Source organism: Podarcis bocagei, assembly GCF_964188305.1.
Source record: "Podarcis bocagei genome assembly, chromosome: 11".
In the NCBI taxonomy this organism is placed as follows: Eukaryota; Metazoa; Chordata; class Lepidosauria; order Squamata; family Lacertidae; genus Podarcis; species Podarcis bocagei.
The window spans coordinates 35946263-36200664 of NC_138136.1; the positions used below are offsets into that span (position 1 = coordinate 35946263).

At 41.7% G+C, this 254402-nt stretch overlaps 4 protein-coding genes and 3 long non-coding RNA genes across 16 annotated transcripts; 4 read left to right on the top strand and 3 right to left on the bottom strand.

The window, feature by feature from the left end:
- Nucleotides 1-16707: 16707 nt before the first annotated feature.
- Nucleotides 16708-75067, bottom strand: CERT1 (ceramide transporter 1). Of its 3 annotated transcripts, none has more exons than XM_081212920.1 (18): nt 74833-75067; nt 66245-66379; nt 55411-55527; nt 47365-47472; nt 46972-47110; nt 45595-45678; nt 41760-41917; nt 40835-40927; nt 37366-37452; nt 36751-36843; nt 36151-36228; nt 26450-26545; nt 25692-25824; nt 25518-25588; nt 23415-23543; nt 23035-23164; nt 20512-20648; nt 16708-19747 (listed from the first exon to the last, which is right to left on the bottom strand). In XM_081212920.1, the coding sequence occupies exons 1-17, from the start codon at nt 74926-74928 to the stop codon at nt 20521-20523; spliced, it is 1875 nt and encodes a 624-aa protein (XP_081069046.1). In that variant the 5' UTR covers nt 74929-75067; the 3' UTR covers nt 16708-19747; nt 20512-20520. The 3 variants fall into 3 exon arrangements, with proteins under 3 accessions (XP_081069046.1, XP_081069047.1, XP_081069048.1); XM_081212921.1 differs by having other exon boundaries at nt 16708-19819; XM_081212922.1 differs by lacking the exon at nt 36151-36228.
- LOC308597432 lies at nt 45685-54316 on the top strand. The gene is made up of 3 exons (XR_014012978.1): nt 45685-46783; nt 52553-52609; nt 54141-54316. It is a non-coding gene; the product is annotated as an uncharacterized lncRNA (long non-coding RNA).
- Nucleotides 75068-75477: 410 nt separating the features above from the next.
- POLK (DNA polymerase kappa) lies at nt 75478-107859 on the top strand. Of its 3 annotated transcripts, none has more exons than XM_081212780.1 (15): nt 75478-75619; nt 85506-85675; nt 86436-86555; nt 88423-88575; nt 89963-90082; nt 91432-91585; nt 93417-93539; nt 94641-94765; nt 100256-100422; nt 101378-101410; nt 102565-102658; nt 103475-103646; nt 104873-105745; nt 106205-106256; nt 106581-107859. In XM_081212780.1, the coding sequence occupies exons 2-15, from the start codon at nt 85541-85543 to the stop codon at nt 106663-106665; spliced, it is 2406 nt and encodes an 801-aa protein (XP_081068906.1). In that variant the 5' UTR covers nt 75478-75619; nt 85506-85540; the 3' UTR covers nt 106666-107859. The 3 variants fall into 3 exon arrangements, with proteins under 3 accessions (XP_081068906.1, XP_081068904.1, XP_081068905.1); XM_081212778.1 differs by having other exon boundaries at nt 75479-75619; nt 89963-90094; XM_081212779.1 differs by lacking the exon at nt 75478-75619 and adding an exon at nt 79314-79336 and having other exon boundaries at nt 89963-90094.
- Nucleotides 107860-110267: 2408 nt separating this feature from the next.
- ANKDD1B (ankyrin repeat and death domain containing 1B) lies at nt 110268-144323 on the top strand. The gene is made up of 15 exons (XM_081212952.1): nt 110268-110571; nt 116469-116572; nt 118912-119010; nt 120094-120192; nt 120288-120392; nt 121618-121716; nt 123601-123699; nt 124125-124223; nt 125530-125628; nt 129311-129409; nt 131015-131113; nt 134919-135014; nt 138964-139162; nt 141215-141346; nt 143170-144323. The coding sequence occupies exons 1-15, from the start codon at nt 110388-110390 to the stop codon at nt 143226-143228; spliced, it is 1671 nt and encodes a 556-aa protein (XP_081069078.1). The 5' UTR covers nt 110268-110387; the 3' UTR covers nt 143229-144323.
- Nucleotides 136249-173103, bottom strand: POC5 (POC5 centriolar protein). 6 transcript variants are annotated; one of them, XM_081212917.1, is made up of 14 exons: nt 172650-172971; nt 170536-170636; nt 168011-168113; nt 163247-163357; nt 162230-162426; nt 160299-160475; nt 156713-156829; nt 156096-156275; nt 153963-154125; nt 149705-149913; nt 149324-149437; nt 148483-148659; nt 145344-145478; nt 136249-136569 (listed from the first exon to the last, which is right to left on the bottom strand). In XM_081212917.1, the coding sequence occupies exons 2-14, from the start codon at nt 170617-170619 to the stop codon at nt 136555-136557; spliced, it is 1782 nt and encodes a 593-aa protein (XP_081069043.1). In that variant the 5' UTR covers nt 170620-170636; nt 172650-172971; the 3' UTR covers nt 136249-136554. The 6 variants fall into 6 exon arrangements, with proteins under 6 accessions (XP_081069043.1, XP_081069041.1, XP_081069042.1 ...); XM_081212915.1 differs by lacking the exons at nt 136249-136569; nt 172650-172971 and adding exons at nt 142989-143353; nt 172986-173103; XM_081212916.1 differs by lacking the exons at nt 136249-136569; nt 172650-172971 and adding exons at nt 142989-143353; nt 173011-173030.
- Nucleotides 165425-167243, top strand: LOC308597440. The gene is made up of 2 exons (XR_014012985.1): nt 165425-165825; nt 166778-167243. It is a non-coding gene; the product is annotated as an uncharacterized lncRNA (long non-coding RNA).
- Nucleotides 173104-232935: 59832 nt separating the features above from the next.
- LOC308597550 lies at nt 232936-235178 on the bottom strand. Its single transcript, XR_014013051.1, has 2 exons — nt 234900-235178; nt 232936-233203 (listed from the first exon to the last, which is right to left on the bottom strand). It is a non-coding gene; the product is annotated as an uncharacterized lncRNA (long non-coding RNA).
- Nucleotides 235179-254402: the final 19224 nt, after the last annotated feature.

Consider the following 254402-nt stretch of genomic DNA (forward strand, 5'->3'; position numbering starts at 1 on the left):
ACAGACAGTATTAAGCAATTACTTGGGTGGGACAATGTGCATATAGTGCACTTATGTGTGCACGTACACACACACACTGTTTTCAGATGTTCCAATAGCCATGGCAGCTGAATCTCCTGGCCTGGAACTTATGTGGAAGCAGCAAGCATTGGAACCCCCATAGCCCACAGTTTTCTCTTTGAGCTCATAACAGCTTGCAGCTTCTGTCTAGTGCCAGAGGGCACCAGGCATTGGGGGAGCAGTGGTGTTAGAAGCCCTTCCCCCTGCCTCACTGCCAGGTGCTGAGAAACCGCTTCAGGCAAGGTATTTAAATCTCTTGCTGCATTGCATGTAGTGCAATGTAAAGAACCTCAAGTGCCACCTGCAATTTTCAGAGGTCCTGACCTGAACACGGCGGCAGAAGCTACACACCTGGCCAACCCCTAGATATGCCTATGTTCCACTAGAAGCAGGTGGGGCTGGAATAGGCTTACATGGGACTGCTGACGCACACAGTGACCTGGAACCCAAGCAAATGTGGAGTCGCTTGTACTTAGCTGACTAGTATGCTAAGCTTGAATTCCTGGAGAGGGAGGTTCTTGTCTCTGTTGCGGGAGATGTAAAAGAAGAGGAGGCCAGCTTCACATTGCAAATACAAGTCTGAACACACAAGCCACTAGAGGCATTTATGTTGAAAATTCAGAAAGGGAGATCAGTTGCCAATAAGTGTGTTATCTCACAGTTCTTTGGAGTTTCTCTTTTTTTAATATATTTATTAAAAGTTTTTAAGATATAACAAGAAAAAGGAAAAATAAACATACAAAATAAAAAACAGTTAAAAACACACATTGATTTTCAATAACATATCTTCCATACACTTATTTCCTCGGACCTCCTCATACCTCCCTTCTTTGTATTCCAGTTCAATTTGTTAGTTCAGCAAATCCTTACCATTAAACTTTTACCCATTTGTAAAAAAAATTCATATCTCTTAAAGCATTACAGCTGGAAACCGCTTAGTTTCTATCCAACATCCTTCTAACATTCATTAATTTTACAATGTTTCTGTAAGTAGTCTTTGAATTTCTTCCAGTCTTCTTTCACCGACTCTTCTCCCTGGTCTCGGATTCTGCCAGTCATTTCTGCCAATTCCATGTAGTCAATCACCTTCATCTGCCATTCTTCCACAGTGGGTAGATCTTGTGTCTTCCAATACTTTGCAATAAGTATTCTTGCTGCTCTTGTTGCATACATAAAAAAAGTTCTGTCCTTCTTTGGCACCAATTGGCCGACAATGCCCAGGAGAAAGGCCTCTGGTTTCTTCAGGAAGGTATATTTAAATACCTTTTTCAGTTCATTATATATCATTTCCCAGAAAGCCTTAATCTTTGGGCACGTCCACCAAAGGTGAAAGAATGTACCTTCCGTTTCTTTACATTTCCAACATTTGTTATCGGGCAAATGATAGATTTTTGCGAGCTTGACGGGGGTCATGTACCACCTGTATATCATTTTCATAATATTCTCTTAAGGCATTACATTCCGTAAACTTCATACCTGTGGTCCATAACCGTTCCCAGTCAGCAAACTTAATATTATGTCCAACATCCTGTGCCCATTTAATCATAACAGATTTCACCGTTTCATCCTGAGTATTCCATTTCAACAGCAAATTATACATTCTTGACAAATTCTTAGTTTTGGGTTCTAACAGTTCTGTTTCTAATTTTGACTTTTCCACCTGGAAGCCAATTTTCTTATCCAAATTATATGTCTCCATTATCTGATAATAATGAAGCCAGTCTCTCACTTTGTTTTTTAATTTCTCAAAACTCTGCAATTTCAATCTATCTCCGTCTTGTTCAGTTCTTTGGAGTTTCTCAGCTCTCTGGCAGCCCACAGCCATCTATATCCCAAGACCATTCAGGGCACAGCCAGTGGGAAGAAGTATAGAGGCTTCCTCCATCACTTCAGAAGGGAAGACTATCAGGAGTCCAGCAGGAATCTACAAATGAGTGACTTTCTCATTTACACTAAACCAGCTTTTCTCAACCTTTTAAAAACCATGCCACCTTTAGCTAACCTTACGCCCAGCACTTCAAGAATGGCATCTCTAAATATTTACATTTTCAAAAGGATTTAAGTTCTGTGACTTGATTATGAATACACTAATCATGTTTGGCTGAATAATAATCAAGTACTAAAAAAAATAATCATTTTTAAAAAAATGCAAATGACATTTAAAATTTCAAAAAATTGGCTGATGTTAGGGACTGAGCAGAGAAGTGGTGGAGACCACCTCCCCATCCTGACTTCCAGGGAGGAAGAAGAGGAAGACAATAGAGATTTACAACAGTGGTTTGCGGGAGGTCACAGCTCAGAGGCAGATGAGGGGAAATGGGAAATAACAAGAGAGAAGGAGCAGACAGAGCCTGAGCAGCAGCTGGCTGACATGTCACTAGGAAGCATCCCAGACCCACCATCTCCCAGAACCCGGCAAGGCTTAAAAGTAGTAGAGCAAAGAGATTGAGGGCACTTAGCAGCACCCAATATTATAATCTTGACGAATGAGGCAGTAGAAGAGAAGGCGGGGTGAGGATTCACTCAGGACAACGCTATTGTCCAAGAGGCTGGGTTCTATAGCTTCTCTCTGTAAAGTTTGAAATAAAAAAGGACTGTAAGGAACTGTTCCTTGTCTTTATAATTTCCTGGGCAACCAGCCGAGAGCCCCTGACAGATTGTTCCCGTCAGGGGGACCAGTTGTGCTCTGGGCCCTTGTCCTTCATGGCTGATGAAAACTAGCAGAGGGAACAGCTGGCTGGGCCAGGGAAGTGATTAATGCCGCCTCAGGAGAGCGGGAGGTCCCTGCCTGCTTGGAGGAGGACGCAGTAAAACCACTCCTCAAGAAACTCTCCCTGGATTCAGGAAACCTTAAGAAACTACTGGTCAGTTGCCAAGTTCCCCTTCTTGGGCAAGGTTCTTGAGTGGGTGGTTGTGGATCAGATTCAGGTACTCTTGAAGGAAACTGGTTTTTAAGATCCATTTCAGTTGGGGTTTATGCCTGGTTTAGGCACAGAAACTGCTTTGGTCTCCCTGTATGATGACATCTGTGAGGAGAAAGGGGAAATGTGTCCTATTAAATCTTCTTGATCTCTGAACACAGTTTCTGTATCATCAACCATGGTAGGCTTCTACAGTGGCTGTCCAAGTTAATGATGAGGTGGCACCACTATTTGGAAGTGGTTTCATGCTTGGGGAGTGTTATTCGGCCCCATGGAGCCTTCAATTTGAGGTTCCTCATGGTTCAATTTTATCAGCTGGGGCAGACTTCAGTGGCTTACTGGAGCAAGACATTTTGAGCGTACTGCTCCAATCGACTGCATTAGTTGCCAATTTCTGGGCCCAATTCAAAGTGTTAGTTTTGAACTATAAATCTTTAAATGGCTCTTCTTGGTGTGGCTCCTCCCTCAGAGGTTGGCAACATGGGAATGGGCCTTTTCAGCCATGGCTAGGGGCGTACCTGTGAATGGCACTGTGGGTTAAAACACACAGCCTAGGGCTTGTTGATCAGAAAGTTGGCGGTTCGAATTCCTGTGACAGGGTGAGCTCCCGTTGCTCGGTCCCTGCTCCTGCCAACCTAGCAGTTCGAAAGCACGTCAAAGTGCAAGTAGATAAATAGGTACCGCTCCGGCGGGAAGGTGAACGGCGTTTCCGTGCGCTGCTCTGGTTCGCCAGAAGCGGCTTAGTCATGCTGGCCACATGACCCGGAACACTGGGCCCCATAACCTGACACGCAGCGTAAACTAATAATGCAGAGTTTTTAATTGAAAGAATAAGAACTTTACTGAATTAAAATAAACTTCTTCATAAACAATATGGTTCCAAACAGTTTGACTGAGATTACATACTGACTGAGCTGAGGCAGACTGACTCTTGACTGAAAACTTGCAGAGAGCACAGAGAGAAATTGGCTGCTAAGTCACATGTCAGAGTTGACTCAACAGTTAGGAGTTAGGCCTGAATAACTTTAGTAGGCCCAAATGATTGTGCAGTCCCAGCACTTCCCAGCCTGCTTTGCTGCTTCTGCTCTCACGTGTCTTTGTCACATGACAGGAGGAAGCAGAAAGGAAAGCTAGTGGAGGAAGCAAGCAGGCAAACAATGGATGGACATGGGAGGAGGAGAGGCGGAGCAGAGCAGACACGACCCCAATCCCAATGGCCCTGCAGAGTGATGAAAAGCAAACTTTTTGAGTTTCTGGTCCATGGTCTCTCCTGGCTTCAGAGGCGCCAATATAGCTCCTTGCCAAACACCACGGGCAGTGGGTCCCCATTTGTGGAGTGCTCTCCCCAGGGAGGCTCGCCTGGCACCTTCATTACATATCTTTAGGCGCCAGGCGAAAACGTTTTTGTATAGCCAGGCCTTTGGCTGCTTAACATTCTATGGCCTTTTAAATGTGTTTGTGGGAGGAGGGTTATTGGTTTGTTTTTGTTTTACAATGTATTCTGTGTTCTCAAGTTGTATTTTTATGTTGTGAACCTCTCTGTGATCTTCTGAGGGCGGTATACAACAGTATTTCTCCAATGAAAATAGGGACATCCTATTCCATCATCATCACCATCATCATCACTACCATCATCATCATCATCATTTATTTATATGCCACCCGTTAAACATTAAAAAACCATCCCTATACAGGGCTGCCTTCAGGTGTCTTCTAAAGGTTATATGGTTACTTATTTCCTTGGCTCAGGGGTTGCACAACTCCATTTCCTCCAACATTTCTCAGATGAAAATAGGGACATCCTAAGGAAAAGCAGGACATTCTGGGATCAAATCAGAAACCGGGACGGCTTCTGCAAATCCAGGACTGTCCCTGGAAAATAGGGACACTTGGAGGGTCTGTTGTTGTTGTTGTTGTTGTTGTTGTTGTTGTTGTTGTTGTTGTTGTTGTTGTTGTTGTTGTCATCATCATCATCATCATTAAAAAGGCATGGGGCAAACAAGCTATATATATAACTATATGGCTATAACTAGACTGTGGGAAATCATAACATTTAAATAATAATAATAATAATAATAATAATAATAATAATAATAATAATAATAATAAAATAATAATAATAATTTTTATTTTATTTATATCCTGCCCTCCCCAGCCGAAGCCAGGCTCAGGGGGGCATGTAATGCTTTGTTTACAAAGTTAGATATCATCACAAGATGGAACATACTATTATGAATTGCATAATAGTTGGGTTTGGTTATACTGCTTAATTGACCACAGATGAGTGTGCTGCCCTGTAAAAATACTAGTGTAAAACCGAATGAGTCTTCCTGTGGAGGCAGGGAGATGGTCCATAAAATCACATTACGTTCTGTTTATAAAATCTTTTTTCCAGCTGACGAGTAACTTCAGTGGTAGCATCAGTGATAGCAGAGTAGACTCATTAAAACTGATCATTCTCTGAGATGACCCATTAGCATTGGATTTACTGATGAATTTACCTTTCTTTGAACAGATAGATAGATAACCTCCCAGCCCTGACTCTCACATTTCCTTGACAATATTGCTCATATTTTACAAGGATACAATCTAGTCATCCTTATTTGAGGAAAAAATAATGGGTTTTCTACCTAGGTGGCCATGTAATATCCAGCGTCAGAAAAACGATCTCAATAATCTAGTGCTTTAGTCTAGGCAGGCGTTCTGATGAAACTCAGGTAACCTGTTTTGTATTTCATAAACTTAAACCACTTTATCTGAAGCTTTATCTCTTTTACGTAGAAAGAACAGGCAGCATGTTGGTTTTACCAGTGTGTATATCACATAGGCATGTATAGATTCTGTGTCCTTCCCAAATTACAAAGCCAGTGTGGTGTGGTGTAATGTAATGGCTATAGAATCAGACTAAGCTTTGGGAGACCAAGGTTCAAATCTCCATTTGGCCTTGAAGCTTGCTGGGTGACCTTAATCCAGTTAAGGACTATCAGCCTAATCTGCCTCGCAATGTTGTTGGGATTAGATGAGGAAACCAGGCACTCCACCTTGAACTCATTGGAGAGATAATGCAATGAATAATAAAAAAGTGAATAAGAGTGCCTCAGGAAAGGTTTTAATGTGGCTGGGTTGTCTGACCTGCAAACAAGGTGGGTTAAACCACAGAGCCTAGGACTTGCCGATCGGAAGGTCAGCGGTTCAAATCCCCGCGACAGGGTGAGCTCCCATTGCTCAGTCCCTGCTCCTGCCAACCTAGCAGTTCGAAAGCACAAAGTGCAAGTAGATAAATAGGTACTGCTCCGGCGGGAAGGTAAACGGCGTTTCCGTGCGCTGCTCTGGTTTGCCAGAAGCGGCTTAGTCATGCTGGCCACATAAAGCTGTACGCTGGCTCCCTTGGCCAATAAAGCGAGATGAACGCCGCAAGCCCAGAGTTGGTCACGACTGGACCTAATGGTCAGGAGTACCTTTACCTTACAGATTACCTAAAGTCCTCACTGTGGACTTGGGCCCCTCAAAATGTGAGTGTGCGTGTGTGTTTAGAGTGAAATGAAGGTGACCAAGGAAACCCTTTGAACTTTCAATTTAGCTCAGTGTTTCTCAAGTAGTGGGCCTTGAGCCTTGCTGCCATAGCCTGTCCAGTGCCTTTTCCCTTGCTGAAGCTGCCAAAGCCTTTTGAGTGGACAAGGCCAGGAGCAGCAGTTCCTTGTCTGCTGAGTAAGACGGGTTGGGGAGACAGATAAATTTGGGTTTGGGGTGAAAGGGAGGAAGGCTGAAAATTGGTAGAAGGACCAAAAGAGGTGTTTAAGAAAATGGGAAGGTGAGATAAAAGGTGAATATATATTATATTGCTGTTTTTATTTATTAATTGATTAATAAACTGGAACAGAAAGGCAGGGGATGAGATAGGAAGAAGCAAACACAAAAGGACCAAAGGAGGAACAAAAGAAAACAGTCATCTGAGAGCTGAGGGATGGAGAGAATAAGATGCAAACTGAGCGCAAAAAGAGAATGCCAGAGGAAATTACAAGAGGTGCATAAAAACAATATGTGAGGCATGTAGGGATAGAATGGAAAAAATAAAATAAAATGCCTAAGGGTAAGAAATGTGAGGAAACCCCGTCTAGCTTTAAATCACATTGAATTCAGAATGCTCCAGTCACAGTAGTTTTGGAGAGGGATGGTGAAGTAAACTTTTAAAAATATTTCCTACTGTGTGCAACCAAACAATCTGCAAGCTTTTAAGTTCCCCAGAACTCTTCATCAGGCTAGATTGTTAAAAAGAAAAACACAAAACAGGGAAAGGGAGAAGACTATTCAGACCAGTCGTGTATTTTTAAGATAGAGTGTGAGACATTTCAGTGAGTCCCTTTAAGGTGCTTCGCAGTTTTCAGGCTGCACCCAGGCCTCTTGGGAAGGCCTGAGACGCATAATGGCTGATCCACCATCTTTGCAAATACAACAACCAGTTTTTACTCAGTTCTACCTCCAATCTTAGGTGATATGCACAGGTTCCTTTGTTAGGTGGAGAACAGGAATAAAAGAAACTAGGTAGTCCATATATAAACATTTGTTGTTGTTGTTTAGTCGTTTAGTTGTGTCCGACTCTTCGTGACCCCATAGACCAGAGCACGCCAGGTAGAGATTAACTTAACTGACTACACTAGCCTGTTTCTGTGTCTCCTCTGAATTGCCTTCTCCTACCCACTGGCGTAGGGATATAGGGGGGTGGAGGGGCACCCCGCTCCGGGTGTTATGCCTAAGGAGAGTGACAAGATTGCCCCCTGGGCGGATTGCTGACGCGCCAATCGTTGCGGCAGATCTTCTGAGGGAGCAATCTTCTCACCCCCCCCCAGTGGATTTCCGACATGTCGATCTGTTTGGGGGGGCCCGCACGAGGTTCACGGGCGGCAGCCCCGTGGGAGGGTCTCCCCGCCCCCACCGCACCGGGTACCAGAGGAACTAGCTGCGCCCCTGTCCTACCTACCCCAAGTGCTGCTGAGACAGAACTGTTATCATAATGGCACATGGGGTAGAGAACAAAGACTCACCCCTTGAGGTCTTGAATGCCAAAGTTAACAGCTAAAATAACATAACTTAATGATTATTGCTTTAGGGAATAATGGAAGCCTTTTTCAGACTATTTAAAGAAATATTATAGTATAATGAATTCACGAGTAGGATTTGAACTATGAGCAACAGAAGTAATTAGAGATTATTGTATTATGATATAAAAGAGGGAAGGCAGGGTGCAGCAAAGGGATGGAATAAAAAACACCATGGGAAATGGAATGGGAAGTTGGCAAAACGAAAGGGGGGGAAATGTATTGGAATGCCTATGTGAACTTTTTGGAAATCTAATAAAATATATCTTTTTAAAAAAGAGCAAAGGACTGAGCAGTAACTAAAGGCTGGTTCTGCTGCAGAAGAAAGTGCCTCCCTATTATGGTTGGTTGCGTAATACAAAACACAGGGCAACTCCCAACATGAGTCTGTAATATAAATATAGGACAACTTGTACTATATAGAAATAAGGTTGAGGAGTTGACACAATGTGGAAACTTAGGCTCAAGGGCAGCTCACTTAATCTCTGATAAATTGTTGTGCGTGTCCCTTCCTACTCAAAGTATTCCATTTCCATGAAGGATTAGCACTCCCTCTCGCCTAAGGCAATTGTAGCAGCTCTGCTCCCTTCAAAGCAAGATGAATCATGATGTTTGTAAAGATTATGTCTAATTTTGACAATTCTTTGATCATCTTACCACTTTTCACCCTTTCAAATAAGAGGAATTCAAGCATCAGGATTCTTGTTTCCCAAAAGTAACAACTTTTCTTGGCACTTTGAGAGGTGCAGACCTCATCTTGACTAGAACAGGAGCAGATTAATGCTCAGGCTTTCCAAAATAAGGTGTGCCTGTCCTTGAGTAGCATTTAGCAATTCCCCACACTCGCTTGTCGTGTCATCAGCTGTTTTCCTAGAAATTCCCTTACTTGTGGAAGTATGTGAAATGGATATCCATAGAATAAGAGCCCTGTCTTTCCTGTCAACAGTAACCCTGACATGACTGTCCTTTCTAAGCAAGACCATCCTCCTTATTCTCCTTGCGTCCGTTTAGTAAGGTTTTTAGAGGCCCCCCCACATAATATTCAATGGAATGCTCACACCGAGAATAGAGTGTTTGTCTTTAAAAGTGAGAGGAACAACATAAATAAAACAAAACAAAAATTCACATAAAAAAAAGTTCTAGGACTTCCAAGAGGGTTACATAATAATAATTTTAAAAAGGAAAAAGTCCAATATGGTTGTGTGATATGCATAACCAATTGTGTTATATAATAAGGTTAATGAGTTTGACGTAATTTGGAAATAGGCTCAAGGGCAGCTCATTTATTCTCTGCATGTCCCTTCCTACCCAAAAATTCCATTTTCATGAAGGATTAGCAGCCTCTCTCATCTAAGGCAATTGTTCTGGTGTTTGTAAAGGTTATTTCTAATTTTGAGAATTATTTGATCTTACCCTTTCAGGTAAGAGAAATTCATAAAATCAGGATTAGTGTTCTCTACCCATAGTCACCCTGACATGACCATCCTTTACCAGCAGAACCATCCTGGTTATTCTCCTTGCATCTGTTGTTCTTTGGAAGGCTCGTGTTTAGAATGTCATCAGTGGAATGCTCCTTCTGACTGGGAGTTTTCCAGTGAGTGGCGTTGCAGCTTGCCTTCCCTCTGGGGTGGAGGATATAAACATCAAAACACTGCAGAACGCTCCTTCTCTCACCGAACTTAGCGAGGGGGCACGTTCTGTTGCACCACTTTGACACTTGTCTTCCCCTCTGCTGAGGCGGACGAGGCGAGCACTAAAGCATTGTGGAACGCTGCCCTTTTAGCTGAGTTCATGCAATGAAAGTGGGGTGTGGGAGGCAGTGGGCAAGTGCCCATTCCCATTTAGCCTCAGGTGGCAAAATGGGATGGGCCACCCTTGACTGGGAGCATATACATCATTTATTTTAAAACTCAATACAGTAGTACCTTGGGTTAAGAACTTAATTCGTTCCGGAGGTCCGTTCTTAACCTGAAACTGTTCTTAACCTGAAGCACCACTTTAGCTAATGGGGCCTCCCGCTGCTGCCACGCTGCTGCCGTGCGATTTCTGTTCTCATCCTGAAGCAAAGTTCTTAACCTGAGGTACTATTTCTAGGTTAGCAGAGTGTGTAACCTGAAGCGTCTGTAACCCAAGGTACCACTGTAGTTGCCTTAGATGGCTGAAGGATGTTTCCTCCATTCACCCTACATTACAAGTAGCTTGTGGTCTGGTTCCTAGGGCCTTTGACATGGTGCTGATAGTTTCATATGGTAGCAGATCAGTACATAAGAAGACCACAGTCACCTGTGACAAGAACATAAGGGCATACGGAGAGCCTGCAGGGTCAGGCCAAAGGCCCATCTAGTCTAGCATCCTGTTCTCACAGTGGCCGGCCAGATGTCTGTGGAAAATCCGCAAGCAGAATTTGAGCACAATAGCAGCCTCCCTTCCTGTGGTTTCCAGCAACTGGTATTCAGAAGCGTTGATTGAGGGTGAGAGAACGGATGTAGTCAGTATTCATGAGGCCTGTTGGGCAAGTTGGGTTGAGTGAATCTGACTCACTTTTACTCACCCAGGTACCTGGCACAGCATTAACTTCCCTTTGGAGGGGTGGGAAGTCACTGTAGTCCATAAAATTCCAACTTGCCCACCAGGAATTCTCTCTATTCTTGGGTGAGCCATAAGCACTTATACCTTGTGTTGTGCCAGTGGGCAGACTGAGGGTGCTGTTGGTGTACTGCCCATCTTTGCGGGATGGGGGTGGCGCTGTGGTCTAAACCACTGAGCCTCCTGGGCTTGCTGATCAGAAGGTTGCCAGTTTGAATCTGTGTGACGGGGTGAGCTCCCATTGCTCCGTCTCAGCTTCTGCCAACCTAGCAGTTCAAAAGTATGCCAGTGCAAGTAGATAAATAGGTACCACTGTGACGGGATGGTAAATGGCATTTCCAGGGTTTCTGTCACGGTGTTCCGTTGCGCCAGAAGCGGTTTAGTCATGCTGGCCACATGACCCGGAAAGCTGTCTGTGGACAAACGCCGGCTCCCGAAGCCTGAAGCGAGATGAGCGCCGCAACCCCATAGTCGTCTTTGACTGGACTTAACAGTCATGGGGTCCTTTACCTTCTTTTTTTTTTACCTTACTGCCCAACAGCATACATGACTGAGCTGGCAAAGGTGGTATTGTTTGGGTGTGATGTTGAAGAACCTCAGGACACTGGTTCTTGGGAGATTTCACTATCCATGCTGAGGCTACCTTGACTAGGCCAGCTCAGAACTTCATGGTCTCCATGGCAACCATGGAGCTGCCTTAAGTTGTCTGCAGGCTAGCGGACAGGTCAGACCTAGGGGAAGGCCGCAGCTCAGTGAGAGAGCATCTGCCTTCTGATACAGAAGGTCTCGAGTCCAAGTCCTAGCATCTCCAGGTGGGGATAGGAATGTACCCTGCCTAAAACCCTGGAAAGCTGCTGCCAGAAGTGCAGGCAATTCTGAGCTCAATGGGCCAACTCACTATAAGGCAGCTTCCTAGGTCCACTTTCTTAAGCTCCCTGAAGGAAGTGTGGGGTAAAATGTACAAAAGTGTTGCTAGAGTTGTTACAGCAACAAAAGTAGCAGACCCTGCTTGGGATGGTCAAGGGTTAGCAGGCCCTTGATCCCTAGTAAGGGACCGATTGCTCCCTAGGCAGTCTGTTGGGGCCAGGGGTTATCCTTTGATTTTGCCCTAGGTGTTGGAGACAGTTTTGGGGGGTCATGAAAGGGCAGCAAATTATGAGTTACTGAATTTGGTCTTGCATTTTTACTGCCAGGGGAGAGGTGAGGAATTTTCTGCCACGGGTGCTAAAATAACTTGAAGAGTCTTGAATACTTGTCTAAGCTGAATTAATGGTGGGCTGTGTGTGTGTGTGTGTGTGTGTGTGTGTGTGTGTACATGTCATTTGCTGCACTACCTCAGGCAGAAAATTCACCCGCCAGTTGTCTAAATAATCCTCACATTGGTCCATGCAGAGAAGGATGGAATATTTGCATTGGCTCAAATCTGCAGCAGGATGGGATTTTTTGGGGGGAGGAGAGGTGAACATCCATACCAACGAAGAAACATTATTGCATATATATTTTTTCTAATGCTCCAGCTGGATCCACTGCAAAAGAAACTCTCACCTTAATATTATGTGAACAAGACCAGTTGCTTTAAAAGCAACAAAACACAAAGCAAAGAAAGCTCAGCAAAATGTACCCTGTATCTTATCGTGCAGTGAAATTTTCAGACCAACCCAAGCCCCTGTCTCTGCAGTAACCATGGCATAGTCTCACCAGTGCCAGGAGAGCCAATCAGCTGCCTTTTCATCACATCACACCAGCTCAGGCACAAACTGCTCCGCTTCACTGGACGCTCAGGCAGCTACTGATTTCTAGGGCCAATGCTCATTGAGTTCCCTGCTACAGACCATGAACGGCAGATGAGAGAGACAGCTGAAGAATCGCCGACTCCTTGGTTGGCTTTGATAAGAAAGTGTAGAAGCACCTTAAGTCACAGTAGCAGTGCAATCCTATGCATGCCTACCCAGGTAAGGGTGTAAAAGGACTGCAACCAGAGAGTACATTTTAGACTTGCCTGCCCCCTTGTGCACACTTCTGGAGCTTTAAATACTTAGGAATGTAGTGGGGCTTCTTATGGCTAGTTATTATTACTTCTTAAATTTGTATACTTCGTAACAGAAAAACGTAAAATGAGAATCCAAAGTAGGTAATAAAACAAAAGCAAACCAATCGTTTGCTTTTGCCAGATGTAAAAGTGCAGTTGAAAGGCAAACTTGCTGAACAGGAAAAGGCAGCAGTCCTGAGCGTATTGTTATAGACGTTTATGGTATTATAGTTCTCTTCCTAAGACAGAGATGGGGGTTCACAATTGTTTCGGTTGGTTAAAATTAAGTCTTAGGCTCTCACTAGAAACAAAGGATTTAAATGTAACTAGTTTGGAAATCTGGGCCTAATAACTATTAATATGCACAATACATGAAAATCATGTTGCCATAAATAGTCTAGCTTTTTTGTATTATTCTACCTTGGGGAAGGGCTGTAGCTCAGAGACAGAGCATTAGGTTTGCACACAGAAAGTCCCAGGTTCAGTCCCCAATATCTCCAGCTGGGCTGGGGGAGAATCCTGTTTGAAACCCTGGAGAGCCGCTCTGGGTCAGAGCAGATAATACTGAGCTGACTTTGCAGCACGAGGCAATTTTCCTCCATTCCTAGGTACCAGTTTCTCCTGTTTCGCTTTTTTTTATGGAGAAGGTCTCAAACTGTACTTACAGTGGTACCTCGGGTTAAGTACTTAATTCGTTCCGGAGGTCCGTTCTTAACCTGAAACTGTTCTTAACCTGAAGCACCACTTTAGCTAATGGGGCCTCCCACTGTTGCCACACTGCCAGAGCCCGATTTCTGTTCTTATCCTGAAGCGAAGTTCTTAACCTGAAGCACTATTTCTGGGTTAGCGGAGTCTGTAACCTGAAGTGTATGTAACCCGAGGTACCACTGTATTTAAAAATATTTTTGCAGCATACTGGAGAGAGTGCAAGGTAATTGGCACATTTCAGCTAAAATTCAGCTTAAATTATTGCACAAGGAACTTATCACTTTTCTTTCTGTAGCAGCGCAGTTGCTCACACCAAAAAATAAATAAAAATGGAAAAGACTTGATCATCTACATATGACACAATGGAAACAGAAGTATGCATAATTGCTTTATCTGAGAAACTAAGAGAATACATACCTTGAATTGATGCAACTGATATGGACGATTTTGCTAAAACATGGCACCCTTTTATAAAGTATTCAGATGATCACCCTGATGTCTGGCACCCACACATACAGATTTATGGAAAATCTGCTACATTAGTTTTCTTTTCTGGGGGAGGCGTAGAAGGGGGGGGGGGGAACCAATTGTTTTGATAATGTGCTTATGCTTATATTCTGTTTCTTGAAAAAGTAATAAAAAATAATAATAAAATATTTTCAGGCAGTCCTTTACCACAAGTAATCCCAGGACAGGCTAAAAAACTCAATTTTAAAAAAACAGCACAATAATTTAAAAACGAGCCCTTTAGACATCCCCAGGCTTTCAGATGGAGTTCCTTGAAGACAAAGACAAATTTTTACTTGGACGGCAGTGCAATGCTAAGCACATTTACTCAGATGTAAATCCCTCTGTGTTCAGAGGGACTGAAAAGTTCAGTCCAAAAGCTCACAGGTTTTCAGTTCAAAAGGTCCTCTTTACATTTCAATCTTTGTGTCTGGTTTTTGTGCCACCTGCTGGTATTAAGTGGTATACACATTAATACATAATAATTAAAATAATGTGCTGGAGGCAGCTAGAGATTTGAAGATGACCTCTGGCAATTTCCTTCCCATGTCTGTGCGCCTTGGCATGTTTATTAGATGGTGGTGGCAAAGGCAAGCAGCAGCAGTGTGCTCTGGTGAGCATTGGGCAGCTAGGAGCCGCAATTTAAATTTCCCCACAATACAGTGGTACCTCGGGTTAAGAACTTTTTTTTATGGAGAAGGTCTCAAACTGTACTTACAGTGGTACCTCGGGTTAAGTACTTAATTCGTTCCGGAGGGCCATTCTTAACCTGAAACTGTTCTTAACCTGAAGCACCACTTTAGCTAATAGGGCCTCCTGCTGCTGCCATGCTGCCGGAGCACAAATTCTGTTCTCATCCTGAAGCAAAGTTCTTAACCCGAAGTAATAGTTCTGGGTTAGTGGAGTCTGTAACCTGAAGCGTATGTAACCCGACATACCACTGTATGCTGGAGTAACTCAGGCCCATTGGCCCATTGTGGGCAAACTGAAAGTAGTGGCTAGACCTAGAAATTACCAGTCCTGGATTCCGCCTCCTCCCAGACAGTTTTCTTTAGCTGATTTGCATCCCTTTGTAGATAAAGCAGACCTCATCAGAGTTATTCATTCTCTAGTTATATCTTGTATTTAGGGTTGCCAAGGTGTCCAGGGGGATTTTAGCTAAATCGGCAAAATGTCCAGAAAAGCCGGATGAATGGCATGGGGGGTGGTTTTTGTTTTTTTGTTTTTTAATTGTACAATGATCCCCCCAAAAACTATTTTGGAAATATGGCAACCTTAGCTAGATTACTGCAATGCACTCTAAGTGCAGCTACCATTGAAGATGGTTCAAAACTCCAGTTGGCGCAGAAAACAGCTGCCTAAGCTACTGGTGTGGGTCAAATATATCAGTAGTACTGGTTACCAATGCATTTCTGGGCCCAAAGGTTTGAGACCTGACTGCGTGAACCCATACAAAAATCCCACTTGGCTACAGAGACCCTGCTCGAAGGTCTATGATTAAGGCTGGTCATAATAAGTCACAAGACAGGGCCTTTTCAGCAGTGGCCCAGTCACTGTGCAACTTGCTCTTATATGGCATACATTTGGCTCCCTTTAGTCACTTTTAAATGGGCCTGAAAAAAATTCAGTTTTCAACTGCTGATGTTGGTTTAGAGTTGTATTTTTAAAAATGTATATTTTAAGGAAATGCTAACGTTTCATTCATCTCCTAGATGGTCCTCTGAATAAATCTCATCCAGTTTTATGTGGAAGTCTGTTTTGAAGAAGAACCTCAAAGAAATGAATAATGTTCTTTATTAAGGAAGAACCCTGTAGCTGAAAGTTTGAAGTCCCTATCATGTTAGATCAAAGCAGCACACACAAAGCTGTCTTGTACCAGATCAGACTATTTATTCATTTAGCTAGTAATCTAGTCTGAACCTGGGACCTTGTACATACAAGACATGTGCTCTATGACTGAGCTACAGACCTCTCCCCATCCCTCAACTCTATCCTTTTCAATAGGTTCTAAAAGCCACCCACTACCAGCAACCAGCTACCAACTACCTGTGTGAAGGCAGGAGGCATGGAACATGTCTCTATGGTAGAGGAAGTGGCTTTTGGTTGTGTCGTCTACTTCAGTGTTCCCCAACCTTGGGCCTCCAGCTGTTTTTGGACTACAATTCCCATCATCCTTGAGCACTGGTCTTGCTAGCGAGGGATGTTGGGAGTTGTAGTCCAAAAACAGCTGGAGGCCCAAGGTTGGGGAACACTGGCCTAGTTCACACCGAGGATTTGCAGAGCCATTCTAAAACTGGAAGTGGCAATAAACTGTCATCTCATTGGTGTGAATTGGCTTTGGCACTATTGGATCAATAGTACCAAAGTCATGAAATAAATGTTCTTAGCCTTATCTTCAGACTATATCTTAGATCAAGGGATACTTTTCAGTCTCTCTCTATAGAGAGGCAAAAAATGGTTTATTCCAACACATGCTCCCTCCCAACCATGTAGCTCTCATTGTACACATGCTCCATGTACCCAATATCTGGTTGGATTGTGTATGCACACGTTGATCACTCACACTAAAATCTCACCATATTCAGAGTTTGCCACTGCATGTGGAGTGTCAACTGAGCTCTATGGAAGTTGCTAACTTTATTTGTCAACCTAAACTCTGTACCACCTTCGTCAGTGCAGACAGACAAATAGTTACTGATGTATATCAAGCTATTTTTAGATCCATTCATTATATTTTTTAAAAAACAAAACCATTTCACTTGAGCACTTCCGAGTATTAAAAATAACTACAAAACAGAAATTTGTTTGTAATATCTTTTAATACTTTTCACTTTTAAATACTGGTTTTTAAATTTGTGATTGTAACATGGAAGAGCCAACTCAGTTTAGCTGTTTGTTTGTTTTTAAGGTTAACAGAATCATAAAGCTATCATAGAACAGTCACACTCTACACACTCAAGATACTCTTTAAAATGATTCATGTTTTGAGTATGTAGATGAACAGTGGCAACTCAAATAGAGCTTCATATAAAACAGTGGACAGAAAGATCAGTGAAAAGTTTGACTTGACAATTTGATTAAGGAGAACCGGTACAACTTTATTATGAGCCAGCTCAGCCCAATAAGATAAGAGTTAACTTCTTACAAGGTCAAATAAGGCACCCACCCCCCACCCCAAGAAATTTGTAAGATTTAGACGGACTGGAAAAGAAAATATTAAAAGGGTCTAAAAATCAGGGAAAAATGAGCAGCGCTTGTTTAATGACCTTCTTTTCCATCTTCTACCCCACCCATCTCAACAGCTAAATACATGGAGTGAGGTCCATCATTTAACAGAAATCAATTTATGTGGTGGCAAAGTCAGGCTTTCAATGCAACAAACAGGCACTGAGGAGGCAAAGCCACCTTTGGGGAAGGCTCCACATACATAGAGGGCAACTGTATTGTCAGGTTCGTGCAGAAGTCAAGGAAAAGGGACTGAAGCATGTGTTCACCAGCTATTGCCAATGACAAAGGAGGATATGGATAGGCAAAATGAGGGTTTTGATGGAATGACTCATTTGGAAGGGCCAGAGATGGGGAAGAAAAGAGTTATCTGCTGGGGGAAAGGTTCTTTGCATGGGCTGACTGAGCCTGTCAGTTTCTTAGGAGAAGCTTCCAAGTCATCATTGGGTTTTTTTTTTTTTTTAAGCTCTTGCCATATATCCCAGGAAGCCTCCAGTTATCAGTTGGGCAAGGCTAGCTCTAATAAAGTGACTCCGCTTGTCTAAAAGTAAAATGTATTCTTTACAAATAGTATATTTAGTGTAATTTTTATTTACAGAATTGCAAAATACATCACATTTAGTGCAAATGCAACTAATGATATTAAGATTTATATACTGCTTTGTAAACTTTCCATCTCTTTGTATAATAAAGCTATCCAATTAAATTAGAGTTACTTGCATGTCTTCCATGATCATTACCAGAAATGACAAATTGTTAAATCTGCATTTGGGGTCTAAGCATTGTTGAAGTTCCCATCAGTGGCTATGGTGAATGAACAATTTCATCCTTCAGTTGATTGTAAAAAGATTAAACGTATCTGAGGTATAAGAAACTGTATATAAAATGCTTACTGGTGATATAGTAAACAGATCAAATTTCTCAACTTACTTGCCTTACTGGCATTACCCCATAGGCACTTCTCTTCTACATTTTCAAATCATGATCAGAATTATTCTGTAATAAGGCATATTCCATGCACATTATTTAGAGAAAGGCAAATAAAGGAGACTAAAAAACATCAACCATAGTGTGTCTACCTTAGCATATCTACGACACACCAGCCATAACCAAGAAAAAAACTTGCTTCCAACCTCAACGATTTTCATCAGCTGTATCTTCATTAAAAAGTACTGTCTTTGTTTTCAGGCATCACTTACTCTATACGAAATAAGACTTTCTGCTTTCTTTTCAAAAATATATCCAAATCTCGACTCTCTCTCTTTATATATACACAAGTTGATCTAACAGCTAAGAAAACAAAACAAATCCTCCGAATAATCTCCATTTAAAAGCACAACCACCAAGTGAGACATTTCCTCAAAAGGACGACCAGTCTTTTGTCACAGTTCACTTTTCATGTTATTTGTTGGCATCACAGACAGGCATATCCTTGAAAGTTAAGTTCTCACAGCAACTAAGGGGAACTTTGCTTTTTTGCTTTTATGGATTTTTACATTTTACAATGCAGATGGGGGGGGGCAAATATTACATGTGTGAAAGGTTGTATGTATGAACTTCGTAACACAGCTTTATTGAACAGAAAACAAACAAACATGCAGGACCAGAAAACAGCATATTTGCTCTTTCTTTGTGACTGGGAATGTTGTATTATGTATTCCAATTTACTTTAATAAATATTACACAGTGTTAACTTCTTGCAGCTTCAGGAAATCAGATTGCAAGAAAGCAAGGCCATCACACACAACCTGGGCAAGACACTTCTCTAGCTTTTTCGGGTGCTCACACCTTCTTGTTCACGTCCTCTACCTATTTAGAAATTCTGGATCATGTTCAATAACTAAATTTCTGTAGCACATTTTACACAACTAAAAAATACAATAGAAATATAAAGATATCTGGGGGAGGGGAAAATAAAGCTTTTCACACTTACTCCATCAGAACCCTGAAGATCTTCATAGGAGCAAGACCATAGAAAAGGCAGTCATAAGGATCTCGACAACCCTCTCATATTAAGAGATGTCTTACATAACAATATGATTTATCATAGAAACCAGCAGCAATGAACTATGATTATACAAAGCAAACAAAAAATCCCCCCCCCCCGAAAGACACAGAGTTTACTGAAAACCTGAAGGAAAAAAAGTTACAACACACAGGTTTTTGTGTATATAAAGCACATACAGTATGTTATATGTGCATTTGTCCTTTGTGCTTTTTTTAGACATACACAAAATGGAAGCTGTGCAAGTGTCTTATGATGAAGATCCACAGTAAACAAAAGCTTTTCAAATTATTCAAAAGTTAAAGCAATAAACCAAGTTGGTGACCCAAAAGTTGTATTTTTCTTCTCTAAAGCAAGCAAATAAAGTAGAGCCACATACATGTATCAACACATGTATTTTGTGTTGTTTTTTTATAATTACACACCAATTCAGCAAGGTGAGCTAGCAAAAGACAGTGAAAGATCAGCGTCATGGCATTGCAGTATTTCTTCAGTTGAGTACAGAATCCAGGACTTGGGTCATAAGACTGTAGATCCTACGTTCCAGCTTGGAGCATTCATTTTGGTTCATTTCTCCATGTGGAATGTTCACACAGCCTTGTTCCAATCACTGGGGATGGAGGAGGGAGGGGAATGGATGAAAGCTTCAGTTCGGATTACCACCAACAAAGCTAAGACGGTGCTATGAAACATGAAAATGTGGAAAGCACAATAATGTCTTTATTATATATTCCCCATTCATGGTTTCATTTGACAGTTCAGAAGGAAGAGAGTCTGTTGAGTATTATATAACAATAAGTGACACCCACAGAAAAGACAGAAGGGGGGGCCTTAATTTGAGGGCTTAATAATGAAAGCACCACCTGCCATTTTATTTATTGTTCCTTCTGCATTTACTAGCAGACAGATTGCCAGCAAGGTTACGTTACCCATTCCTACTGTTTCCTAGCTACATGATTTCTTAACTGATTATTCTGGGCGGCTGAAGAAACCTACTGCACAGCCTTATAAGGGGCAAAAACAAATATGTGCACCTAATGTTTCTTTTATATGAAACACAAGGAATCAAACTATACCAAACTTCAGATATGCTTCAAGGCAGCAACACTGCAATTTCAGTTTTCACAGTATCTCAGTGACAAAAGCAATCCCCCCAAAGTATAATGTTGATTCTCAAATTTTACCCTGCAACAAATAAACATCTTCCTTGCCTCCCAACACAGGAAGATTTCAAACTTACTGCACCATTTTAAAATTAAGCTCCAAATAACATTGTATTCCCAGAATCTCAGTATCTCTTAATTATGCAATGGCTGTCTCTAATGGCAATAATGTTGCAGCAAATGTTAATTTTGACTTAACATATTTCATTACCTGTTAACACTAGAACAAAATAGGCTTTCCTGACGTTTTCTCTTGCACATACGATGTGAACCGCTTCAGGAATTTTGGGTACTCTCGCTTTGCTACTGCCCGTAACACAGAAGCTGGTGCCCAACCTCCAGGGTTCACTACAAATAAAGATGAGAGTGATGTATACACTTAAAATTGACATCGCATATATAAAAATGCAACTAGAACAATACACCAGTTTTTATGCAGAACAAATGATTTTATTAAGAAGGCCTGCTTTTCATCAGTTTGCCCCAGTCTTTGGGCATATCTGAATACTGCACGTGAACTTATAGGCACAGAGGTTGAGAGCAGCAATTAACAAAAACAACAACCCAACAAAGTTTTCTTCCGACCCCTGATGAAAGTGGCAGATGTCTTAGTCCCTGGTTGGGATTGCACAGAACTGCGTCCAAGTGTAGAGTTTATTAGCTATGTGAAGCCAAGATTTCCCTTGCATAGGGTTGGTCCACTCTGTCTTGTGTACTCTGTGTGTGTGTGTGGGGGGGGAATCTAAGGAAGCAACAATGTGGGGTTTCAGGGGTCCTTGAGCAAAAACTACCCTTGATGCCTGAGCAGCCTCACCTTCAGGTGGTGCAGGACCAGAAGAAAGTGCTTTTGTGGCCTTAGCCAAAAGGGCACGAAAATATTATAAAAAGAAAAGTCAGTCCTGAGATGTGGATCCTCCTCCAGCAATTACTCATCTTCCCACACTTCAGATTCAGTGGACACTTCAGACCTGATCAGAGAGCCCTTGAATGGCTAAAACGTGTGTGTGTGTGTGTGTGTGTGTGTGTGTGTGTGAAATAGCATGAAATTATGTGAGTGTGTGCTGCATACATTCATATGAGAGTATGTGTCCTGTATGTATGTGTGTCCTGTATGTATGTGTGGTTTGTGTAGGGAGCTGGACATATATTTGCAGCTAGATGAGGTGTGGAAGTGAGAGCTGGACCATAAAGAAGGCTGATCGCCAAAGAATTGATGCTTTTGAATTATGGTGCTGCGGAGACTCTTGAGAGTCCCATGGACTGCAAGAAGATCAAACCTCTCCATTCTGAAGGAAATCAGCCCTGAGTGCTCACTGGAAGGACAGATCCTGAAGCTGAGGCTCCAATACTTTGGCCACCTCATGAGAAGAGAAGACTCCCTGGAAAAGACCCTGATGTTGGGAAGGATGGAGGGCACAAGGAGAAGGGGACAGCAGAGGCCAAGATGGTTGGACAGTGTTTTCGAAGCTACCAGCATGAGTTTGACAAAACTGCGGGAGGCAGTGGAAGACAGGAGTGCCTGGCGTGCTCTGGTCCATGGGGTCACGAAGAGTCGGACACAACTAAATGACTAAACAACAACAACAACAGATGAAGTGTAACTGGTGCCCACAATTCATTACATGTGTTTGGAGGTCCAAAACGGTTCATGATCCCTGGCTGCAGCATAAGAAGCAATATCAATGTAAGAACAAAATATTGCATGGTGGAGCAAAGGCAACTATGTACAACAAATATAAGAGCAGCAAAAAAATTTTAAGAACCTACACAGAAATACATGTATCATTTCTTGTAAATTTAAAGTATAGCATTTATAGGGAAAAGAGATTAAATATATGTATGACATATGGTAGCGACTAGGCTATGAAACCTAAGAGCTACTTCATCCATTGCACCCAAGATATTAAGTGCAAAAAAAAAAAAAAAAGTGAAGTGTAAATGCATCGAACGGATACACACCTATCAGAGAGAAGGTTTGAATGTGGCTTCACTGTTCATTGTTTGAAACCTAGTCTTGTTGATATGTGAAGCGGACAGAAGGCATTTAGCCAAGTGTACTTACTGGTCCTCAATGGGTGGGTTGAAACCCACTAGTGGATGGTGGCCTGATCCAAGGTAGGTTGCAACAGGAGCACTACCACCATGCAAATATAAGGTAAAAGATTAATGGCCCCCAAATGCTTGGCAGGGGGTTGGACTCGATGGCCCTTGTGGTCTCTTCCAACTCTATGATTCTATGAAATGCATGTGAGTCCTATGTCTGAAAAGGTTGAAAATACCTGCTCTAGTGTCTTGCCTGCCTGCCTTATCTCAAAATAAGGAAGTGGACATTTAAAATTTCAGTACCACTTGGATTTAACTTCAGTTTCAACTAGGGTTGCCATACGTCTGGGAAAATCCAGATCTAGGGCAGCCCATGACGGCAGTGCCTTTTTTGTCGATTTCCCATAAAAATAGCTCAAAAATGGCATGGTTGGTTCAACAACTTTTGGCAAAACTAAGAAAAGCTCACACACACGCCCCCAAAGCGCTCAACCCTAGTTTCAACAGTCCTTAAAAAAACACCTTTGGCTAGATTGGCTCAAAGTTGCCTCATTTATATAAACGAAACAGAGTTCCTATTTTTAAGTTCCCAGTTTATTATATAGTGCCTACAAGTAGGTGCTTTATTAAGAAAAGGAGCGGGGCTTTTGCATAAACTCAGTTTGCAACAAAATGTGTAGACATGCCTTACCATTTGCTACATAGGTAATCTTGCATAGGATGTTGTCTCTGCTTATCTCCTTGTTCCCTTCTGGTGGGCTTACCAGCGTCTGACATATCATAGCAACATTTATTTTGGCACGAACACATCGATTGTTCAACTGTCAAGAAATACAAACATTTAAGAATGTTATATTGCTAAAATACAAATTAGGATGAAATATTACAACAAACACAGTCCCTCCATTTTCACTACAATTTATTCAGTCTGCCTTTTTAATTATCCTTTCTCTTAGCTCCCTTTTGCCCGTACACTGTTTTTTTTAAAAAAGCATTCTATGGTAATCTGGAGTGAAGTTTTATTACATGGTTAAAGCAAGAAACACCCTCAGAACTGGAATATACACTTACAGGAGCACTATCATGTTCCACAGAGAAGTTGCAGACAATCCATGTTTCACTGTCATTTTCATTGAAAGCTGGTATTTTTCTAATAGCAGACAAATACAGCACATCACGTTGAGAAGCAGGCCACACTCTCTAGAAGAAAAGAAAATTGTAAGCATATTTATAGTACTTCAGAGCACTTAAATCACTCCACACGCATTACCTTATTGCAATCTCACAACAACCCTATAACAATTCTCAGAGCGGTAAGCTGTGTTAGCCTGTTGCAGTAAACACAACTAACATTTATTTATTATGACATGAGCTTTGATAGGTCTGATTTACACATCATGTTAACGGAATCATGGGTTATGGCAAATGTTCAAGCTCCTTTGCTTCTTTCTCCCTGTTCTGTAATCTTACTGAGCTAAGCCATAGCTTGGCTTAACATGATGGGAACATTTTGAGCTTTGGGAGAGTGTTGGGGGCACCAGTCACAAAATAGCTACCATGGGAGTGTGTGGTGGTCAGCTATGTCCTGATCATCGAGATCACATAATACTGATCTCTCTCACACACACACATGCGCCGAGCGAGTGTTGAATTGAAGACTTGCCAAGCTTGTGCTCTATCACTGGACTATTGTCTCTCTCCCAAGTATGACACACCATTATTGAAGATCAGAAGGAAAACAGATTTAAATACCTAACAAACCAAAAGTTTTATGAGCAAGGTTATTATAATTATTATTATTTAATGTATCTTGCCTTTCTCCCAAGGCAGCTCGCAACATTAAAAAACATAATTATAAAATGTGAAATAATAAAAACAAGCTAGTTAAAAATTGTTAAGATACATCAAAACATATTTAGTTCCAGCATTCAAATACAGTTTGCCCTGACAGCAGTCCAGTGGTCAGCAGTGTTTGCACCTTAGTTTTCAAAGGCCTGTCTGAATACCAAGAGCTAACCATTCTTGGGAGGGAATTCTACAATATGGCAGCAGCTGCCGGAAAAATGGTTCTCTCTTGTGTCTAATGCTGATGGGACCGAGAGAAGTTGCTCAGCCAAGGATCTGAGCATCTGAGCAGGTTTGCATTGGGAGATATGAGCTTCCAGGTATCCTGGGCCCAAGCAATATAGAGCTGTATAGGGCATAACCATCACTTAGAATTGTGCCTGGAAATGAACCGGTAGCCTGTGAAGTTGCTTTATCAGATAAGTAATATGTTAACTGGCCCCAGTCAGCAATCTGGCCAGATTATTTAGGACTAGTTGAAGCTTCTAAACACTTTTCAAAGGCAGCCACATGTACAGTGTGTTACAGTGGTCCAACTGGGGTGTAACTGAGGCATGTGTGCATCAATGTGGCAAGATCTGACATTTCAATAAACGGGTACAGTTGGCACATGGACACTCTCATCCTGTCCAGTTCCCAGCATAGATCATCCACCAAGGTGACCAAAGCTGTCTCCTTTCTATAATGAGGCCTAAAGCCTGACAGGAATGGAGCTAGATAACTGGTTTCATCCTGGAGCTGAGAGGCTGCCACACGCCCTAACACCTTGCCAAGGAATGCAAGATTGGTGACTGGTTGACAATTATACTGTGGGATTCAGAGAGAGTTGTTGGTATTTTTTGAAAAAGAAGAGGTCTAACCAATGCTTCTTTCAGCCATGGTGGGACTCTGTCTTGATTTAAACAGGCATTCACCCCCCGCCCTTATTCACACCACCAGTCCCCCTCACAACTTCTTTTATAAGCCAGGACAGGCAAGGGTCAGAAACATGTGTGATAGGCCTCACATCTCCACAACTTCAGGTTCTGCAAGTTGAAAGGTATCCATTGTGACTGGACAAATGGGGCCAAAGAAAGGGAATAAAATATATATATATCCTTGCCAACAAAAAGCAACAGCAGACAAAGGATTTTTCACTGTCTGATCTGGCCTGCTATGAAGAGTTCAGCAATGCTTCAATAGGCACACCAGAAGGGACTGATTTTTTTTTAAACAGCTAGACTGCTTGTTTCTTTTCTTTAGAGTGTACATCATTCTTCATAGCATACACGGCACTGTGCAGTCCTATGAAAAAGCTACCGCGTATAAATGCAAAGCCTTAAGCCTTACCTTATGCGTCTGGTAGATTATGATTGCGTTATCTGCTAAAGTTTCTACTACATGGAAATTCTCAATGGTTGCTGGAAAGGAAGGAAAAATATAATCAAAACAAACAATTAAACAAACAGCTAAGATTTCTGTACACTATCCAGATCAACAAACGCAACTAGCAGGGTGACTTACTTTCCCAGTCGTTACGAACATCAACGTTCCAGAAGTAGTGGCAGACCTCATGCCCTGTGACGCCTTTGACTGCATGTGTAGCCTTCAAAGGATCGAGAACAATGCCGTTTTCTTCCACTTCCCTCCTGTACACCTTTGAATAAATGTAAAATGTTTGAAAACATTTGCTTGGTTTCATCCTGGAAACTAAAGGCAGTGATATGAATAATTTTATGTCCAGGAAGGGCCTGAATTATTTAAATATAAATATCCTGTAATGCTACCTCTAAATATTAATATTAAAAAAAGGAATCTGAAGCACAACACAGTGGAGCCTTCTAACCTGGCACCCTCCAGATGTTTTAGACTACATCAGTCCTAGCTAGCACAGCTATGGAGAGGCAGAACACCAAAAATAATCAGCAGGATGCCTGTGATCAAATCCGGTATTATTTGAAATATTCAGTTGAAAATAAGGACTTTGATTACGTGTATGGGGGGGGGGATCCAAATGAGGAATGAAATGGTGGTGAATAGACAACTTTCTCAAAAAGGAACAAAACTTGTAGCCTGTCATTTGCAGAAATATCCAGTTCACATGCCGTTTGCTGTTAAGGAACTGTACCAACTGTAGCCATCTTATAACGTTATCTTTACTTAATTTTTTTTTCCTATACTGCCCTTTGATACAAGAAAAATTTCAATCTATTGCATTAGTGCAATAAAACAAATGTTAGTTTACATTTCCAAAATATAAAGCGTTGCAATGTTCTACAAACCTTCATTTCACCTTCTTCAACCACCAGCTGCCAATTAGCATCTCCCCCCACATCCTGTAATGAATAGGTCATGTGGTTTTGCACCATTTCTTCCACCTTCAGAAAAAGAAGAAAAAGAAAAAGCACATTTATGAAAAAATATCAGCCACTGTGTGGATTTGTGGGGGGGACTCAATGAGGCATCAATAGCTGAACGTCTGAAAGAGATGGATCTGGACAAAGGAATTTCTGAAAGCAAGCAAGCATGAGCCACAAAGGATTCAGAAAAAGGTGGATCTCCTTCCAAAAATAAGATATTAAGATTTATTTATATCTCACTGTTTCACCTAATGATCTTAAAGTGGGTTACACTTGGGTAAGATACAATGCAGTAACAGAACAGAAGCAAGCAATACAAATGTAAATTAAAAAAAATCATTACCAGCTATCTCCCTTAATCTGAAATGTATAAAATCACCACTGTTAAGGAAAGGCACATTAACCACCTCACAGTGTCTATATTTGTCTAATCTCAAGGGGGAGGGCATTCCAGAACTGGGGCTTCACTACTAAGAAGGCCCTGCTACAGATACCAGCCAATCAGACCTCCACCAGTGATGGGGCTTCTAAAAAGGCTTCCCTGACAGATTTGAATAAACAGGCTGGCTAGTATTGGGATGGACACTCTTTCAGGTAGTTGGGGCCCAAGGCATCCAGGTTTTTATATGTCAAAGTCAACACCTTAAATTGGGTTCAGTGAGATAAAGGCATCAAATGCAGATGCGCCGCTGCATCTTGGACAGCCCCAGACAGAGCACAGTGCCCTGTTTCATACATAAAGCTAACTTGTTGTCCCCCAGATTTATGAAACTAGATTCTGTAAGCCAACAACAAACAATTGTTTCAGATTCTAGTCAGCTGCCAGTAAATAAGCTAAGCCACTGGGTCTGGATGATCAAACAAAGCATTATGTGCAAACCAAGCCAGTCAGTAGTAATGACTCCTAGCCAGGGAGGTTCTCAGCCAGCCCAGTTTGTGTGCGGTGCGTGCCCAACTTCCGGCACAAAAATGAAAACTCAATTTTGTTTTTTTTTAAAAAAATTTTTTATTGCGTTTCTTTCCATAGGTAAACAAATTTGTTTGGACAACAATATACAAGAAACATTTTCCATATATATAAAGAAAAGCATAGAAAAAAGAAAAGATCATTATAAAATTTTTTCAACATCTTTTTGGACCTCCTCGCATCCTCTCAGCATTGCGTTCATCATTCTAACCAATTCAGCAATTTATTATCTTATTTCCCAACTTATTATACCTTTGTATTTATTATGTTACCAATTTCAAAAATTTGTAATTTAATTTTAACACTGTTAATAAACATAATATTTTGTTTCTAGTTTGTCTCATTTTTTTCCATCAATACTTAATCATTTACTTAAAATAAATTGCAGAAGCATAATGTTTCTTAATCGTGCACAATCTTAACACTCAAACAACTTATAATGTTTTTGCAAATAGTCCTTAAATTTTTTCCAGTCCTCCTCCATTGTTTCCTCGCTCAGATCTCGAATTCTGCCGGTCATTTCTGCCAACTCCATGTAGTCCATCAGCTGCGTCTGCCAGTCCTCCAGTGTGGGTAAATCTGGTGTCTTCCAGAACTTTGCGATAAGAATCCTAGCTGCTGTGGTTGCATACATAAATAAGGTTCTGTCCTTCTTTGGCACCTTCCGGTCCACCATGCCCAGAAGAAAGGCCTCTGGTTTCTTAGAAAAGGTATATCTGAATACCTTTTTCAACTCATTATGTATCATTTCCCAAAAGGCCTTTACTTTCGGGCAGGTCCACCAGAGGTGAAAGAATGTCCCTTCTGCCTCCTTGCATTTCCAACACTTATTATCAGAAAGATGGTATATTTTAGCCAACTTGACTGGGGTTATGTACCACCGGTATACCATTTTCATAATATTCTCTTTCAAGGCACTACATGCCGTGAATTTCATACCGGTGTTCCATAACCTTTCCCAGTCCTCAGACATAATGTTGTGTCCTACATCCTGTGCCCATTTTATCATAGCAGATTTAACTGTCTCATCCTGTGTGTTCCATTTAAGCAGCAAATCATACATCCTCGAAAGTACCTTAATCTTTGGTTCTAGTAACTCCGTCTCCAGTTTCGATTTCTCCAACTGGAAACCCACTTTTTTGTCCATTTTGAATACCTCTTGAATTTGGGCATAATGTAACCAATCTCGCACCTTACCTTTTAATTTGTCCTGGCTTTGGAGCTTCCAATTGTCTCCAACTCTTTCAATCAGTTCCCAATATTTTGGCCAATAGGCCTCCATATTGGGCTTTTTTTTTGAAATCTTGGCTTCCACAGGTGATAGCCACCTCGGGGTCTTGTTTTCTAATAAATCCTTATACTTCATCCAGACGGCAAAAATTGATTTTCTGACAATATGGTTTTTGAACAATTTATGAACCTTCGCCTTGTCATACCACAAGTATGCATGCCAACCATACACATTATCAAACCCCTCCAGATCTAGGACATCGATGTTTTCCAACAGGAACCAATCCTTCAACCAGCAGAAGGCTGCAGCTTCATAATACAACCTTAAGTCCGGCAGGGCAAACCCCCCTCTTTCTTTTGAGTCGGTTAGTATTTTAAATTTTATTCGGGGCTTTTTGCCCTGCCAGACAAACTTAGAAATATCCTTCTGCCATTTTCCAAAACATTCCATTCTGTCCACGACCTGAAGGGTTTGAAATAAGAATAGCATTTTTGGCAAAACACACATCTTTATAGCTGCGATTCGGCCTGACAAGGTAAGTTTCAATCTTGACCAGATATCCAGGTCTTTTTTAATTTCCAACCAACATTTTTCATAGTTATCTTTAAAAAGGTTTAAATTTTTGATGGACAAGTATACCCCCAGGTATTTCACTTTTTTAACCACACTTAGCTCTGTCTCTTTCTGATACCCCTCTATCTCTGTAGGTGTCAAATTTTTGACCAAAACCTTAGTTTTTTGTTTGTTTAACTTGAATCCCGCCACCCGACCAAACTCCAAAATAAGTTCCAAAACTCTTTTTGTGCTAGATACTGGCTCCTGTACTGTCAAGACTAGGTCATCTGCAAAGGCTTTCAGTTTGTATTGTTTCGCTCCGACCTCTATACCTTGCACCAACTGGTCCTCCCTAATCATATTCAGCAATACCTCCAAAACAGAAATAAATAGCAGAGGGGATAAAGGGCACCCCTGTCGTGTCCCTTTTTCAATTAGAAGTTCATCCGACACCACATTGTTCACTATCAACTTGGCTTTTTGCTCTGAATAAATTGCTTCTAGTCCATTTTCAAACCCCCGTCCCACTCCCATCCCCTTCAAGTTTTTCTTCATAAACATCCAAGAAATGTTGTCAAATGCTTTCTCCGCATCAATAAAGATTAAAGCAGCCCTTGTGTTTCTAATTCGCAACAGCTCCAATATATCAATAATATTCCTGGTGTTATCAGACATGTGTCTACCAGGGAGAAAGCCTGCTTGGTCCTTGTGAATTACTTCGTTTAAAACGTTTTTAAGTCTACTTGCTAAAATGTCTGCAAATATTTTGTAATCCACATTCAGGAGTGAGATGGGACGGTAGTTCTTAAGCTGAGTCTTTTCCTTCTCTGACTTGGGAATCAATGTGATGAATGCTTCTTTCCACGTTTCCGGTGCCCTTCTCCCCTCCATAATCTGGTTGCAAACCTCCAGCAACGGTTGTATCAAACAATCCTTCAGAGTCTTATAATATCTGGAGGTGAGACCATCTGGGCCTGGAGATTTGCCAAGTTGCATATTTTGGATGGCACCTTCAATTTCCTGTTGAGTTATTTTACTGTTGAGAGTTGATCTTTTATCTTGACTTATTTTAGATAGTCCATTTGTCCTCAAGAATTGGTCTATTTCCGATTCTTTCTGAGGCCCCTGTGCATAAAGTTCCTTGAAGTATCTGTGGAAGCACTTTCTTATATCTTCTGGTTTCTGAACTATTTTTCCTTGAATCTCCAGGTTTGTAACTGTGTTTAACTTTTGTCTTTTTTTCAATTGCCAAGCTAACAACTTTCCACATTTATTTGCTGATTCAAACGATCTCTGCTTCATTTGTTTAATTTTCCACTCAATCTCTTGATTAATCAATTTCGAATATTGTGCTTGATGGAATTTAATCTCTCTTAGCACCTCTTTTGACTTCGGATTAGTTCTCAACTTTTTCTCTCCTTCGCTTATTTTCTCTAGAATTTTTTCCTTTTTTCCATTCCAAAATTTTTTCTTTATTGTATTCTGTTGTATCAGAAACCCTCTCATTACAGCTTTGCTTGCGTCCCAGATTATTCTTTTCTCCACCATAGTGTTCAAATTTATTTCAAAGTAGTCCTTTAGCGTTTTTTGGGCCTTCTTAACAATCTCTTGATCTCTTAGCAAGGTGTCATTCATTCTCCATCTGAAGGATCCAGTTGGGAAAAGTCTCAATTCCATTTTTAAGGCATTATGGTCAGAGCAGGTTTTTGGGCAGATTTCCACTTTTCTCGTTTTCGGGGCCAGTCCTCTAGATATCCAAATTTGGTCGATTCGTATCCATGACAAGTGGGCATCAGAAAAGAAGGTTCCTTCTTTACCCAAGGGGTTCCTTGTCCTCCAAATGTCAATCAAATCCAAATTGTCTGTCATTTCAAAAAAGGTTTTAGGGAGTCTGCCGTCTGTTGTTAAATTTTGATTTTGGGATTTGTCCATATTTGTAGACACCACCCCATTCATATCTCCCATCACGATAATATTAGAATAGTCCAAATAGTCCATCATTGTCTCATGCAGCTTCTTATAAAATTCTGATTTTCCATCATTTGGCGCATAAACTCCTAATATCAAAATCTTTTCCCCTTGTGTTTGGATTTCAATTGCGAGAATTCTTCCATGATCATCTTTAAATAAGAATTTTGGTGATAGGTTCTCCTTTGCATAAATTACAACACCTCTTTTTTTGACTTTGTCTGATGAGATAAATTCTTGGCCAAGTCTTTTATTAATTAGTACTTTCCTGTGGAGCCTAGTCACATGTGTTTCTTGAAGGCATATTACATCCAATTGTTCTTTTTTCAAAATATGGAATATCCTCCTTCTTTTTTCCGGAGAATTCCCGCCATTTATGTTCCAGCTAAGTAGCTGCAGAGACATCCTGTTCTATTTTAAACGTTCTTAAGATGGGGTGCCTTCCTTTTGCTCAGATCCCGAGGGTGCAGGCGTTGGCCCGCTTTCAGGCAATATTGGTGCTGGTACAGCTGGAAGCCAATCCACTCCTTTTTGGAGATCTTCTCCGTGGTCGTGAAGGAACTTTTGGTTATCTTCAGGTGTTCTAATTTTAACCTTCCTTTCTTTGTAGGTGAAGGATAGTCCTTGTGGAAACTCCCACCTATAGGGGATTGCGTTGTATCTCAGCAATTTTGCTAGTTCTGAATAGGTGGCTCTAAGATCCAACAGCTGTCTCGGAATATCTCTATAGATTTCCACCCTTTTGTCTTGTATTTCAATTGATTTTTTGAAATGAAGACCTAGGATCTTATCCCTCTCTTCCTTTGATCTTAAAATTATCAAACAGTCTCTGGATCTATCTTTCTTTACCACTCTTCCCAGTCTATATGCCGAAACAATCTTAAAATCTGTGTCTTCCTTTAAACCCCAGAACTTCGAAAATTCTTGTGTTAAGTATCCAATCAAATCTCCTTGCTCTAGTTCCGGGATGCCTCTCAATTTGATGTTATTCTCGCGATTTTTCAATTCCACCATTGACAGATAAACTTGTTGTTCACCCACCTGTTTGTGCAGGGGCTTAACTTCTCCTTTTATTTCTTCCACTTCTTTTTGTAGAGCTCCCACTTTCTGGATTGCTTCTCCGGCCAATTCCCGATTTTCCGCTGTTGCTCCTTGCAAATTCTCTATGGCTTGTGTGTGCTGGGAAACTTGATCAGTCAATTTTTGAATCGAGGAAGTTGCTTTATCTATCTTCAAAGACTGGTCGTCCACCTTCTGGTTTAAACTTGATAGTTGCTCCAATATTTGTTTAAGTAGTGTATCTGACCCACCTGCTGCCATATCTTCCTCAGTGGACTTCTCAGTTGTTTCCCCTTGTTCCCTTTGGGTCACCAGTACAGCTGGAACCGACGACCGGCGTCCTTGGGTCAGTGTTGTTTGTACAAATTGTGTTGGTTTTCTTTCCTTTTCTTTCTCCTTGGCCTCTTTAGATTCCTTAGCTTTAGATGCTCTTGTTCTCCCTGCACCACTCATTACACATCTGTCAGTGTTCAAGGTCAAATTGTCTATTGTTCCATGGGAAAGACAAGTTCAATTATAAACAACCGGTAAAGTGGAATTCAAAACAAAAGTCAGTTCCCAGGATTTTATAATCCGAAAGCCCTGTAGGGGGAGTGCCACCAAGTTTCAAAGACAAAGAAGGAAGTAGTCCGCCATTAAAGTTCCAAATTTTTTTTTTTTTTTGACTCAGTAAGTTCAATATCCAACAGTCCCTTCAAAGATTCAAAATTCCCCAGAGCACCTTTTAAAGTTCAACAAAATTTCACAGGGGGTGCTTGCAACAATATCACATCCAAACTTTCCTGCTCAAATGTATCAATTATACTCCAACAAAGTTTTTACAAAGTTTGCAACTGTTTCCGCAGTTTAGCACAGTCTCTCTCACCGGCAGCCCGACGATCTGGCTCTTTAAAGATCACCCCAAAGGGAGGGGGAGGTAGGAGGAGACCCCCCGTTACTCGTTCTTAAAATCAAAGTCCCTTTCCACCTTCAGTTCAGCAGAAAAAAGAGCAGATTTAATAGCACGAAAAAGTTAGAGCTTCCCAAAGTCCCGTTTCGAACGCTTCCGCTTTTTAAATGCTTTGCTTTGATCTTGTCAGCAATGTCGGAAGACGGACTTCCCTTTTTTCGTCTCCCGCTTTCAGCCAATTTTACGAAATTCTTTGCCAAATTTTAGTCCCCTTTACTCACGGGTATGTTACTTGCAGTTTGGTGTTGATTTTAGGAAGAAGGATCAGCGCTCATCTGTAACAGCCGCGCGGCTTCACTTCCGCGGAAAGAGCGATGAACTCACAGCACCGCTACCCCTCCTTCACTCCGGGTCTCCTTACGGGGTCCCTTCTGTGTTTTCGGAGCAGCTTCTGGTGCCCGCCGAGTCCCACGGCCACGGGCTCACTCTACCCGTGGTTTATCTTGATGGGTCGTCGCTATGCCGCAGCGAACGACCCTTTTCCGCGGAGCCCCTCTTCAGAGCTCGAAGAGGACCGCCATTACAGTTTCGCGCCGCCCCCGGAAGCTCTGAAAACTCAATTTTGAAGCCCCTATAAATTATGCAGGTTGAACAAATATGAATTATGCAAGTTGAATTCTTTTTTCATGCAGAATTTGTTCACAATGTTTACTTTTTTTTAATTTATTTTTTTTGCTGGGCAAGAAGTCGTGCAGAATACTGAATCCCTTTCTACAAATATCAACACTCTGGTTTGTGAGATCCTTTGCAGGCATCTTCCACATGATTTCAAATATATCCTTGTAGCTGTAAGGGCTAACCATTTTTTTAAACAATCAGCCAAGATTCCTGTGAATTATGTGCCTTTTCTGGGCTCATCCAGAATCACAAAAAAAGGACATAGCATTGTTCATAGTAGAATTCAAAACTCTGTAGCACCCTGGTCAGTAAACCATATATTCTACTAGTTAACCATCACATATATTTAGCCTGATTGGGGAATATGAAGTTTGCTTCGTCAGGCAGAAGTAAAATAAATAAATAATGGAAGGGGGCCACCCACTTCCTAGAGATCTTTTCACTCCTACCTTTGTCACCAGATAGAGAAGTATCACAACTGGTGACTGCATGATGACTGTAATAAATTTATGCTGGACTGTATATTACTTGTCTATATAGTGACAGCTATATAGTGACAACCAAACTTCCATGATACTCTTTCTGGAATGTCAATCTAGTCTTGAAAGCAGATACTAGTCTACTTCTAAATTTTATCCTTTGCTGCATAGCACCTAGAAATTTAGAGGTCACATTCACCAGTTATGTCAAGTGTGACAGCAATAATTCTAGAGACACAGTAAGTAAGAAACAAAGGTAGCTCTGCCTATTGAAACAGTCATCAAATTCCAACAATTTATTATTATGTGCAACAGACCAAGCAGAATGACTTTTACTTACCTCTGCACACTTCAAATGTCCCTCTCAAACTACTGCATGTTCGTGTGAAAATATCACTACATCACACCGCTTTGAGATATTTTCAATATATTAAGCAGTGTAAAATTTAAATAATCTAATCCAATCACTATGTAGCTTACACATTGCATTAACATCTAGAAAATGAAGATGACAAACAAGATAAAGCAGCCAACTCCCAAAATGACAAAGTCTGAAAACGAGGGTTCACAGAGCGAGGTATGTGCATTTTTTCAGTCCAATTTAACAGTATGTAAGCAATGTGATCCTCCATTCACACACATAACAGATATTCTGGATCAGTGTTTCTCAAACACTAGTTTGGGCCACTTTGTGGTGGGGTTCAGTATCTAGTGCCTCTGGCTGTATAAGCGGAAGTCCAATGGATAGCACCGTTTTAGTCAACACAGAACACCCAAAATACTTTCTATAGGCATTGGTCTAAGAAGGTACATCATCAACAGTTAACAGAGATTTGGTTTGGTTTCCCATATGGCTTGGTTTCTAATATGGAACATGTAGTGCATAATTCTCAATTGAATTCTAACTACAAACCAACAAGCTATCTAAAAAGAACAGTGAAAGATCTTCAGACTTTTACTAGAACCACTACATAGAATCTAATAAGCATTTTACAGTCGTATTCCTTTCTAAATGATGGGAGAAGTCTTCTGCAATTTGGAGCACCTAAAGAAAACTCATTTGCAAGGAAAAAAGCAAGGTTGGACAAGACAGAGGAAGTCAGTGTCTTTGAGCCTGCTACAAATATAGTTTGTGTTGATATCCCATTTTAAAATCAACTGACCACTAGTATATCTCCAACATGTGGTACTACTTAAGAGATTGAAAATATTTAGAATTGTGATGTTTCCAAACAAGGGAGAAGATACTAACTGCAGACCTCCCATGGTAAATTTCATTAGGACAGTTTAGGCTCAAGTTTAACTAAATTTACAAATTTAACAATTAGGATTTTCTGAGCACAGATGCTTGGAAAAAGTGGTGCTGCTTAACTTAGAAGTACTGAATTGTTGCAAATGGAGAATTTAAATACATTTGGGAACATCTTTGGTTTATATACAACAGCAGCTATTTTGAAACCAAATTCCTCTGCATCCTACACAGACCAGGTGTCCTGCTGCTTTTATGCTAAGTTATTCATATCCAGAAAGCAGGATATGAAAAAGCTAACGTGTAATTTATGTTCCATAAATTAATACTGCTTCGTTTTCCAGAAGAGGACCTTGGCATGGAGTGCTAAGTGTAGAAACAATGAAACGATAAAAAGTTTTGGAATATGCACTTCCTTTTTATGGGTTCATTTGCAACTTGTTTAAAACAAGTACAAATGGGCAATATAACAGGGGAAACAGAGGCAATAAAGAAGATGAAATACAGCATAAAGATATGTAAAGCCACTCTGTGTAATCATACAGTACCTGGGAGCTGAATCTGTGAACATCATCAGAGGCACTGACTAGATCAATGGAAGACATGGAGGAAGAGCGACTATAGGGCTAACAGGGACAGACAAAGAAAAAACCAAGTAATCAGAACAAAAGCACAACAGAGCATTCAGTACCAACTTCCAAGCACAGGATAATGAAGAAAAGGAAGAACAAAAGCATCGTAAGCAGGGAGTACAGCAGCAAATGCTGACTTCATGCACCTATTATGTATTATGCTCCCAACACTGCCCTGTACATAATTCTCTCTCCCTGATGCTAAATGATGATGGTTAGATTTGATGCACAACAAATTTTCACTGGCTCAAAATGCACCATCATAAACAACGTGCAAAATAAGGGCTTGTGGAAATCTGTAAAAAGAAACTTTCTCCCCAAGTTGTGAATTTTTAAAGCTTAATTTCCAAGAACAAAAGTTTAACACAAGTGTTATAAGGTCAAGCCAGCTTCCTTCCCCAAAGTTAAAAGCAATTTCAAGGACCTATTAGGAATACATCACAAGCAATTAATTCTAGTTACACTGGAATACAACAAAATGATTTCCCATCAAGGAGAGCCTAGGAAACATCTTACCTTTGGGACAAATCTGTGAGTCCCCACACCAGAAAATGCATCACCAGGTGGCAATGATGATGGCCAGTGTAATCTGACCTTTTCACTCTGGGACTAAAATAACAAGGTATAATTATTAGTTTGTAATTTTGGACGTATTGTGAACAATTACCACAGAAATGCTAAAAATAATTATCTATCTATGGCAGGCACGACATGGCACTCCAGCCCGTAAGTTAAGAATGCAAAGCCTTAAAGATAATGGCCGTGCTGCAAACAGACAGCAATTGTCTCTTGTCTGTAATATTAACAAAACAGAAAAGTTACAATGCAGGGAGCTTAGTAAACTGACCTAAGTTCACTCTGCTCATAATAAAAGTATTGCAGCATATTCACATGTATAGCACTCTGCCAAGCTACAGCAGAATACTACTATGAATATTTTGCTCTGAACACATATTTTTACAAAATAAAGTGAGGTTCTAAAATAAATTAACTGAAATGTTATATTGGCTGCATGAACCCACAGACAAGGTTATACTTCTGACAAGAGCTTAGTATGTGATCTTAAAGGGGCTTAATTAAACTCCACTGTGGCATACATGCTCTTTACTTAATTAGATAAACATCCATTACCTGTTCTTCGATTTTGTCTTGCCTATCAAGAGCAGCTTCTACAGCATCAAAGAATTCTTCTTCATTAATCAGACTGTTGGGACCTTCCTAAAACAAACACGAGTAAAGGTCGATAGCAGGTACAAAATGACATTTTTTAATAAACCAAATGCACTCCAAGTTCTTCATCAAGAGGAAAGTATTTCATTAAAAATGCTTATGTAAAAAGCTGTTTAGGCAATTCAAAATAAAAATAAAATAATTGCGTCAACTTTCTACAGATCTGTTTAAATATTAAGCATAAAAGGTAATGATATATAGCATAGACCTTTTACGTATTTATAATAAGGTGGTGAGAACATGGGATTCTATTACTGTCTTCCCATGTTAAGGTAGTAGTTCAAGCTGCTTGTTAAGCAAGAGAACTACCATACAGGGATCACAAGACTAGATCTAGGTGAGCACTGGCAATCACAATTTTAAGAGGACACAGACCTAAGAGTAAAGGACAAGGAACAGTAAACATCAAGGATACTGGAAGGGAGAAAATGCCACTAAGCAAGCAAATATCACATGCAAACTGGTGGTGATATGTTAGAAATTCTGGAGTCCAGAACGTTTGTTTCTCAGCTGGCATTATTTGATATCAATTCACACTGTGCATCTTGTATAGGCAAGTATCACAGAAATTAATGCTAAAATCTCCACTACTGAAATAAATGGTTCTTAAAGAGCTCAACCTTGACTGGATTGCACCAAGGGTGCTTTGAGGGGCCATATCTCATTTCTGAGCAATGTCCTCCTACTCCCACAAAGGTTTGGAGTGCCTGTATCTGCTGCAGTTTCTGCTACCATCTTTATTCACATAACTGCTGGGGAACAAAGTTCATAAGCAGCATGAAGCAGTTGGGCTAGTTTTGCATCTCTTACTCCCCATGCGTTTTTATACAATATATGTCTGGCACTACCCACACTCTGGAGTTTGACACACACATTCCCCAGTCCTCTTTCTCACACAGCAGCAGAAGGAACTGAAGGAGTTGCAGTACCAAGAGCAAATCTGAATAATGCTTAAGCACATACATGGAAAGTTGGGCTGTTCATAATAGTACATGTCCTAGGTAATGAGAACAGAATCCTGATTTAAGATGGACAATCCTAAGCTCTCTTACTTGAGCCTTCCTTGTAGAATTTTAAGCATAACCTTGCTAGCGTGTGAAATGAGTGCAATTGTGCGGTAGTTGGAGCATTCTTTGGCACTGCTCTTCTTTGGGATTGGGATGTAGACTGATCTTCTCCAATCCTCTGGCCACTGCTGAGTTTTCCAAACTTGCTGGCATATTGAGTGTAGCACCTTAACAGCATCATCTTTTAAAATTTTAAACAGTTCAGCTGGAATACCATCACCTCCACTGGCCTTGTTATTTGCAGTGCTTTCTAAGGCCCATTTGACTTCACTCTCCAGGATGTCTGGCTCAAGGTCACCAACCACACTACCTGGGGTGTACGAGACATCCATATCTTTCTGGTATAATTCCTCTGTGTATTCTTGCCACCTCTTCTTGATGTCTTCTGCTTCAGTTAGGTCTTTACCGCTTTACTAGGCTCAAGCAGTATGTGGACCGAGAACTCCCAGAAGTGCAAGCTGGATTTAGAAGAGGCAGAGGAACCAGAGACCAAATTGCAAACATGCGCTGGATTATGGAGAAAGCTAGAGAGTTCCAGAAAGACATCTACTTCTGCTTCATTGACTATGCAAAAGCCTTTGACTGTGTTGACCACAGCAAACTATGGCAAGTTCTTAAAGAAATGGGAGTGCCTGATCACCTCATCTGTCTCCTGAGAAATCTCTATGTGGGACAAGAAGCTACAGTTAGAACTGGATATGGAACAACTGATTGGTTCCAAATTGGGAAAGGAGTACGGCAAGGCTGTATACTGTCTCCCTGCTTATTTAACTTATATGCAGAATTCATCATGCGAAAGGCTGGGCTGGATGAATCCCAAGCCGGAATTAAGATTGCCGGAAGAAATATCAACAACCTCAGATATGCAGATGACACAACCTTGATGGCAGAAAGTGAAGAGGAATTAAAGAACCTTTTAATGAGGGTGAAAGAGGAGAGCGCAAAATATGGTCTGAAGCTCAACATCAAAAAAACGAAGATCATGGCCACTGGGCCCATCACCTCCTGGCAAATAGAAGGGGAAGAAATGGAGGCAGTAAGAGATTTTACCTTCTTGGGCTCCATGATCAGTGCAGATGGTGACAGCAGTCACGAAATTAAAAGACGCCTGCTCCTTGGGAGAAAGGCGATGGCAAACCTAGACAACATCTTAAAAAGCAGAGACATCACCTTGCCAACAAAGGTCCGTATAGTAAAAGCCATGGTTTTCCCAGTAGTGATGTATGGAAGTGAGAGCTGGACCATAAAGAAGGCTGATCGCCGAAGAATAGATGCTTTTGAATTATGGTGCTGGAGGAGACTCTTGAGAGTCCCATGGACTGCAAGAAGATCAAACCTCTCCATTCTGAAGGAAATCAGCCCTGAGCGCTCACTGGAAGGACAGATCGTGAAGCTGAGGCTCCAATACTTTGGCCACCTCATGAGAAGAGAAGACTCCCTGGAAAAGACCCTGATGTTGGGAAAGATGGAGGGCACAAGGAGAAGGGGACGACAGAGAATGAGATGGTTGGATGGTGTTCTTGAAGCTACCAGCATGAGTTTGATCAAACTGCGGGAGGCAGTGGAGGACAGAAGTGCCTGGCGTGCTCTGGTCCATGGGGTCACGAAGAGTCGGACACGACTAAACGACTAAACAACAACAAGCTCTCTTACTATTCTAGCTAAGGGTTTATATGCAAGATTTTAGTTGTAAAAACCTTCACACTATAACAAAGGTTCTTCAAACTCTCTGGAGTCGACTTCTTAGTCGTATTTGTTATCACCACATGACTGGGAAGTACTTGGTTCATCTGCATAGTATAAACGAATAATTACAATGCTTTCAACCGCTGCCACTTCTTTCAAACAAGCTTTATAGCATATACATGCTGACTGTAAAGTCTGATAAAATGGACAGGTGGGGTCTTTTGCATTCCACATTCTTTCAAACTGGGTCCATAATCTGGGAAAGCTACAAATGTTTCAGTCTCCTTATGTTTAATGAGACATAGCATGAGAAATAGAACAATGGATTGCATTGGGGATACGCCCTTATGATTATTCACCGATTAAAAAGTAAGGGAAAGGTTTTAGCAAGAAGTGTATTTAAGCTACTGTGCTTTCAGATCTACTAAGACACAACCCTTTCTTGATGCGCAGGAAGTCTGCACTGAAACCTTGCTTCCAGGTATTCATGGTCCAGGGTAAATATTGAAAAAAGATAAATATTTGAACTTCATTGCCTGGTACTCTTAAGATTTCCCTCAGGACTACCTTATGCTTATGACCGAGGGACAGAGCTACAGCGTAACACCAGTTCCTACCTCATAATCTGGCCCACCGAAATGAGACTTTTTTTTAAGTTCTGTCATAGCATTTTTGTAGGCTTCTTCTATTCTCCTCCTTTTTTCAATTTCCTGTAAGAATACACACAAAGGCAAAAGTTTATTTCTAATCTCATATTGGAACAAGAATTGAACACTGTGATAGCATCTTCACAAAATTGCTATATTGCATCACAAGCTGCAGAGGGATAACAAACTGTTGGGTTATTGCAAATGATAAGAGGAGGAGACAACAAAAAAAGTTCTCAAGATGAAAGCTATTGGAGCAACTGGAATTTTAGCCTTTAACTAAAATATAGCAATTGAAAACAAAACAGATTTTGAGAGGCTACATTCAGCTTGATCAACTTCCACCCGGAAACCTATGTCTCCACTGTGGAAGGATGTGTGGATCCAGAATTGGCCTCCACAGACACTTACAGACTCGTTAATAACTGTGTTTATGGAAGACAATCTTACTTGGCTACGAGTGATGGCCAAGAAGAAGATTCTCACCCCAGGACACAGAGTTAAAACATACTGCGGAGCTATGTAGCACTACTCACAAACAAGCAATATGGCTAACACAGGGCATGAGGAAAATTAGCACAAATATTAATATATATATATTTTAAAAAAAGCTTAATCCTGTTTAAAGCTTCTTAAACACCAAATTGTAAGAAGCACACTTCAAACATACAACACTAACAGATTGCAATCAGGTGTGCGGATGGAGAAGCAACAAGCAACATGTGATATTTGCTAAATAACATGGCTACAATAGATGCAAGTGCTGGCATTTTAAACCATTTTGTCGAAAACAACCTTAAGGTACATAACTGCATGTAAACACAAGTTACCACCCTTAATTTACCTGAAGCCAAAGCCACGCCATTTAACCCTGCAAAAGGCAGTGAAATCTTACCTTATCCAATCTTTTCTGCCAGCTTTCTTCACGTTTTACCATTAGCTCAATGCAATGGGAAAGCGTAGCAAGGATTCCAGCAGTCGTTGCCTTGAAAGTTATAGCTTCCCCTTTAAAGTCAATGCCATTTATTCCTTTGGGCGTTACATGTGGAAACACTAAAACAAACAGATTAGAGATTTATCAGTACAAACCGTGCTTTGCTCAAATGCATGTTACCTCATAAAGCATTTACTGCATGCTTGGCTTGTGCGCAGTTTAAACCATTAGAGTTCACCTATTTGGAAAGCATAGAGGAAACTCAACAGGAGAAATGTCCTTCCTCAGCTACATCTTTAGTGTACTGTATTCTCTCAGTTCTTCTGTGCCGTATAGCAGCATTGAAAGGGAAAAAAGCCATGTGGGTGGCAGAAGTGGTAATACTCTTGTAACAATACCACCAATTTGACAGCTCGCTTAAAACAGAACTACCTTAAAGCCTAGCAGATGTAGCATTTAAAAACCAATAATTAACGTGCGCTCGAATCTTGTCGTGAACTGTGAAAAATGCCCTCAGGAAAAGTGTTCAGGTTTCTAATGATGTCCTCTGAAGTGGAAGGACACTTTCTGAATATACCTCAACAAATGAATTCTCCTTAGTTACAGTGATTTCGAATACCGCATCAGCCATCTGTTGCTAAGCTTGTTTAAATAAAAAAAGTGATCTATTTAAAAGTATATGAGAGAGAATGCTATAAAAATACATCAACATATATTAACTGTGGCAAAACATATTGTTCAATCATGTGTTGACACACTAAGACTGGAGCTGGCTGCTTGCTAGGAGCCTACATTTAGGAATGGCATGGTCCAATATATGCCATACTCAGAGCATCTACCACATCCAAATCAGATGTACAATCTAAATCAGTAATCTAATTGGTAACTGAAACTAGCCCCTTTCAGGGCTGGAGTTCAGCATTTAAAAGAGTTGCGCCAAAGGCTTCACATACATTTGCAGGGATTACCAGAGCTACTTGGTTGTTGCCAGCATTATCAGAAACAGTGGGGAGGCGGGGAGGGGAGGCTGAAAGATAAGGTCATCTAGCAAGTTTATGGCTGAGACAAGGTCTGAAGCAGAGATTTTTCCAGCCCATGCTCTAAGAGCTATCATAGGGTGAACTGCTAATGGCAGCTTCTGAAATTTAGTGGATAGATCTTGGGTCAAAATAATCTGCTCCGATAAAAGCTGACGCATTAAGCCTTCTCCCTGCCCAGGGATCAAGGTAACATTCCAGACTTGCCATTACTTGACAAAGAGAAGTGGTGGCATTGACAATTTCAGCTCAGTCTGTTCCATTCAAGGAATGTACATGAAACAGCCAAAATGTCCGCTCCCCTACTGTCGCTTTTGGAGTCATCTTAAGTGATCAAAACCATTTTAAAAATGAAAAGAGATACAAAATAATATTTCAGAGGATGCTGCTTCAAGTCCTCTTGCAGCTTATATTTTTCCAGACACATTACTGAAAGTTTTTGCTTTATAAAAAGGTAAAGGTACCCCTGCCCGTACAGGCCAGTCGTGTCCGACTCTAGGGTTGTGCGCCCATCTCGCTTAAGAGGCTGGGGGCCAGCGCTGTCCGGAGACACTTCCGGGTCATGTGGCCAGCGTGACAAAGCTGCTCTGGCGAGCCCGCACCAGCGCAGCACACGGAAACGCCGTTTACCTTCCCGCTAGAAAGCGGTACCTATTTATCTACTTGCACTTTAGGGGTGCTTTCGAACTGCTAGGTGGGCAGGAGCTGGGACCGAACGACGGGAGCTCACCCCACTGCGGGGATTTGAACCGCCGCCGACCATGTGATCGGCAAGCCCTAGGCGCTGAGGATTTACCCACAGCGACAAGAGGCTTAAATCAATATTAACAACCAGAAAATAATAATAATAATAATAATAATAATAATAATAATAATAATAATAATAATAATAATAATAATAATAATAATAATAAATAAGCTACAGAAAGTGCCACACAGGAAGAATCAAGAAGACTATGCACAGAATAGTCGTGTCTTCATAATCACTCAATCTTCCAAAGCTAAAATGAAGGATAGCAGTTCACAAACCTCATCATTCCAACCCTCCCTCCCCCACTAGTCAAGTACACGTCTACAGTTCTGGATATATATTTTTTAATGGAAAAGAGATTAAAAATTAGTCATTACTCTGTTTTTTATTTATCTATTTAATTATTTGTACACAGAAGTAATATTAGTCTTTTCTGTGACCATATGCTGGTAAAATTTGTCCTGGCTCACAAGAACCCTTTGTGAAAAGGGTTCCCTGCCCTTTGGTATATCTCCTGTTTAGCTGTGATTCCTGTATTGCAGGGCGTTGGACTAGATGACCCTCTGGTCCCCTTCCAACTCTACAGTTCTGGGATTCTATGTGAAGTTGCCTCTGAAAAACCACTGAACAGGGAAGCCATGGCAAAGTGGCAGCTCCATGGTAACATTCTGCATCAAAGTCTTCATATGAAGATCCATGAAGAGCAGGCAGAGGCAAACTTGGCCCTCCAGATGTTTTGGGACTACAACTCCCATCATCCCTAGCTAACAGGACCAGTGGCCAGGGATGATGGGAGTTGTAGTCCCAAAACATCTGGAGGGCCGAGTTTGCCTATGCCTGATGAAGAGGGACTCCAGAGAAATTGCTCTCCGGGTATAAATTTAGAAAACCTGTTTTCAGCCTGGCTCCAGTGAAAACCTGCAGCCCAACACCTGGTTGGCCACCAATCCCATAATCACAGACTACTGGCATGCTGGCTTGGTCCAATGGGGGTTGAGAAGCCCATCAGCACCTGAAGGGCCACATTTCCCCCATCTGTACAATTCCGTGAGCAGCCTAACTCTTGCCCCTCTTTTAGAACAGAACACAGTAGCTCAGTTGGTTAGAGCATGGTGCTGATAATGCCAAGGTTGCAGGTTTGATTCCCGCATGGGACAGCTGCATGTTTCTGCACTGCAGGGGGGTTGGATCCTCAGGGTCCCTTCCAACCCTACAATTATAGGATTCTATACATGTTTGCATAAATTCTCAACACATCATCTTGCGGTGGAAATAGCAAGATAAAGGTTTCTACGTCTTTTCAGGCGAGGAAACACAACCAAGTACAAGATCAGTAGTCAGAAAGAAAGCAAACTAACCCCCCCCCCCGAACATGTGGCTGAGTAGTTTAAAATACCTGTCATATTTCATGACAAGATGTATGTGTAGTTTACAATGCTAATGAAAAGAAAAAAGGAGAGTTCAAAGTGACAGCTGAAGATGCCCACCTAAACATAATTGTGCACAATCAACTGGGATGAGGCAACTTTTATTTAAATCTGATCACATGGGAATTAGTCACTATCTATTTTCAAATTAAAGAGCTACAGCTAATGGGGAGATATTTCAAGTTAGAAATAAAACTTTGTGATTGTTAACTAGTTTTACAGAGAAGATCCTTTCCCCGCAGTTCTGCAGAAGGCTAACCTAGGAGATGCAACAATTCTCAGCAACTGAAGATTGTTGGTTAAACTACAAATCAGTACATATAATTTATTAGTGAAACACATAATTTATAACAGAGCACATTTATTGAAACCCTGAAGAATTTCTGAACTCTGTAGCTGCAATATATGCCAACTTACCTGGGTGTAAGTGCCAGTGAACTTACTAAGATTTACTTCTAAGAAGACATGCACATGCCATTGTAAGTTTCTGAAGAACAGTTATTTTGTGGCTAATTTGCTTCAGGATCACTGTTCTTATATCTTTAGAACATTTTGACAACCATACATTTAAGCGTACTCACATTTTTCCTTAGTTCCATTACTATTGTGCAAAAAATCCCCATCAGGGCGTGTTGTAGGGAAATCATCTTCATCATCTTCTACCACTACAACAAAGAGAAGCATTGATTACTACTGGGACTTGGAGGAAATTGAAAGAGCAGTAGAAAAATAATTTGCCAGTGCAGTCATATCTGGAGAGTCAACGAGACATACTCTACTGCTACTACTCTTACGTGTGTGTAATTTCAGTGTATAATTTCAGTGTACACTGCAACATGGTCATAAATGATTATTTTTTTGTCATGTACAAGCAACAGGAAGTTAAGGCTAGCAGGGATCCAAATGCTGGGGGTAGTGGTGGTTCAGCCACGCTGAGGGCTATTCTGACACATCTGTTCAGCAAAACAATTGAGGTGATATTTCATCATGTGCTCTGTGACATCACTCAAAGTAACTTTGTAGCTTTGGATTCTTGACGGAAACAAAAGAACTCTTGGCTACCCCCATTGCTACATTTCTATTAAGTTTTGCTGTGAAATATGAAGACACAGCGTGAACATTTGGCCAGGTACAGCAAAATGTGCATCAAAGCAAGTAGTGACATTTCCTTCCAACTTGAGACATTTTAGCACTAAAGCTGCATCTAATCCACACTTACCGGCAGCCCTGTTTAGGGAAGCTTTTAATGTTTAACAGACTATTGTATTTTAATATTTTGTTGGAAGCCGCCCAGAGTGGCTGGGGAAACCCACCCAGTTGGGTGTGGTATAAATAATAAATAAATTATTATTATTATTATTATTATTACTACTACTACTACTACTACTACTACTTTGGAGCAAGCCCGCTCAACAAAGGATCTCACTTCAGAGCAGCAATGCACAAGTTTCTGCTTTCGTGATTATGACTGTATTAGCATTTTACTGCAGGGTTACTTCTGAATGTAACCCTATTATGATGGAATGTGAATAGTCACAGGGAACTTGTATTACATCAGTGTAGGAAGGCCTTACATCCTGTACCAGTAACCCGAGTCCATTGTGTATGTGCACTCAGCATAAATGCCCATCTACAAATGACTCTGCGGTAACCCTATGCATCCCATGTATGACTGGTAAAGTGAAAGAGCAATTATTATAAACACACATATCAACAGCATTAGTGGGAAGAGGAAGAGAAGATGGGGATCTGAAGAGAGCAGAAGAAAGTGTATGGGAAGCAAGTATACAATTACCTCTAATGAAGGAGGTTGGGCACTGCTGTGCTAGACAGCTGAAAGACTTGTCAATTTTTTCAAACAAAAGTTAAAAATATGACAGTTTGTAACACTTGTTACTTTCCTATCAGACCCTAGAATATGATGCCTTTTGTTTAAATAACTAACTTAAGCTGAATACCTTTATCTCTCTGAAGTTCATCCTTGGAGACAGCGTCAGCACAGGCATCAAAGTATTTCTGTAGCGTATCAACCTGTCTACACAATATGTCTCTGAAGGTTTCCATTTCAGCAAGCTTCTCACGCAAACTGTGGCCCTTCTGAAAACCCAGAAGTTAAAACCGTTCAGCTGTTAATTTATTTTTTTTTACTATATTACTTTCTATATCAACTTTCATTTCAAAAGAAATACCAAGGCAGTTCACAAGGCAATAATGTAACAAAAAAATCAGTAAAAAGTTAAGTAGACAAAACAGCAAAAATACATCATTATGAGGTTATCACAGGAGATGCATACAACTTGGGGTATGGATGAGGAATCATTTGTAAGACCTTTACGTTCTTTGTCACTAACCTTGAATGAGGAGGTCGATGTTGCCGAATACCCACTCGCTCCAGACACAAGGGATACCATAGAGCCATGGCGCCGTAAGCTCGTCTCTGATCCATAGCCAGATTCAGTCTGAAGAAAGAGGAACACATACATTAATTATGAAATGTAAAGAGGCAAATCCCCATTAAAGAGATTTTTCAAAAATGATATTCTTTAAACAGGATAGTGCTTAGAGAAATGCAGCCAAGTTAATATATACTACTTCAACTTCAAGCATGCAAGACTCAATTTGGTGCAGTAGAAAAAGGAGAGCCGAAGAGGATGGATGAGTGGAGGCGATGCAGTATATGTATCAATATATGGCATGATGTGCCAAGACCTCATGTAAATTCAACACAAGAGTAAGCGTATTTCATTGGAGCAGCCTATTAATAAGTCTTCTGTTCCCTACCTGTATCTTGTGGTTCCCCAGGATTTTAACTAGTCACTGTCATTAAGAGTTTGCCAGAAGTCAAGAGTATGCATACATGTATTAACCCTCCCTGACCTTCCAAAACAGTAAAATACTCAATACACAAATAGTAAAATACATTTTAAAGAAAAAATAGTTCACAGATAAAAATGCCTACCACAGATGAAGTTTAGCAGGGAAGAACCTGCCAGAATGAAAATGTCTTTGTCAGCATGAGAGACAGCCAGAGAAGGGATTATTTGCTTTACAAAGACAGGGCAGAGTATCGCCACAGTATTGCTACAGTCACCGAGAAGGCCTTAACTCTTGTGGACATCAATCATGCTCCCACCCCTGACTTTGATTTGTGTCCAGAAGCAAATTAGAAGTTAATGCAGACACTGTAGGATAAGAGTAACATGATCCCATGGGTGTGTGCCCAATAACATCCTTGCTGCTGCATTATGAACCAAATGCAGCTTCCCAAAACTTTTCAGCGATAACCCAATGCAGAGAGCACTGCAGTAATTCATTCTTGATGTGCAACTGAGGTGTGTGTCACTGGAGTCAGGTTTTGCTAACTGTACTTAAGACTTACAATATGTGCACTCCTTGTACAATTTTATCTGCTACAACAACCAAGGACAAGAGAGTAACGTGCAGTGTCAACATCTGCATATTTTGAGACTATTAATGACAATTACAAAAACAATTATTTTTAGTTACCATGGTGGGGTAGGGGGAAGATAAAGCTAAATATGGGGGGAATTGCAGTGTGGCTTCAGAAAAGGAAGGAATATTAATAGTGCATAGAGATATATGTGTAGAAGTTAGTGGCACATGCAAAAAGCATAAGAAGAAAAACAAAGCAAGCATCATGCAAAGCCCCACCATTCTATGACTGCAGCATCTAAGGCGGAGCAGTTCAATGCCGAACTTTTTATGTCTTGCAGAGCAGATCATTAGTAATTCACTGTAGGAATAACTCTGTTATAATCAAGATGAAAAATGTTGATAAAAGCGTCTTCCACCCTAAGTATGAATAATCCACGTTGCTAAAACAGAGGCAGCCAAAGTCTACTCAACAGAAAAGCTGACAGTCACTACCTTGAAATTAAAGGAATTTCTCATTCTTATTGTAGCAATCAATGCACAATATTAAACCCTAATGCCAATTACCATGCTGAACATCCAGAAGCCATTTTGTCAAATCTCCATGCATGGGTGTAGCCTCAAAGCTATACTCAGAACTAACAAAGCACACTGCAACATCTTCACCAGCTTTTTGCATCTCTGAATAGACTCCATTATTCCTTACAGAAAGCTCTTTCATAGGTTGACAGTCGAGGAGGGGAAAGCCACATGATTCTAAAGCCTTGTGTAATATTCTGTTGGTGCAGGCAGTAGCAGCAAAGCACACCATCAGTGAAACAGGATCCAGCAACACAATAGCTTAAGTATTCAATCACATCAGACCTTCACTGCTGACTCAATCGTCCGATAGGGATTTCCTTAAGTGGGTCAGTAATGCTTCAGAGAGAAAAAGCACAGACTCATAGGAAGCATCACTGGTCCCACGCCCTGATTTCCCATATTTAGATAAATTTACTTTAACCCCTCATGAAGCTTAATGTATTCACCCACTGACTTTTTTTTTAGCCTGGCCTACATATTGCATAACAGCTACACACAAATAGCTATTCTTCTCCAATTAGAAGCCCACACCTAGGAACTGGGAAGTAGCAGGATAAAACACTACAGATGCTTGACACTAATTCTATGCAACACTCTTTACATGTGAAATACCATTTTGCTTGACCTGTACTTTATTAATCAAGTTATAAAAGGAGATAGAAAGTTAAGCAGCATCAAAGTGAAATAATATATTGAAGTAGGTAAGAGGAAGATATATGTGAATGAAAACAGAATAAAAACAGGAAGGCATAGGAAAATAAGACTGGTGAAAGCTGTTATGCAATGAATATTCTCACAGAATGCACACACATATCACCAAAGACACTGCTGAATGATTTAAAGGAGAGGTGCTTTAAAACACAAGTTCACCAATAGTATTTCATACACCTAGAATCTGATGGAACTCAGAACAAGAGGGTGAAGAGGAATTGGGCAGAAAGTCAGACAACATAAAGGGGTAGTTCATTAGGAGGAACTGTTCTGCCCCAAATGACAGACACAGGAATTGAACAGAGGACATCTTTTGGCACTGCTCAAGGGGGTGTCTTGGCTGAGAAGGGACTGATGGCACTGAAGAGCAGCCATACTCCTTAGAACAAATCCACAAACAGATCTCAATGGGATGTTGAGGAGACACATATGGGTGAGGAAGCTGGTAGTAAATGGAAACTGTTCAAAGAATTGTAAAGAAAAAGCTCATTTCATAACCACAAAAACTGGGCAATTGGTTTCTCAAAAGAGGCATGGAAAATACTTTGAAATAAACGTAATTTGTTGTTCACATATGAAGAAGAAGAAGAAGAAGAAGAAGAAGAAGAAGAAGAAGAAGAAGAAGAAGAAGAGTTTAGATTTGATATCCCGCCTTTCACTCCCCTTCAGGAGTCTCAAAGCGGCTAACATTCTCCTTTCCCTTCCTCCCCCACAACAAACACTCTGTGAGGTGAGTGGGGCTGAGAGACTTCACAGAAGTGTGACTGGCCCAAGGTCACCCAGCAGCTGCATGTGGAGGAGCGGAGACACGAACCCGGTTTCCCAGATTACGTGACTACCGCTCTTAACCACTACACCACACTGGCTATGACGATGTTCAGATAGAGTTTTGACATACGGCTGGTACAATCATCAAATACCAAGGCTGCAGGAATACTTTATGAGACCAGATTAGAAACAGTTTCTTAAGCAAACTGGATGGATAGATCAGGAAAATGTCTTTAGGTTTAATAGTAAGATACTGGCTTCAGGAAAGCAATTCACCTACATATGATCTAACTATGCATATCTACATGTGAGCACACACCCACGTCAATCACATGAGACTCATGAATTTCATGTGGCCGGGGCAACCCAGCCAGATGGGCAGAGTATAAATAATAAAATTACTGTTATTATTATCTTTCCTCATACTGAAACAGAAAATCATAACTATTCCATTTAGATGGAATACACCAGATTGCAAACTAAAATCTTGGGAAGAAAATAATGATGAAGAATGACATGTCATGAACAATAGTGGCCACTAGATGGAAGCAATAAAAAGAAGATGAAGACTTTGCTTAAGGTTACTATTGGTCAAAGTCCAACAGTAACCTTTATCATGCTTTTATTACATTCCGGTTACTCCACATTTAAAAATGTTTTCAAAACAGCCTGATTTTAAATGATTAAAGGTTCATACATGTCTGGTTTTAGCTGAAAAAGCCTGTACACTTCAGGTTTCTTAAATTAAAATCAAGGTTAGATTTTATTTTTATAGAGAGTTCAGACCTAGCTACTTCAGAGTAAAACTTGCATACAAGGCAGACCTCAGGGTTCTTGACACATTATAAAAGATAATGCTTAAACCCCTCCTGCCAATTCTATTGTTCTGAAACACTAGCTATTGAATTTATTGCATCTCTTTATGGAATATAATAAGGGCACCCTCATTATTTGTGTTGTGACAACTGTACCATACAGTTTTTCACCAGGCACAGAATTCTGCATCCTGAATCTCAGCTTGCTCTACACATAAACAAAGCTTGCATAAAAGTTTGCTTTTAAAAATTGCTATGGATCAAATCGCAGGGACGCGGGTGCCGCTGTGGGTAAAACCTCAGCGCCTAGGGCTTGCCGATCGCATGGTCGGCGGTTCAAATCCCCGCGGCGAGGCGAGCTCCCGTCGTTCGGTCCCAGCTCCTGCCCACCTAGCAGTTCGAAAGCACCCCTAAGTGCAAGTAGATAAATAGGTACCACTTTATAGCGGGAAGGTAAACGGCGTTTCCGTGTGCTGCGCTGGTGCCGGCTCGCCAGAGCAGCTTCGTCATGCTGGCCACGTGACCCGGAGTATCTCCGGCCAGCGCTGGCTCCCGGCCTCTTGAGCGAGATGGGCGCACAACCCTAGAGTCAGACACGACTGGCCTGTACAGGCAGGGGTACCTTTACCTATGGATCAAATAGTAAGAGGAGCTCTGCTGGATCAAACCAAAAGTCCATCAAGTCCAGCATCCCCTTTCGGACAGCAGCCAGCTGCCTATGGAAAGCCCCAAAGCAGTGGCTGATGGAAACTGTATTCCAACCTGGAAGGCACCAGTTGCCTACCCCAGATTTAGTCTTGAAAGTTGTACTGCCTATCAAAGTGTCAGATCCCAGAGTCAGAAGCAAATGGGCTTCTATGCCCTCCATAGGACTTTGACCCATATAAGCATAGGTAATAGGAATATAGACAGCTGCCTACACCAAGTGAGACTATTGGGCCAGATAGACTGGAAATGCTTCTCCAGCATTTCAGACAGGGAGCAAAACTGGCACCTTTTGCATATGCTCTCCTACTAAGCTCTGTACAGAAATAGTCATATGAAAACAAGTTTGCTTGCCTGCTTGTTTTTTAACAAGAGTTTCATATAGCTCTCTAGCCATACATTTTCAGATATCTTAAAAACATTAATACAATACTGTATAAAGAAATAGAACAGACTATCTTTAAGCAGACATAGAACAATCACCTTAAATCAATATATAAATGTGGAAGTAGAAAAGGTATATGTAACTTAAATATAATTATGTATAAATAGATTTGTTTTACAGCAGGAAGAAATTTCTACATTGATCAATTTTTCCAGGCTGCATCAGGATTTTATACAGGTACTAAATGGGAATCAATGTTTAATTCAATTTTTTCTCTGTCTTCTATCTCTCCAAAGTACGTATTCTTTCAGAATCTCTGCTATATTCCAAATTCTAGCTCGCTAGCCAAGCAGTGGTGGTGAAGCTCACCTCCATTTCTGAGTTGCTAGAATTCTAGATACACTTGGAAGATTCTGTATTAACTCTAATTGCCATCCACACAACCTAGTAGTATTGTCAAAAGGCTCTAAAGGTATAATCTGATTAATCATGAAGGATATTATATATTATATTTCTTTTTGCAGAACAATCTAATTTTGGGTAGTCACATCAGATAGGTTTGAAATTAGCCCTTTGTGTTTTCTATCTCCATTGTCTACACACAGTTTACTTGAAACCTTTTGGGGAATCTTAGTAGAAAAGCAGCCAATAAAATAAAATAAAGTGCTTGATTTACTAAGTGCTGCTTTGTGGATTGACTTTAAAAAAAAATGGTAAGAGAGAGCAAAGTACACAAAGTCCTGAATACAGTATTTCTAGAAAGTTATCTGCCTCAACTCCAAGGTCCAAGGAGAGGCAAAGATAGTATCTCACTGGACTGACTCCTTCAACATAGCTAAGACTTCAGTCCATGTCGCAGGGCTCAATTGCAAAAATACATTTATTTCAACATCAGTTAGGAATTTCTCTACTGCACCAGTAGAAAAAAGTAGTTCTTCAATCACATAATAAAGGGTTAATGTCGCTTGCCCACTAGTTACCAAACAGTTAGGGCAGAAGTCTTTGGGCTGTAACCTCATGGGATAGTTAAGCTAATACATTCAATTTTTGATTGAATGTATGTGGAGTTCAAAACACCCATTTGAGAGAACAGATACTCATTTGAAAGCCCATGGAATAGAGAAGCAGTTTAGAATGGAGACAAGGATGACTACCTTCTCTGTATTATGTTGCTTCCTTGTGTTATATCCCCACTCCAAAGCAACTTTATTTTTATTTTAAAAAGTGCAATGAGATTCTTGTATATGATATGTACTTTGCCCCCTCAGGAAAATGCAGGTGTGCTTGCTGGAGGTGCCCATCTCTGGTGTTTGGGCCCAGGATATCCTGTGCCTTTCCCTGTTATAAACATAACTGAAAACTTGTTTTAAGCTTTGCATATAGAATAGTTGGGCACACTGCAAAGTACAGTGCCAAAAAGACTACAACAACTCACCACCTTAATTTAACTGGAGCTATTTTAGTGCTGTGTGAGCTGTTTTGGTAGTGTTTTTTGGCTCTCTACATAAATTCATATATGCTTAATTCTTTGATATAACCACTTTTGAGTTTTCTCCTCTGCTGCATTTTCCTGGCCCTGCACCCTGATTTTGTTCAACATTTTATTTTATTAAATTTCATATAATTTATTTAAGATTCAACAATAACAAGAAAAACCACAGTAACTACATCAGTTCATTACAATTGCCCATCTTTAACAATAATTGACAAGATATAGAACATCACTTTAACTTACTCCAAGTTTCATATTTAACTTTTATCTCTTTAGCTCTTTCTTAGCAGATCAAAAGGAAAAGGACCAAAGAAAAAGGGTATGGAGGGGGGAAAAGAAATAGAAGAAAAGAAAAAGGAAAGGAAAGGGGTAAAAGAAAAAAAAGAAAAAAGAAAAAAGGGTTAAAGGAAGAGTTTAAAAAGAGAGAAACAAAATAAACACATTTGACTTCTGATTAGACTCATTGTATTATTGTTTCTATTATTTTTTCACACACAGTTCTGGATTATTGTATTACTTTATTTGTTTTCATCAGATACCAAAAACACTATGATTTTAAACATCCAACACCATTAATCATGTTGACTGAGGTTGATGGGAGTTGAAGTTCATCATCTGAAGGGCCACAGGCATATCCCTACCACACAGGCAGCCTGGTCACATGCATTTCCCCCCATTTCTCCAAGTTCAGTTGCTGAGGCTCTTTTAGATGTTGCTATGTGAGTTTTTGGCTTTGTTGACTTTATAGCCTTTTAAAAGAATGTATTTAGTGTTTCCATTCTATTGTATATTATTTAACACTGGCTTGAGTGCAAAATATGCATCCTATAAATGTTCTGAATAAAGAAAAGTACATTTGATTTTCCAGGAAAGATGTTTAATGGAAAGTTCGCTCCTTCTGTAACTTCCTAATACCCTTTGAAAATTCAACAGCTGGTTGCTTATATTGCCACACGAGCACCAGATCAGATATTCAGACCCAAATCAGAATATTAAATGTTTTAGCCGTGTGACTTTAATCTGATTAGGAACATTATCTTTATGCCTAACCACTATACAAGAACACAAAAAAACCAAATCATAGTTCAGTTTTAGTTTCAAAAACCTTTGAAAACTAACATCACATCCAGTCATTATCTTCAAGATCAATCCAACAGCATCTTTTACCATTGTATTTTTAACAACCACTACAAGTTCTTCCTACTTTAATCCTTGTAACAATCTATTTTTAAACTTTACCATTAGCATATGATAGCTTGCTCAAAATGGTTCAAACTCTTATTTGCTGAATATAATTGATGTTGCTTATTTTCTGTATTGCCACACATTGATTCCAAGTATCACCAAGCATTTCATTACTGCTACATTTCACTCACTATACCCATTCTTATATCACAGGTTACAAGACTTAAATACGATTTTCAGTTCTTGAGGACATCAGCATCTGTTTTGCCATAGAAATGTCACTGAAGTGTTTAAGCAAAGCCCCTGGAGGCTTATCCATAACCACACACCATTATTAACTGCTAAGGAACAGAAACCATACCTTGTGCTGTTCAATTGCATCTATCCATTGTTGTCTATGATCTGGATCCTGAGCCCGTAGATACCAAACGCTATCATTCACGCTAATATCAAATCTGCACTCATCAAAATCATGGGGCTGTGGAAGGAAAAATGGAAGGTCATTATAACAATAAGAATTATACATAAAGGAGATAACTTGTGGCACCCTGTCGTTTGCCATGTTTTGGGGGGACGGACCTCATTGTTTCCCAGCCAAGTTCATACCTGCTTAGTTTTGGCAATGCTGCCGCCCCAGATACTCCCAGACCATTCACTGGGCCCAAATCATGTCAGTTAAACCTGATTTCACCAGCTTCATTTTCTTTGACAGTCTTAGCAGTCCTTTAACAAGCTACCATATACCAAATTAGGCCATCAGTTTATCTACCCCTGTACTGATTACTGTGACATGCAGTGGCTCCCTACAATCTCAGATAAGGCCTTTTCCATAATTTGCTACTTTAACCTTTATAAACCGAACAAAACAAAACACCACACAGGTATTTTCATTTATTCATATTTATATCCAGCCTTTATCACAGATACCACAGCAGATGACAATTCACATTAAAAGACCCAATAAAAGTTAATCATTATGTTTCATATCAGTTGCTATATTCAGCCAAACTGAGATAATCATGATTATTAATGTTGCATTGTCAGGATCCAACCAAGAAAAATCAGAGTATAGTACCTTTATGAAATAGAAAGGTTAATGAAGCAAACTCTGAACATTAATGAAGATCTACAAAATAAGTTACCTGCATGAATAGAATTACTACTGAAAATGCAGTAAGATTTATTGACACATTTAATATCCTGTATTTTTGACCGAGACACCAATCTCCAAGGCAGCAACAATTCAATAAAAACCAGAATACAATTAAAAACCAGTGCATAGAAACATACAACACCAAACCAATGAAAGCAGCAGAAACCAATTACATTAGAGGTTTCCCTTTAAAATGGTATTTCTTGATTATGATGAAAGCAGATGGACTTCAGCATACAGCAGATTCATGCAGAACACTCCTTCAGCCCCAAAGCTTAAAATGATCCCTTCAGACCATCATGGGAAGGGAAGTATTAAATCAGTGGTATGCAACTTTTCATTAGAGCAGAACCTTGTGTTCTCCAGATGTTTTGAACTCCAATTCCCATCAGCCCCAGCCAGCTTAGCCAGTGCCAGGGGATGATTTGAGTTGCTATATGAAACATGTGGAGAGGACCAGGCTATGGGAAGGCTGCACTAGAGTGAGCAGGAACATAATAATTATGCCTGGCAGTGATGTTTGTTTTGATTATTATTTAATTTCTATACTGTTTAATATATTAACAATATCTCTTAACTGAAGCAACAACAGATATCTTAAACAAAAATAGTTACATATAAAAATGTTACATTAACACAAAGTTACTACTATATATAAACTATATATAAATCAGTATTAATTGATTTTTCCTTCTGAGCCTCCAGGTTCTCACTAAGGGTCCAGACCCTTGAGGGTAAGCAGCAGTAGCATGATTAATTATAGCTGTCGTATTATACAAATTGGCGTGCCACACAATACAAAAGATTGTAGTAAGTTTCATGTAAGAGCCAATGGTGCAACAGCCCCCTCCCACCTCCTTTTACATAACTGCATCACACGTCAGTTTGTGGACCAGGACAGAATGTCCTCCTCAATGGTAGTTTCTCTATAAGGTTATTTCCCGTATTTCACCTAACCCACTACTTCCTTAAGAGCTTTTACTTATATGTGCCCTGAAGTCCATGATTATTCAAGACTCACCAGTGAAGGTTTCTATTAAAAAACACAACAACTTGTGAGGAGGGGGGAACAACCCAGTAGCACTGTGGTAAGAGAGGTACAGAAGACACCAGATCTCAGAAGATTGCATAGTAGCAGCACAGATTGCTCCTGATTCATGAAAACCTCAGGAAGTGTTGTAAGCCAGGAAGGGTTTTTAGATGCAGAGTTTCATGCAAGCTTAAATGTGGCTGCTTGGAGGATGACACTCACATGCCATAGTTCATATTTCCATACAATTGGCCAATACTTATTTTGAAAGATGAAGCCTCAGCACTACAAAATCTCTTGTAAGTTTGTCAGAGATGAAATGCCATCTCAATTACTTGTGCAAACTGTCTACTTGCCTGAGCACCATAATATGGAAGCCAGAAGCCGAGCGATATTCCAATTCCCCTTCCATGAAAAGAAAATCTGAAAGCATTTTTGGCACCAGTTCACTTACAAATCATTATTGGAACTAAGTCTCATTCAAACCTCATGGAACTAGTAATGCAGTTGTTTCTTTGACAGGTTCGTAACAATGAGCACTGCTTATTTAGAATTTCAACATCACAATAGACATTTGCCACAGGTCAGGTAACAGAATGAGGAACAGCCTCAGAGTTGAAGATTCTGCCTTCCCGCAGCTGAAGGAGAATTGAAGTGAATCATTAATAGATTTATTTATGTAATTTTTACAATGGAACTTTCACAATGGAACAAGGTTGGTGATTGCTTCCAACTAGGGATGGTTAGGATTGTGCTGTATGACTATCTTTACCCAAATCTTTGGCTACAAAGACTTGTCTATCTGTAGACTGCTCTAGGCCTTCCAGGATGCCTCTCTAAAGAACGAGTTGCTAGTTTGCAAAAGCAGGATGTATCTTTGTAAATCTTAATCTAGACAAACAGAGGAGAGGGAGCATTTAGATCAACAAATAATTTGAAACTGCCTGTGAATGACTATCAAAGCCAAGCAGAAAACAAAATATCACTGCACCACATGGCATTCTTTTTTACAAGCTCAACATGCAATAAAGCCTACCATTACATGCTACTTGTAATTCACCATTTAGCACCAGCCCTATTTGAAGGGCCAGTGAACTTGCTAATTCATACAGCCTTTCTTCCTCCTTTTCCAGAAGTTAAAGTATGTTTATGACACCACTGTCAGTTACTGCAGAATCATGACTAAGGCAACAAGAAACATCCAGCTCAAGTCCCCAGTAGGGCTGGGCGATACCAGCTTTTCAACATCGCAGTGTATCACTAGCCAAACATTGCAGTTTGGCGATATATCACAATGTTGAAAAAACCAAAATGCATTGGTCTCTGCCCACAAGACACTGGGTGAAACTGCCCCAGCTCTGGTGGCTTCACTCAGGCACTTGTGGGCTGGGACAATGAAGCTTGTTTGCGCTGCTCAGCTCGGGATCAGGAACATTCCCCTTCCCCAGCTGAGACAGCCTCCGTGCTAACTATTTGTTGCGGGGAGCAGCAACCACGCTCCCCTCAGCTGAGCAGTTTCACTGAGCCCCCACCCTGCCACTGGCTGGCCTGGGGCTCTTCTAACTGCTCGACTGAGGTAAGGGCAGCTGCCCACTCCTCAGCTGAGCAGTTTAAAGATGCAGAGGGAGGAACAAGTTGTATTGGCGCCTTGCTGATACAGCTTGTTTCTACCTTTGCATTGTATGAGGGCAGAGTGGGATAGCGGTTTCACTCAGCGATATCTCGCTGGTGAAACCGTCGCTGCTCCTGAGTCCCTCTGCCAGCAGCGCCCACTGGAGGAAGGAACTCTAGCCAACGCTGCGAGCATAGGGACTCGGAAGCAGTGGCGGTTTCCCCAGCAATATACCACTGCGTGAAGCTGACATCATGGCCTGCTCCTCATACCGGTCCTGGGTGATATATTGATATACTGCCCAGGCCTATTGCCCAGTGGAGTATTATTGCTCAAACTTCCTAGTTTGAGAGGCAACTGTCTGTTAAATTCACCAGTTGAAGGCTCTGAGACCATGTCCTACCCAAGGGATATATAATTCCATCACTTTTTGTCTAGCAGTCCTGCCACTTCCGATACTGTATTCTTTGGAAGCTAGTAGCTTTGTATGGTGGATTACCAATGCTGTTGGGAAATGATTCTGCCAGGCAGATTAATCACTGATTTCCTGTTCAACCAGGAATAAACACAGCAGGCATACTGTCAGAATTTTACTTCATATTCAAACACAATTACTGCTGCTCTTCGGAGCTTATTTTACAGGCCCCTGCACATAGCTGAGTTGTTTAACTTTACTTTTCTGTCTGAAAAATGGTCCCCAAAGAATATTCTTTCTTCTTTCTATCTTTTAAAAAGGTCTGTTTCAGAGTCTGGAAAGCCTATAGGTGACAGAATATTTAAGAGTCTATAAAACACAGCTCCATCTACATTAAATATTACAAATAGAGGATACAAAGTTAGTCAGGTCTAGGAACACAAAAGATATTGCTAAAACTAATATTTTACAACTGGATTTTAGACTTTGGCTGCATTCACATGTCATGCACAGCCATTCTATAAAAGACAAAGGTGTGTGATTCAATTTGTTAAGAAGTTGCATGGAGTTGTATCCAATGTTAGTCATGCTCAGAGTAGACCAAATGAAATTAGTTCTTCTGAGCATCTGACCTAGCAGAGAGTGTAGAAAAATAGATGAATGCAGAACCTTTTCTTCCTTCCTCTTTCCCCCTCTCCTCAAGCTTCATCTGCTCCAGAGAAATTGGCCCTTTTGCACCTCTGCTCAGTGACCAGTTGGCCTCTGCTGTTTAGGAAGCACATATTTTCCTCATGTTAGTGTTCTTTTTCTTTCTTTCTTTCTCTTTCCCTTCCATAGAGCTCTGGCACTTGAGCAAACTCAAGAAGGCACTACAAGTCTTGGATTGAAATTAACGTGTTAATTTTGTTTCCTGAATTTCCATATCGAGAACTATTTTAGCTGGCAACACTGCTTGGTATTTAATGTGCTCCCTAGGTTGTTGTTTTTTTTGTCACTAGTAGAGATTTAGGGTTGTTTTCAATATTAGTTCCTTTGAATAGTTATTAAAGCTTACTACCAATATAACCAATTCATAAACACCCCACCTTTTGTAATTGGACCTAAACTAAAGTACCTAACGAACTGCACCTAATTTCCTCTTCTTTTAGCATTTAAATATTTAATGGATGCACAAAGCACACCACAGGTTATAAAAGTTCAATTTTTGCTAATACTCTTATTAGCTCGATTAATCAGGTCAAACACACTACAGGAACAAAGAAATTCAAAGGATAAAAATTAATTATGAACTAAGAACCTTATTAACATCACAATCACGGCTTTCACGAGGTACATACAGCTCATTCGGGTGACACGGGATGACATTTCATTGCTATTATTTTCAGTTCATTACAATGTCTATCACTGCAACTATTGGTCACATTTACATGCAATATTTCTTAAACACAGCGTAAAGTGACATACATTGAGGTTCTGAGGTGTCTCATCCAAGCACTGATAAGATGCAAACCTAGTTAGCTACAGAAAATACTGCTGAGTATTTTGCACTGATACCATAATTCTGGCCCACTTATAACCACATAGGTATATGCAATACTGAGATTAACTTTTAAAAGATGCATTCTTAGCAACATTGCTTTCTTTATCAGATATACAAACCAAGATCTCAATTCTGAGTGTCAGTCCTTACGTAGCAAAAGCACAAGAGGGAGATATCAGTAGGGGGACTCAAACAGCCCACTAAGAATGCTCAGTGTGCATTGAATCCTGGCTTGAACAACAGCATTCCACACCACAACATTTTGTTGTGTGTGACACTTGTAGCAAGTTTTAAATAGCTTTCCAGTCTACTTAATGATCAGATAATCTTGCACTAAAGTCCAGCACATTGGCCAAAATGTTGTCATTCTTCCAATAAAGTTTTCAGTTTGCTTATTGGAATCCCTTCTTCATTCAAAACACTGGTCAGAGATCCAGAGAGGTTTTTGTACAAATAACTTATTACAAACTGAGACAGTGTTTGTTGTTGCTGCTTCAGTCAATTTCCCTTTCCAACCGCAGCCCCTAGGTGCGATATTGCTCTGGAGGGTCCCCTAAGTTGTAAGGGCAGCTTTTGTGAGATGTATGAGCAGGAAGTGATTGGCTGTAATGTCCTGGTGCAGACAAAGAAGACAGTCTATATCTTCTTTGTACCATGTAATGGTCAAAAGACTGAACTTTGCATCAGAAGGTACCTGGTTCAAATCTTGTCTCTACCATGAACTTCTAGGTGACCTTACTAAAGCTCCGTACCCCAAACTCAGAAACTGTCGTCTGCAATATGACTTAAATATGACCTGGCTTACAGAAGGGGTAGGAAAACATGGACATGGCTCCATGGACCAGGTTCTTATTAGGTTTATACAAAATCTGACAGGTGGGTAGGGCTATCCACTTAGCAATCACCTGAGGTCACTATGGCAGCACTTCAAAGCTCTTTGCTAAAACAGAAGACAAAAGCTCAATTTAAGTAGGCAGTTAAAGGCAAACCCCTTCCTGATGGCAAGTGGTGTGTACTGAACACCTTGCTAAAACGAAGGGTTGCCCCCCTTTTAGTATAGGTTTCAATGCAAACCCCTGTCATCAAGAAGGGGGCTTGTATTGAATCCTGTCGAACTGAGCAGAATGTAAGTCTCCTCTCAACAGCTGATGAGCGGGAGATTAAATCCTGCTGCCATGACTACACATGCCAGTTCCCTGAGGAATTGAAACTCCCACCCTGGCTAATTGGAGTGCTGTCAGCTGATGGACAAGTGGGTGTGCTTAAAAAAAGAAACCAGCCTCAAGGACAAAACTAGAACCCACGGCAAACCAAGATTGGCCCATGGGCCAGAAGTTCCCTACCACAGCCTCACAGCACTGTTGTAAGGACTGCAGCTACATAACGTATGTGAGACATTTTGAGCACTTGAAGGCATTATCCAATTGTTAAGCATTATCATAGTTGTTTTGTGATTTTTCTTATTCCAATAAGCCTTAAATACTGAACCTTCTTGCACCTTCCCATTCTCATTCTGCACACGTGACTAAAAAACAGTTTTAACATTAAACAACAAATACTCAGCGAGGCAACATTTTGCAACCATGGATTTATTTTTCAATGCTTTCTATCAATATGTTATTTTGTGTTTTTTTAAAAAACTACTGGAGGGAAACATTTTTTGGCTGTATTGCAACGGCAAACAGACCAACAACTCCCCCCACCCTTCTATTTTACAACCCAGCAACCATGTTCACTCAACCCAAGCAAATTTTTGTAAAAACACCACAGTGCTTTTAGGGCCAAATGCAGCTGTAACATTGTGCGTGTATCAGGAGTTTCAAAGTCAGGTTTCCACAGTGTTGCTTGCCATGGAGAGTGAGCCTTGTACTCAATCTGGAAATGACAAAGAGGGTGGAAACCACCCTGACAATTGTGCAATGATCCCTGCCCCTCCCTGGCTCTAAAGTGGGGAGGAAGGATGGAGGTGATTTGTCTACTATAATCAGAATGCCTTGACCATGAAGGCCTAACCAACTGGAAAGATTTCCAGAGATGAAAGGGAAACAGAGCGGGGGAGTCTCCTTGGTGCCTCTCAGTTAAGGTGACTGGAGTATCATGACCAAGCAGCAGCCTGATTGGCAACTGCTGCACAAAATAAGGAATGGGAGATTGGATGCTTCTTGACTAAGGTGTCTGTAAATGCAACAGCCAGACAGGGAGGAATGTTATTTGTGGGGGGTGGGGAGGCACTAGATTCATGCTCCAAGGTGTGGATCACCTGACCCTTCTCCCCTTTTAAATAAACTCCCCCCCCCCAATCTTAATTTACAGGGCAACTGAAGGCACTCCAAACTATAGCAATCTATGGTATATCCCAATATCCTACCAATACTTAAGAGAAGCTTTTCAGGGGCTGCATTGAGTAGGAGGGATCAATAATAAATAGGTGTCCTGCCTTTCACAAGTGGAGACGCCTCTATTAATGCCAAGTCACCACTGGGGACAATCTTAATTGGGCTGTTACACTCTGCTTTGTACCATTCACTCATGAGCAGGAGGGTCCCTATTTTCACATTTGAAATTACAGAGGGCATATCACTGCCAACAGGTTATCTTCAGAGATTCAGTTGCCACACAAAGTTGGTTTGCATTTGGCATCTACATCTTAGTAGACCAGATGCAGTTTAAAAGGGTATTTTTCTTTTTTTTGTGGGGGGAGGTGAGTTTAAAATTATAAATTACATTTTTCCTTTAAAAACTTTCAAAGCAATTGCTTCACAGCTATTTTTCCCCAGCCTATAAAGGAAGCAAACCTGTGCCTCTGCTGTAAATAAATGTGCAGTGCAACATCTACTGTGTTTATACAGAAGATTTACTGCTTCCACTACACTTCCTCTCAGGTTCCACAGCAATTCCTAAACAATAGTTGCCAAGCCTTCTCTAAATAATCAGAAAACAATCAGGTCAAGGAAAGAGAATCAGAAACCGTACATCTGTTTACAATTGTGAACTATTGTGAAGGGGCATGTTCCACCAGTGAGGTAGTTTCACAAGTTGCTTCAAAGTTACAGGGATTAGAGCGTTTTTAAGTAATAGTCTAAGAAGATTCAACACAGGGCTTCTGATTTTTTAAAAATGTAGTTGCAATGTTACCAGATTATATGTTCTTGCAAAATCATAAAATTTGGTAGTGTGTACTTAACGAAATATAGCAAACACTGCTATATGTGACTATGGCTCAATACTAACCAATTTATGACACAAATATTACATTTTATTATAAACAGCAGATAAAGATCTGTGAAAAAAAATCTTTCAGTATCAGGAAGAGGGATGGTGTAACTCTAGCATATCAAACTGAGGTCTTTAAAATGTAATTTTAACCTAAAACATTTTCTTCATGTCTGGACAGTGAATCTGCAGCAATATGGTACAATAATTTTCTCACTTAACATTCTAAATGACAAATCTGAACAGTACAGATTGGTATCATATAAAGTTGTTATGGTACTAATGGAGGAACAGCTGAAGCTAATTATTAACTAGCGGTGCATATAATCAAATATGGGATCCGCCTGCTTTCAAAGACATAGAAACCAAAGAGATAAACTGACAGGAGCCTCTTTATTGGGTTTTTGTCCTAAACAATATGTGGGAACAGGGTGCACAACCAATGCAGGATTGAACCCTGCCCTCCTGTCCATCAGCTGAAGTCACCAGTTATATCATCTATATAATCTCAGGGATTATTCAGGAAAGAAGAGGGTTACTATTAAACTGCTTTAAATTACTGCCATGCTACAGGTAGCTGTTGCTGCAACTTTACACTAGCTACCGAATATATTTTAGGATGCAAACTCCATGGCTGTTTTTGCAAAATCATACAATTTGGTAGTGTGTAGTCAATGAAACCACAACAGCAAACACTGTTATATCATCAAGTGACTACAGTTCAATACTAACCAATTTTGAGACATTGCCCATCTGTCAACCATGCGAAATCATAATTATGTTGTTTCATGGCCACCCACCTGCCAATTTAGGCTGGTCACAGTAAGGATCTGGTCTGTGGAGTTTAAAAATGTTCCCCACCCCTGATGTAAAAGACGACCACAATAAATGGGGCAACAAGACATTTTAAAGTGTTTTTGTTAACACAAATATTTACAAATTAATGAATGGCAAAATCTTCTTAGAAAACATATCTTTCCCACTTTTAAAAGAGACAAGCTGCTGTTTCAAAAGTGGCTTGTCTCCTTGGCAGCAGAAACACTGCACTAAAAAACAAACAAGCTCCAGCTGTACATGTGGTTCTTACACATGCGATTCAGGTCTCTTGAGCCTGGCCTGGACAAGGCTTTTTTTTTTTAAGCCCCATGATACACTTTAAGAAACATGTGATGAAGCCACCTGAAGCCTGAATCATACATTAATACCAAGAGCACGAAAGCTGCTAGAGCATGGTGCTTCCATGCAGATCTGCTGATGAATCAGGAAACAATCATGTGGTCACTTGATATGCTGGTCTTAAGATGGTTTCAGAATTATTGCAATATTGCTCTTAGGTGTGTACACTGGTCACAAGATTCAGTTCAGACCATAATCTGGTGCTCTAGAAAACAGTACATTAGCGTCCAAGGCACTTTATTGCCTAACTCACTTTGCAGTCCAACCAGGTCTACTTTGTCCTCCACTATTGGAAGTGTGTGTGTGTGTGTGTGTGTGTGTGTGTGTGTGTGTGTGTGTGTGTAGTTTAGCATTTCCCCCTCCAAGATAAATGGATGAATTCTGAAAGCATACTAGCCCCGCCAGAATCGATAAAGCTTGCCAAATAATAGGCAAATAGGTCCAGGGGCTTTTGTGCTAGGCATATTTAAATTTGATTTGGGAGTCACAAATAACTAAAATGGATTTTTTTGGGGGTAATATCATTCCCACTGATTGTAAGCTTGAACTGTCAGTGGTGTCTGCTCTCTCTTCTTCATCAACCCACCCCAGTATTATTCCTTATATGGTAAGCTTAAAGATGCTACTTTAATTTTTGACAGATACAGGTAAACAGAAATTGTTCTGATGTCTGGATTGCTGAGGCACCGTAAAGTGCTTCAGTGTCCCTGCTTTTGTCTCTTGCTCTCTCCTATACTTCCCATTTCAATTCTAACAGATCCCAAAAACCCTATGAGGCACCCCACTTAGAATTGGGATTCACCTGAATCCAAGGCACACGCTTGATTGCTGTGCATCTCAGAATGTTATACCGAAAAAAAATTATTGCAAAGATTTTCTATTCTTCCTATAGCTAACTAAAAATATTGACAGTTCTTATGAAAGTATTTCCAAACCATATTGCTCTGACAGAAGATTACACTATTTATTTATTTTTTACCATATTTGCTTGTATTTATTATTGTCTGGAAATGTACATAAAGCACGGGCACAAAGAAACTTTGAAACAACACTTACTGTAATGACAGCCTTACTCAAACAGATTGAGCCCCTGCAGCCATACTCAGTTTCATCTTCAGACTTGTAGTAACTTAGAGTATTGTTCTTCAAGACCACCCACCGGTCCTGCCACCCATGGATGTAGTTGGTCCACTAAAGAAAACAAACACATACATTTTTTAATCAAACAAAGCTCCATACCATTTGTGCATAATTTTCTTACGAGTGAAACCCAACCAAGTCATACTCAGAAAATAGACCCAGCAAAATCAAAGTTACTTAAATTCATTTACTTCAATAGCTATACACCACCCATAGTTTATTCCAAATCTAGTTTTACAATTTTTTTCCATAAAACAAACGAACTATTACAATATATATGCTAATGTATAGTGCTTTAATCAAAAGTTACAACACTCAGTAAAAAGTGGTTCTGATGCAGACAACCTGAAAATGAAATGCCAATTCCTTAGAAAATAAGTGTTCAAAATAAACAAGATCAGATGTAGTAGGGACAATCATAACAATACCATTTCAGAAGCGGCAGATCTGCCACAATTCACAATAAACATTAGGTGGTTATGTCCTATCACCAACTATAAACTCCAGACTAAAATACATGGTTTGTATTCCTGTAAATTTGGGCTGCCTTTTAAGAAGAGGCTTAGTCTACAGTCCTCATCATGAAGAAACTGATTGTTCAGAATAAATATGTTGCAGGCTCAGATACAAAAACAAAAACTGGACACAGATTTTAAATGTTTATGTCCGCTAGCCTAGACTTAACTAATTTTTTCCACACATATATTAGACTCCTTCCTCTCATCTCTTTGTCAAAACAGTCATCACTGTGAAATGAGAGTAGCACAATAAAACAGTACACATAACTAAAATGTACCCTGGTGCACATAGTTTATTCGGAAGAGCTATTGTGTTTCACCTGGGCAGAAACCTCAATGAGTAGATCACCATGTGATCTCCATGTGCTTGAAAGGAACATTTAATAAATACAAAGCTCCACAATAAACAGAAGTATATAAGAACGACATTTGAATATACATTTAATATTTGGCATTAACACCCCATCAGCATTGTGCAATGGATTGTGGGTTCCTAAAATAAATACTACTGGTAATACTGCATTAACATCTATGAAAACAGATTCACACAATCAATCATAAGTACAGAAGGATTCAGTAGCTTCATCAGACTTCATCAGATTTTAGCTTCAGGCGATCTGTAACCTCTGCAAGGGTAGAGTACCAAATCTGAGTATGGCCCACAGAATGATGAGTACTAATGGTTTCCTGAAATGACTTAGGGAAGGGATATTGCTGGTGAAACTGCCAGCACTGGCTTCCACTGGGAACGAGGTGAGGTGGAATAGCACTACCTCAAAATAAGACAGAGCTGTCTGCTTTTTCTTAGGGGCTCCCTGCATGTATATAAATATATTCATCTGTAAGTTAAGTGTTTTTTTTCACAGCCAAAACCTGACAAGCATCTGTTAGCTTCCAGACAGAATGCTGTTGAGGTGCTAGTTTGGCATGGGGTGTGTTTACAATGGGGGTGGGGAGGTAATTAGCCAGCTCAAACACCTATCAGCTTAGCAAAAGCATTCTGGAAGCAGGTGTTGTGATGTGTTCTTAAAAAAAATAAAAGCCCTTTATTCCCTAGACTACACAGTGATGTTTGAGGTGAAAAGAAAATGAATAAAGCTGATTTTTCCATTTACTACTCTCCAGAATTCTCCAAGCTTAATAGCTAAAAAATGCCTGTGTTTTTTAATGTTAGATTGCTTTGAGCTGTTTCACAGGAAGCAATTCATAAATGGAATGAAATAAATGCTTTTATTTATCTTTTTCTACTACCTGCCACCCAATTCTTTAGTACAGTAGATACTGCCTCAAAGATGGATTAGAAAGAAAGAGGGTTCATTCTTTCCCATCCTTCTGAACCCTGCCTAAAGAAGACTAAAAAGAACAGGAGCTGAGTATACTGCAACATTTTGCTGCAGATAATACTTGTATCAAAGTAGGAATCTACAGATACTAGCTGCTTGAGTTCTAAAATACCTGGCATATAGTAGTGGGGTATGGGGAAAAGCTGACCAAAAATCTTCCTGGCTTTTAAAACTGCCAATTCGTTCCTATGTGCTTGATATCCCTAGGTTTTAGTTCTATATGAAATATTTTATTTAAACAATCCAATCTGCTTTTCTGTCCAACAGATGCCGAAGGAAGCTAACAATTAAACTAAGCACAATTTAAGAAACATAATGTTAAAAGCCAATTGAATAGTAAAACATAAACAAAGCAGTAGATAAAATGTACATAAAAACTAACCAGATTAATGCCTGCCAAAATAAATATAAAGTTCTATAAACTATTTCACTGGTTCAACACTGAACCTTAGAGGTCCTTTTCAGAGGTCAAACAATGAACTCCAACTTTTATGTTAAATTAATGAAGAATAATCAAGCACAAATAGTCACATATAAGCTTCATGGGTTAGCACTTCAGTTTTTGAACCAAAGAGACTGAACTGAAGTAAGCAACCAGTTTTGTGCATTCTTAGCAAACACCCAAATGAGACAGCAGAACTCTGAGAATTCAATAGCTAATTCAACTTAAGTATCAGAGGACTGCAAGTTAATTGACTGCTAGTTAATTGACAGCAAGCTGAGGAAAATATTTTAGATCAACAATAGGCAGTCCTATTTAGGTATGGGGTACTGTCAGAATTCTTAGGGACCACTAGCAGTCAGTTTTAAGGGCCTGGGCAACACTCAATGCCTTATGTTTTTCCAGCTAACAAGGGTTCTTCTTCATAGGCGCCGACTCCATGGGGCTTGAGGGGGCTCGAGCCCCCTCAAAAAAATTTTTGGGGGGGCTCAGCCCCCCCAATAATCTCAGGCGGGCGCCCTTCCAGCAGAGCGCCGCCGCCGTCCCCCGCCTCCTCCTTCGCCAGCCAGCCAGCCGCGCGCCCTAATCGGAGAGCCCCGGCTGGAAATCCCGCGAGAACAGGGGAATCCCGACTGGCCACACCTCCCAGCCAGCCAATCGGCTGGCTGGGGGGCGTGGCTTGCCCTATTTAGGGCCGGAGCCACTTTATTTGCATATTCATGAGCTTATTTATTATTCATGAGCTTTCCCGGGCCCCCCCAATATTTTTTCTAAGTCCGCGTCCCTGTTCTTCTTTTGTTTTATAAAAGGGCGGAGTTTCAGAAATCATTTTGAAGTAAAACCTTGACTTAGCATTGGAATAAAGCCAGGAAAGGAGCAATGTGACCACAAGTTTCTTTGGAGTCCCACACAATCCTGGTAAGTCATAGTTTGTCTTACCATGATTTCTGAACCAGGCCATTGTGTCCTCATAGGATTGTCATAGTGAATGAAAATGGTAATTACAGAAGAATGCCTTAGTGCCTGTATAGTTGCATTTTTAAACAATTCAAATTGGCAAGTACAATATATTAATCATTAGAAACAAACACAAAGTTTTATACCTACACTCGAAATAAAAAAGTATTCATTTCTTAGTTAAAGAAAAAGTTTTCATTTCTTTTAACTTAAGTAAACATTATGATTGAGAAAAGCCACTAGGATTTATTTCCAATAATACAATAATCAGTTCCACACATTTCACTGCTCAAAAGGCAAACAGAACTATTCATCACAGCATAGAAAACAACATGAATAGACAAAGCCATAGTGCAGTTCTTGGAATACAGAGTTCAATTCTTGCCATCTGCAGTCAAGCAAGAGCAGGTACAAAGAGCAACCAAGATTTAGGCATATTTGAAAGGAACCCCTATCAGTGGGCAATGCAATTATTAGGATCATCTAAAGTGTCACAAAGTATTGAGGAAAGTTTTGAATTTTCATTACTTTGTGACATCTGAGATAGCCCTAATAAGTCACCAATTTATTATGAATAAAATTCAATGGTATTCATCTACTGGCAGAATGGACACTGATGGTGGAATAGATTTCCTCTCCCAATCATCTGGAATAGATTGTGTGGGTGTACAGTCGTTACAGAGGAAGGAGGTGTCAGCTTAAGAGTCAATGGAGAGCAATTTAGGAATTTTGGAGATTTTCTAATGAACCATGGCTACTTACTGCTGAAAACAGACATCATTACCACAATTTTCACAGGTCATGTGATGGACCCAAGATTATAGGTAATAGCCAATGTTAGTCATACTCATGAATAGACTCATTGAAACCAATCAATTTAAATTACCCAAGTCCATTGATTTTGATGCGTCTATTCCAAGTATGACCAGATATCATCCTATACATTTGCATGGCAAAAGTGAAGAGAAAATAACTTACTATTTCCCAAATAAATGAACTCATTCCCTACCAATATGAGGAGTCTTGAAACTAAGATGAAAAGTTATTTACCGTATTTTTCCGTCTATAAGATGACTCCATGTATAAGATGCCCCCTATTTCGGGGGACTCAGATTTGATAAAGTGGGGGGAGATGTATCCGTGTAAAACACGTCCCCTAATTTTTGACATTATTTTTTAGGGGAAAACCTAGTCTTATACACGGAAAAATACGGCAATTGATCAGTGAATTTACTGCAGCATAACATGAATTACACTTTTTATATAGACAGATGTTTGCAGATAGTAATGATGTGAGTGAGACAGCAGATTTGCCACTACAATTGGTGGCATTCAAGTCAGAGTTGACTAACTGAGATAAATGATTTCATTGTTTTCAGTAGGTCTACTTGTAGTATGCCTACTGTTTGGTATCATCCTTTTCTGCAGTTAATTTTGTTTTAAAAGTACATTGTTACCTAAATTTTATTTGCAACATCATGAATGGATACAGTATCAAAACAGGCAATTTCAAAGTTGCAACTAACCTTTTCAGACTACTATCCCCTAGACACCGAGCCAACTATACAATCTAAGCATGCTAAATTAGCATGCCAACAAGCTGATATAGGGTAAATATTTCCACTCAAACTTTTCCAGAAAATCCATACCACTGTCCCAGATTAAATTCATCAAAATGTAAAGATGCCCTGGTTAGAATCATAGAATTGTCGAGTTGGAAGGACGAGGATCACCTAGTCCAAACCCCTGCAATGCAGGAATCTTTCGCCCTTGGGATTTGAACCCATGACCCTGAGATTGAGTCTCTCATGCTCTACCAACTGAGCTGGAACTCTTCAAATTATTCTTAACTTGTAACAAAATACTAGGAATAACCCAAAGAGAATTAGTTACTTCAAGTTACTTCAGATAACTAAGTAAACATAATATTAAAATATTAAATAAAAGAAGCTTAAAAGAAACTTAAATAGCAATAAAGTTTCCACCAATGATAAGCAAGATCACTCACTGGTTAACCCTTCCTCAATGGATCATCTACAATCTAGTTTTAATTAATGTTCAGTAAAAGTTCTGAACTGAGGATTTCACTTTTAATGCTATTTGTGTCTTAATAATATAATCCATACCTTAAAATATATATGCAATGGGCAATAATCTTGTAGAGCGGCATTTGATCAAGAGTGAAAGAAATTTTTGCAAGTTCTTCCAGCTGCAGTCCCCTGAACATTTCATGTCATCTTCCACATTCTTCTGAAGGGTCCTCCAAACTTCTGGAACTTATTTTTGCAAGGTTCAGGGGCTGCAGCAGGAGGAGGGGATTGGCAAAAACAATCTCCCATTCCCTTATGTTAATGGACATCTCTTAGTTCAAAAGCCATTCCACAACAATGAGTTTCATTCTATAAGTTAAAATATATAGAAAATCTTAAATTAGAATAGTATAGAGAGAAAAAGATTGTACTAAAGATAGAAGCAAGCTTAGCAGTTTGACAAGCTAACATACAGCAAATTATGCTTTGTATAGAATTCTACAGCAATAATATATGTGCATGCATAATATGCACTTGCATAAGTTGCCATTCAAGTGGGCATTCTATAAGAAAACAAATGGTGTTTTTTTTGTTCCTGTACGTTATATTTAGCAGAAGACTGTATTGTTGCTTTTTAAATCCTTGCAAATCTACTAATTTCAATTTATTTCATTAATGAAGACACAAATCACAAAGAAAGTTCTAAAAACTATGCAATAATATAGCTCAGCTTTTTAATATGCAACAGGTTAGATCACATTTTGCAATTTAGATTTCCTTTCATTTATTCCTGTATAGATGAGAACAGGAAAGGCATCCTGGCTAACATCAGGGGTGGGCAGCCTGCAAAAGCAACATACATTTCAACCTTGAGATTTAACATTTGGAAGTCACATGATGACAAGGAGCTGAAATAATGTTGGTATAAATTGTACATTGGCTAATAATAAAAGTTGCAGTAAGTTGCAGATTGAGTTTAAAACAAAAACTAAAACTAAACAGTTGACAAGAAAATAAAGTTGTCAAGGATGTTGAATAATTGCCACATTACATACTGTACACAACCGTCAGTACCTGCACCTGGCAACAGTCTAAATCCACACTGGTTGTGAGCATTACAATTCTGTTCAAATATGAGTGCAGGTGAGCATTCTGTGCTTATGCTTTAGAGCAAAAATCAGGCCATTTAGCTAAAGCCAGTAGGAATAGACAGTGTGGAAGAAAGCTGCACTAGACTCAACCACAGAAGTCTCCATTCCTACTGAAAAATGGCAGAGAGTTGCTCCATATCTTTGCTGTAGCAAAGATGCCTAAATTCCTTCTGGCAGCTAACTATCATCTAAAGTCATAAAGGGCTGCATGTGTTTCCAATCTCTGAGATCTGGACAGCATGCCATGTGTCATATTCTTGTTACCTGATCCAGAGTCCCCATTTGCAGCACTTGATCTACCTTCTACCGGGACACGGATGGCGCTGTGGGTTAAACCACAGAGCCTAGGACTTGCCAATCAGAAGGTCGGCAGTTCGAATCCCCACGACGGTGTGAGCTTCCGTTGCTTGGTCCCTGCTCCTGCCAACCTAGCAGTTCGAAAGCACGTCAAAGTGCAAGTAGATAAATAGGTACCGCTCCGGCGGGAAGGTAAATGGCATTTCTGTGCGCTGCTCTGGTTCGTCAAAAGCGGCTTAGTCATGCTGGCCACATGACCCGGAAGCTGTACGCCAGCTCCCTCGGCTAATAAAGCGAGATGAGCACCGCAACCCCTGAGTCGGTCACGACTGGACCTAATGGTCAGGGGTCCCTTTACCCTTTATCTACCTTCTAATTCAGGAATGACAATACTTGGGAATTTATGTTTAGTTTCCTTATAAATACGTGAAAACTAACTGGACTGCAAAAGCTTTTTCAGCAATAACGTTTTCCAACTCGAGCATCTCACAGCTTTTGCTTTCACTGCTTGCTTCAGTACACAAAACAGGGTCAAAAACATAGTGCAAGTGAAACTGCTTCAAAAAGCAAAATTACCATTTAGTTTCTGAAGGACTTAATCATATTGCTAAAACTTGATGTCTTGCTTAAAAACTTAGCTTTCTGTCTGAATAATGACTCCTTTGCAAGTTTCTAAATAGCAAAACTGCAAAGGATTCATGCTAAAAATTAGAAATAATACAGGGACTGAAGCCTTAAAGTCCTCCAGTTGTGTATACAGCTGCTTTCTCCTGTACTTTCTCCCTATACTGTCCCTCCAGTCAGTCTATTTTACTGCACTGTTTAGAGCAAAGGTCACACCACTCTTCTCTATGGTACAATTGTGCGTTATGTGTTCATGCATATCACATGATTTTGTTTCCTTCGTTTTTTTAAAAAGAGGGAGAAAACCGTGTAAGGTTTCGATTCGCGGGCCCAAGAAGTTAGCTTTTCCAGTCGTGCAGAATCAACGAGTGGAAGCGCCCTGAGCGATTCCCCATACAGGCTGCCTCGGCAGCATTACTCAGCCAAGCTGTGGCTACAAGTGAAATCTAGTCAGGATTACCAGGCTCTTGAGAAGAACCTGATGGAACAGATTGATCTTTTTTCCTTCTCCGCTGCATCACATGCGCGCACACACACGCACACACAGAGAAATTAAATAATAAAAAGTCCCACTCCAATGAGCACGAATATTATTTTACCAAGTCACCCTTCCTCAAACCAAGACTCATACTTTGATCATCAAGGAAAGGTGGCAGCGGCGGGTGGGCTCCTGGGGAATAGAGAAAGTGACATTCACAGACATTTTCCACCTAGAAAGGGCGAAGGCTTCGCTCTGAAACTAAGCAATCCGCCCCCCGACCCGGATAAAAGGTTTCCAAGACTGCAGAGGTAAAGCCTTTTTTTAACACACCACCACCAAACCGGAATAATAACAAAAACAGAAGCCACAACCCCCAGTGGGAGGCGGGAAGGAGATGTGCGGAGACCTCCCTCTAAGCTGGGGAAGAGGGGCAGGAGGCTCCTAGGCCGCCACCCTACCAGGCGAGGGGGCCAGTTATTGCGGGGAGAGGGGGGGGACTCGGCGCCAGGCTCCCACAACCGGCCACCCTACCGCAAGGGGCGCCCCCCGCATGTCCTCCGTCGACCACGAAGGAGACGAAGGGGGGGCCCTCGGGAGCTCAGGTGAAAAGCCGAGCCGAGCACGACCGCTCCGTGGCGGCGAGAGGAAGGAACCCGCTTACCTTGCTGAGGACTCCGCAGAGCTCAACAGGCGGCCCGGATTCGGTCTCGGGATCCTCTTCGGAGCCCGAGGAATTCCAGCTTTGGTTGTCCGACATGGAGGCGCCTCCCTCACAGCCGTTGCCAGCGGGCAGCGAAGCGACGAGGCCGCCGCGGGAGCTCGCTCTACCTGCCTGGCGCCTCTCTCCGCGAGGCTCCGCTGTTGCTCCTGCCGCTGCTCTCGCTCTCGCTGCTGCTGTCGCCGACGCCGCCCCAGCCCTTCTGCCTGTCCCCTTCTGGCCGCCGCCGGGACCGCAGCGCCCGACTTAACCCCCAACCCCGCTCAGCGCACGCTGGTAGATGATAGTGCCGACCATCTGAGGCAGCCACGCCGCGGAGCGAGCGCTCGCCTCTCCCTCTCTCTCTTCTCTTTCCTCAAAGCGACGCTGCTGCTGCTGCCGCCGCCACCGCTCCCGCCGCCATCTTACTCGAGAAACTCGCTCTCAGCCACTATAATTCGCCAAGCTCTACCCGCCCTGGCAGCGAAGGCTTTTGGGTCAACGGCATGCTGGGAGGTGTAGTCCGCTGAGGGGGTTGGTTTCTGGCGGCGCGCTGCCCTCTGGGAAACGGGGCGGGGTCGGTGGAACCAGCGAGTCGTCGTGTTCCTCGGGGCTTCTTGGGTGCTGTAGTTCTTGGGCGCGGGATTCTCAAGACGCCGGCCGTCGTCCGTTCTCTTTTCTAAAGCCTCGGGTGGTCGCCATCTTGGCGCGGCTTAATTGTTGCGGAAGCTGGGGCTGGTGAGAGACTGAGGTGTGTCTACCTGAGCTTTGCTTTCCCTTCGCCTGCTATATTGCTCTTCTCGCCTCCCCTGAAAGGGAGCTTTTCTCTTCACACCTCGTTTAGGAACAAATATGGGAAGGGAAGCGAAGGAGTTCCTTCTCAGCAATGGGGCAGCTGCCTGTGTAGTCACATGTAGGGAGATAAACACATATAGAGGGTTTTTAGTGGCTCCGGGCAGCCGTGCATATGTAGTGTGTGCATAACCAACGTTTAAACCGAAGGAAGGCGAAACTGCAGTCCTTTGCGATAGCTACGTGGGAGAAATAGTTACTTCTGAGGAAACATGCACAGCAGGCTCGCTCCGTAAGAGACAGGCAGCGACGCCTCTGTTGCCATGGTTCGTTCCCAAGTGACAGAAGCCGATTTCAGATTTTTATTTATTTTACCATGGCATTTTGTGGCGCTGCTAATTGTGGTGGGATGAGAAACGTGCTTGGTTTTGGACTAGGCTAGAGCAGGGAAAAGCAATTTCTCATTTTGGGGGGAGTGTGCAAAATCATCCAGCCTTAAGGAACTAAAATGCATCTTGCGGTATACGCTGCCCTCTTCACAGGTAGCCAGTGACACGAAGTTGTTTATTAGACTTCTTATAGCCACCTATCGATAAACACGCTTGGGGCGGCTGACAGCAAACATACTAGAATCACAAGACCCTATGCAGTAATAATGAAAGCTTAGCAATCAACAATAAAAGGCAGCAACCCCCTGCATATTTGATTTCCTCCAGCTAGTTTCCTGTTTTCCATTATATCTTAATCTACATTCAACAGTATAATGTAGATTAAGATATAAAGGAAAGGAGGGCAGTGGTGTAGCAAGGGGGGTGCTGTAGGTGCGACCTGCCCTGGGTGTCCCCACTGAGGGGGGGTGACAAAATGGCAGGCGGCAATTACTATGGGGCCTGCAGCACACTAGAGCCACACATCTCCAGCGCCCATAGACTCCACACTGTCCTCCCACTGCCTCCCCCTCAGCTGTAGGGCGGCTGATGCCCCGTGGCGTGCCCCGTCCCATTCCTCCTAAAGGGCGCCGCACGCCCCATCCATATGGGCAGTTCGCCCTGCTGCTGGGCGCACTGCCCCAGGTGCCCAAGAGGCTTCCACCACCGCTGAAGGAGGGAACTAGATGGAGGAAATAGACTATGCAGTTACTTTTGGAAGTATAGTGGTACCTCTGGTTACAAACGCTTCTGGTTACAAACGCTTCAGGTTACGAGCACCACTAACCCGGAAGTAGCTGCTCCTGGTTGCAGACTTTGCCCCAGGATGCAAATGGAAATTGTGTTCCGGAGGTGCACGCGCAGCGGGAGGCCCCATTAGTGTCAGGATAAGAATAGTTTCAGTTTAAGAACAGACCTCCAGAATGAATTAAGTTTGTAACCAGAGGTACCACTGTACAAGGAAACATGGAAGGAGAAGAAGGGAAATCATTGGATGTACTGTTGTGTATTTAATGATGGAAAATGTATATCTGAAAATTTAATAAATACATTAAAAAAACAAAACAACAAAATAACTACCTAGAAAAAGCATAAAATAGTTTGCAGTCTGGTGTTAAAAAACTGCTTAAAAACCTCAGAAAATCTTCCCCTATTGCCAAAAAGGCTGTTAAGAAGGGACTGGAGAGCCATCTTTGCAGAGGTTGTTTTGCAACTCAGATGCCACTTCCAAAAAAGGCTCTGTGGTAGCCCCAAGGTTCACTAGTTAAGGATATAGCAGCAGAACCTATGTACAGTAGTTCAGGCATTCCATATACAGTAAAACCTCCCACAAAGAGACCACTTTACTTATGGAATCTGAGCAAACACTCCACCATACCTTGCATTTAAAATATGCCAGGGAGCAAATATAATCGATTTGGGGATCTGTATGCAGTTCATGGGTTTGTAGTTGCCAACTTGGTTCTACAACAGGCCCCCAACATTTGAGACCTGAAAGCAGATTTAGAAATCTAAAAAGTTGTGGCCATCACAAAATACCCATTTCACAGAAGATTTTTTTTTTATGCTGAGACCCACCGACTTGGATGATGGACTCAAGGGCATCCTGATCAAATTTGCAGATGACACCAAACTGGGAGGGGTGGCTAACACCCCAGAGGACAGGATCACATTTCAAAACGACCTTGACAGATTAGAGAACTGGACCAAAACATACAAGATGAATTTTAACAGGGAGAAATGTAAAGTATTGCACTTGGGCAAAAAAAATGAGAGGCACAAATACAAGATGGGTGACACCTGGCTTGAGAGCAGTACATGTGAAAAGGATCTAGGAGTCTTGGTTGACCACAAACTTGACATGAGCCAACAATGTGACGCGGCAGCTAAAAAAGCCAATGCAATTCTGGGCTGCATCAATAGGAGTATAGCATCTAGATCAAGGGAAGTAATAGTGCCACTGTATTCTGCTCTGGTCAGACCTCACCTGGAGTACTGTCTCCAGTTCTGGGCACCACAGTTCAAGAAGGACACTGACAAACTGGAACGTGTCCAGAGGAGGGCAACCAAAATGGTCAAAGGCCTGGAAACGATGCCTTATGAGGAACGGCTAAGGGAGCTGGGCATGTTTAGCCTGGAGAAGAGGAGGTTAAGGGGTGATATGATAGCCATGTTCAAATATATAAAAGGATGTCATATAGAGGAGGGAGAAAGGTTGTTCTCTGCTGCTCCAGAGAAGCGGACACGGAGCAATGGATCCAAACTACAAGAAAGAAGATTCCACCTAAACATTAGGAAGAACTTCCTGACAGTAAGAGCTGTTTGACAGTGGAATTTGCTGCCAAGGAGTGTGGTGGAGTCTCCTTCTTTGGAGGTCTTTAAGCAGAGGCTTGATAACCATATGTCAGGAGTGCTCTGATGGTGTTTCCTGCTTGGCAGGGGTTGGACTCGATGGCCCTTGTGGTCTCTTCCAACTCTATGATTCTATGATTCTATTCTATAACTCCTGTCGAACAAGAGGCAAATTTATTATGCACAACTCAAATAAAACAGACAAAAAAGTAGGCCACCCCCTGCCAAACAAATAACACCTCCTAAAAACTTCATTTTTTGTTTTTGTAATCTAATGGTACACCACTTTGAAACTTGGGTGTTAAACGGTATGTAAGTTGTTGAAATAAATAAGGTTTTTTGTTTTTTTTTAGAAGGGAGGGGCAGGAATTCCGTCATGCCCATAGACACCTACTTGGGAGTCCCATTTTCAAACTGATACTTTTATGTGGGCACAGGTGTACTCAACCAGTGGTTCTTTTAGCAAACAGGCGTGGTCATGATGATCTGGCTGGCTACAACTGAAGGTTGAATTATTGGACAACATGTAGGCTTTGATATCATCCAGGAATGCAGTTCTTACATTTTCAAGGTACATGTCAAAGGAGCAAATATAAACATCTCATTGACTTGCACAGAAAAAGAGTCTGCAAACAATTAAATCAAATAATGTGTGATGGCCCCTTCACAGGATATTGGACAGTGGCTCTCTTTGATACTTTTGCTCCATCTGTAACCATCTTCCATTTTTCCTGGCCCCTTGCAACATTCTACCACTTTGCTCCTCCTGATTTCTTCCTATTATGACACACTTCTTCAGAATCTGCATTCCTTATGTACATTAGGCTAGATTCCAAACTCTGCTTACCTGGGAGTATGTCACTGAATTCAGTATAAATTACTTCTGTGTAGATATGGTAGGATTGCTTTGTTGTTTTAAATGTCCATTACTACTGTTCAGGGAGTTAGCCATAGGGGTTTGGGGAGCAGAAACGCTTGATGTGCTAAGATTACAATTTTAGGAGCTGTTGGGGTTCTGTCCCTAATTGCTCCAACATTCATCATGTAACATGCAGTAGTTGTAGGCTGGGGAGGGGGAGTCAACAGCAGGAATACCATTTAGATCGGTGATGCTGGATTAGCAGTACACAGTTTAGTTAAGCATGCATTTAAGATTATGCAAGATGAAAACTTCATAATGTCTCTTTTCACAATACCAATCTTTTGCATCAAAATTTAATTGGAGCATTTTCAGTGTCACTGAATATGAATTTTTAAAATATTTTGAATTTTGATGGATAAAGTATTTTGTTTTAAAAATCCCAATCATTTAGAATATATTGTTTCCAACAACTCAGCCTGGTAGCTGCTGTGTCAAATCAAGAGCCTATTTAGCCCAGTATTTTGTTCTCACATTGGCCAGCCAGATGCCTGTAGGAAGCCCACTATTGCAGATAAATGTTACAGTTCTCCCCTATTTATGGTCCCCCAACAACTGGTATTCAGAGACAAACTACCTCTGGTATTAAAGATAATGAATAGCCTTGCTAAGAATCTTCTGCAGGAATTACATGCAGATGAGTGAGTGACCTGGTAGAATTGTGATATATTTATTTGGTCTCCATACTAGCCATGGAGCAGGAAAGCCCCTTTATGCACATCTAGCACAGGAACTAAATAGGCTGGTGCAAGGCCTCTCTGATAGTAGTTCTTTTTATTTTATTTTTAACTATCCTGTGGATAAGAGGGCTGGTAAATTTGTTTGTAGGCTACTAACTTTTATGGGCTTCTTTGCAAGATTGCATTAGAATAAGTCTTTGTAGAAGAGGAAACAGTATTACTTAAAGAAACAGGAAGATCTGGTGGCAGGGATCTTGTTGCAGAAAATAGGAATTTTGGGAATTACCGTATTTTTCGCTCTATGAGACGCACCAGACCACAAGACGCACCTAGTTTTTGGAGGAGGAAATACAAGAAGAAAAAACATTCTGAATCTCAGAAGCCAGAACAGCAAGAGGGGTCACTGCACAGTGAAAGCAGCGATCCCTCTTGCTGTTCTGGCTTCTGGGATAGCTGCGCAGCCTGCATTCGCTCCATAAGACGCGCACACATTTCCCCTTACTTTTTAGGAGGGAAAAAGTGAGTCTTATAGAGCAAAAAATACGGTATTTATGAAGCTTGATCTAGGGTGGATGAAGATTTGATATTCTATCAAGCCTATTTTTAAATGACAGTAAAAAAAACACATAGAAAACTAATAGCCTGATCTATTGTTTTAGACATAAAATACTGTTTTGAGTTGCATTAATAAGAAACACAGCATCCACCACTTTGGGAGTAACCATCTTCTGCTTGGCTTTGATCATGCTTTTGCTGGAACGATTTTGTCTTGTGTTGATAGCCACACCTAAGGAGGATGCAGACAAACTGGCGACAGTTCAGAGGAGAGTAGAAATAGATAAGAATGTGAGAAATTGGCTGTAAGAAATAGGAAAGGAATAATTGTCTGCCTTGTGAAAATAGTATTAATGACAAGGTATTTTAGAAAGGTTGCCATAAGGAAGTGAAGAACAATTGTTCTCCTTTTTGCTGCCCTTTGCCTTGTTAGAAATCTTAGGATAATTTCCAGTGCAAAGCCAACAAACCAAGAATAACGTTTTGCCTAGAAATATTGCTAAGTTTCTGTTCTGGAGAGATTGGAAAAGCATCCTTTAGGGAATATGTTTCCTGTTGCAGTATGTAACCTGACAGTTGAATTCCCAATTTAATGTAAATAAAGTTGCTATTTGCAGTCATACATCGGGTTACAGAGACTTCACGTTGCATTTTTTTGGGTTGGTTACTTCCGGGTTTCGGTGGTTGCACTTGTGCAGAAGCGCTAAATCACACTTTGCGCATGTGCAGAAGCGCCAGATTGCAACCCGTGCATGCGCAGAAGCACCACTGTGGTTTGCGGACGCTGCGGGTTGTGAACGTGCATCCCGCACGGATCGTGTTCGCAACCCGAGCGTCCACTGTATTTATTTTTTAAACAAACCTTTGGCTGCTTACAGGACACAGGTGGTACTGTGCTCTAAACCACAGAGCCTAGGGCTTGCCGATCAGAAGGTTGGTGGTTTGAATCCCCGCCACGGGGTGAGCTCCCGTTGCTAGGTCCCTGCTCCGGCCAACCTAGAAGTTTGAAAGCACATCAAAGTTCAAGTAGATAAATAGGTACCGTTCTAGCGGGAAGGTAAATGGTGTTTCTGTGCACTGCTCTGGTTCGCCAGAAGCAGCTTAGTCATGCTGGCCACATGACCTGGAAGCTGTAAGCCAGCTGCCTCAGCCAGTAAAGTGAGATGAGCACCACAACTCCAGAATCGTCCGCAACTGGACCTAACGGTCAGGGGTTCCCTTACCTTTACCTTGGCTGCTTACAGATGAAGAGCTGTGGGGATAATTTCCCCTTTAGCACTATAGTGGTACCTTGGTTTAAGAACAGCTTGGTGTATGGACAACTTGGATTAAGAACACTACAAACCTAGAAGTAGGTGTTTTGGTTTGTGAACTTTGCCTTGGAAGCAGAACATGTTGAGTGTGTTCCATTTGTAAATTGAGTCCCCCACTGCTATGGGAAAGCACGCCTTGGTTTAAGAACACTTTGATTTAAGAACGGACTTCCAGAATGGATTAAGTTTGTAAACCAAGGTACCACTGTATTGTGATACACATCCAGCTTGATAACTGTAATGGGTGATGAGCAAGAGATTTGTAGTTGTGGGAGGATTACTGTTCACCCTCTGCTTCTAACTGTAGAAGCTTTCCGTGTATAGGTGGTAGCCTAGGCCTGATACCCAACAGTTTCTGATCTAGGCAAATTAATCTCTTTTAATAAATAAGATAAATAAGATAAATAATTTTTTTTAAAAGCCTTGCACAGTTCGATTGGGCCAGGTTTCCAGAAATACATACATGACCATTTATAGGCAAATGTAGATGGAAATAATAGAATTGTTGAGTTGGAAAGAGACTACAGGGGCCATCTAGTCCAACCATTTGGCATCTTTGCTGCTGAAAACCAAGGTGTGTTTCCCACAGTCATAGTAATTTGCAACACTGTCCTGGGTATATAGCTAATTACAGGTTGGATTTACAATTTTACCCTTGACAGTTAACTGAGCAAATTACATAATTGCTTATCTTGAAGGTGTGCACTTTCTCTGTTCCCTCTACATGGTACTGAGTTGTCTGAAATTATGACAGCCAGGAAGAGCAAGTATATTGGAGGGGCTGCTGGGAAAGGGGTAGTGTATCTCTTACATTCCTCCCTCTTTCAGTTTCTTTCCTTCCCAATGTGCCTCACATCAGGTCTACAGTATTTTGTTTTTACAGTAAGAATGAATAGTCCCCATTAAATTGACTGGTGTAAAATAAACTCTCCATTAACTTCTGTGGCACAAAGCTACTGGCTGGGCTGCAGTAGCTCAGTGGCAAAGGGCTTTCAGTTCCATGACTTCACAAATTCAAACTATGCAGATACTTTGGATACTTTATAGCTTAAGGAGAAGAGGTATACAGGCCATGTCTGTGGATGTTACTACCATTTAGAAAACAAATGAAAAAACTATATTACATTTTGGCACGTTTCTTTGTCTCATAAATTACAGTTGCCCTATTTGTTGATGCTTCAACATAATCTTATTTCTAAAGCATTTTAAGCCTTGCTTTCCCTATAGCTTCAAGCTAAGATTTTCTCCATCCACATTTGTATATGCCAAATGGTACGTTAGCCTGCTTTTCGTGTGGGTGTGGGGGAAGCCTAAAGGATTTGTATTCAAGTTCTTGTCAGCTCTGATGGAACCAAAATAATCTGAATAACCTGTCATAATCGAAAAATGCTAGCCTAGCTTAATGTTATCAAAAGATCACTCTGAACTACAACCATTTGAAGGCAATTATGCCTAGAATTTCAGTTTTACTAGTCTATGATTAAAAATATTCAGTTGTACACTATAATATATTGTGCATTACAAGCTGTGTTTAAGATGCTTATGCTTGCTCTCATTGCTAAATGAAGGCTATAACAATGCTGTAGTTTTAGTCATTCATCTGAAAGAGCCTAAGGCAAACCAAACATCCTAAGCTCCTGAGCACATGCAAGCTAACCACACTTTCTCCTTGACATTATTACTATTCTTGAAACTGACAAGAATCTTGTGTTCCACCAGGGCTCTTAAAAATTGCAAAAGCTCTATTGAGTGGAAAGAATGCTCCTGATTGTTCCAAAGGATTTTATGAGTGGATACAAACAGTGCCTCTCTAGAATTCTTGTATTTAGGAGCCCAGATATGGGTGGAGGTGGTTTGATGATCCTTAGGTTTTGGTGAATGCCTTTTGCTGAATTGAGTTTCACTTTAATAGTTAGCTAAAATCTGCTTTAAGGATAAGGTAAAGGTAAAGGTACCCCTGCTCGTACGGGCCTGTCGTGTCAGACTCTGGGGTTGCGCGCCCATCTCGCTAAGAGGCCGGGGGCCAGTGCTGTCCGGAGACACTTCTGGGTCACGTGGCCAGCGTGACGAAGCTGCTCTGGCGAGCCTGCACCAGCGCAGCACACGGAAACGCCGTTTACCTTCCCGCTATAAAGTGGTACCTATTTATCTACTTGCACTTAAGGGTGCTTTCGAACTGCTAGGTGGGCAGGAGCTGGGACCGAACGACGGGAGCTCACCCCGCCGTGGGGATTCAAACCGCCGACCATGCGATCGGCAAGTCCTAGGCGCTGAGGTTTTACCCACAGCGCCACCTGCGTCCCGCTTTAAGGATACCTCTTTATAAAATAAAGATTACTACTCCACTTGAAGAAAAGTCAAAGAATTTGAATTCAGTAGAATGAAGAATTTGAAAGGATACACATTTAGTATAAACATTCTTAAATAACATAATCATAACTGAACTTTACCAACTTTGGTAGTATAGAAAATATGCCTGTGCTCTGTGTTGTTACCATAGAAATTTAGCAGATCGAAATTCATGTACTGAAAATCTTCCAATGCAGTTGACTTATTTTTCCTATTTTTGTTTTTTATCTTATGGGCTATAGTTCTAAAGGTGTGTACAATCCATTCAAAAAGTAAAATAAATCTATAATAATAGGAAGTACAGTTATTAACATTATATACTGTAAAGGGAAATCTTGGCAGCACCCTGAGATACGAGACACACTTCTTCTGCTTCATAATTGGGTAGAAGGTGAAAAGGGTGCTTAGTAGCTGCACTGTGTGACAGGAGGATGTTGCAGGAGGTTACCACGGGGTGGTTTGTGTGCAGAGGATTGCACAAAAGGAGTGGGGAAGCATGAAGATGGGGGCTGAAGGTGAAATGGGATGGAAAGCAGGGCTGCAGAATAGAAGATAAGTGGCTTCAGATATCGGATTGGGAAGTTGAAAAGCAAGCCTGGTAGTTGCATGGGGTGGGAAGGGGAAACTCAAGGGGAATAGCAGGGGGCTGGCAAATGGAGTGAGCGGGAGTCCAGCTCCTAATGTGTGCTGTAGAACCGAATCATTACAGCACTGAATACACTTTTGAGCATCCATAGAGCAGCAGCAGTCACTATTTCACACCCAGAATTCTTTGTAGCGAGGCTGTTGTCTCCTGATGTGAATAACTGCTCACCACAGCTGAACAGTAGGGAAGAAAGGGCCAGACTTCAGAGCACCGATAGCTCTGCTGAGACTGCCACAGTAGCAGAGGAGTTGCCACAACCAACAGGGAAGGCATCCACGGGCCACATAAAAAGGGTCCCCTCTCTTGTACTGTAGCATTATGATGTGATAATGTCAGTACAGTAGTACCTCGGGTTAAGTACTTAATTCGTTCCAGAGGTCCGTTCTTAATCTGAAACTGTTCTTAATCTGAAGCACCACTTTAGCTAATGGGGCCTCCTGCTGCTGCTGCGCCGCCGCTGCACGATTTCTGTTCTCATCCTGAAGCAAAGTTCTTAGCCCGAGGTAGTATTTCTGGGTTAGCGGAGTCTGTAACCTGAAGCGTATGTAACCCGAGGTACCACTGTAGTACATCTAGAAAAATTATGCAGTTTGTGTTTTTCAGGGCAAGAACTGAGAATCTGTTCACTTGGTTGTGCAATGGAAAATGCAGATAAAGGCATTGCTTCTTCCAGAGAGGGCCTTCTGCTTAGACTGGGCCTCAATGATAACAAAGCTGGAATGCAGGGGCTGGATAAGGAGAAGATCAACAAAATCATAATGGAAGCTTCCAAGGTTTGTTTGTATAAACTCTTACAAATGCTTTAGCTATTCACAGGTATTGATTACATTCAATAAAAACTGTAGGGTTTTTACTAGCATGCTTTATTGTTTAGTGAAGAAGGCAAGGTATCCTCCACATCCATTTTTGGGGGGATGTGTATCTGTGTTAAGAGAATATGTCTGCTGGCAAGTACTGACTCATCTTTAATCTCTGTGCAGTGCTTATCAAATTTTAGGCACGCTGTAAATTAAAATGAAGCTGAATTATTATTTCTAATCAGTGGGACATGCCAAATAATTAATTGATTTTTTAAATTGCTGCCTTCTCTGCAAATTTTGAATATTGTGCATGCAACACAGATTTAATGTTGCAATGCCTCTGAAATGTTGTGTTTGGTAACATTATGCTAGCCTAGTGCAATATTTATAACATTTTACCATGTTGCTCAGTGGCTTATCAAAAATAACGCATCATCACACAAACAAAATGTGTGTGCAAATTAATATTCAGGCAGCGTCTTTTGCTGGTGCTCTGTGTATCTTCATATAATTTTTATTGAGTGACTCCACTTCCACCTTCATTTGCTGCTAAGTGCTGTGATGTCTGGCATCCTGAAAGCTGGTGTAACAAATACTGGGGCTGACTAAATTTTTAAAATGTGTTTTTAATGTTCTCTATAACTTAAAAATAATTATGTAAGAATTATATCAAACTGCACTAGACTGGATAAGGCTAATGATGGATATTAAATAATTTAAATCTGTTTTGCAGGGTTCTAAATTTTATGAAAATGAGCTGAAGAAGGATCAACAAGTTAATGAGCGAATTGAAAAAATCCTGAAATTAAAAAGTAAAGTAACCGACCAACAGCTTATGAAAGCACAGATAAAGGTAATATGTATAAACTTGATTCATTTAGGAGAGGAAAGTATTTTTAGGCAACCCATGGTATTAGCCTCTTATGTAAACATGAAGATTACTTTTGATAAAGCATTACCACTTAAATAAATAAAAGCTTGTTTGATAAACCTGAATGATATGTGAAGCAATCTCTTGACCAAACTCAGTGTGCATACTTCTGAAGTGCCTCAACTCGTCTTTCAAGTCTGCTAACCTTCATCTTTAATGCTCTCAAAAGCTATTGTTGAATTTCTATTCTTGTCATGGTGGGAGTGAGGAGTGAGGTCAGTGCATACCTTCCCAGCAATCTTGACCATTATGACTGAGGGGAAAAAAATCTGTAAATACCAGTGGTTTAGATACAGAAAAAATAGATTCAAATTTAGGTTCTTTAATTTTATTTATTATGCAGTGCTGGGAGCACTTTGGAATTGGATTTAATATAATGATTTGGTAGTTCAAAAGGAAAACAGAATAGAAAAACTGTGGGAGAAATTTATATTATTGTTCCTCCTTACTTCAAAAGCTATTACGTACCTGTGATTATATTCAAGATCTTATGCTCATATTCATATTATTGGTTTTTAAATATAAGTTATACGGTATATTATCAACAAGTAGATTTATGTATAAATCTTCCAATCACCCACAGTCCATGATAGGAAAAGGAGGGTTCCTGCCCCTTAGCTGAGCAAGCCCCAAGGTCCCTGCTGCTCGCCCGCGGGACCTCGGAGCTTCTTTGTAAGGTTCTTCTGGGGGGCAGGAAGGCTCCCATCCCCCAGCTGAGCGAGCCCCATACCTCTCCAGCTTGCACTTGAGGCATTGGAGCTCGCTCAGCTGGGTGGGTGGGAGCTGTTTAAAGATCGCAGGTGAAACCACCTCTCCTGAGTCCCTCTGCTACCAGCGGCCCAATGTTGAAAGCGGCACTGGTAGCAGAGGGACTCAGAAGCGGCATTGGTTTCACCCACGATATACTGCCAGGTGAAGCGGCCATCATGGTCTGCCCCTCATACTGGTCCTGGATGTTGTATCAATACACCGCCAAGGCCTAATTCAGATGCATGGCTTAAATTCACAGGGAGCCATGCATGTAGTATTGTGGGCCTAATGTTGTGGAACTCCCTTCCCGTTCAGGTCAGACAGGTCCTCTTCCTGTTGAAGTTCTGCCACCTACTGCAGCCTTCTTTGTTTCTGCAGGCATTTTAGATGAAGATTTAACCATCCCCCCCACCCTGTTCTGTACTGTATTTCTTGTACACTGCTTAGAGACTATTGTAGCCAAGCATTACATAAATTGCTTAAATAAAATAGCCATACTAAGTTTATATTAGAGCTTCATATGAGTTACTCTGAGCCCTTCTTTTCCCCATACACAGAGTGCAAGATTGGTACCACAATTACCATATGTATGTGACCATTTCCCCATGCCACAATAAACAAACTAAAAGTAGCATAGAAGCCACGTGGTGGTTGCTTCGTAAGACAAACCTCAGTGACGTGGGACATTGATTAGAAGCTGTAATGTCATTTATTCCACATCATTGCAAACTGAATGATTTGTAATGGCATGGGGAGGTCATGCATCAAGGCCCATTATGTCTTTACATTGTTTATCTTTGTGTGTAAAGCTGTAAAGCAGTCCTAAAATAGTTAACGTCTAAAGTGCCAAAGCTATTCTTATAGTCTTGGCCAAATCAGATACTGTTTTCCCGCACAGCAAGATTACCAAAATATCTTTTCCATTTGCCTCTGTATATTATATTACTTTCCTTTAGAGTGTTATATTGATAAGAATCATTGTATGCCACAAGAAAAATTATCTAATTCTATCTAATGGTATATATTTACTTATGTGCAGATGGATAAGCTTGCAATGAAGTTAGAACAGAGCCGTGATCTTAGCTGTACCATTGTACACATTGACATGGATGCCTTTTATGCAGCTGTTGAACTGAGAGACAATCCTGAATTGAGGGACAAGCCCATAGCAGTGGGGTCAATGAGTATGCTGGTAAGGTGGAATATATGGTAACATTTGCTACAATTCTCTCCCCACACCGCCTGATATTTCCAAGTAGCTTGTTTCTAAACTTGCGGTAAAGAGATATTCAAGCTGAACAGTTAATTCAGAAAACTATGCTTGTTTGTTTTATTACATTTTAATCTCACATTTTCCCTCAGTAAGTTTAAGGCATCATGCATTGTTCTCTCACCACCATTTATTTTCATGAAAACCCAGTAGAGTAAGTTAGGCTAGAGATAGTGATGGGCCTAAGGACACCCAGTGAGATTCATGGCGGGTGGGGATTTAAACCTGGCAGTGTACATAATACTGGCTTAAAACATAGCTAGGTAAGTCACTCTTTTTCTCAATTTGGACTGCTGCTGGTTTGGGGGGGAAATGCATCAAAACACAGTGTTTCCTAAGGAATGAAAAGACAGATACAGGATAGGTGTGGATTTTGGCAGATGTCATGTGTATACCACTTACCAAACCGGTGGTGGGAGTACACTGAATGCATAATAAACAAGAGTGTGTATACAGCCATAGTCAAACATTCTAAGTGCATCAGGGGAACCCTTTTCCAGCCTGAGTACTACAAATCTTTCTGGGTAACCTTCCAAAGGCACAATACATTTGTGGGTGGGGCCAGCAGCAAAAGTGGGCAGAGCAACAAATGTCATTTTTACCTTTATATGGTGGGCTAGTTTCTATACAAAGCCACATGCCCCTGTTAGTCCTCCAGCTGAACAAGCAAGAGGCATGTTCAAGGGCACATTTCATCCAGGCCAAAATACTAAAGGTGCAAAATAGATTCTGTGAGGAGTGTGGCCTGGGGAGTAGTCTGAGAGCCAAACAGAATGGCATGGAGGACCACATTTGGCACTCAGGAATGAGGTTTCCCATACTGGCTCAATATATTGGTATATGTAGGTACGCGCACCTCCTTTGAGCTTATATTGAACTACTGGTTGGAACTGTTGCATTTCTGGAGTTGAACTTACCTAGGCCAGATCCTAAGATACTAACAGAATATTTCTAAAAATGCTTAGTTAGATCTCCAGGTCAGCTGCAACTGGCCATCTTTTTTCTTTTGCCCTGATTTTGGTGTTTCTGCATTTGCCCAGGGACTCAGCTACACAGCTGCAAAAAAGACGTTTTAAATGGGTGGTAAAGTGCAATATATTAATGTGACTATAGATGGCAATAGTGAGCTATGCAAAAATCAATGAATTTTTCAAAACGTATTTTAAAAAAGCATTTTCACTGCGTTTTTTAAATATATGTGTAGATTCCACCCAGCATACCTAATGAGTTACTGTATTCTGACCGCAATGCACAAGCCATTTAAAATGGCTTCAGTGCATGATTTTAAAGTATGTCTTGTCTTTTTAAGTCCACTTCAAATTATCATGCCAGAAGATTTGGGGTACGTGCAGCCATGCCTGGGTTTATTGCCAAGAAACTCTGCCCACATCTTACTATAGTGCCATTAAACTTTAAGAAATATGAAGAAGTAAGTAAAGAGGTACGTAATTTCTTTCCACAGCAGAATGCACATAGATTTAGAGTGCAATCCTAACCCCACTTACCCAGGAGTAAGCCCCATTCAATTCAGTGGGACTTGCTTCTGAGTAGACATGGTTAGGATATCAGCCTTGCTGATTTTATTTTGTTACACGTGTTCCTTGAATTGCAAATGGTGATGGTTAAGCTTCATGTTTTAATTAATTAAGTTTGTTCTGAAAAAGTAAAGTGTTAAAGATGCCGTTATAGTTTCATAAACATAATAGTTTGGTGGGGCACATGTGGGTGGCGCTGTGATCTAAACCACTGAGCCTCTTGAGCTTGCCAGTCGGAAGGTTGGAGATTCAAATCCACATGATGGTGGTGAGCTCCCGTTGCTCCTTCCCAGCTTCTACCATTCTAGCAGTTTGAAAGCATATCAGTGCAAGTAGATAAATAGGTACTGCTGCGGCAGGACGATAAATGACGTTTCTGTGCTCTCTGACACTCATCCTCGTGTCCCATTGCACCAGAAGCAGTTTTGTCATGCTGGCCACATGACCTGGAAAGCTGTCTGTGGACAAACACCAGCTCCCTTGACCTGAAGTGAGATGAGTCTCCCTTCATCACCTCATAGTCACCTCATAGTCACCTCATAGTCTCCGTTGACTGGAGTTAACCGTCCAGGGGTCCTTTACCTACCCTTTACCTTATAGTTTGGTGGGAAGGAGGAGGGAAAGGTACTTCTTCCCTCCTCATCATTGGATGAATTGCTCCTAACAGACCTAGCCTTAAGATAAGGAAATTTATTTCCTCAATTAGCACCTCCTAATAATGTTGTATTGAATAGCATTCACATTTGAGATTAGCATTCTTTTCTGTCAACCTATATAAACTCTGAGAAGAAATTGATGCTTACTTAACATACCCTTATTCTCTTTTTAAATGTGAGGAAACCATTTTCTTCCTTTAAATTTGAAGAAAATTTGTTTTGATTTTGCAAGTAGCAAAGATCAACCAGTATCTGTCACTTTATCTTTGGTGTATAAATCTCATCTTAAAAAGAGGTTCACACACAGTAAAATAATTACATTCACACATCTGAGTAAATAACTTTACATTTATTTCTAGCGAGGTTGCTCTAACTGTGAACCATATGCAGTACAAATTTGGAACGTCAATAAATTATTTATGATTTAAAATTCTTCTAGTATTGATCAATCATAATGGAATTTTAAAAGAATGAATGATACAGTGTTGGTATTGACTGAATGCATGGTACTTCAAATGATTTTTTTTAAAATTTGTTTTTTGCTATAGCAGCACAACTTTACATTTTTTTAAATTATATTTACCAAGGTTAGGGAAATACTTGCTGAATATGATCCCCACTTTATGCCCATGGGGCTTGATGAAGCCTACTTGAACATAACAGAGTACTTAGAAGAAAGAAAGAACTGGCCTGAAGACAAAAGGCAGCATTGCATCAAAACATACAACTCTGCTCTAAATGGTAAGCAATTATCTGGAACTGCCAGACCAAAAGAACATTTTACCTTGCTTTTATATATTATGACTTGCTAAGTCAGGAAATCATGTGGCTAAATATTAGTTGTAATTATTAGCTGCTTGCATGTAATGCTAATCTTGAAGCAATTTAGTTGAAACACTTTAGGAAATCACTAGTGAAGTTTCCTTTTTAATATTGCAATTGTAATTAAACTTAGCGGAATTAATGTTTTCAGAAGTGGGGAGTTGCAGCCATTGTAAAAAAGCAATAGTTTGCCAACAAGTCTCATGATGCTAATTTTCAGGGTATCACTTTTTCAAAACAGTGTTGGCACCCAAGTGAACACTGCATAGAAGCAAATGTCACAACCCCCATCCAGAGCAGCTGCCTGGGCTCTAACTTCAGTTCCGATGAGGAAGGCCTGGCCAGATTAGTAAGACCAGCGGCAGCAGCAGGAGGAGATGCTGGAAACTGATACAGGCTCCAGCACCATGACCAAACCTGGGAGTATTGGACTGTGATACTTTGAGTCACAGCCCTTTGAACTGGAATTTCCAGAGTCTGTACCCTTGAAGCTTTTGTTCCTTAGGAAACATCCATCTCCACACTAGGGACTTTGCACATCCCCATTTTGACCTGTCAACACAGTCATTGAACCTGTAGGGAATTGGCTGAGAGAATGGGAAATATTAGGCTCCAGGCCAAAGGTCTTTTCCTTCAAGATATTACATTCCTCAACGAAGGAGCAGAGTCTGGGAGAGGTAAACCTGGCGCTGGAGGAATACAAAGCTTCAGTCCAGTCCTAGATTTCATTGGAGCAAGTTGCTCACATGCTTCTCTTCACAGTGCTGCAGCTGTCAGGCCCCACATTGCCCTATGAACTTCTTATCAAAGTTGAGACAAGTAGTAAGCTATGGATCAATAGTCTGATGTCACAGTCTGGAATTCCAAGTGAATTCTTGATGCTATTCTGCACGAGATTCCCCATTTCGTTTCAGTTGGTGGCATAATTCATTCATTATGCTAAGCAGCTGATGAGCATTGACCAAGTGTTTAATAATTACCAGGGTGACACTCCAACTGTATACAATGTATCATGTTGCCCAACAGCTTCAGTTATAACTGATGAACAGGTATTCAATCAATTCTTTACAAAGTTTTCTTACAACAGGTACACTGGTCAAAACAGTTGAGAAACATGTTATTATGTAAACTATTCCAGTGTTTTTGTGAGCCACTTTGAGCATGGTTTTCCTAGAGAAAGCACCGTACAGATGCATGTTGATGCTTTTTGATATGTGGGCTTGGAGTGAATCCCATTGTGAACCTGAACAGAAAGTGACTAATACCATATAAGAAGTAAATGCTGAAAGGGTGTTTTTTTTTAATCTAAAAAAGTATTATCTATGTAAATGTACACAGTTTTAATCCATGCTATTTTTTTATGTTGCTCATTTAAATGCAGTAAACACACTGTACTCCTTTGTTTGGGCAGTAGCAGGACTTAGTTTTTCCAGCCTTGGGGTAATTGGCAAAACAGTAATAACAATGAGAATTTTTTGTGCTGTTTGTAAAAAATATTTACAAGAGCTTGGAAAATGGAGGGAAAAGGAAGGTGGCATTTACTTTTTGTGTAAGAGAACTAGCAAATGAGATTAGTTTTGCTTATAGAATTCTGATAGCTTCTGACCCTTTTTCTTCTGAGGCAAGCAGAATATAGCAACACGTGATTAATCAAATTTGAGTGAAGATACACATGACTGTTCACCAGTCTTGTTTGATGTTGATACTCTGATGTATAAGCAGATTGTTCACCCTTCTCTGCTGCACCTAGAACAACAACACCAACAGTCAACAACTCAGATAAAGCCAGTTGTCTTTGGAGCATCAGCTGAGGAAGTGGTGGAGGAAATTCGCTTTAGGATTGAACAAAAAACAAGACTTACTGCCAGTGCTGGTAAGCAAATTTATATTTATATTATTAGAAATATTTTAAAGTTCCATAATACTTCTCCAGTACATCTCAAGAGTTTAAAAGTAGATTCACAAGATCCTTGTTGTGTGAAGAAATGCACAGGTTCTGTTTACAGAAAAAATTAACTGACATAAACAAAATGACTTGCTAAAACTGCTGTATCAGAGTCATGTGCTCAACCTCAATAAATGAAAGTCCTGAACTCTTCAGGCTTTAGCCAACAACATAGAAGCCTTGCTATTAAACTTGGTCTACTCTGTAATGGCATACAAAGTGGTATAGTGGGGTGGGTGGGGAGGCCGCGGCTCCGGGCACATTTTTTTGAGGGGTCATAACCAGGCACAACCATGACATGCTTGTGCATCAGAGCTTGACTCCGACACGCAAGGGAGTTGTAGAGATAGCTTCCTTGCGTAGTGACCCAACGCTGCCAGCCAGCCGCAGCTCCATTCCCAGATCAGGCTGGACCCAGGAGTGAAGAAGATGAGAATTGGTGGCAACTTTGCCCCCCCCCCCCGCTTCCCTGGCTGGGCCACAGCATGCAAGTGCACCCTCTGCACCACTTTGCAAGGCAAGCCACAGCAGGCTCCCTCTCCACCCAGTTGCTCTCAGGGGCATGCACTGTGTGCCTGCCCCGAGTGGTGGTAGCATATGCTCTGACACACACTTCAACAACCTATTAACACTGTTCAAGGCCAGATTAAGGTGGTTGGGAGCCATATATTAATGTTCTTCTTCCTGTTCCTTTCACATTCTTGTGTGTTGCTGGGTGTGGGTAGGAAAGTTTTAGTCCAGAGACTTTACAATGACAGCAGAAAAAATTGCAGTTATGTTTTCTAACGTTGTGAACTGCTCAATAGTCTCTGGATGAATGGCAGCATACATATTTAATTCCATAGGACCTGTTACAGTCAAACTTGTTAGGATCTGCATATATATTTAAAAACAAATTCAACCGAAAACAAAATGAATATTGTTTACTACACAAACCTCATCATAACTATTTCTAAAATCATTAGGAGCAGAAGTAGCAGGTTGGCGTTTTGTATTTGTTTGACGTTTGTTGTTTGTTTGCTTGCTTAGGCATTGCTCCAAATACGATGTTAGCAAAAATGTGCAGTGATAAAAATAAACCGAATGGTCAGTATAGAATCCCCCCAGAAAGAGAAGCTGTGATGAACTTCATCAAAGATTTAGCCATTAGAAAGGTGAGCTGATTTACCGTATTTATTATTCAGTGTTGTCATCCTTATTATTGCTGGTAGACTTGTTTACTGTCTTAAACCCTCTTTGCATCTAAATTTAACCCTTTACTATTTTATACTTTAATGAAGTATGAACTCCCATATAAAATTGTGTGCATTTTGTTGTAAAATTGAATGCTTTCTGGGAGTAGGGAATGGATGCTCCTAAAATACACTGATAACATTTAATTTTTGTATCCCTTTCCGTTTATTGTATTGGACTTGAGCAAGTAAAGGTTTAGGCCAAAGTTTGAGTGAACATACAAAACCTCTCAGTTTCTAAGGGGCATGTGTGCCATCCATGGCTTCTTCTGGGATCTTTTTTGGTTGAGGACCTCCCACATCAGGAATATACTGAAGATACCTGTGTGGATCCTGCTGGGAAAATGTGACGAACACCCATAGTGTTTTCTGTTACTATTTGGTGAACCGTATAGTAAATGCCTTGGGAAACTCTTGGTCCTCATAACATCACTGAAGATAAAGAACACAGTATGCTGGGTCTGTCATTTAAATAATAATTTACACTTGGATACTGAAAATGCTATGCTATAACATCACAATGTGACTAATACTCTTATACACTCCAAAGAGTAAGATTCCTCTTACTTGCTGTGATGGTGACCTGTGATTTTGAGGACCCTTTTTTAATTTAATAATTTGATCTGTAGGTTATATTCTTTTCTCTATCCAGAGCATGAACCAAGAAAATCAGAGCTGTTAATATTTTCATTTTTTGTTGTTTCATGATGGTTCTGTTGTTTATGATCTTGAGACTTTTCAAAAACTGCGTTGAGTACTTTGCTAGGAAGTGCTATAAAAATCTGAGAAATATGAAATAAGACAAACATTTGGGGTAGCTCAAAAGAATCAGGTATGGCTAGTTATAATACCTTTTATGTGATCAGCCAAAAAGTTACAAAGTGATCAAGCTGTGAAATAACTTTGCATATAGGTGAAATTTATTAAATATGCTTTCTGCCAGCATGTATCTAGTTTGGCTTCTGTTTATTCTATCCCAATGTGCTATATTAAACTCTGATTTTGCTAATATAAAGATTACCACTTTTTCTTTGCCTTTGCTCTCTACCTTACAAAGGACTTTTGTGTTCTGATTAGTTTTAGAGTAACTGCTGCCAAAGAGAGAGCTGCGTTGTTGTTGTTTTTTGCCTCAGTAGTTTTGATGTAACCTCAGATCCTTTTCTGCATTTGGCACATATGCAAAAATGTTAAAATGTGAGTGGGAGGTACTCGTGTTGTCATTCTTCAGGGTTTAGCTTCCTCCCCCAAGTCTCTAGAAGTTAAATCCCCAAAATGGGAAATAGATATTTTTAAGGGCACAGAAAGCATACACATGGAATACTAAAACACTATGTAGTGCAGTGCTTTTGCTAATGTATTAGGTTGGCTCCAGAGAAATAAACGCCCATGTCTTTTTCTGCACCTCTTTCTGTTCCAACCACCACCACCCTGTCCCAACACCCCTGAAAAGCTGTTTTCAGGGGCTGTAACACAAGTGGCCTGGGGGAATCACTGAAAATGAGGTGAACAAATATTTAGCGAATGTGCTGCAAGGCTTTGGAGGACTGATTGAGAGGAAGGACAGGAAAATCACCTGCTCTCCTCCTTCCAAATGTGTTTCTCTGTTTCCAACCCATTATGTTTTCCTAGTACAACTGTAACCAAAGTAACAATCATCCTCTTGTCTTCAGTGGAGGATAAAACTGTGCAGAGCAAATGAACACTGCAAGCATTTAAGAGCCTTCTGCAATGTGCTCATAGCAGAGGGATGCAGCTTGCAAAATAAACCTTGCATGTGGAATGTGTCTGTTTTCATCTGAAATGTTGGAGGGTATGCTAACAGGTTTGAGAGGGCTCTAGGTAGTCTGAGTTGTGGACTCCCTCGTGCCTGCCCCCTTCCCAACAGCAGTGGGCAAGACCCTTTTCCTTATTCTTTATATGGAAGTGTGCTGCAAAGAACAGGCTGAGCCTGCAGCCACCCATCATAATCTTCCCTATAACATCCCTGAGAAAAAGAAAAAGTGATGTCAATGGGCTTTGGTGGGCCCTAGAATTTGCCTGACCATGCTGGGTGCCATCATCAGATATATGTACAGTAATACCTTGGTTCTCAAACTAAATCCATTCCAGAAGTCCATTCCAAAACCAAAGCGCTTCAAAACCAAGGCACACTTTCCCAAAGAAAGTAATGCAAAATGGATTAATACATTCCAGACAGCAATTTAACATTAATTTTACTATCTAACGTGACCATTGATCCATAAAATGAAAGCAAGAATCATTTTACTGCACTATAAAATAAATAAGACAGTGTTGTAGACGATAAAAATTAAAATTATTATTATTTTTTACCTGTACTGATGATAGTCGTTGTTTCAATGGGGGGCTTTTATCCATTTCCACAGTCACATAATCAATCAATCAATCAATCAATCAGTAGCTGAACTGGGTTCCACACAGTCACAAAAACAAATTAACCGACAAAAACGCAAAATAATTAGCAAAAACAAAAGCGCCAAACTTAATCCATTCCGGAAGTCTGTTTGACTTCCGAAATGTTTGAAAACCAAGGCGCAGCTTCTGATTGGTGTAGGTGCCCCGGAAACAACAGCCGACAGCTTCATCGGACGTTTGGCTTTTGAAAAACGTTCGAAAACCGGGACACTTCTGGATTTTTGCCATTTGAGAACCATGGCGTTTGAGTATCAAGGCGTTTGAGAACCAAGGTACCACTGTACTAGCATAGTCTACTAAAATCTGAAGTTTGGGCTACAGTGGTGCCTCGCAAGACGAAATTAATTCGTTCCGCGAGTTTTTTCGTCTAGCGAATTTTTCGTCTTGCGAAGCACGGTGTCGGAAAAATTTTGGAAAAGCTTCAAAAATCACCAAAAACCTCAAAAAAGGCTACCACACCGCATTCTATGAGTTGCTCCTCGAAGTCAAGTTGCAACTGTATTAACGGTGTTAAGAAAAAGGAAACAAACTTGCAAAAAACGCAAGATGTTTTCGTCTTGCGAAGCAAGCCCATAGGGAAATTTGTCTTGCGAAGCAGCTCAAAAAATGCAAAACCCTTTTGTCTAGCAAGTTTTTCGTCTTGCGAGGCATTCATCTTGCGGGGCACCACTGTATTATCATTAAGCTCAATAGCATTGTGTGTGTGTCTCCCCCAAGCTGTCTGTTCATTTGTTTTTGCTTAATGTTCAGTCTGAAGAAGCTGGCCCCAATAAAGGTACAGAGATCAAGGGCTTCTATAAAATATTCAGCTTCCAGAAAGCTGTAGCCCTGAAACCTCTTTTTTTCCTTTCAATTTAAGCACTGATATTAATATTGCTCTTGGAATTATGCTGGAGTTGGAACACAGTAGAATATATGCATTTTATAAAGCATAAAATTTCTCAACTATCTGAATGCACGTTTTACAGTTCAGCTGAATCTTCTAGCTCAGGGGTCACCAATGCAGGACCTTTGAAGGCCTTTTTCGGGTCTCTGAAGCAACCTGGGGTGTCTGTAAATTAAATTGCTTCTCTTTGTTTCAGTCTGTGGAGTGGCTTTATTGATTGTGGGAGGGACGGAGGGAGGGAGGGGTGGCAGAAGAAACAATGGTCATTTGTGGCAGAGAGCAGTTAGCCCTCCAGAGAGCTTTTTCCCCCTCAGAGTTTGGGAGCAGTAACAGGGATTGCTCTATTTGCTCAGTGATTTTTTGCCTGCTAGCCACATCAAGGTTGCAGTGTGCAGTTGCTTTAGCCCCACAGAGATTCCCTCTGCAAAGTCTTGGGGTGAGGAGAGAAGGAGCAATGAGCATCACCCTGTTTGCTCAAGGAATATTATCTCACCAGCCGAGTGGAGCAGGCAGTTGCTTAGCCCCCAGAGGGTTTTTTCAACAAGGGGAGAGGGGAGAAAAGGACTGGTGGCGATTCCTCATCAGCAATTTCTTGCCCACCAGCCACATGGAGCTGGTAACAGGCAATTGCTTATCCCTGCAGAGTGGCTTAAAATTTTTAATTTAAGTCGCAGGTAGGAGTGATAGAAATTGTCCTGTCCACTCAGTAGGTGGGCTTTCCTGAATGTGTGTGTGTGTGTGTGTGTGAGAGAGAGAGAGAGAGAGAGTAGGCAAGTATGTAAATACATGTGTGTGTGTATCTGTAGTCTGTACATGTGTGAGACTAAGGAGGAAGTTTGTGATGTGTGCTGTGTGTGTGTGTGAGAGAGAGAGAGAGAGAGAGAGAGAGAGAGAGAAGGAAGGAAGGAAGGAAGGAAGGAAGGAAGGAAGGAAGGAAAGAAAGAAAGAAAGAAAGAAAGAAAGAAAGAAAGAAAGAAAGAAAGAAAAAGAAAGAAAGGGGATGAGGTCTGTATGTACATGGGCGTAGCCAGGATTTGTAGGGGGGGGGCAAGACACCCACCTGTCATCATCCTCTGTCTGGCTCTCTCTAGCAGATTCAGAATGAGATGTCTCAACAACAGTTTTTTAAAATTACTTTCTTTTAACCACAAGTGCTTAGAAAGATCTGTCAAAATCTTTCTACAATTTTATACTTTTAATTAAGTATTTTTATTTGTTTACTTGATTTTTTTGGGGGGAGCTGCCCCCCTGCACCCTCCCATGTTCATATATGTTCAGTCTGTATGTGTGTGTGGTCTCTGTGTCTCTGTGAGTGTAAGAGGGAGGGGGGGAGGGAGAGAGAGTGGTGTCTGCATGTATGTGTGAGAGATAGGCGGATGTATGTATTTGTGGTGTGTGCATCAGTGCGAGAGGGAGTTAGTTTGGTGTGGCCACCCTGTATATCTTTTCTGGTACTTGGGAATGTTGTTAGCAGCAAAAACGTGTGTGTGTGTGTGTGTGTGTGTGTGTGTGTGTGTGTGTGTGAAATCCATATTGTGTAATCAGAACAAACTTACTGTGTGCAGGCAGTTGTTGGGGGGGGATGAAGCAACAATGAGTGTGCCCACTAGTTTTATGTTATGCCATACCCCATGGCAACCATGTTGTGACTGGTGCCTATACTACCTTCTTAAAATGCAAAATGTGCCAGTGGATCCGAAAAGGTTGGTAGCCGCTCTTCTAATTGTTTGAATATTGGTGATTGTCCAAATGTCAATGCAGAAGAATGAAATAGGTTCACCAGCCATGGACAGAACTCAACAGGACCATATAATTATTCCCATATATATATATATATATATATATATATATATATATATATATATATATATATATATATATAGTTAAGTTTTAAATTAATGAATTAAGCACATGTTGCCCTTTTCTAATTTATGTTAAGTGCTCCAAATCTCAGAACCTTGTCCACCTTTAATCACTGGAAAGAACTATGACTGATGAATATTCTCACTTCCAGAGCAAATGTTTGTAAACTATGGTTTCATTGTTTTCCTGGAAGTTCATTGTTTTATTAGTGTGCATTAACTCTCTTCCAGGTGCCTGGCATAGGAAAAGTAACAGAAAAAATGCTTAAAGCTCTGAACATTGTGACTTGTTCAGAACTTTACCAGCAGAGGGCACTAATTTCTCTTCTCTTCTCTGAAACATCTTGGCGTAATTTCTTGGAAATCTCCCTTGGTTTGGGTTCCACCCATTTAGAAAGGTATTTTGTGTGAATGGGTTGTGTTCATTTTAGATGCTTTCTAAATCTTTTGTTAGCTTGTAACATTGTTACATAAAAGGAACAAAGCCAATAATATGTTTCCTCTAACCGTTCCCACAGTATTCTTGAGCTTGAAGTCTTTCACAGCCCTGCTTAGGATCCTTAACTGTAAAATAGCAACATACATTTATATCTTTTTAAAATAGTGGGTTGTGTCCAATGCTGTCCATGCACAAGCAGAACAGATTTCCACTTCTTCAGTGGGACTTTCCCTCTCCTCCTCCCTGCTCCCACAAAATCTGCTCCAGAGGGTTGGGGGACCCTCTGGAGCAGGGGTCAGGAAACTTTTTCAGCAGGGGGCCGGTCCACTGTCCCTCAGACCTTGTGGGGGGCCGGACTATATTTTGGGGGGGAAATGAACGAATTCCTATGCACCACAAATAACCCAGAGATGCATTTGAAATAAAAGGGCACATTCTACTCATGTAAAAACACGCCGATTCCCGGACCATCTGCGGGCCGGATTTAGAAGGCAATTGGGCTGGATCTGGCCCCTGGGCCTTAGTTTGCCTACCCATGCTCTGGAGCAAATATTGGATACTTGAAGGGGCTGCAGAGTAGGGGAGAGGATGGTGATTTCTGCTTACACAGTGTTGAATTCTGCCCAGCATCTTTCAATGAACGAAGCTTAGTTGTGAGTCTTCGTATGTTTTCAATTTTATTGTGCTCTTCAAGAGCACTATGAAACTGACAACTTACCAAAACTGGTGAAACTTAAATTACAGATGTTTTTATTCCTGTTGGATCATATCCAGCTATAGTGATTATAATTTTTTGGGGGGAGGGGGTACGTGGGGTTCTGTATATTTGTATTTGTAATAATGGTGATAAATAATTATATATAAATGTTAAATAAACATACCTGGACACTCACACATCTTTTTTCTTTTTAAAGGGATGGAGAAAGAAAAAGCAGGAGCACTGAAAGGTATGTGCTCAGTTGGCTTTTAGAACCTTTGTATTGATTTCACTGTTTTGTTGTTTGCCATGCCAAGCTCCTTTTGGGAAGAAGAGCAGGATTAAAAACCCACTAGGGTATATAGAACTAACATGCTTACCACACAAAATGTGGAGCTTCTTCTGCTTGAGGAAAAATAATTTTCGGTTTATTTGGCGATAAAAATGTGATTCTAGCATAAACAAGTCTTTTTCAATTAGGGAATCTGAGAACTGTACTGAAAGCTATCTTTTTTTGAAGATTAGTAATGCCACATAAAATGCTTATTACTGTTCCAAGAAAACCTATTGAGCTGTTTCCCCTCTATTTTATTGAAACAGTAACGAGCATTTGGTTTACAGTTCTAATGTGGTAGAAAGAACAGTCTTCCAGAAGAATGCCTAGGTCTCCAATAGATAAATGCTCAATTATGTTAGAATCACATTTTAATAATAATAAAAAACTCTCAGAAGTTTAGTTTTTCTTAAGCTGTTCAAGCATTTATAAAACAAGATTCATAAGGCCTTATGAGAATAATTGTGCAAAATCTCTTAAGATTAAAAAAAAAATATCAAGAGAAAATTACCATAAGGGGTTGGATCCAGGCCAATGGAGTTGTACTTGGGTCCCACTGAAATAATTGTAAACTGTTAAGTCATTATTAACTCGATTCCCACTAATTTCAGAGGAGACTGAGAGCAACCTAGGGTTGTGTTCAGTGCTGAAGAAGCAATGTTCTGTTCACACAACAGCACGCACCTTCCTCTCCTTTCCCTGCACAGTGCCAACATTTGCTCCAGGGGGGCCTCCAACCCTTTGGAGCAGATTTTGTGGGTGCAGGGGAGAAAAAGTGGGGAAGTTCCACTGCAAAAAACAGAAGTCTGCTGCATGAGCAGTATGGCAGTCCCAGATGCAACCCTTAGTCAGGATCCAACCCAACATCATTTCTGACACTCCATTCGTTCTTAAGCCTTTATTATTCAGTAGGTGTTTACATGTTTGTGCAAATTTCTGCAGCTTAGCTTAAACCTTAATATTTTTATTACATGGATCAGTAAAAAAAGGCCAAGTTTCTCTATGCTATTTGAGGATAGACTACTACTAGTCATTGCTATGATTATGATTACTTTTCTTTTGGCACACAGGACATTTAATGAAATAAGTGCTGCAGAACAATACAGCTTGTGTCAAGAACTTTGCAGTGACCTTGCTCAGGATTTGAAAAAGGAAGGACTTAAAGTGGGTAAATTTCTATAAAATGTCAGCACTCAGATCTTCTGCATCCCTTGTTACAGTATTTACATGGGATGTATTTTTGTTTTAGCTTTTTCTGGTAATATGAATTATTTATGCAAGAATTTGTTTAGCCTAAAGTAATTTTGTGTCTCTTAAAATCAATTCACCAAGTAATTTTGCATAGAACAGATATTATAGTAAAAGCTGTTAATTAGCAGAAGGAGGAACAGTAATGGATTGCCTGTGGTTTTGCTCTGGCCAAGCATATAATGTTCAAACATTTGAAGGGTATACCATTATTCCTCCTCATCTAATTCATAATAGATGCCGCCCAAGGCAAACACTGTCGTTGAAGAGACTGGTATACTGTATGAACTTCAGTTACCCTGCCTAATCTTGACATTTATGGCACCACAAGGAGAAACATTCAGAGGCGTCTAGTAAAAGTGAATTGTCGTAGTGGTACTATATGTTTATAGGAATGAAAACCCTACTTGAGCCCACTAGGAATTGAGCCTACTCCTGTTTGTACAGCCCTTCCCTAGTTTCTATTCCTTGGTCATATTAGAATGTGGCAAATAGAGGAATGCAGATAGTTCTTTTTATTTCTATGACTGAACAAAATTGAGACAGTTGAATGATCAGTTGCTTGGCAGCCCCAGATGAAAAAGAACATGAAATATCTGTGAAAAGTTAATTATATATAATTGTGAAAAGTTCACTGCAACGGCTTTGATTGCCTTATTGTTAAGCTAGATCTATAATCTCAGGGTATGTCCATTTCAGAAAAAAGTCCTAAAATCCTGTTGGTTTTAATAGGCTAGAACTGTAACTTTAAAGTTGAAGAATGTAAACTTTGAAGTAAAAACAAGAGCTACTACAGTAATGTTGGCAGTTTCTACTGAAGAAGAAATATTTGCTGTTGCTAAAGACTTGCTTCGGTCAGAAACAGAGGCTGTGGCCCCACAACCTTTACGCCTGCGACTGATGGGTAAGTATCACTTTAATTTTTTTACTGATTGTTAGAATTTTTTACTGATTGTTAGAATTCTATGTGCAACACAGGTATTGGATGGAAAAGGCTGTGCTGCTTATTGCACCTCTCTTCTTAATGTTGTTGTTGGAAAACATCAAGTATCGCTATTGTAGTAAAATGAATTGTTAGAATGTTTTCTTAAAATATACAACATTGTATATTTTCTTAAAATATACATCATCTTCCTTTCAAATAACATTGGCAACAGATTTACTTAGTTTTCTAAAAAGGAGAAGTGTGGTGCTACAATGGGTATGAATTGAATCTACCAGTGTATGCAAGGGGATTTTTATGCAGAATTTGATTTCCCTGAACCTCAGCTTTCACTTAAAAAACCCCAGAAAGGATACCATCATGTTTAAGGAGATGCCACTGAACACCTTCAGGCAGTGTCAGCAAAAGGCTACAGAATTCAAGAGATGAGGGAAATGTATAGGTTCATGTCTATTGTTCATGGCCTTTGTTATAATACTTTTCTTCTTCCTTTTACCATGTAATTGTTCTGCTGTTACTTGCCAAAATTTCCCAATAATACATAAATGCAAATACTAGATTTCCAAATAAGGCATGCTAACTTACCAGACTCTATTAATTTTTGCTGCATAAGACTTTCCTAATTGTGGGCACCAGGAACACTTTGAGTTTTAATCTTTCTTTCATAAATATTGATTAATATTTAAAAAATCAAAGATCCCAAGAGAACCTTCTTACTTTATAAGAAATGTTCTAAACTCTAAAATCTATGATTTTGAATAGCATGTAGATTTTAGGCTTTTGTGGTGAGGGTTATTAAAATGATCTATTTGCAATAGTTTTTTCCCAATTTATATAGTGGATCAAGACTGTAATTCTGGTCCAAATTGCATATACAGTGGTACCTTGGTTTAAGAACAGCTTAGGTTATTAAGATTAAGAACGCTGCAAACCCGGAAGTAGGTATTTTGGTTTGTGAACTTTGCCTTGGAAGCAGAACATGCTCCGCTTCCTGTTGAGTGTTCTCCATTTGTAAATTGAGTCCTCCGCTGCTATGGGAAAGCACGCCTTGGTTTAAGAACGCTTTGGTTTAAGAACGGATTAAGTTTGTAAACCAAGGTACCACTGTACTTAAGTTCTATTCATTTTGATGAGACTTTTAAACTCTGTTGCCATTAAACTATATGCTGCATATTTATCATATTCAGGTATACGGGTATCAGGTTTTCTAAATGAAGAAGAAAAGAAATATCAACAAAAGAGCATTGTTAATTTCCTAGAGCCTGGAAAAAGTATCAGTACTACCGGGCTCTTTCCTAGGAAATCGGAAGGAGAAATTTTTCCAAATGCTTCTGAGAAGGAGAGTTTTTTCAATAAAAAGCGAGCTACAAGACAGCAAACTAATCAAGCAGCTTCTTTAAACATGTCTCCAAACAAGCAGAACCTACAAGATATGAAGTCATTAGTGAAGTCAGTTGAACCAGCAGAGAATAATGGTGAACATCAGATCTTCATTTGTCCTGTTTGCTTTGAAGAACATCAAGATAGCACGTTAGAGGCATTTAACAGGCATATTGACAGGTGCCTTAGTGGAACATTGGGAGAAGATATTACAGATAACAGCAAATCATGGGAGAATACAACTGAGTTGTCTGTAAACATGGAAAAGAAAGAATGTCAGAAAGATAAAACAAGTAAGCCACATATTGAAGTACAGTCAGCAGATATAGTTGATAATGCTACAAACAGAAGCACAGATGTTTTCCCTAAGCTGCAAGATGATGAACACAGTAGGGAGAGTGAGTGTAGCCTTTCTAGTAACTTTGGATTTGATACATGTGCAAAACAGGATTTTTCCTCTAATGTCTTATCTGTGGAAAAAGAAGAATATTTTGAAGAGCCCAGTTCTTCGGAAATTAAGTTGCCATGTTTTCCTGATGCTACTGAAAACAAGGTTTTAGTTTGCCCAATCTGCAATTTAGAACAAAAAACAACAGACCTTGCTCTGTTTAACAGGCATGTGGATGTTTGTTTGAACAAAGGAATTATCAAGCAGTTGACAGAAGAGTCAAAAAGCCTTGGTGAGTATTCTGTTTATTACTCATTTTTTAAAAAAGCAAAATATATTTTGAACACATTAGTACCATAAATATGGTGCAGCAAACTAATTCACATAGGTGTTTGCAAAGGAGTTGGCCATGTCCTGTTTTATGAAGAAATAGGCTTATTTTTCTTCAGAAAAAATAAAAGCTGCTTCATGAACTCTGATGAACTTAGGATATATAAAGATATAAAATAAATTATGCCAGGTTATTGATTTGCCCATGTCCCCTGGAAGTTATATGATACATCAATCCTAGCTTGGGTGAGGACCACCTGGAATGGGAAGTTTGCTTCCCATTCATTATGAATAACCCTTAAGACTACCTAGTATGGTAGTTCCCCTCCCCAAACCCCAGGTTCCCACTTATCATACAAACCTGCAGAATCTATTATTGTTTTCAATTAAAACATTGTGAATGTTCCTCATTTTTCTTCAGGAATCTTGGACAGAGGACAGAATAGTACAAATTTCACAGTAGGAACAAAACGGTAAGCTCTGTGTAAACATTTCTTAGAGTATTTAGAACAGGGGTGGGGACCCTTTTTGATGCCACTGACCAAATCCTTATCAGGTTTGGCTTCACAGACCAAATTTGACAGGTGAGCTGAGATGTTCACCTGCCACTCGCATTACATCTCTATGGTGTCACATGCTTGACTGGTGGGTTGTCAAAAACTCTTGCACAACTTTGCAAGTCTCCTCACTCTCTCCCTTTAAACTCCTGAACTCAGAGGTTTAAAGGGGGAGCATGGCGAGACTTTAATTAATTTAATTGTATGTATTTAATGGTATGTGTTTTTCTTTCATTTCAGGTCTGGAACAGTGGTTCCCCAATCAACATCTAAAAAAGCCAAGTCAAATAATTCTAAGTGTACTATAGAAAGTTTTTTCAAATGAATACTATTTATTTTAAGGACATTTTCATCACTGTTAAAGTACAATACTTTAGATATGAAGTACATTGCTCAGGATTATGCAGGCTTAACATTTGTATGAAAAATTTATAGACACTTTTATACTATTCAGATCACTATTTTATTATCAACTATACAATAACACTTCATATTTTGACTTCTTTAAAAGTCATTTTCATAGCTCTTTGATAGAAAAGAAAAAATGAAGGATTGAGCTTTCAGTTGGTAATGAACAGATACGCTTCATAAATCAAACCTTGTTAAATTTGGGCTGATGATGATTGGAGCAGTAATACCAAGATTTAAGACTTGGTTCACCTTCTGTTGTGCTATACAAAAAGTTTATTGCAGGAAGTGATGAAGTTGTAGTATATTTAGCACCCTACATTCAAACACTTGAAGTATCAACTACACACACCAAAATCCTAACTCCTGTTAATTTAAACAGGAGATCTGCTCTCTCCCCATAGGCAGTCAGAACTTCATGTGCCATCTAGACTAGACTAAATACTAACTCTGTACCTTGGATATGGGGCAACTACTATGCCTCATTTGAATGAGAAGAAAAATATTTTTTAACTTGTTTATGGTTATCAATATCCAAGAGCCCTTGGACAAACCTAAATTGTACTGTTGGAACATTTTCTGTTCTGTGCCTTTGTAGAAACTGTTTTCAGTGCAATTGTCCAAAAGGCTCTGCCTTCGCAAATTAATGATTAAGAAGGCAATGCACTTAGTGAAGTCAACTAGACTAATTCAGTAAGACTAGAGCAGTGTAATAGATTCACTGTAATAAAAACAGGGTAGGAAATTGTATAATCAAATAAATCCAGCCTGTGTGTCTAATTCTTCAATAACTGATCTCATAAAGATATGATAAATGATATTTAGCTCTTAAGTGAAGGAATTTTACCAATCAAATATTAAAGATTATGAAGAGAAATGTTAATTTCATTTGTTTACATTTTCCAAACATTATAAATGGTATATGTTTGTGTTTATATAAATTATCAAATGTTTTAAAATAATTTTATACATAGTATATTCACAATGTAATATATCTTCCAAAATAAATCTAATATAGTATATTTTCCAAAACAATTTGGTCAGACTTCTTTCAGGTTTATCATAAAGTTGCTACTCTCAGTGTAACGCAAAATAAAGTGGCTTTGTAAAATGTATGTTCATTATTAGAACTATACTTTTAACTTCTCTGCTTTAGCAGTAACAAGACTGGTCTCAGCTTCTCCAGTTCTACATATCCAACCTGTGCCTTAATCTTAATAGCTCAGTCCTGTGTAATAGATTTGGTCATTTTGATGCAAACTGCTGTGAAATTGCCATCCATTATTTGATAGTTGGAAAAAGCTCTGCTTCCCCCTTCCAAACAATCTGGGTGGGGGGATATAGTTTACTGTCCCACCATAAAAAATGGTGGGGAAATGGCATTCTATTGCTTAATTACAGAGTCAGGATCAACACAGGTTAGTGCAAGACCTTTTTATCTCGAGAGTGACATTCTCTTCAAGGCAAGCACACGATAGTGGCAGGCGGGGCCAAAGGCAAAGGTGGGCAGGGCAACAAATGTAAATTTTACCTTGGTACAGTAGGCTTGTTTATACACATGCACCTCTATTCTCCATCCAGGCAAACAAGAATCATCATAGAATCATATAATTGTAGAGCTGAAAGGGGCCCTGAGGATCATCTAGTCCAACCCCCTGCAAAGCGGGAATGTGCAGCTGTCCCATATGGGGATTGAACCTGCAACCTTGGCGTTGTCCTCACCATGCTCTAACTAACTGAGCTTCAATGACATGTTACAAGGAGTTCAAGGATACAATTCCAGCCAAGAAAAACACTCCAGGAGGGTGTGAAGTAAGGCCAGTGATAGATGTGGCTGGGGAGGTGGTGTGACCTAGGGACGATGTCAAGGAGTAGATAGAGAGGTCTGGAAGGTCACATTTGACCCTCAGGCCTAGGGTTCCTCACCCCAGCCCTAGTGCCTGGCTTGACAACTCAACTCAGGCCAATGCTAGGATAACTTTTTTACTCTTGCACTGTCTTAAGAGTACATAGGGCTGATCATTTGAACCACATGACTCCATACAGAAGATAAATGAATGAATGAAGTTTTAATCCAAGATCTAATATCTCCCAGATGGCAGGGGGTTCACAGTGGTGCACATGGTTCTCCAATTCCCCAATGTATCCTCACAACAACCTTTGAGGTAGGTCAGGGCTGAGAGGCAGTGACTGGCCCAAGGTCACCCAGTGAGTTTCATGGTGGAATGGGGATTCGAACCCTGGTCTCCCAGGGTCTAGTCCAACATGCCAACCACACTGGCTTGTAAAAAACACAACACAGAGTAAAACAGAAAATTGCTCTTCATCATTTGCAGCAGAATCTGATGCATTTTTTACTTAGAACAGAAGTAAGTTTCACTGTGTCCAATCCCATGTATTTCCTAGGAAGTGTGTTTAGGACTCTTCTCCTTGTCAAAAATACATATATACTCAAGAACACAGTTACAAAACACCTTGCTGGATTACTGGAGTGTTTAAGTCCAACATGTGACCCACTTTTTAGCAATGTAATGTCAGGAACTACAATGAACTTTTCCTGCAGATCTAGCTTGGTAAACAGGCCACCCTAATCTCTGCTGAGCAGTAGTGAGATTGCAGGGGTTTTGGCACTTAAACTGGGTTTGTGTACCTTGGGAATAAGACAGGGTGGAGACTGTTGTGTCTTTATGAAGTACAGTTTAGTTTACACGTTTACAACCTAAGTTTTGATGAAATGAGTGCAGACCATTACACCCCAAGAGTGCCTCTGATTACTTCTCTCATTGCTTCAGCAAGCTTGGCCCCAAAGCAGCAGTCAGCCAGCTTCCCCAGTCTCTGCATGCAGCCTCCTCCAGTCAGAGCCTGTGGAGTTCTGGCCCCTCCCCTCTCCTCCTCCCAAAACCCTGCTTCAAAACCTGTTTTAAAAGGACACCTTTTTTCTTTGTTGACATCACACCTCGTTAACCCTAGCAACCTCTCAATTCTTTTGTTTTTGTCCACTTCTTGTGGGCAGAGAAAGTCAGCACCTCCATGGCCAATTGTTCTTACTTACTCTCTTTGTGTTCTTAATGCCATCACTATCAGTGATCTCCTGAACAGGAGAACTGGTCCAGCCTGTATTTTTCACTGCCCTGGCAAATACTAGCTAAATTCTACCTTTTACTAATCTTAGAATGTGGAGTCTGCGCCCCGCCCCAAATTCTTAACAATATTAAATATGCCACATTTCCCAATGCAAAACAAGCAGCTCGCCTTGGGTGGTCCTGAGCAAAAAATAAATGTTTTTAATTACATCTCTCAGGACTCTTTGTCCGACCAGAACTGATTCCTCCTGCCTTTGGATTTCAGTGGATGCGCCTACCTCTCATTAGCATCTAGGTGTATGAATCTTGCCATTTTACAGTATTGTTTCAGTTTGCAACACTCGTGTCTCACTTCAAAGTCTGCCCATCTTCCGACCACAACGGGCTGCGGGCAGGAACCTCTATGGTAAGGGCAGGAACAAACGTTCTACGAACCCGACCAGCTCTTAGTCACCCTCGTCACCTACTTCTCAGGTCCTCCTTTGTTTGCTAGCTCCTAGGACTGACGGTAGCCCATATTTCTTATCTAGTTGACGGAGAAAAGCACACACAGCTGATGCTTGTGGACAGGGAGTCGCCCCTCGAAAGCGACACACACTCGCCCAGCGCCATGGAGGAAAACTGGAACCGCGCAGTGAAAGGCCTGACTGATTTTATGGGCTTTCTGAACCGGAGTCCCAAAGAAGAAAGCAGCAGCCCCAAGGCGACGGCGGCAGCAGAGGCGGCGAACGCGGGTACCTGTGAGTGCTGCTGTTGTGTGGCGGGTGGCTCAGGAGGTGCCCCGCCGGGGAAGGGCGAGGGCGCAGCTCGGCCCCGCGCCGACAAGCCCCTGGCGTTCTGATTATGACTGGCAGCCGGCCCCGCGAAGATGGCGGCCCTTCCCACCCCGCGGAAGGCGGGAAAAGGCAGACCAGAGGCGCAGACGGGCCCTTTGGTTCCTTGCGCTTTTCACGGGCGTCGAGGCGCCCTTAGCTGAGAAAGCGCGCTTCTTTTTGTCAGCAGCAGCTCGCGAGGGCTTGTTTTTAGACAAACAAAAACCGTAATTTCTACTAAGCGCCAGGAGAGGATTAGTTTTATGTTGGTAAATTCTCTAAACAACTTACAACAGGCAGCAGCAATTCCTTCCGCGCCTGCATTGTGCGCTTTTACGCATCTACGTGGTTGAACGACATAAATCAATTCCAGCTGGAGCGGGAAGGAATGGTAGCTCCTCCCTCCTTCCCATTTCAGAAATTCCCCTCTGTAGGGTATAAAAAGCAGGAGTCGACTCCTAAAAAGTTTTTCAGTAACAGGGATCAGTCCTGGAACACCGGAAGAGCAGAGGAAAGGTCAGCATATTCTGGGATGCGTTCCCTCCACCACTTTCCCGCTGAAAATTGGTAATAATTCCGCTTTCATATAGTTCAAAGTGCTTCACTGACATTATTTCAGTAATATTTATAATAATCCTATAAGGCAGATAAATAGATATTGCAAGCAGCCGAAAAGCGGCTGACCACTTCTGATGTCCGCTGGTCACGCAGGAACAGAACTTTCACCAGATGGAGGCAGTTTGGCACAATCAAGAAGCCATTACATCATTTTCTACTGATAACCTAATTCATCTTTGGAAATTGCTAAATTATTTCCTGCAATGTTTCCCTTGTGGCAAGGAGTTCCACAGCTCACTTTTCCTTAAGCCAAATACAGGCGGAGATGGTTGTTTGGTTGTATATTTCCCCCTTTCAACACCTACTCTGGCCCTTTCCCCTCTGAGGAGGAAGACTTTGGTCTCCCTTCCCAAACTTCTCCATTTCTCAGCCATCTGTACTCAGCGCTGGCATTAAGTCCAACCAAAAGGCGCTATGGCATAGCTAAGGGGCAGGGTAGGCAACTGAGGAGGCACTGGGCAGACTGTGGCACTGAGGCCCACATGAAAAGGGTTTGAAAAACACTGGGCTACGGTTTATCATTTTTCATAAAAAGTGAAAATGGAAACAGTGCACATATTATCTCAGCAAGAGGGACATGAATGTGGAATTACTTTTGAGAAAATTAATTTTTCAAGTTTTAAAAAATGTATACCTTACCCTATCAGCTTAGAACACCCTACAGCAATGGGAAAGTATAATGCTCCAGTCCTGAAAGCCACGTTGAACTGAATGAGATTGACTTTGGAGTCAATGTGGATATTTTGTGCTGTAAATATCTAAAATACAAATTAACATCTCCTGTGGCAGTTATTATTACTGTGTGGTTACAGTTAGCTTCAATCACATTCCTTTCTATGCTTCATTAATAGTACAGTCCTTTGCATGTTTACTAGGGGTACTTCCATGCTGGTCTTTATTATGGGATGGGTGCTCGTCATGTATTCATTTTTTTTCAGCACCCCACATGGCATTGTAGACATAAAAACATTTCCCCTTTAATCCAGATTTCCTTTTTAACATGGAAAATCTGATAAGTTTTTTTTTATTAAGTTGCCAACCTGTTGCCTATTTGTGTTATCTGAATGACCCATTTGCAGTATTAAGATGGGGTTCTGAATGCACCCTCTGTAGTCAGTGTCTTGTGGGGCTTATTCCTAGTTGTTAAGTAAGCATATTATTGTCCTGGAAGGCTATTTTTTATTTTTTTAAAGTTTCCAGCCAGAATACTTTCCTTCAAACTGCTTTGACTCCCTCTTAATCAACCCCAGTCCTCCCTGATATCTCCTATACCTCAATCAAATAATTTAAACAATTCAGAGCAATACAATTTTTTTTTCTTACAAGGCTCCTTTAGGGCTGTATTCATTCATATCATAGAGCTGGGTCCTTATTAGGACCATTAGTCCTACATTCTGCTTGATGCAGGAAACCCAGGATGCAGGAAACACTGATGTGGAATTCAGCCATTCCTCCAAAACAAATACATCCTCGTAAAGGTAAAGGTACTCCTGACCATTAGGTCCAGTTGTGGATGACTCTGGGGTTGCGGTGCTCATCTCACTCTATAGGCCGAGGGAGCCAGCATTTGTCTGCAGACAGCTTCCGGGTCATGTGGCCAGCATGACTAAGCCACTTCTGGCGAACCAGAGCAGCGCATGGAAATGCCATTTACCTTCCCACCTGAGCGGTACCTATTTATCTACTTGCACTTTGACGTGCTTTCGAACTGCTAGGTGGGCAGGAGCTGGGACTGAGCAACGGGAGCTCACCCCGTCATGGGGATTTGAACTGCCGACCTGATCGGCAAGCCCTAGGCTCTGTGGTTTAGACCACAACCCAGGATGCAGGAAACACTGATGTGGTATTAAGCCATTCCTCCAAAACAAATATATCCTCATAGTAGTAAGCAAATTATACTTTAAACTCTTGGCTTTTGGAATATTGCTGCTTCTTCTTGTTATTGTTTAGTCGTTTAGTCGTTTAGTCGTGTCCAACTCTTCGTGACCCCATGGACCAGAGCACGCCAGGCACTTCTGTCTTCCACTGCCTCCCGCAGTTTGGTCAGACTCATGTTTGTAGCTTTGAGAACACTGTCCAACCATCTCGTCCTCTGTCGTCCCCTTCTCCTTGTGCCCTCCATCTTTCCCAACATCAGGGTCTTTTCCAGGGAGTCTTCTCTTCTCATGAGGTGGCCAAAGTATTGGAGCCTCAGCTTCACGATCTGTCCTTCCAGTGAGCACTCAGGGCTGATTTCCTTAAGAATGGATACGTTTGATCTTCTTGCAGTCCATGGGACTCTCAAGAGTCTCCTCCAGCACCATAATTCAAAAGCATCTATTCTTTGGCGATCAGCCTTCTTGATGGTCCAGCTCTCACTTACATACATCACTACTGGGAAAACCATGGTTTTAACTATATGGACCTTTGTTGGCAAGGTGATGTCTCTGCTTTTTAAGATGCTGTCTAGGTTTGCCATCGCCTTTCTCCCAAGAAGCAGGCATCTTTTAATTTCGTGGCTGCTGTCACCATCTGCAGTGATCATGGAGCCCAAGAAAGTAAAATCTCTCACTGCCTCCATTTCTTCCCCTTCTATTTGCCAAGAGGTGATGGGCCCAGTGGCCATGATCTTCGTTTTTTTGATGTTGAGCTTCAGACCATATTTTGCGCTCTCCTCTTTCACCCTCATTAAAAGGTTCTTTAATTCCTCCTCACTTTCTGCCATCAAGGTTGTGTCATCTGCATATCTGAGGTTGTTGATATTTCTTCCGGCGATCTTAATTCCGGCTTGGGATTCATCCAGCCCAGCCTTTCGCATGATGAATTCTGCATATAAGTTAAATAAGCAGGGAGACAATATACAGCCTTGCCATACTCCTTTCCCAATTTTGAACCAATCAGTTGTTCCATATCCAGTTCTAACTGTAGCTTCTTGTCCCACATAGAGATTTCTCAGCAGACAGATGAGGTGATTAGGCACTCCCATTTCTTTAAGAACTTGCCATAGTTTGCTGTGGTCAACACAGTCAAAGGCTTTTGCATAGTCAATGAAGCAGAAGTAGACGTCTTTCTGGAACTCTCTAGCTTTCTCCATAATCCAGCGCATGTTTGCAATTTGGTCTCTGGTTCCTTTGCCCCTTCGAAATCCAGCTTGCACTTCTGGGAGTTCTCGGTCCATATACTGCTTGAGCCTTCCTTGTAGAATTTTAAGCATAACCTTGCTAGTGTGTGAAATGAGTGCAATTGTGCGGTAGTTGGAGCATTCTTTGGCACTGCCCTTCTTTGGGATTGGGATGTAGACTGATCTTCTCCAATCCTCTGGCCACTGCTGAGTTTTCCAAATTTGCTGGCATATTGAGTGTAGCACCTTAACAGCATCATCTTTTAAAATTTTAAATAGTTCAGCTGGAATATCATCACTTCCACTGGCCTTGTTATTAGCAGTGCTTTCTAAGGCCCATTTGACTTCACTCTCCAGGATGTCTGGCTCAAGGTCAGCAACCACACTACCTGGGGTATACGAGGCATCCATTTCTTTCTGGTATAGTTTCTCTGTGTATTCTTGCCACCTCTTCTTGATGTCTTCAGCTTCTGTTAGGTCCTTTCCACTTTTGTCTTTTATTATGGTAATCTTTGTACGAAATTGCTTCTTAGGAGCACTTTTTCTGTCCAAGCCAGAGTACTTATTTTTTATCTGCCTCTGCAGTAATGAAACCTCAAATATAAACAATTCCCATAGAATATTTTAAATTACCTACGTATTCTTTCCTCTGGCTTATTTTTGCGAATAGGAGACCAGGCTGAAAGCAGGGAATGTAGGTCAAGGGGCACTATCAAATTCATCATGAAAGGGAGAATGCTGAAGTACCAGTCTGTCTGGTCTATTTGCCTTTCCCTCCTTGACCAGAATCAAGCAAACACCCCTTTTTTCTTTTCTTTCATGTGTGTAATATCAATAGAATATGAAGTGATCTCTTGCACTCTCTGCATTAATGAAGTGCTTCAAATAAATGCAACAAAGCAGAGCATTAAACTGAGGTCCTTGTAGAGTCACAACCATTGTTTTCTTAACAATTTGGTTCTGGTTGCTGTTAGTGAGGGTGGAAATGAATGTTTTTACAGGCTAGTAACAGAAGCACTGCTGTGCCAGTAGAACCTGCCTCTGTGGTTGTGGTTCAGCCTTAACTCTGTCTTGTTCTTTCTCTTATAGGAACATTTTAAAATAAAAGTGTATGTGCTATTTTGTTTTCTGTACTGTGGTCAGATTTAACAGGTCCACTCAAATATCTGGCTTTTAAAACCTCTTTTCTTTTGAATCTCCTTTTCACTTATTTATTATAAACTATTTATTATATACTAAATAATTGTTATATATTTAATTTTCACTGCATGAAATATACAAATATAACAGTGGTATGTGGCATGAGCACTAATAATAATAATAATAATAATAATAATAATAAATTTTATTTATATCCCGCCCTCCCCAGCCGAAGCTGGGCTCAGGGCGGCTAACAACAATAAAATAGTACAACATTCTAAAATCATTCATTATAAAATTAATTCAAATCTAATTGATAGCAACCATTGGGCTAGAGTTCTGTGAAGATTGCCAAAGGGGGGAGTCAGGCTGTGCCCTGACCAAAGGCCTGGTGGAACAGCTCTGTCTTGCAGCCCTGTGGAAAGATGTCAAGTCCGGCAGGGCCCTAGTCTCTTGTGACAGAGCGTTCCACCAGATTGGAGCCACAGCCGAAAAAGCCCTGGCTCTGGTTGAGGCCAGCCCAACACTAGCATGTTGGGTTAGTATCAGGGAGACCTGAGTTCAAATCACCACTACACCATTATGCTCACTAGATATCCTTGCATCAGTCATTCTTACTCACCTCACAGATTTATGATGAACATAATACACTGTCTTATACTGAGTGAGACCATCAGTCCATCTGACTTGGTATTGCCAACACTGACTGGCAGCACCCCAAGGTTTCAGGCAGGGGTTTCTCAATGCTGCTCCTGGAGAAGATGGGGATTGAACCCAGGAACTTTTGTGTTCAAGCCAAATATTTTTCCACTGAGCTATGGCCCTTCCCATTACAAAACGGGAAGAAGGAAAGAAGGACCACTGTCCACCACTCTGTAGAAAGGTGGGATAAAAACGTAGCACATAAATTTAACTTTGTGACCATTTCTTTTAATATTTCAAAAGTCCCGTGCTTTTGGTTTTGCAGTGCTACCAGACGAAGAAGAATTTCAGCATGCTGCTAAAACTAATAATCTGGACACGATGGAAAGACTGTTTAAGAAAAGAATTAATATTAATGCTGTAAATAGTGTGAGTATAATACACATTACCATCTGAACAGGGAACCCCCACAACGCCATCATTTCCAAAGCCTAAAATTACCTAACTGCAACACGCTGCTCTTAAAGGGAATGTTTCAAATATGTGTTTTGGGATCACAAGCAGGAGAGGGCCATTGTCTGGTGTGAAAACAGAAAGTTGGACTAGATCGGCTTTTGCTTTGATCCAGGAGGGATATTCTTATTTCCTTCAACAACTTTTATTTCAAGAGACTGCAAAAAGCGCATTGCCATGTTGACTACTAAGAATTCAGGCCGTACTCAAATTCATGTCAAATTCCATGGACCTCATTGATCAAAGCATTCTGCTTACTCTGTAAAAGTGTTCCTGCCCAGTATATGCCACTTGGATATTCCTAAATGAGACATTAAATTTTATTGTTGTCCAATTCACATGAGGGCTTCTTGGATTTCTGACATCTAGATAGACTAATTTAGACTCTTGATTATCCATCATGGGAGCCTTGAAGTCCTGAGCCACCCCAGAGTCAGTCGCTTTGGCATGGATGCATGGGCGTAGCCTGGGGGGGGAGCTGCCCCCCCAGATCAAGTTAAACAATAGAAACACTTAACTAAGTGACCAATCACGTCGGTTCTGCCACCCCAACAAAAGTTCTGCCCCCCCCAGCAAAGTCCTTCTCCCCCTAACAAAAATCCTGGCTATGCCCATGCATGGATGTTAAAGTCCTCCAGACCCAGCAGTCTGGGAGTCCACAGCACCACCTCTGAGACCAGCTCTGTCAACTCAGGCCGGGAAACCTCTGACCAGTGAGGCAGGTGGTAAACCAGCAGAATCCCTAATCTGTCCTGATTCCCCAATGCCAGAAACACACACATTTTTCTTCAGAGTGACATTCTAGTGTTAAAAGTGGGAGGGTTAATCTTTGTGATCTTGAGTATCCTCAGTCTTGGGGGGGGGGGAACCTCCTAAGGGCGGGATCATAAATTAACTAAGAGTAAAGGTAAAGGGACCCCTGACCATTAGGTCCAGTCGTGGCCGACTCTGGGGTTGCGGCACTCATCTCACTTTATTGGCTGAGGGAGCCGGCGTACAGCTTCCGGGTCATGTGGCCAGCATGACTAAGCTGCTTCTGGCGAACCAGAGCAGTGCACGGAAACGCCGTTTACCTTCCCGCCGGAGCGGTACCTATTTATCTACTTGCACTTTGATGTGCTTTCAAACTGCTAGGTTGGCAGGAGCAGGGACCGAGCAATGGGAGCTCACCCTGTTGCGGGGATTTGAACCCATCGACTTTCTGATCGGCAAGCCCTAGGCTCTGTGGTTTAACCCACAGCGCCACCCGCGTCCCACTAACTAAGAGAGGTAAAAAAACAGGATAGAACACCTGAACCTTTAATACTCATGTACAACATGGAATTTGAGCAAGAATTTGAGCATTATCCTCAATGGTCTATTCCTATTTGTTTCTAATTTCTTCTTGCTTTTAACTTGTTTTTAACTTCTTCTGATTTTATTGTTTGGATTTGGATTTTTTTATATTGTTGTAAACGGCTGTGATATTGTTGTATGATAGAGCGGAATAAAAATATTGAAAAGAAAGAGAGGAGGAGGAGGAGTTTGTTGCCCAAGCTGCACCAGCTGAAATTCCCTCTTCCACACAACTGTTAAAGGCGCTGGGTTATAAGAGCAGCTTGGGCTAAGAGCAATGTCATAAACACACAATGCAATGTCAACACTTACGCGGAAATCGTAGCACAGCACTTAAGAACAGTTTGCTGGTACCTCTATTCTTATCTGGGCATCTGGCAGTGGAGCCTGTGAAAACAACATTATTTGCATATATTAATTAGCGTCCTTATGAACAAATATTTCACTTTTCCACAGACTGTTATCTGCAAATATTTACCTGCTTGGCAGAGCCCATTGAGTTTATTGTACTTACCGTACTCTTTATATTTAAAGGTACAGTGGTACCTTGGGTTACAGACGCTTCAGGTTACAGGTTACAGGTTACAGACCTAAGTCAGAAATAGTACCTTGGGTTAAGAGCTTTGCTTCAGGATGAGAACAGAAATCGCATGGCGGTGGCGCAGTGGCAGCGGGAGGCCCCATTAGCTAAAGTGGTACCTCAGGTTAAGAACAGTTTCAGGTTAAGAACAGACCTCCAGAACTAATTAAGTTCTTAACCCGAGGTACCACTGTATCATCATTCACATATATTTGTTCACCAGTAGTAAAAGGAATTGAAATTTGGGATTGTCTAGATGCTGAACATTTTGCTTTTATTACTGATCAGAAGATTTAAAGCTCTTCAGTGTTATTCTGTCACTTTTATTTTCTTATTTTAGCTGAAGCGCACAGCACTCCATTTTGCTGTTGCAGGAAATCATGTATCTGCAGTAGATTTTCTCCTCCATCACAAAGCCAGAGTTGACGTAGCAGATAAGGTATGCAAAAAAAAATAATGTTATTTTTTATTGTTGACACACACAAATAGGAATATTTTGTAGGAACACTGGCATTGATAGATCGTCTTTTTTTGCTCACAGTATTTGAAGGAGGAAAGAGTCATTTTTTAAAATGGAAACATATTGAAATGTTAATATGTTCCTCAGAAACATCTTCCTTAAAAATAAGAAATAAAAATAATTATTTAACTTTTTTGTTTCAGGTGTTCTGCATATATTTGCTACTTTAAACACATTCAAGCAAGAAAAAAAAGAGCACAAAATGTCAAAGGTTGCTTTATATCAGGCAAAATCAAGAGCTGTCTCAGTTTTAAATGGAAAACCTAGATGGGCAGTGAAATTACCGTACTAGTTTTTTTAAAAGTGTCCCACTTACATTTACATTTTGAAAGTTGCTTTGCACATGATGTCAAATAACATAGGAGTTAGGTCTATGCGTACTAAGATTTTTTTAATTTTTTTTTTTGAGAGAGAGAGAACAAGATGGATTTGACTTTTAACCTATAATGTCTTTAGAAGTAGCTATTTTTTAATAAGAGTATTGGGAGAATTAGAAAAAAATGCACTCATTGCTACATCATTGCTATTAGATACTTTTCTGTGGTTGAATTAAGTAAGCAGACTATTGTTGGGATCAGTGAGTGCTTTTTAAGGGTAGCTCTACAAATAATATATGAACTTAAAAAATGGTTTGTGCAATAAAAATTGTTAAGTATTTGATTCAAATGTCACCTCACACATGAACTCCCTACATGGAGAGGCCTCCATCTCTTAGCCTCAGCTTCCTATGCCAAACAATGCTGACCTACTGTACAGCTTTATTGAAATGATTATGAAATACTTAAAAAGAGCTACATACACGCTGTCAAAAGAACCCACACGCTGCTCCCAGCCTCACAGGTTTAAGTGGCGTTGTCCGAATTCCGTAGAATTTACGAGCTAATCCCCATTTATCACGTCTGTTAACTGTATAATGCCGCAAAGTATAAATTGAAAAGAGCAGTTTGGAATTGCATTTTGACTTAACTGCATTTTAATTGTTCTTTTTTAAAAAATTTGGAGCATGGACTTACTGCAATTCATCTTGCTGCATGGTCTGGAAATCTGGACATAATGCTGATGTTGATTAAAGCAGGCGCTGATCAAAAAGCTAAGAACAAGGTTTGTTAGTGGTGGGTATAAAACAGCATTAAGATTTTTTCACAACAGAAGAATGTTTTATTCCATTTTACCAATCTGTTCTGTCTTTTCCTTAGGAGGGAATGAATGTCCTGCACTTTGCAGCCCGGAACAATAATGTTAGAATAGTGGATTATTTTATCCAAGATCTTCACCTGATGGATCTTAATAAGCCTGATGAGGTACCATGCATATACTATACTATGGATTATTTGCTAGTGGATATTTCTGGATAGCATTAGTAAATTTTGTGAATTTTTTTTTTTAAAAAAATCTAGGATAACTATGCATATAGTCACAGTAAAATTTCCTTTGTGGCGCTTGTCACAGGGCTGCCTTCAGATGTCTTCTAAATGTTATGTAGTTCTTTATCTCCTTGGCATCTGAAGGGAGGGTGTTCCACAGGGAGGGCGCCACTACTGAGAAGGCCCTCTGCCTGGTTCCTTGTAACTTCGCTTCTTGGAGGACCTCAGTGTCCAGACTTAACAATGGGGGTGGAGACACGCCTTCAGGTATACTGGGCCAAGGCTGCTCTTTTTATCTTTTTCTCCTAACATCATGATGATGTTGCCCATCTTCTTAAGTCTCTCTATGGGCACCGTATCATGTTCTATATCAATTATGGACTTCTGGTAATCAATCTCTTCCTTTGCCTCTTTGCCTATGGTGAGGTGGTGAATCAGTGGCCCTTTAGATGTTGTTTGAATACAACTCCCTTCACCCCTGACCATTGCCCATGGCAGGATTGTCTTAAGCATATGCAGTGCCAGGGTACAAAGATCCACCCGGTGCCCCCCCCGGTTGCCCAGTCCCAGGCACACAGGAGGGCGGAGCTGGCTGGCCGCCTCAGCGTCTCACTGGCTCGGTCACCCCCAAACCCGCGGTGCAGAGCTGCCTGCAGCAGAAGAGCCCGCCGTGGCGCTCCGACCAACGGGCAGGCTCTTCCCTGGACTCAACTCCCGGGCCCCAGACTCTCGGCCTGGCGCCCCTGAGAGCTCAGCACCCAGGTGCCCCACACCCCTGGTGCCTATGGGTAAGACGGCCCTGGTCCATGGTGACTGGGGCTGATCAAAGGTGAGGACCAACAATATCTGGAGGATCACAGGTTCCCAACTCAATATAGGTTTTCCAGAGAGAGACTACATCATTTATATATTATGTTGCCACATCATATCTATCCATGATAGTAGTTGCCCAGTTTCTCCTCTGTTGTTTCTGGTACTGACAAGTTTTGGAGCGGTGGAGCTAGGACCCAAGTATTTAGCAGTTATGTATCATTAATTGTATAGGTGTTTGCAGCCATATATATAGGTGTGTGCGTTTGTAAGGGCACTGTAATACTTAACAAAATTTCTACAAGAGCTTTTTACTTCCAAACTGACACCTTAATTAATTACTGTTTCCTAGAAAGGTAGGAAGCCATTCCTTGTCGGAGCTGAAATGGGCCATGTAGAAATGACCAATGAGTTGATTTCCCTTAACTTATCCACCTCAGAAAAGGACAATGTAAGTTTATCACAAGAATTCCAATAAATACTTATTGCCTTTGGGTATTTTGCAATGTGTGGCATTTCCAACTAAAAGCTGTAATTTCTTACCCATGTTAAACGCTGTATTAAAACACTGTGAGTTCTGGCAGTTAAGAGGGGGAAAGGATAGATTGAACAGTGCTTAATTTCACTTTACCATTTAATATACCATGCTGCTACATTTATCCATCTGTTTAGAATATTTGTATGCCACTGTTCCTTTTTACAATTTTCACACCAAACTTAAGTTTATTAGTAGCCGCGCTTATGTGAGAAAACATTGTATCTGTATCAACTTAGTTCTAAATTATCTTGCTCAGAATTAGTGCTCCGTTTTGATAAGCACTGAACCAATTAATTTTATGTAAAAGGCTCTACTTGGTGAAATATACTGAATTAACATGATTAGTATTTTGTATATTATAGTACACAAAACTAATGTTGGTTAAAATATGTGTTTTTACCCTTTTTCCAACTTTGGTAGGGCAGGGGAAAAACCTATGGTAGATTGGCATCCGCTGGTAGATTTCTAGCTGATTTGCAGTACAACAGCAGGGGTTTCTAACTTCCAATTGTTTAACAAGAGCAACAGCAAAACAACAATTACTATATAAATTGGACTGCTGAAATGAATAAGCGAACCAGGAGTGGACTCTTGTGTGAAAGCTCAGTTCACTTCTAATTCTGAAAACAAATTCCTATCCTTGGAATCCTTGGAACACCATGTTCTGTAACTCAAACAGTATTTTTCCCCCACCTGGATTTTTTATATATATAAAAGAAAATATATCTAACTTGCTTGGATTCTGCCTACCCCTGTCAGCTAGGGCATTTGATTCTTGCATCACACCCTTCCATGATCCCTAAATCTTTCCATTCCATTAGAGACACAGGAATAGATAAAAGGGGGGTGGGAAAATTGAGATTAACTTTTATAACCTGCACTCAAAATGCTGTGTTCTATTCCAGATTGCATAGTGCCCATATAGACTTGTGAGCAGTGCTCTAGAGTTTCTATTTACTCCAAGGGTATCTGCTTTAAATGGTGATAAAGACTCTCCTCCCTGAAAGAGAGGGGAGGGGTTGTGGTCGGGAGCCCGAGCACCGCCTAGCAGGGGGCGTGGCCCCCTGCCTCCAGTTCACCTGGCTGGCGCTCACGCCCCCCCGGTGGCCACCCAACCAGGTGCCACGAAGGGGGCGTGTTCAGCAGCCTTTTGCTGCAGTGCCAGCCTTTCCCCGGCCTCATTCTTCGTCGTCGCCCCATCGCGAGTCACCCACCCTCCACTCCCTTTTAGTTAGGGCTTAGGTCTTTGGCCTTGCTATGGACCTTAGGTTGGTCGCCCTGGTTGACCAGGGGGCCTGGTAGGAGTTTTTCCATTTGGCATTAGGCTTTTTGGTTTTTTCGCCTACCTCGTAGCAATCGTCACAACTTTTTATGGTATTGGTGGGTAGGTTAGGCATTGGAATAATGTGTTGTGGTGTGTCGAAGTGCTAGGTGTGGCCATCGCCTATGCCTTCAATTTTAGGGGTATTCCGTTAAAGGAATCTGGGGGTCGTGTATTCCGTCCGATGCCTGCTTGGCGGGAGGCCTTGGCATGACCCTCGGTGACAGCAGGGGTGAGCCTATAGTTGGATTAGCATCAACAGGCTCCACCTACTGGTGAATAACCCACTTGTTTCGATCCAATGCCTAAGCCAATACCTTTTCATTGCTGTAACCAATAAAGTTGTGGCCTTTTCTTGCCCATTAACCATATATCACGTGTCCTTGTGTCTTCATTTCACTACGCGGGGGTCGGATCCTCGAACCACAATGAATATTATCTGTGTATAATTTATTTCTGTATGTGTTATTTTACAGGAAGGAAACACTGCATTGCACCTGGCTGCTAAAAATGGTCACAGTGAGGTGGTAGAAGTTCTTCTTCAAGAGTGGAAAGAAATAAACGAGTTAAATGAGGTAAACATAAAGATGTAAAAACAAAGCACATGGCCACAATTTGCAAGATTTGTTCATGTATCTGTACACACATTGATGTCAACCTATAACATCTTTCATGTATGTTCATGGAAGTATCACTTTGGGAATCTTACCTGGAGATGGGTTTTGCGCCGCAGAGGTTTTTACCTAAAAAATAATAGCCTTATTTTCCTTACTTGGAGAAATTTGCCTGGAGGCCAGGTGAACACCACTGCCCACCATTTCATCTGCTTCTGGTGTCTAATTTGGTTTTAATCTGGGCAATGAGCATGGTGCCATTTGCAAAGGAACTGGAGGAAACCATTGTGGCTCAAATCAAGTATTTTCCCCTCAGCCATGTCTGAGATTGAACCATTGCATTGTCTATAATACAAGTGTAAACCTTTTGTATTGTTTCGTTATAGAATGGTGAAACCCCATTTTACCTAGCTGTGGAAGGAGGCCATGAAGGGTGTGCCGATCTGTTATTGGAAGCTGGAAGTGACATCAATATTTCCAACAAAGTATGTTGATATTCTTAGACTCCTATCCTATTGTTTTGGCAGAAACAGAAAGGAAACTCTGCCCCCCCCTCCACGGTCTAGTAAGATTTAAAAAGCATGTAAACTGGAATCCCCAGTTATTTGCTAATGGTGTCTCTTAGTTATAAGCATTCGCATTCTAATTGAAATCAGTGGTGTGGAATAGCTGCCAAGGGGAGAAGCAATGGCTGTCTTTCTTGAATCATGATTTTTCTGCTTTCCATGTCATAGAGCATAATCCTATGCATGTTCATGCATCTTCATTCAAACCAGATGCACAAGAGGAGGAGAAAGAAGGGAGCATTTGGCTTATTCTTGGTCCATGGTTTCTGGAGCCAAGCTTGTGATACCTTAACTGGACCATAGCGAACCACAGGCCAAATCCATTCCACCACCTTATTCAAAATAGACATCCATAAGTCTCATGGACTTCATTCTACCAATTAGCCTTCTGTTATAAGAAAGTGGTGCGGGCTTCATGAAGTATTGCACCATTCTAATATGGTGAGGCATTTGTATGAAGTAGCCACAACAGGAAATAATATTATGATAGGCCATTAAGAAGTTAAAAAGAGCCACTGGTTAATCAGACTAAAGGCCCATCAAGTCCATCATCTTGGTCTGACAGTGGCCAATCAAATGCCTATGGGAAGCCTCTAAGCAGGACCGGAGTGAATTCTGCTTACTTGTGATTCCCAGCAACTAGTCTTCAGAGGCTTACTGTATTTTTTGCCCTATAGGACGCACTTTCCCCCCTCCAAAAATGAAGGGGAAATGTGTGTGCGTCCTATGGGGTGAATGCAGGCTTTTGCTGAAGCCTGGAGAGTGAGAGGTGTCGGTGCGCACCGACCCCTCTTGCTCTCCAGGCTTCAGGAAGCTATCCGCAAGCCTTGCCAGCCCGGCGGGAGGCGTGCGAGGCTTGGGGCGGCAGCCTGCAGCCCGAAGCACGGGCAGCCCTCCGGAGGGCTCCCCGTGCTTCGGGCAGGTGTGTGCAAGGCTTGGGGTGGCAGCCGCGGCTGGGGGGGAAATATTTTTTTTTTATTCATTCCCCCCCCCAAAAAAACCGAGGTGCGTCCTATGGGCTGGTGCGCCCTATAGGGCGAAAAATACGGTACTTCCTCTGCCATTGGAGGTAGAGCTTTGTGGATTGTAGTCAGAGAACATGTTCTCTGAATGGTGGCAAACTGGTTTCCTTAATAATTTCACCTGCTTCTTGAAATATCTTCATAGAACATTATTTTTTAAATTACTTTGAAATAGAAACTTCTCTCCGTTGTCTTTCCTTTAGCACAATACCAGTGCATTGCAAATAGCAACCCAGAATGGACATACAGCTTTGGTCACATTTCTTATCAATAAAAATATAGATCTGGGAGTGCATCCTCAGGTGAGTACTTTAAAAAAAATCAGGTTATGCCCTTTATTTTGCAGGCACCTCTTGATATTTATTGACAAGATTCTCTGAAAGTAGTAGTAGCTAACTATGTCTAAACCAGCATACAAAACAAGGAGAGCCCATAGCCAGTATAGATAAAGTCTAGTGCATGTTAGAGGTGCAAGCTTGCTTTGGCACAAACTTCTCTGTGTTAGAAGTCTACTTCATCCAATGATTAAGTGTTATCCTGAGCTACAGGATATTCTGAGTTAACCCTAACTTTATCTACATGTGTGGTAAAGGTAAAGGTAAAGGTAAAGGGACCCCTGACCATTAGGTCCAGCCGTGATCGACTCTGGGGTTGCGGCGCTCATCTCACTTTATTGGTCAAGGGAGCTGGCGTACAGCTTCCGGGTCATGTGGCCAGCATGGCTAAGCCTCTTCTGGCGAATCAGAGCAGCGCACGGAAACGCCGTTTACCTTCCTGACGGAGTGGTACAAGGTCACGAAATGAAAGGCAGAAAGTTCAGGCAGTGATGATTACGTTATTGAAGGTAGGTCATTGACAAAGGAGTTGCTGCTGATAATACAGACATCCTTACATTGGTAAGCTGACTAACACAGATAGGGCTGGTTTGCAAATAATGCTAAAGCATGGCTTATTAAACCACAGCTTGGCATTATGTGGGAGCCAAGCCCAGATGTTTAACTATGGTTAAAGGTTAAGTGCCCTTTTACAGTTGGATCCCAGATTGCAGGGGACCTTCCAGATAACAAAGGATATTGTGGGCACATATAGCAGCAACATCCAAGGCTAATCCAGATCCTAAATCCAGGCAAGCAGTTGTTCTAACAGGAGCGGTGCAGGTCACCAGAGAAGAGCGGTGCAGGTCACCAGAGGCTTGGACGCAGTGCTAGTAGCAGCTCTCTCAGCCTTACATCAAATCTTCCATAGCTTCCAGACTGCCATCCCACACACCCCAGCTGCAACTTCTTAGAGGTTTCTGCAGAGAGTGTCCTTGCGAGGATGGACCTACTCCTGATTAGTCCTTTACTCACAAGGAGTCCTCTTCTGCAACAAAGCACTCATCCTGACTGGTCTCGTTTGGGGCTCAGGGGTCGTTTTGCCTCTGCTTCAGATGTTGAGCTGTCTTTCTGCAGGGAGGGATCCCTGTCAGCCCCTCCCCCCCCACAGTTCTAGATCCTCCATACCTGTTATTCTGGGCTGTTCTTGGGGCTCCAGATCATTTACGGCCAAATCCTATATAAACTAAAGTTTATAAACTTTAGTTAATTTTAACCATAGCTTAGCATTTTGTGCCAATCTGGTTAAGGAACTGTCATTGCCCCAAAGCTACAAAGCCATGGAAAATTTAAAGGCATGACTGTTCTTGCTAGTGATTTTAACTATTTTGTGACTTAATACACCAAGGTTTAACTGCACATCTGCCAGATACATCAGCCTTAAATATTTGGTTTATTAACTACAGTTAATGTCAACTGTGCCTTAGAGTTAGGTGCAAACTAGGCCATAATGTGATAAGTCACAGTTGACGACATCAAGGCTCTTGATGAATTGTACTTCAATGGTTTCAAACTGCAGTCTCCCTTTGAAATTTATCTTTTCTCCTGAAAATTGTATAAATAATGAGAACTAGCCAATTAAAGTTAAAACGTCTTAAGCTTTGTTGGTTTCAGTGGGAATGAGTTTAGCATGTGTCAGACTCTTTCATGGAAATCAGTGAAAATTAAATGTGTCAGGATTGTGTCTAATAGCATCGACATATTTTTTTAAAAAAATCAGAACACATACATTTCCAAATGAAATACCTACGCAGAGCTTCCTGCAGGAGAGTGATACTGTTATGCAAAGGACCGTATGTTGCTGTCCTGTTGTTACAGCCAGTTGTATATGTACGATCAACACGTTTATTATCAACGAAAGAGAAATATGTTTGTATTCCAACACATTTGGAGCTGAGATTATATACAAAGTCACCAGCATTAGATTCAACTTTCATAGAGTTCTTGTCGTTAAACACTTAGTTCTTGCTGGTATCATCTGAGAAACATATTTTGTTTGCTATTAAAAGCTTTTCGTCACATTTTAAAATCTTGGCTAGCCCTGATGTACAATTTTATTTACTTAATATCCCACCAGCTGTTAATGGTAGATAAAATTCATCCAGGTTTCATTCCTAGAGGGAATATGTTGAGACTGAATCTAAAATTGTCGTACGGTATGTATCACTGGCATGAAAACATATTTTTATTAAATTGAGGAAAGGCTCAGGAGTGTGTTAAAACATGGAAACTTTAGTGAAAAAACTGAGAAGATAACTTAGTTTATGTAGCTGATTAACATTTTACCTAATTTATTCCCCCCTCCCAGTTTTAGGCAACATGAAAATACCTATATTTTGCTGATAGATTATTATTACATTTATATCCTGTTCTTTATCATATTTGCATCCTTAGCAGAGTGTTTATCTTATTGTATTGTCAGGGGATAGAACAAGTAAAAAAGGAACATTGCAAACCCAGCTTTGAGTATATATATGAATGTATGAATGTACATACTAGGGGCTGCACCTGTTTGCGTCTCTCATATTTTGCAGCTCCTCTTTGATGACGCAACTCATTATCACATTCACCCCCTTTTTCCTATCTCTTTCTTCCTTTTTCCAACTCCCCATTACACCTCTTTTCATGCATCCTCCTCCCTCCTGTTCTAATTCTGCAAACGCATTTGCACACAGCCCCCATGCTGGTATATGTTACTGTGTTTTTTAGATCAATAGAATCTTAAGAGCAAGCCTGTCAGCCTGTTCAGCTGGAGACTGAGTGGATGGATGTTGGAGCTTCTTGTTGATTAACAACACATAACACCAGGAATTAAATACATTATGTGAAAGTACGATGGAATATTTCAGGGCTCTGCATCCTTTAACTCTTTCACCAAGCTGAGAAAAAATGAAGGCAGCTAAGGAAAGAGGGAGAAGATTGAGTACAGCAAGAAGGGAGGTACAGTGAGAGGAAAATGGCGGTTTAAAACAATGGCAGAAATTTGAGCAGAGGAGGCAGAGGGTGTCAGTGAGAGAAAAACAGTGGTTTAAAACAATGGCAGAAGTTTAAGTAGAGCAAGCAGTTCAGACCCCAGTTCAGACCATTTTCTTAATTTTGAGTCCCCCAACCTATGGGGCATCTTATACAAGGGGCGTGTTATACACGGAAAAGTATGGTAATCAGTTCCTGATCTGCAAGAGGACCTCTCCCATATCTTATTCTATGAGTTGCTAAGCTTACTTAGGAGTCTTTGGTGAGGTACTTTGTCAAAAGCTCTTTGAAAGAACCAAATGGCCAGCCACTATTTAAAAAACCTTTAAGTAAAAACACTTAAAGCAGGATTTGAAGAGTTCAGTTTTTAATTGGGCCTTCCTTTTGACATACATACATTTATCATCACATTTATCACCTTGTTACATTGCAGTTCATTATAAATAACACTTTTTTATTGCCAGCACACTTGGCAAACGTAATTCTCTTGGCAGAAATAATTTGGCTTCCTTCTACTCAAAGGATTATTTTTTCCTGAAGTGTGGACACGTGGTCAAGCAATATCTCTTCTGAACAAGAATGCTTGGGTTTGACATTTTCATCACGCTGTTGTAACAAATTTTTCCTCTCTCTACAGCAAAAGAGTCCTCCACTCCATTTGGCTATCTTAAAAAATAACCTACCTGTGGTAAATAGTTTAATAGAAGCTAACCATGATATAAACTCACTCGATCAGGTGAGAACTTGTGCTTATAAGATGAAATCTCATATTTTCTTACCTGCGTTACGTTCTTATATTTGTAATAAGATGGGGAAATTATCAGTTGGCTTGATACATGCCAAGTGACTACTCTGTACAGTTACTACAGTACTTTGATAATGTCAAAGGATGCACTTAGATTCTGTATTCTCACCACATTTGCCTGTTTTAATAGCACAGACCTCGACTGTCTAAAACAGCTTTTGTCAACCTGGTGCCCCCAGATATTTTGGACTACATCAGTCCCAGCCAGCAAATATTTCTTTGCAGTATATATGCAAGGCTGTATCTTACCTTTCCTTAGAAATCTTCCCCTCCCTCCTCCAGCTGCCACTGTTGGAAATTTCTCCAGCCTGTTTTATTGTGAAGATGGCAGGATTTATTACCTGCCTTCCTCATAAGTTTCTGCTTTACAGGTGCACCATCTTCTCTTTGTGCACCAATTAAGTATAATTACATTTGCCAGGGGAAAGCTAGGTTCCCCTCCACAAATTATTTGCTGTTTCTGGAAATCCCCTCTTTCTTTTGAAACCCTGTGCTTTGGTGCACAATTTGTATTTAAAGCAATGGGTCAACATCACTTTTATCATTTTAAATTGAGATCAAGAACTTATTTTAGACATATTCCTAGACCCCAGATAGAAAATATATCAAAATATCCGCTGGATCATTGGTGTGAGGAAGAGATGTTCTTGCAAGAACCCAAAGAGATTAGAACTTTTGAGTAGACCTTTCATAGGATTGCATTATAAAATGAATAATGGAGTAACTTTTGGGGAACCCAATTCACACGATATAAAACTAACATTCAGGCAAGGCCTCTTTGCTGTGAGGAATTCAGTACACATTTAAAGCAAAATATATCAGATTTGCACTTTCTGAAACAACATGGGGACCAAAACAGAGCCATCCTTTGAAATTTGCACTTAACTGAATATTGCAGTACAGTTCTCAAACAAACTATGTTTACAAGAATGGAAAAAAATATGAGGGGAAAGTGCGCATAAAAACGAAGATATCAGTGAAAATCAACATACAAAAATCCGTTCGACTGGAACAAATTGCTTGCAAAAATGTATACATTAGTCAAAATTGTGTGTGTTAGAAGAAATTCACACAAAAATGTTGATGAATTTTCATAAGGTTTCATTAAAAAAAAATCACAAATTGCTGCAGGATGTGGAGAACTAAATTTAAAATGGGAAAAGTAAGAAAGTGAGACAACTGGAATTGACAGGTCCTTCCATTCTTAGCACTCGCATGAAGAATAGTGCTAGTGAAATAAGCTTTCCCACCCTGTGTGTCCTGTGCAATCCCCAAGTCTACCTAGAATAGATTTAGGGAATCATGGCGGAGGAGAGCAGGGAGGACATTCCATTGATGTTGCAACGTTCTCTTTAGCACTATGTTGAATACAGCCCATTGAAGGCAACGGACATTACTAATATGGGTCCATTCATTTAAATGGGTCTGCTCTGAGTTGAACTTAGCTTTGTACAACCAACTGACTTTTTCGCCATGTTTTTGTTAGTAGAGGACATTCCTTGATAACATCCTTCTGCTTTGTCTTATTTCTGCAAGAGACATCAAACACCTTTACACCTGGCAGCAGACCTTGGAAATGTGGAAGTAATTGAAATGCTGCTAAAGGCAGGTTGTGACATGAAAATTGTGGACAAGGTACTTTCTGTTGTTCGTGTTTCTGTGAAAATGCAATTGCTCTACATGTCCTGTTCTGTAGAACAGGCTGCTCTTTTCAAATATCACCCACTGATATATATAACTCTTGATTTAACATCTCTCTTAAAACCTACAAGTGCATGGCAATAGTAAGCAACCTGTGAGATCAAACATACAGTACTTACTGTTCTTTCTTTTTGAAAGGCTGAGCGAGATATAAAAAACTCCTTTTCAGAGAAACACTTTCACATTCTGATTCATTGGGTTCCATTTATCAGCCATTTTGAAGCCTCTCATCCAATTGTGCTTTGATGCATCTAAACTTTTCCTTTCTATTGGGACATGCATTCCCCAAATATAAAAAAATACAAAGCTATGTAAAAGCTATGTAAGTCACACTGGTCCAGTTCACATGTCATGGTAATCTATAGTTAATGGGTTTTCTCCTCAGAATTACATGGGGAAGAAAAAAACCATGGTCCCTGGCTTTGCGTTATGTCAAGGAAACAAACAAATCATGATCAGTAAACTAAGAACAAGTCTTAGCTACAGATTGTGGCTTCCTGGGAGCAAAATAATCCATGATCCCTGAATCATACCTAACACCTTAGAGATTTTTGAAATATAAATGCTATAAAATAAAATAACCCAGATCAATGTCTGCATGGATGAAGCCATGTAATTCATTCTATGCATAGATGACTGAGCCAATTTGAATGCTTCTATGGGAGCCAAGGCCCAGGCTATTAAAGCTGCATTAGTCAAGTTCTATTGTGGAAGTTAAGCCTATCCATTCACATTTAAGTTACTGACCTAAAAGGCAGGCCCAATAGGAGTGATTTGGTGGAGTGTCTGAGAAGAGAATGTTACTTGAATTTATTATGCAGCACCTTAAGTAAAAAATCTGGAGTAGCCCAACCAAGACTCGGCAATAACTCTTTCGGCCCACAATTAATGCTTTCGTGCATTGTACTTTCTGTGACATGGATCCAGCAAGATGAACATTATCTAGGTACCAAAGGAATGAGTCCCTGTCAGAGAAAAAGGTGGGATAGAAATAAATATATAATGATGATGATTTTTCAAAAATAAGAGATTGGAATGACCTAATGTAAAACAGGGACGCAGGTGGCGCTGTGGGTTAAACCACAGAGCCTAGGACTTGCCGATCAGAAGGTCGGCGGTTCGAATCCCTGCGCCGGGGTGAGCTCCCATTGCTCGGTCCCTGCTCCTGCCAACCTAGCAATTCGAAAGCACGTCAAAGTGCAAGTAGATAAAGAGGTACCGCTCCGGCGGGAAGGTAAACGGCGTTTCCGTGCGCTGCTCTGGTTCGCCAGAAGTGGCTCAGTCATGCTGGCCACATGACCCGGAAGCTGTACGCCGGCTCCCTTGGCCAATAAAGCGAGATGAGTGCCGCAACCCCAGAGTCGGTCACGACGACCTAATGGTCAGGCATCCCTTTACCTTTAATGTAAAACTAGGGACCAATCCTAGATATGAAATGGTGAAATGTCTTTCAGGCACACTTTCAAAGAGTGAGTCCCACTGATTGTAATGGGATTTGCTTCCAAGCAAATATGCATACGTTTGTTCTGGTTATTAGTGTGACCCTCATTCTGTGGGGCAAAGGCTTCTGTTGCAGCATGTCTCTGAATGCCATTTGCTAGGAATTGCCAGTGGGCAAAGTGCAGCTATGCTCTCATCCAGCTTGCAGGCTTCCTAGAGGTATTTGGCTGGGCAATGTGAGAACAGGATGCTGGAGTAGATGGAGCATTGGCCTGATCCAACAGACTCTTCTTCATTCTTAAGTTACTGCACTTGGAGCATGCTTCTGTCCCTTGGTAAGGCATACACCTGCCTTCTCTCTGTCCCCGTTTGTGCCACCGGCACCGCTGTCGTAAGTCTAGGGTAGATTACACCTAACGCAATGGAATGAATTTCCCTCTCACACGGCTTTAGCTCTTTAGCACATGGAAACTCTGGAAGATTTATGTTGTGGACAGCTGTTTTCCGTGTAAATCCACTGACATAAAAGGATTACTGAGATAACCCGGTAAAGTCACAGAATTATGTGTGGCCTTGAACTGTCAGTAGCTGGGATGTACTTGGATTACAGAACAGCCAGTGGCTGGCTGAGGAGAGACTGATGTGCAGCACTGTGAAAGCAGCCATTATTAGTAAAGAATTTCACTTTTTTACGAACTTGTGTTATCAGAGCTGTTAAGCAAAGTCAAGTGATTTGGGGCAGGATTCAGCTAATGCAGGGATCAGCAACCTTTTTCAGCCATGGGGCGGTCCACTGTCCCTCAGACCATGTGGTGGGCCGGACTATTATTTTGGGGGAAGAAATATTCCTATGCCCCACAAATAACCCAGGGATGCTTTTTAAATAAAAGCACACATTCTACTCATGTAAAGTATGATATGAGACAGGAGAATATGGCCGTACTCACACATTGTGCTAAACCATGGCTTGGAATAATGTTAGCAGAGAGTGCTGGTGCTCCCTGGGAAGTCAAAGGACCCCAAAAAAATGTGCTTTTAAAAAGGATTGTGAGTTTGGGAGCTGTGCAGATGCACATGCCTATAGACACATGCCCCACATCCCAGGGCTCCAACCTAAGCTGGGGAGCACCTGACCCTGAATTATATTGCTTTTTGATGGAAGGGAAGAGATAGCATTTAATTAGGGTTAATTTGGTTCACCAACTTGATTCAAAATGGCACCTGGCATCCAAATGTAAACGAAGTCTGCTGCCTCCACCTTGGGAACCCTCATGCTGAGTTTGGTTTCTCAAGAGGCATCCTGATTGATGCAGGTTGGAACTGTCACGCCGGATTTGGCAAAGACCCACCAAATGCAGCAACGATATCTTCAGAGGGAACCAAACCACCATAGTTTGTACCCGTTATGCCAAAAAGTAGGTGAAGCCATGCCAAAACTATATTTCAGTCTGCCATCTTGATTCAAAATGGTGCCCGGCATCCGAACATCAGTGAAGATTCCCACCACCATCACCTCTGGAACACTTACTCCACGTTTGGCAACGGTATCGTGACAGGTGGCCAAACCTAAGCTTAAAATGAGTGTGTTTGGATTATAATATAAATCTTCCAAAGGGAATTGGAGAACTTAATGGAAGATAAGCCACCATGCTCCTGAATGCCAGTTGCTGGGGATCACAAGCAGGACTGTGCTATTGTACTCATGTCCTGCTTGTGGGTTTGCACATGGTCACTGTGCGAACAATTCCTTATGTTTATGTGTGTTTTTTCTTATTGTGATTAATTTCTATAGCGGAAACTGCTGTATGAGAGCTGGACCCCACAAGGCAGCCTATAAATACTTTAAATAATTTTAATTTTTACAAATTTGAAATACCCATTATATTGTGCTCTTCCCTATGCCTGGATACTGTGTTTCATGCTCTGGGATAGTAGTCATACACATAATTATAGAACCTGCTAACAGTTTGTTTTTGTTGCTTTGATTTTCCACTATCCATATCCTGTAACATTGACAGTAAACAAGTTAATGTAATAAGCGAAACAGTGCACTGTTAATGGAAAAGTGTATTATAATTTGCCTGGTATTAGTACACCATTAGTTCCCAATATTGAAGAGAGGTTTTTTTTTGGGGATGAGCTCTTAGATCCTACTTACTTTAGTTTTTGTATGTGTTTCCCCTTTTTGTGTTTGTTAATATTTCAAAATTCAGTTTTTAAAAGATGAAGCTGCTAACCTCTTTTAGCTTGGCCTCTGTTTTCTCAAGCATTAATTGATTCACACTGTTTGCCTTTTCAGCAAGGAAAAACTGCACTAGCTGTAGCTTCCAGGAGCAATCATGCCTTGATTGTAGATATGATTATAAAAGCAGAAAGATATTACACCTGGAAACAGGTAAGAAAAAACCCTCTGGTTTATTTATCCTTTTGCTAACACATATTTATCCAATAAGTGAAACCATTTCCCCAAAAGATGTTAATCTAATGGCTTTGGATTCCCAAACTCTAAGGTGGGCTTCCTTGTAAAGGGGCTAGAAAATGCTAGAGAGAAAGTGGGCATTTCTTATTTCCATTGCATCTTTTGTTTATGTCTTCACTGTTGTCCAACAGCATGTTGAGTTAGATGCTGAGCTTTCTTCCTGAAGTTTCTTGGCATCCTGATGAACTTGGTGCTTCCCATTCTTAGCGGACTGTATGGGAAATGGCGGAAAAAACCAGTATGTTCTGCCTACCCAAAGATCCTTTCCATACAGCACAATCTGGTGCATATTTACTTAAAAGTTAGTACCACCATATTTGTTGGGGTTTATTCCCTTGTAAATATGTTTAAGATTGCAGCTTTGGAGACTTCTTTATTTTCCATCAATCTACCTTCTGCTGTGGCTGGGTTTAAAGGCGGGGGGAGGTTTTCCCCCTTGGGGCAATTATTTGCATACTCATGCACCTTTTATTGCCCAAATTGCATTATGTTACAGTCTGATTGTCTGAATGGTTCATTAAGGTGAGTACACACTCATGCTTTGGCATTGTCGCAGCACATGTTTAGAATGTTTGCAGTGGCATTCTTGGCAGCGACTACAATAAACATATGGGACGCAGGTGGCGCTGTGGTCTAAACCACAGAGCCTAGCGCTTGCCGAGCAGAAGGTTGGCGGTTCGAATCCCCATGACGGGGTGAGTTCCTGTTGCTCGGTCCCAGCTCCTGCCCACCTAAGCAGTTTGAAAGCACATCAAAGTGCAAGTAGGAAGGTAAACAGCGTTTCCATGCGCTGCTCTGGTTCGCCAGAAGCAGCTTAGTCATGCTAGCCAAATGACCTGGGAGATGTATGCCGGCTCCCTCGGCCAATAAAGCGAGATGAGCACTGCAACCCCAGAGTCATCCACGATCGGACCTAATGGACAGGGGTCCCTTTACCTTTTAAAGTGAACATGGTGTGTTGCTGGCCACACAATGAAATTGTGGGGGTTTTTCGCGTGGGTGATTGGGCTCCATTTGTTTATTTCATGTCTGAGGCTAGCCACATAATATGGATTATGTTCAACCCTCCCATTGCCCCCGTGGAGCCATGTGGGCCCAATGAAAACAGTTTGGCCTATAGCAAGGTCAGAGATCCCACAGGACAGATCACATGCCTCTTGGAAACTACAGCTTCCATGATGCCACAGGACTTTGGAAATACTGTGCATGAATGGGCACATTCAAGTCCTCCTTGTGCAGCTTATGAAACAGAAGTAGAAGATAGTGATAAAATATGAAGCTCCAACTGGGATACAGATCCTAAAAATCAGGGTATTGTTGGCATGCTCCTTTTTACAGAACTAGTATGCTGCAGTGGCTAAAATGTAGACGTTGGCAACTCATTCAGCCATGAAACTCACTGATGTCCTTCAGCAAGGCACTGTCCCATACCACGCAGGGGTTGTTGAGGATAAAATCAAGCTGCCAAGCTCTGTGGAAGGACATGAGAAAAAGAAATATGGGAAATAGGCAAACATATTGATTGAGGGGAAAGGAATGCCAGCAGAATGCACACTTTTACTTCAGAAACAAAGAGCTTTCCATTATGGAGATGGTGTACTTGAAACTCTTGTTTTTGTTCTATTAAATAAAACAGAGAATGGAGGAAAGGGCAGGAAGGGAACACAAAGTACAGATTCAGCTTAGATTAGTTTGGAGTTAGCTGGCTTTTATAATGTGTCGCAAGGTTAATTACATGCATAGTTAAGTGCAGGTCTTCACAGTTCTCTTCCATATGGGGAAGCAAGGTTCAGCTGGGAGGGGGAGGAGGAGGCTGTGTTCTTTACCAGAGAGAATGGCTTTGGAGTCTGGTGATAATCAGATGGATATTTGTCTGCAGACGTTTGCAACAGAAATGGGCAAAGGAGGGCAGGAGAACATTTCACAGCAAACAGCTGCTGGTCAAGGGAAGCAGAGCAGTGTCTGGGTTTCTGAGTAAATCCATAATGGCATATGTTGTAACCTCCATTCAACATAGGCAAGCTGGGATTCTGTGTGCTCCATCTCAGCCAAATATACAGATGGGTTTGGTGAGGTCTCTTTTTTTGCCAGGATTCTGTGTCATGTTCAAATTCTGTCCTTTATGATGTGAAAGTGCAGTGAGATACCCTTGGGCAGGAGGGGAAAATGAACTATTACTGCTTTTGGTTTTTTTAGTATCTCAAGCTTAGTCCAGTCCTTTAAAAGGTAAAGGGACCCCTGACCATTAGGTCCAGTTGTGACCAACTCTGGGGTTGCGCGCTCATCTCGCTTTATTGGCTGAGGGAGCCGGCGTCCAGCTTCCGGGTCATGTGGCCAGCATGACTAAGCCGCTTCTGGCAAACCAGAGCAGTGCAAGGAAACGCCATTTACCTTCCCGCCAGAGTAGTACCTATTTATCTACTTGCACTTGACGTGCTTTTGAACTTTTAGGTGGGCAGGAGCTGGGACCGTTGCGGGGATTCGAACTGCCGACCTTCTGCTGCATCTGTATGCCTATTGAAAACTAGACCTGGAAATTGACTGGGGCTGCAATAGGTATATCAGCAGGTTTTTCTACTGTGGGGTGAATTCTGCTTCCCCCACCTTCACACCTCAAAGCACGGCCTCCAACGTGAACACAGATTGTGTCTTCCTCTTTGCTCCTCCTCTAACGCTTCAAGCACTCTGCCTGCATTGGGCTGGTTAAAAACCAACAACAAAAACCATTGTATATATGTCTGATGAAATGCTTGTTCCTAGAAAAAGTAATAACTTTTTATCTTGAAGTGGCTTCAAGATTGAAACAAGGGCCAGCCAATCCGTGCTGTGCAGAGGTGGAGCAGAGATGTGTTTTGTCTTTAATCAGCACAAGGGTCTCTCACTTGCCAAGATGCAGAGATGTGTGAATGTAGAAGCCTCTCAACTTTTTGTGCGGCTCTTCTGTACAAGACGACAAACCCAGAATGTTGCCTGAAAGGGAATGCGATTCTCAGGCTGAAAAGGGTTTCCCAGCCCTGATTTAAAATATCAAGGCTATCCACGTGAATCTCTAACGGCGTTAATATTCTAGAAGTGTGATACTGAAATTGTTTATTAATTTAGTATCTAATGAACCATGCAACATGGTCCAGCACCTGTGAACTCAGAATAGGCTATGATCTAATCTAGGTCTGCAAGATCTGGTGCATGGAAGCTTTTGGCCATGCTCATGAATGCATAAATTAAGGTGTGCTATTGGGCATGAGGCCTCACACAATCTTGAAGAGTCTACAGCATTATTTAATGTGTAGTGTATGTTTGGCAGTATCTTGCCTCTAGCAATGTGTTTTGATTTCTGCCCATTCCTTGAGAATATAAATAAATGAGAGGGGTTTGGATTGCCTACCTAGTTGCTATATGTGAGAGTGACTCTCTGATGTTCTTCTATTGCTTCACGTCTGCTATCACTGTCAAAGCGGTAGCATTTATAAATGTCTCACTTGTTTGCTTCCTGGAAACAAATGCCTTAGGGGGATAACAGTATAAAGTAAGTTGGGGGTTAATCATGTCTGTCATTCTGTATAGGCAGAGCAGAGGTAGAAGTGTTTGCTATGAGAAATGCTGGAAACAGGAGCCTAGTATCCTGTTTCCCTGTATCAGCGAACCCTGGTTATTGGTTGGTTTGTTTTTACAATCTGTTGTTGCGTCCTCCTCCAATTCTTTCCCTTTGGGGGTGTAGTATGTCATGCTTCTTGATGCAATCAATATCAGGGCTAGCCTTGGAAAATCATTTAAGATTCAAAGCCAGGGATATTTTTAATAATTGGGGGAGGGGAGCCCTATTATTGGAAGAACCGCATGGCTTCATCTTTAACTTTCTTTCCAGGAGCAACTTCAAAGTGGTGATGATCCGCAAAATGATATTCTGTCTTTTAAACAAGATCACGGTGTGCAGACCAAACAAATTCGTTCCTCCCTTTGGAATCTTGCTTACAACCAGTTAAAAATGTGTGAGTGGACAAAACTGGCACAATTTTGGAAGTTTACAGATGAGCAAGTCAAAGCTATTGGAGAACAGTGGACAGGTAACTATACTACATGAAATGGCAGTGTCCTCATTCCAGACATAAGAAAATCCATATAAGCCTGAGCTACAGGTTTTGAATTATGGAGAAATTAGTATTTCTCTGGCTCTAAGCATTTAAAATTAAATGTAGCTTTATGGTTGTTGATTTTTAAATGCAGGATACAATCAATAGCTGCTACCTGTCTTGCCAACTTTGGATAGTTGTTTCCAAAGTGAGCATAGAAAATGTAATCATATGGTTCCTCTGTACATAATAAAATACAGAATGTACTTTTGTTGTTGTTGTGCTATATATGTTCTCCTGGCATAGACTAGGTCTTAAAATGGATTCTATAAATGCCCCTCTTTCAAATTTTGTAGGTGTATTTGTTTAAAGCAAGACTCTGTCTTTAGACATTGAATTACAAGTCGTCGTCTCATAAGTCAACATACATATTCTCATACCTGTCAATGTTTGAAAGGGGTGTGTGTGAGAGAGAATTTGATTTTGGCCCCACCCACTGAGCACTGTTTCATGCTCAGTCACCAGCACATTGTGTAGTATGTTACTGTTTCAATATTTACATTTATAAGTAAATGGTGTGTTAAAAACAGATAAGGATCCCTTGTTGGTTCAGCCAACTGGGACCAAGTGAACTCTTGGATTACAAGCTCTGCTCTGCCACACAGCCATAATGTGGAGCCCTTTGATGTTTTCTCTAGCATGCCCAAGGTCACCTTATGCAGATTGACACCCTTCAATCTGGCCAAAGGGTAGACAATTGTGAAGCCATGTTCCTAATGCAATTACGTGATGATTCTCCACTTAACATGTAGTAGGATCTCTGTTCAATTTCCATGAGTGGGGAAAGTTATTCTTTAACCATTTCAACTATGAGTAGGAAAGGGAGCACTCGTCCTCCTAGTATGTGAACCCTGCAACCCCTGCTGGGGAAATGAAAAGACAAACACACACTCAAGCTGCATTTTCCTCTCACCGCTGAGTAATGTCTAAATTGTAACTAACAAGGAAAGGTTAGTGCCTTCCCCGCAAGTCATTTAGCACCTAGTCTAATAAACTTGAGAAGAGATAGGGAATAAAACAGAATGTTGGTAGTTTACAAAAATCCCAAGTGGAAATGGGTAGGGCAGAAGATGCTCTTATTTGTGGCAAGACAGTTGCTTTCAAGTTGTGGAAGCAAGTATCCAAAAAGGTTCCGTTCTCAGAGCCAAACTGGATGTTACATGAGATTTGTGTTTGTATCTCACATGTGCTGGTCTTTTTTAAAATAAAAAAAGAGAAGAACAATAAGGGGGAGGGAATACCTAACCATTTTCATTCCATTTTGGGGGTGGGCACCCCATCACACAAGTTGAAGCTGCTCTCTCTCCCACATGGGAGAAGATACAGGATCCCCATACAGACAGTGAAGCAGTTTGGGGAGAGCAAATTTAAGTGGACAAATGGTGGACGAAAGAGTTAGGCAGCACCTTCCTTTTAGTCTCCACGGCTACTTTTCAGTTAAAAAGAAGAGTAAGGGTTTTCTGTTCTCACATCTCCCATGTAATGTCCACCTTAACTCTCAGTCCTCCCACACAGCAAATTGGTGGTTCCATATTCAGTGCGGATTTTCTGGGCTTTGGGGTGTTGGTGTTGAGTTTTTATTTTTATCTGCTGGTTAGGGGTGTGTGGGAGTATTGCTTGCTTCATTGTTTGGCAGCATGCTATCATGGTTACGGGAGTGTATTTCCCCCAAATTTGTTGTATGGAATATCAGCCCCTTTTCCCCCTATGGCATAGTGCATTTATATACATCTTTTCCAGTGCTTGGAGAATCTTTGGCTGACAAGGGACTAATGATAATTCCCTCTAAGAATTGCAAGTTTGAAACAGAAACCCATTATACAACCCCTGCCCCCAACAGAGCCTCTTCTTTCCCTGTGAGCAGAGGGGCTTGGAGTATCAAGCTCATTCAAGCAAGCATCCCTACACCAGTGGGAGATAACATCCCATGGGAAAACATTTTTCTTTCTAAAACTATAGGCTAATATTCCATATGTTGTTGCCTAGGAAAAAAGAGCTACAAGGAACATGGACACAGAATGCTTCTCATCTGGTTGCATGGCGTCCTAATGGCTGGCCAGAATCCAGTTAAATATTTGTATGAAGATCTGGTAAAAGGAGGATTCAGAGATCTAGCTGGTGAGCAATCAAATTAAGATATTCTATCTGGTCTTTGAAGAGCAGAGACTTTGGGTGGGATTTAGTGAACAAGTCCTGTCAGCAGAAACCTTGTGCAAGGTCTTCTGCATGCACCATGGAGATTCCCCCCATCTCCTCCTCCATGGCTAAGGGTGTGTCACAAGAACCCTGAAAACTGTGTGTAGGGGGAGGATAGGGGCAGTCATTCCATCTGGCAAAGTGAAATGCTTGAGCTGACAACATAAATGCCTCTCTGATTCTGTATTAATCTCTAAAGAGAAGAAAGTTTTCTTCCCCAACACACTGCTGGTTTGCGTAAGGTACCTCCAATTGGTGTGGGAGTAAGATGCACCACAAAGGCACCTTTGCTTCCTTTTGTGCAGACACCCCTTCCAACTTGCTAGCTATGGCAGTGCACAAGAGGAAAAACAGGTACATTGCAAGAGATCGATTTTGCTGGGAGTTTGGAAAGTGACCAGTTGGTTTAATTGATCTGGCCCACCCCTGCTATACCAACACATATTGATTTATTCAGTTATAGTTCAGGAGTCATCAGTTGTGCCAGTTAAAAAAAAAATGTCTGCTTGGTCATAATTTAGAATACAAGTACAGTCACAGTGGCTTTCTTCCCACTACAACCTCATGCTTGCCGGTCCTGCTTGTGGAGATCATACCATATTGATCCTCCACAACAATGATGCGGTTGTCTTCTAATAACAGGAAACATTCCATGGTACCAGGAAAGTCACACCATACACTTTCACACGCATCGCAAATGCAAACACTTCCAACACATGCAACTCCCTCCCCCCATTCTTGAGCATCTCCGCCCCAGATGAAGGAAATGCCTGCCATTTGCAATCAATCATCAATCCATTAAAACACACAAAAAATACATTATGGATGCTAGCACAGTAGCAATTCCCTGATGTGGTTAAACAAGTGAGGCACCAGACTTCAGATGAGGCAAAGGGCCTTTCCAGCTGATGAAAAGCCCAAATTTTACTTCAAGCAAGTTCGCCTTATCCCTAAGGGTGCGATGCCATGTCCTCCTCATGGATAATGAGCTGCTTGCTGGAGGAAGACAGGGACAAGCTGTACTCAATTTGTTACTTGGGGAGAAAACAAAACAAAAATATTGGCTCATGCAGACTTTTGCTTTTCCGACTGCTTTCCCCTAGGAAAACCCATTATTATCTGCTGAATCAGAGCAAACATCAATCGGGTTTTTCATGGACTGACATTTGCTCTGATTGAGCGCTATTAAGAGTGGCTTTTCCTGGGGAAAGCAGAGGGGCAAACAGAAAACCGCTTGGACCCATGCTTTCTAGGCAGAAGACAAGCAGCAGTGTGGATGAGCCCTGAATGCTTCAGTGTTGGAGGGAAAGAGCTTGCAGTCGTGAGCAAAAAAAATTTAAGAATGAAATGATGGGATATACTGGAGCCTGGGCTGCGAGAAAAAGATGGAAAATTCCCATGCAGCATCCATTTCTTAAAAATAAAAAGGCAAATACCCATGGTGTGACTACAGCTACATCATCAGTACATATAAGTAAAGGAAACAAGATGGCAGGAAGCCAGTATACAAATAATACTGAAAGGATTTTAAATAAAAGAAAGCAAGCCAAGCAACTTTGTTGGGGGGGGGGTGCCTGTTTCTGTTTCAGAAATTCTTTAATTGCCACTGGTTTCACTTTAACAGCAGATGGTTGGGTGGTTACTGAATATTGTGCGTTGTGCAGAAACGAACATGAATCGTTCACATCTGACATATTATAGGCATGCCATGTTTTCTGAAGTCTCATAAGTATTTCCTCTTACAGAGAAGATCAGAGCAGAAAATAATGCTGGCACAGAATCCAAGAAATGTGCAATTTCATGAACTCAACCACCAAAGAGCTGGAAACTACATACATTCTGGAATTTACAGGTGCCATTTTTATTTTTCAATAGAAGATGCTTCTTCAAAAGCAGCCAGTTTGTTCCCCAAACTTCTATTTCAGTGCACTGAAACATATTTGTACGACAAAAGGTTTTTGGTTTTTTGGCAAAAGAATACCATGTATTTTTCTTACGGCAAACAATTCTATAGTGGACATGTGAATTAAAACTTTGCATTGGATACTTAACAGAATCTTGAGACTTAATGCAATGAATTTTATCTAAACTTCATAACCTGAAGGTTCTAATATGAGGTTACCATACAGTACACAACTGATGTTCCTTCAGTATAAAGTGTTTTTCAGCATAATTTTTTCCTCCTAAAGTTTAAAGTTTCCTCCCTCTTATTTCTGCAAGTAGACACCTGGAAACCAAAAAAATATTTTTCCAGAATGGTGTGATGGTACAAAATTATACAAATTGTGTATTAGGGCTGAAAGAGCTGTACATACCCAAGCTTTTGCAACCATCCTTGTCTCAACGCAACCTCCTGTGGTTTTTCAAAATGCTGTTCCTTGAAGTGGCAGTCAGCATTGGGAAGGGAAATTGACAGAGCCTCTGCATGCAGTGCCTTAGATGTCCACAAAAGCCTCTTTGGATCCTGGGCCAAGAATATCCCAGCCTGCCCAGAGATCACCTGGAGGAGAACAATTTCTTGTCCTTCTAGAACTCAGGCATTTAGTGTCGCCAGTCCAATTTTGTGAAATGCTCTCAGCTACTAATTTTCAGGTGTTTCTTGAAAATGTTTTTATGGCAAGAGGCCTATTTAGCTGTCCAACCATTTTTCTTTCAAGATGACACCATCATTTTATTAATATTTTGTATTGCTTTCAAGGTATTTTCTATTTTATTGAATCTGTAAAAATTTTTGTATACCATATGGCTATTTTATATGCAAGGGTGGTGTCTAAATAAATAACCATGGTCAAACTAGGTTTCAGTCACATGGGTGGCATAAATTATTATTACTATTATTGAACTAGTTCCTATCTGCCGTGGCCAAGAGTCAGGACTGATGGAAGCTGGTGTTCAACAACTGGAGTTGTTCCATTTTGTGTCTTTATCATAAAAGTGTGAAACAGAGTACACATACAGGGAAGAATGCATCACCAGAGTGGTGCATACTCCAGTTATCTCCCGCTTGGACTACTGCAATGCGCTCTACCTTTGAAGGTGACTCGGAAACTGCAATTAATCCAGAATGTGGCAGCTAGACTGGTGACTGGGAGTGGCTGGCAGGACCATTTAACACCGGTCCTGAGAGATCTGCATTGGCTCCCAGTACGTTTCTGAGTACAATTCAGTGTTGGTGCTGACCTTTAAAGCCCTAAACGGCCTCAGCCCAGTGGAACTGATAAAACTCAAATTCATCATGAAAGCATGCATTATGAGACCTTTAAAAGTGGAACTGCAGATGCCACTTTTTACAATTGGGAGGAACCAAAATGTTGCTATCATGAAAACAAAGGACTGGGACGTTACTTCTCTCTTACTACTTTATAAAAGCATCCATTTTCACTCAAATTACGTATATAAATGTACCTGCTACTCAGGGCAAAGAAACCTATTTCATATTGTATTTTGCCTTGTTTTCTCATTTGGTGACAGCAAAAATTATGGAGGAACACCCCCCCCCCCGAATTTCAAGTCTGATTGGTACATCAACAGTTTAGGGCTTCAGAATAATAAAAGATATACGTAAGGCACTATTGATGTTTATGTAGTAGAAATACTCGTGCTTCTTAAAATATACAGAGTTCAGTTTATCCTTTTTATTAAAAACATTAAATAATCATTAATAAAATAGTTAAGAAAATAAGAATTTCAAGTAGACCTTATTTGCAGTTACAAAGAACTACATTGCACTAACTCAGGCGGTTTATATTTAAGCCTCAAAACATTTTTACATATTTATTATTATTAGTGAAAGGAAAAAACATGATGCATCCTTGGGGTATAAACATCAGGGAGCATTTTAAACTGTAACCTAGAATATTTGCCTCCACGTGTTCAAGGTAAAATACAAGCATTTTAACCTGTAAACCTAGTCAACCACCTTTATTGACTGGACGTTGCTGTGGGTCTGGGAGTGAGATTTCGCACTGTGTCCTGAAGGCCTCGCGCTGATAGCGTTAGAAAATTGGTGCAAAGTTCGAGGATATTTAGCAGCAGTAGCTTGAGGTATGGTTTGCTGAAACATACAAGAAAAAAGCAGTTATTTTTCCTGTCCCATCTCATGATCTCAAACAAGCCCGTAACATTAGCAAGGTAGACCAGATACTCAAAGAGACTTTAGAAAATACTTCCATTAAAAAAAAAAAAATGTTTCCCATAGGTCATCAAATAAAAAGTGAAGCAACTGCTCAACTAGTAACTTTTCTATTTGTTCTCTGTAAATTGGAAAGTCAAATGTCCTACCTAGCAACTTAAAAGCTTTAAGAATGAAGAAGAGCCCTGCTGGATCCGACTGCAGAAGCCTATTTAGTCCCGTATTCCATTCTCAGTGGCCAACCAGGTGCCTGAGGAAAACTCATGCAGGGCATGAACTCAGCAGCAATTTTCTCACTCCACAGCAACTGGCATTTAGAAGTATACTGCCTCTGATCCTGGCCCATGCCTATTATTATTATTACTATTATTACTGATGTAAGTCACTTTGGGAGAATGTGGATTCCTTAAGGCCTCATATATCTAACATCACTGCTCTCTGCAGAAACTGTTATTGTGGCAGTGGCAAGCTTTTACACATTAGATGGATGGTATTTTCAGTGCCTCCTGAAGATCTTCCTCTTTTCATATGCTTTTATTTTATCCCGGTCTGCATCTGTATTGGAGCTATTTTTAACTATTTTAACATACGGAATTGTTTTTGATTGTTTCAAAAATGGAGCTGTTTTAATTGCTTTTATACCCTTCTTGTTTTATGGCTGTAGCTGTTTTCATAATTGTGTATTCCATAATGTGGGCCATTATGGGAAAAGGTAAGAAATCTAATAAATGGACAAATTAATAATAACACTACCTGGAGAGAACATAGTCAAGGAGAAATTCAAGCCAGGAATTTTCTGATTTGCAGCTGCGCAGATTATGCATCACACCTGTTCACAAACTCCCCATCAAAGAGCACTGTAAACTTTTTAACTCTCACATTTCAAGTCAAACATCCCTCCTCATGTATTCTACAGTAGGTAAGCTAAGTTCCCTCACATATTCTTTCTTTGTATTCAAGATATACAGTCTCTTCAGTGAAAAAGTTGCAAAAAAGTAATGATTCCAGCAGAAATGGGAGTATGTTCCTCTCCTGCTGTCTTCTCAGACAAGCAGCCTGACTGACAGATTGTCATTAGGAAAAGTAGCACAATAGTACAGTCAAGCCTGTTCTTACAGCCTTTGGTCCTGCCTATATGTGTCCACTTAAACGCAAAAACATACATAGTGATTGACAAGAAACATTGCTTTCAAAAAGCTTTAGATGACCTTTGTTACAAGCTGTAGTTTAAGGAAACTGGCAGGAGAAAAAAACATGAGTCCAAGTGGCATCTGGACCTTTCAACGTACTGAAAGGTAAGGAGTAGGGTGAAAAGGATAGAGAACAAACATGAAGCTCCAAAAGGAATTAAGAATCACCTTTGAAAACTTCAGAGTTTATTCCAAGTCTCTTATCAGTTACAGCAAAAAAAAAAAAAAAAAAAAAAAAAAGGCATTCGGTATCTCAGAACCAACAAACTTTGTCAAGGTTTCCTACAGTTTCAAGGACTTACACTGAATATCTTTCTCATTTGGATGACTTCCTCCATCCCCCCCCCCAATTCTCTGCTTGTTCTGCTGAAAAGCATAACCCAAAGGCCTGGTTTATGCATACTGCTAAACTATGGTCCAATGGTATATTGCACAGGCTTCAGGTTTATGGACTTCCTTGCGCCCCAAACATATTGTGGCTATGCCAGACCGGGGGGGGGGGGGGACAACGGCACACAAGCCTAAGAACTTTGCATGTAACACAGAACCATAGTTTAGTCCTACTCCAAAAAGGGCCCTGTAGAGTGATATGCTTGCAAGATGCAACAGAAACTGACTCAGTCTTTAGTTCAGCAGCAAATGAGATGAAAAACCTCTTTCTGGGCTCTAACAGCTTCAGCTGCAGGAGTGGGCTCATGTAACTGCTCATTCTCCTATAAAACAAGAATTCGCTGGGCATAGAAAACAAGATATAAAGAGCATAGTCCTAGCATTCTTGACATACTAGCATTATAAACGCTAGTTTTGTGGAGCATTCCAACATGCAAGCCCCCACCTGCAGTTTGGAAGAGGCTTCCCACCTTCTTGCTGCTTGTGGAAACAAGGCTTAAGATGTTCACCAGAACCATTATGGATCACCTCTTGATCATGCAAGAACATGACTGACTGATTGCTGTCCATGGTGAAGGATTAAAATATAGTAAAAACACAGCTGGTGTGATGGGAGTCTGTATGAGTTCAACAAGATTTCAGAACAGGTATGGAGGGACTGCAGTGTCCCAAGACAATTGCTCATAATACTGCTGGTGTACTAATCAGACCAGACACCAAACAAACATATGGTCACCTCTAGCAGTTAACAATCAGATTCTAGTCCTGCCTCTAGCTTTTAGTAGAGACAGGAAACAGCTACTTCGAATTACCACAAATATAAGAGGAATAGTTTTCAAAACCAGCATATGGTGTAGGGGGCAGGGAAGGCATTAGATGCAAAGTATAGCTTAGATTGAAATGGGTGGATCATGCCACTCTCTTGACAGAAGGGTTAGAACTAAATAATATTGAGATCAGAAATGCCCTCTACTTGAAGAGCATTGAAAAAACAATTGTTCATTGTGAGCATTACCAGGGTTTTTTTTTATCCACACCTTTATTTTTAATATACAGAATCATACTTCCAAGTACCTGGGGTATTCCCCGAATTATGTAACAAACCATTATTATTTGAAAGTGGCCCCTTTTGCTTCCAAATCAATAGAGAACTCAGGTGTCTACAAACAGAGGGATACTATTGCTTCCCATACAAAACTTAAAATAATCTATGCTTGTGTACTGGATCACTCTAGCTACGTTTTGTACTTGATCTTTCAAACCGACACAGGAAATACAAACTTAAATCACAGAAGAAAAAAAAAAAAGGAAAAAGGCACACATTGCTTAAACTTCACATGACTTACTTTAGTGACCGGATGATGTTTTTCCACAACAACAGAATTCATGGGAGGAGAAACACCCAACACATCTAGGTTACTACAAATCCGATTCTTTAGTGCAAAATCAGGCCGGCCGAAGATTCTAGCAGTGATTGTCCTTCCAGCCTTCTGTTGTGCTGAAGTTACAACTCGACCCGAGGACTATGACAGACAACACACAAATCCTAATTACACAGGGAATCGTGCACAGTGCTTTTTACAATCAGATACTATTTACCAGCTATGTGCATCAAAAAACACTATTACCCTGCAGCTTGGTCCCCAGAATATCTGATCTCGTGTCGGAAGCATGATGCCATGGTGTGGCAAAGCCAACCAGAGTTGATTACCTGATGACTTCAATGTTTCACTGTCAGTTTACATGAGCCTGGGGCCAAATTTATTTCAAAGGCATCCATGCTGCCTCAACAGGGCACATACGGTTTTGCTGTGTGGCAGACACTACACAGGACTAAAAAGAGGGCTGGGCATTGCCCTAGCAACAGGGCACACCTCTCTTGCCCGCCACTGGGTATTTTCATATTCCTGAATTTCATCCCCCAGTTCCACTGAACTCAATGGAACTTACTTCCAAGTAGGCATATCTAGTGATAATAAATGCTACTACTACTAATAATTCATTTCATTTCTATACTGCTTTGTATTTTTAAGAAAAAAATCTCAAAGCAGTTAACAACCTACTTTAAAACATCAAATAAAACAATCCAGAATAAAATATTACTTAAGAAAGTCAAAAATAAAGCATACAAATATAAAGCATACATTCAAAGTGTACACTGTGTTGTTAATAATATGGTTTGTTTACCAGTTTTGGAATGGACACAACGCCTGACCCTGTAGCAGCACCAGAGGCCAATACCATAGCAGCCGAGTCTAATCTGGTTTGGGAGGTAACTGCATGGCCGTGGTGAGAAGAAAACTGCAAAGCAATGAGAGAAAGTTGCAAACGTCCAATTAAAAGTTCTGTATCTCCAATTTCCCAGCCCAAATTATCTCCATAATGTATTAATCTGTTTTGTAGGAGACTAGCCCTATATCACCAGCATAACCTTAACATAACCCATCCTAACTGATTTTTTTCCTGATCTTTTCCCAATCTTGTCCACCAAATTTTTAACACATCTAGAATTACTGAAAGTAGGAGTTTGCTCCTGCGCAAAGTTATAGATTGCATTTCCTCACTTACCAGATCCTCTACAGGAGCAGAGCCTGGAGCCGCAGTTAGAGGACGAGGAGTGGAAGGAGGAGGAGGTGGTGGTGGTGGTGGTGGTGGCGGCGGCAAGGAGGAGGATGGGGGTAAATGCCGATCAAAGTGAGATGTAGGAAGCTTTGCTGTAGGACCACCAGAACTACCAGTGCCAGCACCAGGTTCTGTTCTATCTGATAGCTCAACCACTAGAAACAAATTGCATGCAAACATTCAGAACTGAATTGCATAGAAAGAGTTAAATCACAAATTGTGATTTATTTATTTTTGCATTTTGTACTGAATTCAACAAGCCATATAGCTGTATGAAGATTTCAAAAACTAAATACACTGCTTAATATGTGCTATTCAATTTAGAGGCACAGCAAAAAGATCAGCATATTTACTCCAGTTTAGCACCCGTTGTCAACAAAACTGTATGATGAAGGATCTTCTAAGACAGAGGCTGGTCATTTGTTATCTATATAAATATGGCAATTTACCGAGCAACTTCAATACATTAAAAAACCCAGATCCTTTCTCCCGTGATAGTTGAGTGAATGAAATCTTTATTGCTAAAAGCTGTAAGCCGTCACAATTGGTAAATGCTTTTCTAAGTGGTCCCCGTGATAGTTGCAAACCAGCTGAACAAAGGGGAAAGTACAGAAGTAAAAAAGGGAAAGAAAATGTGCAAGCCTTCCTTGGTACCATCCCCATCAGGTTGGCAAAAATCACAGGGCAGTGCCTTTTTAACTGTGGCACCCCGATTATAGAATTCCCTCACCAACCAAGCTGTAACTTTTTTTGGCATATCAAACTGACATTTTAATTTCCCCTACCTTTCCCCTCTGCTACCAAGTATATTGTTTGCTCATTCCCCTTTGTAGAACTGCTTTTATATTCTGAAGTACATTTTGTATTTCTTTAATACAGTAGTTAATTGTTTTCAAGGACTGTAAAACTGCCTTCAGAACAGATTTGGCCAAAAGGTGGAATATATATTTTTAGATAAATATGTAGTCGAATTTTTATTTTTTAAAAAATATATTGTCCAGTAGCACATTATAGACCAACTAAGTTTGTTCTGGTATAAGCTTTCACGTGCATGCACTTAGTTGGTCTAAAAAGGTGCTACTGAACAATTTTTATTTTTATTTTATTTTGTCTATGTCAGACCAACACGGCTACCTGCCTGAATCTAGATAAATATGCAGTTATACATAGTTAGGCTTAGTTTCAGGGGTGTGTGTGTGAGAAGAATTAAGAGCAAGGGCTCTGTGGCACAATGGGTTTGGGTGTCTGGTTAACTGGAAGGCTGGTGGTTCGAGCCCACCCAGGGACAGAAGTGGGCAGAATTCATGCATTGCAGGGGGTTGGACTAGATAGGGTCCCTTCAAACTCCATAGTTCTATGATGATCTCACATGGCTGATGCTTCAAAAATGAGGAGGGTTTTGTGATGAGGGTTTCAACAAAGAGAGAGGCAGTGGTATGCAAGAATTATTGAGAGAATTCCCAACAAAAGGGGCAAGCAAGGAACCTTTTGCCTGTTAAGCTAGGTTTCTTTCTTTTCTTTTCCCTGTGATCTCTGTCACAGCTGCTTTTAACTGGATTTTTAAATATTACATATTTTGTGTATTCTCCTTGTTTTATTCTTTGCAATTTAAAATCACAATACAAAAATATTAAATTGTTGTAAGCAACTCTAAGTGGTGCATGGGCACTAGAAGGGAGGGACAGAAACTTTTATTTAAATTTAAGGAAGTAAAAGAGTTTTGCTCAGTGACACACACACATTAATGCAAGAGCCGTCATACCTATTGGAAATATACTTTACAGACTAACTTATTCCAGAACCCAGCAGGATCAAAAGGCCATCATTTGTTCCCAACTGTGCCTTTAATCACTGGAAATGGAACTAAGATATCATGGAAGATTAAATACAGTTGCTCTCGTTCAAGGACGTGCAACCAGCTATTCTTCCTGAGAAATATTTCCACAAACAGCGACACCTTGTGTTATGTTGTGCCTTCTATTTAGAAGTTGAGTTCAAAACCATACTACCCAGGGAAATTAAGTTCCACCCCCATTCCTCATAATATCTGGAATATGAGAAAGCATTGTCCTCTTCAAGCTTCACCAATGAAGTGTCAAACTTGCATGCCTTCCCACAAGTAAGTTCATTTGCAAGTAGTGTGAGCTGTTGGGCTTTCCTGCTTGCTGTATACACTTGCCAATATCAACAGAGGGAAAACAGATGTGGCAAGAAACAAAGTCACTCTATGGCCAATGCTAATATATAAAGCAGTCATGAGACAAAGGGACACATAAAAATGAAACAGCACTGGTGAGGACCTTGGAAAGTGTCCGCAGACATACACAATGTTTCCGGTTACTCTTGCCATAAAGCTTTTTCTAGGACTAGAGTGACACCCTGTGGCAAGCTAGGTACATCAGATTTTAAAATAATTACGGTATTTCAATTATTTAGCCATTTGTACTACAGTCGTACCTCAGAAGCTGAACGGAATTTGTTCTGGAAGTTTGTTCGACTTCCAAAACATTTGGAAGTTTGGAACATTTGGTGATTGTAAATTTCAATAAAAATCCTTTTTTTTAAAAAAAAAGGAAACCAAGGTGCGGCTTCCAATTGGTTTTCAGTTGTATAGGCAAGCCGGAAACAACAGCGGAAGCCGCGCTTGGCTTCCAAAAAAAGGTTCGAAAACCGGAACACTCACTTCCGGTTTTTATCATTCGGGGAGCCGAGATATGACTGTATTCTGATGGTGGTCCTTGAGAAGAAAAGGAAAATGGCAACCTCCTTTATTTAAGGAAATCTAGCAACAAGAAGTAGCAGGAGGAGGAATGTATATCCATCACGTGAAGAGAGAGACGTTACCCAACCCACTTGGGTCATCAGCAACCGTCTCAAATTGGACAAGAAGCTGTCAGATGACACAGGAACGGATGAGCCGTGCCTCTTTTACATTAACATTGTAATCAGGGGTTGTGTATATGCTCCGTTAAACCAAGGAAAGGAGAAGCTGACACATTTTGAGAATCTGAGGAATAACATTAGGAACCAACACTAGGCTTGTGATTAGTCTGTTCATAATTCTTTTGGGGAAAGTGGGTGGCAAAAAAGTTTTTAGACCTGGGGGCCAAATCTGGCCCTCTAAGCTTCTGCATCAGGCCGTCAGGACTCTCAGTAGTTCCTTCTCCAGGACACACTCCCCACTGGTCCTGCTGCAAGGCCTCCTTGAGAGGTTTTGCCTGGCTAGAATGTGTCTTTGAACAGTGATGATGCCTCTTGGCTGCCTTGAAGGACAGCGGGAGACGTGTGTGGGTAGAAACCTCTGACTTTTCCATAGCTATTTCCATGTAGCCTGATGGAAATAAGTTAAGAGTGACAGTTATTGATCCATCTGCTTTTGCCTCTGTCTACCACTGCCATGTGACCCACCCCTCTTCAAAAGGTCTCCTGTGTGGGAACGTGGCCCTTGACTGAAAAAGAGATTTTCCATACACGCTCCAGACCCTTCAATGCACCCAGTCACTGGTCACTCTTTCAAAGGTGTGTCTCAGGCCCTACCTCCCTCAGATCTTCATTTTCCTTGCCAATGGGCAGGTGGGATAACAGAAAGGGAGGGGGCTTGATTCGGTGGCTGCAGGCTTTTTGAAGGCCCTAGATATCATCATGTCCCCTGGCAATACTTTTTTATATCCACACTACCAGGTTAAGATGATTTAAACGTGCAAATACTGCATCTTAACATTTGTTTCTTCTAGAAGTACAGCTAAGTCTTTTACAAACAGTAATTCCTTTGGAATAACCAGGGGTGGGCGAGAGGGAAGCAACAGAGTACCGGTAACTGCTTTTTGCAAATGCATTTCAAGGAGGCAAGAATGAAGTGGTCATATAGTGGAAAGGAAAGCGGAAAACAGAAATTATGGGCTGTTAAGACAGGATCATTTTGTTAGAGAACTGATTCTTTAAGGACTAAACTGTTTACACATTTATAATCAAATATAAACATGGAGCTTCTCTCTGCATGGGTTTTCCCATTCCCTTCACTGCCCTCCAATAGTAAATAACTGAACTGATGCAGTGTTGCAGTTTTGATTCAACCATTTATCCTCCAGTATGATTGGATAATCAACTTAATTTTCCTGAGAAATTGAAATCAGAACAAATGCACAAGTTATCCATAGGCATGCTGATGCTAGCTGGTAGTATTTGCTTTCCTTGTCATACTCACCATGGTCAAATTTGAACTCTTTGCCCTGAAATATGGTCATTGCTTCCAGATTCAATGCACAGACTCCACGCATGAAGGCCTTCTTCATAGCATCTTCATAATCATGTCTTTTGTTCTGCATTTCCATGAGCTCAGATTTCGACTTCTCCAGTGCAATATTTAACTAGCAAGGAAACAAAAGATGTCTAACAAGTGTATTTTGGGGGCATTTCTCTTACAGAAAGTCTTGAGAGATATTGAGATTAGGTACACATACTGCAGGGTACTGGCCCCTTTGTGACAAAAAGGAGATGGGAGAACTATATCACCACCACCATTAGAGACTTAAAATAGGCTAATGCTCGGAAACTGCAGTGAGGACAGGAGTGCAACTCACATTGCCAGGTGCAGCTTTAAATAGCTGGAAGAGGCAACTCGATAGCACAGAAGTGGCATGGAGACAGGGGTGGGAGGGATGGCTATAGGCAATCAACGTAGGGGCAGACTACCTTGCTCTGAATTGTCATTTCAAGGCTGGTGTTAAAAGCTGTGAAATTGGGACACTGCCTGGAATGACTAACAACATTTCAACATAGCATTTAGCTGTTTATTTTGAGCATTTGACCACAAAGTGTGCTTATCTTCAAGGTGAATTGGACATTCCCTTTGACATCCATAACAGCTAAATCACAGCCACGAGTGTGTACTACAGAATGCATACATAGAAAAAGTGTGATGCTCCCAATAGTGTGGAAAGTAAATTACAATTTCACTTGCACCTTATGGCAGAAGAGTAATGATTCAGAAGCAACCTGGTATCCATTCTGTGTATCATATACCAAAGGACTGGTGAAACAACTTTCTATATCAAAAAACTAATTTCATACTGTGATATTGGGCAACACGCCTCCCGATTGTGTTCCCGTGTGTACACAGAGGAGCAAGATCCTTCCCAGCTCTAATACACATGGGTGCAACATTTAAGTAGAATATCTGTAAAGACGAATGTATGCAGAGACATTCAATGTTACATATAAGCCCATATAGGTCTGGACATATATATCTGGACCATATAGGTCCAGATAAACCGTGGGCTCATAATAACCACAGCTCAGGCCCATACGTATTGGGGTTTTAAAGCATTATCTCTACTCGTTGGATGTCCCAACAAGCATGCCTGAAGAGCAGGAAGGTACCATCTGAATCACAGAACTGTATACAGTGGTACTTCAGATTAAGTACTTAATTCGTTCCGAAGGTCTGTTCTTAACCTGAAACTGTTCTTAACCTGAAGCACCACTTTAGCTAATGGGGCCTCCTGCTGCTGCCGGAGCCCGATTTCTGTTCTTATCCTGAAGCAAAGTTCTTAACCTGAAGCACTATTTCTGGGTTAGTGGAGTCTGTAACCTGAAGCGTATGTAACCTGAAGCGTATGTAACCTGAGGTACCACTGTAATTGGAAGGGACCCCAAGGATCACCTAGTCCAACCCCCTGCAATGCAGGAATCTCAAAATTATGATTATATAACCCAATCTAAACAAAGTTTTACCTTTGAAGATTTAATCCCCATTCTCTCTTTCAGTTGTTCTCCCAGCTGCATGTTGTTCTGTGCACTGATCCAACCTATGGTTTGTATTTTCTTTTGTCTACAACCCTCCTTGCTGTTCACTGAAACATTTTCTGGTAAGATCCAACCTCACCAAATTGCAGTAATCTGCATGAGTTCCTGCATGCTTCAACTCCCTGAATATATGCTTCTGTGGTAGCAAAGTCTCTCTTACATTCCTTACAGCTTCTCTGATTTTCAGGCTGATCACTCAACTTTTCCTTCACTACTTGGATGTTATGAAATCTCAGCACACTTAATTACTACAACTCATTTGAAGCTAAATTCCTCAGTCTCATCAGATCTGCTTTTGAACAAAATAAAGCACCAGAAGCCATAACAAAATCCAAAGCTAGGACCAATTTCTGTTTGACTTTATTATGGCCTCAATACTGCTTACTATAACAAAAGCTTAAAAATAAATAGTAAACCCTCATAGTTAAAATACTTTCACTGTATAGGCAAACACTGCTTCCTGCTCCACTGGAGAAATGATGCCTTTTTAGATTGGTTCATCAGGAAAATAGTCCTTTAGAAATTTCCTTACCTCTTGAAGTTGACTTTCATAGGTATTGGATAGCGAAACACGTACAGATTCAGCACTTGATTGACAGGCCCTTTCCACAGTCTCTTTCCATTTTACATGGATGCGAGAGCGCCAAGTTGCCCAAGCTTTCTTCAATAAACCCATTTCATATAACCGATCAGCCAGTCTATTTGTGTAGATCTAGAGAAGGAGTGAAAATCAGTGTCAGGTCTGAAATTCCTATTCATTAGTCAGCTGCTTATGTCAACAGGGCACAAAACAGGTTTTCATCTGCTCTGGCTAAGCTGTGATTAAATCACTCCAGCATTCTTCTAGTGCAGTAAAAGCAAGATAGAGGTTTTTGGCATATATATTGCCATATCTAACCCACAGCATTGCCTAACAAGTGCTGGGCTAGTGGATGTGCTGGTGTTAAGTCATGTTAGAATTCAGACAAAGATGCTTAGTTGCTACTGAGTAGCAAAAAGACTGAAAACTGCAGATTTGTTCAGTTTTTTTTGTTCATCTTACTTTAAAGGAAGGATTTTGTTTGTTTAAAAGAATCAAGACATTCTTCATCGGCAGGCCCTGCAGGAGTTCTAATCCTTAGAAATTCAACTATCAACATTCATGTTTACCTCATGTCTGGCATCTTGTTTGCCCATGAAATGCTGAAGGCGCCACTTTGAGAATTTCTTCATTAGCTCTATTCTGTCCTTTTGTTTCTCAATTGCATGTGTCAAATTGGCAATTATCTAAACAAAGCAAAGTGAAGAAAATGGGAAAAATGCATAGAGGACATTTATCAGCTGCTACACAGTAATTTACTTAAATTGGTCCAAAAAAATCTGACAGACAGTGCCATTAAAGCACTACCTGCAGTTCCATTTCATAGCAGGCATCTCACCCAACGCCAATCACCATTCAATGGTGGCATAAGCAAGTAGTAAGAAAATGGCTGGCAACCCACAGATACATTAACTGATCAAGACATAATACAGTGGTACCCCGCAAGACGAATGCCTCGCTAAACGAAAAACCCGCAAGACGAAAGGGTTTTCCGATTTTTAGAGGCTTCGCAAGACGAATTTCCCTATGGGCTTGCTTCGCAAGACGAAAGCCCATAGGGAAATCTCCTGGGACAGCGGGGAAGCGCAGCGCACCTTCTCCTCTGTTCCCAGACCTGTCCTGAAGGCTTGTGGTGGGAGGTCCGGGAACAGAGGAGAAGGCGCGCAGCGCTTCTCCTCTGTTCCCGGGGCTTGCGGTGGGAGGAGGGTTTTTCCTCCCCACCGCCAACATTCAGAACAGCATTCTGAATGTTGGCGGTGGGGAGGAAAGCCCTCCTCCCACCGCAAGCCTTCAGGACAGGTCCGGGAACAGAGGGGAAGGCGCGCAGCGCTTCTCCTCTGTTCCCGGACCTGTTTTGAAGATTTGCGGTGGGAGGAAGGTTTTCCTCCCCACCGCCAACATTCAGAAGGCTGTTCTGAAGGCTGGCGGTGGGAAGAAAAGCCCTTCTCCCCCGCCAGCCTTCAGAAGAGTTCCCGGAGGGCTGCCTAGGCTGCGGATAGCAGCATGCTGCCCCGCGCAAGGGGCGCTCTTAAGCAGAGCGCCCCTCGCGCGGGGCAGACATTCGCAGCTTGGGGAGCCCTGCAGGACTTCCCCGCAGGGCTCTCCAAGCTGCGGATAGCAGCCTGCTGCCCCGCACGAGGGGCGCTCTTTAGCAGAGCGCCCTTCGCGCGGGGCAGACACCTGCAGCTTGGGGAGCCCTGCAGGACTTCCCCGCAGGGCTCTCCAAGCTGCGGATAGCAGCCTGCTGCCCCGCACGAGGGGCGCTCTTTAGCAGAGTGCCCCTCGCGCGGGGCAGACATTCACAGCTTGGGGAGCCCTGCAGGACTTCCCCGCAGGGCTCTCCAAGCTGCGGATAGCAGCCTGCTGCCCCGCACGAGGGGCGCTCTTTAGCAGAGCGCCCCTCGCGCGGGGCAGACATTCACAGCTTGGGGAGCCCTGCAGGACTTCCCCGCAGGGCTCTCCAAGCTGCGGATAGCGCAGCTTGCAGAGCCCTGCGGGGAAGTCCTGCAGGGCTCCCCAAGCTGTGAATGTCTGCCCCGCGCGAGGGGCGCTCTGCTAAAGAGCGCCCCTCGTGCGGGGCAGCAGGCTGCTATCCGCAGCTTGGAGAGCCCTGCGGGGAAGTCCTGCAGGGCTCCCCAAGCTGCGAATGTCTGCCCCACGCGAGGGGCAGCAGGCTGCTATCCGCAGCTTGGAGAGCCCTGCGGGGAAGTCCTGCAGGGCTCCCCAAGCTGCAGATGTCTGCCCCGCGCGAGGGGCACTCTGCTAAAGAGCGCCCCTCGTGCGGGGCAGCAGGCTGCTATCCGCAGCTTGGAGAGCCCTGCGGGGAAGTCCTGCAGGGCTCCCCAAGCTGCGAATGTCTGCCCCGCGCGAGGGGCGCTCTGCTAAAGAGCGCCCCTCGTGCGGGGCAGCAGGCTGCTATCCGCAGCTTGGAGAGCCCTGCGGGGAAGTCCTGCAGGGCTCCCCAAGCTGCAGGTGTCTGCCCCGCGCGAAGGGCGCTCTGCTTAAGAGCGCCCCTCGTGTGGGGCAGCACGCTGCTATCCGCAGCTTGGAGAGCCCTGCGGGGAAGTCCTGCAGGGCACCCCAAGCTGCAGATGTCTGCCTCGCACCGGGCAGCAGGCTGCTATCCGCAGCCTAGGCAGCCCTCCGGGAACTCTTCTGAAGGCTGGCGGCGGGACAAGGGCTTTTCTTCCCACCGCCAGCCTTCAGAAGGCTGTTCTGAAGGCTGGCGGTGGGGAGAAAAGTCCTTCTTCCCCCGCCAGCCTTCAGAAGAGGTCTGGGGACAGACTGTCCCTGGACCTGGTCTGAAGGCGGTCTCCATAGGAACGCATTAATTGATTTTCAATGCATTCCTATGGGAAACCGTGCTTCGCAAGACGAAAAACTCGCAAGAAGAAAAAACTTGCGGAACGAATTAATTTCGTCTTGCGAGGCACCACTGTAGTTTGGTGTTAGGAATCATCTCAGCAGCCAAGGAGGAAAAAGGGATTCAGCTTGCAGGTAAACCTTTCCTTATTAATTAATTAAATTTCTACCCTACTCTTCTTCCCAAAGGAGGCCAGGGTGTCAAACAATTGATAAAATATCTTAAAATCAATTCCAATATAGAGGCAGACCAAGAAAGATCTCAGCTCAAAAGGCTGGTTGAAAGAAGAAGGTCTTCAGTAGGGGCTGAGACTGTGCCTGTATAATATTGAAGGGGAGGTGCCACAACACTAAAGGGCTGATTCCTGCATTGGGCGGAACAGACCTGATAGAAGCACACAACTCCCTTGTTGCAACAGCTCCAATGGCTACCAGTCTGTTTTGGGGCACAATTCAAAGTGCTGCTTATCACCTATAAAGCCCTATATGGCTCAGGTCCAGGCAATCTGAAGGACCATATTCTCTCACATGAATCTGCCCACAGGCATGTTTGGTGGGAACGTGGGAGAGGGCCTTCTCAGTGGCTGCTCCCAGGCCTTGAATTCCCTTCCTACAGAGGCTAGACCCCTCCTTGTTGTCCTTCTGCTGGCTGGTGAAGACTGTTTTATTCCAGCAGGTTTTGGGGAACTGATTGCTCTTAAGGAAAGGGCTCTTGATAGTGTGTTGTACTGTTGCTGCTCCAGTGTGAGAATGCATGTTTTCTATCTGCATTTTAATAGGGGTTTTTCACATAGTTTCTTTTTACAGTAATGATAACCTTTTATATGTTTTTAGCTATGTGTTTTTTATCTGTACAGTTGTACCTTGGAAGTCAAACAGCTTAGTTCCCAAACGTTTTGGCTCCCAAACGTTGCAAACCTGGAAGTGACTATTCCAGTTTGCGAACTATTTTTTGAAGCCGAACGTCTGATGAGGCTTCTGCGGCTTTCGATTTGCTGCAGGAGCTTCCAAGGTATTTGTTTTAGTGTTTTAGTGTTTGTGAGCTGTCTTGAGTCCTAGTTCTGGGGAAAAGGCAGGATATGAAGGAATGAATAAAGATAATAGGATGGTATCCACAGGAGACCCTCAGCTACAGAGTGATTGACTGGGTATATAAGGGGCAATGCGATCTTTCAGGTCCTAGTTCCAAGCTGTATAGGGCTTTATGCACCCAAACCAGCACCTTGAACTTAGCCCAGCAGCTAATTTGCAACACTGTATGAATTATTACAATAAATTAGCAAAAAGTGTTACCTCATCTTTTCTCCCTATTGAAATCTCATATGTATGCAGCAGTTCCTTCAGGTTCTCCATCTGATTGGTCAATTGTCTCACATGGGCTGCATGTTTTTCTCTTTCTTGTCTCAATTCTAGCGTGTGATGTTCAATGAAATGAAGCTTCCATTTCCTCAGTTCAGTCAGAACATTGGTCTGAAGATTCAAAGGGGGAAGTTTAGTGAGGAAATTGAACTAACCCTAGCCCACCAAACACATACAATGAAGTGTAACACTGCTATTATAGAAAGTACCGTGGCAGTTCCACATTCCACAGAAAAGTTAACCGATAATTAATGCTGCATTAAGAAGTATGTACGAGCAGAAAGAGAACAGCACATCTTTTTCACATGTCACAGCACACATTCAGGCTCTTTGGTACATGACATTTATTTATTGTTTACGAAAGTATCTATATATTGCCTTTCCACAAAATATCAGTGTGATGCACAGCAATATAAAAGCAGTATGGAACAACCATTCAAATGACTCGCTCACATTTAGGTGTCAGCTTTGAACATCTAAATTCATGAACCCATAGAACCTATGCAGGGCCTTCTCTGAAGAGCAGTTAAATTAGAACATTGGACCACAAGAGCCCAGTATCACAGAAACACAAGGCAGATGGTTTTGTTTTTTTACTTGCTTTGATATGCGAGTCCAATGCAAATGGCTCATTCAAATGCCAATTTTTCCATATGCGTTTCACTCAGGTAATCCAATCTTAAGAAGGCAGGAGTGTAATTATATTTTGACAGCTGTTGTTCAGAGTTCCAAGTGGAGGGAATTGGTTTCTAATCTGCAGTCCAGGCTGTTTTCTGTTCAGAGGGACTTGCAGCCTTAGGCTCTATCTCAGCGGACGTCAATGTGTGCCGTTTGGGAATACCACTTCCATCAGCCCCAGCTGGTTGGCCAGTGATCAAGTGGATGATGGGAACTGTAGTCCACAACATCAGGAGAATATCATATTGACTAACCTTCCTCTAACTAGATATGATGCACAGCCACTGAGACTATAGCACTACAAAAAAAGAAGCGGTAGCAGAAAAGCAATATTAGAAGAAGAATTTAGAGCAGCGGAGCCCTCTTGTCTATTTGCATGTGAAGCTCCACTGGGGAAGAACAGCTGGGGCTGGGTGTCTTAGAACAGGGAAACAATGGGTAGGGGAAAAGTCCTGCCCCCACCTACTCCTACAGTCTAAATTTGCTGCTTCTGAAGCTGTTTTGCTATTTTAAAAAAACAGTGCAGTATATCTTTCGTTGGGGTTTATTATGCACAGATTCTCAGTTGCTTTCCTTTTTGAACAAGCTTTTTTGACATGACTAACTTTTGAGAGCAAAAGATCTTTTTTTACACACAAAAGATGTGTTCAAATGCCACTCAGTCAAGGTTGGTTCTTTAATCTTATAAAACCCCGCAGAAGCAGTGATAGAAGGAAACATTTCTAGAACTGGGGATTTTGTTCCGAGGGCTGGCGCAAGAAGTTGCACAAGCTGAGGTGGGCAGACCGCACCATCTCTTCTTGCTTCCAGCTTACCTTGCATTGCCACTGTGTTAGTGGTAGCAGGACTGGAAAGATCAATGCCATGAAGAGGGGCTTGGGTGGGTAGGCAGCAGTGGTGGCTGGTGGGGAGGAGTAGCCATGGTAGTGGCATATGGGGAGAAGCATGAGCCGCAACCCTCCCAATCTGCCACCTGAGCCATGTGGCCTAGTACTGCTCAGGTAGGTCAAGGCCCTGCGAACAGTACAGGATTTGACTTAGAGCCTTTTGAAAACAAAACTTTGATTTACTTGGCCAAAGCACTCAACATGCATTTCCCATGCACATTTTGTCACTAAATATTCAAAATGTTGCAAAAGACAAAGCTATCTGCAAGATGATTTTATAATTAATGCAAAGTTAAATACCTTAAGACTTCCACTCCAGAGATCAAGTATGCTCTCTATTTGGGTCACTCTTTCATCCGAAAGGCTTAAATCAGTCACATTTGACTCTTGAATATCTCTTTGACTAGATGAGGACCCTTCTGAAGAGCTGTCTTCTGAACGGACTGGGCAAAGACCCCCCACATTCGTATGAGCCGGCTCCTTTATTGCTGTTGAAACTGAAAAAAAGAAAAGAAATATGAAAAGGGCATTTAGATTTTCCACATCCTATCACTGAACTTACTTGGTGCAAGTCAAACAAAAGGTTTACAAAGCAAAAAGTACTGTGGCATCTTAATTGGAAAACTTTCGTGGACTAGAGTTGACTTCATTAGATGTCTTAGCACCTTCTGTTGCAGCAACAAACTAGCACAGTTGTTGCTTGGGAAGTTTTTGCTGGTCACTGTAAGCAACCTTAAGAGACTGATACCTTAACTCCACCGCAGGAAGTCGCCATTTGCTAAACCATAGTTAATGGCTTCCTGCTATGTCCTTAAACAGAAATTATATACTGTACATAGTTGAACCATGATATAAAGAACCCCTTTAACAAAGATGGTTTCCACAGCAAAGCATTTCTTACACCTTCCCCCAATGGTAACAGAAACTATGAAACTATTTTAAAAAAGGGGGGGGGAGGCAGTTTTAAGATTAAGCAGAAGGGATATTTATCATGGGGTGGTGGTGGAAGAGGCAATGCCCCATTCCATGTAAAGATCACCCCTCATGCTTCTCTACATAGTAGCTATTCTAGAAATACATACACTCAACAGACCATAGGTGGGACACTGAGCAAACTTGCAGGTAAAATTGTGTGTTAACAGTCAGTTCAAACCCCTAGGCACCCATCAGGTTAGCTTGGGCCAGACACTATTTCAGCATAATTTATTTGAAAAAGAAAAGCACGAAACCCCTATCTGTAAACTGAACCTTAATGAGAGTTTTTAAGCAGTAGATACATGAGTCAAAATTTTATTTCTCACCCCAGTTAAGTTATACCTTCTATCCTTGTTGTCCGAGTAGATGTAGCAAAATCAGAAGGTCTCCCATGTTTCCTCCGTCTCACTGCTGCAGTTTCATGTCTGCGTTCATCCATTACTGGACTTATTCCTGTTTCAAATATGAGGATTGACCAGATTTGCATAGGTTGGTTTAGGGCATTTCAGAATACCACTAATGAAAATATTCTTATGTTGGAAACTGAAACTAGGATTGCAACACTAACAAAATGGTCCCAATATGCTCTCCCAGTACTATTAGACTGGAAGCAAGCAGTAGCAGGATTGCAGTCTTGGGGTAACTAACTATGCGCTAGAGCTCTCCAAAGCCTTTTAGTTGAGGAAGAGGAACAAACAATTTATTTGTGTGTGTTCCAAAGTCTGTTACTTCCTGCTGAAAGGGAAATTTCACTAAATGCTAGATTTACTGGGTGAAAAATAAAATGCCAAGCATTAGAAAATCACAAGGGGCTACTAACAACACAGTAGAAAGTTTGGCAATATATTTTCATAGACAAGAGATAAAGTCAGCTTTAGCACAGATCCACTGAAGTGCAACAGTTCAATACTGGAGGACCAGCACCTTGAGAAAGCAGCACTTAACCGCCTGGAGATGAGTCACTGCTGCTCAGTAATTTATTGCATCAGTCTTACAAGTTTTCAGATTTAATTAACTAAGCAGATAACCCAGGACAGGAAATTAAATTTTAGTGTTAAAACCATTCAAATGCTAGATTTAACACTGCAGCCTGTTTTATTCTGATATTTCTTCTTTATAGGACAGGAAGCTTCTTTGAAGATAATTGTTATCCTTAGATCTATCATTTCAAAGGAAGGCTTGTTATTAGTAATTGGAGTTCTCCCACCAAAGCATAAATCCACAAAACAGGTTTTTCAGTTCAAAATTTTTGCAAAAGCATCAACTCTTCTGGATGCTCACAGTACTAAAACTCGACAGCTTATGAGATGATGGCAATCCCAAATGCAAAGTTCATAATTCTAATGAAAAGCAAATGTGTACGGGGTAAAACCAGGCAGATAAAAAATAAGAGGTCAATACTTCCCAGAACATTTCTACATACTTGCTGCTTTGGATGACCAGGCTCCATAAAGTTGGAAATATGCCAGTCCAGGTTGCAGTATCCATACCTACATAGCCAGGTTTGCTTCAAGAACTACAAGTTTCTCTTTCATTTCCTCCCCAACATGCCCAAATCCCTGGGAATTCATGCCCTTTTTCTATGCATGCATTTGTGGGAGTTCACTAAAGCACTCCACCTACAGACATCCCATGATAAGGGAATATGACCATCCTTTTCAAGACTGGCTTTATGCTTGATACTCATGCCTTTGTTAAACACTCTCAGACACAAGGGCCCTTGAAACAGGAGGCGACTGCAGAAGTGACTTTCAGGTGGTTGAATCTAACCGAGTCATTGTATGAGTGGAAGAACTTGCAAGAAGAGAAGAAGAAGAGTTTGGATTTGATATCCCGCTTTATCACTACCCGAAGGAGTCTCAAAGCGGCTAACATTCTCCTTTCCCTTCCTCCCCCACAACAAACACTCTGTGAGGTGAGTGGGGCTGAGAGACTTCAGAGAAGTGTGACTAGCCCAGCAGCTGCATGTGGAGGAGCGGAGACGCGAACCCAGTTCCCCAGATTACGAGTCTACCGCCCTTAACCACTACACCACACTGGTTACCCAATGTGTTGGGGAACCCCGATCAGATTTTGGGGGGGGTGCAGTGGGTATGGGGAAATTCTGCCGTGCAAGCTGAAGTTGTTCACTCCCTCAGTGACTTCAAAATTTCTAGTTTCATCACCTACTGGACACACTTACTAGAGAAGAATGAACTGGGCTCACACAAGACGCTGTTAGGCTCCAAAGTCAGCTCAGCAGTAGGAAAGCCACTGTGATCTCCAGAGGGTTTGAGGAGGAGGAGAAATTCCTAACGGTGTTTCGTCATACAGGTTGGGATTACTACAACTGCAGCTAATCTGATATTAGCTTGCAAAAACGTTCCCTCCCCATTAAGGATATGAGTACATATCCAGTAGCAGACCATCTTACAACTGCTCTTAGAACTACTGTAGAATTCTAGAGTCTTGCAATAATTTGAATTCTAGCAGTTTTGCTGCTGTACATAATTTGTTGTTTAAAGATCTATTTTGTGCATGGTCTTCTGACTCATGCTTGCTCAGTGACAAAAGGACCAATTTACCCTCAAGTGCTTGTCCCTCACTCGGCATACAAGGCTAGTAAAATATGTTTGCACGTGCAGACCCTGCAGTAAAAACTCAAGATGGCATCGTTATCTAAACCTTTTATTTTGTTGTCTATGAAATGAAACTGTGGAACTTCAGGAACCTGCCTCAGCTCCAAGTTAGAGACAAAGACAAGGCTTCTGGTATGATCCAGTGGGTGGCCAAACACTCAACATCACAAGTAGAAATGTGAACACAAGGAAAGAAACAAAAAGGCTAAATGATCAGGAAAGAAATATGGGAGAGAAGAAATAGATGTTGGAAGAAGAAAAAAGTAGAAGGTTCAGAAATGTAACAGCAAAACTCTTAATGTGGTACGATAACTATTAGCTGAAAGACAAAGGCAATGTTTGTACATTATGGTAAGCCATAGTTAATAGGCTTTCCATGATTTTATAGAAGGCTCTTACTTCATTCCTTTCCTCTAGCCAGCAGGAGCAACAAGCTAAGATGTCTGGCTCCACATTACTAGGGATTATGATTTATTTTGCCCCAAGTCATGAGCCAAGAATAAACCTTGCCACTTTTAGACCCAGATGCGGTGAAAAGCGGGGTATATATTATTATTATTTTTTTAAAAAATGTTTGAAGTAAAAACAAATCATGATTCCTAGTTAGAACGTAACATGAAGCCAGGGATCGTGCTTTGCAGCTCCCGTTGGCTAGAGCACAGGTCTTCATCAGATAGGCTGGGAATCTAGTTGTGGCTCACGGCCTAATCCAAGGTGGATTGCGACAGAGGCACTAACACCATGCAGATATGTGGTAAAAGATTAAGAAATGGGTCCCCAAATGAATATTTGGGTTAAAAGTGGGTCCTGGGGTCTGAAAAATGTTAAAGACTACTGGGCTAGAGGGGAAAGAGAAAAGCGGGAGTCTTCTATACCATCATGGAAAACCATTATCTATAGTTTGCCATGATGTTCAAACTGGATCATAGAAAAGCAAAAAGTGAAGGTTTAACAAGGTATAACAATAAATTATGTCTGTTGCATGTAAAGACTGGTAAAAGGAGCCTTCTACCTACAGGGGGCGAAACAGATAAGGAGCACACAAGCCTGGAACCTTGATATCAAGCAGGTAGAACCCCCGTTTCAATGTAACATTCAAGACTGTATGTATTTGTTGTGACCCACCCTGCTGACAAAGGATGGGGATAGTCATTTCTTAAATTGATGAAGGTGTTTTAAAAAGAAAAGAAAGGTCTTAGCGATGTAAGCATTTAAAACGTAGTGAAGGCCCATTATCTATACTTCTGTTTTTCAGGCTTGATTTGTATTTCCTAGACAAAAACACCCAGCGTGTCTTTTTAGGCAAACCTGGCTATGTCTAAAATATGTCTCAGGAGTACAAGCAAGAGAAAGAGAGTGTGGGTGTTATTGTACTGCTGTGTCAAGCTTAAAGATGTGAAGGTCCAGAAAATAAGAAAGAGAAAAATTGGAAAGAAACCCAGAAAAAGAGGGGGCAGGTCCACCCCCTATTTTTCCAGTTGCCCCCCAGATCTTCATATCACTAGTCAAGCTGATAGTGAAGCAGAACTGCATCCATTTGAAGACCCAAGAATCATAAGAGGTCCTGAAGCCACTGTACATATGAGCAAAACCAAGTCCTAGTAAGAACTGCTGCATCTCTTAAGATTCTATACAATCTTGCCACTTCAAACTGTCCTTTGTTTTTCTTGCAAAGTAAATAAACTTTTGTAATTTTGAATAAATGCCTGTAAAAATTGGAACTATAGGGATGTCATACTTTCTGAATGCCTTGAATGATTAAAGGCATTAACATGAATTAAAACTATTTCACATTTTCAAAAGGAAACAATATTAATGCAAATGTTACCTTTCCAAATTGCCTCAAGATATATATTGTTAACTAAAAACAATGTCTGAAACAAATCATTAAAAGTCAATCACTCCTGTCTTCCAAGAAAGAAAAATACCACAAAGCACCAGATTATAGGAACATAATGACTAGATGGGAAGAATTAAATGTTCAGTTTGGCCAGAACTAGTCTACTCTGCTTAGCAAACGTATAACAATATAGCACATATATAAACTGACAAATGAATATGTGCTATGAAATCTCCTTGAAGTAAATCATATTATGAGTTAACAAGTTACCATGAATTAGATAGCATACCAATGGGAAACTCTGAACAATTTTAGAATGCTTCGTTGAAGATCAGGCAAAGTACGAGTATATTTCATGTGGGACAACACAAAGTCATCCTCATCTGGGTTATGTGGTTTACTTGGTAGCAGAGCATTTGAGCATGAAAGAGAGATAAATAAAATGTCATTGCCAACCTTTGCAATATGCTCACATACCAGTCAAGGTAATCCATTTCAAAATATAAGGCATGGGAGAGCCTTCATTCTGATCAGTAGTAACACCCTTTCCTGCACTGGCATTTCAGAGAGTTGGAGATAACTTCCTTTCATAAAAAAACAAATCTCCCCTTATCTCCTGATAAATATCCATTTTCTATCACAACTTACCTGCAGACTTCTGGCGAACCTCTATGCGATCCGACTGCCGCAATACACTTGGTTCAAACTTTGGGGTAACTACAGCATAACGAAGCAGCTCTTCGTATTCATCCTGTCATAAAAGGACCACAAGACTGATGTCAAAGGCAGTGACTGGGTTGAGTGCGACAGTTTGTGCCGGTTTACTGTGCAGGAAGGCTATTCTCACGCATTCTGCTTTTGCTATCATATTGTTTAGGAAATTGTCTTAATGTATTCATTGTACTTTTATTGTATCTTTCTATGCATTAGTATTTTGTTTACCACTTAGGGGGCCGTAACGTAACACAAATAATTGCAAAATTTGATGGTAAATCAAAAGTTCAAAATGCGGGAAGTTTAACTTGCTCTCTTTCTATTTCCATCCTTGCTCACTCCTTTTCCCATACAAAGGAGGCTACTGATCTCAAGGTTTCCCTGCTTGCCAAATCTCTTAGTTGCTGAATGGAGAAAGACATGGCTTCTGAGGTCTTGCCACCGCTCAGCCCTCCTATTCCCCCCACCCCCCACTGTGATAGCTTGTTGGTTTTTCAAACACCATTCCCAATATTTAAACTGAGTTACTCAAATCACTAACACCTAGTGTCTGTTTTATTTGTATATTGTATTAACACATATAATGCTCAAGACTACAACTGACAAAAACATATATATAAAAAAAACAGCACCACCAAACACACAAACAAATTCAAAATTAGGCAACATTTTAAGGCATTATATGGTAACAGCCCATTAAACAATTCATCAAAATGTAACTGATGAAAAACCAATCTCAAAACAAATAGGTTCATAATTACCAACTCATAAGAGTATTTCGAAAGTAAAAACTTAGTCTTGAACTAATTAAAACACATATCCCACCTAATAAAAATAATAATACTGTGACCATAAGCACACTTACTAGGGAGCAAACACCAGAAAAGCAGCACATTTAAAAAGGACAGAATATAGTTGCCAAGAAATTCCTATGACGTAAGAAGTATGCAGTGCACTTGTGGGGCCAGCATCTCAACCTCCTCTCTTACTTGGGCCAACCTAAGTCCTTTCTTAGCTATCCCAAAAGTGAGGGCTCTGGGATCTGATGACATGGATCAGAATACAGAGCCTCACCTGCATTCAACCACCAAGGGAAGAACCCACCACCTGCAGTGGCTTCATGGAAAATACCCATGCAATGGACATCACTGCTGGTTTTGCACCCAACAGTGGATGTTGACAATAATATCTAATAGTAGGTGCAATAATTGTAATAATAATACCTAGGGGGAGGGTTGGGTTCACAGGGCTTCTGTCTCTTTGGTGGTGGCAGCTGGGAAGCAGATGGTAAGAAGTGTCTCACAAGTCTTCTAAATTGTTGCTGCTGAGCTTAGTCCTTGATAGCAAAGCTACTGAGAGAAGGCAACACTATTAACTACTTCAACTACCTCAGGGCCTATGATCAGCAGGGGAAACCTTGTTGGTGGTGCTGCCTCTCTGGCTGCTGCCTGGTTGGAATTGGCCTGTGACAGGGCATTCTCAGTGGTGGTTCCTCAATTGTGGAATGTGCTCCCTGGTGAGGTGCACCCACCTCCCTAATCATTGACTTTAAGAAGAAATTTTAGAACATTCCTGTTTATTACCAACATTTGGTGGCTACAAGATACTGGCCAGGGCGATCTTGAAATTAGGAACTGTGAGATACAATTGCTTTTAAATGTTTTAGATGTTCTAAATATTTTTAAATGTTTCTTATGTATTTATTTTTAAATTGTATTGTTCAGTCATTTTGATGTTTGCCACCCTGGGTTCTTTTGGGAAGAAGGGTGGGACAGAAATTTAATAATATTACTTACGACACAGCTTCTACAATATTGCCATTCAGAAGCCACTTCAGCAATCATCCTGAAACAGACAACCTTTTCACCCAAGTACTCACACTCGGAGTCAACAAGGTGGCTCTCCCTCTCTGAAGGGCTGACACCCAAACGCCCATTCATGACTGAGAAAGTGCGCCTTCTTGATGGGCTAAGGATCTGGTTTCCTCAGGAGAGCTACAGTCAGGGAGCAGCCAGCATTCAAATTATGCTAGCTTGGGCCTGTGCATAGCCATCAGGAGGATTAGACCCACTCATCTGAAGTCCAAATGTGCAAACAGTACTGGTTCCTAACAGCATGCTTTGAACAAACATGTGAAGAATCACTCAGAGCCACGGCTGCTGGTCCACCTTCCAGCCTTACCTCAGCCTAGTGTGGCAGAGTTGTGCCCACCCTTAGATAAAAATACACAGAAGACTAGAAATTTGAGCATCTACTTGTGGCAGTTATAAAAGGTCGAGATGCTGCATTTATTTACGGAGATGTACATTGTACTACACTTATTCTTCTCCACAGACATTATGTACTGTTTCATTCTGCTAGATTTACAGGTGAATAGGATCTAAATGAAAGTTAACAGTTCTTAAGACATGCACTTTTAAAAAACACTGCACAATTTCCAAAACCTATTTCTAGCCCACCTGAAGTTCTGAAGAAACAGAACTCCCTCGATCAGAGTCTTTTGGCAAAACTGGACTTGTGCTGTTCTCTTCAGATGATGACATCCCACACTAAGGTATACCTATTAAAAAAAAAATCCAGAGGGTGAACTTCATTTTTTTTAATCCAAATCCCATTTCTTCATACGTATTGGCCAAACGTTCTTCTAAATCATTAATGGGCTCCAAATTTGAGGCAGGTAATCTTACGGGGTCACAAACTTTTCCATAACCAGTTCTAGTTCAATATTTGTGGTTCATTTAGGCTAAGAAGCAGAGTACTTCCTTACTTGCCACTCTCTTCCAAAAAAGTGTAATAAGGCTGGCTTTCTCAGAAGAATCTGCACCCTCCTGTTTACACTAACTAGAATACCGTATTGAATAAAATCATAAGGGACCAACACTTAAATTTTGTTGCTTTCCCTGCTTTTGGGGAGTGATATTGCTGTTTTGTTATTATTGATTTGCTGTTAATAGGCTTTGATATTGTTTTTAATTATTTGTCTGGTAATGACTTGGAGTTTTGTTCAAAAGAAAAGTGGGATTATTCAATAAAATATAAATAAGAACCAGAAATCAAAAACTAATAATACTGATTAGAACACTGAGTAAAACAAAAAGAGGTAAAAATCTAAAACATGGCCTGACACCTTGTCTCTATACCATTCTTTTTCTTTTCTTTTTTGCAATGCAATGTACAAGTTAAGACCATCATAAAACATTCTAACACATATTCACAGGTTAACTAGAAGCAAGTTAGCTTGCACTGCAGAATAACCTAATTTGGTCTACATAATCACCTTCTTTATACCATACACTAAGCTTCCACCCTCCAAATATGGAGCCTGCTAGAAACGCTTTCAAGTTATAACACAGATCCAGTCTATGTGGCAAGAACCTGTTTTGAATAACTGTAAAGAGTCTTCTAAGATCACATAAGCAGAATCTGCAGGTCTTGATTAAGACAAATGGAGTATTTCACTGCTTTTGGGGAAGCATTACTCAAGTAAAGGTACCAACAGCATGCAGAAATACTCTTTCAGCTCCTATTTCAATCAAGCTTTTATCTTAATCAGCTCTAAAGTGTTGCTTAAGGCTAATGTACAACAGATGCAGACACAGGAGGTTAAGGCGGCCATATTTCAATTTTATCCAGCTGTCCTAAAAATGTGCAAAGTAGCCAATTTATAGCACTTTAAAGAGTGTTTAAAGCATATCACACACACTAACAAGAAGGTTGCAAGGAAGCTCATCTCCAAATTTCAAATAAGGGCATAAGAGAGGGAGACAGCAACTTTTTTTATAGTCACTAAGTCAGCTCATATGGCTTAGATTGGGAGTAAGAAACGACTGAGCTACCATGAGGGAAAAGTAGGTAACCAGGTTGCTTAGGCAACCCAACAGACTTAAAACACACACATGTACCTTCAAGCATGGGTCTGCTCAAGTTCACGGAATGTGAATTAAAGTGCTGTGAAAAAACATACGTTGTGCGCATTAACAACACTAGTGTAAAAGGCATGTTAGCAAGCATTTTGTAGCAGTAAGGCTACTGGACTGACAATCACACCCATATGATTTTTTTCTTTTTGTTGTATTGGTCTTCTGTCAGCGGCAACATTATTTTCGATTACTTATTTATTTCTCACTACATTTACACCCCACCATTCCCCCCAAAGAGCTCCAAGCAGCCTGCATGGTTTTCCCCATCCTCATTTCATCCTCTTAAGAAGCCTGTGAGGCAAGTTAGGCTGAGAGAGTGACTGACTGAAACAGGCATAGGCAAACTCGACCCTCCAGACGCGTTCGGACTACAACTCCCATGATCCCTAGCTAACAGGACCAGCGGTCAGGGATGATGGAAACTGTAGTCCCAAAACATCTGGAGGGCCGAGTTTGCCTATGCCTGGACCAAGGCCACCCATCGAGTCGGGATGATGAAGCCTGCTCTCCTGTACAGCCCAGCCCTCTAACCACACGGGCTCAATTCTCACGCTCACCATCTCCTTTAACTCCCGCTTTCCTCTCTAGGCAACCCAAAAGAGAGCGTCGCTAGGTATACTGGTACAGGAAAGCCGCAGTTCTTACAGACCTACCTGGGAGTAAAGTCCCACTGTACTCAATGGGGCTTACTTCTGAGTAGGCACAAACAAGTGCATGCACTGTGAGTCGGAAAGGGGTCAACAGGCCTTAGAAGGCGCCAGGCAGAAGCGTGCAATTAGAAGGAAGTCTTGCGAAGGGTGCATTGCACGGAGAGAAGGGAAGAGACGCTTTCGCCCCTCTAGGCAACGGGCAGATGCAGAATTTAGAATGGCGCTTATTGCGCGTCAGGACGCGAGGAAAGTGACGCGCCTCCGCGACCCGGTGCTTCTCCAGCCTGCCTCCGGCTCGAGGTCCCCGCAGCCCCTTCCCCCGAAAGCCGCCTCCCTCACCTGAGCAGCCTCCTCCGCTCCTCACCTCCCCAGCAAGAGAAGCCTGACAGTTTCAAACTGCCAGCCCGGAAAGAAAGGGCGGCTGTGATTGGTCCCCGTCCTCTTGTTAAAGACCCGCTGACAGGGCAGTGTCGCGCAGCCCGCTTGATCGCCAATCGGCACTCCGGACACGCATTCGGAGGCGGGGCTTTGCCGGTGACGAAGGCCAATTAAAACCCCAGAAGCAAGGGCAGTTCGGCTAGGGATTTTTTTTTAAGGGCTTCCAGAGCGTGAGTTCTGACGTAACAGAACGGGCCGTCTCCCGCGTGCTGATTGGTTTGTTGATGGGAGCCCGGGCCCGAGAGGCGGGTAGCGAGGAGGCAGTTGAGGGGTAAGGCCACGTGACAAGGGCGGGAGAAGGCGGGGCGCGTCTGAGGGACGAAGCTGGAGGGTTTGTTGTGGTTACTCAGAAGCGCAGCGCGAGCTCCCTTTAAGCGCAGTGGGGATTACACCGAAATGAGGGTGCACAGGATTGCAGTCTAAATGATAAGAGGGACTTGGAGGTGCTTGATTTGATCAAGATTCCGCCTGGTCTAGGGGAAGGCAGAAAGATCTTCTGGAAGATCCCTTGATGATTTGCTTTGTTTCTTAAGGGTTTCTCGTTCCCAGCTGCTTAACAGCAGCAGCAACGAAAATACTTTCCCTGACAAAATTAGGCTGAAGAAAGCCAAGCTGTGGGATTGAAAACAAATTCCTAGGCAGACAGGAAGGCACCTGCATTCTCCGGATTCTCCTGCTTTGCGTTATGACCAAGAGTCGCTCCAGTACTGCGGAGGTTTAGCGGATTATTTCACTAAAATTTAAGATACGTTTGCCTTTCCTCACAAATAATGGAGTTTCCTAGAGTAAAAGCACTTGGGAATACTTAAAATGCCAGCAAGGCTGAAGTACTTGCTAAGAGTTAGTTGTATTTTAATATTTTGTTGGAAGCCGCCCAGAGTGGCTGGGGAAACCCAGCCAGATGGATGGGGTATAAATAATAATAATAATAATAATAATAATAATAATAATAATAATAATTAGGCGTGCAGTTGAGAGATTTCCATAGGTGCCTGGTGGTTGGTCACTATCAGAACAGGATGCTGGACTAAATGGGCCGCTGGTCTGATCCATCAGTCTCTTAAATTCTTACAGTGTACAAATCCAACACATTTTGAGGATGCGTGGACAATTCCAGGGGAGAGTAGAGGAAGGTGAATTCCCTGTCTGTGACATTAGCCCAGTGGAAAGCCCATGTGAATAATTTAAACCTCCAAAATGGAAAGCCACTAAGATTTGCTTTAAACAAATCTTAAAAGCATTTATGACAAATTAGGACATTGTTGTTCAACCTTCGGTCCCCATATGCACAACAGCTGAGGACTTGTGAACAACACTGCATTTGACAGTAAGAGCATCAGTTTCAATACTGATTTCCAAAGAACAGTTCCAACTTAAATTACTCAGCACATTTACAAAAATAAAGATGCTAATGTTTAATCTTAAAGGGATTTTTAAAAAAAGATTACAATAATAGCGTACTTGGTTAAAAAAAAAGGTAAACGACCCCGGGACGGTTAAATCCAGTCAAAGGTGACTGGGGAGCATTACTCATCTCGCTTCAGGCCGAGGGAGCCGGCGTTTGTCCACAGACAGCTTTCTGGATCATGTGGCCAGCATAACTAACTGCTTCTGGCACAACGGAACACCGTGACTGAAGCCAGAGCTCATGGAAACGCCATTTACCTTCCTGCCACAGCGGTACCTATTTATCTACTTGCACTGGTATGCTTTCAAAATGCTAGGTTGGCAGAAGCTAAGGCAGAGTAATGGGAGCTCACCCTGTCACATGGATTCGAACTGCCGACCTTCCAGTCAGCAAGCCCAACCCCACATCCCTGTACATATTAACAGCCAGCTCATTATCCACATATGGCTTTTTGTGCAGCCAAAACTGCATAATTTTTACACACAAGAGGGGAGGTGTCAACAGGCCTGGGGAAACTACAATACTAAATTAAATAATAAGTGAAGCACATATGCAAAATCAGTCCAATAAGGAGGATTGAGCTGGCTGTCCAGAACACTGTTACTCTCCACACTGCAGTATCTTCCTGCAGGTCCTACTTAGTTAGAAAGAAGACTTCCCTGCCTCCCCACCCCCACCCCTTGTTTAAGCTTCTCAATAAAATATCATTGTGGAATATCTCTGATCAGCTGACAAATGACTAATACGGTACTGAGGTAAAAGCAATGCTGTCAAAATGAAAGAGATCAGGTAATCAGCTAAGCCTCCTCTGAAATGAGTTCAAAAGATCAGCATTTCTAGAGATCTCTTAATGGCAATGCGTACACCAATAACGTATTTGTGATGACATATTTTGCCTCCAGCGCTATGAATTTCCACTGCATCCAGAGGTAAAGAACAATAAAGTGCACATTATCAGCCATCTCTCATGCTAGAACTGGGGGTTCTGCTGAAATCTATTATTCAAAATTGTGAGGAATGAAGCCTTTTATTTTCCCATTCTTGCTTGCAGCAGTCTATGATGTACCATTTTAAAGGCAGCCTACAGACAATTCCACAATGCAACTTACAGAACTACTATGAAGCTTTTAACTACTAAGCGCGCAGAACTGAGTCGCCACTAGAAAGTGCACTTATGAGAGTGGAGCTGCCAGATGGAAATCTCTCCACATTTTGCTCCAAAGAGATGGATGTTGACAGATGATGACTGGCTTCATGTTTCATGGGTCCCCTGGCAAAGTGCTCTCTGATTGGACTCTTCCTATGATAGTAGCCCCTCCCATTTGGATTTCACACACGAGTAAGTGGGGGCACCATATAGGTGGGGAATGGGGCCAAGACCCCCCAAATTTTCAAGCAGAGGGGCAGGCCCCCTCAATATTCTGCAGCTGCAGTGGGCCTCCCCGTGGCTGTGGTGGGCCCCAGCAAGGCCCCTCCCATCGTGTGACATCACACATGCACACTGCCCCCCTCCCGTTGGGCAGCACCCAGCGCATGTGTAAGTATGGCTATTTTAGTTTATGTAGGCAGTGGAGCTACTGGGATACAGCCCTCACACTGAAAATCTCTTTTCATCACTTCTCTGATAAAAATAGGGACATCTTACCATACCCTCCAATATTTCTCAGATGAAAATAGGCACATCCTAAGGAAAAGCGAGATATCCCGGGATCAAATCAGAAACTGGGATGACTTCTGTAAATCCGGGACTGTTCCTGGAAAATAGGGATACTTGGAGGGTCTGCAAAAGGAGCACAGGGAGTTCTGTATACCGGTATATAGGAGAATTTATAAAAGCAAGTGGCCCTCACTGAACTGGTGTAAAAGATCTTGTCAACCGGAGGAGCCCTGGCTGCCTAGATAAAACACTATAGCCCCACACACCTTTACCTGGGAGTAAGGCCCACTGAACTCGGTGCAGCTTTCGTCTGAGTAGACAGTTATTTACTAGATGCAAGTCAGCAGCAGCAGACGCCCCTGCTCGGCCAGGCACTTGGGAGCCTCAGCAATCGCTCTCTCCACCTGGAAACAAACTAGGACTGCTCGAAGAAAATGCACGTGCCAAAAATAAGCACTGGGCTGCCCCCTTACCTACTTGGGATTGCCCAAGCAGATAGCCAGCCAATCAGGATTTTGTTTAAAATTTTTTTTCTCTCTTCTCACTTCCCTCTGTGGCCCCCTAGCATCATGCTGTGCCCCCCCCCCATTAACGTAATTTTCACCTGTGCCCCCCTTGGAATATCCGGGTTGGGAAACACTGATTTAGTCCACTGCCTGAGCTGGACATACACCACTGTGTTACTTTTCTTTCTCTGAAGAAATTTCCATCACTTCTACAGCAGGTGGCAAGGCATAATACTGTTCAGGCACCACTGAACTGACAGATGATCACTTGTGAAGACCGGAAGAGTGACTGGAATACATATGACATTGTGAGGGGAAACAGCTATAAACTGGATTTTACTAGGAGGTAATAAAGATTCCTTAGTAGTGTCAAACAGACTTTGTTCTTATAAGGGATGTGAATCAGTGTAAAGATCCAGAACATGATAATGAACAAGCAGGGGGAAAGCTAAACGAATGGCAGTAAAAAGCTTCTCAGTCTATAATGCCATGAATACTACACACAATAAAAACAGAACAGAACCACAAGCCCTCTTTGTTTGGAAGGCTGTGGCCAAATTGGTACATTGCAGTAGCTGTAGCACAAATTATAAAATGCAGAGGAGATCTCCAAATGCTAAATGAATCAGGCCTTTGGTTTTCAGGTTGCTCCTAGAGAGGCAGTGGAGGAATATGCAACTTCGAATTCTCCCATTTGCCTAACTCTCCCACTTGCTTCTTGTCTTTCTCCACACAGCTAGGTGAAAAAGAGGATTGGACACCTACACATTTAACAGTTGTGTCATGCAAGCTGTGCCTACTGAAGGTTCCGTTTCTGCAGAACTAAAAGATGCAGCAGTCCTGTCCACTTTTGGATCTGGCCAGCAGGTGGGGGAGGAGAACAGCTTTCCAAGAGAATTGGGAGGAACATGGCAAAACAAGTCACCCTCTCTCACTTTATCATCAGGCTAACGCTAGCTTAGACAGGGGCAGATCTCCTATGAAAGTAGTGAAGCTTAAGCTTCAGGGACCCTAATCCTGGAGAGGCCTCAGAAATGATTTCATTCCACATTGCATCCCTGCCTCTTGACGTCAGGCTGACAGCTTTCCTGTACTCTTTTTGGCATCCACTTAAGTCACACTTAAGGGACGTGGGTGGCGCTGTGGGTTAAACCACAGAGCCTAGGGCTTGCCGATCAGAAGGTTGGCGGTTCGATTCCCCATGATGGGGTGAGCTCCCGTTCCTCAGTCCCTGCTCCTGCCAACCTAGCAGTTCAAAAGCACGTCAAAGTGCAAGTAGATAAATAGGTACCGCTCTGGCAGGAAGGTAAACAGCATTTCCATGCACTGCTCTGGTTTGCTAGAAAGCGGCTTAGTCATGCTGGCCACATGACCCGGAAGCTATACGCCGGCTCCCTCGGCCAGTAAAGCAAGATGAGCACGCAACCCCAGAGTCGTCCATGACTGGACCTAACGGTCAGGGGTCCCTTTACCTTTACCTTAAGTCACACTTATTTAGGAAAGCCTATGCAGACACACGGATGTTGATGCGTTTTAGTTTCTTTTACAGTTAATTTTAATTATCTTTAAATTTTTTAAAAAAATAATAATTTCAAACTGTTTTCAATTGATATATGTTAATATTTCTTGTAGACCACTTTAGAGTTTCAAGTGGTATGAATTTTGTTAAATAAAATAAAATAAATAAACAGTAGACAACATTTCCTTTTCTTTCAACATTGTGCAATATGGCTTTGTACTGATGTAGATTAACCTATTTGTATTCTAGGCCCCTTTATTTTAAAAGAACAAATACTAACTAGAGAAAGCAGATTTCTTCTTTGCTTTGCACACTGTCAAATTTCTACCTCTTATAGCAGTTCTGTAGCTCCTCCTGCAACAGTGGCTCACTGTGCTAATGCTTTGATAAAGATAAGTAGCTAATGTTCCTTGCAGAGAAACTATTTGATATCAAAAGTTCCGATTTGTGGACTGATTATTTTAGCTAATGTAGTTGTAAAGCACTTGTAAGGTCTTGTCAGCAGGAGATCTAACAGAGTTCTGGTGCAATTTTATTAGGAACACCAGAAGCTGCTTCAGACTGAGTCAGGCCACTGGTTCATGTAACCCAGTGTTGTCTGCACTGACTGGCAGCAGCCCTCCAGGGAGCCCAGATGTTGTTGGACTACAACTCCTACCATCTGTGGTGATTGGCTAAGCTGCTTTGGGATGATGGAAGTTTTTGGTCCTTGCAACATCCACAGATCAAGTGATAAACCCAATAAATTTCTGGATCAGGCTTGCTTGCTTGTCTGAGAAACTAGGGGACATAGGTGCCAACTGTTTTTATTTTATATTCTTTACTGAAAAATAAAAAGTACATAATTACAAGTGCACAGAGTAAGATAAGACACAAAAAGAAGAAAAGAAATAGTAGAAAACAAATCAGAACCAAAAAAGAAAGAAACAAATTGTATACATCACAAAAGAAAAAATAAAATGTTATTGTAGGTCTGGTTAACTATAATAATGACATAGGTGCCAACTTAAGACAAAATATTGGGGGCCCCACCCACACTTCTCCCATCATTCCCTGCACCTTCCTCTGCCACACACAACTGGACACAGGCCTCCCCTCCCGCCACCTGCTCCCCTCTCACCCCCCATCTCCCACAAAATGATTTTTACTAATATTTGTGGATCTAGGGGGAGCTGCCGCCCTGGCTATGGCCATGTGCTTGCCTACCTCCTGCCCCCCTCCTACCATTCACCTCTCCTATCTGCCTGCCTCTCCCCAGAAATGGTGCTGAAAGCCAGGAGGCAAGCCAGGAAAAGCAGGAGGGGGGTGCTTGACTTTTGGGAAGGTGTCTGCCCTAGGGAGGGAGGCACCAACTTGCAGAAAATATTTATAGGGGGGTGAAGGAGCCAGGGCCCCATAGAGTTGGCATCTATGCTAGGGGACCTTCTGTTGTTGATCACAGTGCTTCATGGGAGTTGAGTTTAAAAACACTGGGATTAGCGTATCCTTGCAACGGCACTGTTAATTTTTTCTTAGGGTGGGTGCTTCTTTGATGCCGATTGTGACATGTGAAGGCAAAGACCCTTTTTGTCCCCTCTCAACTTTCCCCTGCTCATTCAGAATCCGTGTCCCAAAGGCTGCCCAAAGAACTTGATTTCATTTATATAATTAATATTTGGTTTCAGTTGCGCAGACAATTGCATACCCACAGATTAGGACTGATTTGGGACTTGCTGTTGTTAATCAGCAGCTTTTATTTTTCCTGGGCACCACCGTGGGTATACACACAAATTCTATTACGGACGCACAGTGAACAGTGCAATTGGCGGTTGGGCAACGCTGATTAGGCAGTGCGGTATTCTGGCTCTAAATTGTAGACTGCCATCCATTGTTTGTGAGGCTGCAGTTCTCTTTCTCCAGTCTGATTCATTCTGAGTCATACCGAACATATCCTTGCTGAAATGGGGCACGCAGCAGAGAGGGCTGTCGTGCTTGTTCTGCGCCATTAGGTAATTGTATGAGTCTTTCTACGAGAAATGTCTGTTAGGCTGGCAGAGTACAAAAAAAGGGAAAAGAATAATCTAAGGGAGTGTAGGCGTCAGTGAAAGAGCATGCAGACTCAAGGGAAAAGGAGATATACCTAGTCCAGTTGTAAGAGAAAAATGTTAACGTGACAACTAGTATGACAAATTCACCATCATTTGGGTTGTCACGTTTTATTAACACATGGCGCTATGAAAAACTACAGCTGCTTTTTACAGATGCGTGCAGTTTTTCATCTTGTGCAGCATTAAAAAAACACCTTGTGCTGAATTATTTACATATATGATATTGAGATATTATAGCATGAACAGGGTATATGACATTTTATACCGTACACAGGCAAAAGGCAGGTCTCTGCCCTGAGACACTTGCAATCCAGAGTTCCTGGTTGTAGGGACAGGGGGAAAAGGAAGCAGACAGAAGGGAGGGGAAAGAAGTGAAAATAGTGAAGGATAAATGTGTGCAAAAATACATGGGTAAAAATGCAATTATAAGAACTTTGGTTTATGTTGGTTTATGTTGGGGACGCTGATCGTAAGGCCGATGGTTTAACCTTCTCTGTTATGTAGATATAAATGTTAACTTGCCTCTGTCAGTCATGCTGTAACTATTCCTAATATACAAAGCTGTGCAGAAATAGAGACCTAGTTCTTCACAATTATCCTGAATCTGGTGGGTTAAACTGATCAAGCCATTCATGAACACAGTCACAGAGTGACTGCTCCAGACCCATTTGCCACAAGCAGCTTCTGTCGATAAGATACCATTACAGAGATATTGTGGTGTGGTCTCTACTGGGAGTCATCAGCTCACCAAGCAGCCTGCTTCAGCACAGAGTGGTTAATTAATTTGTTTATAGTAATTGACTGAAACACAGATGGCTACCCAGGAAATAGTAAAATACCATAGTTCTATTTTAGTCAGAAAACGCCCAGCCTAGCAACAATAATATCACAATAAGAAAAACGTACGTGTGATTTATTTAGGAGAGACATTTGGTAGATACCATAGCCTGAAATAGTTTATCTTCTGCCTCTTTCCTACTCAATCTATCAATAAGCACAATCCATCAGAAAGATCTCTTGTGCAAACCCCATAGTGCTCCTGTGCGGTTTATCTTGTTTGCTTAGGGGAATATGTATCTTTCTACTTCAAAAACAACCTTTGAAGACAAGCAGAGCAGTCTTCAGTAATAAACATACCTCAAGGTATCATGGGCAGGAGAATATTCAAACGTTGTTGTCCACATGTTGAAAGTTCCTTCAGGAGCCAGGTTACCTGAAGGATCACCTCGTTTCACGTATATGTTCTGAGCAGCAATGGCAATAAAGGAGAGTGCAGAGAGATGCAGCGGGGGCAGCGGGGGCATTTGTCAAAACAGGCTGGTGGAAAGGTAGGGAAGAGTCCCAAATTAGTGGCGTTGGCATCCTGCAGATGTATGCATGCCTACAGGAAACCAAGGCAGCCAACTGGGAGCTCCCCTGACTTTGCCACTGCCATGCTCCATCCAAACTCAGCACTGCTGGGAGGCTGGCACTGCTGTTCCTCTTCTCCTACACAGGGCTACTGCTTCTTCTAAGACTCTTCTCTGGATACCCTGCCAAATGAGGTTGAAGAACCGGCTACTAAAGACATGGCCTTTTTAGAGTTGGCACCCAGGTCCTGGAATATCCTTCCCATAGAGGCTCACCCAATCTTCCTTAAATATTTTCAAATTTTCAATCTTAAATATTTTTAGTACATTGTTAAAGCTGTTATTCTTTGCTGCTGCTTTTATTTTGGTTTTATTTGACTGCAAAAATTGTTGTTTTAGATTTTCCCCCCATTTCATTGCATTTTTATAATTGGTTGTTTTTCTGTTCTTTTTTCATGCAAACCTTCTGCTACAGCATGGTATATGAATATTGAAAATAAGTAGGCATGTTTACATGATGAATTGTAAGAGCACCAGGGGAGTCCTGAAGGATCAGGCCAATGGGCCTTTCAACCCAGCATGTTTTCCACCAGCCCTCAGGGAGGTCAGGGAGGCAATAAGGCAATCATGTTTTCTTTCATCATCACCCTGTTGATTAGAGAAGAACATAATGTCTGAACATTTGATTTGGAGTGAGGTGAAAAATAACCGGATGGAGAGGGAACACAGATTAAGCCTCTTCTTTAAATCATTGGCCGAGGTACAATTGATTTGCCTTATTATGAAATAGGAAGGTGTGTAGAGGAAGGAAGAGCAGCAACTTCAGTGAACAAGATGAAATTAAATTAACATCAAATAATCCAAACGTAACAATGTTCACCGAAATAGGAAGGTAACCAGCATTTCTTACACAGGAAGAAGATAAAAAAACAACAAGAAATGGAAAAAACATATCCCTGTATTTTTCCGAACAGCACTGCTCTTATTTTAAACATTTTTTTTAAAAAAAACCACTTCAGGCTCTGTTAACAGAAAGAGATAAAGAGATTATGGGAACATCTTTTTTTTAAAAAAAACAAAAAACAAAAAACCAACACCATGTAGCATGCAGTAAAATCCATTATCAGTCCTTTGTTTGAATTCAGTTCACATCATCTTCTCATGGGCTATAAAGAGGTTCACTCTGTTCCAGAACAGTAATCACAATCCATTAAATTCTGTTCCCTGTAGTCTTTGTTCCCAGTTACATTTGATACTGTAGGAGTGTGTGTGTGTGTGTGTGTGTGTGTGTGTGTGTGTGTGTGTGTGTGAGAGAGAGAGAGAGAGAGAGAGAGAGAGAGAGAGAGAGAGATATTTAATCTTAAATGTCCATTTAAGCAGCTTCACATAAATACGATTTTTTTACTATCCAGTGCTGTTGCCTATTTGCTTAGTTTAATCATGGTATTTATAATAGGTAAAACTTGCTCACCAGGAAAATGCAAGCTGAGAAACATATAAATATTAATCTTTATAAGAGTAGTTCCTTAAGGTCTTGCAGATTTCCCCTGTAGCATTGGAGGGGCTCACAGAAGGCAAACCTGACAAAGTCACTCCTTCACAAATCCCTCTCATCATGGGATTTTAGTCATGGGTAGTGGTTTGTGGAAAATTATCGTGTGGGAGACGAGCCTGAGGCACAGTCATAAAAGAACCAATCATCCAACTTTTGTCTACAATTGTCTTTGATGCTTCAGCGTAGCCAGAATTGAAGATGGGAAGTATCTTCACATCACAAACACTGACTCTCAAATCTGTTGAACGCCAGTTTTATATTGGTTGGGTTGTTTACTCAGCTGTCTGTTCAAGAGTGTGTTTTTAAAATTTGACTCCAAATATGTGCCAAATATATGTACAAGTGGGGTACCCATGTAGCAAAGGAGATATCAAAATTAAGGTAATTTGGACTTTATCCTGAAGGAGATCAGAACTTTATCCTGTTCTGATCTCAGAATTGGTGCATGTAGTCCTTAAATTTGATGGATGTGCTGCCATTTAATTAGGTTGAGGGTTTCCTGCTTGGCCCTGGTATAAACATGGGATTAGAATTTGAGTTGGACGACTTCCTGGGGCTCCTTCGAGTCCAGCGACTATGACTGAACATATGTATTTTATCACCAGAAAGCAGTATCAGAATAATACCTAGTTTATGGTTATTATATATAAAAAGATTTAAATTTCTGACTTTAATTTGCCACTTCTGAACAAAAGGGAACAAAAAACATTTTACAAATAATATTCTGACTATGTCTACTTAAGTGAAGACTTTAACCACAAGGCATTTAATATACAATACTACCTTACCGTGAACCTGAATAAATGCTTTCTCAGTCCTGGTTCTGTTTGTTCTCTGTGTTCTTATTTTTTATTTTACTGCATTGAATCTATTCAGCCTTGAGGTAGGTAATGACAAAAAACGACGACACAAACAATCCATTCACTAGACCTTTGCTGCACCAACTGTTTCTGGGGCTTGGGGAGGGAAATAAAAGGCTCTTGGAACTTTGCCTGGTCTGAGATGCATTACTCTATCAACTGGAGGCAAGAAACTACGAGCTAAATTTAGTTCAGTGTGCATTATCTACCAAGATATTTAAGGCGTTATTAGAATATCAGATGTTCTTGCATGTGTCAGTGGCAAGATGAATGGATGTAAAAATGTGCTAATAACATTTATGTGAGTGAAGTACACATCTTGGTTGCTACATCGTTAAAGTTCATGTGCTTTTCCATGCAACAGTCAGAAAACACAGGCTTAGTTACAGTGGTGAAAATTCCTAAATTATTGATATGGAACCAAATAATGGCTTTTAAGAGCCATGCGGTCTGAGCTTGGAGCAACCAGCTCAGACCTCACATATTGAACTTCTCGGGAAGACTGAAAGGGGAACAAAGGCCTGATTGCCTAGCCAGGGGTGTCCAAACCTTTTTTCAAAGAGGGCCAGATTTGATGAAGTGAACATGTGTGAGGGCCGACCAAAGGACCAACCTTTTTTTAGGTTTGAAGTTGTTGAGCTTTTTTAAGGATTTTACCCCAGGAAATAAACAGCCACAAGGGCAAGATTAAACCAACCGGTGAGCCAGATTAGGCCCCCAAAGCGGACTTTGGACATGCCTGGCCTAGTCTATCCCAATATGGGCTAAACCTGGCAGGATAGCTTACTCTATGGTCTTAACTCCTTCAGGAGTTATTTAGATAGAAGCATGTTGGTGATATGAGGCTGGTTATTCTACACATTATAGCAATTGTTCTATTAATTGATACTCTCATTGTCATTTTTTTAATGACAGTCAGCTATTTAGAATATTAAATATATTATGCCCTCCGTGGTAACAAGGTGTCTTGTTGTTGTTGTTGTTGTTTAGTCGTTTAGTCGTGTCCGACTCTTCGTGACCCCATGGACCAGAGCACGCCAGGCACTTCTGTCCTCCACTGCCTCCCGCAGTTTGATCAAACTCATGCTGTTAGCTTCAAGAACACCATCCAACCATCTCATTCTCTGTCGTCCCCTTCTCCTTGTGCCCTCCATCTTTCCCAACATCAGGGTCTTTTCCAGGGAGTCTTCTCTTCTCATGAGGTGGCCAAAGTATTGGAGCCTCAACTTCACGATCTGTCCTTCCAGTGAGCGCTCAGGGCTGATTTCCTTCAGAATGGAGAGGTTTGATCTTCTTGCAGTCCATGGGACTCTCAAGAGTCTCCTCCAGCACCATAATTCAAAAGCATCAATTCTTCGGCGATCAGCCTTCTTTATGGTCCAGCTCTCACTTCCATACATCACTACTGGGAAAACCATGGCTTTTACTATACGGACCTTTGTTGGCAAGGTGATGTCTCTGCTTTTTAAGATGTTGTCTAGGTTTGCCATCGCCTTTCTCCCAAGGAGCAGGCGTCTTTTAATTTCGTGACTGCTGTCACCATCTGCACTGATCATGGAGCCCAAGAAAGTAAAATCTCTCACTGCCTCCATTTCTTCCCCTTCTATTTGCCAGGAGGTGATGGGCCCAGTGGCCATGATCTTCGTTTTTTTGATGTTGAGCTTCAGACCATATTTTGCGCTCTCCTCTTTCACCCTCATTAAAAGGTTCTTTAATTCCTCTTCACTTTCTGCCATCAAGGTTGTGTCATCTGCATATCTGAGGTTGTTGATATTTCTTCCGGCAATCTTAATTCCGGCTTGGGATTCATCCAGCCCAGCCTTTCGCATGATGAATTCTGCATATAAGTTAAATAAGCAGGGAGACAATATACAGCCTTGCCGTACTCCTTTCCCAATTTGGAACCAATCAATTGTTCCATATCCAGTTCTAACTGTAGCTTCTTGTCCCACATAGAGATTTCTCAGGAGACAGATGAGGTGATCAGGCACTCCCATTTCTTTAAGAACTTGCCATAGTTTGCTGTGGTCAACACAGTCAAAGGCTTTTGCATAGTCAATGAAGCAGAAGTAGATGTCTTTCTGGAACTCTCTAGCTTTCTCCATAATCCAGCGCATGTTTGCAATTTGGTCTCTGGTTCCTCTGCCTCTTCTAAATCCAGCTTGCACTTCTGGGAGTTCTCGGTCCACATACTGCTTGAGCCTTCCTTGTAGAATTTTAAGCATAACCTTGCTAGCATGTGAAATGAGTGAAATTGTGCGGTAGTTGGAGCATTCTTTGGCACTGCCTTTCTTTGGGATTGGGATGTAGACTGATCTTCTCCAATCCTCTGGCCACTGCAGAGTTTTCCAAACTTGCTGGCATATTGAGTGTAGCACTTTAACAGCATCATCTTTTAAAATTTTAAACAGTTCTGCTGGAATACCATCACTTCCACTGGCCTTGTTATTTGCAGTGCTTTCTAAGGCCCATTTGACTTCACTCTCCAGGATGTCTGGCTCAAGGTCAGCAACCACACTATCTGGGGTGTACGAGACATCCATATCTTTCTGGTATAATTCCTCTGTGTATTCTTGCCACCTCTTCTTGATGTCTTCTGCTTCAGTTAGGTCTTTACCACTTTTGTCCTTTATTATGGTAATCCTTGTACGAAATGTTCCTTTCATATTTCCGATTTTCTTGAACAGATCTCTGGTTCTTCCCATTCTGTTGCTTTCCTCTATTTCTTTGCATTGCTCGTTTAAGAAGGCCTTCTTGTCTCTCCTTGCTATTCTTTGGAAATCTGCATTCAATTTCCTGTATCTTTCACTATCTCCCTCGCATTTTGCTTGCCTTCTCTCCCCCGCTATTTGTAAGGCCTCGTTGGACAGCCACTTTGCTTTCTTGCATTTCTTTTTCATTGGGATGGTTTTAGTTGCTGCCTCCTGTATAATGTTGCGAGCCTCCACCCATAGTTCTTCAGGCACTCTGTCCAGCAAATCTAAATCCTTAAACCTGTTCCTCACTTCCACTGTGTATTCATAAGGGATTTGGTTTAGATTGTATCTTACCTGTCCAGTGGTTTTTCTTACTTTCTTCAGTTTAAGCTTGAATTTTGCTATAAGAAGCTGATGATCTGAGCCACAGTCAGCTCCAGGTCTTGTTTTTGCTGACTGTATAGAGCTTCTCCATCTTTGGCTGCAGAGAATATAATCAATCTGATTTCGATGTTGCCCATCTGGGGATGTCCATGTGTAGAGTCGTCTCTTGTGTTGTTGGAAAAGCGTGTTTGTGATGACCAGCTTGTTCTCTTGACAGAACTCTATTAGCCTTTGCCCTGCTTCGTTTTGATCTCCAAGGCCAAACTTGCCGGTTGTTCCTTTTATCTCTTGATTCCCTACTTTAGCATTCCAATCCCCTATAATGAGCAGAACATCCTTCTTTGGTGTCACTTCTATAAGGTCTTGTAAGTCTTCATAGAATTGGTCAATTTCAGTTTCTTCAGCACCAGTAGTTGGTGCATAAACTTGGATTACTGTGATGTTAAAAGGTCTGCCTTGGATTCGTATCGAGATCATTCTATCATTTTTGAGACTGCATCCCAGTACAGCTTTCGCCACTCTTTTGTTGACTATGAGGGCCACTCCATTTCTTTTACGGGTTTCTTGCCCACAGTAGTAGATATGATAGTCATCCGTCTTGTTAGAAGTCTCCAAAGGTGCAGGGTACCTGACTAACCCTTGGGATCAGAACAGCACTACATTCTGATGGAGGAATAACTAGCCAATTGGCGCCTCAGGCATTACAGCCCACAACCTACTGAGACAATAGGGTAGCCTAGAAGCTGAGATCTGGAAGACCACTTTGAAGGCTCACTATTCACCCTAAGCTAGGAGTGGGGAACCTCAGACTCACCTCTAGACCTCTCTGTTTGGCCTCTGGACTGTTCCCAGGCCATATCCTCTCCTCAGCCGCACACCCTCAACCAGGCCACACCTCTTACCAGTCCTCCTCTCCTGGCTGGAATGTGTCATTGAACTCTGACAATGTCCCTTGGTTGTCTGGATGGAGAATAGAGAGCGGGGTGTGAGTATGTGTCAAAACCAGCCTACTGCAAAATTCACATTTGATGTTCCTTCCACCACCCTGGAAGGTTTTCCAGAAGGGCATGCAGCCTTTCATCTGAACAATGTTCCCCACCTCTACTTTAAGCTGTGGGACCAACACAGAATGGTTGGGTGGGTGGAAAGGGGCAGGGGGCCACAAAATGCGGTGTGGTGGGGAGAAGCTGTCTGTGGTGCCAAAACGCTTGAGGCATTGGTGGTAGCTCAACCTTTTGCCATGGTTTGAACCTAGCAGACAATGGTTCATTTACCTTGACCATGAACTGCCATTGTCATAGAATCATAGAATCATAGAGTTGGAAGAGACCACAAGGGCCATCGAGTCCAACCCCCTGCCAAGCAGGAAACATTGTGGCTGAATGATAAAGAACAAAGAAGTGTAACTCTCAAACAAAACATTTCATCTCCAACAAGTTTGGTCTGCTCCTTACTCATATTAGACTGTTAAGTGCTTTTCTTGCAGCAGTGATTGTGTGTGTGTGTGTACAATGAATGCCGGCACTGATTGAAACACCATGAGCCAACTTGAAGGAACAAAAGCTGTCTTCCCCACTCTGTGTCATTCCCTGTTCCCGATATGAATTTTGCATGCATACATCTACACATATGTAGTGGGTCTTAAATCCATCTTTATCTCTTGCGCACGATACACTTATCTCTAAAATAGTCCCACAGATGAAATAAGAATAATATTTGCACATTGTCTTTCTTCATTAGGGCTTCCCAGTCTAGTTTAAGCATGCTATATATACACAGTGGAGCCTCACAAGCATCTGAGAAATCCTTTGTTCCTGCTACTTGTTTTATCACCCAGCAGAAAGCAGTAGTTCTACAAGATAGCTTGCTGCAACACAGGGCTTCCTGAACCCACATGGATGATTCCCCTGGGCTCAGAGCCCACCCAAGACATTTTGGCACCTGAGGCGAATGACAAAATGCTCCCCCTGTCTCCATCAGAGAAGAAGGTGTAGGTGAAGATCTACATCAGGAACAAGAGGAGAGGCAAGATCTACATTGGGAACAGGGGGAGTGGTGGAAATCAAACCAAACTTACCCAACAGTTGAATTGGGAATCAAAGGCTGTTGGAGGGAAAGGGGCCTGCTCTGAATCATCACACCAGGCAGATGCAGAACCCAGGAGACCCCAGAAGTCAGCCCCCGCCATTTCCTTGGCAGGGGTGGGAGGAGACCAGCAGCACTTCCTATTTGCTGCGAGGCCACTGTGGCATGGGGGAGCTGCCAAGTAGGTGGCAGTTCTGGCCTCCAAGGAGTGCAGTACAGCCATAGCACCACAGCAACAGGCAATGCATTCCTTGGAGGCCAGATCTGCTGCCCTTGTGGATCCTGAACTACCTAAACTACCCTGTCACCAAGCCCAGGTAGGGCTGGCCAACCTCACCTTGCCTCTTGGGTTGGCCAGCCCTACCTGGGCTTGGTGACAGGGTAGTTTAAAGAACCCGGTCTACCACTGGGCAGTGTCAGAACAACACAGTGAGCACATGCTGGAGGGTGGGGAGGGCTGACCTACCACTTTCCAGCGCAGTGGAGGTAATTCCTGTTGAAGTAAGATGCAACTTCTGAACCATGTGGTCCTCTTTGACTCCTTTTTCTTCTCTTACGCCAACTACGGCAATTATTACTCATTTACAACTTTTAAATATTGCTAAAAAGAAAAACCTATCCATTCTTAAGGAAATCAGCCCTGAGTGCTCACTGGAAGGACAGATCGTGAAGCTGAGGCTCCAATACTTTGGCCACCTCATGAGAAGAGAAGACTCCCTGGAAAAGACCCTGATGTTGGGAAAGATGGAGGGCACAAGGAGAAGGGGATGACAGAGGACGAGATGGTTGGACAGTGTTCTCGAAGCTACCAGCATGAGTCTGACCAAACTGCGGAAGGCAGTGGAAGACAGGAGTGCCTGGCATGCTCTGGTCCAGGGGGTCACGAAGAGTCGGACATGACTAAACGACTAAACAACAACAACAGCAAAAAGAAAAGAAGAAAAAGAAAAAGTACAAATTGATTGAGATGATAAGAACAACTCACATATTCAACATGACTTGCATGCTAAGGATCCCAGAGCTGTAGTAATATTCTTAATTGGAATATAGGAGGTAAAATAAAGGAGGTAAAAACTTAAAAGGGAGATTAAAGTCAACAGGAAAAAATATTTTTTTTTAAAAATAATAATGTTAAATTAAAGCATACAACTTCAACTGGAATTAAACATAAAAATTACAACAAAACTTCATGTGTTGGCTAATATCTTCCAACACCAGCATCAAGGGCATTACGGATTAGTCGTGAATATAAATCCCAGCCCTTTTCATCATCTGCATTCAGGCACATGAAATTTATTTATTAACTTCATGAAGTGTGAGAGCTGGCATTTCTGACATCTTTATTTTCTTGATGGAAAGCCTCCTTTTCAGCTTTTGGCACAAAATATGTACTAGCAATGGTGGAGATGGGTGGAGGCAGAAAAGGTAAGGAGGAAACATCATAAAGAAGTCAGCCAAATATATTCCTGCTTTGAACGAAAGGAGAAACTCTTTTCTATTGCAGTTATAGCATTCAAAGTGCCAATGACTTTAGTTCGTCATAGGATATTATTTGAGTTTGAAATAGAGCTCGCAATCTGATTTATGTGTACAGCACAAGCATAAAGAAAACTATATTTCTTCCTCAGCATGGCTGAGGATGGCTGCATGGAAACTAAGGGAAACCCTGGCATCCCTGCTGAAAAATAAGGCTTCACAGTGAGACCGGCTATGCATTAATATGTGTCAGATTCTGCAGATAAGTGTCATCTGTTTCTGAGGGAAAGCAGGCTCATAGCTCTGGACTCTCTTGTACTTAGCAAAAAAGTGTATAAGGGAATTGGTAAAGAATCATCAATGTTCTTCAACACTTGAACCTTAAAAATTGTATATACTTTTGCCATTGCCAGAATTTTCCAAACTGACAGCCTATTTGATAAGTAACTGAGGAGGAGACAGGGCGTAACAGAGGATGACAAAAGGCTTTGAGGCATTGGCCATGTTCACATGTCACACTAAGTCAAGCTTTGGTTTAGTGTGAATATGCAAGCATGTGGACTTCAGGAGAGGAGCCGACAGCTGCTTTGCTCCCTCCTGGTCCTTTTAGATGCCACACGTCACTGATATAAGCCAAACCATAGCTTAGTGTCTCAGCCATGCCTAGGTCCATGATTAAGCTCTCTCCAGACTAACCATGAGCTGCAACCAATAACTCCTCAGGCCACGCCCCTCATTGGCTCTGCCCTGTGCCCACTTGGTGCTTTTGTCTGGCTGAACTGTGACAATGCTGCTTCCTTGTCTGGATGGGGATGTATATGAGGAAACCTCTGGCTTTTGTGTAGCTGCAATGTAGCCTACTGTACCAAGGTAAGAGTCATATCCATTGCTCCACCCACTTTTGCCCATGGCCACACCCACTGCTAGGATGCAACCCACAGAAGGTTGCCTCTAAGGGAATTTGGTCTTTGACCGGGAAAAGGCTCCTCACCTCCGCTATAGACAATCATATGATAATACCTATTTACCTGGGCAGAGGCGCTGAATGGGGCCCCAGCTCATGGGTGTCCAGCAGCTCCAAGGTAGCATGACGTCACTGCCAGAAGTGGTGTCAGAGGCCCTGCGAGTCCTAGGACACCATTTCCAAGCCCCCCTGAGACCTTGGACGCTACATCAAAGGCCCAGTGAGGCCCCAGGCAGGACCTCTGGGACCTTGCAAGGAACTGGAGGTCCTATCCGAGGCCTTGCAGGGCCTTGAAAGCAGTGTCCTAGGACCCGTGTGGCCTTGAAAGTAGCACCCAATGCCTTGCAGGGCATTGAAAGTGACATCCTAGGTCTCACAGGGTCTCCAACACCACTTCTGGTTCCTGGCGAGGCACCAGAAGTGGTGTTGGAGGCCTTGCAGAGCTTAGCATGCTGCTTCCAAGGCCCCCCAAGGCTTCGGACAGGACCCAGAAGGTTTTTTGTGGGTGCCAAGGCACCCAAGGCCCCTTGGAATTGGCACCAGTGTACCTGGGTAGAACTCCCATTGGCAAAAAAAATACTTCCTATAAGAGATGTATAGGATTATATAGTCATTTACAATATCATTTGATAGTATTCTCATGGTCGGGCTCTATAATGCTGGATCAATTCATTTTTATCTCTGGTCTTTACCCCCATCTTTTGTTTCTGTGGCATCATTCCCACGACACTTCTCTGTTATTGGCTGGGCTCTGTATTGACACTTGAGTACAAAATAACAGCTTTGGAGAAGGTTAACATGACATTTCTTTTCTTAATCAAGTTTGCCATCTTATTGCATGGTACCATTTCATTTCCCTTTTGTCAAGTGAATTGTTTTCATGATCAGTTACTTCCCAAGGACTAGAAAGGGCATTAATCCTCTCTTTTGTGTATACATTAGGTGACACTCTGCTCAGGAAGGGTATGAATCATCCAACTTTAAATGTAGCAGGCTTCTTCTTATTGTCTGCTCAGCAGAAGGAGAATGCACAAGGTGAAATATTTTGGACAACACAAAAGTATAACATAATTCCATTTGGTGAAAGAATGAGCCAAGATTTGAAGAGCTGGCCTTCAGGCTGAAGTGGGTACAATTTACAGAGGTATGTAGTTAGATCTGTCTTATTGCAACTTCTTTGCGTGGCAAGGTCCCAAACCCACCAGAGAAGTGGAATAGAGACACAAGAAACAGTATTTTAGGTTAATGGACGAAAAAGGCCACAACTTTATTGGTTACAGAATGTGAGTGGTATTGGCTTAGGCACTGGAAACCACACGACTATATCTGACTCCTGCCCGTCTGCAGGAGTCTTGGAAGGGTTAACCACCAGAAGGGGGAGCCCTGCTGCTGCACATCAACTAGGAACTCCCCTAGGGTCACCGCTAGGGGTCGTGCCATAGCCCTAGCCCCCCATCTGGGGCTTCGGACAGAGACCATACCCCTTGGATTCCTTTAACAGGATACCCTTGAATTAGATGGGGTAGGTGATGGCCACTACCTCCCCTCACCTTCAGCCTAATACTCCAATGCCTAATTGCCAAACCTTACAAAGTTGTGACGATTTGCTACTAGGTAGGCAAAAAACCAATTTGCCAAGTGGAAAAAAATCCTACCAGGCCCCTGTTAAAAAACAGGTGACCAACCGAAGTCCATAGCAAGGTCAGGAGAAAAAGAGCCTAACCTAAGGGAGGGAGGGTAGGAGAACTGACTGAGCAGGGAGAAAAGGAACATGTCCTCAGCCGTGAGCAGTTTAAATAGCCCCCACCACACCCCCGGACTGTCCGGATTGGACAGCCTTAGGATGACGTGGCTGAGGACCAACCAATGGAACAGTGGCTATCCTGCCCCATGCGCGTGGGGAGGGCTTGCTCCCAGCCCACAACGTCATCTCCCTGGGGCGGGAAATGGCTTTCACAGAATTATGCAGAAACATGGGGATATAGTGGGCCATTAGGGAGCACAAACATCTTCCCCTCCCAGCCGTGGTGTGGCCCAACTCAAAAGACATGTGAGCTCTGGCACCCTCAGATGATGTCACACATGGGCACCATGAACTTGCCAACTTGCCTAACTGCTGGCTGAAGCCACAAGAGTAGCAAGCTTGGAGAGAGGTGGGGTGACTCTTCTCAGCCCTAAAATGTTCAGCAGCCCACAGAGATCCACCACCATATTATATCTGATTTGCTAACAATTAAGTAAGCCATGTTACCTTCTGCAGGTCTTGCAATTTTGGCCAGGTGCCTCCACACTATTTTTGGATGATGTTCTTTAAGTTCCACCCCATCCCCCATCTGCTCTGCTCACAAGTGGTAAATGTCCATGTCCATAGGCTTTGTGTACACAACAGCTTCTTATTCTTCAATCTTTTGCTGACCAGACTTCTCCCTGCATAGCTTGTTTTAGGGCCTAAAACATTCAAAGATATCATCTTGTACCACCCACTCAGCTCATTGCCCTAAAAATATTTCAGGATAGTTTTCTATCAACTGTTTCCACTGTAGATGCCACACACTTCTTTATTCCCCTGCTGCACCTACACACAATAACAATTTATGCGTACAGTAAGTAGAGCAAAACGATTAATGTGGGTAGACTTGAAGGGTTGCAAACATCTAGGCATTGCATTCAAATTAAAAAGAAAATGGGCTTATTGCAAAGGAAATCAGAGGTCACATGAGAGTTAAAAGAAATTAAAGTAGTTTAAAATTTGTCTCAAATGCATACATGAATACCCAAGGACATTAAATATGCACACACCAGCAGACAAGTTTCTTTAAGTGGGACTTGGGGGACTTTAGGAAACTGGAAACTGGTATAGTTAAATTGGCCTAACTTCAAAATCAGTGTGGATCACATTCATTGCAATTGGTTCCAGGGATTATTCAAGTTGGTACCCCTGCAAATTTCTATGTGGTGACTGAAATTATCCTCTGAAAAACAATCACATCTAAGTTATGGACAATAAAACAATTGAAATAAGAGGACTACAGCAGGTGTTTCAGCGTTATGCTCCAATAATGTATTATTGTAAGTTTTGGGTGTTGGTTTAGAGGACCTCTTTGGTCTCTTTCCGCTCAGTAATTCTTCACTGTAAAATTTCCAAGAATTGTATGATTATCTGCAGTCCTAACAGTGCAGTCCTTGGCATGGCTAAGATGGCAGCCCTAAACATTTGCTCCTATCTCACAAATGTTTTAAATCTAAAATCCTAACCACATCCATTCAGAAGAATGTTCCTTTGAATTCAATGATCAGTGTCAGGGCTAACATTACACATGAATAAGCAAAGGACAGTTTCACTTTCTACATCTAAATCCAAACCATACACAGAAAGGGGGAGGGGGCATCCGAAACAAGGAAGCCTGTTCTGGGAAGCATGTTTCTTCTTGCTGCACAGTCATTAATAAAAAATAAGAAAAAAGCTTTCTGTAGCAGCTGCTATTGATGCACACCGCTAACTTGCACATAATGAGGAGAAAAGGCTTTCTCCGTAATTGAAAATCTGCAGGAACCTTTAAAAAGAAAAGATCAGCACTGAGTGAACAAAAGGCTCATTCAGTGTGTGCTATCTGCTCTCTATGAGCTAAGGAATTTTTGGAAAATGTTACTCATCTTCAGCTGTTTTATTGTTGGGGTGCACCCTGTCCATTTTTTTACTTGAACAGTATAGGAACTGAGAGCTGTGGCTGGTCATTTTTGATCTTCATCTTGGTATGACTGGGGAAGGCAGTAGATTGATCTAGGCTTAGCTAGGGCAACATTTTCAGCTCTCTGTAACACCCCCCTTTTCCCTGGGACTTACTTAGGGTCTTCAGAAACCATTTTAAAAAACGATTTTGCCAAAAGCAGCTCAACAACTTTGTCCCCCTTCCTCCCCCCCCCAAAGCTTTTCTGTCTGGATTTTCACTTTTTGAAATATGGCAACCCTACTTAGGCTTAGTTTGGAGAACAGGGTGAGATGGGGAGGGGGAATTCGTTTGGAGCAAAGAACTCAAGGAGGCATCCAAAAGAGGGAACACCAATTTCTAATAGGTAACTCTGACTACTCTCCCTGTCCTGGCTCCCATCCCAAACCAGATGACAGGGGCATTTACCGTACTTTTGTAAACTTTTGTATTGGCAGTCTAATAGCACAAACACAGCTGCTAGGAAAGAGCATAATCTAGTCCTGGTGGTCTTACAGGACAGAGGAATAGCAACAATAAGTCCAGCTCAAGAGTCCAAGATTAGCCTAAGACTCCATTGGAGCTGCAGCATTGTCCCAGCAAGTTTCCCTGCCTTCTTGCAAAGCTCTTAAGCAGAGATGAGAAGGCTCAGCTACTGATGTGACTCCCAGTCCCTGTGATCATTCCTGACGTGGAAGCATGCACTTTTCCTGGGGGGGAGGGCGAGTCTCCTCCCTTCTCTTCAGCTCTGTTGCAGCAGGCTGTGCCCCTGCTCAACCTCTGTAGAGCTCAACCTCTACAGCAGAGCTTTCCAAATTGTGTGTTGTGACACATTAGTGTGTATTGGCTGAAGTGTGTAGGTGTGCCGCACAAACGTTCCCCACGCTCCTCCCGGGGCTGGGAAGGGGTTAAATTAACCTCTGGTTTACTAGTAAAACAGAATTACTGTGTCACAAAATGATGCATGTCTAAGAAGTGTCTCACCAACATGGAAAGTTTGGAAAGCTCTGTTCTGCAGACTGGAGGTGAGCAGTGAAGTAGCCCAATTTCCTGATGATACTAAATTGTTTAGGGTAGTTGAAATGAAAGGGATAGTGAAGAGCTGCAAAAGGAACTCTCTATATGGCAAATGTAATTTGATGTCAGCAAGTGTGAAGCATTGCACGTTGGGGCAAAAGAATCTTAATCTCACATGTAAACTTAACGGGTTCTGAACCAGCAGAGACTGACCACGAATAAGACACTGAGGTCTCAGGGTATAGTTCAGTGAAGATGCTGTGAAACAGATGAAGGATACATGCCATTAGGAAAGGGGTTGAAGATAATATATATACAGTGGTATCTCGGGTTACAGACGCTTCAAGTTACAGACTCCGCTAACCCAGAAATAGTACCTCGAGTTAAGAACTTTGCTTCAGGATAAGCGCAGAAATCGCATGGCGGTGGCACGGGAGGCCAAATTAGCTAAAGTGGTACCTCAGGTTAAGAACAGTTTCAGATTAAGAACGGACCTCCAGAACGAATTAAGTTCTTAACCTGAGGTACCACTGTATATCTAAGAGATGGAAAAGATGTTGAATAGGGCAACCAAAATGATAAAGGGGCTGAAACAACTTCCTTATGAGAAAAGGTTTTGAAAAAAGTTGAGTATAAAGGCCATGGCAGAGGTGTATAAATTATACCTGGTGTGAAGAAAGTGAATAGTCTTTGTCCCCCTCATGGTACTAGAACTTTGGGGCATGCAATGAAGGGTGTATTTCTTCACACATCACATAGTTAAACTTTGGAATCTGCTGCCACAGGACATACTGATGACCACCAACTTTGACCATTTTAAAAAGGATTGGACAAATTTATGGAGGATAGGACTATCAATGGCTGTTAGTCATGATGGCTGTGTATTCCTTCCTGTATCAGAGGGGGGTATCGCTCTGAGCATCACTTTTTGGGGAACACAAGTGGGGAGAGGGCTATTGTGCTCAGGTCCGGCTTGTGTCCTTCCCACAGACATCTGGCTGGCCACTGTGAGAACAGGATGCTGCTGGTCTGATCCTGCAGAACTCTTCATATGTTCTTGTGGAGCAGTGGGCATGCTTATGCAAATAGTATGTTCTCTCTCTCTGCATGTTATTTGACAAAAGCTGCAGATAACAATGGCACATAGCTAGGTAACCTTGGCCCTCTTTAAAAAAAAATACTATTTGAAAAAACTGGCAGGCCTAAACTGCTTCAGCCCTAGGTTTTTCTGTAATTATTGAACTGCTATATTATATCTAAAATGATGATTACAGGGTTCATTGACTGCACCACCATGTTATAAACAGCTATATGGGGTGGTGCAGTCAATGAACACTGCAATCATCATCCTAGATTGCATACAATTACTTTTTACATGATACTGCAGGATTTGTAAGAGAGTTTAACAGTACACAGACAAGCTCTTGTTGCCCCAGGTTCCAGTTAAGGACATCATTGTAAAAAAGGCGGACTGTTTTAGCTGTTTTGTATGGAATGACGTTCAGCTCATGCCTTCATTAGGTGCCAGGCGAAAACATTCCTTTTTAACTAGGCCATTGGCTGATTGATATCTAATGCCCTTTTAAATGTGTTGTGGAAGGTAGGGTTATTGGGTTGTCTTTGTTTTAGTTTTCATTATGGTTTTTTTTTTTTTAAAAAAATGTAATTTTATGTTGTGAACTGCCCTGAGATGTATGGGTACAGGGTGGTATACAATTCTAAATAAATAAATACATAAATGACAGAACACTGTGCAATTAGTTGTGTATATTAATGTGTGCAGGCTTGTAGTTTCTGGAACAACTGTTTTGTTACGGAAGTGTGTAAGATGGTAGTGCATTCTGCACTAAATTCCATGATAAGAAAATGAGAAAAGACCTGTTGGGTAAGACAAAAGGCCTATCTCTTCTGGCATCCTACAAGCAAGATGTGAAGTCAGTTCTCCTTTCCTGCTGTTGCTTCCAGCAATTGGTATTTAGAGCATGTAGAGTCTAGAGAGCCATCACTACTAGTAGCCACTGACAGCCATTCTTTAATCCAATCCCTTTTCTAACCCATCTAGTTCCATTTTATATCTATCCATAACTTTCTCTAATTTGATTTTGAAGCCATCTCTGTTAGTGGTCTCTCCTCCACTTATGCCAGCAACACGACAGCTTAACTATGGAGTGTCTGAAGCAAGATTTATCAATCTTGCCTTCCCCAACCTATCAGCTTTGTTGGGTGAGACCAGACTTTGGTGTTATGAGAAAGGGGGGAAGGGAAATTATCGCATCACTTTCTGCACACAACACACAATTTTATAAACCCTAAATAAGGTGGCCAGGCACAAGAGAAGGCAGGGTCCCTGCACTTTTTATGTTGTTGTTGTTGTTGTTTAGTCGTTTAGTTGTGTCTGGCTCTTCGTGACCCCCTGGACCAGAGCACGCCAGGCACTCCTGTCTTCCACTGCCTCCCGCAGTTTAGTCAAACTCATGCCGGTAGCTTCGAGAACACCGTCTAACCATCTCATCCTCTGTCGTCCCCTTCTTCTTGTGCCCTCCATCTTTCCCAGCATCAGGGTCTTTTCCAGGGAGTCTTCTCTTCTCATGAGGTGGCCAAAGTATTGGAGCCTCAGCTTCAGGATCTGTCCTTCCAGTGAGCACTCAGGGCTGATTTCCTTAAGAATGGAGAAGTTTGATCTTCTTGCAGTCCATGGGACTCTCAAGAGTCTCCTCCAGCACCATAATTCAAAAGCATCAATTCTTCGGCGATCAGCCTTCTTTATGGTCCAGCTTTGTTTGTAGAAAAGGGGAGTTCATCAGGAGCTTGAATAACAAGTTACACCTGCTGAAATTCCCTTTTCTGCCCAAGTTTATTTATTTGGAAGGGCAGCACCAATTATGAGCCCCACGGCACTGTTGGGATTGGGTGTGGGTTGATGCACGAGGAGGAAGAAACAGTGAGGGTGGTGGTGGATTGTGTTGGAGATTCATTCCCCATGTCTGCAGCCATGGGATTGTTGTCTATCACACGACGGTGTATGTTTTCATTCCACAGTGTGGGAAGTGACGGAGACAGGATGTTTTGGTATTACTGTGTTCCGTGAAGTGGGACTATTGTCCTTTGTTCTTTCTCTATTTGCTGTCTGATGAGAAAGAGGAAGAAGCTAAGTCAGAATGCTCCGAGTGTTTTATATGTAAATAAAGTAGATTAGCCAAAATGCTGAGTTGCTGAGGTCTGTTACGCAAGCTGCGAAGACTCTGTGGATCTCTAAGTATGCTGATGCTTGTTGGCATCAGTTGCTGTGATGTTTGGGCAGATGAAAGCTTTTGAAGCTCTTGAATGATTGACCAGGAGGAAGAGAACATGCCAGTCAGGCATGGGTCCTACCCGGGTCCTATTCGAGAGTAGGGTGGCTCCTGACGGTGGTTAGAGAAGGGGGCTCTCCCTGGTGTACCTCAACTCCAGCCACTTTCGAAGGTGGAGCAAGAATGCCAGCCCCTCCCCACAACCTCCCAGTGGAGCAGAAGTTGCATTGCAACAGTCCAGGCTGGCTGTAGCCAAGGCATAGATCACTAGCAGAATCTGCCATCTCCTGATAGGGTCATAGCGGGCATATCAGCCTAAGCTGCATGGAGACTGTTCCATTTAGAACAGTGTTTCCCAACCATGGACCTCCAGCTGTTTTTGTACTACAGTTCCCATCAACCCTGACTACTGGTCTTGCTAGCTAGGGATGATGGGGGTTGTAATCCAAAATCAGCTGGAGGCCCAAGGTTGGGAAACACTGGTCTAGAAGGACTTCCAAGCTACGTACTTGGTCTTTCAGAGGGAATATTTGGCTTAGAATGTTGCAGGCATCCTTAGCTTATTTTACTAGTGAAAGCCACCCTTGAGACTTTGTGCCACCAAAATAATACAGGAAGTGAAAGTGTTGTATTGATACTGGCTATTTTCTTCAGAGCTTTTCTCCACTGTTCATGCTTTTGTCTCGGACACCCTAACATTTTATACTTACTGTAGTATTTAACCTAACCATTATATGGAGGATCTTTTGCCTGCAGGAGGAACACAGACTAGGACTAGAACAGAGACACGTTATAATTCCGTGTGTTTCCATTGCGCCGTGACAGCCTGTCATTTTCTGTTCTTTTCAAGAGATTGTGAATAGACAATACACGTAGGCTGGATACAGTTGCTTGGTAACCAGATTTTAAAACTTTCTTAAATGTAATTGCCTCTTTGCAAAAGAAACATCGATTAGTTAAATTTCCTTGAATGTTAAGGCAACAAATTTGGATCGAACTTTTATAGCATCTCAATAAATCAAATTGAGAGTGCCTCCTTCAATGTTATTTAATTTTCAGGGCATTTTGAACCATCCTACCTAATATTCAATGGTGTGGAAAGAGCGTGGGATGCTATTATACCTTGGCTTTGGGGGCAATTTCTAAGAGATAATTATATTCAGTTCAAATTAGCTTTCCAAAATAACTTTGCAGTTTGGATCCTTCACAATATGCAGTAAAATGTACTTGTGTACTTCTATTTGAAAAAATTCCCATTTCTCATTGCCTGGCAAGGCTAGTTGGGAAGAATCTATAAAAATATGCCACCTGGGGTGTAAATTTACATAACTCATCTCATTTGATAAATTTTACACTGCTGAATCCAAATTTTGTTGTTAATCAGCCATCTGAGCCTGCATGAGTGGCCACATTTGCAGAGAGAAAAACATGGCAATGGGTCATTTGGATTATACATATGTGTACTGTATATGACTTGTGGGTTATAGATTTTGGAGTATGAAATCAGAATTTCAACATCTGTCCAAGTAATGCTTAGCATTTGTAAAGCGCTTTCAGAGCACAAAGAGTCAGAGTTGCTACTTGGATAGATACAACATATAACATGCTGCTTGGATAGATACATTCATATAACATGTTAGTAGGGTGTATGAGGTCCTAGGAGAAGGGTAGTACCTCTAGCAGGGGACACATCATGCTTCTTCTGGTTTAGTTTGTCCACCTTTGGGGAGAGATCTTTTACATATTGTGCAATATTGTGGTTTTGATATTAATGTTGTGTTTTAATGGATGAAACCTGCCCTGGGACCTTAGTGTGAAGGCGGGTAATAAATTGAGGTAGGGGACAGGGAGAAACAGGCTATTAGTTGACTTGGATGAGAATTGACAGTAAGAGGTGGGTAAAGACAGAAAACAGATTAAATCTCCACTCACGCTTCCATCACCTCAAGGGCAGGGAACCTTTTTTGGACCAGCGAGCCAGGTCTTTATCTCCCTGCCCACCTCCATGCGCCAACTTTAACAGGTGGACCTGACCACCCAGCTGTCAATCATCTGCTGAGTGATAGGTGGGTGCTCCCGCCCACACGTCAAACTTGACCTACATGATTGGGTGGGAATGCTTTGCCAGAATATTCCCTGCAGGGAATGTACAGTGGTACCTTGGTTCTCAAACGCCTTGGAACCAACACTGCAAACCCAGAAGTAAGTGTTTTGGTTTGCGAATTCTTTTTGGAAACCGAACGTGCTCCGTTTTGAGTGTTATGCTCCCAATTAGAGTGCCACACTTCTGTTTTGAGTGCCACACTTCCATTTTAAGTGTTACACTGATGTCTGTCTGTTTTTGCTATTTATTTTGTGTTTTTGTTTTTGCGGTTCTTTTCTGTGTGTGTGACTGTGTGGAACCCAATTCAGCTACAGATTGATTGATGTTGTGACTGCAGTACATTATTTATTGCTTTCGTTTTATGGATCAACAGTTCCGTTAGATAGTAAAATCCATGTTAAATTGCTGTTTTAGGAGTTGTTTTTTAAAGTCTGGAACGGATCAATCCATTTTGCATTACTTTCTATGGGAAAGGATGCCTTGGCTTTGGAACGCTTTGGTTTTGGAATGGATTTCTGGAACGGATTAAGTATGAGAACCAAGGTACCACTGTACTAGCAAAGCAGCACCCAGCAGGGTGAAACACTGTGCTGACCAACTGATGAGTGGAGGATTCCATCCTGCTAAGCTGCAAGTGTCTGCAAGCCACTACATGCCTGCTATGCATCTGTCACATAGCACCCACTGAAGAAGAAGAAGAAGAAGAAGAAGAAGAAGAGGAAGAGGAAGAAGAAGAAGAAGAAGAAGAAGAAGAAGAAGAAGAAGAAGAAGAAGAGGAGGAGGAGGAGTTGTTTGGATTTGATATCCCGCCTTTCACTCCCTTTAAGGAGTCTCAAAGCTGCTAACATTCTCTTTTCCCTTCCTCCCCCACAACAAACACTCTGTGAGGTGAGTGGGGCTGAGAGACTTCAGAGAAGTGTGACTGGCCCAAGGTCACCCAGCAGCTGCATGTGGAGGAGCGGGGAAGCAAACACGGTTCACCAGATTACGAGTCCACTGCTCTTAACCACTAAACCACACTGGCTCTCCAGTTGCTTGCCCCCATCAGATGTTTGCTGCTGTAGCCACCACACCCACAGCTCTTCCCCCTTTGCCGGGAAGCCCCATTTCACTGGTGGCAGTGGAAGAATGGATACAGAGGAGGAGCAGGAAGTGGTGGTGGGGAACAGTGTGGGTGGTGCTCACCGCTGCCAGGCACTCGCAGTGGCTGGGTGCTTGCTGCCTCATCCTCCTGCTCCTCTGCACTGCAGCCGGGCTCCCCGCCATGGGAGTCGTGGCTGTGGTGGTGGGGGTCACAGCCATGGAGGAAGAAGCAAAGCAGAAGGTGGCAGCAGGCATTTTCCCTCAAGTGGCAAAATGTCTTGCACTGGCCCTGCTTACCTTCCTACCTGTTCTTTATGCAAGGGGGAGGAGAGATCTCAGAGATGAATCATGGCTTAAGTTATACATACTGTTGTAGAAATACCTATGAATTAAAGTGGGCCATATTCAGAGCTGATTAACTGCGATTCCCTACTGGCACTAAACAAACAGAATGCATTTTATAATTTTCTGCTTGATAACTCAAGGCAGAGCTTTTGTGCCACCAGCATATTCCGGATAAAGCTTGACAGTATGATGAATGCTTTTCCCTCCTTGCTCATATTTTTAGCTTTTAGCTTTTTTTAAAAAAATGGGGGGAGTGTCTTTTTCTGTGCTTTTCTTTTTAAAAAAAGTAGGTTTAGATTAACATTTTGTTATGAATTAATTAATTAATTAAGTTTAGTAGTAGTAGTAGAAGTACGAATGTATTTTCTGCCCTTTAGAGGATGGTGCAGGACATAAACTTAAATCTACTACTACTACTACTACTACTACTAGTGGTAGTACTACTAGTACTACCAGTACTACTAGTAGTAGATTTAAGTTTAAGTAGTATTTAAGTAAATTTAAGTAGTACTACTAGTACTAGAAGAAGAAGAAGCAGTTAAACACAAGCTTCTAAATCAGGGGGTCCCAAATTGTGTTCTGTGGACCACCTGCACTGTAAACTTTTTGCTGTTGGTCCACAGTGTGCTTTTGAAGAAGAAGAAGAAGAAGAAGAGTTTGGATTTGATATCCCGCCTTTCACTCCCCTTCAGGAGTCTCAAAGCGGCTAACATTCTCCTTTCCCTTCCTCCCCCACAACAAACACTCTGTGAGGTGAGTGGGGCTGAGAGACTTCACAGAAGTGTGACTGGCCCAAGGTCACCCAGTAGCTGCATGTGGAGGAGCGGAGACACGAACCCGGTTTCCCAGATTACATGACTACCGCTCTTAACCACTACACCACAGAAGCATAAGAACATAAGCTGCGTTGGATCAGGATGGGTAAAAATAGGGGAAGAGACAAGGGGAATGCTGATTGCTTTGCTAGTCACCTTGGAGTAGTTATAAAACACCCATTAACTCCAATAGGACTTGCATCTGTGTAGACATGTTTAGGAGAGCTGCACAGTAGACCATTTTATTCTCTCTGTTTTCTTAATTGGAGGAAGAGTCAGGTTTGAGTTTGCAGTAGCGTTGCAATTCTGTTATTCTGGACAACATGAATGATAATTGCATGACGGGGAAGTGTGAGTCTTAAAACTGATTTCATTTATGTATATTAACTTATCATTAGTACTCATTTTATTACCTGCTCTTCACCAGCAGGTTCCAGGGTGGGTTGCAATGAAATAAAATTCAATATTAAAAACAGTTAAAATAAAGTATGATCACAGGAATATTGTACCCTACTTCTCAACGTACATATGGAGACATATCAAGAAGGTTCTAATGCAGATAAACCATGATATCCTCTTATCCCATAAAGATCAGCCTAGAATCCTTCCCTTTGATTGACTAGTTTACTACTGTAGGCAGAATTATTAACCTGAAGGAGAATGAAAATATGGCACATAGGAAGCTGTCTTATACAGATACATATCTGTGGTCCATCTGATCCAGTATTGTCTGCACTGACTGGCAGCAGCTCTCTGAGGTTCCACACAGAAATATTTCCCAGCATGCAAAGCAGGTCCTCTGCCATACTGATCTACAGCCCTTCACTACCCCTGTAGTGGAGTCCACAAAAGCAGCTCTACATGATTACTCTGTGTCTGTTTTCTGGTCCCTATTTCCATATTGAGTTCAGAAATTACTGGTAGACAAATCCTGGAGAAGCTTTGGCATATGCCATAAAACCAGCTGAGCTTGAAGAAGGCTTGTTGTTGTTGTTTCAATTACATTTTCCCTCCATGAAGAACAGTTCAATATGTCAAACTCAACCAAACAACTAGCTAACCTGGTATTACGATTCTAGGCACTGATACATGCTTCTGAACCAACACAATCTAAGGAACAAAGTCTAAAGCAAGTAACCCATATTAGTATTTCAGAGTGGTTTTTTTGCTTTGCTCATAAGGCCAGCTAGTCCCTGAGAGGCACTTTCAGCCCTTGGCCGGTCAATGCTCCCTGACACCATTCCTTCACATAATTGCCCTCTGAAAGTTTGTGCAAGTGTTCTGTTATAGGCTTAGCTCTCCTGTCTTACCCAGCCACCAAGTCACTGAACTGACACTTGGCTGCGCCCCAGAATCCTTTCTTCCACTTTGCAGTTGCTCCCATTTCCACTGGCAGGACATACAAAACCGAACAATGTCAGTTCACACACCTCCTGTGTGCTTCATTTGCAGTGATCAGCTGCTTCGTGATGCAGTCTACTGGGAAATTTTCTGAGCTTTACATTCTCCACAAAATTCTTTTTAGAGCCGCCAACTTTCATTTGGAAAGTGCTGCAAAGATTCTGCATTAGGTGGGTGGACATTTTCAGAAACAAACCCCAGTTGGAAACTGATTGCATTTGCGATAACAACACAAAGAGATCCTCCCCAGAGGTCCTTTGTGGGTGGAATTAGCAACCATTAAACAGAGTTTAATTATATGTACCATTATTCTGCTCTGTACACTTGACAGACACTGCAGCATATCACTAAACCTTCTCTTCTGTTATTTGAAAGTTTGGTCTCCTAGCAGAAAGACAACCATGAGAGAGAAATCGTAAATCAAGGTGGGGGCGGGTTGGGATTTTATTATGCATCCTCCAAGTTGTACATGGGGATGGATGCAATGTCAGTTTTTGTTCTCTCTGTTACTTAGTTTTCCAGTCTAAAATTAATTTATTTCCATTACTACAGTGGCACCTCTGGTTAAGAACTTAATTCGTTCTGGAGGCCCGTTCTTTAGCTAATGGGGCCTCCCGCTGCTGCTGTGCCGCCGGAGCATGATTTCTGTTCTCATCCTGAAGCAAAGTTCTTAACCTGGTCATGTGGCCAGCATGACTAAGCCACTTCTGGTGAACCAGAGCAGTGCACGGAAACACTGTTTATGGAAACACTGTTCTGAACCTTAGGAGACAACTAATAGTTCTGCTCTGAATGATCTCAGTGATCAAACTGGGATACTAAGGGCTCAGGCTTTCCTTAAAGTATCCTGAACACATGTTGTTTTGTGCATTATATGTGTTGGGGTACAGGAAGGGGTGATATGTCTCTCTTCCTGGGAATACATTGGCCACATTCACACCATACATTTAAACCACTATGCCACTTTATACAGCTGTGGCTTCTCCCAAAGAATTCTGGGAGTTGAGAGTTGTGGGGAAACCTCTTTCCCCTCACAGAGCTATGGATTTCACAGTCATTTAACAATCAATCCCTCTTCACAGGGAACTCTGGGAACTGTATCTCTGTGAGGGGAACACTGACCTCTTGATAACTTTCAGCACCCTTAACAAACTACATCTCCCATAATTCTTTGAGGAAAGCCATGGCTGGTACAGGAAAGCTTCAAATGTATTGTGTGTGGGTAGCCTCCTCAGCACAGTTCCTGATTGGTGGGCTTTGGCAGTGTTTCTATGTACGTAAAAAGGAGGCCCATCCACCATTTTCCCACCACTGGAGGGTTTTCCAAGCTGTGTGTTTTTCCCTCCCAGGCTGGGTGATTATACAATACAGCAACCATTCCACTGGCCATTGTGGCAGCATATATCTTCCTCCAGCATAATTGTTGTATAGGATTGCTCCATAAGAGAACTTTTTTTTTATTTTAGCCAAGGTAGCTCATGCAACTCCATGATTATGGTTAACTAATATTATGGTCAATTATTACTAACACAAGTATGTTAGCTTTATACCACGTTGTGTTAGCAAAGCAATAATGCATTATTTGTTATTATGAGAATTAAAGTAATCATGCACAGCTTGATCTCAATAGCTTAAAAGCAATTGTAGTGCAATCAAACAAACAAACTGTGAGCAGCCTCCACTTATCATTTCCAAAATTACCACTTTCTCAAAAGTCAAGCATTTATTAATGGTGCCATAAAACCAATGAAATGCTACCTTTTCATTATTTCTTTTAGTGAATCCAAAATACATGTTTAAAAGTGGGGAATTGTCTGATAATTGCAACGTTTGCTCCCTTTGGTAATTTTATATAGCCAAATTATCATGAGAATACATAGTTTCATATTTGAAAACCTAATTAACACAGGCTTTGTTTTCGTTAATCACATTTAAGATTTATTACTATTTGGCAATCTTTTCATCTGAAAAGCAAGATAAAAATTATGTTGCATTAAAAACTGTTGTTGGTTTTTCTTGCTGTCGCTGTCATAAAGGACAATCCATGGCATACTTCTTCTGTGAAACCTCTGCCTCTTTCAAGGTTTCCATGATTTAATAGCACTGATGGAGTCTGCCTCTGCAATGCACAGCTGATCAGCTGAACTGGGAAGGGACGCCTAGCAAAAGTCTCACCTCAAAAGAGCAAAATGTTTTTTTTAAAAAAAAACAAAAACTTGTCAAATAGGCTCACACTTGTCATACAGACTCATACAGTAAACTCACATCCATGAACCCATATTTATTAAACTACATTTGCGACTCTTAAGGGCCCACGTTCTAAGGGCCATGTTGCAGTCTGAATCAGGCCTCTGGGTGGGGTGGGCACACCTCCTGCTGGAGAGGGTGAAAGTTCTTTTTCCAATACAGTGGTACCTCAGGTTACATACGCTTCAGGTTACACACTCGGCTAACCCAGAAATAGTGCTTCAGGTTAAGAACTTTGCTTCAGGATAAGAACAGAAATCGTGCTCTTGCGGCATGGCAGCAGCAGGAGGCCCCATTAGTTAAAATGGGGCTTCAGGTTAAGAACAGTTTCAGGTTAAGAACGGACCTCCGGAACGAATTAAGTACTTAACCTGAGGTACCACTGTACAACAACATGCATGGATCTCCCAGTCTGAGTCAGGACTGCAGTGGAGAGCAAAGGGTTAAACCCTCCTCCCACCTGCAATTTACTTTTAGAAAGTCACTAAAACAAAGGTGCCAGCTTGCGAGGGCGATTGGGAGGGGGCCAACGTCACCCGCGTGATGTCAGGGTGCTGGGAGGAGCTGGGGGCGGAGCCAAACATGGTGGCCGCATGGCTTCAATGGCCAGTGGCTCCTCCTCTGTTTCCTCCTGGCAGTGCCACTGGTGGGAGACTGCTTCTAACCTTCTTCACAGCAGCACCAGCAGCAGGATGAGAAGGAGCCGGCCATGGGAGCCGCGCCACACTGGGGAACATGCTCGGCTCCATGCTCAGCCGCCTCCATTCCCTTTGCATTGGGAGGCCCTGGTCCCTTCCCCAAAAATACTGAGGGGCCCCAAAACAGCTCAGCCACAGGAACTGGTGCTCCAGCACTCAAAAGTTATCAATGCAGTTGCTTATTGCGCAAATGGTGTCTCATCTACACTCACACAAACTTTTTTAATCGTACCACATCATATAAAAGCCGAATTCTATAGCTGTTATTAAAACCTCACACGTTACCTATTCTTCAGTGACAGTAGCAGTTCTATCTGTTCTTGTTAGGCTGGCAGCTGAACCCCAGTAAAGGTAAAAAGGTAAAGGACCCCTGGATGGTTATGTCCAGTCAAAGATGACTATGGGATGCGGCGCACATCTCACTTCAGGCCGAGGGAGTCGGCGTTTGTCCAGACAGGTTCTGGGTCATGTGGCCAGCATGACTAAACCGCTTCTGGCACAATGGGGCACCATGATGGAAGCCAGAACTCAGGGGAACGCTGTTTACCTTCCTGTTGCAGCAGTACCTATTTATCTACTTGCACTGGTATGCTTTTGAACTGCTAGGTTGGCAGGAGCTGGGACAGAGCAACAAGAGCTCTCTCCGTCACGTGGATTCGAAACGTTGACCTTCTGATTGGCAAGCCCAGTAGGCTCTGTGGTTTAGACCACAGCGCCACCCACTCTAATCTGATACAGTAAGAGTGAGGTTAACTGTTAGAAGAGAACAGTTCCTATATTTAAATTTCTTCTAATAAAGATACAGTTTCTTCACAGAGAGACATACCTTTGTTTTAAAATATGGCAAGACAGAAGAATCATGAAGCCTGATCTACTATTTTTTATGTTGTGAACTGACTTCAGATCTATGGACAAAGGGCAGCTAATAATAATAATCATCATCACCAGGAACCAACATGGACCATTCAGCTGCCTGTGGCTTTTGTCTTCCAACCAAGGGAGCATGTGCCCATTGGTTGTAGTGAGAAGTGGTATGCTGGGATGTCAGATATACACTGAATGGTAAGTTTATAACATTTCCAGTTAAGTTGGCTCATTCTTCACAGGCTCCCGAGTGACACAATTGATGGGATGCAATTATAATCATTATTGTAGCTGGCTGTAATTTATCAAAATACAATGTTGTAATTTACTGGCTTTCATTTTGTTGAGTTATTTAAAAAACAATGGCGAAATTGCAAATGTCACTTTTGGACACACACACACACACACACACACACACACACACAAATGGATGTGAATTCTTTTGTAGCTGGACTTCCCTGGTAATTTCTAAATTGTGGCTAATTATCACTGAGCCATCTTTGCATGGGCTCCGAGTATGCGCCACTGTTCAATACAGTATTCTACCGTTATCTCATGCCTTGACATTTTGTTCACCTACTCCAACCGAGTAGGCATAATTAATAATTCAATAGAAAGTTAGTGTGGCCAAGCTTAATCCTTTATGCTCATTTGAAAGCAAGGGGGGAGGCGGGGAGGGAGAGGAGAAAATTGACCTCGATTTGCTTCTGTGAGTCCCATTGACCCAACATAATGGATTTATAATGCCCTGCTGTATTCCCAACTTCGTATCAATACAAATGCACAGAAGAAGTGATCTGTGTTAATACAAGACTTCATTGCACAAGTAGCTCTTTCAAGTGGAAGTAACCTTGCCACCATGAACTTAAGCACATTTTCAAAAGGACTTACTTGTGCAGTGAATGCAATGTATTTCCATATATTGGCTGAGATCTGTGGCAGTAAAGCTGCAATCCCATACCAGGAAGCAAGTCTTACGCAGGCCCAGCTCACTAATGAGACAAAGTGAGTTGCCCGCCTCAAGCGGCAGAACCCCAAGAGGTGGTGTGCACCTCGCCTTGACCATCAGTGGAGAAGCAGCACCGATGGCAGCACTGGTTTCTGGCAAGATCTTGCTCAGGTAAGAGAGGCCTCAAGCAGCGAAAGGGGATGCACTACCCTTGGTCCCACCTCACTTGAGACATGCAGGCTTCCCTTAGACATCTGGTTGGCCACTGTGAGAAGAGGATGCTGGACGATGTGGACCTTTGACTTGATTCAGCTGAGCTCTTCTTGTGTTCTTATTGGAGCTTACTTCTTAGCAGAGCAAGAATAGGACTGCACTGTAATGTACCTGGAGCTTTGCTATGGCACTAGAATTTAGAAGACTGTCCTAATGGACTTAAGGTATGAGTTGATTACTTGACCATGTTTTGCATTCTGAATTGCTTGCTAATGGTCAGTGATTAGCACTGACTATGGCAGCTCTCCTCTCAGAATGTGCAGCAGCTGGGGTCGGGCGAGGAAGTGATTTTCATCAGAAATGCAGTGCATAGACCTCGATGTGTCTCAGCTTTCACAGAAGCTGGAACCCTGCACAATCGAGGTTCCAGTTCCCTTGGAAGCCTATGCATGTACAGGTGAGTCCTTTAAAAGAGGCCCCACAGATACAGAGTACACATGTTCCAGGGGGCCTCTTTTAAAAGACTCACCCTGAAGTGATCAATGAAAGCTTCTGCTGCTTAGAGACCCATGCCCAATGCACGGATACAAGAGAATGAAGATGAGAACTCAAGAGAGGGGCTCATGGAATGGTACTGCTCCCCCTTTCAACGAATGGACTTCCTTCATGTATATAACGCAGGAAGAGATTGTTGTCTGAAATATGCCCAGTGTCCATATGTAGTAAAGGTAAAGGGACCCGTGACCATGAGGTCCAGTCGTGACCGACTGTGGGGTTGCGGCGCTCACCTCGCTTTATTGGCCAAGGGAGCTGGTGTACAGCTTCTGGGTCATGTGGCCAGCATGACTAAGCTGCTTCTGGCGAACCAGAGCAGCGAACGGAAACGCCGTTTACCTTCCCGCCGGAGTGGTACCTATTTATCTACTTGCACTTTGATGTGTTTTCGAACTGCTAGGTTGGCAGGAGCAGGGACTGAACAACGGGAGCTCACCCCGTCGCGGGGATTCGAACCACCAACCTTCTGATCGGCAAGTCCTAGGCTCTGTGGTTTAACCCACAGCGCCACCTGCGTCCCTTCCATATGCATTGGGTTATGCCAAAGCACGTTTTCATGCTCATGCCCATGCTCACATCACATTTTGTTGTGACATTTTGTTGCTTCTTTTGGAGCAGGTAGCTACAATCTTTTTCTACAGTATCCATTGATCCACTAAATGAAACAATCTGAAGGTCAAACAATATGTGTTGCAACTGAGTCTATTGAAAGACTGCTCTCTTGATACCTTGTTCTCTATTGTTGCTTGCTGGAAGTTTCTTTGACCTATGATAAATTGTCTTGATTGTTTTCATCCATTCCCTCCTCCTGGTAATTCACCCATTCTCTTTTGTCCTCTTAATTCTCTTTGTTCAAAGTTTCTGATGCATTTTAAAATTTGAAATAGTTATTTTTCTTTTGCAGGTTTTTTTACAAATCCACAAAAGATTAGAGGAGTGAAAGTCAGATGTTTTGCAGGAATCCAGGTCTGTGTGGAACAGTTATAAAGGCATTAGTAAACTCTAATTTGATTCCAGAGTCCTTGCCTGCAGTGCCTTAATGGAAGAATAAATGCTATAAAGGTCTTCTAGAATCACCTTTAACAACTAAAGGTTGACCTGCTCATCATGGAAAAAGTAGCAGCTGCTACCATTAATTCTGGACCCTCTTATTGTTATAAGACAGGGGCTCCTAGACTGTAATTTATTTTTGCCCAATTCTGCAAAATAGAGAGAGATTTCAGTTCTTTCTTGGAATATTGTGCAGTGGCAATTTTAGAGTATAGGTGGTGAATTCCTTGACTTATTGCTGAAATATTAAAATTTCCTATTTATGAGAAACTTGGCCTGCAGAACCTGAAATTGCTAAGATTCTGTTCAAAGTGGTTTCAGAATGTAAGTGCTTCCTTCCTTTAGGAAAAAGGACAGAGGCAGACCAGCTGGAGGGGTGGCTGTTTTCATTAACCTAAAATTAACAATCAGTTGTGCACAGATAAACCTTGAAAATCATTTCCACTGCTTTTATTTTCACTGCTTTTCCACTGCTTTGTCACAAACTCCAGCTAACTTTAGCTGGCAGGCTATGCAGTCCCTGCTGCATGAAAGCTGAGAGAGACCAGAAAGTTCAGAAAAGAGTTTTACAGGAGACCCTTCCCACCCCAGTAGGGATGGATGAATCTGCCAGTTTCAGTTCCTCATTTCCCCCAACGTAAGTTCATTTCCCCCCATTTCTGCATCACCTTGTAAGAGTCCTCACAAAAAAATTGTACACATTTTCATGCACATTTGCAAGCAAATTCTACTAATATTGCATGTTTGAATGCCATTTTCACCAATACATTTTTGTGTGTGTACACTCTTTCCTGAAAATATGCCTTTTTGCATGCATATAATTTTGAAGGATACCTTCATCATGGTCCACACATTGGTTTGAGGAGTGAAAATTAGGTAAGTTTACATTAACCTGTAGGGTGTATGGGGTGTTAGGGGTGGGGGACCTCTGGTGGGGAACATGCCATTCCCCTTCTGGGGTACTTTGTCCAGCTTTGCACGCAGCTCTCACAGGTGGCTCCTAGAAGCTGTCAGCATGTGACAGCGGCCACATTACAAGAACAGCTTTGACTGGCCAGCTAAACTGGGTGAGGGCAGCAGTTTGACTTCATCCCCAGAGGCACACCTCCATTGTCTCTGGAGACAGACGGATGCCGACAAGATTAAAATGCAAAACAAACTAGTTTCTCCCTCTTCTCTGCCTACCAGGTGTGCCAACCTCAGAATCAAACTTTTATTATTAATATTCCACACTATATGTGAATAATGAATAACTTAATTGTGACAATTGATTAGTTCCATTGTTACCTAGCTCCCACTGGCAAGCTCTGTCTTTTCTTATCCTTTCTGAAAAGGATAAGAATTGGAATGGTAAAGAGTGAGGAAACTTCATTTTAGGGGGAGTCGAAGTGCACTATTCAACACGCCATTGTAGCTAACTACCAGAAGTGTATGGATATGTGTGTGATCTTCATCTCTCGCTCTAGGAGTGCATTGTGAGCATTAGCTTTTAAGAAAGTAGTAGTAGTATCTGTGGCTGTCAATTAAAAGCAAAGGCACAAATTCATCATATTTCAGTGATTCTAAGCCATAGTATGAATGACAGGTACATGATTTGGGCTCACCGAGATGTATTCATCAAAGCATAGCATTATAGCAGCAGTGCGAGAGCTATTGGTTACAAGGTGCTTTTTATATTCAACTCTTTGGCTTTGAATAGTTTTTCATGCCTATCCCCAGTTCACATGGGATTGTAATGGAAGTTCTAAATGGACTCACTTAGCTTTTCGTCTGCATGCACTTGGTTCAGAATAGAGAAGGTTTTTCAGTTCAGAATAGAGAAGGTTTTTCTTGACTTCCGGTCGGTGCCAGCGCTTAATGGCGGTCCTAGCTCCGAGCTCCGGAGAAGGACTGCTTCGCAAGTTCGGGTCTTACCCGCTACGGCAAGCGGGGGACCCCTAAAATCCCAGGCGCTGAAGCCTGAGAACAAGGAGACTCGGTGGGCACCTTCGCGCCCCCCGGTACCGTGAAAGAGCCTTTTTAAAGGCTACGGATCGACATCGGGAGTGAGCGCGGTGCTGAGAGTCGCTACCCAGCCTGCGAAGTGAAGCCGCGTCGCCATAAGCGGAGAGCGCCGATTCCTTCCTGAAAAGAAATTCGGACTGATTCCCCGTGAGTAAGAACTGAAAAATAACCGGGACTCTTTCATTTTTAAAAATTGGGCTAAAAACGGGGGAGATTTAAACAAAGGAAGTCTGCCTCCCCCCGACTGCATGAAAGCGAAAGCAACGGAACTTTAAACCTGCATCCGTTTAAATCTGTCTTTTGATCAGCTAAACCGGACATTTAAACCTTTGATCTCCCCTCTAGCAAGCAGGGCAGAGGGGAGGTGAATCTGACCATTAACTGCATGACTTATTTGGAGGAAAAAAACATCTGCTGTCTCATCTATTTGAATGTATGAAACGGTCTGCCTTCTTAGTACACTGAACTGACTTTTCCCTGTGAGGTGATACTTTGATACAAAGTTTCTACACTGCCTGACTATTGTATATCACAAGAAGAAACAGTATAAATTGGGCAACTGTGGCAATTTGAAGTTATAAGTATTTAGTAACATTGGCTTGGACTGTGTTATTTCCCTTTTTCTCACTTTTTGGACTGTCTCCTTTGTTTTGGTACTTGGAAATTTTGCTCTATGGCCATTTTGATTTGCTCCCTCTAGAGGATAAAGTAAGTTCGGCACGGCTTAAGACAGTGGAATTTTCCAAGGGAGAACAAATCCCGTGGGAATTGACCTTGACATGAGTGGCCCACAAGAAGAGATAGTCACAAGAGCCAAGATCAAGCAACAACAGCAACAACAACAGCTGCAGCTGCAACAGGCAAAGAAAAGAGGTTCAATCTCCGGCGCAACAGCCGGATCAGCAGGAACAACAGGTCAAGATAAAGGAGCAGCCGTCTCTATGGAAGCTGTGACAGAGGCCTTGCTCAAGATAAACCAAACCCTGGAGTCTTTGACAAAACAGACTTCAGAGAACACACAAAAATTAACAGAAATATCAGCAAGATTAAATCAGAATACAGAATCTATAAATAGATTGGTAGAGGAGAACGCCACCACGCGCCAAATTGCCGAGGAGGCCAAAGCCACTGCCGGAGAGACACAGGAGAAGCTAGAGCCCCTTGCCAAGAAGGTCTATGAGCATGATGCAACATTGGCCTTGTGGGAGTTACAGAGGAAAGAGAGAAATTTAAAATTAAGACTGATTCCGGAGAACGAAAGAGATAGCCTTGTGGAATACTTGACACGGGAGTTTGTGGATTGTTGGGACCTTGAGGAAGACGAATTTAAAATCACGACTGCCTTCAGATTGGGTAAAAAGCAAGATAGAAAGACACCGAGAGACTGTTTGATTACACTCAGATCCAAGGAGGAAAGAGACAAAATACTAGGATTACACTTCGAAAAGGCCCTGCAAATTGGAAATTCAGCTGTACAGATCTTTAAAGACATCCCAAAATACATTTTGGACTTAAGAAACTTTTACAAGGACTTGGTTCTCTTGCTAAAGAAGAACACTATTCGCTTTAGGTGGGAGTTCCCACAAGGACTGTCATTTGACTACAAGGCAAAGAAAGTGAAAATAAAGACAATTCAAGACAAAGACAAATTTTTGGCAAGATACCAGGAGGATTTACAGAAGGGGACTGTGGACGTACTTGCAGAACAGAGGAGAGCATTGGACATCTTGAATCTCTTGCCTGGACAAAAATCATTACCATCAGAAGAAGAGCAACAACTTGGAGCTGTTGGAGGAGTCTTAAGAAAATAACAAGATGGCTCTGCAATTCCTTAGTTGGAATTGTAATGGGCTCAATGGGCCTTTGAAGAGAAGACAAGTATTTCATATATTGAATAAAGAACAATTGGACTTGATATGCTTACAAGAAACTCACATAACCAGAGCCCATAGGAGATTACTTTCAAATAAAAGGCTAGGACAAGAATTTATTTCATCAGATAAAGTTAAGAAGAGAGGAGTTGTAATATATGTGAAGGAGAAATGGGCTCCAAAAATGATATTTAAAGATGAACAAGGGAGATATCTGGCTGTGGAGATACAAGTACATGGAGAAAAATTCTTAGTTGTTGGAATTTATGCACCAAATGAAGGCAAATCTGACTTCTTTAAGAGACTTCATGAAACCTTGACGGACTATTTGGATTATAATACGATAATCATGGGAGACATGAATGGCGTGGTCTCCACTAATATGGACAAGGCACAAAGACTAACAGTCACTAAAGAAGGGAGACTCCCTAAGACTTTTTTCGAAATGACAGAAAATATGGACTTGATAGACATTTGGAGAACAAGGAACCCTCTGGAGAGAGAGGGAACCTTTTTCTCCCAAGCAATGATGACCTGGACCAGAATTGACCAAATTTGGGTTACTAGTGGACTGGCTCCAAAGATTAAGAAAGTGGAAATCTGTCCAAAAACTTGCTCCGACCATAACGCCGTGAAGATGGAGATGAAACCCACAATATCTGGTCAATTTAGATGGAGAATGAATGACACCCTCTTTCGAGATAAGGAGATTCTCACGAAGGCCCAAAAGACCCTAAAAGACTATTTTGAAATAAATTTGAGGACCGACGTGGAGAAAAGAGTGATCTGGGATGCAAGTAAAGCGGTTATGAGAGGATTTTTGATTCAACAAAATTCAATAAAGAGGAAAAAACAAAATGAGAAAAAAGAGAAGATCCTGGAAATGATAAAGGAAGGAGAGAGGAAATTAAGAACCAAACCAAAGTCTCAGGACATTTTAAGAGAGATCAAGTTATATCAAACCCAATATATGGAATTGATGAACCAAGAGATTGAATGGAAGATAAAGCAAATGAAGCAAAAAACTTTTGAATCAGCAAACAAATGTGGTAAACTTTTGGCATGGCAATTGAAGAAAAGGCAGAAACTAAATACAGTTACAAGTCTAGAGGTGGATGGAAAGAACATATCTAAACCCAATGAAATTAGAAATTGCTTTTTAAGTTATTTCAAAAAACTCTATACTCAAGGCCCGCAAAATGAAGAAGATATAGACAAATTCCTTGGAAGATATGGATTACAAAACATCTCTCAGCAAAGTAAGATGGACTTGAACCAGAGAATCTCAGAACAAGAGATAGAGGCTGCCATTCAGAATATGCAACTGGGCAAATCTCCGGGACCAGATGGATTGACTTCTAGATACTACAAATCGTTGAAGGAATGGTTGATTCAACCATTAAGAGAAGTTTGTAATGAGATCCTTGAAGGAAAAAGGGCACCTGAATCGTGGAAAGAGGCATACATTTCACTCATACCAAAGTCAGAGACTGAAAAGACCCAACTCAAGAACTACCGCCCAATATCATTGCTTAACGTGGATTACAAAATTTTTGCAGACATTTTGGCAAAAAGACTCAAAAGAGTTTTGATGGAGATGATTCATAAGGACCAAGCAGGCTTTCTCCCTAAAAGACACCTGGCGGACAATGTAAGGAATGTTATAGACATTCTGGAAAAGCTAGAGGTGAATATAAACACTAAAGCAGTATTGATATTTGTGGATGCGGAGAAAGCCTTTGACAATATTTCTTGGAGTTTTATGAAGAAGAATCTGCATAGGATGGGGGTAGGCCGGGGTTTTGAGAATGGTATGGCTGCAATATATTCTGAACAAAAGGCCAAACTGATTGTAAATAATGTGGTGACTGAGGAGCTTAAGATAGAAAAAGGAACACGACAGGGGTGCCCGATTTCCCCATTACTCTTTATTACAGTTCTGGAGGTCTTGCTGAATATGATAAGAAATGACCAGCAGGTTAAAGGTGTGCAGGTCGGAGCTAAACATTACAAGTTAAGAGCGTTCGCAGATGACTTAGTATTGACTTTGCAAGAGCCAAACACTAGTACGAAAAAGGTATTAGAAATAATACAACAGTTTGGCCAGGTAGCTGGATTTAAGTTGAACAAACTAAAAACCAAAGTTTTAGGGAAAAACCTAACAGATATGGAAAAGGAGAAATTTCAAGAGGAAACAGGTTTGACTGTGGTCAAAAAGGTCAAATATCTAGGGGTTTATCTAACATCCAAGAATCAGAATTTGTATAAGGACAACTATGAGAAATGTTGGTCAGAAATTAAAAAAGACTTAGAAATATGGTCAAATTTGAAACTGTCAATGTTAGGCCGAATTGCAGTAATTAAAATGAATGTATTGCCTAGAATGCTATTTTTGTTTCAGACCTTGCAGATTATTGACAAGATGGAATGTTTTAAGAGGTGGCATAAAGATATTTCGAAATTTGTCTGGCAGGGCAAAAAGCCCCGAATTAAATTTAAAATACTGACAGATGCTAAAGAAAGAGGGGGTTTTGCCCTGCCGGACCTAAAATTGTATTATGAGGCAGCAGCTTTTTGCTGGCTCAAAGAATGGATGCTCCTCGAGAATACAGACATCTTGGACTTGGAAGGTTTCAATAACGCCTTTGGTTGGCATGCATATCTTTGGTATGATAAAGTTAACAGTGCCTTCAAAAATCACATTGTCAGAAAAGCATTGTTTAATGTTTGGATAAGATATAAAGATCTATTGGAAAATAAAACCCCTAGATGGGTGTCACCAGTGGAGGCTAATGCTGTGAAAAAACTCAATATGGAGGTCGGATGGCCGAAGTATTGGGAAATCTTAGAACAGGATGGAGATAAGTTCAAATTACAAAGCCAGGAGAAATTGAAACATAAAGTGGAAAATTGGTTTCAATACCGTCAAATAATGGAATTTTTTAAACAGGACAGGAAAGTCGGCTTCCAGGTGGAAAAATCAAAATTAGAAACCGAATTGTTAGAACCTACCACTAAGAATTTATCTAGAATGTATAACTTGTTGCTGAAGTGGAATACACAGGAGGAAACAGTCAAATCAGCCATGATTAAGTGGGCACAGGATGTTGGTCATAACATTATGTCAGATGACTGGGAATGGTTATGGAACACCGGTATCAAATTTACGGCATGTAATGCCTTAAAGGAAAACATTATGAAAATGGTATACAGGTGGTACATGACCCCAGTCAAGCTGGCAAAAATTTATCATTTGCCCGATAACAAATGTTGGAAATGCAAAGAGACTGAAGGTACCTTCTACCACCTTTGGTGGACATGCCCGAAGATTAAGGCTTTCTGGGAAATGATCTATAATGAAATGAAAAAGGTACTTAAATGTACTTTTCCTAAAAAACCAGAGGCCTTTCTCTTGGGCATTGTCGGCCAATTGGTGTCAAAGAAGGACAGAGCTTTTTTCATGTACGCTACAACAGCAGCAAGAATACTCATCGCAAAGTATTGGAAGACACAAGATCTACCCACTCTGGAAGAATGGCAGATGAAAGTGATGGACTATATGACATTGGCAGAGATGACAGGCAGAATCCGTGATCAAGGAAAAGAGACAGCGGAAGAAGAATGGAGAAAATTCAAAAGATATCTTAAGGACTATTATAAACTTAATGAATGTTAGAGTGTTTTGGTTCTTAGGAACAAAGGGATACAGTGACATAAGGTTAGAATATAGAGATGACTAAGATGATGAAGGTTGGAAAGTAACAATTGGGAGTTGCTATAAAATTATGGACATTGGGATGCAGAAAGGGGGGGTATGGGGAAGTCTTAGAAAAGAGGTTTATGAAAATATGTTATGAAATTATACGTGTATGTTTGTTTTCTTAAGTGTTTGTTTGTTCTTTAAAAATTTCGTAAAACCAATAAAAATTTTATAAAAATCAGAATAGAGAAGGTTTTTCTTTCTTCTTCAGTTATAATAATGTAAGAGCAGCACAACTGAACCTTACTGCATCACTTCAAAAGTCTATGTGGCCCATGTGACAGCAGTCCTGAAAGCACTCCACTGGCTGACAGTGTGCTACTGGGCCAAAATAAAGGTGTTAGCTCTAGCATATAAATCTCTAAATTGCTTGGGACCAAAGTATCTAAAAAGGTGCCTTTCCCAGTACCAAGTATCTTGGAGCCTATGATTGACAGGTGAGGCCTTGTTGGTGGTGGTGCCACCAGGTTAGTGCTGACTCCTGATAGGGCCTTTTCAGTGGTGGTTCCTTGGTTGTGAAATGCCCTCCTTAGTGACGTGCACCTGCCTCCATTATGATTAATTTTCAGGTTGAATTTGGAAACATTCCTGTTTATCCAAGCATTTTTGTTGCTGAAGAATACCGTTTCTGGCAACCTCAAGATCACTGGGGAAAAGTGTGATTTTAATTGTAATAGTTTTTAAAATGTTTTCATCTATATCTGCTTTTGTTTTTTAATTGTTTGCCAGCCTGAGTCCCTTTTGGAGGAAGGGCAGAAGCTGAATTCAAATAAATGTTATTGTGAGTTTAGGGGTGCAGGGTTAGGCTGTCTTGCCTGAGTCCCTTCTAATTCCTGGATCCAGCACGGATTCAATTGTTAGATTAGCCAGGCAAGTACCATAAGTATGGGCCATTAAGGTAAGAAAGGAAGTGGCTCTGCACAACAGGACAAAAAAGTGCCCCCCCAACTGTCTGGTAGTTAGAAAGTCAAAAGGTGAGAGTGGGATATGTGAGCTAGGAAGCTAGAAGCAGGCTGCAGGCTGGGCAGCTGAGAGACAGAGCCATGCCTGATTTCTGCTGGAATCCAAGGCTGGCTATGGGAGAAGCAAGACTTCTTGGGGTGTTAATGCTGTAGGCTCAGGTTGCATATATGTGTAAACAAACCATATATCATAAAAACACCACAATCTCTGAACTGTGGGTAAGTGCCTGGAACCTCTGGAATCTCACAGTGCTTGGAGATTGGAGTGGCATGCAAAAATATTATAGTATCCACCCTATTCTCTCCACTGTCATTTGTTTCAATTGGTTTTAAAGTATTTTAAAACCAGCCCTGAGACCCTATGATGAACAGGTAATAAATCTAATAAATAATAATATTACTGGCTCAGGAAGGCAGTGACAGTACACATTTGGAAATGTAGACTTGTAGGGGAATGGGTGGAGGAGAGTTGAAGGAATGGGGAAATGAATAGTTAAAGTTCATCCCTATCTAATACTAAGCACCAGCTCTAAGGTAAGGGTGGGTATATCTGAATCATACTTTTTCAGTGGTTTAGACCACAGCACCACAGTGGTCTAAACCACTGAGCCTCTTGGGCTTGCCAATCACAATGGGGTGAGTTCTCGTTGCTCTGTCCCAGATTCTCCCAACCTAGCAGTTCGAAAGCATACCCGAGCAAGTAGATGAATGGGTACCGATGTGGTGGGAAGGCAAATGGTGTTCCCATGCGCTCTGGCTTCTATCACAGAAGAAGCGGTTTAGTCATGCTGGCCATATGATCCAGAAGCTGTCTGCAGGCAAACGCTGGCTCCCTCAGCCTCAAAAGTGAGATGAGCGCCACAGCCCATAGTTGCCTTTGACTGGCCTTAACTGTCCAGAAGTCCTTTACCGTTACCTTTATCTTTTTCAGAAACCTGGAGGAAGTATAATAGAACTATTGTGTTCATCTCTGGCTAAACAGCTTTTGTAGACTTTTCTAGTTCTGAGACAATCATAGGACAAGAAAATAAATGAAAGTGAATATTCACAATCAACATTAGCTCAATCATCACTCCTTCGCATTTCTGAAAAACAATAATCTTGACACAGCTGTTGTCTGGTAGGGAGTCTCTAACCACAAAAGCTTCCTCAAATACATCTTCACTTCATTGTCATAAATGGAACATGAGCACTTTGGCCTGGACGCTGCAAAATGAGCCCAGTTTAGAAACAAAACCCAAACTAAGCTTGAGTGGCATCCATCTCCAGTGAAACCACTTGTTTTGAGGAAGCAAAAGCATTGTATTGGCTAAGGATGCTTCTTTGAGTTACAAACAGCAAAATAATCTTGGAGACGTGTATATACAAAACCCATATTAGGAATTTCACAATAAATATTTCAGATTAGTCAAGAATGAAATTCTTCAACATTCAGGGGGCTTCCGTAAGATTCACCCAGGTATGACAGTACAAGTAGGTATTTTTTACAGAACCTTTTGTGATGTGTATTATGTGAAGAGGACACAACAACCCTGTCCCCCATTTCTGTATTTCTGTATGCATTTTTTATGTTAGGAAGAATTCAACAACAAAGCAGTCTGGCACCCATGATAATATACATATATTAAAAAATATAATATAGAGGGACAATGAAGTTCACTGCTTCAACCAACAGAACAACCAATAATATTTGGATATCGTCATTCTTGGCTTTTTGATGGTGAGTTCAAGAACAGTCTTCATAATATCAGCATGAAAATCTACCATGTTTTAGTAGATTTGCATTGAGGTTGCTTTCAGTTTAGATGGTGCTTAGCATCCATTTCCCCCCACTGTTGCAAGTATAGGCAGAAACCCAGAGAAGCACTTGTGTTTCCCTTCCAAATGTCTATTATGCTTTCTATAGCTGTTGTCCTTCAGCCACACCATGCACTCTTGCTTCAGTGTATTTTGTTAGTAAACCCTTTTCTGAAATTGTAAAACCATGGCGGCTCATTACCAGCCAGGATGTCCCATTGCTTGTGTCAAGTGAATCTCAAAGGCCTGTGCCTGACTTGACATTATTAATGATTCCCGTGGATTTTCTGCTGAATCAATGATTTCCCTAATTAGTTCTGTGATGTAGATAGATTCTCACGGACTGCACCATGGGCTGCATGGAAAATGATTAAATATATTTTAGACAAGAAATTTCAAATTAACCTATTAGTCAGTCATTGTTCAATGATCACTTCATTTTCCATTTTCAGAATTAAGAAGTGCATTGGAAAGAGGAGCGGAGAGGGGCAATTGAAGTAACAATGTTTCCTGCTGGCTGCAGTTTCTGAATAATGTTCAGGAGGAACCCACTATGCAGCATATTGCATCATGAGTTCCCCCAAAGAGTCCTAGGAACTGTGGTTTGTTATGAGCACTGGTCTCACAGCAACAATTCCCAGCACCCTTAACAAACTACTTGTGGAAGTCAGTTGGTAGTTCACTGCACCTCAGCTAGTGCGATGTATCAACAGAGCCCCAACCGAGTCTTCCACCAGATGGGTGGGGTATACATAATAAAATTATTACGATAATTCAGAGATATCCTGCTCCCAGTCAAGAAGTGAGACCAGGCATTGTGTAATTTAACCCATTGTTCACATTACACCAACACAGTATATCCCTTGGAAAGGCATTTCATAGATCTGGAGTCACCATATAGACCCCAATATGCTATTTTCTCCAACCATATCAGGCATCTTGTTCTCACAGTGGCCAGCCATATAGGAACATAGGAAGCTGACTTATAGTGAGTCAGGCCATTGGTCCATCTAGTTCAGTAAAGTCTACTCTGACTCTCCAAGGTTTCAGACGGAAGGTTTCCCTAGTGCTACCTGGTGACACCAAGGATTGAACCAGGAAGAGTCTGTTTGCAAGACAGAAGCTCTACCACTGAGCCTATAGTCCTTCCCTATGCCTCAGTCCTTTTCATACAATGTCTTTGGGAAACCTGCAAGCAGGACCTGAGTGTAGCAGCACTCTCTCCACTTGCGATTCCCAGAAACTGTTAATCAGAGGCAGACTGCTTCTGACAGTGAATCATAGAATTGTAGAGTTGGAAGGAACCCAGAGGATCACCTAGTCCAGTCTTTCTCAACCTGTGGGTCCCCAGATGTTGTTGAACTACAACTCCCATCACCCCTAGCTAGCAAGGCCAGAGCTCAGGGATGATGGGAGTTGTAGTCCAACAACATCTGGGGACCCACAGGTTGAGAACCACTGATGTAGTCCAAGCCCCTGCAATGCAGGAATCTCAACTGGATCATCTATGACAAATGGCTCTCCAACCTCTGCTTAAAAACCTCCAAGGAAGGAGAGTCCACCACTTCTCATGGGAGGTAATAATATGTTAAATATGTTTACATATTTTAAAAAATTAAACATTCACAGAACTGAACTCCTGATGGCATTTATCCACTCCAATGGAGACAGAGATTGGAGCAATATGTTGCTTTCTCCCTATCTGTATCCCTTGTTTTAAACTAGATTGCAAGAGTGTCCCATGCAGTCTCCCCCATTATGCCATAACGTCTGGGAGGTCAGGAGTTGGTTCTAAGGGTGCATGTCAAGTAATCACATTTTTGTATTCTTTTCCTTTTTCACTTCATCAATTCAGCCCTGGAAACCTCTGCATTGGGCTAATCCAAGGCAAGCCCTAAGAAGTATAAGCAGAGGAATGGGTCTCATCAAAAGCATTTGCAACTTTATGCACCATTGCATAAAACATTAATGGTGTCAAAATAGCAATCAAAGTCTCAGCAGATGCCAATCATTTAACAGCTCACAATTTACACCTACTAGGAGAAGGCCTGCTCCATATTACTGCCCCCCAAGTAAATATAAGCATCAGTAGACTAGTATTGTTCTTCTATTTTCACCAGCATGTTTACCGGAATTTGTAACCTACCTATGTCAGAGGTACAGTGAAGGTCAAGCTTTTTTAAATAGTCAGAAATTATATTGATACATAAAAGTATTCAGTTAATTCAAGGAATAGCTTTCCCCCAGGCTCAGCTGTAACCCACTGAGTAACAGCCCAAATTGTTCTTCCTACTTACATCCTTTCTGATGGTGGAATCATAGAATTTTAAAGTTGGAAGGATCCCTCAAGTTCAACCTCCTACAATGCAGGGATCTCAACATGCAGTTCCCCGTCGAATTTGAAACCATACTGGACCCTGCTTAGCTTTGCAAATGTGCTAGCAGATTTATTGCTGTTGCTTAAGGGGATGGGTCAGCCCAAACTCCCATGGAGCACCTGTGTGCGCGCATCACAGCCTCATGCTATGGAGCTCTCAATCATAGTGTTGGCCATTAATTTAGTTCCCATAATGACAGCTTTGAGTGTCAGCCAGCTACAGCCCAAGGAGGACTTCACCGTTAATCAAACTGCACTGTAAAACTATATAAATCTTTAAGGCAGCTGCAGGATTCTCTCACATTTCCCCTCTGTTATCTCTTAAAAGACTTTTGGTTTGGTGGTTAATCCAGTGAAAATTAAAGTGATGCCCCTGCACTGATAGCTTGCCATTTGAACTATGTGATATACAAAAGGCGTGAGAAGACTTGGTCTGTTTATTTGTATCATTTATGGTTCTTATGTTCCTTATTTCTAAAACCCAACAAAATTATTGTTATTAAAAGTGGCATGATCTTTGTCTATTTTTTGGTACATGGTTACATATGTGTCAAGTCCAAATGAAGTACAGCTAAATGAAGTCTGAATAAAAAACCTTCCTTTGTATAATAATACGAGGAGTTTCAGTGTTAAATCTATCTCATCTGATGCTTTGAGCACCATAAACTCCAGGAAATAACCTTTAGCTAGATCTACTGCTCATGAATCATCTTTGGCAACAAGTATGTCAAATGAAATGATCTGGAGTACAGCTCTGCTGGAATGAGAAACGAAAGTCCCCAAAGGTATTTCAGTTTGCAAAATATACAGTACTATCTCTCCTGGTCCAAGAAATTCTGAAGTCATTAATCACTGAACTCTTGGAGTGTTTCCACAAAAGATTACATTCTCCTACCACACTTAAGAAGGCAGTGCATTGATACCATCACCCTAACAATCTTTTCTTGGTAGCATGTTATTGCCCCCCCCCATGGAAATGACTCCTAAGTAGATGCTCACTCCTAATCACATATATTTTGTATACAGTCTCAATTTCAGTGGGTAAAACTGATTTGCATGCAGATAAGACTGCAATCCTAAATTCCACTGAAGTCTTACTAAACCTATTTAGGAGCGGACGCAACATGTGCTTTATATTGGAACCTAACAGTGAAAGCCTATGCTTATTTACTTGGAAATAAGCCCCACTGTTTTCAATATAGATTGTGTCCAGGTAACTAAATAGGTACCTTAATCAGGGGCGACCTGTCCTGTTTCGTCACCAGAGGGGAAAAACGGAATTGCAGCCTTCTGGTCCCCCCACTGCCCTGCAATTCCGCTACAGTGGTACCTCTGGTTACGTACTTAATTCGTTCTGGAGGTCCGTTCTTAACCTGAAACTGTTCTTAACCTGAAGCACCACTTTAGCTAATGGGGCCTCCTGCTGCCACTGCACCGATTTCTGTTCTCATCCTGAAGCAAAGTTCTTAACCTGAAGCGCTATTTCTGGGTTAGCGGAGTATGATGTAACCTGAAGTGTATGTAACCTGAAGCGTATGTAACCTGATGTACCACTGTATTGTACAGTACCAGGGATGGGGGTGGGGGAGGGGAAGGATCTGATTCACTTTGCATTTAAAGCTGAATCTATTAAATGTCAAACAATATGAGGAACAAAAGGCAGCAATCCTTTGAAATTCACACTTAGCTGAATTTTGCATTGCAGTTCTCTAACCAGCTTTTCAAAAAACAAGTGAAAGTGTGCATTAAAATGAGCATATTAGTGAACATAGGATACAAAAATGCATTACATTAGGAGAAATAGCTTGCAAAATTTTGTGCATTAGTCAAAACTGCATACAAAAATGTATTAGGAGAAATTTGCACATTAGAATGCTGCAGAATTGCCACGAGTGTTGTTTTTTAATTGCAAAGCACTGTAGAAACGTGAAGAACTGACTTTTGGATTTGAAAAATGAGAAGCAGGGAACTGATATGGACAGATTCTCCCATCTTTATAAAGGATTCTTCCAGTTGCTTGGAAGTGATGTTCTCACTAGCAGAGGGTTCACCTTTCATTCTGGACCAGCTACTGTACTTTGTGTTGATGTCCTATTGGAATGGGGTTTGCCATAGCACAGAATATGCTCCACATCAATCTGATGTACAATTGTACTTGTACTAGTGCTACTCTTTACACATGAAACTTTTGCTGAAGAGTGGGTAGTGGTCTTAAGCACCAGCAACAAATTTGGTTTCTTTTGCACAGCATCTCCTAATTGGATTTCCACCAGTGATTTTGATGTGCCAGCTTGCAATCCAAAGGAGCGCCTCTTACTCCTTGGTTGGACCTCAAAGTAGAACCGAAAAGGACATACAATAAAAGATTATGCTGCACAGGTTAACTTAACATTTTTAGAAGTGCCACACTGTAATTTTTCACAAATGTGTCCACACTATGTGTTTCACTCATTTATTCATCCAAGAAAAAGAGAATGCACAGAGATACTGAAATTCACCCCTTAACCACAGAATGATAATAATGGGAAAAAATAATCAATGAACCTTCTTTGAATTACATTAAAAGATGATGGAGCCATTCCAGGATAAATGTCTACTCTGTTGGGTTACTATAATACATATTGATTTCAAAGAAAGTATAGTATTGATTTCTGGACAGCATGCAGTAGAGAGAAATACTATTTTTCCATACATTTGGCCAAACTTACACCAAATGTGTATACTCATTTACAATTGCATTTTTAAGTAGAGGGTGGTTGTTGTTTTTTTGTTTGTTTTGGATCTCAGTAAAAGTTTTATTCATTCTTAAAGTTTGGATTATGTACAGTTCAGTCAAATCGGATCTTCACATTTCTTCGATTAGAAGCTATGCAACACAAGCAATGGTCCCTCCTCCCAAACATAGGCATAGAATTATAGAGTCACAGGACTGCAGAGTTGGAAGGGACCCCAAAGGCCATCTAAGTCCAACCTTCTGCAATGCAGAAATCCTGCTCCCAGCCATCCCTGGGTGGGCTTGAACCACCAACTTTTTGATTAAGAGGTAGATGCACTGACCCATTGTGCCACACACCACTGTTTGTTCCCTTTTGTTTTCACATTTTTCTGGTGTGAACATGAAGGCAAGGCCATCTAACTGGGTAAAGTTCTTTTACAACATAAAACAAGAAGATAATGTCACAGCCCCAGTCACAAGCTTGGAGGAGGAGGCCTGGACAGGCTCAGCCTGAAGCTGTTGCGCTGTTAGCTGAAGAGCTGGGCCAGGGCTCATGATGCCAAACCAGAGCCTGCCAAACCTATGCCAATATCCTCATGAGCGCCTTCACCTGCAATGAAGAAACCCAATTCCTCTCTCCACTTGTGCTGGGACATGCCAGCTGGGGGGCTGTGGAGTGAAGCACCCATCTTCAGACCAGGCAGTTGACACATTAAGGGTCTGTTCTTTGAGCAAAGGGGTTAGACTGTGGGATGAGTTGACTGGAGACCCAAAGTTATAGGTCTCAGGCAGGGGCGCGGACTTATAAAAAATATTGGGGGGGGCCCCCCGGGAAAGCTCATGAATAATAAATAAGCTCATGAATATGCAGATAAAGTGGCACCGCCTCCTCGTGAGCGTATAGGGGAGAGCGTGCTGCGCCTATTAATCAGCTCCGAAGGAAATTGGGTGGAGCTTTTGCTCGGGAGGGAGGGCAGGAGGCATGCAGCCCGACCCTGTGCATTTTGGGCTGGGGGAGGGGCGGCGGTGGCGCTCTGCTGGAGGGGCGCCCGAGATTATTGGGGGGGCAGAGCCCCCCCAAACGAATTTTTGAGGGGGCTCGGGCCCCCTCAAGCCCCATGGAGTCGGCGCCTATGGTCTCAGGTGAGTCTTTGTCAGAACAACTTGCTCACTAGGAACTATCCCACTGTGTTGCTTTATGGGCCCCTTGTTGGGACCAGGAGAGGACAGGGCCTTGCTGACCCAGATTAATTCTCCAGCAATGTTAGTCTTCTTGTAGGATAGCTACTATAAGAAGGTTATAGACTGCTAATACACCCATAGTTTGGAGGGCAGCCCCAGCTCCTGCTAGGGGGTGAACATGCTAGGGGGTGAACATGCGAAGATGTTGTTCATGCGATTACAACTGTGTGCATGATTTAAAATTTGGGGTGGGGTGAAGTCAGTGCCTCAGTAGAACTTGATCTGTATTTGGGATGTATGGGGGAAAGTGTTAAATCCTTTGCTCCCCCCCCCAACTGCTGCTTAAAGAAACATTCAAACAATTCATAATTGTGCAAATTATGCCATGTTTAGCTTGACCCTCAAACACATGGAGCAGAAAAAAATTTAGCTAGGCAATTTCACCTAGAGATTATATATATTTTAAGGGACACTGGAGATGATATATAATCTATCTATCTATAGCACAACTACCATTACTGAAATGAACATGGACAACTGGATACCTTTCAATTGGGAAAGCAGTTGCTGGGAGAATGAGGGAGACTTGAACATTATTTTGGGCAGCAAATTGGATGAGAAAGGATAGTCACAATCATCCACCTCACTCCTTGCAGTTCTCCCAAATCCTGGACAAATACTGTATTCTTGATGCCTAGGGATTCTTTATTTCTGAAGTACAGGGGCTTTATGTTCCACCCAGCTGGGTCTGGCACATGCTTTCCGAAAAGATTACAGTACATCTGACATTGTACACCTTGTCCAAGACTATAATGGACTCAAACACTGGCTTGATTACTGTTTCAGATCATTCACCTAAAAATCACGATCCCTAACCTGCCACCTTTGTTTGGAGCTTGAATTCTCCTCTGTTATACAGGCAGATAGTGGTAGACAAGAAATCCAGGACTGTTTTAATACGGACACTTGTCCCACTTTATTGCATGCCTTAATTTAGGATGCTATGAAGATAATCCTAAGAGGTGATTGCATAAACGAGTCAAGTGCTGTTATAAAATACAAACATACAGCAGCAAGGGAAACATTCAAAAATTATATTGCCCGGCTAGAATCCAGGCACAAAAGGGTGTGCCAGGGTTTACAGAGTTCCTTTGGGGCAGCAGTGAGTATTGGAGGTATGGATGTTACCAAATGCATAGGTCCATGATGTTGTTTAATCATAATGTTTTTAAATTTGGAAACAAACATTCCAGCATTTGATAAATTGAAATGGCCATTTTAGCTGATGTGATTACAAAAAATTGAGATAACCCTAGATTCCTAAATTTGGTTTTTCATTTTTATAATTTTCTAAGCTTATACATAGGATGTTCTGAGGCACCAAGCAGGGATGCCTTTTCCACTGCTCCTGTTTGCAGTCTCTGTTGAGTCACTGGGAATAGCCATTAGGGATAATCTTCATATGAGGGTCATCACTGTGAATAAAACGCTTTTGCATCTTCACAGGCACAATATGGAACTCAAGTTCTGCATTGTGGGTGGTCTCCTGCAACTTGTGATTAGACACCCACTCACCATGGCCCAAATTCTGGAAAAAGTCTATCAGACACAGCATGAATTGGTTTTAGATACACATAATCAGGCACCTTATGACAACCCAGACTATACTACAGCAAGCACTTTAACTTCAAATAAATCTAAAGTCCAGTTTAGCAACCTACACGGTGGTGGGAGAATATCCAACCCACCTGCTGGTCTCTCCTATGGAAGCAAGTATTCAGCTCCATTTCCATGGGCATTAAGAGAATCATTATTGATGCATGTACTTTTTTGTACCTTAAGCCATGTAAGCACAATGTCATTCCTACTGTGTTGGTGGGTGCCATGATGATCAGGCTTCCAGCAGTGACTTAGATGGTGACTCAGAGGGAGAGGGGGCCACCAAGTCAGAAGACCCAGCAGCTCAACCTACAGAGAGGCTGGTTTTTGATCCTGATAATAACCTTGAGTCTAGCACCCTCAAGCAAGACCTCAGACACTGAACTAGACACCATCAAGGGACCAGCATCCTCAACTCCAATGATCTCATGTCCCACTGAGTTTGTTCACCAGCTGGTGGTGTGCCCAGCAAGAGATAACTGAAAGGTGATGGATCACCAGGCTCTAGGTCAGAGGACCTAAGTCTTTAAGGAGCTCTGATGTCCAGCAAGGGGACAGGGCCTGAAAGCCTAGTCAACGCAAGGGACTGTGTAAGGACTTACTGGTAGTTACTTTACTCAACACTTTTGGAGTACCGTATTGGCCCTAATATAAGCCACACTTTTTTTTCCAACTTCCAACCGTGAAAAGTTAAAGTGTGGCTTAAATTCATGTCCCTACAAAAATTGGCTTTTGCGATATCACTGCTGAAACAGACATACGGTAAAATGGAACAGGTGTGAGTGCCTGTGGAATTTCAAGGGAGTGGCTTATATTCAGGTATTGCCTTTCTCTCTCCCCCCCCCCCCGCCTTGAATTTTAAAGGCATGGCTTATATCAGGCCAATATGGTAAGTCAGCTCCTCCCTGGGACCACTCCATATCCTCCAACAGTTCTCTGATCAAAATAGGGATGTCCCATTCCATAATGATAATATTACTATTTATACCCCACACATCTTACTATGTTGCCCTAGCGACTCTAAGCAGCTTCCAACACATATAAAAACATAATAAAACACTAAACATTTTTTTTAAACTTCTCTAAACAGAATTGCCTTCAAATGGCTCAGGGGTCAGATAACTCCATAACCTCCACCATTTCTCTGGTGGAAATAGGGACATCCTAAGGAAAAGAGGGACATTCCAGGATCAAATCAGAAACCAGGATGGCTTCTCTAAATCAGGAACATCCCTGGAAAATAGGGACACTTAGAGGGTTTGCCACTCTAGTTTTCTGAAGAACTTGATTGCTCTTGCTTTCCAACCCTGTGTTTTGACCTTTGCATGAATACTGTCTCTGCTTGTCAGTCTCTGCTCTGTTTGCCTGACCTGCTTCCTGCAGACTCGTGTGGGGTCATCCGTCCCAGGACTTGACAGAGGGTTTTTTCAAAATTTCAGAATCAGCATTATCGGTAAGTATTTAAAATGATTCAACAAATCATTATACCCAATGCTAAATCCATGCTCCTGTGAATTTTTGGTGAACAAAATGGTTCTATGTGAGGATTTTATAATTTTCCCTCTTGGTTGCTGCATGCTTGGAAACTGCACAGCTTTGGAAAGTGACAAATTCATGTAATTTATAGGTACGGCTCCCCCCCCCCCAGACGGAGCTCACTGGAGCTCAGCTCCGGCACCTCTCATGTGGATACCATTGCCATCCTAAGAGAACAAGGGAGAAGTTCACAGTGAGCTCCAGCAGCTCTTTGCCTAGAAAAAGAGCACTGCTTAAAGGGTTGGTACCCTGGTCACATCCACACCATTCATTTAAAGAACCCTGGGAACTGAACTCACAGTGTGTGGCATCTGGTCCTGCTGGAGAAACCGACCCACCAATGTTAACTGTCAAGAGATTTGGTCAAACCTTATTTTTTGTACACAGTTGTGGCCATCTATTTCCTAACCTGCCTATATTTTACCAGTCAGATTGGTTTACATTGCTCCTCCATTTTTTAACATTTTATATTGGTAAGAGGTTCATAATTAGATAATTATTAATGAGTTACATTGTTTTAACATGGTTTTCTCCTCTTTTGCTAACTGTATCACATACACTCCCGCTTCCAGAAGGAAAGTTCAGAATATCCCTTTTGACCAGTGGCATTCCTTCCCCTTAAATCTTTATATTTTCTGGATATGGTCTCTGATTGCTATTGTGCATTTATTTGATTTTTTTTATTATGTCCAACACAAAAAATTAATTAGAATAAACAGACAAGAAAAGAAACGGTTCATTTTGAAGTTACTTCCCAGAACTTTTGGATTCCATGTTTATTTTAGGTCTCCCTTTTGTTAAGGCCTCTTCACCCTACTTTTTTATATGGGAAGAGAAAAGGAAACAATTTTACTCTGCTCAAAGCATCCATAGCTTTTTGTTTATGTGCTGCCAGTATTCGAAGCATGCAGAAAGAATATTAAACCACAAATGTCAAAAAGCTCTTCCTTCTTGTTGGCTTTAGGCAATATTGCTTATTTCTCAACCAGAGAACCTGTTCTGTGGCTGTTACCTCTCCTTCTCCCCCATATGTTAATTTATTCCTTGAGATAATTGAGTACAAATGAGACTTCTTGATGGAAGAAAATTCCTGTCTAATTGCAAAAATGGCCACATAACGACATTTTAATGGGAATATCAACATTCCGTGAAAATATGCAAAACATAACCACAAGCTTACTACCCTTCCTCCATGCTGTAATGAGTTGACGGGCAAGATATCTGCAGTGGGCATTGCTGAGCTGCTGAGGCCTTGGTAGCTGCTCAAGGATGCTGTGTGGTGACTTCAGCTGGATGAATCTGTCAATTTCAGTTTCTAATTTTTCCTGTCTTCAATTCTCCACCTTTCTACATTGGTTTGCATTAAAAGTCCTTCGGAAAAAAATCATCAATATTTTAGTGTAAATTTCTCCTAATATATAAATACCTGTATGCAGATTTTCCCAATATACACTTTTTTTGCAACACTTTATTTCCCCTAATATATATGTTTTCCCTAATATAATGCATTTCTAATGTTATTTTCACTAATATACTGTATGCATTTTTATGCACACTTTAGTATATGCATTCTTATACATAACCTTGCTGGAAAACGGCATTGCCCAGTTCAGAGAAGTGCAAGTACCAAAGGATGATTATGTCAGTTTGCATATTATTTTGGAAATCACCTTTAAGTGTAAACTGAACAGAATTTCTCCCCAATCCCTCGTGGTGACAGCTACATATGCATATCATGTGTTACCCCTCTATGTCAAACTTGAATAGAGTATTATTCACCAGCAGCTGTCATGACATCACCAAATAGGTTATGCATGGAGTCTCAGTTTGATAGATTTGAGGAGTGTACCTCCTGTTCTCCCTCCTGAAGTGGCACACAGTTCGAATAATTTGCTGAACTCCTTCACCTCCTTCCGGTGTTTGCTATACTGTGGGGCTGACTCACCAATACTTTTCCCTTTGGGAAATATGTGACCCATTTGGGTTCCACTGAACTCTGATGCAGAGGACTGAACTTGTGTTGCTAAGGATACAAAGAGTGGAACATTCGGTCTCTGCTGCGCTTGGAAGATTACCTTTGCGATTATACAAGGGAAACAAGAATAATCTATTTTGCTGCACTGTTTCAAAAGACTAGCTGTCAAATTGCTCACTGCAAAGTGAGACGGAAGATTGATGTCCACACTGCATCTTCTATGGATTGCATATGGCTGACATACAGAACTAAACAGAGGGGAAACATCACATTTTCATAGCTTTAAGTCAACTGAATTGATTAGTACTGTACAATAAATGTTTCTAATTGTTGCTCATGGTCTCAGTAACAGTAAACCATCACAGAACCAGTTAAATAGATTGTATTTGCAGGAAGGGTGTTATTCTTAGGGTCAAATTTAAGTGATTTTTTTTTCCTTACAAGATAGTTGACACCAAAACCTGTTCTCTATGATTCCTCTGTCAAATATCAACAGAGGTGTTCTATATATAGAGTTGCCAGATCATTTCAGCAAAACATTTTAAATGTTTCAGGTCAAATAAGATTGTTTTATTTTGTCTTGTTTTTACTAAAGCATCCCCCCCCAAGTGAATATATATCACATCCAAACACATGGGTCCCAATCCACACATCTGTGCAAACATCAGTCGGTTGTGCCCAGTGATACACACAGCCGGCTTTAACAGCAGCCATCATCCCCCAAACCATTACAGAGCAATTCCTAAGTATAGGAAACTGGATTAAGTTATCCTTATTCCAAGCTCCATTCAGGAGCAGGGCTACTACCCATTGAACCAGCCTCAGCCTGATAGAGGGTCCGGAACTACAGGGTACCTGGTAGCAACTCTTGCTGGAGTGCACAATCCCACAGCAGATGCTAGCATGCAGTCTGGCAGGCCAACAGGTCCAAAGTCTTGCCAGGGTTAGGCTCCCATCTCTGCTGCTGATCCAGAAGTCAACCCCACATATGCACAGTCCCAAAAAGCTCCCTGGAACATCCAGGCTGTGGTCCAACCAACATGGGCAGTTGAGCAGACATAGCACCTCATCTCTGCTTCCCTTTTATTATACCTTGCATGTTGATTGCAGCATCTGGGCTTGACAAGGCAGGTGACCCTCACCTGTTCTGAGCCTCCTCCAGCTGAGGAATCACACACCTCCTCCTGGAAGTAATGAGACCCATCTGGCCAGCTAATGAGCAGGGTTGTGGGCCCTCAGCCTCCCAGAGCCTTGCCCTCTCCCCCGCTGCTCCTTACACCCCAGAGCTTGCTGTGTTTGGGGAGACAGGGGCCCCTCTGGCTCTGGTGAGGGGTCCTGTTGCTCTGCTTCCTGTGTGTCCACTGACCCACATCATCCTCCATCACCCCTGCAAGTACTTTCTACACCAACCTCTCCTTCTCCATCTCCAGCTGGAGTGCCTCAGTCGTGGCTACAGCCCTCACCAGAATCCTCTTCCTCCTCCCCGCTATCCTGCCAGTTCATGCCACAGAGGGAAAACAAACCTTTAAAATAGAATTTGACTTGCAGCACTTGTTATGCCGGCCTAAGTTCCACTGCATTGTTAGGTCACATGCCAGAGCTGAAATAGGTTTTGTGTAAGGCTCTCTTTGCCCTGCACTGCCCACAGGACCTCTGGACTTATGCCTCAGACAGGTTGAGGGAGTCATTGTGGTGTAGGCCTGGCTAAGCCCCAGCTCAGCTGGGACAGCCCCAAATCCACCTGTTCCAGTCTTGATCATCCTGGTGGATCTTGGGTTTGGACTGCACAGATAGTAAGCACTGTTATGTACTAAGCTTGGATCCTAGAACAATAGGCAAGTAGGATCTTAGAATGCAACAACTGATTGGCTTGCAGGAAAAGACAAATCAGGCTCCAGAAGGAAGTTAATCAGCCTATTAGGCTGGTAGGATCATAGAATGCAACAACTGATTGGCTTGCAGGAAAGACCAATCAGGCTCCAGGAGGGAAGCAGAATCAGCCAATCAGACAGGACTCATTGTGTAATAATGTATATAAAAGCCTGAGGTTTGGGGGGCAATTCAGTCACTGTTTTACAAGCTGCAATAAAGAGCATGAAATCACTACAGGAATCCGAGTATATTTCACTGACCGTGCAAAGGGACTGTGGGTGCAAGCTCAATGAAGCACTGGTAGTGCCACAAATGTTTACCTGTTGCACATGGAGTTTTTATTTTAAGCAACAACTTCCTCCCTATGCTACCCAAATGATCAAGGAGGTCTGCATGTAGAAGCCTGCTTCTAATGTGCATGGACAATCCTGTCTGGAAGAAAGCACTGATACAAACATTTTCCATATAAACCACCGTCTCCCACCTTACTGTTTGGAAGCAAGTCTCACTGAGGTCAATGGAGTTTATTCCGCAGCAGTGCATGGAAGATCACAGAGCACAGCAATGGATGAGAGCCAAATGACACGTCAGAATAGCTGCATAGTAGAGAGTAGGGTTGACACAAATTGCCAGTGCATGGAACAGAGGAAGCTACCTTATGCTGAGTTTGATGAATGAGCCATTGAGCTCTGGATTGTCTACACTGACTAGTGGATGCTACTGAGGATTTGGGAAAGGAGGCCCTTCCAGCCCTATCTGGAGATGCTGGGGATTGGACCTAGGATCTTAAGTATACAAAGGAGATGGTCTATCACAGAGCTATGGACCTCCTCCTCCAGATCAGGACCCTAAAGTGGAGGGTAAAGGGCATTTAGCACTTGACCCCCATAATCTGTGTTCAAATTAAGGGCACCATGACTGCAATTTGCATAGAGAAAAAAGTTCCTGTTAAAGTGAATGGGAGTTTCCATCTCCCCCAGTGCTAGTAAAATGTTAAGTAATGCAGCTGATAGATGGCACCATAAGATATGGAGATCATTAGTTTTATTCAGCATGTCAGCTGCTTTTATGCAGGCAGATATCTTTACTGGAATGCGTCCAACGTGACTGAAACAAAGCTGGGGAAACTGCATTGCTATTTATTCCATTATTCTGAGCAAAGAGGTCTTCAGCAGTCAACTCTAAAGTCTCCTTTTAAATAAATCTTAGAGCTTTCATGTCTCATTATTGTCTCCTAGGAAGCTTGCCAGGGCTGAGTGTTAAAAGCTTCCATTAGCAGCTAATACTTTAGCTGAGAAACATTTTTAACTCTGTAATGGAAAAGGAAAAAAAAACAGCTTCTACAAAATAAAATTATTTCATTTTTACATCTACCGTATTGAGAGGAGAAGTGAAATGAGTTCTAAGTACTCGTTTCTCACTGCTGTGTGCTTTTTGGTAAGTTAACAAGTGCCTACTTGAAACATTAAATTGTTTTGGGGGGCTAAATATAATGCAGTTGTTTTAAAAGAAGGAAACTTATCAGTATTATGGACTGTCTCAACCAGCAATATTTTTTTCCAGTGGGAGCCAACAGATGGTGACTTTGAGTGTCCTGTGGCAATAAATTCAGCTGCATACGACTGTTTGTTTCAGGCAACACTAAGAATTGATTTTAACATCTACTTGACACTTCAGATTCATCATTGTCTTCCCTCATGGCTGATGTTGAATAATAAGTATCAACTCTTTGAGTTTATTAGGTGCATGTCTGTTAAAGGTTCCAAGTCTCTATCTTGGTAGTAAATGTCTTTTCCCATAAGCAATGCGTTGACTCCTTAGGCATTTCTTTATGCTGAAGGGTGGTACAAGGGGGCAATCTCCAATGGCAATAAGATTTATTGAGAAGTGTTGCAGCATCAGGTCTTAGAGCAGATGATGGGAGATAGTGGTATTTAGAATTTAATCCATGCATTGTCCCAGAGTTTACAAAATGCAGTGCATGTGCAGTAGTTAATATATTGATAATTTGCCATTACCGGTATTTCTTTTGCTCACTCATCCTCTGGGACAAGGAAAGAACAGTACATTGAATGGATTAGTGCTTTCTTTTGGTAGAAAGACAGCTCTATCCCCCCACCCTTTTGAAAATCAAATACATCCTTGTTGCTTTTTAATTTCAAAAGAAAAGGCTTTTGCATTGTTCCAGTTCTGTGGATACTGGTTTGTTGAACCATTATTGTATCACAACAACGGGATATTGCTCTCATCTGTGAATTACATCCCACAACCAGTAATCAGCCCTTTATACCAATATGCTTTGCAATACTAATTTTCCCTCTTTAGCTTGAAGTCAGCCATGCTAACTTAATCAGATACACAATGAGAACCTCTCTGCCTAATGCACTGGAGCACATGTTTCCTTGGCTAGTAGCCAGGACCTGATGGTTGGTTTCTTAGATTTCTGCTTCAGCCATTTTCCAGTGAGGATTTGTGTTAGGTAAAACATTTCATTGTTACAGGAAGACAGAATTATCTCCTCCGAAAACAAAACAGGGCTCCCCACAGTCAGAACAAGACTTAGTTGTATAAGGGGAAAAAATAAGCATAAGGCAATAATAATCTTCTCATACTGATTTTAAAAGTCCATGTCAGTGGTAGGAGAGAGAGAAAACATTCCCTTTGTTTACAGCAGGAACACAAGAATCCTGACTCAAGCGGAGTGTTAGGTGGGAAGAGATTAATACACACAGTTGGTTGAGTATCCATGAGGAATGAAGCCTACAATGGGTCTTAAAACTACATACTGAACAAGCTGAACCCATCATAATTCAAAATAAGTTACAAATTTAATGCTATAATTGTGAATGAAAGAAATCATGAGTTTTTGAAATACTTTCACATTTTTGCACATAGCTCTCTAAAGTGGGACCCGGGTGGCGCTGTGGGTTAAACCACAGAGCCTAGGGCTTGCCGATCAGATGGTCGGCAGTTCGAATCCCCGCAACGGGGTGAGCTCCCATTGCTCGGCCCCCCTCCTGCCAACATAGCAGTTCAAAAGCACGCAGTGCCCATAGATAAATAGGTACCGCTCCAGTGGGAAGGTAAACGGCGTTTCCCTGTGCCTCTCTGGTTTGCCAGAAGCAGCTTAGACATGCTGGCCACATGACCTGGAAGCTGTACGCCGGCTCCCTCGGCCAGTAAAGCGAGATGAGCATCACAACCCCAGAGTCGTCTGCGACTGGACCTAATGGTCAGGGGTCCTTATCTCTAAAGTGCATCTTGGAAATGCGACGGACCTAATAAGGTTTCTTTTCCTCTCTGTGTATCACAGTGCCTTGCATCACAACATCGTGTGCATTGCAAATGGGACATTTAAATGTCTTTGGAAAGTAAAGGGTTATAGCAACAAACAGCAGTGGTCAGTGGGGGGTGGAGTGACAGCCTTTCCCTGGCCTCCCATGATGGCGTTGCTGCATATTACTAGGAGAGAGAGGGGTGAGGCAACAGCAAGGACTGTTAGTGGTTTCCTAGATGGGATGACTGGGGTTCCAGCTGGATGAGACCACCCTCCGGTTAGGAACAGGTGTGCAACTTAGGGATACTTCTATATTCACTACTGTGGTGGCGGCTTATTTGGATGGGCTTAGCTTCAGTTGTCTGTGGTCTGGTAAACTCTAGGTTAGTTTACTGCAATGCATTATACATAAGACTGCATTTGAAGATGATTCAGAAACTGCAGCTAAAGCAGAATTCAGCAGCCAGATTGTTGACTAGGACTTGGTAGTCTGAGTATATTACACCAATTCCGGCCCAGCTGTCAGCTGGCTTCCAGGCCGAATTCAGGGTGCTAGTTTTTGACCTATGCAACCTGGGACCTAATTACCTCAAGGATCATCTCTCCCATATGAATCTAACCAAAACTCAGACATCCGAAGTCCTTTTCCATGTGTCCACTCAAAATGAGGTGTGGAGAATGACAACAAGATAGAAGACCTTTTCAGTGGTATCTCTCCCCACCCCACAGTACATGATTGTGGGCTGATCACCACAACAACAATTTTGCCAGACCACAACTCTCATCATACCTGGTCACTGGCCATGCTGGCTGAACTGATGAGAGTTGAAGTCTAATAACATCTAGAGGGCAACAGTCTTCCTAGCCCTGTCCATTACAGTATACTGTACTGCATGGTAAGCAGTTTTTTTACTTTAGCATTGACTAAATGCCACAGTGCATCTGCAGCAGCACAACAGGACTCCCTCATCTGCCCCAGCTGCAACAAAACATGTCTCTCCCGTATCAGTCTCTACAGACACAGCAGGCGCTGCAGCCTTCCAATAGTTTGACCTAACCCCCAAAGGCGCACTCCTCCATTGTCTCCCAAGACTGACAGATGCCAACAGCAATTTGCAAAAAAGGGTGGCCACCACTGTTTAAAACTTGTATTGTTAGACTTCAGTGATGTATATATCTTGGCTTTGCTGAATACAGTGCATCTGGGAACAGAGGGGAAGAGAGAAAGAAATGCAAGCAGCAGCAAAATCTTTTTTTAAACAAAAGAAGTGGAAAAAACTGATGGAGAATTGAAGAAAATCCCAGAATAACTATTGGGAGAATATATATATATATATATATATATATATATATATATATATATATATGGAATTAAGGGGGGATACTTACACATTGCCAAAAAGAGGATATAAACTATTGAAAAAGAGGACAAAAACTAAAGCTGTTGTTCCTTTTCTACAATTCCCAGAGTAGTTTATCAGTTGATCCTCCTTCCTAGGAAACTCTTGAAATTGGAGCTGTGTGAGGGGGATAGGGGTCTCATAACAACTCTCTAACAGCACCTTTAACAAACTGCAATTCCAAGGATTCTTTCAGGGAAGCCATGACTGCTTAACTGTATTGTGTAGGCCTAGGATAGTTTTTGGAAGTGTTCGAAGTGCAAAGAGTGAAATAATCTGAGGCATTTAGTTTTAGGTCATACAAGGTGCCACTGCTCCCTTCCTCACCATCTACCAGTTTGATAATGACCCAGGTACTGTTCTGTATTGTGTTTTCAAATAATACCTTTGAAACTTAATTAAATGCTTCACAGTTAAATATTTTTTAATCCATAGTCATGGCAAACAAGAAAGACTCAGACTAGGAGTGTACACAGTTCCTTTTTCATTAGCTGTGAAACAGTGTGTGCTGTTTTTGAGGCAGTTCAATGAAATGATTATGCTCTTAAACAATTCTCATCAAACTGATTCACAGTGCAAATGGAAAGCAGCTACAGATAATTAGAGATCTCTGCTCTGCTTTAAAATGTAGCAGGAATGGGGAAAATCAGAAACTTGGCAAAACATCATGCTGTAGTGTGCTTTCTTGCCCCCGCAATGGGATCTGAAGAATAATTTTGCTATCAAGAAGATATAACATTTTTCCCCACTGGAAATTTATTTATGTCTCTTAACTTGATCTCAGTTCTATAAGGTATACATTATTCATTACAGTATTGTTCTGTTCTGACCTCATTGAGTAGAGTGGCCACTTTATGTACCACCAAAACAAAGGGAGAAAATTCATACCTTAAAAAAATGAAAACAAAAGAGGACACAAATTTACTTATGCTGATTGACACATGTGTGGATGCACATTTAGAAACAATTACTATAATTTAAATAGAAAGACAATATATCTCACAATAGCGGGGAAGCGTGTGACCAGGAGAGCTGTATTCCTGCTCAGTCTGTTTCCCAGCTGCAAGCTTTCAATGGGCAGCTCGGAGCATCTTACTCTTCCTTCCTAGGTTCTATATCTTTAAACTGGACTTGGATCAGTCAGCATTTAAAATAAAGGACCCTTTCAAATAGAAAAGTACACTCTTTAAAATAGGACACATGGCCACCCAAACAATGGGATATGTGTCGAAGACCTCAGATACCTTCAAATGAGCAGCTTGCTCCAACAGGAGCAAATCCAACAGGATTTGCAGATGACGTGAGGCATATTAACCAAATCAACTCTCCCAACAGGTGGTGCACCCTGTTTTGCTACTTGAGGTGAAACAGGAAGGTGCTGTCCCACCCTACCCTGCCCCTGCTGAAGCCTCCATTACCTGGGTTGTGTGGCAGTACCCATGAAGCAGCAGTGATGGCAGCAGGTTCTGGCAAGATCTTATGGAAATCTTGCGAACTCTGCAGTATTTCATGAGATCTCACTGGGAATTGCCACCGCTTCTCCACTGGCAGAGGGGGTGGGGTGATCATGGGGGTGCTTCTTCTTGGGGTTCTGCCACCTGAGGCAGCTGTCTCCCAAGCTCCATCTCTTCCCTGAGGAAGCCGCAAAGCAGCCTAGTCCTTCGCCTCCTTTTTCTTAATTCATTCCAGGATTGTTGCCTACAATAACAGGCAGACATGGGGGAAAGGTCAGCCTGGTGTGGAGGAGGCTAGTTCCTAAGGGATTAGGGGAATCACTAGAGGTTTCACTGTAGAGATTTTTGGCTTAGGGCCCCTGGTTGACAGGTCCAGGTTGGGGAAGTCAGAGAATTCAACGCTAAGTAGACATGCAAGTGGGACTTGCAGTAGTTTGCATACTTATCTGTGTTCAGGAACAGAAATCAGTCAAGTGAATACAATCATCATCATCATAAATTTATACCCCACCCATCTGGCTGGGTTTCTCCAGCCACTTTGGGCGGCTCCCAACAGAATATTTAAAACACAATACAACATCAAACATTAAAAACGTAATTAAACAGGGCTGCTTCAGATGTTTTCTAAAAGTCAGGTAGCTTTTTTATTTCCTTGACATCTGAAGGGAGGGCGTTCCACAGGGCGTGTGCCACTACCAAGAAGGCCCTCTGCCTGGTTCCTGTAACTTCTCACAGTGAGGGAATCACCAGAAGGCCCTCGGAGCTGGACCCCAGTGTCCAGGCTGAATGATGGGGGTGGAGACACTCCTTCAGGCATACTGGGCCGAGGCTGTTTAGGGCTTTAAAGGTCAGCACCAACACTTTGAATTATGCTCGGAAACATACTGGGAGCCAATGTAGATCTTTCAGAATTGGTGTTATATGGTCTTGGCAGCCACTCCCAGTCACCAATCCAGCTGCTGCATTCTGGATTAGTTGTAGTTTCTGAGTCACCTTCAAAGATAGTCCCATGTAGAGCGCATTGCAGCCGTCCAAGCAGGAGTTAACCAGAGCATGCACCACTCTGGTGAGACAGTCTGTGGGCAGGTAGGATCTCAGCCAGTGTACCAGATGGAGCTGGTAGACAGTTACCCAGGACACAGAATTGACGTGCGTCTCCATGGACAGCTGTGAGTCCAAAATGACTCCCCAGACTGTGCACCTGGTCCTCCAGGGGCAAGGTTACCCCATTCAGGACCAGGGAGTCCTCCACATCTGCATGCCCCCATTTCCAAAAAACAGTGCTTCTGTCTTGTCAGGATTCAACCTCAATCTGTTAGCTGCCATCCATCCTCCAACCGCCTCCAGACACTCACACAGGACCTCCACCGCCTTCACTGGTTCTGATTTAAAAGAGAAGTAGAGCTGGGTATTATCTGCATACTGATGAACCCCAGCCCATCTTACATCCCTACCCAGGTGTGATTTTGGAGCCTGGGAGCTTCTGCATCCAACGGTGCTGGCTCAGCCAAGCTGCCACTGCTCTGAGTGGAGCTGAGGACAATTATGAATAGATGAGGTTCTTAATGTTGGGAAGGAACATTTGCAAATGTCTTTCCCTATGACTTGTTAAATCCCCAAATGCAATGTGCAAAGAAATGAACACTGCTGGAGAAAGGAGGTGGAACAATGACAATATTAATAAATATTCCTAATACACACTTTTGCATACATTGTTCACAATATCCAACAGATGATGCATCAGCAGATTTGGACAGATAAGGTGAAAGCTGTTGAGCAATTCTCCTTTTCAAGTGCCACTGAAATGAATGCCAGCTGCAAAAAAGTAGTAACATCTTTTGCATACCTCTCATTCATTTCAATGGGATTGTGCTCACGTCAAGTAATTGATGAGTGACAGGCCATTCTTTAGACACCGACTGATTCCAATGGAACAGATGGCCGATAGTCTTTCCTGGCTGGGAATTCTGCCACGAGTCAACAGTCTAGTGTTTCATAGCAGGACTCTCTGGCTAGTGATGTTCATCACAATATGTTTGGATGGCACAGTGCCACACAATGAATGGCCTGTTTACAACACAGGTATCAAGTGCCCATAGATTCAGAGTAAGCCAAGGCTTCATGGTGAAGGCTATTTTATGCAGCAGATCCCTTCTTCATGATGAGCCGGAAATGCATATCTCTGTAGCTAGGTCAAGCGTGCAGAAACATAACATTGCTACAACACATGTAATTGTGGGATTCTGAGATTGTTTTTCAATGTGCATACTTAGAGGAAGGAACAGCCATCTCTGAAGCTACAGTCATTGGGAAAGCCTCTTGAATATTTGTAGATGATTGGAAAAGAATTGTTAGTCTATGCAATTGTTGTAGAGGCCCTTGGGTAAGCTGCCAGCAAGTAGCTAAAGTGTCTGTGCAAAATCATCTTAGGGAAAATCAAAGTACACATTATAGTACAACTGTATCTAAGGAGGCTGCAAAGCACCATTCTCATTGGCAAAACTCCCTCAGGAAGACAGAGGAGAGATCAGGGCTGCTGTGTATCCCTGCTGGTTTATCTTCACCAGTAGGAATGGACATACTGTATCTGTCAATTTGATTTCTCTTAGTTTTTCATGACTTCCCCCATATATAATGCATTTTTGGTATGCTATTTTCACAAATATATGCTGTTTTGGGTATGCATGATGTTTGGCTGGAGAACTGTGTGCCACCACTTGGACCAACGTTAATTTCAAAGGAAAGTTGCATTTCAGTTTGTTTATGGTTTCGGACATGCAAATTAGGTGTACATTCAGATGGAAACATAATTAATTTCTTGCCCATCAGAGAAGGAATAGGATAAGAAGGTTAGAATGTGCTTAACACGTTTCCACTGAAAGTTCTGCCCTTGGGAAATTTTGGCATGCATCAGCTTGACATCCATGTTTGTGAGGAAGCACAGATCTGGTAATTGCCCCAACCTAAGGTAGATCTCCAAAGAAGAAAAGATTGTTGGGTTTTATTAATTTGTGACTCCAGTATGTCCCTCAGCATGCAAGCTAAAAATTGGACATCCTTGTGGAGTATTCACAAAACTATGAAAAACAATGGATTAAATGCAATGAAAAATACAGACCTCCTTCAAAGCACTTATGAGCTTCTCTTATCCTCCATCCATTCAGATCAACTTCATATTCATCCTGCTGAGAGATTAGGAATGGTGTAATCCTATATCTGTTTACTCAGAAGTAAATCCCACTATGTTTAATGGGAGTTTACTACCCAGTAAATAGTTACAGGATTGCATCCTAAATCCATGAAGGCTAGGGGCATTATCTTTTATGTTCTACACCACATAAAATGTAGTATTGTTGCTTTTAATACAGCTCTAATTCATTTCAGCTAGAATTATTAGAAAAATGTGGGTGGCATTTTCAGACTGGTTTATGTATTAAATGATTTTTATATTAAAAGTTGCAATTAGGAACGGTGAACTCCAGGTTTTGGTTTTTTTACTGCAGGGAGAGGATGAAAGTTTCTTTTAAAAAAATTAATAAAAGTCCATTTAGAATAGCTGGATAGCTCAGTTGGTAGAGCATGAGACTTTTAATTTCAGGGTCATGGGTTCAATCCCCATGTTGGGCAAAAGATTCCTGCATTGCAGGGGTTGGACTAGATGACTCTGGGGGTCCCTTCCAATTATTCTATTCTATTCTATTCTATTCTATTCTATTCTATTCTATTCTATTCTATTCTATTCTATTCTATTCTATTCTATTCATTCATTTACTTATTAATTCAGTAGATTTCTATTTTGCCTTGATGGAACTTGAATCACTGAAGGTACGGTTGCGAAGCTTCTCCCATTCAGGTAACGACCACATCCCAACCTGCTTAGCTTCAGCAAAACCTGTAGGAAGATAAACGGACATGTCTAAAGGAAGGGTGAGAGAAACAGCTTGAGAAGAGAACCGTCCTATTTTATAAATGTAGTACTAGATACGCTACAGGATTTGCCATCATCACTTCAACTCTGACAGTTCTGCTGATTGAAGAATCCTTGAATTCTGAAGAGAGTTTTCTACGCTGCTGGGCTAATGATTTGACCAAAGTTAAGCGCTTTTTACTTCCATTGGTTTCAGTGGAAGAGTTAAGTACATCAAAGCAATGCCAATAGAAAGTGGGCTTTCTAACTGGTCTCACTTCTTCTGCTAAAAAGAACACTTTGCCCCATCTCATAGGATTGTTAGCCTAGATTAGCATATTTATCACATATAAGATTAAGACAAATCCACCCAGAATCTAAGCTGTAGGAAAATGTTTCACTGAGGCTGCTAAAAGGATATATATATATATATATATATATATATATGTTTGCTTTCGTAGATTTTCACGGGTACAGGAATGTAGGTTTTGGTGTCTTCGGGTGTCTTCCCGTGTAAGAGTTGGGGTGTCTAGGCGACGTTTCGACGAGGTCTCACTCGTCATCTTCAGGCTGGTGCTTTCGGCTTCTTGTTACTGGAACAGAGCAGGATCTCAGTGTTTGAGTTCCTATAAATACTGTTGAGGGGGTGTGGTGCAGAGAAGAAGTTCCCAGGTTATTGTGCCTTTTCTTCTTTTGTTCCTTAATTACTTGGGGGATATCTTGAGTGATATCTTGAGTGATATTCTGAGTACCACTTAGGTGGGTCATTAAGTGTGGATTAGTTGCTATAGCTTTCGTGTCTTGACCTTTTGAGCTTGTGAAGAGATTTTTCTGAGAAGATGGCTGTACTGCACTGAGTTGTGCTCTGGCTTGGCTTCGTGTATAGGGGCGAGCTGTGGTTTTGTGCCCTGTGCCAGCCAGATCTGTGTAGGGATTGCAGGGGGGTGCAGCATCCGGAGGTGCCACTATGGTTTGGCTACCGGATGGAGTCTGTAATTTATCTGTGGAGAGGGTCTGGGTTTGGGTCTGGTGTGGTTGATAGGTGATGGCGTTCTGTGTGCCTCTGGTCCTGGTGTCGGTTTTTGTGGGGAGGGCTAATTTCCAGATGTCTGGCAGGCGGGACGTGTCGTCACGCTTGTTCATGTTGTGAGGGTGTTTCTCTATCTCGATGGCTTCCATGATTATTCTCTTGTGGTGATGTTCCATGTTAAAGAGCAATTTGGAATCTGCAAAATTAATTTCGTGTCCTGTTTCTTTCATGTGTTGGAAAAGAGAGGAGGTTTTTTCTTCTTTTTTGACGGCATTCTTGTGTTCTGCGATACGTGCATTTATTCGTCTGTTTGTTTGTCCAATGTACGTGGCTGGGCAGACTTTGCAGGGTATTTCATAGACCCCTTGGTTTTCCAACTGGATTTTATCTTTGGGGTTTCTGAGGATATTGGCTATTTTTTGGTTGGTGCAAAAGGCTGTTTTGATATTGTGTTTATGGAGGATTTTGCTGATTTTGTCTGTAGTGCCCTTGATATAAGGAAGGAGGGCCATGCCATTGTTTTCTTCTGTGTCTTGGTTTTTGGGGGGTGTTTCTTTTTGGATTAGCTTCGTAACCCTGTTTTGCTGGTATCCATTGGCGATTAACACATTTGAGAGATTCTGTAACTCAGTTGTCAAGTGGTCTTTGTCAGCCAGGCGTTTGGTTCTGGAGATGAGAGTCTTGGCTACGGAGTTTATTTGTGCAGGGTGGTGGTGTGATTGTGCATGTAAGTAGCGGTTGGTGTGTGTTTTTTTCTGGTAGATAGTGTGTCCTAGGGAGCCATCAGGTTTTTTGTAGATTAGGACGTCAAGGAAGGGAAGTTGGTTGTTGGCTTCTATTTCCATAGTAAATTGTATTTTGGGGTGTAGGCTGTTGAGATGTGTGAGGAAGCTGTCTAGTTTTTCTTTCCCGTGTGGCCAAATTACAAAGGTGTCGTCAACATATCTGAGCCAAAGTTTGGGTTTGTGTTCTGACTTGTCTAAAGCATTGGTTTCAAAGTGTTCCATGTACAAATTTGCGATGACCGGTGAGAGGGGTGATCCCATAGGCGCTCCTTCTATCTGTTTGTATCTTTGTCCATTGTGGATGAAGTACGTGTTGGTTAGGCAGTGGTTGGTCAGGTCCAGGATGTATTTGGGGGGATTGTATTTGTTTTGAATGGCTGTCAAGGCTTCATTAATGGGCACTTGAGTGAAGAGAGATACAACATCGAAGCTCACAAGTAGGTCATCGGGATGTAGGTTTTGCTTCTTTATTGTTTCTATGAACTGGAAGGAGTTAGTAACGTGTGAAGCGATGGATTCTGCATAGGGCTGAAGTTGCTTAGCGAGAAATTTAGCGAGATTTTGTAGAGGTGAGCCTATGGAGCTGACTATTGGTCTGAGTGGTGTTCCTTCTTTGTGTATCTTGGGGAGACCGTAGAGTTTGGGGCATCTGGATGATTTTTCTCTGGGGATGATTCTTAGCTGGATTTCTTCACTGATAGGAGAGGCTTTTATTTTGGATTTGGTGGTTTTTTCCAGATAGGTGGTGGGATCTGTTTTTATAGGTTGGTAGGTAGGGTCTTGGAGTAGATTTGATAGTTTTGCTTGGTAGTCCGATGTGTTCATCACAACAGTGGCATTACCTTTGTCTGCTGGGAGAATGATTATGTTGTTGTCTTTCTTCAGGTTGGTGAGTGCTTTCTGTTCTTCTTTGTGTAAATTGCTTCTGGGTGGTTTGCTGGAGCAGAGGATGTTGGTGACTTCAAGTCTGATTTTATTGGCTTCATCTGGGTCGATTTTGGTTAGGCTAGCTTCGACTCCGCAAAACAGGGTTACGAAGCTAATCCAAAAAGAAACACCCCCCAAAAACCAAGACACAGAAGAAAACAATGGCATGGCCCTCCTTCCTTATATCAAGGGCACTACAGACAAAATCAGCAAAATCCTCCATAAACACAATATCAAAACAGCCTTTTGCACCAACCAAAAAATAGCCAATATCCTCAGAAACCCCAAAGATAAAATCCAGTTGGAAAACCAAGGGGTCTATGAAATACCCTGCAAAGTCTGCCCAGCCACGTACATTGGACAAACAAACAGACGAATAAATGCACGTATCGCAGAACACAAGAATGCCGTCAAAAAAGAAGAAAAAACCTCCTCTCTTTTCCAACACATGAAAGAAACAGGACACGAAATTAATTTTGCAGATTCCAAATTGCTCTTTAACATGGAACATCACCACAAGAGAATAATCATGGAAGCCATCGAGATAGAGAAACACCCTCACAACATGAACAAGCGTGACGACACGTCCCGCCTGCCAGACATCTGGAAATTAGCCCTCCCCACAAAAACCGACACCAGGACCAGAGGCACACAGAACGCCATCACCTATCAACCACACCAGACCCAAACCCAGACCCTCTCCACAGATAAATTACAGACTCCATCCGGTAGCCAAACCATAGTGGCACCTCCGGATGCTGCACCCCCCTGCAATCCCTACACAGATCTGGCTGGCACAGGGCACAAAACCACAGCTCGCCCCTATACACGAAGCCAAGCCAGAGCACAACTCAGTGCAGTACAGCCATCTTCTCAGAAAAATCTCTTCACAAGCTCAAAAGGTCAAGACACGAAAGCTATAGCAACTAATCCACACTTAATGACCCACCTAAGTGGTACTCAGAATATCACTCAAGATATCACTCAAGATATCCCCCAAGTAATTAAGGAACAAAAGAAGAAAAGGCACAATAACCTGGGAACTTCTTCTCTGCACCACACCCCCTCAACAGTATTTATAGGAACTCAAACACTGAGATCCTGCTCTGTTCCAGTAACAAGAAGCCGAAAGCACCAGCCTGAAGATGACGAGTGAGACCTCGTCGAAACGTCGCCTAGACACCCCAACTCTTACACGGGAAGACACCCGAAGACACCAAAACCTACATATATATATATATATATATATATATATGAAACGTGCTACCAATTTCAAAAAGTGTACAGAATGTCTACGCCTGTGTTGCTTAATGAACAAGAAGCAGGTGATAAGGAAACCTATTCCGGTGTCACAGAGAGAATTATTTTATACCATGGAGTTACTAATTTCATGATTTCAGTATTCATAGCAAGAGATAACAAGAATATGCAGTGTACACCCTGAAGTGTCAGTGGGAAGGAAATGTGGAATTACATCTTTTTAACATTTTCCCAAGCACTTGTCTAGCTTGTGAAACAGCTTTGCGACTCTAATTCCCGCCCCCACCTCTGCAAGTGAACGTAAGCTATTTGCATACATCATCCACAGCTATTTTTTATTTTATTTTATTACCAAAGACTTCTAAAAAGAGACATCTAGGAGTGGTGTAATGGAATTAAGATTCAGTTCTGCTTTCTGTCTGTTCTGAAGAGCATGCTTGAAATTTCAATTAGATTTCCCACTCCCCAAAGAAGCAAGTGCACAATGCCAGGAAATGGAAATTCTCTTGTTTATTAAGACTCTGAAGTTTCAATATTTCACAGCCCAACTTTAGCTCAGAGAACTGCAAGCTTAGGGGATGGAATAGCTGTGACGCCATGGAGCACAGACTAAGAAAAGTTGTTTCCAGTGAACTCTGTACATACAAATGGATCCAGGTAGGCATCCCTGGGGGAAGGACCCCCATGCTGCAGGCAAACTGCTTCCCAAGCGCAGGGTGGTTTCAGAAATAGCCCCCAAACAGTGCGCAAAGCTGTTGTTGAAAGCTGGAGAAATATATGGTGCACAGGGACAACTATAAGAGGCTTTGTGGACCCATGAAGTCAGTTTCCAGCTCAGTTTCCAACCCAGTTCCATATATCGGTTTAAGTTGGAGCAGCAGAAGTAGTGATTTTTGGCACTGTAGCATAAATGTGTTCTGCCACCCTCCCCACAAAAAATCCTCTGTGGTTTCAGTGGGGACCAAAGGCCCACAGAAAGCCATGCAAAGGGGGGATTAGGGAACTTGTTCTGGAGCTCACTTCTGGTAAAGAGCCTGGTAGAATTAAGGTACCTAAGCAGACCCAATAAAAGGTAAAGGGACCCCTGACCATTAGGTCCAGTCATGACAGACTCTGTACCACTTAACAAATCACCTGGTCCTGTGTGTTGGTTTTAAATATTTTGGTATTTGCTTTAAAGGGGAAGATACTTTAGGTAAAATAAAAGAAGAATTCCCTGGATGCCTAGATCCAGGCTTGGGGCAAGTACTCTTTGATGTAATACCCCCATGTTTAAAATCACAAAACATGCAGCAAAATAAAATGTGAAATATAGGGTGTTAGACCTTTAAAATATCCCTTTCTAAGTTTCTTCCAAAGTTCCCCACTTTCCTTAGCATACAAAGAGACAATGCATTTGGTATGTTAAAAATGGTTTACTTACAAACTCTTCAAAGGTCGGATTCATGTGTTTTTCCATACAGCAACAAGAAAAGACAGGTAGCATAACTTAGGTCCCAAAATGGTAAGGGTTCCTAAATTATCTGTATAGAAAGACAAAGATGGCTTGCTTAAGCCATAACTGTTAGAGGTAGGGTTCACATGGTAGAAAAGAGAGAACAATGAGTTTGGTAACCCTTCCTCCCAAGGTAAGGGTGTGTGACTTAGATAAGCCTGGCTGGACAGCTTACTCTATGCTCTTAACCCCTTGATGTATTAATTAGACTTAAGGATGTTGGTTATAGGAGACAGATTTATTCCAACTAGGCAGGTAGGTGCTCCCTTGCCTCTTGGGGCTGGTTAATACTGCAGGGGCTTCTGCCTCAAGTGGAGGGGCTTGAACCTCAGAAGGGGGGAAGGCATAGCTCAGTGGCAGAACATCTGCTTTGCATGCAGAAGGTCTCAGGTTTAATCCCCCCATATCTCCAAGAAAGGTTGGGAGAAAACTCTGGAGAAGCACTGTCAGTTTGTGTAGTCTATACTGTACTAAATGACAATATAAAAAAAATCCTTCCAGTAGCACCTTAGAGACCAACTAAGTTTGGATACACACAAAAGCTCATACCTATAACAAACTTAGTTGGTCTCTAAGGTGCTACTGGAAGGATTTACCGTATTTTGTTTTGTTTCGACTACTGCAGACCAACACGGCTACCTACCTGTAACTAAATGACAATATGCTAATTATTTATTTGCTAAACTTTATCCAGTGGCTAGGCTTCCATGTAAGATGCAGATTTGCTTAAGTTGATTAAAAGCCTTCCTTGGCATGGTTCATTAGAGATAATGGGAGTTATAGTCCCACAACTTTTGGAAGATCATTGATTCCCCATCCCTGGCATAATTCTACGTTTCCACATAAGTGCAGCAATATAGCGGTCTAGCTGCCTCTCATATACATTAAAAAAATTGAAGGAAGGTTGAAGGACAAATAACATCACGTGTTTCTTTTGCATGTTTGCTCCAGTAGTTCTATTATTTTTAGGCAAAGTATGACCTTCCTTAGCTATGTAGTTAATCTCTTCAAATAATTCCTGTGACTTGGTCCATTACTAAAATTAAAAAAGATAGTTGTATTTTTGGATCTATCTTTAATAATGAGATTATACTGGCTGTTTTCCAGACATCAGACTCCTCTTCTAAACTGTGTTTGCTCATCAGCAGGCATCTCCTGTATCTAACTGTGGGCAAAACTAGACACTCATTCAATTTGTAGCATGAAACTACATATCATGCTTATCCTTAATTAATTATAGGCAGCAGGGGCTGGAGTGCATGAGGCAGTGCATGAGGAGGAGGAGCTCCTACAAAAACAAGTCAGGAATCATGGGATAAAAAGGTTAATCCTCTGTTCGACAAGGAAGAGAGAGAAAAAGTGCTGTTGTTGTTTTAAAAAGCAGAGGTTAGGAATAAATGGAGAGAGATAAATAGTGGGTGCCCTGTATATGTATATTGTAATTACCCAAATAATTTTATTGATGCTGTTTAGCATTCAGAAATGAGACGAGGTCAGAGATGAACAGAACAGTTGTCAAGTTTGAGAGTGATACAAAAGTATTTATGATGGTGAAATCCCAAACAGTTCTAGGTCTCTGAGGCATCCCTGAGGGGCATTATAGGAAACGAGAATCCTGACACCTGCTACATACAGTATTTCTATCCATAGGTAAAGGTAAAGGGACCCCTGACCATTAGGTCCAGTCGTGACAGACTCTGGGGTTGCGGTGCTCATCTCGCTTTATTGGCCGAGGGAGCCGGCGTACAGCTTCCGGGTCATGTGGCCAGCATGACTAAGCTGCTTCTGGCAAACCAGAGCAGCACACGGAAACACCGTTTACCTTCCCGCCAGAGTGGTAGCTATTTATCTACTGGCCCTTTGACATGCTTTCGAACCTGCTAGGTTGGCAGGAGCAGGGACTGAACAACGGGAGCTCACCCCATTGTGGGGATTCGAACTGCTGACCTTCTGATCGGCAAGTCCTAGGCTCTGTGGTTTAACCCACGGCGCCACCTGCGTCCCTTTCTATCCATAACTTGATTCCAAATTGCAGTCACCATACCTGTTTGTCTACATTATTCCCTGGTCATCCTTTGGAAGTATATTTAATGCGCTGGATAAATTTTTATCATGGAAATCTGGATATCTAAACGCTTTTAGAGAAAATGTAATACATACAGTGAGCCAAGTTTCAATGTTTCCTAGTTAAATCCGATGCTAGCATATGTTATTTGTCTTAAATAGCTGTACATCCAAGCCAAGATGATGGCAGGCACTGATCAGAAGCTTTGCCTTCGTGTTGATTGCATATGGCAAGGAAATAGGGCTGCAAAAGGCAGTCTTATTGCCAAGCTGTGAGCTGGCAGTTTGCAATGAAAAAATATCTAGCCTTTGTAGTGGGGGATAGCAAAAAATTCTATACTGCCAAATTAAGAAAACAACAACAACATGGCAGTGAACAGTGTAAAATTGACAATAGAATTACAGTAATTAAACAAGTTCAAAATGCATTATATATAGAACACAATTTGCAAGAAATATTAACATACCGCTTTTAAATGTATTTGTGGAAGGGGAAGGGGAGGGAGGTTTATTGGTTTGTGGTTTTTGTTCTCATTTTTATCATGAATTTTATATTGTATTTTATGTTGTGAACTGCCCTGAGATCTATGGATGAAGGACAGTATACAAATTTAATAAATAAACAAAAATAAAATGCACACGAAAGTACTGCAAAATAGAAGCCACCTACTTGTTTTACTTTAGTTGCAAAACTCTGTATTCATAGTGCTGTGACTGTAAATATTTTCATGCAAATACCCACACATCAGCTCATCAGCTTTGCATACTGTACAATGGGCAACAAGAGGTTTTAGTGATAGACCTTGTTGTTAGTTAAAAAGTTAACTGTTTGAGTTAAATTACCTAAGACTTTTCTGGTACCAGGTTATCAAAAACTGCCTTCTGTCAAAGTCAAAACAACCATTATTATTATTATTATTATTATTATTATTATTATTATTATTATTGCCATGGTCTTTCTTGAAATCTAGAAGTGTGGACCAAATTCTTAACTCCATTAAGTTTCCATTTGGATGCATCTGGAGAAATATGTTGCAGGGTCCACAAATTCACCATTGAAGACAACTTGAGGAATAGTAGGCCATTTGGTATAGTATTTAATACCTCCCATAGGATTGAATTTG

Coding starts and splice junctions, on each gene's coding strand:
- CERT1 (XM_081212920.1), bottom strand. CDS start 74,928: ATGTCGGACAACCAAAGCTGGAATTCCTCGGGCTCCGAAGAGGATCCC. Junction 40,928..41,759: donor GGCAGAAAAGATTGGATAAG/GTAAGATTTCAC, acceptor GTATTCTTACAG/GAAATTGAAAAAAGGAGGAG. Junction 36,844..37,365: donor AAGACAAAATCGAAGAACAG/GTAATGGATGTT, acceptor TTGTTATTTTAG/TCCCAGAGTGAAAAGGTCAG.
- POLK (XM_081212778.1), top strand. CDS start 85,541: ATGGAAAATGCAGATAAAGGCATTGCTTCTTCCAGAGAGGGCCTTCTG. Junction 100,423..101,377: donor GGTTCCACCCATTTAGAAAG/GTATTTTGTGTG, acceptor TTCTTTTTAAAG/GGATGGAGAAAGAAAAAGCA. Junction 105,746..106,204: donor AGAAGAGTCAAAAAGCCTTG/GTGAGTATTCTG, acceptor ATTTTTCTTCAG/GAATCTTGGACAGAGGACAG.
- ANKDD1B (XM_081212952.1), top strand. CDS start 110,388: ATGCTTGTGGACAGGGAGTCGCCCCTCGAAAGCGACACACACTCGCCC. Junction 124,224..125,529: donor ACATCAATATTTCCAACAAA/GTATGTTGATAT, acceptor TCTTTCCTTTAG/CACAATACCAGTGCATTGCA. Junction 141,347..143,169: donor AGGATTCAGAGATCTAGCTG/GTGAGCAATCAA, acceptor TTCCTCTTACAG/AGAAGATCAGAGCAGAAAAT.
- POC5 (XM_081212915.1), bottom strand. CDS start 170,619: ATGTCATCATCTGAAGAGAACAGCACAAGTCCAGTTTTGCCAAAAGAC. Junction 156,830..160,298: donor CAATAGGGAGAAAAGATGAG/GTAACACTTTTT, acceptor TGCTTTGTTTAG/ATAATTGCCAATTTGACACA. Junction 143,354..145,343: donor GCAACGTCCAGTCAATAAAG/GTGGTTGACTAG, acceptor AATATGTTTCAG/TGCACTGAAATAGAAGTTTG.